The 288,358-nt window shown below is 32.8% G+C and overlaps 10 protein-coding genes across 12 annotated transcripts; 4 read left to right on the top strand and 6 right to left on the bottom strand.

Annotated features, from left to right (window-relative positions):
- Positions 1-3,015: 3,015 nt before the first annotated feature.
- Positions 3,016-12,322, top strand: LOC134727095 (baculoviral IAP repeat-containing protein 7-B-like). Its single transcript, XM_063591484.1, has 6 exons — positions 3,016-3,087; positions 4,179-5,498; positions 6,159-6,343; positions 7,830-7,965; positions 9,980-10,153; positions 11,698-12,322. The coding sequence occupies exons 2-6, from the start codon at positions 4,541-4,543 to the stop codon at positions 11,895-11,897; spliced, it is 1,653 nt and encodes a 550-aa protein (XP_063447554.1). The 5' UTR covers positions 3,016-3,087; positions 4,179-4,540; the 3' UTR covers positions 11,898-12,322.
- Positions 12,323-23,901: 11,579 nt separating this feature from the next.
- LOC134725273 (uncharacterized) lies at positions 23,902-32,880 on the top strand. The gene is made up of 6 exons (XM_063588993.1): positions 23,902-24,885; positions 24,930-25,319; positions 26,498-26,630; positions 28,219-28,361; positions 29,631-29,805; positions 32,615-32,880. Exons 1-6 carry the CDS (start codon positions 23,902-23,904, stop codon positions 32,878-32,880), a joined length of 2,091 nt encoding a protein of 696 aa, XP_063445063.1.
- An 11,243-nt stretch (positions 32,881-44,123) lies between these two features.
- LOC134727084 (baculoviral IAP repeat-containing protein 3-like) lies at positions 44,124-51,964 on the top strand. The gene is made up of 6 exons (XM_063591476.1): positions 44,124-44,231; positions 47,692-48,957; positions 49,652-49,845; positions 50,401-50,536; positions 51,228-51,401; positions 51,736-51,964. The coding sequence occupies exons 2-6, from the start codon at positions 47,994-47,996 to the stop codon at positions 51,933-51,935; spliced, it is 1,668 nt and encodes a 555-aa protein (XP_063447546.1). The 5' UTR covers positions 44,124-44,231; positions 47,692-47,993; the 3' UTR covers positions 51,936-51,964.
- An 11,214-nt stretch (positions 51,965-63,178) lies between these two features.
- LOC134725193 (uncharacterized) lies at positions 63,179-64,175 on the bottom strand. Its single transcript, XM_063588867.1, has one exon. The coding sequence runs from the start codon at positions 64,173-64,175 to the stop codon at positions 63,381-63,383; it is 795 nt and encodes a 264-aa protein (XP_063444937.1). The 3' UTR covers positions 63,179-63,380.
- A 9,546-nt stretch (positions 64,176-73,721) lies between these two features.
- Positions 73,722-120,494, bottom strand: LOC134727075 (uncharacterized). The gene is made up of 5 exons (XM_063591466.1): positions 120,377-120,494; positions 113,110-113,411; positions 103,227-103,567; positions 77,566-77,786; positions 73,722-74,287 (listed from the first exon to the last, which is right to left on the bottom strand). The coding sequence occupies exons 2-5, from the start codon at positions 113,409-113,411 to the stop codon at positions 74,093-74,095; spliced, it is 1,059 nt and encodes a 352-aa protein (XP_063447536.1). The 5' UTR covers positions 120,377-120,494; the 3' UTR covers positions 73,722-74,092.
- Positions 120,495-138,776: 18,282 nt separating this feature from the next.
- On the bottom strand, positions 138,777-147,126 carry LOC134727059 (profilin-2-like). Of its 2 annotated transcripts, none has more exons than XM_063591456.1 (2): positions 147,001-147,126; positions 138,777-140,113 (listed from the first exon to the last, which is right to left on the bottom strand). In XM_063591456.1, the coding sequence occupies exons 1-2, from the start codon at positions 147,052-147,054 to the stop codon at positions 139,721-139,723; spliced, it is 447 nt and encodes a 148-aa protein (XP_063447526.1). In that variant the 5' UTR covers positions 147,055-147,126; the 3' UTR covers positions 138,777-139,720. The 2 variants fall into 2 exon arrangements, with proteins under 2 accessions (XP_063447526.1, XP_063447518.1); XM_063591448.1 differs by lacking the exon at positions 147,001-147,126 and adding an exon at positions 142,433-142,657.
- Positions 147,127-149,198: 2,072 nt separating this feature from the next.
- LOC134727048 (metallothionein 20-II) lies at positions 149,199-150,674 on the bottom strand. Its single transcript, XM_063591437.1, has 3 exons — positions 150,521-150,674; positions 149,713-149,829; positions 149,199-149,378 (listed from the first exon to the last, which is right to left on the bottom strand). Exons 1-3 carry the CDS (start codon positions 150,546-150,548, stop codon positions 149,305-149,307), a joined length of 219 nt encoding a protein of 72 aa, XP_063447507.1. The 5' UTR covers positions 150,549-150,674; the 3' UTR covers positions 149,199-149,304.
- A 22,573-nt stretch (positions 150,675-173,247) lies between these two features.
- Positions 173,248-282,171, bottom strand: LOC134727030 (metallothionein 20-II-like). Of its 2 annotated transcripts, none has more exons than XM_063591421.1 (3): positions 281,719-282,171; positions 181,739-181,861; positions 173,248-173,473 (listed from the first exon to the last, which is right to left on the bottom strand). In XM_063591421.1, exons 1-3 carry the CDS (start codon positions 281,744-281,746, stop codon positions 173,400-173,402), a joined length of 225 nt encoding a protein of 74 aa, XP_063447491.1. In that variant the 5' UTR covers positions 281,747-282,171; the 3' UTR covers positions 173,248-173,399. The 2 variants fall into 2 exon arrangements, with proteins under 2 accessions (XP_063447491.1, XP_063447497.1); XM_063591427.1 differs by lacking the exons at positions 173,248-173,473; positions 281,719-282,171 and adding exons at positions 180,422-180,598; positions 182,457-182,536.
- Positions 213,496-234,785, bottom strand: LOC134687309 (uncharacterized). Its single transcript, XM_063547493.1, has 7 exons — positions 234,723-234,785; positions 234,227-234,415; positions 233,738-233,865; positions 233,005-233,007; positions 214,945-215,089; positions 214,403-214,582; positions 213,496-214,002 (listed from the first exon to the last, which is right to left on the bottom strand). The coding sequence occupies exons 1-7, from the start codon at positions 234,783-234,785 to the stop codon at positions 213,496-213,498; spliced, it is 1,215 nt and encodes a 404-aa protein (XP_063403563.1).
- On the top strand, positions 269,608-280,217 carry LOC134686394 (uncharacterized). The gene is made up of 5 exons (XM_063546069.1): positions 269,608-269,790; positions 270,944-271,040; positions 274,502-274,682; positions 275,184-275,266; positions 280,111-280,217. Exons 1-5 carry the CDS (start codon positions 269,608-269,610, stop codon positions 280,215-280,217), a joined length of 651 nt encoding a protein of 216 aa, XP_063402139.1.
- Positions 282,172-288,358: the final 6,187 nt, after the last annotated feature.

The raw sequence follows: 288,358 nt of genomic DNA, 5'->3' as shown, positions 1-288,358 counted from the left end.
AGTATAACGAAACCAGAGATTATATTGTGTTTCGCAAAACGAGGGACCTATAGATTCCTTCCTCCCTTGGTTCAGATTAGGAGAACGTTTCCATTTCACTTCATTGTTTGATTTACATATATGTGTATTTGATAACAAAAAAATACACATTTTGTTATTGATGAACTTAAATGAAGAACTTTTCGACGAATACAGTTGTTTAAAAACAAATACAAGGATAAGAGAAACGGACACTAAGGACTCATAGTGCAGTAAACTTTTCTTGACCTTATTTCACATATTAAAGCTTCAGTATATATTATGGGGTTGTTGGGTGTTGTTTTTTTTTTATCAAAAGCTATATAATGTCAAGTAATCTTTCACGCTAATTTTCGCCATTTGTATAATATCAATTTATTTTACATGATGCTCATTTTTAAAATCATTTCGATAAAAAAATGAAAACTTTCCGTATGTTATCTCAATGTTGTATTTGTTTTAACATGAACCAATTGAAACAGATATTGTTTAAATACAACAAAATGAGTTTGAGTACTTATACACCAATCAAATATTGATTCCAAACATAAATAGAAATATATTAGAAGTATTAAAGCAATTATTTCTTTCAGAAACAAACAAATTCAATATTTAAAAATTGTAGGAAATTTTAATTAATGACAATATATATTACAGAATAACATTAAAATGTTATCATTGTTAGTTAACTTTAAACATATTTATTTTATTATAGTGGATTGGGAAACAAGTTATTGCAACTTATATTAATCCCTTTCCACTTTCAATTGTTAAAAAAACAATAGTGGAATATCTTGATAACATAAATATTGTTTTTTTCTGTTTAATATAAAGAAAACATCCTAATGTTTCGTTAAGTTTTCCAACTTTGTCTGGCAGAGTCAAACAAATACAGATAAAACAGACCCTGTATTAATCTTTTATTTCATTTTCGGTATATCTTAGGGTTGTATTTTCGCTTTTGATTTTCCAGAATTTGAAAATACTTTTAGAAAGTTGATTAAAATATACCTATATACACATATATCTGAAACAATTCATATAGATTTTAAGATTTGGGGGAAAAACACAATCTTTAAATAGTTGAAACTTTAGCCTTTCACATATATATATATATAATGTATACTTCATTTCCTTTTTCTGATCAAGATGCTAGACGAAAACATAATAATGGACAACACATACATTTGTAGGTAAACGCTTAGTATTACGGTACATGTAGTTAGAAAATCATTGTAGTCATATATCATGCATTGGCACTCATACCACATCTTCTTATAACTATATATCGATAGTATGTGAAGCAAATTATCTTTATGAGAGATTTTCATGCATCAGAACACCTCAAATCATGGGTAGGAATGAAACCTCGGCATGTAAATGTACATGTATAATTTACTTGGGGTACCGACAGTAACATACGAAAAAGCATTAGAGTGATAATGCTACATTATTTCATCGTGATTGATAAAATCCATCTTTCTCCTTTTCTTCACATGATCGTTAACTTTCCTTTTCATTTCGTATCCTGTCGCTTTACATGTTCACCACTGCACAAAAAATCCGGTGGATAACATTTAACTACAAAAAAATAAAGATTAAAAGGAAAATGTTTCGTGACTATATATATATAGTCTTTGCATACGCCCCTAGAAGAATCATGTACGAGCTTTCAACAGCCCAGCAAAAGTAACGGTAACACGACTGCATTTACAGTTCAGATTTGCTTAAGAAATTTCAGACTTGTGAATTGAAATTCTCTTTTATTTTGAGAATTCATATGAAACGATGTAAAAATACTAGGCAGCAGAACATGATTTTTAGGATGAGGACATAAAAAAATTGATCCAAAAACTTATAATTGATTATTTTGTGCTGCTCGACAACTTACTAAATATATAAAATTAATTCGAAAATATCAATAATTAACCATCAATCACTGACAGAATTCATTAGTGTAATATTATCCTAAGGGATTTCATATTGTTGTTATTGGTTTTGGTTGGCATTTCATATTATTTTTATTTGTTGAAGCAAATCATCTTGAGTCTCATCAAAATAAACATTCATAGAAAATGAAGATTGAAAAATATAATACTATTCAAAATGAATTTCATAGATAAAACGTGAAGGGCAAATAAATTATTGATAATTCTAAATTTTATGGTCGTTTTGTTTTTGATCTTCAAAGTCCTTTAAATATTTGATTCTCAATACTTCTATCGACTGCTGTGAATGTACATCTGCAGGAGAGTCTGGTACATGTATAGTTCGAGATGACTCTGACGTCCAACGGCTGTTTTGCCAGACAAGCATCAGACTAGTACATGTACAGTGATTACACAAAATGGACGAAAAATAAGGAAAGCAGAAAAATGACAAATAAAATAATGGGGTGCTTTAATAAATATACAGAATAGAGAATAATTGTTAAAATTTACGAAGAATAGAGAAAAGGGTTAATAACAATAAAAGGATACAACAGTGAAGCCCACCCAGAACCTCCGGGATCGTATATGTCATTATTTTTTTTTTTTTATTAAAATCAAATTCCAATCATGATTAAATTCAAATAACGATGCAAGATGAATTCATTTCCGGCACATGCCAATGGATAAAAAAAAATCTATTTTGGAAATATTAATTACATGTGGTAATTAGACACTCTATGGGAAATCATTAAACTTATTTACCAATAAATTCCCCTTTATTATTTAAATCTTTATTGCAGAATTACACTCATAATGGTCAAGCAATACAATCAAACAATGAAATGCAATGTAATGCAATGAATTACAAAATAATACAATACAATATATAGAATAATAGAACATTAGTCTTAGAGTTCAATCTATTTCTCAATGAAAACCTAATAACAGTTACTTATTTGTATATCGAATTGTCACCCCTTGTATTGAATAGCTGTGACGATAGATCACGATAAGGAAGTAAAATTTTAATAGGTTAGTTCAGTTGTAAAAACATTGTTATTTGACCTTAAACAACCAATAACAACCGTCAAAGCGCGCTTCTTTTGAATCATTTTAAACAGATGTTTGTCACAACAAGGTCAGTTTTATCATTTTCATATACCAAACAGATCCAAATATGTGCATGTCCTTATTGTGTGATGCTTAACTTTTCTTAAAATATAATTTTTGATAAACTAAAATTTAAAGGAGGATTAAAGGTTTTAGTGTCGAATTTATTGAGGCGCGATCGTAGAGGTCGTACCCCTTTTTTATTCGAAAATGTAATTTTTACATATAATCATCCGAAATGTGTTCGTATCTCTCTACTTGGGGGGTATGTAAAATGCTTTACAGAAGTACGCCAAACTTTAAACAATCGCTGACCCGTTATAAATTCCTTTTTTATTATTATTATTGGTGTTTACTAGTAGATTAAATACAATTTGTCTTTTAACTTCAGTTCATACATGCATGCATATTCATAAGCTTTATTCATATTTTTTTTCACTGAACTAGTACATATTTTATTTATGGGCCTGCTGAGGTCCAACTTCGGTGCGGGATTTTCTCGCTGCGTTGAAGAACCATTAGGAGCTTTCTGTTGCTATTTGCTTTTTGGTCATGTTGGTCGGTTTGTTGTCTCCTTGACATATTCCCCAATTCCATTCTCAATTTTATGTATCATTTAATGTCCCATATCACAACAGAAAATACATTGGCGATAACTAAACATGGGTGGAGTGGGGGTGGGGGCATAACTGTGAAGGATATATCATAGATCATTCACAGTTACGTTATGTGTGACAAATGCATTAAGATGCATTTAGAAATGAAGGGGCCAGACCCTTATGGGTGTAATTTTGCAATAAAGATATAAAAAGTAAAATAAATATAAGATGCTATTAAATATTGTGCACTTTCGACTTTAAGCCGATATAAATATTAAGAAGATGTGGTATGAGTGCCGATGAGGCAACTCTCCATCAAAGTCACCATGTATAAAAAGATAACAATTATATCATTATATGTCAAAGTACGGCCTTCATCTCGGAGCCTTGACTAAAACTAAAAATAGACAATTATTTATTTCCTTCTTACAGAGATTATCATATTATGTAATGTTTGTTTCTTTTTCAAGGTTAGATATCAATTGCTACTGACGTAATTTTATGAAAATTTATTTTGTAGAATGGATAGACTATATACGGGTGAAGATATAAGCATGCGTTATACTCTCAACAATGAATGGTTTTTTTTCAAAAATCGAGAGTATACATAAGGATGCTTCAAAGCGAACAATGAATTTAAGATGAAAGTGGATTGAACATACAATTCTTTATTCTCTTTTATGATAGTTCTATGAAGCATTATCCAGAAATAAAAAAAAAGATCAGTTACAAAATTTCATAGCAGTATTTATTGATTGCTAGATTTTCTATCATTGAGGAGAATAAAAAAATCATTACATACATGTAAAGAAAAACTGAATATTTCAAATCGCAAGTGCCATGCAATCAAACAATCAATCAATCAATTAACCCGTTAGAAGTATGTTACAACAGCCTGTCTACAAGAGTTCTCCATTTCTCCCGCCAGACGAAAGCCTTATATGCCAAAATAGTCCAAAACCTCCCTTAAAGGATGCTTTGGAGTATGAAGGTGCTAGATTGTCAACGTTCGCAACATATCCAGATATTCCTGGCATCTATGCAACTAAACTTGCAAGAGCTGGATTCTATTATCTAGGGAAAGGTGATGAGGTTGTTTGCTTTAAATGCAAAATTACATATAAAAACTGGAAACGGCATGATTCTCCAACAGAAATTCACAAGCGAATTTCGCCACTTTGTGATTTTATCAAACAAAATAAATTCATGGAATATTCCCAAAATGTTACAGAAGCGGCTGTTAGTAATGGTGTGCATTATAGTCCGAGCAAAAGAACTGCATGCACAAATACATTATGCGACAAAACTAAACAGACTTTTAAAATTACTGTTCCTCAACAGAGCTCAAATGAGCATACCAACGGAACTGAGACTCAAAGAATTGAGCATACTAACATGATAATGAATCAAAATTCAAACGGCTTTAATTACAATAATTCACATACTCATGACGTAGGGATACAAAGCAGTCCAAGTGGTATAAATCAAACTTTCAGGAACAACACGAATACTGATATAACAAGAACAGAAACTTACCAAAATGACAATAGTTACTCGACTAATAGCACTGACAGCTTGGTCAGAATTTCAACGACACATTTATCTACTAGGACTAGTTCTAGCGCATCAAACAACCATACACTGAGCCAAACGATTTCTAACGATAGTACATTAGCTAGTCAAGCTTCACTGGAAGCGGGTGCGATGGGGATTTGCCTTGATAACCCTAAGTATCCAAAGTATGCAACAAGACTATCTAGACTGGACTCGTTTAAACATTGGCCCTCATATATGACACAATCTCCAGAGGATATGGTTTCAGCAGGATTCTTTTTTACAGGTATATAAATCAAATTATCTATTGAAGTCACTTACTTTAAAATAGAAAGTAAGATGTGGTCAAAATGTTTCCTTCCTATCAGGGAGCAACCATTTGATTTTCGGGGGGGGGGGGGAGGGGGCTATGGTTTTGTTTGGAAAAAAAGTTTGTTTCCAGGTTTTGGTGAAAAAAATAATTTGTTTTGGACCCTGAGTTTGCACAGGAAAAAAAAACATAGCCCCCCCCTTCCCCCCCCCCCCCCCCCGAAAATCAAATGGTTGCTGCCTTACACAATGCAAATAAAATTAAAATAAATACACTGTGCTCACTTCTTACTGACTGATTGTAAGTGACCAAACTAAAATGCATGTACAGGATTTTTACACATACCTCATAATAAGGCAGAAGAAAAGTATTAACTGTCAAGCTGACTTGATTTTTTTCTATCAAACACTAGTCTACTACTTATGAAAGTAACAATGTCTTCACTTTAAAGGTTCAAGTAAAAACAAAATCATGAAACACGTGTATTATAATTTTGGTCTAAAAAGTTTGTGCTTAACAGTGATATAGACGCAATTCAAGTTTATAACAGTAGTGTTGTAAAAATTGTGATTTAAAAAATAAACAGCAATTATATTTATTTCAAAGTTTTACAGCATAGATAATTTTATAATAAAGGTAATGAAGATCATTGTCGCTGCTTTTTCTGTGGCGGTGGCTTGAGAAACTGGGAACCAGGTGATCAGCCTTGGACAGAACATGCACGCTGGTACCAAAACTGTGCTTTTGTGCGAAATTGTAAAGGCGAAAGATTTATACTAGATGTTCAAACAAACAACATACAGGCTCAAATAGTCGAAAAGGTATGTTAGACAGAATGGGTTGATATACAAATGCATTCATAAAAATGTGCAATACTTTACAAGCTACTGTATGTATGCACATAACAATTACAACCTCTCAAAATATGATATTTCACAGAGTCTTGCATAAATGTATGCATCTTCTTAATAAAATCAAAATAACAGAATATAAATACATACTAGATTTTCAAATTATAGAGCGGATCATACTACAAAGAAGGAGAATTAAATTATATTGTATCTACATGTATCATGGTGTCAGCCAGTAGCATGTGTACCAGTATAGTATAGGCATGGTTTTTATGATACATATATATATATATATATAGAATAATTGTCATTTTGTTGAAGTAGGCTATTATTCGACAGATACTAACAGAAACATACATTTCGTAATTTTTAAGTTTATAAGTCTCAAAGTTAACTAATATGATGACAGACTTAACACTTCTGTTTATAATATTAAGGCCACCTTACATTATTTGTGTGTGTGGGGACATGTTTTATGATTGTTTGATTTTAAAAAATTTTGAAACAAATATCTTACTGAAAACAATTATTTGTGTCTTCATGCAAACATTCCGTAGCCTCTTTACAAAAAATGAATGGTCGCTGTCTAAATATCAGAAGCACTTACTTGTACTTGAAAAAAAATACCTATACACCTTAACATATTAAGGTACTGTTTTGTTTAAGAGACAAGTGTCTGTGCTAAATACATTACATTTGGTTTTATGAAATCTTACGTGTAATACGTTGTCTTTTCAAGCTTGTATTCGCGTGCATACGTGACGAATGTTATTTCAGAAACGCATGTCGCAGAAAAAATACTATTATTTTTACGTAACATATAAACAAATATTCAAGCTTTCCGGTGATATTTCGTACAGAGACATAATACACCGTATATCGGGCTCTCTTGATGTCACATGTTAAGCTTTATCTATAACAATACTTTATTCAGAAGCAATACAGCTTATAGAATATCCAATTTTACAATATATTTTTTGAATGCATCAATAAAATATAAATACAACAATTATACACAATACATGTATGGCGGAGAATGAAAATAAATTCATATGATAAATAAACAATACAACTACATATTACGAATTTATTCAATATTAAACAAAAATTTACCTAAATTATTAAAAAAAAAGTTCTTTCACATTATTAACTGATAACAACTGTATAAGTTTAAAAGTGGATGGATAGTGCCAATAATCAGTCTTAATATATAGTTTTCTCACATAGTTTTCTTACATCATTATACATGTATCTATTATATTCTAGAATAACATGGTATTCATCTTCTACAATAGTGTTAGTGCATTGTAATATGTGCCTGTTTCTATGTTGAGGCTATGGGCGGAGACACGAATATATATTTGTCCAGTTGAATATGTTTCATTGTCTTTTATTGTAAATTAATTACAATCCCAATAAATCATTAATGACTATGGCTTAAATTTGTAATTTACAGAATGAGCTACCAAACACTATAACGCCAGTGGATGACATTAGAAACATCCCTGCAGTGAAAACTGTATCTCAGTTCGGATATGACAAAAAGTTAGTCAAAGAAGCTTACGACACTCTCAAGAAAGCTGGAACAGCAGGTATATGTCCTACTTAAGATGAAAAGTAAACTACATTAAATAAGACTTAACACATGACATGGGTCTCTTTGTTCTTACTGTGCTATAATCTGAATAATGCACAGCTAAGGTGTGCATTAACTACCTCAGATATACTGCACAGTTCAAATCTATTTTTACCTTTAGGGGCATTACCTGTATTCTGAAAGGGGGTTACATGTTTTCTATAAAATTTTGAAATATCAACGAGTGTAGCGAGACTAAAAACGTTACGTTGTCCAATTCAAGGATGAACAACCTACCCCCCCCCCCCCCCCCAAAAAAAAAGCAACCCCGAATCCGCCATCTGACTTAAAGTTACAAAAAAGTGGATTAATTAAATACTTAGTACAAACATCGTAGTTTCAAAATAAAGAAAAAAAGATGATGGATTGATTGTTGGTGTTTAACTTTTATTATTATCGTCACTTCTAAACGCCACATTTCGGCTATTTCGGGGCGCACAATTTGTATTAGTAGAGGGAGCCGGACAATTAAATCGCAAATAATGTAACAACTTAGGTAGAAGCCTAAATAAAAACAAAAACATAAATTTAAAACTTACCAACCTCTCACTACATAAAGGCTCATTTCCCCCTTTCTTTACTCTACAAGAAATTTTCCTAGGAGCCGTAGATTGCATGCGGAATATCGTTTGCCTATTTCTATAACGTTCACGTAAATTGATGGCGTCATGTGTTAAAATAGTTATTGGCCAATCAAATCGGTACATTGGATTTAACCTGCACGGGCTTGTGTAACCCTTTAACCCGAACTCTTACGTCGTTCGGGTTAATCAAGGTCATCCAAGCCGTGCAGATTAAATCCAATATACCGACTAGCTTGGTCAATAACTATAACATACATGTATGTATGAGATAAATCTTACAGCGTTAGCTCAAATGGATTTAGATTATTTGCGCCAAGATAATTATTATTGTCAATGTAGAATGAAAGTTTTCAATAATTTAGCGGAGGGAGGGGGCTTTACAGCAATTTGATCATAAGTTATTGAAAAACAGAAATGGGGTAAATTGATATGTATTGTTTTCAAACAGCGTTAAACCCCTTGTTTCCTATAAAAAAAATCGTTTTGGCATTATTGCTTGTAGCATAGCACTAAAGAAGTTTTATCATATATTTTTATAATCACGAGAAAAAAACCGTTTTAGTTTCATATCACCTGATAGTTTAATCAAAAAGGACCTTGTTTGTATTATTCTTCATTGTAATGAAAGTTCCTAACTCTAATGTATTTGTACAAAGTCTAAAGTTACAGGAAAAGCAGAAAAAATACTTATTTCGTGGAAGACAGAAGTTTAAGTATGTTGAACTAGATATTTTTAGCAATTTAATCATTAATACTAAGTCTGGGAAACAAAGTCCATGCAGAAATTTTTGACGATTTTTTTACACATGAAATAAAATATAATTCTTTAGTCAGGAGAGTCTTCCCATTCACTTCTCAACTGTTGTTCTACGATTGCACGTCATTATAGCGTTTACATAGTTACTAGTTTATTCAACACTGTTAGATCTAAATATCTGTTAATGTTAATATCAGATATAAGATCAAACGTCTTTGTCGAATACACATTTTTTTTTTTTATATATATATATTTTTTTAATGTTGCAGAAGTTCGTGACTTCTTGACCAAAATCTGAAAAGCACAACACAATTTGCGGCTTCTTCTTAAATCTACTTATTATAATAAGATTTGTTCTGAACTGATATATTTTCTTCTACGACAAATTAGTTTAACAATTGAATATCATTACTTCTGCATAAGTTGCCGTTGTTTTATCTGGGACTATAATACTATATATGTTAAACATCAGTATAATAGTCCCAGGTTTTATGCACACGGGGCCTGGTAGACCTGTGTCACGTTCATAAGTGTTAAGGTTATAACTTGTTACCAATTATGAAAATGATTGCGTTCTCATAAAAAGCTTTAACGACCTACTTATACATTGTTGTTTTTTTTTTTTTTAGATATAACAAGTACAGTTCTTCTTGAAGCCATCTTCAATTTAGAGGAAAAAAGGAAAGAAACCCAAGAAAATTCAAATAAAACCAAACCTCAAATGGCAGAATCGCAATCAGCAGCCGGGACTGCAATTACAACAAAAGTAAATAACGAACCTGCAATTGATCCTGAGCTTGAACGTATGTATTTTAAATACAGATTGTTTTATTGTTGATATTGTATATAAATTTGATAAAAAAAAATATATATAGAATTGATCCAAATTGAAGACCGTATGTTTACCTCATAGATTGTTATTGTGCTGTATGTATACCAAATGCCTCATTGACGTTTACCCCAGGGCGACCTTATAGCCTATACAGAGTAAATATAAACGCTTGTACACTTTACCGATATTAACACACCCATAAAAGATAACATTGAACCGAAAAAAAAAGAATATGGCTAGCCTTCGAGTTAAGACTTTGGAGTTCGAGTAAGAGTTTGTATACAGTCAGTATTCGAGTTCAACTTCGCGTGTACATTCATTTTGTATCTATTTCGAAGTAACTGTCAAGTTCGAGATAAATCGTGAGCTAGACGTGTTTGAGTTCTTTATTCTTAATTGGACAACTAGGAATTTCACAAACGTTTGACTTTATGTTCAACACTTGTCAAACTAGCTCTTTTAAAAAAATATCTGAAACTCGACTATCACTAATTCTTATCAATTCTAGCTCAATCTGTTTTTGGTTTTTATACCCAATTTATGGGCATTATGTTTTCTAGTCTGTGTGTCCGTCTGTGCGTCATCTGTTTGTTCGTCTGTTCGTCCGTCCATCTGACCCGTTTCAGGTTAAAGTTTTGGTTAAAGTTTTTGGTCGAGGTAGTTTTTGATGAAGTTGAAGTCCGATCAACTTTAAACTTAGCAAACATGTTCCATATCTTTCTAATTTTAATGCCAAATTAGAGATTGTATCCCATTTTTACGGTCCACTGAACATAGAAAATGAAAGTGCGGATGGGGCATCCGCTTTTACATGTTCAACTATGAGCGTTCTCGTTGAAGGTAAATACAGATCTTTCGGATACATAACATCTATCAATTGCTGGGGTTTTTTTTGTTTGTTTTTTTACATGAGCAACTGTTGGTGGACCGATGGCATCATCAACACCGTAGACACTATTTTGTCGCTGACATGATTTACAACACGCATTGTTTAATTTGTCAGTTTATAAGTTTAGGATTATAAAATAAAGACAAACTTCGGAAGATTTCAACTCCCTCGGGCAAAGATGGATTTAGTTATTATGCAATGTCCTTTTTAATCATATACTATAATATACACGTATCTCTTCGTTTTTTTCTGTGCTTAGACTTCCTCGGTTTTCAAATATTCTGCTTTCAGCGTTCCGGATTAAGCTAAATCCTGATAATCGCTTTTGCTGTAGGTTGTTTATATTAAGTTGTTTTCATTCTTTAACTCGATGGTTAGTTACACTCCACAAATATGAACTACCTAAAAACTGTTCTGTGTCACCAGATCCTTGTTTTGTATGGCGATAAAGTTTATTGAATGCTTTTCTAAATGTAATATAAAAAAGAAGATGTGGTATGATTGCCAATGAGATAACTATCCACAAAAGACCAAAATGACACAGACATTAACAACTAAAGGTCACCGTACGTAATGCATATATATATACATAAAGTAGAATCTTTTTGTATTGTTATTACTTTCAGTGTCAGTAAGGAGTCTTGAAGAAGAAAATCAAAACCTGAAAGATCAACAGACTTGTAAAATATGCTTAGATGAACCAATTGCAATTGTGTTTCTACCCTGTGGCCATTTAGCTGCCTGTGTTACTTGTGCGCCTGCGCTAAGACGATGTCCAATATGCAGAACTTTCATAAAAGGAACAGTAAAGGCTATTATGTGCTGATGTCTTTAGCTTTTACAAAATCTTGGAATCATTATCTGGACGGGCAAAATCAAAAAACTGCAAATTCTTTATCATATTCAAAGAAAATATAATACAGGATACAGTGTCGGTAGTGTAGCCACGGCGTGATAAAAACAAGCGTTCAAGTCCCTTTGAGGGAGGACAAAAACATCTGACGCAAAATTGTAGGTTTAGTATCTTTGGTCTTCATTTGAGACGAAATATATAGATATACAGCAAGGTCCATGTATATCAAAAGTGTGGGATACATATCAATACAATGATTGGGCATCCTCTTTATAAGTACAACGTACGTTGTATTCAAAATACATTGCACATAGTTAGTTGGAAATAAAACAACCGAAATACGAATGAGATGTGAAACCAGTTACCATCATCAGGCTTGTATGGTAGAGGGGGAAAGACCTATGGCGACCATACTCGGTCAACCTGTGTTTTATTTTCTTTCGTGACGAACTTTAGATAAATGTACATGTAGGTCTTTTATGTTCTCTTAATAACATGGCAAGTTGGAAAATATATAAGTGATAATAAAAGAATTTTCAAATGTTTGGTATACTACAATTATAAATGTATACTAACTTTACAAGACAAAGGCAAAACACACGTTTTCTCAATAGCAGTCACCCTTAAATAAGTATTGTATTTCCAATGCGGAATATTTCGTCTCACTATAGGATTCTCATAATTGCTTATTATAATCATTTATCCTTTTCTCATTATGTTAAAATGGATTTCCTCTGTCAGTGTTGGAACAATCAAAAAAAATTTAAACTAATATAAGTACATTTTGCTACTCTATAAACTATATAATAAAGTACGTGCATACAGTAATACATCTAAGTGGGTGATTCAGGTATGTGTAGAAAGCGTTCGTCCCCTATTTTGATCGAAAACAATATTGTCTTTTGGACACCGAACGTAAAAAAAACTTATTATAAAAATCTAAATACAAATATCTCTGAAATACAATGTGGAACAGAATAATGTCAATGAGATAACCAGGAACAATATTTTCGTTGATGTTAGTCATTTTTCAACTGAACGGACGTCCTTCAATAATGTGCAAAACCCATATCTTTCAGGAATCATTCATAAAAATTAGTCCGTTGGATTGTTTCAAACTTTGACATGTCGAGGCTTGTAACAGGTTATATACGTATGACATTTTCTAATAGTTGAAGACAAATGGTGAAATAATGTTGGTTACATCCACGACCTACGATTCTGGAGAATATATTTCTCGTCTGCAAAATTTTTCCTCAAAATACTCATGGGTTAAAGTTTAAATTTACAAATGCATGTTCCATATTGGTATACTCCGTGTGGTTTGCGTCCAAGTGATGTCGATTTCTAACAAAAGAAACTAAAAATACTGAAGCGTACTATCAAATTGTAGGATAACACTACACAAGTATTCTATATAATTATTTGCTTTTTCGGAAAGATTTATTTTTGCGCTCTTTACAGCATAAATTAGACGTTGGGCGGAGCTTTTTTCCTAATAATTCCGTAAAAGCTCGTCAATATAAAATCTTTTTTGTGGTTTTTTTTTCAACAGTGCTTCTGCGATTATTGTTTATGGTTAAATAAGGGTGGCGTACATATATTTCGATAACATGAATTGAAAATAACATACGAGTATTTGATCAGATATATTTATGTTTGCATACATGTAACTAATCCATGAGTTGTTTGCTTATATTTAATGACCGTTTCCAACTGGGAACGTCGATCGATTCCAAACAAATATCGTATGATGTCGAACTAGAATTTGCCATTAAAAAACATTCGACACAATTGAAAGACCATTGTCAAATCTTTCATTAAATACATTGGCCTTTATTAAACCAACTTTGTTTATATTTCATAATTACACAATACCTGATTTCTTAAGAACGGTTCCTTATTACGTTGTTATGTTTATTAAAAAAAAACCAAAAAAAAACTGTTTATATGCCATTGAATACACACTGTGTTACCATGTATTATGCATGTATCGCTTAAGGTGGCTCGTGGGTACAAAAAATTTAGCAAAAAATAAAACCTTTATTTTTTCATTACAAATTTTTTTTTTACACTATTAGTTGTTACTTTATGATATGGTACAAAAAACAACCCCAAAAAATGATTTGGTTTGGCCCCAGATGACTTTAAAAATTGAAAAAGCTCCAAATTATCTCCCTTTGGTGCAAAAATGCAATTTTTTTGCCTTAAATTTGGAATATCTTTTTTAACTCATCGGTGACCTATATTTTTTATTATTGTTTTCAAATAAGCTGTACATAAACTAAATTATTGCAAAATTTAATCGATTTCTTATATTAGGTTATTTTTTTATTTCGATATTTCCTCTTTTTCTCCTATTAGTTCAACAGAAAAAAAAGACATTAACAAAAATGTATGCTTCTTCCAGAGGCAGATTTTAGCTTAAATGAACGGTGACCCCATTTTTTTATTTCATTTTTCTTTTAAGTATAGGATAAAGTTCATTTATGAAAAAATATTGCGAAATCCTATATTAGAAAAAAAAAATCATTTATACCCAGGAGCCCCCTTAATGATAATATAAGATCAAATTTCAAATTTGATAGATAAAACTATTACTACGTACTATACATGTACATGTAATGACATACATGTATATGCACTCCATATACAAAGTTATATACTTGTGTTATATAGGCCAGTATGCTTTAAATGTTTACTTGTAGGAATTCTTATATGTTAAAGTCATTTAATTAACCTTATATCGTATTCATGATATGTGATATCTGTTTATTGTCACAACAAAATGCCAAGTGCATGTAAGATAAGACGACAAACGCGTGGGAATGAAATAGCTAGACATTTTGTCTTATTAACATATAAGTGCTTTTAATTACCTCTTCGACTTAGTTACTTGTTTACATATATATTATAAATAAAAATTTTGGCATTTACTTTAATACATTTCATAAACTATCTCCTTTATGATAAGTCGTTATATGAGCCATTGTATTGCATATTGCATATGCATGCTAGCAATGATTATAACCACTGCATTTTATACAATTGTTTTGCTTAAAAAACAGTTGAAGAATTCAAAGACTGTCAACACCGTGCTCAAAATGTAACAAAAGTCGAAAAAAAGAAGAGACAAATTAAACAAACTCCCACAAAACACATAACAGAAATTAAAGAGTAAGCAACACGTTACTTGCTACATGCCAAGTTGTGTCGGAAACGTCGAAAGCATGCTAGAAATATTGTAATGTAAATGGAACATATCTGTGACCATCGATATCGCGAGTAACACTGATTTTACCTAATGTAAAGTTCCTTTCTATCATGATGGCGTCCATATTATTTCCCATTAAGAACCCTTCGTACCTTGTAAGCAGAAACACTTTCATCAAGTAAAACAATCAATATATAAAGAATCACAAGCCGTACATTATCGACTTAACTGGAGTTTTTATCCCGATATGCAGTTGTTCTTGGAATGTTTGTACACGTACATAAAAAAAGCACAATTGGAAAATTAACGTCATCTCCCCGTGTAATTTGTTTACATCTAATAGTACAGATTTTTTTTCTGATATAACCTTTTTTTTAACACTTTTAACAATAGTTTGTCATTTAAGTAATAACAATATTCTCATTTGAACGTCAGTAAAATTTTATCTAAAAAATATGGTACTGTAGTCATCAATGTTACGAATGGGACATAATTCACACACACCCGTTTCTCCAAAGACATTACGTAATAATTGATCGTATATACATGTATTCATTTGAATAAAATATCTTCCATATAATCTACAATTCCTAAAGAGGTTATACATGTAAGTCCCAAGGAAGTATTCAAACATTGTATAGCAAAGGGTGTGTTTTTGGTTTTTTTTATTTTGAAGAAAGGTGTGTTCTATAGGTGCTAGGTCTCTAACAGTAAGTATATCCTCCTTTATTTTTAAAGAATTATTATACATGTTTCTCGTTCTTTTCTTTATAAAACCTTTCTGCTTTCTAAGACCACTGTATCATTTGTCAACGAATCTAAGTGTCGCTGTTGGCAAATATTCAGAACATCAAATATGTATTTACTGATGAATAGTAGGTTTGATATTGACATATAAGTACTTGATAGAGAGAATCAACATCAAAGCAATGTGTGTTTTTTTTATTCTAACATTTATGTTTAAAATTTGAGAACAAGAATCATTGAACCTTGTATCAGCCACAATTTCGATAAACGTATAAAATTATATGTTTATTTTTCCCCTGAAACTAATGTGTATATATACGATTTCCACACCAAGTTGTTCGATCTTTATAAATAGAGAAAAATAAATATAGAAAATTATACAATTATATATGTTCCGGACCATATGAGTATTTGGACCATACGCGTATGGTCATGACCATATGCGTATACTCAAATGGTCCGAACATACGCGTATGGTCCGACCGTACGCGTATGGTCGTACCATATGAGTATACATGTAATACTCGTTTGGTTATTAACGGGCCGGACCATATGAGTATTTGGACCATATAGGTATATATTTTTATTTAAATAACATTATAAAAGTTTCAATAACACAAAAACTCTATCTAAAACAAAATGATGGTAACATGACAATGTATTATTTGTTTAATATCCAAATACTACGTAAAAAATAAATATTGATGCCATAGTAAATTTTCATCGTTAGTTACATTCTTACATGTAGGCTTGGGTGACATTTTCTTCCATACGGAAGTATATATCATATTTATATTTTTTGCATTTGCAAGTCTTGGTTGTGCACGATCCTTTTCGTTTACACCTTTTGTTTGAGAGTGAAAAGCTAGCATTTTTGTAGCTCTGCGTACAGTGACACCGAGGTCTTAGACCATTCCAATATGTCTACCTAAATACACTATGTTACTTTCCAGTTACTCCTTCATTGTGTAATGTTGTTCAGTTCATTAAGTTAAATATTGCCATTCACTCGTAATAACAAATCGATATTTCAAGATTTTCAAGATTGTATTCATAACCTCAGACACATACTTGTGTACAAGAGGACAATATATACATACATATTAAGATAATACATAGCGAGACAGGACAAACGGAAAACAAATACATAGTATATTTTAAAAGACAATTGGTATAATTAAATAAAGTATTTTATGATTTTCTTCACAAAAATTGATAAATTCCTTTGAACTTGTACGTTACAAATAGACAACAAGCCAGTGATCTTGTTCTTGCTTGGATTCATTACATAGTAATTTGGTATAAACTTTGATCTAAGAGCAGAAACATCAGCATTTTTACAGGTAAACAATATATGAAACTCATCCCCTATTCCCTCATTACATAATGTACATATTCTATTTTCCCTCGCGATCCCCGCCCATCTACCCGTCTCAATAGGTAACTTCAAATTCGAGCATCGAAGTTTAGATATGTAATATCTGTCCTTGGGTAATAATCGCAATAGAAACGGTTCCAAACCAAACTCGAGTTTGAATAAAGAATAGAATTCACCCCTAGATGCATTATGTATCTGCGAGAACCAATGCTGATAGTACTGATCTGTTAATCGCTGTTTAACCATACTTTTTAACCAATCAATATTTACAACTAATTGATCGTTCCATATAAAACTTAGACCTGTATCATCAAATATAGATTTTACATATTGAATCCATTTAAATTTGGTAGGATTATTTTCATGTAGCTTAATCATAAGTCTTAAAAGGATATTTGACAGTTTGCTCTCTGTTTTCATAGTTCTGTAATGCAGGAAATGGGGGAAGAATCGCTGCACTGTCGGGTTGTCTCCCCTTTCCCTCCAAAACGTTAGTAACTTAAATGTCGGGGGACTGGCATCATTTACTGGGACTTCTTTGACTCGCTTTTATATATTTACGGGGATTCTAGCTTCTCTAGTGAAAATCAGGGGAATAGACTAGCTCACTCATTTCAGGTCTAGGTTATACCTTCTTCTGTCGTGTCCCTCATCTCGGACACTTGTGCTTTCGAGGCCTGGCGCTGGTGAATAAAATACAATGATGTTTCAATTATTTATTCCAAACAGCTATCTACATTTAAGTGTGATATGTGATCTGTGATCTGTGATCTGTGATCTAAATAGTAAACTTTGTTTTAACTTATTTCTGTTAATGAAAATCTTTTATAAATTTAAGTTAAGTTTTAAATACGAAACTAAGTTATTAAATCAGAAGCTAAATTCTTACTTTTAAAATACAATTTGAAATAGTTTATACTTTAATAATTTACATACCTGGTGAATAAAATACAATGATGTTTCAATTATTTATTCCAAACAGCTATCTACATTTAAGTGTGATATGTGATGTTGGGAAGTTGCGGTCTTCCCTTTTTAACCCCAACATCAAGTGCTGATTGGAATTATTTTATTCACCTAGTATGAAATTTAAGCGTGAATTTTGAATTTTATAAAGTTACTTTTTATTGGTCAGTTATTCTCTTTTTATGTTATAGATTTATATGATTAATGTATATTTTATTTAGTTACATAAAAGCAATTAAAGGATTATCAAAATCTTAACTTACTTTACAGAATTATTAAGTGGACAATAGAAACACTTTAAGGGTTATTTTCCTATGGCAAATTACAAACATTTTTATTCTTTTAAAAGATGACAGTTTATTTAATTTATTTCTCAACGTCAGATTAATAGCTTTGATCAAAAGAACTCTAGAGATGAGATTAACTATATTATTAAAAAAAAGACGAAACTATTTATAACTTAATCTTACGTCACATACTTTGCCTTGGAGCTTTAGCAATACGATTTAATTCAATTTTATTTATTTATTAGTTTATTTGTCTAAGTTTACTTTATTTTATTTTCCTTTTCCAACATACAATTTTCCATCATTATAGTTCTACACCAGAATGATGCCATCCTAAGTTTTATAGTGATATCTAACTGAACCCGCCCTAATTCCCCGTAAACCATAAAATTTGGTGTACTGTTCCGAACACCAAAAATATTTTTACAAAATTGCAAATGCATATTGACCGTCGGTAATGACCATAAGTATAAAATGTGTTTATTATAGTTTTGACAAGTAAGTAAAATTAACTAGGTGAAACTTATAATTTTTATTTAGCTTATCTTTTCATAATAATATAATAATAAAATTACCTATATGATAGCGTCTTTTTGATGAACGGTCATATACAATATGAAAAGTTTAGGAGTATATTAATAGTAAACTGTAACAGAGTGTTAATTACCCCGACCATACGCGTACGGTCGGACCATACGAGTATATACCCATATGGTCATGACCATACGCGTATGGTCCAAATACTCATATGGTCCGGAACATATATACATGTATATACAGTTATGGTACTTCCTATACTTTAGGATGTTATAATTATGAATCAAAACTTTATTCTTTAGTAGATACTAAAAAATTCAAATGATCTTTCCGAATGAACTATCTTTCAAAAATCTCAAGGATACCACATATACTCTTTTATATCATGCCTCATATCCTAGAAAGACTGAGTGAATATAAAACTCGTGACTCGATGATTTTCTGAAACTGACAAAACAATGATAAAAACTAAAAGATGACAAAAAGACAAACAAGTTAAAAAACCGCTACAAAGAAAACCGAAGACTGAGCAACGCAGACCCTTCTAAAACTGGGCTTGATCTCAGATGTTCTGGATGGATGTGGCACCCGTCGTATTGTTAATGTCTGAAATTTATAATGAAGGTCGTTTGAAAACAACAATGTACAACAAAGTGATGATTTAAAATTTCCCATTGTTCCATTTCTGTATAGTAACTTTCCCGCAGTGCCTCTAAGTTTCTCAAGTATATTTATCATCCAGTTGATGCAAAATAGGACCTATCATGAATTCTTTTGTATAGAAGAAATAAGGCAGCTATTGCATAAAGGGTTCAATGTTAAAATTGAAGTCATCCTGTCGAAAGTGTTCTTGACGCCATTATGATTTGGTTGTTTATTATGGACGTTCGACGTTCACCGAGTCAAATTCAATATTATAGTATAATTAATGAATGGGTGTTTTTATAATGGTCCTGTTATATGTCCAGGGTCTGTAATAATGGTCGAGGAAGTCTGTAATGGCCCGAGGCAGCGCCGAGTGCCCAGTTGTCTGTATTAAGCCCAGTTGGGGTTTATAATAAACAGTCATTTTTGGCAATAATGAACTTAGTTGGTTAATAAAGATCAATGAAAAAGAAAAAAAATAGATATTGACACATGTGTCCTGGGATCGCAAATTGCAATAGTGGTGCAAATTGTTTAACTACTAGTATATTAATAACATATGAGATTATTTAGAAGGAAATTATTGAATTCTTACTATAACATTGTTATATCTTTTTGTAATAAATTGCAACCCACACACCAACTTTAGAAACCATAAGATCAATATAACCTTATTGTAATATCTACGCCCAAGAATGTGAATCATAATTTTAGGTTACACCCGGTTTTTTTCACAATATTGAAGACTTGTTGTCGTTATATTGAGAGTATGTCAAATGAGATGTGAGATGCTTATATAACCAGTATAAAGTATACAGAAGGTAGGTATTTTCTAAGTATTGTGGCTGGCTGGCGTTAATTACAGTAACTGTTCGGAATTACAAAATGATAAATTTGTCTTCATTTTTAACTTCACCGGGAAATTTTGGTGGATTCAGGCAACGTGTTGTTGGCCTAGAGCTCGGGTTGCAGATGTGTTATGGCATTGACCCTCAGCATGGTCAAACAAACGACTTTTTGCTGTTTCTCATTGAAACACGCAGTTTTTATAATAAAGACCTAAGACTTATACATGCAATTGGAATCAGAATAATGTGTCTTTATCATATACTTAGACTAAATAACATATGATTTTTACTGCATGATAATAGCATAAAATTAACGTAAATTCCATATTTTTCGAATTGGTGCTTAGCGGGCTGATATGAAAAGTTATCACATGCTTCGAGTGTTATCACATGCCTTTCCGTGACGTTATGACATGGCATTCCGGTGAAACTCGGCAAATTCCGGAAAATACACCTCAATGCTACGTTTTCAATGAAAACATTACAAAGTAGTGAACAAAACAATTATTTGGATACTGGAATTTATATTTTGTAAAATAATTAATTACACAAAAAAACAATCAAATTATTAAATAAATGCATTTTTTAAAAGTTTCAAACATAATTTAATAGAAAGTTACTTTACAAAAAAGTTGACATTTCCAAACAGTGTTCATTATGTATATTTTTGAATTATTTTTTTGTCGTTTCGTCAAAATTTAAATGTTTTTCTTCTGTGATGAGGCAAACTGTATGATAGAAAGATTTCATATCGAATGTACTAAATTTGGGGTCCGACGTCCGTGAACTTTTCACTCTTTGAACTTTTATTTGGGAAACACGTAAAAGGATCAATATATGAATCTGTAATTTTTCTCCATCGTTGAAGCATATGATAAAAAGATCATAACATGTCATTTATCATATCGCATGTATTATCAGCCCTCGGTCAATATCAGCCCTCGAGCCAGTATATGTAATCATCTGATAATATCAGTCTGACTGTTTTACATTTATTCACACAGCATATGTTGTAACGGCTATTTGCTTTTATGTGTGATAATAACATTATTTCTTTTTAGAGATAAGATATTACATTTGTTTATGGTTATCTTCGTGCCAAAATTATTGACAAATGGATCTACTCGACCTTTCTTATTGTTGCTTTTCCTTTTCTTGGTGTGAATGATTTTTTTATCCCCTGTAGATCCTTACGGAGAAATTTCCTTATTTGATTCGATATGTTAACGTTCCCTCCAAAAAACAAACTATTGGCAACTATCCTATTCGTGAATTAATTTTTTGTAAGCTGATGTTTCTCGTACTTCTAAACAATAAAGAGCAATGCATTTTTAAGCTCCAAAAATACAGAAAAATTGACACGATAAATTCATCCCTGCATGACATGTGCTTCCTTATTATAAATAATAGATGAAGTGCAGAACATACTGTTCTCGTTTATTATCGCATTTTCAGATTTGAACACAAGTGTAATCCAGTAGTCGGTAAATGCTGTTTTAAGAGTACTTATACATTCCATTACTCTCTTTATATATATAAAATTGGACATACAGTGTTATCAAAAGTACTGCTCATCTGATAAACATAATGTTATCTAGCCGGTCCTTACCCGAAATGGGAAGTACAAATTATTATCTTATTTATTCAAATAACACAGGCAGGAAATAATATGTTTGTGAAGTGTATATTATGCATTAAACATAAAAAAAAAAATCGGTAAGTGTGATTAAGCCTAATTGTTTTAACTTCTTCTTAAAGATGCGAAAATTTGCAAATAAGACCAAATAGCATCTAAACATGTAAATGAAATGAATGTTCATCATAATATGGAAACAGTATCAACATTTTGCAATCATATAATCGTTATCGCAATAACTAGATTTTAGACATTCCTCCTCCCCAACACATGCATACATACAACTGCATGACATCCTACATTTTCGTCAAAAATGGGGAATTGGGGTCTTTTTGTATATGATATCTTGTATCTGTGAGTGTAACTGTATAACAAATGTCAGTTAGTTGGGCCAGTGTAAGTGTCATTTCTGTCACAATATCATTGCCCGCGAATACCATATTTATATATTAATAATTTGTTAATAAGGACAAAACTGTCCACATATAACAAATAATTTAAGAAATACACATGATGAGTTATTTAGAGGAGAAATAAACGTACTTTGTTTACATTATCGAACAGTTACAAACTAATTGTTTTAAGACTGATGGATCATTCATCAGAAATTAATTCAAATCGCTTAAAATATTTAATTTCATGATGGTTATCATACTTAAAAATGAAGGCGGAAATCCAAATGATAGAGATACGTATTTTTTTTCAAACATTGAGTTTGACTACGTTAGTTAGGGCGTTATTTTTCTAAATGTTGCTTCTTATCAACCCGTTAAATCTATTTGTATCATTGTAGAATTATAGAATGAACAGCGGGATATGACGGATATGTAAGCATGACAAATCATGTGTTTTTATATCTCTTCTATGGAACGCCATAGCTGTCTTATGTGTCTTTTTTATTGCTTTTCTATTATAAGATGGTGCTTTTCTATTATAAGATGGTGCTTTTCTATTATAAGATGGTGCTTTTCTATTATAAGAAGGTGGTTTTCTATTATAAGATGATGGTTTTCTATTATAAGATGATGGTTTTCTATTATAAGATGGTGGTTTTCTATTATAAGATGGTGCTTTTCTATTATAAGAAGGTGCTTTTCTATTATAAGAAGGTGGTTTTCTATTATAAGATGATGGTTTTCTATTATAAGATGATGGTTTTCTATTATAAGATGGTGCTTTTCTATTATATGGTGCTTTTTTATTATAAGGTGCTTTTCTATTATAAGGTGCTTTTCTATTATAAGGTGCTTTTTTATTATAAGGTGCTTTTCTATTATAAGGTGCTTTTCTATTATAAGGTGCTATTTTATTATAAGGTGCTTTTCTATTATAAGGTGCTTTTTTATTATAAGGTGCTTTTCTATTATAAGGTGCTTTTCTATTATAAGGTGCTTTTCTATTATAAGGTGGTGCTTTTCTATTATAAGGTGCTTTTCTATTATAAGGTGCTTTTCTATTATACGATGGTGGGTACCGTGATTAACCGGAAGTGTGGAGTTTATTTGAAAAAAGGGACGGACCAATTGCTATTAATGAAATATGAAGAAATAAAATCAAGAAAATCAATTAAGTCTTTAAAAGTTTTTAGGGATTATTATATTTGAAATAAAGAAAATAATTAAACATAAAATGATATATATTAGTGAATTTATCAATATACCGGAATTCTACCTCCTGCTAAAACCGGCATTGTTTTAGACGATATATATATATGGAAAAATGGCGGGATCTACGAGCATGAGAAAAATACTAGAAGAGTTAAAGTTACAGAACTTGAACGAAAAGTTTGAATTGGAGAGAATTGAGATTGACAATTTTTTGAGTCTGACAGAGCAGCAGCTGATTAGGTTGGGTGTAACTACTATTGGGGATAGGATAAGGCTGGAAGAAAAGGTGAAACAAGTACAAAGAAGTAAGGAGAACGAACCAACTGTAGAAACTCTAGCAAGTGACATCAGATCACAAAGAAACATCCTCTTCGGAAGAAACGGAGGTGGTCGTGGTCGAAAAAGTTCCAGAACTCCAAACAATATAAATGATAACAAACGCGAAAAAGGTTCGAGATCTTGGACCGTTACTGTTGTCTGTGTGCCTGACAAAGATGCAACCAAACCCCCAACCACACAACAAAAAGAGGTTAACTTTAAAGCAGGTTTGGGTGAAAAAAGAATCTGCTTTTCACTGGATGACAACGAATCTGCAGTTATGGATAAAATATCATCAGACATAGTTCCTGCAACTTGTACAAGTGACAATGCCAATGGAAAGAAGTCTTTAGGTTTTCCTCAATTAAAAACTTCTGGAGGTTTTGAACTTCTTAAGTGTCGACAAAACAGTCGTGAATTGTGTATAATTGACTGTCAGTGGAATGCAGGAACATTAAAATACTATTTAGGAGCTCAAGCCAAAATATATGTAAGGCCTATTCAAAAATGCCTGTCCACCAAACCAGTAAATGAAAACAGTGTGCCTGAGCAATCACAGGTCCACTGTCATGGCTGCCGACAGATGTTTACAGTACGTGAACTGAGAAAACATTTACAAACATGCATTAGTCAAAATAGTGATAGTGAAAGTGATGATTTGCCTGATCCACAAATTGGTCCTGATAAGAAAAGTGACATTGTCTGTGCTGATACAATCATACATGTAATATTGTTGATCTCACTGATCAGGTCAATGAGACTGAGAGTGCCAATGTCAGTACTGATAATCTTGTTGATCTGATCACTGATCAGGTCAATGAGACTGAGAGTGCCAATGTCAGTACTGATAATCTTGTTGATCTGATCACTGATCAGGTCAATGAGACTGAGAGTGCCAATGGCAGTACTGCCATGAGTGCCAATCTTGAGCATCATGAAAATTCAGAACACATTGACATTATTATTGAAAAAGCCATTGAATACTGCATAGAAAATGATATGCAAAATCCAGTGGAAATACTGAGATATCTTCAAACAGTGGTTGTAAAAGGAAGACAGCTAGAAATAGCTGATCTGTCACAATGTGACGAAGGAGAAACCAGCTTTATAATGGTTGATAGGAGCAATATATTACAAACAGCATTTGATGAAATAAATTCCATAACAGATAAAAATTTAAGGTTGACATTGGAAGTGCAGTTTTATGATGAGGTAATTATGTCATGTACATGTACATGTATATCATTTACAAAATGTATACACAGTCAGGGGACTTACTTAAAATTCAAGCAACATGCATTATGTCTATAACTGTATAAAGGTTGGAAGTAAGAGTTGTCTTTCTTTAATAATCATCTATATAAGTACATGTACATGTAGTACAAATTAATCACTGGACTAAGTGATTTAATGTTATTGTATCATTATACTAATGATCCAGGGTCAAATTATGTTGGTAAAATTATCAGAACCAACATCTGTGTTGATAGGAGGACTGGGTCATGTCAGGTAATGACCTTGTAACTTAATCTAGCATTCTAGGATATTGACATAAAAATCACTTCTTTAAGTATCATACATGTACCGCAATTTCCTTCCAAAAAAAATCACTTTTTTAAGTATCATTATTTTAATAACCCCCACTAAAAGTAATTCAACACCCCAGAACAGTGAAATTTTGATCGCGAACAGTAGAATTTTATTACACATGTTACATACATGTAATCTATAAGATGAAACCTTGAATTATATATACAGGAAAATACTCCCACTGCTGAGAAAAATCTGTTAAGAAAGTATCAGTTCATTAAATCTCGCAATGAAAGTTAAAAAATGTAATAAGTCGTGTAAGTACCACTAATGATCAGCCTTCATTAGGCGAAAAGTGCATTTGGTATATGCAATGCAAACCTTGATAAAATACATTTGTTGAAGTCTAACATAAATTCACTTTAAGAACTATTACTTCAATTTTACATGTACATGTATGTAGTTATATTTGTGTTTTATGTAAGGTGGTGGAGGGAGCAAAAGAAATCTTAATGAACCTGTACTAATTGGCCATAGGCAAGCTCAACATGAATAAAACGAAATCCATATTATAAAAACATATACATGTATATATACATGTATGAGATACATTGTATACGTTACAAATCACAATTCACATTTAGAATGACATATATGGCCAGGTACAACATGTAAAATGTACAATATAAACAGTGGCAGATTCATAATAGTGTCCTATGAAAATATGTCCACCTGGACAAACAGATATAGTATATCATGTACATTGTAATTGAAATAGTGTCCTCTCCTATTTAATAACATGTTTAAAAGTGACCTTAGCATTAAATCATGACATGCACAAATGATGTATTCTTTTACAGACTGCTGTTGATCAAGGTGGACCTAGAAAGGAGTTTTTCTCAATAGTTCTGTTTGCCATAAAAGAGAAATATTTTGACAAAGGACTCCGAGAGTTTTTGGCAGCTGACTACACAACTGTTGGAAAAATCATAGGTACATTATTGTTTTTTCCAAGCCTGCATTTTTTGTCGCAGAAAGGGTGACATAGGGATAGTGATCAAGTGGCATTTTTTATTAGACCTTGACCTCATTTCGACGGTTAAGTTATTGTTTTTTTTGGGTCAAATTTTCTAATACTTTTAGAGATAAACAATATTTGGATTATGAAATGATTGTAAGATCATGAAGATGTATACTATAAATTCAGAAATTATTGCAATGTTTTTATTATTGCAAAAAAATGCAAAGGGGTTATTTAATTGCAATGCATTAAAATCGTGTTTTGAATTTTTTGTATATGAATCAAACAGCCTTAACCATGTTAACAGGAATTTTGTTTATACCGCAAACATACTAATCGCATTTTAGTCTAAAAAGGAAAAATCCTAATTATAAATGCAGGCAAATTCCCATTTAAATTTCTCAATTTTCATTATATGTCTGTGTGGTTATCATCTGACCAGGACCACATTTTCATGGTTCATTGGTCAATCTTATGTTTTCCTGGTTAAGTGTGTTTCTGAGATACTGTATTCTAAAGGTCAATTATAATATTTGAAGCATGTAAAGATTGTAAGGTATACATTTGTACATCATGTCTGTCTGGTAGGATTCATAGGACCGTGACCTCATTTTCATGATTCATTAATCAATGTTGAGTTTTCCTGGTAAAGTTTTTTTCTTAGATATGCAATAGGTCAACTTCATGTACATTTTGTACATGTGTACATGTATATTTAAAGCATATTTTGTAAGAAAAGATAATGCGGTCCTGAGTTTTGTTTGGCTTTTAATCATATTTTCAATTTCCTTCAACATTTCTCGAGTAAACTATAATTGAATTCAAATCTTTATAAATTGGTCTTGAAACTGAACTTCAGATTGCTGTGCTTTAACAGGACCGACATGAATTCTTTTAGCATCCATAAAAGGAAGGAGAACAAAATTTATCAAAATCATATACTGATACTGGAACAGAGCAACAAAAGTATTTCTTCACCATACATGTAAATACAAAAAGCAAGTCAATCAGGTACATGTACAAACAATGACAAAATAAGGATTCGCTCCCAAAGTCTAACTTGAATAAAAAAAAAACTGCAGCGTGCACATGATGTACATACAAATTATTTTTGTTGCCAACTTCCAAAAGATTTACTAATTTCATTGGAAAAATGAAAATTTTTGGTTGATTCTATTGGGAATTGGGAATCACTGAAGCATGACTGTGACTGGAAACACCCCCCCCCCCCCCCCCCCCTTCCTTATGAAAAGTTCTGAGTTCGCCACTGGGTACTGGGGTAGTGCCGACACATGGATTAGAGGACCTCACAGTTTTCATTTGCTTGTATAGATATTAAAAGTAATAATAATATCATATGTAAATAAAATGTAAATAACATCTACATGTGTACATTATACTTATTTATGTAATAGTCACTGCATCAATATCTTGTATCTACATGTACATGTATATTTTATACATGTACACAGTACTAGTCAGTAGTACTACAATTAACATATATCATGTATTCTATATGCTTTTTTTAAAATTTGTTTTATATATTTTCTGTTCTTTTAGGGTTAAGTACACTACAGAATGGCACAGTTCCAAAATTTCTTGAAGAAAACATCTTGGATAGGTTATTTTCAAACAATAAAGCAGAAGAGTCCATTTGTATACAAAATCTTAGAAATGGCTTAGATTGTCTTGGCTTAATCAAGGTAAGAAAGTCACAAAATTTACTATAAGCACATATAGGTATGACGTTCATTATCACTTAACTAGTATATATTTGTTTAGGGGCTAGCTGAAGGACGCCTCAGGGTGCGGGAATTTCTCATTACATTGAAGACCTGTTGGTGACCTTCTGTTGTTTTTTCTATGGTCAGGTTGTTGTCTCTTTGATACATATCCCATTTCCATTCTCAATTTTATGAGTATTATTATATTAAATCACTTCAAATTCACTTGAAGTAGATTCCCATTCTGGATAGCACATGTACTGTGACATACATTTTTGGACATCTTGCTGTCTAAAGTCATCGTCAGATTTAATAAAGCATACTTTCAGATCAGTCATTAAAGTCATAGTTTTAGTTTATTGTATAATCTGTTCAAAGGTTAACAACCACCGAAATCCCAAATATGATGGGGACTCCCTGTTTCTGTTCAGTTTGCTTATAAAAATCTTTATTTATGATGTTCTATCATTCAAATGGGAATGATATGAACCCACAGTTTAAAACAAGAGACATGCACAAGTGTAGTTTTATTTATTTATTGCCATTATTAGATATATACAGTTTTTCATGAATATAAATGGCAGAGTAGCGGATCAATTTACACCATTCTACTAAGATGTACTATGACTTTTAACCTGCCATCCTTCCGATTTATTCGTAAACCTTCTGCTTTTGACCAGTCTCTCTGTCTCTCCAATTGTAATTGTAAAAACAGGAATAAATTAGTGAAAATCTTTTGGTGGCCAGTTTTCATTTAAAGTGAACCATGTAAACTATATATCTTCCTTTGACAAAACTTTCAAGTGAAACTAAATCAATTACTGTTATTCATGTAATTGCTTGCATTACATCAAGTTGACAATGCCGAGACCAATGTATGGAGTTTAGTTATAGAAAATTTAATGTGAAGCAACAGTATTTACAGATTTTTTTGTTTAATATAGTGAATTTTGGTTGAGTGATGAGTAATATATTGAAGATTATTAATTTTGGAAGAAAAAATATGTGAAAAGCAATAACGGGACAGAGCAGGCTGGGTTGGTGGGGGCTGCTTTTTTGGTAATCCAAAAGACCTCTTATGTAACTTTTTCACCTCAGAGCAATCAGCTGTTTGATTTTCAGGATGTAACTGGAACCACACATACATATATTTTGTTTGTCTTTACCTTTAATCATGTTAATAATAGTCTAGAGGAAAAATTATGCAATCAAAGATCAGTATTTATTTTTATAATGTTATCTTTGCAGATTGGTAGCGTATTGCCTATGTTTATACATCTTTTTCGAACCAGCAGCTCAACACTCACAATAAGAGCTTTCATACAACTACTACAGCCAAGATTTTCCGAGGAAGGATCAAATAGTAGACGTTATGAGAATTTCGTGTATTCAGCATATCTGAAATATTTGAGAGCAGCTGCAAGTATGTTCCTTTGTCTTATTTTGTTTGTTAAGATTGTAAATCAAAACAGCAGACACAAAATGAAAAAAAAAATAGAGCAGTGCTCATGGTCCCCCACAAACTTTTTTTTTTATTATTTTAATATTTATCTTTAGTTACAGTGACCTTTGAACTATGACTGACCCTTAAATACATGTAAATAGGGTTCTTTCCCTTTCCTATCCCTTCCTTTTGTATAAGTTTTATTTCAATTGGGAAAGGGATACTCAAGTTAGAATCCTGAAATGAAAATTTTACATAAATTTTAATTTTAGTAACAGTGACCTTGACTTTTCACCTACTGACCCAAAAATCAAATTTCCTTCCTTCTGTATCAGCTTTGTTTCAAATGGACATATTTTATTTTTTTACAAGTCTTTTTAGTAACAGTGACCTTGACCTACCGACCCTTAAATCTATAGGGTGTTTTCCCTCTTCTAACCATTCCATCTGTAAAAGATTCTTTTCAATATATAGGCCAAGGGATACTCAAGTTATCATATATGCATCCAGAAATTAAAATTTTACTAAAAAATGCATTTTTTTTAACAGTGACCTACTGACCCCAAAACCGGTTTTTGCCCTTGCCCACCCCTTTGAGCTGTACAAGTTTTGTTTCAATCAGACAAAGGATACTCAGATTATTATCTGGAAACAAAATCTTGAATGGAAGAAAGGCAAATTCTATTCCTATTGCTTGGGTAAACAAAATAGATTAAAGGATCAGGACAGTTTAAATTCAATAATAAAGAAAATGAGCTGTAGGGTTCACATCCACTAGCTGCAATTTCTCGTTAACCAATAATAGATTTTAAAGAAATCTGTTTCATATTTTTTTAGTCCCCTTCTGAACAAGTTGAAGGGGACTTTAGGTTTGCACTGTCTGTCTGCCCATCTGTCAGTCCTGCAAATCAGTTTTCCACCCTTTTTTTCTTCATGCTTGAAGATATTGATTTGATTATTGGTTTATAGTTTTACCATGACAAAGTTACAGATCAAGGTTGAATTATGTTCCAGTCTGAAGATTTTGTGTAGAGTTATGGTCCTTGGACTTAGAAAATTCACTTAGATAATCAGTTTTAAACACTTTTTTAGCTCACAGGTGAGCTCATGCCATCTCTTGGTGTCTGTTGTCTGTCTTTGTAAACTATTTTAAAAATCTTCTCCTTTGAAACTTGTGCCTAATATTATACTTCTTAACTTTGAGTGACTGTTGCTTTAGGAATCTAGTTAATGAATTAAATTGAATTAAATTTTTGATCCATCAATAAACATGGCCACCATGGCTGAAAATAGAATGTAGGGGTGAAATGCAGGATTTGGCTTATATCTCAGAAAGTAAAGCATTTACAGCAAATCTGACATGGATTTAAACGTTTAAAAGGTTAAGATCTATCAGCCTTGAAATTTTCAGACAAACTGAGCAACCCATTGTTGGGTTGCTGCCACTAAATTGGTTGTTTTAAGGAAATTTTTGGTTATTATCTCGAAATTTTATTGAAGATAAAGATAATTTGTATACAGCAAAAATGTTCAGCAAAGTAAGATCTACAAAAAAATTATATGACCAAAATTGTCAATTAGTTTAGACATATTTATTTATAGTGGATTGGGAAACAAGTTTTGCAACTTATATTAATCCCTTTCCACTTTGCAGGTGCGAGTGCTGCCTTGTAGCGGCATTAGCCTACTCTTTTTTCGAAATCTACAAGGGTGTCTTTAACGTGCAAGAGATATGGCTCTCTCTTAACACGGGTCAGCCATTTATCGTCCCCTTCCGACGGACTATCATCGTTTCCTTAAGACCATATCAATGGTGTCAAGGGAGAGCCGAAAATTTAGTTCCGGAAATTTTCATCCCGAACGGGAATCGAACCAGGAACCTTTGTGTTAGTATTCAGATGCACTAACCACTACACCACGGCTCTCTGTCAATTGAACTCTAAAGACGTTATTGCCCTTTAAGGACAATTTTAAACAAGTTGTTTTATTTTTTTTTAACTTTAAAAATCTCTTCAAATGAATCTAGTATAAATTTTGTATGTCATTTCCTTGTACATCAAGAAACACAGATACAAATGTACTATGGCTGAAATGGATCATATGGGTAAAAAGCAAAAATAATCATAAATGATCATGAAATAACAGGAGAGTGATTGAGAGCCTCTTGTTTCATCATGCTTGAAGATATTGATTTGTTACATAGTTTACACCATAACAAGTTATAGTCAAGTTAGAATTTTTAATGGGTAGGGGACTATGTATGGTTATACAATACTCACAGAATGCTTAATTTGTCATTATATAAATCTATGCATGTTGCAGATTTGAATTAAAAAAAGGTATAAAAAACAAAATGATTTTAAGAATTTGTTTTCTGATATTGCATTATTGGAAGCAAGGGTATTAATATATTCATAACAACTTATCTTTTTAACTATAGTATATGTATTTTATGACAGACAGAAGACCACAAATACAGAATATAAAGAAAGAAGATGTGTTATGATTGCCTATGAGACGATTCTCCATCAGAGTTCAAAATGACACAGAAATTTACAACTATAGGCCACCATATGGCTTTCAATAATGAGCAAAGCCCATACCATGCATACCGCATAGTCAGCTATAAAAGGCCCCAAAATGACAATGTAAAACAATTCAAACGAGAAAACTAACGTCCTAATTTAAAATGATTTATGTTCTAAAAATGAACAATAAACAAGACAAGTATTGACCATAATATTTTTGCCATTCATTAACTTTTATCTGTTTTTTGTTTGTTTTACAGGTGGTAGAAGAGGAGCTGTATGCCTGAAAGATATTATGCAGTTTGTAACAGGTACTCCAGAAGAACCTGTTCTTGGTTTTACCCTGCATCCATCCATTGATTTTGTTGAGATTAAATCTGATACAAGTTTTATTCCAACTGCAAGTACATGTACCAACACCATGAAATTGCCAAGACCTTCTGTTGAAATTTCTTTACCACCAGAAGAAGACCTGTTTGCATTGTACGATTATGCATTTGCAAATACATATTATGGACTGATGTAATATTAAGTGCTTTATTTTTATTTTTGTTATAATTGTTTTATGACATGTATGAAGTCGCCAAAGATGTGACATATAGATCAAACTTTTTATTTCTTATTTTAAGAACTTTCTCAATTCCTAGTGATGTTTACAAAACTAATAGGGTTTGCTATTTTGTGTTGCAAAAATTATCTTAGGAGGCTAGGATTTATTTGCCCCAGGGTTATCCCCTGTGGCTGTGGTGGCTGTGGCACTAGGACTTAGTTATAGCCCCGCTTTGAAAAAGGGGGGTATACTGTTTTACCTCTGTCCATCCTTTTCTCAGGAACTACAATACAAGGATTTCTGAAATTTGGTTTCAGGTTGTATGTAAGTTGGTTATGCCGTGTGATGCATTTTTAGATTCATCACTCAGCAACTTCCTGTTTACCGTACACATACATATTTTTACACTATTAGGCAGCAACCATTTGATTTTCGGGGGGGGGGGGGCTATGTTGGGTTTTTTTTAGAAAAAAAAGTTTAAAGTTTTAGGTCAAGGTAGTTTTTGATGAAGTTAAAGTCCAATCAACTTGAAACTAAGAAGACATGTTACCTATGATGTGATCTGTCTTATTTTAATGCCAAATTAGAGTTTACCTCAATTTCATGGTCCACTGAACATAGAATATGAAAGTGCGATTTGGGCATCCATGTACTATGGACACATTCTTGTTGTTTTATTTGGACAAAGATCTGATAATATTGAGAATTTTTTATAGGTATCTAGCCTGTGAATAGTTATTTCTAGTCATTCAGTTTATATCAGAGTTAAATTTGCAATTGAGATGAGTATGCATACTTTTTTCAGTCCAATTTTAAGTTTATGTTTTTATAAGAAATAATCAGTCGCATGTTTTAAGACTTGTCATGATGTATTAATGTTATTAAACTTTTTGTTATTGATATTTTTTTTTTTATCTCTTACCTCTTTTATAACATGTATAATGTTTTATGTTTAGTTTGTGATCAGTCAACTCTAGTCACAGTAATAATGACTTTTTTTTTTACATATATGTGTTCACACTTTTATCTAATTTTCCGTCCATTATTAACAATTTTGTTTAAAGGAAATGAACAGTATTGTTTATATCATGTTTTTGTTATATGACAACAAAAAGTTTGTATAATGCTATGATGTCGTTATGTCAACATTTCGAAGACACATTTGGTTTCTGGACAATAACTTTAGTTTATGTGAATGGATTTGTATGAAATTTTGTCAGAAGGTTCAATACCACAAAAAAGGTTTAGATTGATTTTGGGGTTTTTTGTAGCTTCAAGACAATAACTTATGTTTAAGTGTATAGATCTCTCTGAAATTGTACTACAGGGTACCGTGGATTCATTATTATTTGTTGGATACCAATTTTCATCGTTTACCCACGAAAATTGGTATCCAGGAAAATGAATGAATCCACATGCAGTGCCATACCGCAAGGGGAAAGCTGGGTTTAGTTTGGAGGTTATTACTCCTAGGTTTTTTTTTCTCTAAAAATTGTCCATTGATTTTTTTCTAATTTATATATAAAAGCAACAAAAAACTAATATGGAAGGAGAAACACACCAAACAGGATGTGTAGATTAATATATATAACAGCATGTTATTGCACAATAGCAAAAAGCTGCTATTAATTTTTTGGTGTTTTTTTATATGACCGCAAATTTTGAAAAAAATTTCGTCGTATATTGCTATCACGTTGGCGTCGTCGTCGTCGTCGTCCGAATACTTTTAGTTTTCGCACTCTAACTTTAGTAAAAGTGAATAGAAATCTATGAAATTTTAACACAAGGTTTAATTTATGACCACAAAAGGAAGGTTGGTATTGATTTTGGGATTTTTGATTCCAACAGTTTAGGAATTAGGGGCCAAAAAAGGGCCCAAATAAGCATTATTCTTGGTTTTCATACAATTACTTTAGTGTAAGTGAATAGAAATCAATGAAATTTTAACACAATGTTTATGACCACAAAAGGAAGGTTGGTATTGATTTTGGGAGTTTAGGTCCCTACAGTTCAGGAATAAGGGGCCAAAAAGGGACCCAAATAATCATTTTTCTTGGTTTTAGCACCATAACTTTAGTATTAGTAAATAGAAATCTATGAAATTTAAACACAAGGTTTATGACCATAAAAGGAAGGTTGGTATTGATTTTGGGAGTTTTGGTTCCAACAGTTTAGGAATAAGGGGCCAAAGGGTCCAAAATTAAACTTTGTTTGATTTCATCAAAAATTGAATAATTGAAATTCTTTGATATGCTGAATCTAACTGTGTATATAGATTCTTAATTTTTGGTCCCGTTTTCAAATTGGTCTACATTAAGGTCCAAAGGGTCCAAAATTAAACTTAGTTTGATTTTAACAAAAAATGAATCAATTGGGTTCTTTGATATGCTGAATCTAAAAATGTATTTAGATTTTTGAATGTTGGCCCAGTTTTCAAGTTGGTCCAAATCGGGGTCCAAAATTAAACTTTGTTTGATTTCATCAAAAATTGAATAAATGGGGTTCTTTGATATGCCAAATATAACTGTGTATGTTGATTCTTCATTTTTGGTCCTGTTTTCAAATTGGTCTACATTAAAGTTCAAAGGGTCCAAAACTAAACTTACTTTGATTTTAACAAAAATTAAATTCTTGGGCTTCTTTGATATGCTTTATCTAAACATGTACTTTGATTTTTGATTATGGGCCCAGTTTTCAAGTTGGTCCAAATCAGGATTCAAAATTATCACATTAAGTATTGTTAAATAGCAAGAAATTTTCAATTGCACAGTATTGCACAATAGCAAGAAATATCTAATTGCACAGTATTGTGCAATAGCAATTAATTTTTTCAATTGGAGTTATCTTTCTTTGTATAGAATAGTAGTTGAATCAACTTTAATCATTGTTTTATACAATATACAATGTTGTATTTTCATTTTTACTACCAACTGATAAATTAAAACAATCTTTACCATTCAGTGATAACAAGCACTTTTTATAACATTTTAATATTGTATGATGTATTTAAATGAGCAGTTATTTTTGCAAACTTCATTAGAAATTTGAATTGAAATCAGTACATTATAACTTTAGTATAAGTGAATAGAAATCTCTGAAATTTAAACACAAGGTTTATGACCATAAAAGAAAGGTTGGTATTGATTTTGGGAGTTTTGGTCCCAACAGTTTAGGAATTTGGGGCCCAAAGGGTCCAAAATTAAACTTTTTTTGATTTTGACAAAAATTGAATCCTTGGGGTTATTTGATATGCTGAATCTAAAAATGTACTTAGATTTTTAATTATTGGCCCAGTTTTCAAGTTGGTCCAAATCGGGGTCCAAAATTAAACTTTGTTTGATTTCATCAAAAATTGAATAAATGGGGTTCTTTGATATTCCAAATCTAACTGTGTATGTAGATTCTTAATTTTTGGTCCAGTTTTCAAATTGGTCTACATTAAGGTCCAAAGGGTCCAAAATCATAATGTGACATAAACTTATGTTGTGTCAACTATTTAATCACAATCCACATTTAAAGCTGTATCAAACTTAAAAGTTGTGTCCATACTTGTCCCATCTGTTAAGGGTTCTACATATGCGGTCGTATAATGCTGCGCCTTGCGAAGCAACTTGTTATATACTAGTATGCTAAATGTGACCATGTTGTTAGATTCTGGATATCAGGCTATACTATGGAAATTCAATGTGCCATTTCAATTTTGTATTAAGATATTTTACCTCAAATAACATTGATTTGTGTCAAAAACCTGTGTTATGTCAGCCTTTAATATTGTGTCCAGGGATTAACCTTTGAGCTCGTATCAGACTGCTGGTTGAAGCACTTTGTTTGTATTGTATCTACTTTCATTGCATCGGAGTTTGATTAAAGTAAATGACAGTTGAATAGGAGCTACTTGTATTAAAAAATATGTTGTTCAAATATTAAAATGAAATAGTTAAGTTCAACATTTTAAGTAGATTTTGTATCGCTTAATGGAGTCAAAAAGCGAGACATAGGTATGCTGTTTACGGTGGCGTCAACAATGTATTAGTTTGTGATTAGGTCAGTTTATAGGGAACCACTAGTGGTGAGTTAATAACAATTGGTATGCAGTTGTATAAACATTGGCATATGTCATTTCCATGGTGTTGCAATACTTTTTTCCATGTGTATATATGATTTATACATGTTATAGTCTTATCAAAACATGTGGCTGCCATATTTCTCAAGATTTCACTAAGTTGCTTATCTCTAGTATTATATGTCTCTGGTTGAAGTACTTTTTAATTTGGCAAATTGTAAGACCAATGACTTAATATTCAGGACACAATGATTTTCAGTTCAAACAAAAACATTTAAATATGCGTTCATTATCTATCAAATTCGTTTAATGCATGTAAAAGTCACAATTACATAAGTTTTCATTTAAAGAATTATCAAAGAATTTCATTTAGCTGAACCATGTAGCCAACCTTTATATATAAAAAATAAAGATAAAACGGGGAACAATTCGATATAAAACATCAAACACCACCAACACCACCAATCAAGCCATCAAAATAGAGACATACAGCAACAACACAAAAAGGAAAATGTACAGAAGGAAGAGAGAATTCCCGACTTGATATAGGCACTATGGCAAAACTTGGCAGAGTGGTGGGGTTGAACCATGTTAATGGGTACACTAACCTTGCCACTCAATCTACTCGACGTCCTATCAAGATTCGAAAGACGCGCAGCAAAAAGACTTGCACAATTCAATTGCAAACTCAGCTTCCTTATAAGTTAGAAAAATTGGTTATAATGTTTTTTTCTTTTCTACATTGGCTAGAGGTATAGGGGGAGGGTTGAGATCTCACAAACATGTTTAACCCTGCCGCATTTTTGCGCCTGTCGCAAGTCAGGAGCCTTTGGCCTTTGTTAGTCTTGTTTTATTTTAATTTAGTTTCTTGTGTACAATTTGGAAATTAGTATGGCGTTCATTATCACTGAACTGGTATATATTTGTTTAGGGGCCAGCTGAAGGACGCCTTCGGTGCAGGAATTTCTCGCTGCATTGAAGACCTGTTAGTGACCTGCTGTTGTTTTTTTTCTAGTGTCGGGTTGTTGTCTCTGACATATTCCCCATTTCCATTCTCAATTTTATAATAAATACTAAAATAGTTAGAGGATCTACAGATCTGTACGTTGTTCGTGTACTACCTCTACACAAAATGATACAGTTATATATAACCAATATACCACTTTAAAGCTTAAAGTTGTTGAAAGTCATGGGTTTTTTATAAGATTAAGTATATAAAGAAGTTATGCAGTTATCCATTTACGTTCAAGACATGAAGGCAATTTAGTAAATTACAAATAAGTTTTAATAAGCAGTTTAGTTATTTCTTTCAATGACTTCCAAACATTCAAGATAATAATCTATTCCAAAGTTAGTATTGCTTCTTATCAATTGTTGAGTTAAATCCAGCCTGCATTGATCACTTATCATGTGTGCAAGGGGTCCAAATATTGGTCTCTCGCCCTCTTCTACATCATTTTGATCCACATAGCCTTCAATTCCATAGTCTGTCAAATTTGCTTCTCCTTCGGTAATTCCTACTGCATTTTGAAGTTGACCTGAAGTCCACAAGCTCAATGGAGATGAATTAACAGTGCGTAGTCTATGACCAGCCCATGCCTCTGCCCAAAATTGCAGCTTCCTGTTTATTTCGTCCATGAAAACAAAATGGAGAGCAGCTAAGTTTGTCAGTTTTAGTGGGTCCAGATAACCTTCATCTTCCATGAAATAAAATAAGTTGTAAAAGTAACTAAGCACACCTTCATACACATCTCTCCATAGTCTTTCAATCCGTTGATTATGAGTGCTTTTTCCCGTTACCATACTGTTTGGGCCTTTTTGAATCAACATGTAGTTTGCCACAGAAACATTTTCCAATCCTTTGTCAGACCTAACTTTATTGGGTATCCCATACTTTGCAACACCGGAGAAGAAACAATCCAAAACTGTTCTTGATGTGTTGTTGTCGGTACATTTTAAAAATGTTATCAATCGACTAAACCCGTCAATGCCCCCTACAATTACAAATCTCCACCGGACAAGTTTATGATTTGTATCTATGTGCCAGAGGTGATTTGGACCCATTACATTGTAAACACGCCTATGAAGCCTACCCGTACGTCTCGCCTGTACACCGGCGGTATCTAATCGATGCATGCACTCCCTCAGTCTCCATCTCTGTACTCTTATGCCTTTTAATAGAAGCATCTGTTGCAATAGTGTTTCGCCACACAATGGAAACTCTTTTATTATTTTTCCAAGTGTCAAGTCTAAATCACTGTCATCAATTTGTGTAAAATTCATTTTGCTTAATCCGAACTGTGACATTCTTCGGTAAATGGTGCTTTCAGACACGGACAACAATTTAGAAATGTCGGATATTTTAAATCCATTTTCCAGAACACTTTTTAGAACAGACTTTGGAATATCAAATTTCGGAGGGCCGCATTCAGAGTTTATTTTATTAGGGGCGGACGTTCCATATTTTACACATTCAGTTCTTAACTTCATCATATCTGCCCTACTAGATACACCTAATATTTCCATTTCATGTGTCGAAAGCCTACATACAATGTCTGGAGTGATTTTCTCTCTCTCAAAGTTTGGAAATGCTTGCTGCAAGTTTAATTTCTGTAAAACATTTAACATTTTAGTATTCACAGGCATGATCGCCATGTTGGTTCGGTCAGATTCAAATACACGCCACGCTTCCGGTTAATCACGGGAACCACCATCGTATAATAGAAAAGCACCTTATAATAAAAAAGCACCTTATAATAGAAAAGCACCTTATAATAAAAAAGCACCTTATAATAGAAAAGCACCTTATAATAAAAAAGCACCTTATAATAGAAAAGCACCTTATAATAAAATAGCACCTTATAATAGAAAAGCACCTTATAATAGAAAAGCACCTTATAATAAAAAAGCACCTTATAATAGAAAAGCACCTTATAATAGAAAAGCACCTTATAATAAAAAAGCACCATATAATAGAAAAGCACCATCTTATAATAGAAAACCATCATCTTATAATAGAAAACCATCATCTTATAATAGAAAACCACCTTCTTATAATAGAAAAGCACCTTCTTATAATAGAAAAGCACCATCTTATAATAGAAAACCACCATCTTATAATAGAAAACCATCATCTTATAATAGAAAACCATCATCTTATAATAGAAAACCACCTTCTTATAATAGAAAAGCACCATCTTATAATAGAAAAGCACTATCTTATAATAGAAAAGCACCATCTTATAATAGAAAAGCAATAAAAAAGACACATAAGACAGCTATGGCGTTCCATACTCTTCTATTTTATTTGCAAATAAATATGGTTACCGCTCAAGTATTCATTTACTAAAGCGAAATTTACAGTATAATGCTCTAAAACCCATCAAAGACGTTGGAAGAAGTTTGAATAAGTATGTTGTTCAATTTTGTGACAACACATAGTAAAAGCAACGTATCATATATTCTATGTAAAGTTTGACTATTTATCTTTAAACAGTCCATGATCTAAGCCCAAGAATTTGCATCAAAATTATGTTGAATAAAAGTGAACTTATCTCCTGCACCACTTAGAAAACACCATATTTAAAAATTAAACTGACACATCAATTATATTATGTTAGTTCACAGATAACACATGGTTTCTCTCTCAATTTATAGGTGACAATTGTTGCAAGAAGGGAAAAAAAAGAAATACACAATACCAATCAAGAATAGTATCTTTTTTTCATTATATATATATGTGTGATCTTGATTTTTTTACCCAATTTTTTCTCTCCAATGAAATGCAAGATAATAATAATTTAAAAACCATCTACAAAAATAATTTGTTTTCAAATAAACCTTGAAAGTCATAATAAACAACTTCAAAGAATATTTCCAAACATTTTTTTTTTAATTTAAAAAAATGGGGGGGGGAGGCTCAACCCCAATATGTGCCTGTGCATTTTCTTAAAACTTTTAAAATTTTACAATTTTGTTTCAAACATCTGTTTGTTAAGTACAAATGTAATATTAATGGTCGCCTTATCAGTATGAAATGACAAATTTATAGCCCTACTTACCCATTTTATAATTGAGAGAAGATATGAAATTTTCACTTTCTTGTGCATGGATCTATGACTGTAAATTAGTTTCTTATTTATAGACACCGTTTTGTTTTTCAGCAACTATACCATTACAAATCTCTTGTTTTTTCTCTCAGCCTTAATAAGGCAGCGAATTTAAAACATTCTGCCTTCTTTTATTGTGATTAATTAATAGAATATTAAAATACCAAAAACGGTCAAGTATATTTCAATCTTAAAATAGTTTTAAAAGAAACTTAAAATATTCACCAATGAAACAATATGTTTAAATTTATCATATTTTAAAAATAGATATACAGTATAGGAAAAATCTTTAAAAGCTTAATATTCAACCTTTGGTGTCATTCATTATTCTGATTACAAAAATCCTTACTGTATCAAAGGTAAAAATTTAATATTATAATATTGAAAATATTTTTTTTTTAAACTGAACTTGCAAAGGTATAATCAAGGGAGTTAACTCCATCCCTGTGATACATTAGAATAAAACAGGAAGAATCAAACTGAAATTTCGTGATAGAGTTTCGGTTTATGTATCTAATATTCATATATACGTTTCTTTCTTGCAAAGTCTTTCATGACTGATATTTTGCTGTAAGATTTTTTTATTTTATTCCATGTCATTATTTTTTATTTTAAAATTTTCTTTATTTATTTCACTCAATAAGATCCGAGCATTTTTCTGTACAACACACAAAAAGAAAGAAGATATTTACAAAAAAAAGGAAAGGTTGTATAATTATGTATCATTTGTTTCACTCACTGGGTCATAACTAGACTTTGGAAAATAAATTATCAACTATTTTTGTAGAAACGTTTAAACCACTTTACTTTTTAACGTATACTTATAAAAGAAGGAAAAGTTTAACTCATCTTTTCGAGAGAGAAAAATGACGTATGATCCCATGTCATTACGTTATGAAAAGTTTACATACGTCAAAGATGAACACATTTTTTTCCTTGAGTTGTTCTCACATTTCCTGTCTCCTTCCCTTCTTACAAAATATGTATGACATTAACCGAGAAACGTGACTGGAAAACAGATGCGGATAAAGGATTTTAACAGGGGCGCAAATAGGGAACTGTTATGAGTACAAATTGCATGGATTGACCATATAATTATATCTAAACTATTCATGTTCTTATATCTCCTTGTCCCGAACAAAAACTGCTTTATTTTTTCTGTCAAAAACTATCACAGTCATATTTTTAAGGAAAATAATCTCTGTATTACTGAAAAATTATTACCGCACAGGGTTTTCGGTATAACAAACTAGTCAACACATTTACTGAATTTTATCATCGGTACATCATTCGTAAATATATATCAACATGCAGACATTTTGTACGTTAATTTAGGTATTTCACATTCATTTTTTTTATGTGAATATTCTTTATAAAGCACAAAAATGTCGGCATTCACCTCAAAAGCTAAAAAAAAAAAACCTTTTAAATAGACTTATTCAGAAGGGATATAGTTACGATACTGTTGTCAGGTCAATATTTTGTATTAATATTTATTTACTAATATGATGATATGATACTTAACTCCTAACGAGAGGGATTGTGCTTGATTTTCAAATGATGAAAACATAATCTTTTGATCAGTTTGATTGAGGCCTGGAAGTCTTTGGCCTTTGGTAGTCTTTATTTTAGTTCATTTTTATGGTGCCAGGTGGTTTTGGAGTTAAGTGTGACGCCCATCATTCTTTCAATGCTACTAGAACACACCCGTGATATCGCGGGTCTGTGAATGAATTAAAAGTATATAACTATGCGCAAGCCTTATTTTAGTATTAGTATTGTCATCTGATAAAGTCATGCCGATTATAAGATACACAGTTTTCTCTGCTTTCAAATCTATCTGTTTGAACCCGTCGAACTGGAACTTATCAATTATTGGTATTATTAATTATTTTTAAAACTATATAACTATGCGCAAGCCTTATTTTAGTATTAGTATTGTCATCTGATAAAGTCATGCCGATTATAAGATACACAGTTTTCTCTGCTTTCAAATCTTTCTGTTTGAACCCGTCGGACTGGAACTTATCAATTATTGGTAATATTAATTATTTGGAAAGCAAAACTGAGGTCCTGGAATGGAGCATTGTAATATATTAGTTATGAATAAATTTGAATTCTTTGATTCGCTGTTTTATGTCATGCATGCCCACAAACAAATTGAAAACTGTACCTATACGCCTTATTTTCAGTCCAGATTTGTTATCTTAGAAAGCATGCCCAAAGCAAATTGAAAACTGTACCTATACGCCTTATTTTTAGTCCAGATTTGTTATCTTAGAAAGTCTTACTGATTAAAATACTACAATAGGTAACAATTTGACAATTCAGTAGTGTCAACCCTGTGATTATGACCCGTGTATATAGCATATTAATGCTGAATACACCGTTTGGTGGTGCGCCTGTCAGATGCGGAACGTACAGATAAGGTAATAGGTAACAGGTGAATATACTATTGGTATCGGTATCGGACTCGACCCGGAACTTCTTAATTATTGGCAATATTAATTACGTGGAAAACAAAAGGGCCTGGAGTGGTGTAGTTTTTAATCTACACCTTTGTACTATATTAGTTAAATATAAAGTTGAATCCTTTGATTCGTCGTTTTTACGTGATGACGGCTGACAAATTGGACCTCGTAATTTTAGTATTATAGATATGCAATATGTATCTTGCAATGAAATTCCTATCTGGACATGATTCAACGTCTTTATCGCAAAGAAGTAGAAATAAGTTACGGACTTTTTTGAAGTTTTAATCGACAATGCTCAATGTAGCTTATTGCTTTGTTAACTTGGAATAGCTTTTAAGGAATTATATTTGGCCTAATTAACACTGTGAACAAGTATATTTAAACAAAACGCATTTGACTAACCTTTTTTTAATCATCACCAATATTATTAATTTGGAACATGTGATATACGTATTTCCAAAGATTAATAGATATCTCGATAAGGCGTGATGACCTTTTGGAGGTTGACATTCATCTTGTAGCTACATACATTTTATTGTTTTATTCGATGAGTTAAAAATAAATTGTCGCCCTTTTCTTGTTAATCTATGCAGTCGTTGACAAAGCGCTTAGTTGTTAAAAGGAAATTTGGTGATAGCAGTGTGATTTGTTATTCTATCAGTAATAAGTATATAAAGTAAGGTAAGATATTTTTTTTTATTTTTTTAGTATCATAAAATTGAGAAAGGAAAAGGTGAATATGTCAAAGCGACAACCACCCGACCATAGAGCAGACAACAGCCGAAGGCAACCAATGGGTCTTCAATGTAGCGAGAATTCCCGCACCCGTAGGTGTCCTTCAGCTGGCCCCTAAAAATATGCATAATAGTACAGTGACAATGAACGTCATACTAAACTCCGAATAATACACAAGAAACTAAAATTTAAAATCATACAAGACTAACAAAGGCCAGAGGCTCCTGGTTGAGTCTTATGTAGACGAAACGCGCGTCTGGCGTATTAAATTAAAATCCTGGTACTTTTGATAACTATTGGGACAGGCGCAAAATTGCGGCGGGGTTAAACATGTTTATGAGATCTCAACCCTCCCCCTATACCTCTAGCCAATGTAGAAAAGTAAAAGCATAACAATACGCACATTAAAATTCAGTTCAAGAGAAGTCCGAGTCCGATGTCAAAAGATGTAACAAAAGAAAATAAATAAAATGACAATAATACATAAATAACAACAGACTACTAGCAGTTAACTGACATGCCAGCTCCAGACCATAATTAAATTGATTGAAAGATTATGTCTTCATCATATGAATATCAGGCACAATCCCTCCCGTTAGGGGTTTAGTATCATACTATCATAAAATATATGAGAAGAACATAACCCGTATCATGCCAACAACTGTTTTTTAGAAATAAATGTGTTTAGTTCCGACGCAAAGACCTTATCAGTGAATCAATATTAAAGCCAAAATATGCAATTTTTAATAACCTGACAACAGTATCGTAACTATATCCCTTTTTAATAAGTCTATTTAAAGGTTTTGTTAGTTTCTGAGGAGAATACCGACATTTTTGTGCTTTATAAAGAATATTTCCATAAAAAATTGGATGTGAAATACCTGAACGTATAAGATGTCTGCATGTTGAGTTATATTTACGAATTATTTCCTTATACCGGTGATAAAATTTGGTAAAATGTTTTGACCAGTTTGTGATATCAAAAACCCTGGTGTAATAATTTTTCAGTAATACATAAATTTCTCTCGCTAAAATCTAATACGTTGTTACATACACAAGCGAATCGTACAAGTTGAGATATATAAACACCATAAGATGGTGACAAGGGAACGTCACCATCTAACGATAGATAATTAACAATAGGAAATGAAAAATCATCTCTTTTATCATAAATTTTTGTATTAAGCTTCCCGTTTATGATATAGATATCAAGATCGAGGAAAGGGCAGTGGTCATTGTTATCATTAGCTTTATTTAATGTAAGTTCTACATGATACATTTCTTTAGTATACATACTGAAGTCGTCATTATTGAGAGCCAATATATCATCCAAATATCTAAAAGTATTGTTAAATTTTTGTATCAAATGTTGTTTTGATGGGTCTTTGCTAATTTTAGTCATAAATTGTAACTCATAACAATACAAAAACTTCAGTAAGTTTGAGATAATACAAGTACATTTACATGATATTTGAAATCAAAGAGTTGTACATAAGTTTTGTTTGTACTTACAAATTACAATGTAAATGTGAAGTGTGTTTCTGAGATATTGAGAGCGACTCAACTTTGTATGGCTATAAAATGATATGATTGCTAATCTTTTGTCAGATATCTTTCCAATCAACTATCATGTAACAAATATAAAGTACAAACACAATGTTCTTATACTGCCATCTGTTTGGAGATTTGGCATGTACAAACTACTTATGTGACTGATTGTGTAACACCTTGTTCATTTACAATGCAAGTTATCTAAATGTCCGAGAGCTTCCGATTGTAACGTGGTCGGAACTAAATGCTTAATACCGATCTCCTGTAAAGGAGGTGAAAAATCGTGGTTGGCGTCTAAATGTTAAACATCGATTTCATGTCAAGGAGGTGAAAAAATATAAGTATTTGCATATTTTGAGAGTCACGAGACAACGAACTTTCTCGTAACTTGACGTCCATTTGAAAGAGAAAGTCAAAATGCCGAAATCGATGGGTCTCTGTGAAAACTGTCTTATTATGAGAAAATAAAGGTTGGCAGGTAGGTGAAACTTACATGAATGAAGAGATAAATGAAAAATGAACAGATTGATGCCCGATTTATATAATTCCAAGGCCGTCAGTCGGCATCAGAAGCGACGAAGCAGCGCATCTATTTCGGGTGGGCAAATATCCACTTTTTGATATGGGACGAGCTCTAACGTTCCACTGCCCCAGCTTGTCTGGCAAAACAGCCGTTGGACGTCAGAGTAATCTCGGACTAATAAATACGGAATATGATTACAGTGTCATGTTCACGTTATTTATGACACTTCCTTATTTATGATATTATTTCAGTTCAAGTGGTATATAAAGTATACTAAGTATAGATAATCGTGTTTTCTCAAAGTGACATCGTATGAAATGAAAACCGCGAGCGATAATGTGAACCTTAATTGCGAACGAGAGCATCGAGCGAGTAAGCTACACATCGTGTCTGATACTTATACATAGAAAACCCGATAATCTGTGTATCGTTCAATCACAAGTCATGTCTTTTCCCCTCCCCTAGTATGTGTTATAGTATTACGCTTGACGAAAGCAAGTTTAAGACCCATTTGTGGCCTTCGGTTGTTGTCTGCTCTTTGGTCGGGGTGTTGTCTCTTTGACACATTTCCAAATTTTAATTCTCAATTTTATTGATAACGTCCCGTCAGACATTGTGACATCGCTATAAACTTTTCCTGGACATAATGATAACTGATAATGCCTTCTCACGTTACGTTGATTAACCATCCGGATGATATATGAAAAATCGTTCAATAATGATAATTGTGATGATAAAAAAATATTTTTTGTCATATAAGGAACATTATTAAAACACTTAAAGAAAATTTACAATCATATTAAAATCATCTAAAATTAAGAAAAAGTAGATTTACGAATGTTTAATAAAAGAGGTTAATTGTTTGTTTTCCCCATTTTATAATAAGATCTTTTTTACAAAGTTAAATGTTCGAAAATACAGATTTAGATACATATGACTTTCACATGATACTGTCATTGACAATTTAACCTTGTCAGAAGGTTGTCCTAAACACCTTTTAATTTTACAGACGCGTATTACATCATTAGTTTTTTTTCTTTACATTATAATAAAACTTGACCCCAAATGGTTTTTATATACCCATTGCATCAGTTACTTAAATAGATCCAATTTGTGTTTCATTTTGAAAGGACACTGTATCATATGCGATGATGTATATATGTTTACAGGTTAAACCTACATCTTGTTTTTCAATTAAAACGTCAACATACATTTTTGTAAAAGTATATGTTATATGTGTTAGATGTCACTCATTGCCCTTTTTCATTATAAAATACGTTGCTGTCGTTATGTAATGTAATCTTGTTTTAATGAAAATCAATCATTTTGTAGAATTCGTGTGAAAAGACCATATTCAGAAGAAGAGTCATATAAAAGTTTTGTATATTTCTCAGTGGTAAATATAAATTTTGACTGATCGATAAAAATGAAGTGAACAGGAGCAAAGTCAAGCCGAATACTGCATGTACAATTCTATATAGCAATGCGCATGCTTCAGGAGTTCTCAATTATAAGAAGTTTGAAGTTATATTTCAAATCATTCTTTAGATTAAAATGTCAATACATGTCAAAAAAAGCGTTTAACTAATATGGAAATCTAAACTTTTAAAGACGTTGTTCTTCCATTTATAAGAATGTTACAACAGCATGGCTTCCAGCAATGTTCATTCTTTCCTCCAGACGACAGCTCAGTTTGCAAAAATGATACAAAATCAAAGAGTGATCCAATGGAGTATGAAGGAAAAAGATTATCAACTTTCGCAACATTTCCAGATATTCCTGGTCTTTATGCAACTAAACTTGCAGGAGCTGGATTCTATTATTTAGAAAAAGACAACGAGGTTCGCTGCTTTAATTGCAAAATAACATATAAAAATTGGAAACCGCATGATTCGCCTATAAAGATTCATCTACAAATTTCTCCGCTTTGTGAATTTATCAAACATATCGGCTCTAAATACAGTGAACATTCAAAACATATATCAGATAGAACAGTAAGCAATGGTACATGTGATATTTCTCACGTACGAACTGAATGTGATCAAACATTGCACGACACAAATAAACTTCCTGTTAATGGTTACAATCCCCAAATGAGCTCTCATATGCTCACTGGTGGAACAGATACTCAAAGAATTCAGGCAAACTCAATTAATCAAAATTCAAATAACTTCAGACGGAATGATTCAAATTCTTATAGTGGACCTGTTCAACATATTCCATGTGTTGTAAATCAAAGTCTTAACAATACTACAGATAATGTTTCTAACACTGATATAACCAGGACAGAAGCTTACCAAATACCCAACAATTACTCGACTAATGATACTAATAGCTTGACTCGTATCTCACAAACTAATATAGAGACTTTGAATAGAAATGGAAGCACACCAAACCAACAATCTTCAGGTCATATAACTACCACATATAGATCAAGCAACGATGCAGTGGGACAACCGATGATGGGGATTTGCGTTGATAACCCGAAGTATTCAAAATACGCGATCAGAGGATCTAGACTGGACTCGTTTAAGTATTGGCCAACATATTTGACTCAGTCTCCAGACGAAATGGCAACAGCTGGATTCTTTTTTACAGGTAGAGCTCTTTATTATTAACATGTTTAAGAAAATAACGTAAAATACTTTCAAAATTGGTATTTTTTTCAAGTTTGAATTCACAACTACATAATGCGTCATAGTTTAACTTACAGCCGATTGCATTGAATGAGTAGGCAAAGGTAATATCTTTATACTAGCTTGCTTGTTGGCGGAACCGTGAAGTCAGTGTTAGGTTAATTAAACTTCCTTACTTTAAGAGTTCACTAGTCCGACAGATAACCAATCTATTTGTTAGTAGATCTACGCTACTTCGAAAAAAGGGTAGTATACCTTACCTAATAATGACTTCACGGTTCATCTACCAAGAAAGCTAACCAAAGGTATTACCTTTGTATGCACACTTAATTGTAATTGGCTGTAATAAAACGCAAGATAGATATGTCATAACTTAATATTTTATCCATTGCTAAATTTTATTCTGAATTGACAGCTAAAATATTTTCGTTAAAAGCTACAGTTGTACTGCAAAAATTGATGGATTGCTTGCGATGAACCGTGAAACAGTTGCGCAATTGAAAATTAAAAATGCAATGTTATATTTAAGTAAAAAAAATATTTTTTAGTTAGTTACATGTTTGGCACTGTCAGTATATTTTCAACTTGTGAGTTTGAATGTCTATTTGGTACCTATCGCCTGTCTTTTTCATATCATTGACATTTCTATGTTTAAGGTAGTGAAGATCATTGTCGCTGCTTTTTCTGTGGAGGAGGATTGAAAAACTGGGAACCAGGTGATGAGCCTTGGGTAGAACATGCTCGCTGGTACCAGCAGTGTGCTTTCTTGCGAAGTTGTAAAGGCGAAAAATTTATAGAAAATGTTCAAACAAACGTATACCGGTATGTTCCGGCTGAAATTGTGGAACAGGTAATTTATACAAATAATGTTTATACAAACGATATTAAGTTAATAAAGCGACACTTTTTAAGTATAAATGTATATGTATGTACCCCTAAATGTCGCTGGAGAATATAAAACATGGTCATGTGTCGTCTTGTTCCGACCAGCAGTAAACCCTTGCCAGATCTAGATTGAAGCGTCCGTTTGGCTGTGTGGGATGTATTAATAAAAATTTCGAGTTCTGCATCCTGGACGACCCGTACATGTTTAACTGAATATACCTATTGTTTTATTGTTGACCTGTTCTCGTCCAGAACATCCGTGAAATATTTGCCACTGGGCGTAAAGAAAACTACAATATCAGGTGTGAAATTCAAAATTATGGGTTGAGGTGCGTTTTATTTGTACATTAAACTTTATTCGAGTCGTGACAGGTTATGCAGAACACACACAAATAATATGTGCAATACATTAAATACAACTATACACAGGTGGGTACAGACATAACTGTAATCAAGTGTAGGCATTGTGATATTTGACCAATGCATGCAATGTGGACCACATGTATTTGTAAAATTACAGAGTAAGCTTCCAAGTTCAAAAAAGGATTTGGCTGAATTTAAGGACATTCCTGCAGTAAGATCTGTAACAGAGTTTGGATATGATGAAAAGCTAGTTAGAGAAGCGTACGAAACTCTTCAAAAATCTGGAAAATCAGGTATGTAATACTATTGGCGGAAATGTAGAGAGGTCAGTTACACTGACATATTCAATGAAATAGTCCCAGTTTTGTTATCATCGGAAAATAGATTACAATGTAGAAATAAAGAATTGAATAATATGTTTATTTCCTCACTGCTAATTTCACGACATCACAAAAAGTACTCAACTATATAGTTTTTAATTGACCAGTTAGACTTTCGTGTGGATCTTCAGTATTAGCGCAGAGAATAGATTCAGTGGTCATAATCAAATCAGTACGAACAAGTGTATTTATCTTGTTACAAGTTTTTTCCCGGATGTATAATTCTAAACTCTAAGGTACATTGTTCTAGTGTAACAAAGTCTAAACGTCACTGATAAAACTGTGAAGTATCTCGTATGCATGTTAAAATTTTCAAAGTCTATGAAATTGTATTTTTATAAATTATAGTGACTGTCATTTGATAAATTGTAATAGGTAGTAAAGTAGGTTGTGGCAAAACAACTCCGCAAATCACACAAACGGTGTACCCTTTCAAAAGTATATGAATAACTTGCATACAACTACTGTTGTATTTAATTTTAAATTTGGCTCATTTGAGTCCTTTGGTGGATCCGTGACCCTATATTTAGTTTAAAAGATGACTACAATTTTTTTTTTAAGAAACATGAATATAATTTGCAGTCTCAAATAACATGTTTTGTAGATATCACGACTACCGGGCTTCTTGAAACTATTTTCAGTTTAGAAGAAAAACATGCCCACGAAAATTCAAATTATAACCAACAGCCACTGGAAAACTCGCAATCAGTTAAAGAACCTGCAAAAATTATAGCAAAGCAAATTACAAACGAAGCAACGAGCGATCAAGAGCCAGAATGTATGTATTTTTACTACAAATCGTAGTTACTTAAATGGAAATATTGTAAACTTTTTTTTATTGAACTCGAACATTCAAACACGATTTGCTTTAATATACTGTCATTACTCGGAGTATTCTAGAATATTAAATATAAACTTCTTCTAGAACTTTAATTCAAAGATACACTCAAACTAAAAAACCTCGAAAAAATAACTCAATGCTTAGCCACATTTCACTTATCAAAATTACTGAAACTGTTGTTTCAAATTTAAATAATATTTTTCGATGCGATTCGGAATGAGTTGCTTCAATTTACGGAATGTATACTATTTTGCCTGAAATCTTATTTCAGTGTCAGTGAGAAGTCTTGAAGAAGAAAATCAAAACCTGAAAGATCAGCAGACTTGTAAGATATGCTTGGATGAACCGATTGCAATTGTGTTTCTTCCTTGTGGTCATTTGGCTGCCTGTGGTAGCTGTGCGCCTGCGCTTAGAAGATGTCCAATATGTAGAGCATTTATCAAAGGAACAGTTAAAGCCATAATGTGCTGATGTTTTTAGAATGTTCAAAACGATGAAAAGTAATTTAAAAAAAAATAGCTTATAGTTCTTATGTTGTACTGTTATACCACTGTCCCAGGTTAGGGGAGGGTTGGGATCCCACTAACATGTTTACCCCGCCCCATTATTTATGTATGTGCCTGTCCCAAGTCAGGAGCCTGTAATCCAGTGGTTGTCGTTTGTTTATGTGTTACATATTTGTTTTTCGTTCATTTGTTTTACATACATAAGGCCGTTAGTTTTCTTGTTTGAATTGTTTTACATTGTCTTATCGGGGCCTTTTATAGCTGACTATGCGGTATGGGCTTTGCTCATTGTTGAAGGCCATACGGTGACCTATAGTTGTTAATGTTTGTGTCATTTTCGTCTTTTGTGGATAGTTGTCTCATTGGCAATCATACCACATCTTCTGTTTTATATACTGTAAATTATACAGTTTTTTTATTATATAAGGAAGATTAGGACGAAAACAAAATATTAGATCTGCGAGTTCCTCGTGACGCTTACAGAAGACACATGAGTCGATATGCCTAACTTATATAGATACAACGAATTGACCTTGTGGTAAGCATTTTCCGTTTGGCTGTACAGTGTGAAACGATACTAAGCAACGCCCGAGATATGCATACTGTATTAGTTTACTGGTAATAACACGAGTGTCGTACAATGTACAATGTACCAGTACTATTAATTCAACTCAAGTCAAATATTTATTGTCATATAAACTTTTAACAATAAGTTTGTGAAAAATTGTATAAACATACACAAAATAAATTTCACAAACAAAACCATAGCCAACAAGACACGGGGCATAAACCAAACTGTTTCATTAAATAAAACATGTATGCCTGGAAGGTGACAAGGGTATTTTTTATCAGCTGAATACGATATAGTTTAAGTTGTCTTGTTATTTAGGCCGACTATTTTCTTTTCTCTAACCAAAATTTTGAACAGAAACTCGTGTTCTATTTGATGAATTGCAACACGAAATGTCGAAATCCTTATATGTGTTTCGGTAGAATGCGTTTATATAGATAGTCAGTAAAGAATAACCGAAATAGATTTAAATATACCTTTGTTTGGTATTATTTTTGACTATATACATGCATAAATATTATGAAAAAATGATACTTGTACATGTAATATCATGTACATTGTATATTGAAACGAAAAGATTGAATATTGCTTATTATTAACTACAATTGTTTGCTTATTGTTATTGACTGTTTCCAACAAGATACATCGAACGATCATTTAAGTTTGTGATAGTTTCCAAAACAAAAATCGTATGATCTCAGACTATAGGTTATTTTCAGAACGTTTATCCAAAAAACCTCAAGAAAACGTCTTGTCGTTTTCTCAATAACAGCTCATTTCATGAAACTCAGAATGACGAAATGTCCGCGTCTTGTTTTTGAGATATAAGCCTTTGGAAAATTTAGCGGTAACAGATTCTTTCTTTATTTTGATAAATTTAATATTAGCACTAATTTTCTTACAAATACTATGCAAGACAAAAATTATTTCAACCAGATTTTTAAAACTGGCTTTTGAAACTATATGCTATAACATAAGAAGAGAAATCATGGTTAGCAGGCTAAAAAATTGACACTTAGTCTACATAAATAAAACCAGTCTTAGAGCATTCCGCGTAATATCTGACAAAACGTCTAACAATATTAGTGTACATCCTCACGCGATATCATACTACTGTCGACTGATTTTTACAAGCAATCGTAGATCTCAACACTTATTCGAATATTAAACAATAAAAAAATAGTTTAAAATACAAAAATTGGAATCTAATGATTTAAAAAAAAATCCTTTTTTTGTCGGAGTAATATCGTCTTTTAAAACATTTTGCTTGCTTGTTTGTTTGGTTTTTTTTTAAAATATGGTTCTTGATACATTCATTTTATAATATGAATCAATAATACAAGTTAATCAACCATCCATCTTATTGCATTTAACTTATTATTAACAAAGTGCTCGAAATAGATTTCATGGTCTTTAAAATCCCGATTGTTGCTAAGATTTGCAAAACAAAAACATGATAAAATATAAACATTTCCAAGTATGATTAACATATAAAGAAGAAAGATCGTCTTGACTAGTTTATAAGTACATAGTGATGATTTCTCCATAGGCAACGACTTACATAGATACATGTTCATATGACTTAAGTATTCCAAAACTTTGGTGGGAATTTTCACATAGTTTTTCAGATACACATTTTTAATTTCAAATACAGGATGTTTTCAGGCAACAGAGTAAATATTGAAAACACCTTTTTAAATTATGCATAATCACTTTTGTATAGTTCATTATAATATAACATCACACGGAACCATGTGTGTCTATATACCCTAACAACCATCATCAAAATGATATACCATCTTCATTGTTGCTACCATAATGAACATCGACAATTACCTTATCTTTCGAGAAGTATTTTCAATCCGGCAGCAATCATTTCGTTTGTTACTACATGTAGAGTTACTTTCTCGTGTGAAAAAAAGTAAACACACTGAAAACAAATTAAGGAATTGATAAACAGTAAGATTTAAAAGACATAAATAGAGTAGCAGTTGAGACTGACAAAACATATAATGTCGATAAGGACGAAGATAATTATTACAGATTCTCTAAAAATAAATGCATTGTAAAGTAGAAACCGAAACATTTCAAGGTCTTAGAAAGGATGTTGATACTTAAAAATTGATTGATATGCAATCTAAGTAATACATTTGTGTATACAAAACTTGAAGAAGCGGACATATTTTTCTATCTTGTATTATAGGAATGTTTACCAGTTACAAAAACAGGACATTAATTAGTACATACAGGACTTATATACTTCCTAAGCAATTTAACCAAATTGAATTTCAATACTAGAGTAGTTCTTTTGATTTCAGTTGCAAACACATTTTTTTTCTTTATGCATGTTTATCTTTAAAAGACGTAAGCTGATCGATAAATGTTAACATAAGAACATCGGTACGTCATTTCCTGTTTTGTAGATTTATAACAACTAATCTCTTAACATGTTTACTATAAACAGGAAAATCGACGTAAAACATGGGCTTAAACTTCCTATATTTTTAGCTCACCTGGCCCAGGCCCAGAGGGCCAAGTGAGCGGCGTCCGTCGTCGTCGTCGTCGTTCATTTTTTACATTTTGAACTTCTTCTAGAGAACCACTGAATGGAATGAAACCAAACATGGCATGAATGTTTCTTATGAGGTGCTGACCAAGTGTTGTTACTTTGTAGCCGATCCATCATCCAAAATGGCCACCAGCGGAGGACTTAGTTTAACATAGGACCCTATGGAAAGTGCATATACAAATGACTTCTTCTATAGAACCACTGAATGAAATAAAACCAAACATGGCATGAGTGTTCCTTATGAGGTGCTGACCAAGTGTTGTTATTTTGTAGCCGATCCATCATCCAAGATGGCCGCCAGCAGGGGACTTAGTTTAACATAGGACCCTATGGGAAATGCATACAAATGACTTCTTTTAGAGAACCACTGAATGGAATGAAACCAAACATAGCATGAATGTTCCTTATGAGGTGCTGACTAAGTGTTGATACTTTGTAGCAGATCCATCGTCCAAGATGGCCACCAGTGGCATGGCTTAGTTTCACATAGGAACCTATGGGAAATTCATACAAAAGTCTTCTTCTAACCACGGAATTGAATGAAACCAAACATAGCATAAATGTTCCTTTCCTAATGAGGGTCTGGCCAAGTGTTGTTACTTTGTACCCAAATTTTATCTTTTTTTTTATATGATTTCAAAAACCCAAGTAGAGTCAGGTGAGCGATACAGGTTCTTGAGAGCGTCTATTTGTTATTGTTAATATGATAATGTATTCAATAACTCATATATAAGAATAATGTGAAGGCGATACAGTCAACAAATCGGTATTCCAAGTTCTCGATACCAATATTAGTGGTTTCATTATTAAAGCGATCAAGGCCATACATCTACCTCCAGAACAGTATATTTAGAGGAAATTGTCAAAATCCTCGAGTCAAAATCCTCTTGACATAATGTTGGCATCTAACAAAAACACAGAGTAAACGTGAACATCCCAACAACAAAAACACACTGAGTACAGATCGAAGATTACTCGCAGTTACCTACAGCTAGCTCAAAGTCAATTACATTTAACTGATAAAAAAAGCATGCATCTTAAGAGTAGATTATAAATCAGTTCACATTCAATATCAAATTTCACATAACTGTCATGTACATGTGTACATGCATGTCGTTTAGCCAATCTTAGATAACTTTTGGATTGATAACCTATATCCTTTCTTTTCTCTGACCCAATAAATAGTTTGTGTTTATGACTCATCTAGGAGTACAGATATTCATGATAAAAAAATATATTGATTAGTTTTTTGGAGTTCCAAATTATGAAATTAGCCTTCATTTGTATAAAGCATATTCTACATGAAATCAGTCTTTGTTTTTTCTTAATTTCCTTGTAATGATGTCGACCTTCGTAAAAGAAAGAATGTTTTAAATTCTGAATTAATATCAAAGTCTAGGAGATAAACTAAGCAAAGCATCATGCTTTTGAAAAACGATTTATTATTTGTAAATGTAGTAAAATATCACCCTATCAAACACAACTACAGAATTTGATTAAGAATGTGTCACCCCAAAAACAGTTAAAAGAAAATAAACCAGTATATTTTCGTTGATGAAGATGTAGATTGGAATTTTATCGTTGTAACATAGTAAGCCATAATTGTAAAGCCATTACAAAGGTTAATTAATTATTTCTTAAAAGCTTTATCCACCAGATTTCCTACCATTTAATTTCGTTATAAAAATATAGCCTTTATGAAAAAGAATTCAAAGAATTCAAATGAGTTGATAACATTAAGCCATGCCTCAGAAGAAAGAATAAATTTCAAACTTTATTTAAGTAGACAAATGCACCTCTGTCAAAAACGTACCACGAATTTAATAAAATATCCCCCCAAAAATCTAATAACAATATATTTATTATTTTGGGTACACACTTTCATGTACTATTACATTACATTTTAAAATGAAATTGAATTCGTCATATAAATACAATAATGTACATTTAATAATTTGTACTTTGTACAAAACTTAAATGACCTTGAAACAATTATACAATAACCTTTTTGTACATTGACCCTTATTTGTTCTTTTACAACAAAGGGTGCAACCAAAGTACGTACTGTAATGTTTAACATCTAAACTACATTAAATCTCAAACATATTATTTATTGAGTAATTTAAAAGTTCATTCACCCTTTTTTATGAGAGGAAATGATGTGTACAATATCACGTCATCTTATTGAAAATCAACACAGGATGGTAACATTTCACAGTTGTTTTGGTTGAATAACATAATAACTATAGAGGCTCCAAAGAGTACATGTATGTCACGCTCACCTGATATTTTGGTAATGAAACCATTTAACTTTTCTTTTGTTTCAGAGATATAAGCCAAAGACTTGATTTTACCCTAGTATGTTCTATTTTTGCCATGTCCGCCATGTTGGTTGGCAGGCGGGGTCGACGAACACACTTTTATAAACTAGATACCCTAATGACGATTGTGGCCAAGTTTGGTTTAATATGTATCAGTAGTTTGCGAGGAGAAACGTTTTTAAATAAAACCAAAATTTACGAAAAATTGTAAAAAAAAAATAATTTAAAGGGCAATAACTCCTTAAACGACAATTTTGATCATGCTGACTAATTTGTATACAGTAGATCTTACTATGCTGAACATTATTACTGTTTACAGTTTATCCCAATCTATTATAATATTCAAGATAATAACCAAAAACTGCAACAACAAAAATTATATTACCAAGTCAGAGGCAGTAACCCAACAACACATTGTCTGACTCGTCTGAAAATTTCAGGGCAGATAGATCTTAGTACCCCGACAAACATTTTTACCCCATGTCAGATTGGTCGAAATGATCTAGTTTCAGAGATATAAGTCAAAAACTGCATTTTACCCCTATGTTTTGAATTCAGCCATGACGGACATGTTAATTAGCAAGACACATTTTCAAACTAGATAATACAACGATGATTGTGACCAACATTGGTTAAATTCGGCCCCGTTGTTTAAGAGGAGAAGATCAGATTTTTGTAAAAGTTAACGACGACGGACGACGACGCCAAGTGGTGAAAAAAGCTCACTTGGCCTTTTAGGCCAGGTGAGCTAAAAAGCGGGTTATGTGATGACGCCATTATGACGGATTTAAAATATGCGGTGACGTGTAAAACGTAATATACAATGTACGTTAATGAGACAGCAACGAAACGACAGAAGACATTATGTCGTTTGGTCACCATATATGCGGTATTCAATAAAACCATAGTTATATAAACTTTAAGGCTCTAAATTGCCCCGAGTAAAATAAAAATAAACTCTACAAAATGTTGTTTCTAAATTAGATTAAATAGAAAAAATAACCAGGTCACCTCTCACGAAGATTGACTTTATTTTCTTGACCTTTGTTGTGGTGTGTAATTGTGGTAATTTTTCGTAATATCCCGTTTGTGAAATACTACGGGAGCAACCTTTTAACTTCAAAGGTGATATCATCATGATTTCTTTTGTAAGAGTCAGAAAATTTGGATTCAGTATATACTTTTGACATGTGCTTGATCATAAGATGTTTTTATTGGGGATCAGAACACTTTTTTAGGGGGGAAATATACCCCCCCCCTTTTCCACCATTCATATAAATGAATAATTGTCCTTACCTAGAAGAAGAAGAATTTAATATTTGCAGTGGAAAATTAGAGTAGATTACAAGGTAGATAACTTTTACAAATAATGCATAGAAAAGAAAACACAGAAATCTGCATATATACATGTATGATACCAAATCAATACGTTGAATATATCATATCATTTTCTTTGAACATTTACAAATTAATTGCTTACAAAAACATATTGAAAATGTGTAAAATGGTAGATTTTGGACCAATTTAAACATGCATTATTCTGTGGGTGTCTCATTGGGGGGTTCCGATCCCGGATCCCGCTTACTGTTTTGTCAGATTCCCGTATCCCGCTTACACTATGTACGTAAGCAGTTCTCATTTTTTTTGTCATTTCCCGGGTCCCGTTGGACCTCATTTCGCGTTTTCAAGACACAATAATTTGACTTTCACGTGTCACGCTTACAAAAAATCGGCAATCCCGCGTCACGCTTAGACCCCAATGGCCGTGTTCAGGTGAAACTCAACTCTAGTTACTCGATCGTGTGCATATTATAATGAGGTTATTTTTAGATCAACTCTACACTAGAGTTAACCAGAGTTTTTCACCTGAACACAGCCAATGAGACCCACTCTGTGGTTGTTGAACAGTATAAGGTAGATAACTCATGTATTCTTTCGGTACATGTAATCGTAGTATTCATGTTCATTGTACGTGATTGCATATATAGTATTCAAATTTTAAAACACTGGATTATACATACCATTAATAGTACACGTTTATTTATTGAAATTAATGTCAATCGGCAACTACTTTATGCATAGTCATTGACATTTCTGAATTTATTTACAGTGCATTTTATCACATATTTTCGGTCTAATTGTATGTTCAATATCGTATGAAGTATCTTCAATGTATGAGGATATCGCTGGTCGCGAATTCAATAATATTTCCAGTATAAAGATTTTATAACATATTATCTTTGGTTTGCACTGATTTGATCAGAAAAATTACATACATGTATCACATGCACCTATTCCTTCTGGATCAATACAAAAGACCTCTGGTACAATTTGTGTTATTAATAATGGCGAAATTTATACTTGATATCATCCAATTTAATCATAATTAAAGAAAAATCTTCTGTTTCCAAATATTTTTTTTCAATTTGTTGCTGTCTTTTAATGAAAATTACATAATGTATTCCTACATTTCATAAACAGTTAGTTATCCAATATAGCAATATAGTCACTTGGTGCTTCCCTTGCCAAAGATTGGCGTCTGTTTGTTTGTGCGGAACGTATAAATTCGCAGAAACGTCCGCTGTTATATAGCCATTCTTCCCCCATGTCAGTTTTCCCCCGGGGAAAAAACTGGCATGAGCCAATCTTTCCCCCGGGGAAATTTTGGATCATTGCCATTCTTCCCCCGCGGAAATTTGGCAATAAGTATACAAATAGTCACTTTTCCCCCATGCCAATCTTTCTCCCATAGTATAGATTTCACTATATTTATATACATGTAAGTCTGAAATATATTTTTACGCTGACAAATATTTTTTGTCAATTTACATTAACACAAGTCTGTCTATACATGTCCCTCATTCTGTCTATGTGTAAACTAGTTTGTTTTTATTTCAACCAGTCTTATATAATAGTCTGTCTACCTTCTCAACAGTCTGGATATGTTTCACAAGTCGGTCTTTGGTCCACTAGTCCGTCTACATTTTCATCGGTCTGTCTATGTGTCCACCAGTCTGTATGCATTTTCAATAGTCTTCATATTCACCAGTCCGTCTTTGTTTCTACTATTCTGTCTACATCTCCACCAGTCTGTCTCCGTGTTCAATAGTCTACATGTTTACCAGTCAGTTTACGTATCCACTAATCTGCCTACTATACCAGTCTGTGTATGTGTCCACCAGTCTGTCTATACATGTCTACGAGTCGGTCCATATGTCTACCATATTATACTGTGTCAATGTGTCAATCGTCTGCCTTCATCTTCATCAGACCGTCTGTAATTGAATTTTGTTGTGTGATTTTGTCTGAGAGTCCAAATCTCCATTATCCTGACATATACATGCATTCTTTTGACTCGAAAACTTACTATAGGTGTATACTCCTTACTAATACCCTTATGCTTTGAAATGCCAAAAGGTTTTCGTTGGGATTTATCATAAGCCAAGAAACATTTTTAATATGCATTGCAACAACAAGTTACTTTGCAGGTTTAGTTTTTCTGACAACAGGCTAGTATGACAAGTAAAGCTTAAAAATAAGATAGTCTTATCTATCTCGGGTTGAAAAAAATACTAAATATACATGGTTTCGCAGTAAGTGTCTGTCTATGCATGCTTTTTTTTTTAATATGAAATGTAGCAATGTCTCATACAAAATAAATCGTTAGTAGTCAATTCGTTATTAAACAACAACCAGTCTTGGAGAACATGATTGTTATAATTGTTATTAGTCGTAATTGGTTTTGAAATAGCTTTCAGTAACTGTGAGTACTCATATTCCGGTGCTAAGTACTGATTGTGCAACATACCAACATTTTTAGTGAAGCCAATTGCAACTGATATTTAATATTTTTTACTTATGGTGTGCTGTCTAAGGCTGGATTAAGGGGGGGGGGGGTATGTTTAAAGCCGCCACCTTCTTTATGTGCCATTCGGAAGCCATGAGCATGTAGTACAATTATGATGTTGGTTAATATTGGTTAATTATTAATTTAATACCAAACAGACAACAATAAAATATAAACATGTATATAGCAACTTTACCTGACCATATAGGAAAATAGGTATTTAGTCGGATCTTAACACGTACTTGTGATTTGATACTATCATAATTAAGATTGCTCAAATAGACTAGGGTTCGGTTAAGTATTGGGGTGAAGTAGGTATAAAACCCGAAGTCATTTAAGCAAATTTTACCTGATAAAATTCATTCTCTTGTCGTTTTTTTTTTTTTTTTTTTTTTCCCTCCTTTCCCGTTCTCCCCGTCTATCCAGTTCATATTTTGTCCAATTATACACAATATGGCAATGCCTTACTCACAGAACTACAGTTCAGCAAAGAATGACAGGATAACTCACCTTGTCTATTCTCGCGAGATCTCATTTAAGATATGATACTATCATAATTAAGATTGCTCAAATAGACTAGGGTTCGGTTAAGTATTGGGGTGAAGTAGATATAAAACACAGTCATACTTCACCTGAACACTGGACTTTTTCATACAAAGACAAAACAACCTTAAGACTTCCCAAAACTTATCCCAAAACTCAAACCTTAAAATTAACCAATGCCATCAGCCTTTTGAAAACATAAAATACATACATAAATTGTTTACGGGAGACGTTCTAAACTTGCAGCAAGGTGCAAGCATTCAATTTTCCTGTCTTAAAGTTTTAGTGACCTTGAAATGAAGAAATGACGATCATAATATATTCTTTTAAGATCTGTTGTTTGAAATGATTTTTGCTTCCAATATCTTCAGCCATAAACTCCCGCTACATTAACGATACCAATAAGGAGACCTATCAAACTTCTTACAATACAATAAAGATGCTAGAGGAAAACCAATAGGATGGAGATGAAACTGTTGCTAGTGCACTTTATGTCCAACGCTATCAGTAATCTCACCAAAAGAACCTTATTAAAAAGGACAGCATAAATGCAATGTCAAAAAGCTACGCCACTGGTTACCTTGTACACACATTAGATGAGAGATAATGATAATACATTATATTCCCCGATAACGGTTTGCAACAGTTACTTATATCATGTACTCAAAAAGCCTCTTTTTATCTACATTTGATTTCTCTTTTTTTTTTCTTTCCTTCTTTTGCTTCTGTGTTGATCAGACTATAAAGCACTAAACCAATCTGCTTTAAAGACTTAAAAATGTATACGTAGCCAATATTTTATTATATACTAGTATACTTGAATGGAGAGTTGTCTCATTGGCACTCATACCACATACTCTTATATCCAGTGATATGTATATGCTTTTATTTTATTAATTATGACAATCAAATAAATTTAATCTCGATCTCCAAAAGCATTAGCCATTATCAGTACAAGATTAAGACTAATGTATACGGGTAAGTAAAAATATAAGTTCTAATCACTTAACTACATGTTCTTGCAAAAGAATAAAACAGCACATGTGTCTGTCTTCTGAACGTTGGACACCATAACAGGAAGCAATACTAAAGTCTCATATATTAATGACATGCTACTGCTCACTTTCATTACATGTATACATATATAGAATAATGTCAGGATATCAGTCAACCTTTTTTTTCAACATTTTATTATACATATTTTCCCAAAACAAAATAAACCCGTCATAAATACAATACAAAATAAAGATTATCACAATTTTACAAATGAAAACATATATCATGTATCTCTGAAAAAAAAATTGAATAATACATTTACTATACAATATAGACATAATAGACATAATATACCAAATAAAACCCACTTGAAAAACATGTTATTCAACTACAAAAATTTACCAAAGTATATACATTAAAGCAAGTCTACAATAAATTACAGAATTACTGTAATATGTTAAGTGAAAAACAATTGAATACCTGCAAGCTTACATAAACCAAGGCATTATTAATCATTTGTTAATCTTTCTTTTTTTCACGTTATTTTATCTCCACTTCTTTTATTAGAAAGCTTGATCCAAAGATGTCACATTACCAAGTTTATCGGAAATTTCATGAGTTTTTACAAAATCTGCATCGGCCACTTTGGCAAACAGAGAGCTTACAGATGTAGAATCCACTAACTGATTAACTCTTGAATATCTATTACAAGTATCTTTTTGAAGCCATCCAACATGATCCATTATACCTTGACAAGAAGCCACCCCTGTTGACATTAAAGTTATGGCACATCCCCCACGAATTCCATGTGGTGTTTCACCCTCAAAGATGTTCAACTCTATTAAATAATTTTGAAGTCGTTCGCTCATACCAGATGATGAAACTGGCGATTCTAACACTTTCGTACGAGACGCATCTAGTGCTCTAAACAAAAACCCTTTTGTGACATCTATATCCATAACCCCAACATTGTTAACATATCTATATAAACCCTCAACTGGACAAAGGACCTCCTCATTTAATTTTTTGACAACAAATTCATTCACTTTACCATTTTTCAAAGTTTTTCCAACAGTGTGACAAAATAATAACCCTTTTCCATCAGGGAGTTTTTTCACTTCTTGTGCTACACACAAACTCAAGTCATGTGCTCGATCGCCGGCAAAAAATTGTAGCTTAAAGAAAGCCTGGTCTCTTAAATATAAAAATCGTTTGTAAAGTTTTGAATTTAGAGTATTTAATTCTGTATTGATATGAACACAAATCTTCCTTAATTTGTCCAAAAATACTGGTTTTGATTGCTTGATAGGTACATGTGCAAAAGATTGTTCCATTTGAATATGGCAGTTGTTATCCATTCATTTGATGAGTGGGCTTTTGATTTATCCAATTGACTAAAGACTTTCCGTTTTCTTCGGAGTTTGGTATTTTCATATTTTACTTTTTATTATAATATTGTTCAATTATATCCGTGTCGGACTAATGGGGTGTCGGACTATTGGGGTGTCGGACCAATGGGGTGTCGTAATAATGGGGTGTCGGACCAATGGGGTGTCGGACTAATGGGGTGTCGGAATAACGGGGCTGCCCCGTGCATGGAGACATTCTTGATTACTTTGGCATCGAAGCAGAGCCGAGACAATATTCATTAAGTAGTTGTAGCGGTAAAGTTATGATGAACGGCAGACGGGCAAGTGGTTTTGTTGTGCAATCTCTAGATGGACAGAATCTTGAGCTTCCTACTCTCATTGAGTGTGACATGATACCTAATAATCGAAATGAGATACATACCTGTGACGTAGCTGCTTACTACCAACACCTTGCATCCATTGCTCAATTTATACCTCCTCTTGATGCTGAGGCGAAAATATTACTTCTTATTGGTAGAGATTTGATGCAAGCGCACCACGTATTGGATCAAAAGATTGGCAAGCCATATCAGCCATACGCACAAAGATTAAAATTAGGATGGATAATTGTCGGTGAATCGTGCTTAGACGGTGCTCACATTCCCAAAGATGCAAGCGTTTTGAAACTTTTATAGATGTGAATGGAAAGTCTTCAGTGCTAGAACCTTGTAGTAGTAAATTTCATGTTTCTGATTGTGAACAAGACAAACACCTGTTTAAGATTACGAAATATGACGACAAACCGAGTTTATCGATAGAAGATCGACGCTTTTTAGAACTGATGGACACTGAAATGAAAAGAGACGACAACAGTCATAACTGGATAGCACCACTTCCCTTGACCCTTCAAACCTAATCGTAAACAGTTACCCAACAACCGCACACAAGCCTTGCACAGGGCCAGGAGATTTGACGCAACTCTTAGGAAGGATCCCGTTAAGAGACAGCACGTTAATGAATTCATGACAGCTCTGTTTGAAAATGGGCATGCAGAACGTGCTCCAGAACTAGAACCAAATAGTGAATGTTGGTACCTACCTTTATTCGGGATCTACCATCCACAGAAAAAGGAATCGTATTCGACTCATCAGCTAAGTTTCAGGGACTATCCCTTAATGATGTTTTAATGACCGGTCCTAATCTAACTAACAATTTGCTTGGTGTGCTCATTAGATTTAGGAAGGAGAAAGTTGCTGTGATAGCTGACCTGCAACAAATGTTTTATAGTTTTTATGTGCGTAGTGACCACAGAGATAACTTACGTTTCGTTTGGCACGAGAATAACGACCTCACGAAAGAACTTGTGGATTTCAGAATGAAAGTGCACGTCTTTGGCAACAGCCCAAGTCCTGCCGTGGCTACCTGTGGTTTACAGAAAACTGCCGATATTGCTGGTGAAATGTCGGGCATGGATGTCAAGGAATACATTTATCGTAACTTCTATGTTGATGACGCGCTGTCCTCACACAGTTCGAGTGAAGAAGCAGTAAGTTTGCTCAAAAGAGCTAAATCAGCTCTACTAGAAGAAGGACATTTACGACTACACAAAATTTGCTCAAATTCAAGTAAAGTTTTGTCGGCATTTGAGAAGGATGACTTAGCAAAGGACTTGAAGAAACTTGACTTTAATCAAGGTGACGAGCTTCCTCTTCAGAGGAGTCTTGGTGTCTGTTGGAATCTACGTGACGATGCATTTACTTACCATGTAACACAGGACGAGAAGCCATATACAAGGAGAGGCGTATTATCGATCATCAATGGACTTTACGATCCTCTTGGGTTTGCCTCCCCAGTGACATTGGCCGGAAAACTTCTTTTGCGCGAGGCAATGACCGAACAGTTGGATTGGGATCAACCATTGCCAGATGAATTTCGTGCAAAGTTTGAAACTTGGAAAAACTCATTGAAACTGTTGGAAAATGTTCAAATTCCACGTACTTATGGAGGAGACCTCTCTGATATTCATCATCGAGATTTACTGGTATTTTCCGATGCCTCGGAAAAAGCCGTTTCAGCAGTGGCTTATGTGCGTACGATTGACAATAGTGGTCAACAAGAAATACGATTCATTTAAGGAAAAGCTCAAGTAGCCCCAAAACATGGACACACAATTCCGCGGCTCGAATTGTGTGCTGCTGTTCTAGGTGTCGAAATCTTTGAAACAGTTCAGGAAGAACTTGACACAGCTAGACTTTAATAACGTTACGTTCTTTACAGACAGTAAGGTAACGTTGGGATATATCTACAATGAAACCAAGCGATTCTTTGTGTACGTTAGAAATCGCGTAGACCGTATTAGGAAGTCAACATCTTGCACACAATGGAAATATGTGCCAACTAATCAAAATCCAGCTGACGATGCTACTCGCAATTCTATCTCTGCCGTAGATCTCCCAAATAGTCTTTGGTTGAAAGGCCCAAATGCTTCATTTATAGATCACATCGATGAGGTTCCGTCATCATTTCCACTAGTTACACCGGATGAAGACTGTGAAGTACGAATTTTGAAAACAACTGTTGGCAAGGAGGTTCCTTTCGGAATTCATAGATTTAAAAATTTCTCCACATGGATCAGTCTTGTACGAGCCGTCACCACGTTGAAAACTAAGTTAAGAACTATCGGTTTCAGTCAAGACAAGAATAGAAGGCAAGTTACTCATGAGGAGAGTCAACATTTCATTCTTCAAGCCGTTCAGAAGGAGTTCTTTTCTGATGAAATTTCAGCTTTGTCATTTGGGGAACCATTGCATAAAGACAGTAAAATCTTGAATCTCTCGCCTTACTTGGATGAGTTTGGACTTTTGCGGGTTGGAGGGAGATTGGGAAATGCGGACCTTTCGATATCTGAAGCGAATCCTATTATTGTTCCCAAATGTCACATTGCCGTTTTGCTGGTAGGACATTTTCATGAACGAATCAGGGGCGACAATTCACTGAAAATGAGATTCGAAAGGCGGGTTTCTGGTTGTTGGGAGGAAGACGTGTTGTGACATCGTATGTATTCAAGTGTGTGAGATGTCGTCAACTCCGTGGCAGACAAGAATTCCAAAAAATGGCAGATCTGCCTTTCGATAGGCTTGACCCTGCGCCTCCGTTTACATACATTGGTATCGATGTATTTGGTCCGTGGACAGTTTCTACACGCCGTACACGAAGGGGACAAGCTAACTCTAAAAGATGGGCACTCTTGTTAACGTGTCTTGTTGTGCGAGCCGTTCACATCGAAATACTGGAAGAGATGACATCATCATGTTTTATTAATGCACTTAGACGGTTTTGTGCAATCAGAGGAGAAGTTAAGATTATACGTTCAGACTGTGGTACGAACTTCATAGGATCTGTGAAGGACTTGAATATTAACATTATAAGTGTTGAGGATCGACCAATCAAACAGTACTTAAATGAAAAAGGAATAAATTGGATTTTTAACACTCCACATTCCTCCCACATCATATGATCGTGAAGTTCCATTTCCGTTAACTCTTGCAACAATACTCACCTTGAAAACTGATCACACTGTTCGATCTTTTCATCTAGAAGACTTCAGTTCCAAGGATCTCTTCAAGAAGCAGTGGAAAGGTATTCAGCATCTCGCAAATCAGTTCTGGTACCGATGGAAATCTGAATTTCTACCATCTTTACAATCTCGTAAGAAATGGCAACAGGACCGTAAAAACACAGAAGGTGATGTTGTTCTCATGTGCAATAAATCTCTACACAGGAATGAATGGCCAGTGGGAATCATTATTAAAACACACACAAGCGATGACAACCGTGTGCGCAAGGTCGATGTTCGTTTAGGAAAAGACGGGAAAACATTCACAAGGCCCGTGAACGAGTTGATTGTACTACTACCAAACTAACAATATGTAGTTTCAATGTACTTCTGCCAAACTAACAATATGGAGTTTCGATGGACAATTTGACTTGTTGATATTTGTTGTTGTGTATTATTATAGAACTAGATACATTTCTGACTCCGTCATTATAATGTGATATAGATAATATCAGGCGAGGAGTGTCATGTTTCATGTTTCACATTCATTTATTTTCCGGAAAGAAACCGGACTTATTTTTTGTATTACAATTTTCATAAACTTCCGTCAAGTCACGTTAATTTTCTCTTGGAAAATCCTTCTGATGCCACTATGTAAGTCACTTATACTTACCTTTTTTATGTATATATAGTGTAAACACATTCATTTTGATAGACTGCAATTGTTTTTATAAGTTTTTGACGATGCAAACAATTTTTGATAACCACATGCGAATTCGAAATCACTGTGAGCAAAGTGTGAATCGATAATATGTTTTCATTTGGAATATGGTCAGAAATGTCACTGTGTGTAAACTTGACAGTAGATAAATTGCTTTTTTTGCGAATAAGTTGATACTACTTTTGTTGATTTATCTGAAATGTTACATTAGCTGTTTTTATATCGATTGTCTTTGTTTTATTGTAGCTTTTCACCATATAGATGTGCAACGGAATAAATACTATCTCACAGTATTGACTTTGATTTGTTAGTCCCTAACGATTTAGCACATAGGTTTAGCTGGACTGCGTCTAGGCAGTCACACGGGAATATTGTATCAAATTGGAGATTTATACTCCGTATGCAGTAGTTGTAAACCCGTAGTATTATCACGCTAATCGAAAATGAAATTACACATGAGACAATTATATTGGTATTTAAAGATATAAAACCCTGGAATTATGTTGCTAGAATAGGCTTGAGAAATGTTGCCATTTGAAATGCAAGTGGAATAGTCCATACATTTTGAAATATGTCACACTTATCTTTATCTTGATTTTCGTCGGCTAAAACCAAGAGTTAAAATAGGAAAAATATGAACATTTGACGTTTCGTCCCCGAGGGTATCACCAGCCCAGTAGTCAACACTTCGGTGTTGACATGAATATCAATAATGTGGTCAATTTATAAATTTCCCGTATAAAAAACTTTGAACTTTTTGAAAAACTAAGGATTTTCTTATCCCAGGCATAGATTACCTTAGCCGTATTTGGCACAACTTTTTGGAATTTTGGATCCTCAATGCTCTTCAACTTTGTACTAGTTTGGGTTTATAAATATTTTTGATTTGAGCGTCACTGATGAGTCTTATGTAGACGAAACGCGCGTCTGGCGTACTATATTATAATCCTGGTACCTTTGATAACTATTGGTAAACTGTCACATGTTTTGTTCAACAATATCAACCAACCCAAAAATGTGTCTAATGCATAGAGGTATTTATTAATTTTCTTCTAGGACTTTCATGATGAATGCAGATGATACGAAAAAAAGATGAATAAAAAGGTTAAGTATAATAATGTTGAATATCAAAAGGTAAACAAGTATATTTCAACCAAGCAGTCACATAGGTTTTTTTTAACATTTTGTAGACGATGACAGATCTTCAATGATTAAAAAGGGGCCGAGTGCTTTAATTAGTTACTACTGTAATCTCTGGTCACTCAGCACTGAGGTTTTGAGTTCGAACCCTGCTCATGCGGGTGCACTCGACTCCAATCTTAATTGACTAGGATTGTCAGTTGTTCTATCGAAGGTCGGTGGTTTTCCCCGGGCACTCCTGCTTCCTCCACCAGTAAAATCTGGCCGCCACAAAATAGCCCAAATACGGTGCTTAAAAGTTGCGTTAAAACACTAAAAATCATATCAAAGATTAAAATAAAATCTAACAGATTTAGATTGACATCGAACGCTGGCTGTTAACATCTTTATCTTACCGTTCTACACTTGCCATTCGAGTTAAAATTCATCTATATAGTGGACAATTGGTGATTTTTTCTTTTAAATTTTAATATCTAAGAAACACAGACACTCATTCACCAAAATTGTGATGGTGACCACCATAATCACTATATACACTTGTGTAGTATTGAAATTGTGTCTTATTTTTTTCTCGTAGGCCTATTTAAACTTTTTCGGTTTGATTTTTTTTATATTTTGAATATCCATGGTGAAACGACAGTGAACTGATGCCTCCTGTTTTGGAACAACAATTGTAGTTTATCTTTATCTAACAACGCATACAAATGTCGTAATGCTAATCGCGTCCACTCGTAGCTGAAATATTGCATGAACGTACGCAATTATTGCTATTTTTTTATATAAAATTAAGGTCTTTCATGTAACAGAAAGAATCATAAGTATAATACGGCAAGTCACATTCGAAGAAAAGAGGATGAGCTTGTGGTTACCACAACACGTTCGTCGTCATCTGTGAAACCAATGTTCTACGAACCGGTGATGGCGTTTGTAAAAACTGCGCAGCTATAACATCAACTCCACTACTTGAAACTCTTGGTTTGAAAAGTATAATCATAAAAATACTTAACTCATTAAAAAATAAAAAACGGAAAGTCCCTAATCAAATAGCGAAATCAAAAGCTCAAACACATCAAACCAATGGACAACAACTGCCATATTCCTGATATGACTTGGTACATATTGGGTTCCTTAACAACTTCTTTGTAAAGAATCGTGATACGACCGAATCTTTAGAATATCGAATCAATTTGGAAATATATTCTTTATAAGCAGGTTCAGCTGAAATGTTGCGTCCCTAAAATGTGTCGAAGAGGTGATTTCAACTTCACATCTTGATTTTGCTGCATCCTTGAAAGTATCTATTCTCAACTAAACAAATCACGAAGAGCAATGCATGCAAACTCTGGAATGTCGTATAATTTTGGATATAATTTTATATGCATGTGTACTCCACATGCAGGCACTGCTTGAATGTTGCTGCACAGAAATAGAAAGTTCACAATTGAAAAGCGAACCTCATACGACTTGTGTATATTTTGGTTGAAAATGTCAATGGACAAAAGACAAAGTTTAAAAAAAAAATTTCGAATGGACATAAGATTACTATTTTTGCAATAGGACAAGAATGTAACAAGCTTAATGAAAACAAAATTTCTGTGTCTTTTGAATTTCCCTTGTATCAGTGTATTTTAATGGTTACCAAAAACAATAATAATAAAAGTGCTTTTAGAAAGTCTTCCTTTTTGCTTTGTCCGAGATAAAAGTTATAGCCTGCTTGTAACACTGTACGACACGTTCAAATCGAAGGGCATTATATTCATCTTAGAAACAGATTGCTATGTTTTCTGTTCTTACAATCGTCACTGCACTTTTATACACAAGTTTAAAAAGGAACAAAAAGAAACTCATAGTAGTACTCTTCTTTAATTAATGATTTTTAATTTGGTCAAATATTCATATTATGTCAATATAAAAAAAACATACAATAAAATAGCAGCAAACATCATATCTTTTTAATATTATGTCGTTTACAAACAATATTATTAGTGATTTTAAAAAGTTGATTAGTTCAGTTCAAACATTATATTATCATCCCAGTAACTATGATTTGCCATATTACGATTTCCGTTCGTCAGGTATTTATGATTGAAGAACCGAATTTGCAATAATTGTTCCTTGTAAACGATATAGTAACATCCAATTGGCCGTTTCAAAATCTAGAGCATCATGGGTAATTTCATTGTTCGTACCCAAAGTGAAAATAACGTTACGTCATTGGTTGAATTTCCATTGTTTATAACGTTTTAAACCAATCAAAACGCTTTGGTGTATGCTTTTGAAAATATTACCCAGGATGCATTAGATTCTGAAACGGCGAATTAATAAATGTGAATCAAAGATAAAGAATCAGATTGTATATGGTTGTGAATGACGATCTAATGACTAGTTTACCATATCATTCAATTAGATTTTAGAACTTGGTATGTAATTTGTATAAACTTTAAAGTCATATGCAACGAGTGACTGGTGAAAGATAATGTTTATCCAATTTTTGTACCAATGCATGTATATATCATAGACTTAGTCTTCTGTGTTTTTATGCAAACATATCGTATAATCGTCAATTGTTTTTTTCTGTCTGTCTGTTATGATTTTTGAATATGGCAGCTCATTTATTGTTGTGATTTAAAAATGTAGTTTACTGATTGCTAACTTCTAGTAAACAAGCAACAAAGAAACATGGATATTGAGCACGTGTATAATATGTACAATCAGATAATAGTTTAAGTCAGTGATAGATCCATGGTTATTGCGATCACCGGACTTTTACAAGAGGGTCACGCTAAAGTCACTTATTTTTAATTTTAAGCTTTAACCTAGCCTAAATTGAAGATTATAAAAAGAAGATAGTATTGATTGATCTAAATATATAAGTATTTTGTCTTTAATAGATAGGGGGTGAATGCTAGCAGTGCTAGTGATGGTTTTCCTTAAACAAGTTTAAAGAAAAGGAAATTAGTTGAAACAAGTGTAAATATGATTTTTCAAAGTACAATGGCTCAGCACAAAGATTTTCTAATTGTAATGGTTATTGTAAATTTTTGTTATAATGCAAAACTCTGTATTTTTATGTTCTTATCAAAACAGTTCAAACCGTAGAACTGTCAGCAAAACTGACTAAATCAGTTCTAACTATAGGAATATCAGCAGAACTGTCTAAAACGGTTCTAGCCGTAGAACTAACCAAACCTCTCAGGATTGTAGAACAGTTCTACATGACGTCACTGCAGTTAGAGCATCGCACTGGTCACCATTCAGTGTTATAATCGATTTTTTAATATATATTATATTCTTTTGACTTAATTATATTAAAGACAAAGAGTTCTTATAACTATTCTATGGATAAAACTAAATCAATTCTAGACGTAGAATTTACTATATCGGTTCTAATCGTAGAACTGTTCTTGTCGTAGAACTGTTCTAGCCGTAGAAATGTTCTGGTCGTAGAAATTTTCTAGCCGTAGAAATGTTCTGGTCGTAGAACTGACCAAATTAGTTCTAGGTTAGAACTGTTCTAGCTAGGACTGTAAAAGGTGTCAGGATGACAGTTCTACGTACTGTCATAGTAGTTATCAAAGGTACCAGGATTATAATATAGAACAGTTCTTCTGACAAATTCTGACAGATTTGATGAGAGGTTAGAAATGATATTTACTGTAAAGCATCCCCTTTTTAGCATATACAATATTTCACTACACACAATGTTTTTTTTTAAGTTCATTCCTATATTTTAATAAGAGATAGACCAAGGATTTGTTTAACTGTCTAGTATCCACAGTTTTGTACAGCTTGATATGGCTATGAATTGCTCAGAGATTGATTTAAAACCATACAAACCAATGCTGATAACAAAATTATTATTTGACATTAAAATACACGAGAAATTGGAAATGCAATATATAAAAATTTAGATATAAGCTAAATGAATTAGCCATAATGATTATAATCAAAGGAGAATGGTAATACAACAGGGACAAAAGCTGAAGAGTGTAGATATATCGTATAATAGTTGTATCGGGAGATAGAACATTGCACTTGGATTTCAAAGAGATAGTTATCACAAAAGTGGGCATATAACACAATCAGATTCATACGACAGGGTGCCGATTACATAATCGATAAACATAAGAATGTTAACTTAAATGTTTTGTCCATTTATTTCTGAGAAATAATTTAAATACCTTGTAGTAACGCACTTGCTTGTTATCATATACAAATAATGTCACAGAAACAGACCCTTTGTTTTTACCATAGCAGTAGCCAATGTATAATTAGGTTTTTAAATATAGATATAAATACGTCTAGGAAATAGACTTTCGAAATAATAAACATTTATGTAAACTCATTGTGCATAACTTTCTCACAATATGAAATAAGAAAAGGGAAAAATATATTGGAAAAATTATACAGAGTATGACTTCGAAGACACTGGTTTCATTTTAAACATAGTTGACAGTTGACAATGTAAAGTTATAACCTTCGATTTGTGTCTCATACTCAGCACAGAGATCATTTTTTTGGTGATAAAAAACTACCAAAGCAATCACATATCATATAGTACATGATCAACAAGAATATCAGACAAAAGAACCAACCGACATAATATGGTACGTTAATGATGATTGTTTTGAGTAAACGAAGCCAGACTGAGTCTTCCAATGGAGATGGTGGATGATCGTAAGTTCTCATTTTCGGACTGATCACCTGTAAATATATAAATAATTACAAGTACACACCCGTGATATCGCGGGTCCGTGACTGAATTAAAGTATATAACTATGCCTAAGCCTTATTTTAGTAATTGGTATTATCATCTGATAAAGTCATGTCGATTATAAGATACACAGTTTTCTCTGCTTTCAAATCTTTCTGTTTGAACCCGTCGACCTGGAACTTATCAATTATTGGTAATATTAATTATTTGGAAAACAAAAGGTCCTGCATGGCTATCCAGGAATGGAGTATTTTTAATCAACAGCATTGTCCAATATTAGTTATCTTAGAAAGTCTTGCCGATTTGCTGAATAAAACTACAATAGGGAACAATTTGGCAATGATTGAATTTAGTAGTGTCAGCCCTTTGATAATGACCCGTGTATATAGCAAAATCCTAAATACACCGTTTGGTGGTGCGCCTGTCAAATGCGGAACGTACAGATAAGGTAATAGGTAACAGGTGAATATACTATTGGTATCGGTATCGGATTCGACCCGGAACTTGTTAATTATTGGCAATATTAATTATGTGGAAAACAAAAGGGTCTGGAGTGGTGTAATTTTTAATCTACACCATTGTCGTATATTGGCTATATATAAAGTTGAATTCTTTGATTTGTCGTTTTTACCCCGATGACGGCTGACAAATTGGACCTCGTCATTTTAGTATTATAGATGATTCAGAAGTATTCGATGTTTTAAATTAGAAAATGCAAGATTACTTAAACTTTATCTTGTTAATGGTAAAAAAAGAATATTGTCGATTCTCGACAGTATTTGTTTAAGTTTATTTGAGCATGTACGTCACTCTCTTGTGATTTCAGCTACTTCTTGGTTTGATTCAACTAAATACCTAATCACATCAATACGCATACGCCAATACCAGATAAGTTTTCACTTCTTGTCAATCAATAACATTAATTTTAACGCAAGAGACAAGAGCCTGAATCGCTCATCTATAATGTTTTGCTTAAATCTTTCATCAATGATTATATTTGCTTTTCAGTATAATATAATTATTAATGAGTGGGTTAAAAATTCCAATGAAGAGAGTTCGCTTCTCATCTTAAAAATAATCAGTTTTTCAAAACACTAGTTTATATTGATAGGGAATTAATAAAAGAATCAAAAGAGCAAAAAAATATAGGCTTATGTTCTTGTTTTCGAGATATAAGCCATGATTGAAATTTTGGGGGTAACATTTCCTCTCTTGACTTTTCATAGTCTTATCATTGACCAGTTTAAGTTCTCAAAATCCATTAAATATTATTAAAATTTTATTAGACTTTTACAGATGGCTTATCATTAAACATGTTAAAGATTTATAAAACGAAAAATGGAGGTCAATGAGCAAATTTCTTTTAGACATTTAAAAGGATAAAACCAGAGGATTCTGAAATCTGACAATGATTCCAAAACATGACAAGCGCATTACGGCATCCTTAAATGGTTTGTATCTGTAATATTTTCTTCAAAAGCAAAAAAATGCATTTTACCCTTATGTTCCATTTAAGCCATAGTGGCTATCTTTCTTCGCTTACAAGGAAATAAAATACAACATTTATTCTAGATACGCTGAAACTCATTTAGTCGAAATTTGGCTGAAATTGACTCAGCACAATCAAAGGCGATGAATTGTTGAAGAAAGCAAATTAGATATACAAATTGTAAAAACTTGTCTGCAAAAGGCAAGAACTCCTTGAAGGGTCAATTGAAAATTTTGGTCATATAAACTTATTTGTAGATCTTACTTTGCTGAACATTTTTGCTATTTACAGTTTATCTATATAAAATTCAAGATAATAACCGTTAACTACAAAATAAGTCATCAATTTAGGGGTAATAACCTACAAATCAGATACACGATAAGGCTGATAATTTCAGATTAGGTAGACCTTGACCTGAATTTAATGAATACTTTAACTTCTTTTCTGATTTCCACTACAAGCTTTAGTTTTTGAGAGATAAGTCGAAACTGCATTTTACCTTATGCTCTATTTTTAGCCATGGCAACCATGATTTCTAAGAAAACAGGAAATAAAAAACAAAAACTTTATTATAGATGACATTAACTAAAGGATCATTCAGCTTAAGTTTTTTTTAGAATTGGTTCAGTAGTTTCAGAGGAAAATATTTTATAAAGTTGGAAAACATGGTAAACAAATTGTGTAAAATTGTCCTTGAAGTCAACTGACAATTTTTGTCATATAACACTTATTTGTAGATCTTACTTGCTGAACATTTTTGCCGTTTGCAGTTTATCTTTATCTAAAAAATATTATTCAAGATAATAACCGTTAACTGCAAAATAAGTCATCAAATCAAGGATAATAACCTACAAATCAGATACACGATAAGGCTGATAATTTCAGAGTAGGTAGACCTTGACCTGAATTTAATATATCCCTTAACTTCTTTTCCGATTTCCACTAAATGCTTTAGTTTTTGAGAGATAATTTGAAAACTGCATTTTACCCTCTGATCTATTTAAGCCATGGCCACCATGTTTTCTAAGGAAACAGAAAATAAAAAAACTTTATTATAGATGACCGTAATGATCATTCAGCTCAATTAAGTTTGGTTAGAATTGGTTCAGAAGTATATGGAGGAGAAGAGGAGAAGATTTTATAAAGTTGGAAAACATGGTAAATATATTGTGTAAGATTTTCCTTAAGAGTCAATGAACAATTTTGGTCATATGAAACTTATTTGTAGATCTAACTTTGCTGAACATTTTCGCCGTTTGCAGATTATCTTTATCATTAATAAAATTCACTATAATAACCAATAAAAACTCCTTAACAGTTATAGGCGTCAACCCAACGGTGGGTTGTTATAGATTCATCTGAAATTCCAGGGCTGGTATAACCTAATGAACATTTTAACCTCACATCAGATTTGCTCTAAATGCTTTTAGCGTTTAAAACATTACCTAAAAACTCATTTAACCCCTATGATCTATTTTAAGCCATGGCGGCCATGTCGTTTTGACGAAACAAAAAATAAAACACAAACTTTATTCTAGATACCATAAGGATCATTCAGCTCAAGTTTGGTCAGTAGCTTCAGAGAGTATGTTTGAAATAGTTTACACCAGACGGACGACGACGGACGCCAAGTGATGGCAAATGCGTCGGAACGGTGAGCTAAATAAAAATGGAGATAAACACTTGCGATTACAATATCTCTTCCTTTACCCCTTGGCCTCACCAGGAATATTTCTACATGTCCATGTTAATCGGTGAAATGGTTATTATAGTACATACCTGCGTAAGGAAACACAATACGGGGACATCAATGTATGGAAATACTGTCAAATGATAGTTCATTTGAAATACTCTCTTAATATCAGGGCAATAGTTTGCTATCCATTTGAAACTATCCATGGTTATTCCCAAATGACACAGAAAATCATCAATTCTTCTAAGGATTTCCGTATCTTCTTTGAACCTATCTTTCTTTGTCATCACTCCAAATATTGGAATTTCTAAATGATGAAAATAACTGTAAATTAATTTAAACTATACACTAGGGTCCTTTCTTTTATAATTTTATCTCTCTTTGAAACAGAGGATATTCCCATGTTTGATTATCCTTCACAATTGTTCAGCACAATATTGATAGGGTTAATAAAGACGCAGGTTATTATTTTGCTACAAATTTTGTGACCACCGTAATCCTATTTTGTTTATTTTTTCTCTAATTTTGAACTTTAATCTTGGAAATACCAACTTTAATCTTGGGTTTATCAACATTAAACTAAGACATTCCATCTTAAATCTTAGAATTATCAACTTTAATGTTGGAGGTGTCAATATTAGGCATTGAAATTCCCACTTGTATCTTTCGACCCTTGTTAGCACCTTGGAAAGGGGGTTAACTTTTTTTGTAGAAATATGCCATTTGTTCCTTTAAATATTCCCATTTTTATAGAATGAAATTCAAAACAGTGTGGCTATGGCCATTGATTGACACATGAAATTCATCCATTGACTGGGACAATTTACGTGAACATTTGTCTGTAACGACCACTGTTTACGACGTACCTACGATAGACATTGATATAAATCAAAACATCATGTTATTTCTGATAAATTTTTCGAATAACTTTATTAAGGTGTTGAGAACCTTTGGTGACCCCATAGTTAAAGTGTCTTTGAAAAGTACATAGTGAGCAGTGGTCGTTACATACAAACGTTCACCTAAATTGTCCCAGTCAATGGGTCAATCAATGTCCACAGCCACACTGTTTTGAATTTCATTCTATAACATTGTCTAACATTTTTAACACCTATATTTATATTTTTTTTTTTAAATATATACAAAGAATGACCTTTACTTAAAACAGTTTAATTTCCAAATGCATATATTCAAGGACTTATATTTAGGTAAATATAAAGTATCTGATTGGTTCCAATATCACAATTGGCAGTCAACATGCGATGACCCATATGTTTGTCATATCCGTCTTCAACTCATTCAAAGAATGTTACAACCCCCTTCATGAATATTAGTGTACTTGAAGCTTTATAAAACCTAAAGATTATGTCTAGTTATCTTTAAAATTTTCTAAACATTAGCAGCGAAAATAATCAAAAGTAGATAAAGTATACAGAGAAAAACAATAAACTATGAGCTAGAAGTAAAATATAGGCTATTTCCTAGTCGATAATTTAAATAATTTTGTTTGAATTTCCTAGTTTAAAATTGAAAATTTCAAGTTTATAGTTGAGAGTTCTAAGACTGAAGTTGATAATTCCAAGATTGAAGTGGATAATTCCAAGTTTTTATCCATTCGTTTGATGTGTTTGAGCTTTTAATTTTGCCATTTATTTGGGACTTTTCGTTTAGAATTTAACTAAGCGTTCGGTAGGGTCGATATTTTACATTTTCCAAGATTACAGCTTGAAATTCAAACATTGAAGTTGATGATGCCAAGATTTAAGTCGACAATTGGAAAATAATAAATAAAAAAAAGATGACCCTAATACGCTTACGTACCTTTCATAGTTTTTCATTAAACATTTTTGAATTTCACCTTATATCATGAAAATATTACACAACTCACTGGTTATCAACTTTCTTGTTATTCAATAAACCGCGAATACAACAATTAACATGCTATATATTATATAACTTAGCGGCAATACGTGAAATTAAGCATTAAACCTAAATCCTAGGCCATAGGCTAACACCTTGGCAGAAAGTCTATTGCTTAAAATTGTTAGGCATTACTCTTAAATCCTACAAATTCTGTGAAGACATTAACGCTAGTGCCAAACATGAAAATGAGAGTTAATAAAAAGAAAGTTATTCAAGTTAAAATACATTTGTACATGATTATGGAACAATAAGAATTGAAGTTTGAATGTCAACAACATGAAATAAAATCATCAGTAAAATATTGAGCTCTTAAGGTTCTTCAGGGGTATAGAAGAAAAATGACAATATTTTCTTACACTTTGCCAAAAGGAAGATTTTACTATGCTTTTTTCAAAATATGATAAAAAGAAAAGTATGGGCCATCGCGCTATTTTTCAATGTGCAAGTCGTTCCAAATTGCCAAAAAAAAATTCCCAGAAAAAACACATTTTTCAGAATTTTGAAATAAAGTATGAGAAGATAGGTTAAATATATTACAAGAAAAGAAAAAGAAAAAATGTTGACACCGAACTGGTTTTCTTGCTACAAGTTATAAGTTTTCTTTATTTGAATAAACAGTGTAACCAATAAAACCTGTCTTCAAATTTGCAGATTTGGACAAAAACTAGACCGATTATTTATTGTGATTGTACAATTCAAGATGGCGGTATACCCATGAACTAGCTTGATAAATATTTAATTGTTTTAGATAGTCGTCTTATAAGCAAGCGCACTACGTCTCTTCATTTTTATATTTATAATAGTTGTATAAAAATATATTTGTTAAACAAAGGGGGACGAGAGGTACAATAGGGACAGTCAAACTTAAGTCGCAAATAAACTTACAACGCCATGGCTAATAATAGAAAAATACAAACAGACAATGATAGTTCACACGACACACAATAGAAATCTAAAGACGAAGCAACACGAACCCCACCAGACACTGATGGTGATCTCAGGTGCTCCGGAAGAGTAAGTAGATCCTGGTCCACATGTTGCACACGTCATGTTATTACAAACCCGGTATATTCCCAAATTTGGTAGGTCTAATATACAACTAGTGTAGAGTCATGGAACATTGTACAGACTATTTAACAGTTTTTTTTTCTCTATATCATTTGTACATGGTGCATGCACCTGAGGATTGTACTGTAAGGAAATGTCGGTTCCCTGGCATGGAACTTGTTTCCCCTAACATGGTGTGATGACGTTGGTTTAATCGTACCAATAATTGACTTTTCTTAATTATACTTCCATTATAACTATGTTAAGCAATATCAACTCTTAAACTTTTTATTGTTCTTGCCTATATTTTTAAATTCGGAACACCTCTATAGTGTTAATTTCAAATGTCGTGCACGTGCAATAGTGTCAGTTCCGGTTTTTTGTAATTTAGGTATTTTCCTTAATAGTTATTGGTAAACCAAAATGGTATATGGCAAACCAAATCGGTTAATTGGTTTACCTAAGTATAAATACGGCTGATAATATAGATAAGTCTTTAGCACGATTTTACCCTAGACAAGTAACACTGGCTAATACCAAGCGATTTTTATACGCGTACATATGCCATTTACAAAATCAATTAGATACCAGACAGTCAACACTATAACAATATCCGAGGAGGCTTCGTCTGCATACTATAGGTTTGTTAATTCTTTACAAGTTACTTTTAAAGAATTACTTTGTGAGAGAAACTTTATCTTTTAGGTCAGTCAGTGGGCCCCCACTGTATAGTATCACGATACCAGAGTAGCAGTTAGTATCAAGGTACCAGAGTACCAAATAGTATCGCTATATCAGAGTACCACTTAGTATCACGATACCAGAGTACCAGTTAGTATTAAGATACCAGAGTTCCACATAGTATCGCTATACCACTTAGTATCAAGATACCAGAGTAACACATATTATCCCTATACCAGAGTACCACATAGTATCACGATACCAGAGTAACACATTGTATCGCTATACCAGAGTACCAATTAGTATCACGATACCAGAGTACCAGTTAGTATCGCTATACCAGAGTACCATATAGTATCACGATACCAGAGTAACACATAGTATCGCTATACCAGAGTACAACTTAGTATCACGATACCAGAGAACCAGTTTGTATCGCTATACAAGAGTACCATATAGTATCACGATATCAGAATACCAGTTAGTATCACTATACCAGAGTACCACATAGTATCACGATACCAGATTTACACATAGTATCGCTATTCCAGAGTACCACTTTGTATCACGATACCAGAGTAAAACATAGTATCGCTTTACAAGAGTACCATATAGTATCACGATATCAGAGTACCAGTTAGTATCAAAATACCAGAGTAGCACATAGTATCACGATACCAGAGTAACACAAAGTATCGCTATACCAAAGTACCAATTAGTATCACGATAGCAGAGTACCAGTTAGTATCGCTTTACCAGAGTACCATATAGTATCACGATACCAGCGTAACACAAAGTATCGCTATACCAGAGTACCACTTAGTATCACGATACCAGAGTACCAGGTAGTATCGCTATACCAGAATACCACATAGTATCACGATACCAGAGTATCCGTTAGTATCAAGATACAAGAGTACCACATAATATCAAGATACCAGAGTAACACATAGTATCGCTATACCAGAGTATCACTTAGCATCACGATACCAGACTACCAGTTAGTATCGCTATACCAGAGTACCATATAGTATCACGATACCAGAGTACCAGTTAGTATCACGATACCAGAGTACCATATAGTATCACGATATCAGAGAACCAATTGGTATCAAGATACCATAGTACCACATATTATCACTTTACCAAAGTACCAGTTAGTATCAAGATACCAGAGTACCACATAGTATCACGATACCAGAGTAACACATAGTATCGCTATACCAGAGTACCACTTAGTATCACGATACCAGAGTACCGGTTAGTATCAAGATACCAGAGTACCAGTTAGTATCAAGATACAAGAGTAGCACATACTATACTTCGCGATACCAGAGTAACACATAGTATCACTATACCAGAGTACCACTTAGTATCACGATACCAGAGTACCAGTTAGTATCGCTATACCAGAGTACCATATAGTATCACGATACCAGAGTACCAGTTAGTATCAAGATACCAGAGAAGCACATAGTATACTTCACGATACCAGAGTAACACATAGTATCGCTATACCAGAGTACCACTTAGTATCAAGATATCAGCGTACCAGTTAGTATCGCTATACCAGAGTACCATATAGTATCACGATACCAGAATACCATATAATATCACGATACAAGAGTACCACATAGTATCACGATACCAGAGTACCACTTAGTATCACGATACCAGAGTACCTGTTAGTATAACGATACCAGAGTACCACATAGTATCACGATACCAGAGTACTAGTTAGTATCACGATACCAGAGTATCAGTTAGTATCACTATACCAGAGTACCACATAGTATCACGATACCAGAGTAACACATAGTATCGTTATACCAGCGTACCATTTAGTATCACGATACCAGAGTACCAGTTAGTATCGCTATACCAGAGTACCATATAGTATCACGATACCAGAGTACCATATAGTATCACGATACCAGAGTACCTGTTAGTATCACGATACCAGAGTACCATATAGTATCACGATACCAGAGTACTAGTTAGTATCACGATAACAGAGTATCAGTTAGTATCACTATACCAGAGTACCACATAGTATCACGATACCAGAGTAACACATAGTATCACTTTACCAGAGTACCACTTAGTATCACTATACCAGAGTAACACTTAGTATCACTATACCAGTATAACACGCTACCAAAAAATGGTCACCAGTTATAACTTTTATTTTTTTATATATTCTTGCATTATAATACCGCAGTCCCACTAGGCCACAGTCGCACTACGATCTGTGAAACAAATGCAAATTTTGATGATCTTAGTGCGATCGTATAGATCGCAGTAAGGTCGTATCACGGTCGTGGTGAGGTCTTTAAGATCATGATGAGCGTGATTACTTTGAACATGTTCCAAACAATCGTGGTGCGGTCGTGGCGAAATCATGTTGTAGTAGAAGCGCAGTAAGGTCGGTGTAAGGTCGCCAAGGTCGCTGTACCATCGTAGCGAAAGCGTAGTTAAAGCGTGATTCTATTCGGAGAGATTTCGCTACGATCTCACAGCGACGTTATTACAACCTCACTACGACAATCACGTTCTCACCAAGACCCAACTGCGCTTCCACTACGGCTATACCACGTTTACATTACTATAAGACGTGTCACGGTACTTATCTATCCCAAATTCATGCATTTGGTTTTGATGTTATATTTGTTATTCTCATAGGATTTTGTCTAATGCTTAGTCCGTTTCTGTGTTTGTTACATTTTTAATGTTGTGTCGTTGTTCTCCTCTTATATTTAATGCGTTTCCCTCAGTTTTAGTTTGTTACCCCGATTTTGTCCAAGGATTTATGAGTTTTGAACAGCGGTATACTACAGTAACTGTTCCCTTTATTTACACCACGCTGTTCAAGACTATAGTTCTATTCTAGCACGCCGAGGCCGTCCTCCACTACGTTCACACTACGACCATCATGCTCATTTTCATTTTCACATAAAATATATAAAAGCTCTCCATGTTTTGTGTCCTTTTTCTCTAACGGCTCTCTATCTGTGTCATCCTTGCTATTGTTCACTAAAACATCGTTGTTTTAAGTTTGATTGACCAACATAAGGTTGTGATTCAGGTTGGATTGGTCGGTCTGACATCTCTTCTTGATCAGGATTCGTTACCATCAGAGCTCCCTCTTCCATTACATCTACTCCTATCACCACGCACACGTGTTATGGTGATCTTGGGGGCATGACTGAGTTGTTTCAGAGAAATCTACGTACTAATCAGAAGTAGAAGGAATGGAACAGTATTGATATTAAATACGATGTTGACGTTATTGCTGAGAACGAAGTAAGATCGCGGTATGAACGTAGTATAACCGTGGTAGGATCATGTTGCAATCGGATAACTCGTGGTATAAACGTAGTGAGAACGTGATGAGCGTGGTAGGATTATGATAATCGTAGAAAAAGCGTAGTGAGAACGCGGTATAATCGTAGCAGGATCGTGGTAGAAGCGTAATGAGGACGTAGTATCATGCCGCGTATACCGCGACCTCACCACGACCTGAATTTATTTTAGATCGCGGTGAGCGTGGTGCGATCGTGGTCTAGTGGGACTGGGGCTTTAAGTAAGTATATGATAAGGAAATTTTCTTAGAAATGCTGAAATAAATGATTCAAATTATATATGAAAATAAAGATTGTTTCTTAAATTTTCACATTATCATGATTATGATAGAGAAAGAACAAAAAATATAATATTCATAGGCTTTGGAAGACACAGGTTATCAGAAAAATCGTTCTCTTGGCGTTGTTCCATGTAACAAACTCGAATCATAAAACTCGAACAATTTGCGAAATGTTCACGCAACTCTTCGAAATTTTGCATGAATGTTTTATGACATGATATCTTTCAGTACTGGTTTACATGGCCGTCTCTATATAAAATTAGCATAGATATTTTTAAAAGAATATGTATAAATGACTGTCCCACGGGAAATTTAGGTTGGAAACTTAAAAAAGTTAAAAAACAAAAAAATTGTCATATATAATTTTTTAATTTTTTAATTGTAAGCACGATCGTTTTGTACTGAGCGTAAGCTCCAAAAGTTCAAATTAGTAATTGAATTGAGCTACACATTCAATTCAAAACAATAGGTTTGCAATGTCTTGTAGTAATGTCCGAGTTAAACTTTCTTGCCTTCACAAAAATTTTACTGCCAAAAAAACTAGAGATTTGATTTCATGAAGATTATTTTTCGGCTTTGATTACTATACCAATAAAAAGTACTTTAAAATTTGAAATTGTTACACCAAATTGTATTAAGATTACAGGGTTACTTATATATATTAAAGATATGGCAGAAAGTCTATTGCTTAAAATTGTTAGGCATTACTCTTAAATCCTACAAATTCTGTGAAGACATTAACGCTAGTGCCAAACATGAAAATGAGAGTTAATAAAAAGAAAGTTATTCAAGTTAAAATACATTTGTACATGATTATGGAACAATAAGAATTAAAGTTTGAATGTCAACAACATGAAATAAAATCATCAGTAAAATATTGAGCTCTTAAGGTTCTTCAGGGGTATAGAAGAAAAATGACAATATTTTCTTACACTTTGCCAAAAGGAAGATTTTACTATGCTTTTTTCAAAATATGATAAAAAGAAAAGTATGGGCCATCGCGCTATTTTTCAATGTGCAAGTCGTTCCAAATTGCCAAAAAAAAATTCCCAGAAAAAACACATTTTTCAGAATTTTGAAATAAAGTATGAGAAGATAGGTTAAATATATTACAAGAAAAGAAAAAGAAAAAATGTTGACACCGAACTGGTTTTCTTGCTACAAGTTATAAGTTTTCTTTATTTGAATAAACAGTGTAACCAATAAAACCTGTCTTCAAATTTGCAGATTTGGACAAAAACTAGACCGATTATTTATTGTGATTGTACAATTCAAGATGGCGGTATACCCATGAACTAGCTTGATAAATATTTAATTGTTTTAGATAGTCGTCTTATAAGCAAGCGCACTACGTCTCTTCATTTTTATATTTATAATAGTTGTATAAAAATATATTTGTTAAACAAAGGGGGACGAGAGGTACAATAGGGACAGTCAAACTTAAGTCGCAAATAAACTTACAACGCCATGGCTAATAATAGAAAAATACAAACAGACAATGATAGTTCACACGACACACAATAGAAATCTAAAGACGAAGCAACACGAACCCCACCAGACACTGATGGTGATCTCAGGTGCTCCGGAAGAGTAAGTAGATCCTGGTCCACATGTTGCACACGTCATGTTATTACAAACCCGGTATATTCCCAAATTTGGTAGGTCTAATATACAACTAGTGTAGAGTCATGGAACATTGTACAGACTATTTAACAGTTTTTTTTTCTCTATATCATTTGTACATGGTGCATGCACCTGAGGATTGTACTGTAAGGAAATGTCGGTTCCCTGGCATGGAACTTGTTTCCCCTAACATGGTGTGATGACGTTGGTTTAATCGTACCGATAATTGACTTTTCTTAATTATACTTCCATTATAACTATGTTAAGCAATATCAACTCTTAAACTTTTTATTGTTCTTGCCTATATTTCTAAATTCAGAACACCTCTATAGTGTTAATTTCAAATGTCGTGCACGTGCAATAGTGTCAGTTCCGGTTTTTGGTAATTTAGGTATTTTCCTTAATAGTTATTGGTAAACCAAAATGGTATATGGCAAACCAAATCGGTTAATTGGTTTACCTAAGTATAAATACGGCTGATAATATAGATAAGTCTTTAGCACGATTTTACCCTAGACAAGTAACACTGGCTAATACTAAGCGATTTTTATACGCGTACATATGCCATTTACAAAATCAATTAGATACCAGACAGTCAACACTATTACAATATCCGAGGAGGCTTCGTCTGCATACTATAGGTTTGTTAATTCTTTACAATTTACTTTTAAAGAATTACTTTGTGAGAGAAACTTTATCTTTTGGACTTGAATTTGATTTACCAAACTACAACTAGTAAACTTTCTGAGTATATTTTCCCGCTATCCATTTCCTTCAATGCACCAATAGAATCTTAACAAAGTATTTATCTTACACTAGAATAATTATATGTATTGTTAATATCTAATGCATCTTAAAGTTCATAAAATTTGATTTTTATTTAACGAGTCTGTTATTCTTACAAATATCGATAGTTAACTTATTTTACAAAAACCTATACTCCAATCTATCCTTTTATATCCGAGTCATTAACTTACCAGTGTGTATTCAAAATACCAGAGTGAAACATAGTAAAACGATACCAGAGTACCAGTTAGTATCGGGATACAAGAGTACCACATAGTATCATGATACAGGAGTAACACATAGTATCGTTATACCAGAGTACCAATTAGTATCACGATACCAGAGTACCAGTTAGTATCGCTATACCAAAGTACCAAATAGTATCACGATACCAGAGTAACACATATTATCGCTATACCAGAGTACCACTTAGTATCACGATACCAGAGTACCAGTTAGTATCGCTAAACCAGAGTACCATATAGTATCACGATACCAGAGTACCAATTAGTATCAAGATCCCAGAGTACCACATAGTATCACGATACCAGAGTAACACATAGTATCGCTATACCAGAGTACCACTTAGTATCACGATATCAGAGTACCAGTAAGTATCGCTATACCAGAGTACCATATAGTATAACGATACCAGAGTACCAGTTAGTATCAAGATACCTGAGTACCACATAGTATCACGATACCAGAGTAACACATAGTATCGCTATACTAGAGTAACACTTAGTATCACGATACTAGAGTAACACTTAGTATCACGATACCAGAGTACCAGTTAGTATCACTATACCAGAGTACCATATAGCAGTGGCGGATTTAGGGGGAGGGGGGCAGTGGGCCTGGGCTCCCCCTTTTTGGGAAAAAAATTGGTTGCTTATATAGGGAATCACTGAAGCGTGACTGGAGCGGGCCCCCTCTTAGGTCAGTCAGTGGGCCCCCACTGTATAGTTTCACGATACCAGAGTACCAGTTAGTATCAAGGTACCAGAGTACCACATAGTATCGCTATATCAGAGTACCACTTAGTATCACGATACCAGAGTACCAGTTAGTATTAAGATACCAGAGTACCACATAGTATCGCTATACCACTTAGTATCAAGATACCAGAGTAACACATAGTATCCCTATACCAGAGTACCACATAGTATCACGATACCAGAGTAACACATTGTATCGCTATACCAGAGTACCAATTAGTATCACGATACCAGAGTACCAGTTAGTATCGCTATACCAGAGTACCATATAGTATCACGATACCAGAGTAACACATAGTATCGCTATACCAGAGTACAACTTAGTATCACGATACCAGAGAACCAGTTTGTATCGCTATACAAGAGTACCATATAGTATCACGATATCAGAATACCAGTTAGTATCAACATACTAGAGTACCACATAGTATCACGATACCAGATTTACACATAGTATCGCTATTCCAGAGTACCACTTTGTATCACGATACCAGAGTAACACATAGTATCGCTTTACAAGAGTACCATATAGTATCACGATATCAGAGTACCAGTTAGTATCAAAATACCAGAGTAGCACATAGTATCACGATACCAGAGTAACACAAAGTATCGCTATACCAGAGTACCACATAGTATCACGATACCAGAGTAACACATAGTATCGCTATACCAGAGTACCAATTAGTATCACGATAGCAGAGTACCAGTTAGTATCGCTATACCAGAGTACCATATAGTATCACGATACCAGCGTAACACAAAGTATCGCTATACCAGAGTACCACTTAGTATCACGATACCAGAGTACCAGGTAGTATCGCTATACCAGAATACCATATAGTATCACGATACCAGAGTATCCGTTAGTATCAAGATACCAGAGTACCACATAATATCAAGATACCAGAGTAACACATAGTATCGCTATACCAGAGTATCACTTAGCATCACGATACCAGACTACCAGTTAGTATCGCTATACCAGAGTACCATATAGTATCACGATACCAGAGTACCAGTAAGTATGACGATACCAGAGTACCATATAGTATCACGATATCAGAGAACCAGTTAGTATCAAGATACCAGAGTACCACATATTATCACTATACCAAAGTACCACTTAGTATCACGATACCAGAGTACCAGTTACTATCGCTATACCAGAGTACCATATAGTATCACGATACCAGAGTACCAGTTAGTATCAAGATACCAGAGTACCACATAGTATCACGATACCAGAGTAACACATAGTATCGCTATACCAGAGTACCACTTAGTATCACGATACCAGAGTACCGGTTAGTATCAAGATACCAGAGTACCAGTTAGTATCAAGATACAAGAGTAGCACATACTATACTTCGCGATACCAGAGTAACACATAGTATCGCTATACCAGAGTACCACTTAGTATCACGATACCAGAGTACCAGTTAGTATCGCTATACCAGAGTACCATATAGTATCACGATACCAGAGTACCAGTTAGTATCAAGATACCAGAGAAGCACATAGTATACTTCACGATACCAGAGTAACACATAGTATCGCTATACCAGAGTACCACTTAGTATCAAGATATCAGAGTACCAGTTAGTATCGCTATACCAGAGTACCATATAGTATCACGATACCAGAATACCATATAATATCACGATACAAGAGTACCACATAGTATCACGATACCAGAGTACCACATAGTATCACGATACCAGAGTAACACATAGTATCGCTATACTAGATTAACACTTAGTATCACGATACTAGAGTAACACTTAGTATCACGATACCAGAGTACCAGTTAGTATCACTATACCAGAGTACCATATAGCAGTGGCGGATTTAGGGGGAGGGGGGGCAGTGGGCCTGGGCTCCCCCTTTTTGGGAAAAAAATTGGTTGCTTATATAGGGAATCACTGAAGCGTGACTGGAGTGGGCCCCCTCTTAGGTCAGTCAGTCGGCCCCCACTGTATAGTATCACGATACCAGAGTACCAGTTAGTATCAAGGTACCAGAGTACCACATAGTATCGCTATATCAGAGTACCACTTAGTATCACGATACCAGAGTACCAGTTAGTATTAAGATACCAGAGTACCACATAGTATCGCTATACCACTTAGTATCAAGATACCAGAGTAACACATAGTATCCCTATACCAGAGTACCACATAGTATCACGATACCAGAGTAACACATTGTATCGCTATACCAGAGTACCAATTAGTATCACGATACCAGAGTACCAGTTAGTATCGCTATACCAGAGTACCATATAGTATCACGATACCAGAGTAACACATAGTATCGCTATACCAGAGTACAACTTAGTATCACGATACCAGAGAACCAGTTTGTATCGCTATACAAGAGTACTATATAGTATCACGATATCAGAATACCAGTTAGTATCAACATACTAGAGTACCACATAGTATCACGATACCAGATTTACACATAGTATCGCTATTCCAGAGTACCACTTTGTATCACGATACCAGAGTAACACATAGTATCGCTTTACAAGAGTACCATATAGTATCACGATATCAGAGTACCAGTTAGTATCAAAATACCAGAGTAGCACATAGTATCACGATACCAGAGTAACACAGAGTATCGCTATACCAGAGTACCACATAGTATCACGATACCAGAGTAACACATAGTATCGCTATACCAGAGTACCAATTAGTATCACGATAGCAGAGTACCAGTTAGTATCGCTATACCAGAGTACCATATAGTATTACGATACCAGCGTAAAACAAAGTATCGCTATACCAGAGTACCACTTAGTATCACGATACCAGAGTACCAGGTAGTATCGCTATACCAGAATACCATATAGTATCACGATACCAGAGTATCCGTTAGTATCAAGATACCAGAGTACCACATAATATCAAGATACCAGAGTAACACATAGTATCGCTATACCAGAGTATCACTTAGCATCACGATACCAGACTACCAGTTAGTATCGCTATACCAGAGTACCATATAGTATCACGATACCAGAGTACCAGTTAGTATGACGATACCAGAGTACCATATAGTATCACGATATCAGAGAACCAGTTAGTATCAAGATATTAGAGTACCACATATTATCACTATACCAAAGTACCACTTAGTATCACGATACCAGAGTACCAGTTACTATCGCTATACCAGAGTACCATATAGTATCACGATACCAGAGTACCAGTTAGTATCAAGATACCAGAGTACCACATAGTATCACGATACCAGAGTAACACATAGTATCGCTATACCAGAGTACCACTTAGTATCACGATACCAGAGTACCGGTTAGTATCAAGATACCAGAGTACCAGTTAGTATCAAGATACAAGAGTAGCACATACTATACTTCGCGATACCAGAGTAACACATAGTATCGCTATACCAGAGTACCACTTAGTATCACGATACCAGAGTACCAGTTAGTATCGCTATACCAGAGTACCATATAGTATCACGATACCAGAGTACCAGTTAGTATCAAGATACCAGAGAAGCACATAGTATACTTCACGATACCAGAGTAACACATAGTATCGCTATACCAGAGTACCACTTAGTATCAAGATATCAGAGTACCAGTTAGTATCGCTATACCAGAGTACCATATAGTATCACGATACCAGAATACCATATAATATCACGATACAAGAGTACCACATAGTATCACGATACCAGAGTACCACTTAGTATCACGATACCAGAGTACCTGTTAGTATTACGATACCAGAGTACCACATAGTATCACGATACCAGAGTACTAGTTAGTATCACGATACCAGAGTATCAGTTACTATCACTATACCAGAGTACCACATAGTATCACGATACCAGAGTAACACATAGTATCGCTATAACAGCGTACCATTTAGTATCACGATACCAGAGTACCAGTTAGTATCGCTATACCAGAGTACCATATAGTATCACGATACCAGAGTACCATATAGTATCACGATACCAGAGTACCTGTTAGTATCACGATACCAGAGTACCACATAGTATCAAGATACCAGAGTACTAGTTAGTATCACGATAACAGAGTATCAGTTAGTATCACTATACCAGAGTACCACTTAGTATCACTATACCAGAGTAACACTTAGTATCACTATACCAGTATAACACGCTACCAAAAAATGGTCACCAGTTATAACTTTTATTTTTTTATATATTCTTGCATTATAATACCGCAGTCCCACTAGGCCACAGTCGCACTACGATCTGTGAAACAAATGCAAATTTTGATGATCTTAGTGCGATCGTATAGATCGCAGTAAGGTCGTATCACGGTCGTGGTGAGGTCTTTAGGATCATGATGAGCGTGCCTAACTTTGAACATGTTCCAAACAATCGTGGTGCGGTCGTGGCGAAATCATGTTGTAGTAGAAGCGCAGTAAGGTCGGGGTAAGGTCGCCAAGGTCGCTGTACCATCGTAGCGAAAGCGTAGTTAAAGCGTGATTCTATTCGGAGAGATTTCGCTACGATCTCACAGCGACGTTATTACAACCTCACTACGACAATCACGTTCTCACCAAGACCCAACTGCGCTTCCACTACGGCTATACCACGTTTACATTACTATAAGACGTGTCACGGTACTTATCTATCCCAAATTCATGCATTTGGTTTTGATGTTATATTTGTTATTCTCATAGGATTTTGTCTAATGCTTAGTCCGTTTCTGTGTTTGTTACATTTTTAATGTTGTGTCGTTGTTCTCCTCTTATATTTAATGCGTTTCCCTCAGTTTTAGTTTGTTACCCCGATTTTGTCCATGGATTTATGAGTTTTGAACAGCGGTATACTACAGTAACTGTTCCCTTTATTTACACCACGCTGTTCAAGACTATAGTTCTATTCTAGCACGCCGATGCCGTCCTCCACTACGTTCACACTACGACCATTATGCTCATTTTCATTTTCACATAAAATATATAAAAGCTCTCCATGTTTTGTGTCCTTTTTCTCTAACGGCTCTCTATCTGTGTCATCCTTGCTATTGTTCACTAAAACATCGTTGTTTTAAGTTTGATTGACCAACATAAGGTTGTGATTCAGGTTGGATTGGTCGGTCTGACATCTCTTCTTGATCAGGATTCGTTACCATCAGAGCTCCCTCTTCCATTACATCTACTCCTATCACCACGCACACGTGTTATGGTGAATTTGGGGGCATGACTGAGTTGTTTCAGAGAAATCTACGTACTAATCAGAAGTAGAAGGAATGGAACAGTATTGATATTAAATACGATGTTGACGTTATTGCTGAGAACGAAGTAATATCGCGGTATGAACGTAGTATAACCGTGGTAAGATTATGTTGCAATCGGATAACTCGTGGTATAAACGTAGTGAGAACGTGATGAGCGTGGTAGGATTATGATAATCGTAGAAAAAGCGTAGTGAGAACGCGGTATAATCGTAGCAGGATCGTGGTAGAAGCGTAATGAGGACGTAGTATCATGCCGCGTATACCGCGACCTCACCACGACCTGAATTTATTTTAGATCGCGGTGAGCGTGGTGCGATCGTGGTCTAGTGGGACTGGGGCTTTAAGTAAATATATGATAAGGAAATTTTCTTAGAAATGCTGAAATGAATGATTCAAATTATATATGAAAATAAAGATTGTTTCTTAAATTTTCACATTATCATGATTATGATAGAGAAAGAACAAAAAATATGATATTCATAGGCTTTGGAAGACACAGGTTATCAGAAAAATCGTTCTCTTGGCGTTGTTCCATGTAACAAACTCGAATCATAAAACTCGAACAATTTGCGAAATGTTGACGCAACTCTTCGAAATTTTGCATGAATGTTTTATGACATGATATATTTCAGTACTGGTTTACATGGCCGTCTCTATATAAAATTAGCATAGATATTTTTAAAAGAATATGTATAAATGACTGTCCCACGGGAAATTTAGGTTGGAAACTTAAAAAAGTTAAAAACAAAAAAATTGTCATATATAATTTTTTAATTTTTTAATTGTAAGCACGATCGTTTTGTACTGAGCGTAAGCTCCAAAAGTTCAAATTAGTAATTGAATTGAGCTACACATTCAATTCATAACAATAGGTTTGCAATGTCTTGTGGTAATGTCCGAGTTAAACTTTCTTGCCTTCACAAAAATTTTACTGCCAAAAAAACTAGAGATTTGATTTCATGAAGATTATTTTTCGGCTTTGATTACTATACCAATAAAAAGTACTTTAAAATTTGAAATTGTTACACCAAATTGTATTAAGATTACAGGGTTACTTATATATATTAAAGATTAATGAAAATGTCTTGCAAGGTTGTCCGTTAACATTATTTGACGTCACCACAAGCGTAATATTGGACGGCATGAACTGCATTTCCTTCCTCCACTTAACTTTCAACAAAACGAAATGATGCACATAATTCAAAAATACTCATCTATAAGATGATAAAATATTAAGAAAACTTCAGTGTCATAACTATAAGCAATCTAATTGTCTCTTGTTCCACTGCTTGAATAAAATCATATTCGGGTTCTTTATATAATGCAGCATTATTCCCCCAAAAAACACATTATTACTAGAAGTAAAATGTAATTTCCTATGTAAATTATAACATCATGTTGGAATGGAATGTCTCTGCATTTCTACTTGTGTGCTATACTTTGCGTTTATATTTACCCAACAAGAAAAGCAGGAAAAACTTGATTGTGCGCGTTTCTAATTTAACGTTATTTTTCTGTTACACTAAACACTAAACGTTGCGTCATATCATATTTAAAAAAAACCTCAAAATTGTAAACAAAGTTAAAACCTATGATTGTGTTGGTTAAAAACCACTATTTTTATACGTGTGCATGTATAACAAATTTCGTTGTACCCTAGATACAGCACAAAAAAAAACATTTTCCGAAAGACCAAAAAGTACATTTTAACAAAATTCATTTCACTAACAGACGGAACACTGGTGTATTTAATCCCTGCTAAATGCCATTGACGATTGCCAAAAAAAAATTGATCACACATTGATCTTAATATTAATCAAATACCAAACAGAAAACAATGAACTTGCGGCATAGATTGTAAACCACAAACATGACGTGTTAATTTTTTTAAACCATATCCGGATTTTGACAACTAGGGTCTCTTTAGTGATGTAAGGGCTCGAAATAGTATTTGGAAGGCCATATAATTTACCTCAATTAAGGATAGACTCTTGAATGTTAAAGATTCAAAGAAGAAGAAACAGATTATATAAATCGGAGGGAAAATATAATACAAGCCCAAACGAAATAAATACAAACAAGCAGTGTATGTAAAGTGCGGATCCTAAAATATCATTTTTACTGTATATGACATAAATGTCTAATGTAGAATGATAAATAAACAGACGAACTTGTTTTTACTGTCGAAGAAAATGAAAAAAATTAGTTAAAATGTATATGTTCAGAAATACATAATACTAATAAAACAAAGTAAGAGATGCGAGCGGGGTTTTATCGCGCCTAAAACCATCCAGCTTTGAAATATATACCAAAATAGGTGAATATTTATGACATTTCACGAACAGATCGTGCAGGTGCTTTATAACTAACAGGTAAGATGTTGTTGCAGTACAAAATATTCATTTTAATACAATTAATAAAGTTGTATAACGTAGAATATGTTTTGTCATTCAGTTTCTTCATATTTAACTAAATTCCACTATAATGATTTCGTAATGCTAGTCATGTTTACTGTCGAATAATGATACTATTCTTTCATTTTTACTGTGGAGCGAATCATTAGTACTGTATATGCGGTGCATTTTCACTGTATAATTTTTTTATTTTTTTTTTATCTATTACAGCTCATTTCTTTAAGCATGTAGAGCAAGACTTTAGTTGACTTGCTTGTTTTTCTTTTATTGGATAATCGTTATGATAACACCCAATTTAATTCAAATATTAAAAATACAGGTTAAACTATCATATGCCTAATCATATTGTTTAAAAATGTCAATCTTATTTACAAAGTTTGTATAAACAATTAAACAAACAAAGCAAGCAAGCCAACCAAAGTTTTGCTTTGCATGCATTATGAAATTAGCTGTAAGGCCTTAATTTAGCCGACTTGCTCAAACAATAGATAAAGTAAGAGAAATATTTGATAAAATTTAACTTACGGAGGAAAGTTTGGTTTAAAAACACTCTAATAAATTCAATAGAAATAACATTCATTTCAAATGTATTCCATTTAGTTTCTTATAAAGCGTATAGGGATCTTTATCCTTATTTTTTTTTATCCATTTCCATGACACTTCAACACGAATTACGTACATATTGATATAGATTGAATCTTTGTTTTCCCGTTTAAAAGGTTTTACACTGGAGCCATTTATAACTTGCTGTTCGGTGTGAGCCAAGACTCCATGTTGAAGACCGTATGTTTACGTATAATGGTCTACTTTTATAAATTGTGACTCGGATGGAGAGTTGTCTCATTGTCACATACGACATCTATATATGGCTCAAAAACGAAACGAGACGGGATAAAAAGGTATAAAAAAATCCACACTACTTTTTTAATATATGTATAATGGGCTTAATATGATTCAGAATAGAGTAAAATAGTGGGTCGCATTTGGGTATAAGCGTGACGCCGGATTGCCGATTTTTTGCAAGCGTGACAGGTGAAAGGCAAATGATTGTGTCGTGAAAAACGAGAAATAAAGTCTAGCGGGACACAGGAATCTGCCAAAACAGTAAGCGGAATCCGGGATCAGAACCCCCCCCCCCCAATGAGACCCCCAGAATAAGATATATCAATCCTATTGTTACAGTCATGCCTTCAATAACAAATGTATCCGATGCATGCATTTTTTTTATATTTTTGGTCCCTTTTTCAATTTTGAGGGGTCCAAATTTAAAGACAAATGTCCTTTAATATAGATATTTGGGATTCGTTGACATGCTGAATCTAACCGTGTATCTAGTTTGGGGATTTTTTGTCTAGTTGCTGAAACAGCCCACATAGAGTTCCAAAGGGTCTAAAATCAACAAAAATGAATTGTAGCAATCATTTCGTGTACAATTCAATAACCCAAATGTGTATGGTTTTACCTCTGCGGTAGTATCCATTCGCGGATCTAGAATTTTTCATTTTGAGAATCGCTTTTGTTACAAGTTTGAAAAGCTATATATTTGATGAAGAATGAATGAGGAGTTTGTATTTCAATTTGAAAATACATGTATCATAAATCCTTAAGTCATCAACTAAGTTTTTTCGTTTGTTGCAAGTGCATTTATCACATAATTCTACAATAAAAATTCCTCGCATCTTTGAAAATTCTACATTAATAATGACTGCACTAACATTGATAATTCATCGAATCTATAGCTAAAATGGATCGCTTTCAATAATCGATATGCTATATTATGATGCTTTTATAACACTTATTTGAACTTTAATGCTATGTTTGTATATTATAAAGACATATCACAATGAAAATATGTTAAAACTTATCTTCAAATCACTTAACTTGATATTTCAAAACATAAACAAATACAGTTTTCCCATGATCCTTTATTCTACAATAGACATACCCGCATATAACAGTAAACATGAACTAGCTGGATTCGCACTTTATATACACTGAACAAGTCTAAATTGAAAACAACGTTCAAGCCTATGATTGCGTTGGATAAAAACCACTATTTTTATACGTGTGCATGTAAAACAAAGGTCTTTGTAGAGGGGTCTAAATACAGCACAAACAACATTTTCCAAAAGACCAAAAAAGGGAAAAAGTATATTTTAAAAAAACGCCTTTGACTAAGGCCGTGTTTACATTGACCTAAACTCGGTGTTGTCTTAGTGTAACTCACACATAAACTAAACACAATTACGCTCCCATTGATAAAACTCAATGATTACATGTAGTTTAAAAATCATGTTTTGTCTACATGCAGTCGATAGTCAATGTAGGCATTGTGTAGGTTAAGTGTACATAAAACTAGGCATTTAGAACTTTAATTTTCCCATGTATACTTAAAAAAGAAACGATTTTTAAATAAAATTGATACTTATAACACTTATTAATAAAGTTTCTTACAGAAATATTTGTCTAAACTTGATATGTTATTTTGTTATAAAAACACTTTACGTAGCCTTATTTAAAAACTCATATCAAGACTCATCAATTATCATTGCCGAACACATAATTCATTTGAAAAGGTCTTCCCGAATCGACTGGACGTACACACTGACAGAAATATTTGCCACTGGTATTATTTTACTCAAACAACGATTCACTCATAAATGCATTACTGAAAAAGGTGAGGTTAATTGTTTTTTGTGTAGTATCTCAGATCCGTTAAAATACAATTAGAAATAAAAAAAAAAAAAGCATTACCCCCGCCCTTTGTCAAATACTCCTTGGAGGAAAAAATACCATTTGAAACAAACAGAAAAGATAGAAATGCAGTGGTCTTTAACATCGCAATTCTTTTTCTTCGTCTGTAAGCACGCGGATGCAGCCTACGTTTTTAATGCGTTAATCGAGACATCTTTAAACTACTGCAAATTATCCAAAATGACTTTCTAAATGGAGCAACTACTTTACTTTTAATAATAAAGGAGGGGTCTGAGTCAGACCCCCCTCTCGCGCGAAAGTTTATATTTAGGTTTTTTTCCCGATGGTACCAATTCAATATTTAACACTAATGTATGGAGAAACTTTGGATTCAGAATATTTGTTCATTCTAGTCATCTGTATGTCCCGATTAAAAAAAATCAAATTGTGGAAAAGTCCATACCCCTTTTTTTAAAGTCAAATGGTCGTTCCATAAAAGTTGTTTGAAAATTTGAATTCGGTTCTACGTAATGAACATTTAAATGACATATAGTTTACAAGTGTGAACAAATCTTATGTACAGGTAGCTAAACGAGGTGTAAAGATGTGAACAAATTTAATGTGAAACTAGTGTACATCACATTAAACCAAATGTAAACATGTTTACTGTACACGGCGTTTGGTGTGAACACGGCCTAACAGAGCGAACAACTGATGTTCCTAAACCCTGCTAAATGCCATTAATGATTGCCAAATTGATCACAAAATGAACCTAATGGATCTTAATATCAATCTAATACCACACTGGAAACAATAAACTTGCGGAAAAGATGGTAAACCACAAACATTAGGTGCTTAATTGTTTTACACCATATCAGGATTTCGACAACTAATGTCTCTTCATTGATGTTAAGGATCGAAATAATATTTGGAAGACCATTTAATTTACCTCAAATTAGGATAGACTCTTCAATTGGAAAGAGTCGAAGCAGGATGAACGGATTATATAAACCGGAGGAAAAAATATAATAAAAGATCAAACGAAATGAATATAAACAAGTCTTAATTGAAAACAACGTTTAAACCTATGATTGCGTTGGATAAAAAAATCAATTGTTATATGTGTGCATGTAAAACAAATTTCTTTGTAGAGTGGTGTGAATACATTTCCAACAAGATCAGTGAAAAACGTATTTTAACAAAACGAATTAGACTAACAGGTCGAACAACTGATGCTCTTAAACCCTGCTGACTGCTATTGACAATTACCACAAATAAATGTATCACAAGATGTACCTCATGGATCTTAAAATTAATCAAATATAAAACAGAAAACATCAAACTTACGGCATAAATGATAAACCACAAAAATAATATATCATAATACGTACATGTATATGAAATACAAATATATTCCAAAATGAGGTAGATAGAATAAATAAACGTCTGAATAAAGTAAACTTTTAAGCACAAAAGGCCCCCCTATCTTTTTAAATGTTTGTATATATATGCGATGTTTATATCCGTCTTTAATGTAACCTCGCCGCATAGAAAAATGACACAAACTTTTCTTAAGAAAACTGATATGGAAACCTGAGTTACGGAGCAAGTGAAAAGCACGCCTTAGGACAATGATACCGAACTTCATAAAAAAATAATATATAAATATAATAAAATATAGAAGTTTAGTGTTCATCGTCTGCCGCTAATATGATTTTCAAACACGAAGAGAAATTAAAGCCCACTTTCACCTCATTAACATAAGAATACTTATTGGCACAATCCAAATGATTAGTCCACGATTAGTAATGTACAATTACACCGCCAAAACATACCGTTCTTAAAAATGTTCCTCTCAGACAACATTTTCCCGCTATTCTGCGAAACGCGGGAAAATAGATTTATCACTGATGGGTCTAAAGTAGACAAAACGCGAGTCTAGCTTATCAAATTATAAGCATGGTACCGGGCTTGGATATCTGTTATAGCAACAAACTAGAGGATAATTTATAGTTTTCCACTAAGGCCCGACCGCTAGGTTTTCGTTACAGTACAAAACATGTTTGTATCTGAATTCATTTTAATGGATGAATTTGATTCCAATTGACCACTGTTAATTCATAACTACATTAATCCTCATCCTTACAGTAAGCATATATATCATGAATATTGCATCGGTTTGACCACTCAATAGTTCCTGTGATTGGAGATGTATTGACTTCCCTTGAACAATATCTAGTTTTAGCCACATTCAGATATACCATTACATGTAGCTGTAAATTCACGACCTTTGTCACTTTGCTGTTTATCATACACATTAAATATTATTAAAACATAAACTAAATTAGAGGCCAGCTTTGAAGAACATTGGCCTTATAGCTATAGAAATATAATTTTTAAAGGTAATCTTGGTACACCATTTTGATTGACACTTGATTTAATCAGTTTGTCCTCGTCTGCAAAACTCTTTGGATAAATTCTTTGATTCCAATTGAATTGACTAAGATTGTCAGTTTTCCTACCGAAGGTCAGTGATTCTCCAAAGGCATTATGGCTTCATCCACCTATATAAATTTCAACAAATGCTCGAATTTCCGAATTCGATGAAAACTTCAGGCTTTATATGAATGAAAACTTCAGGCTTTGAAGAAAACTGAAAGCGATATATCTTGATGAATGTTTTATTTTCTTGACAAAAAGTGAAGTTGAATTAGATCAATTTCATTCAATGCTGAATGCCTCAAATAAAACGATACAGTCCACTTACGATTCCAGCTCTTCAAAACTCCCGTTCTTAGACATCCTTATTATCAAGGAAGATGAACAAATAAAAACGGACTTATACTGTAAACCCACGGATATTCATCAACATTTAGATTTTAGGTTATGTCACCCGTCACATACCAAACGAAATATTCCTTTTAACTTGGCCCGACGTATATGAACAATAGTAATAATTTACTTGATAAGAGACTACAGGAATTGAAAAATTATCTAAAAAGACAAAACTATCCAGTCAGTTTAATTGACAATGGAATAAAAAAATGCCTTGAGCATTCCAATCGCTGAACTAAGATAAACTGTACCAAGGGATGACAGAAAAGATAAACAACAATCAATTCCGTTCGTTATAACTGATAATACACGTAATCACAAGATCTTAAATTCTGCTAAGGTTGTTTTTTTTACCTATTCTGCATCAATCAAAGAAAATGAAAGATCTAGTTGATGAATCACAGCTTATTAGGAGCCGTCGACAAGTACCGAATCTGAAGAAACTTCTTACACGAGCAAAATTCAGTACACAGAATGTGGCAGAAATACAAAAATACAGGGAACCTACATGTAGATGTGGAACGTGCGAAATGATAGAATTTGGACAAAGTAAAACTGTGAAATCAGGCACAGTAATTAAACTGAATAAAAGCATGAACTGTAAATCGGAAAATATTATCTGTCCCACTTGTAATCAAAACTACATAGGTCAAATTGATCAATGGGGAAAGGGAAATTTAAGATAATTTTTATATTCCTTTTTTAAGATGTGGGCCGAAGATAAAATTCCGCGTAAAGCCAAGGAACACTATTTTATTGAACTGTACAAGTCGACTTTAAATAGGAAGTGAAATTCGGTTTGGGAATAAGAATCCGTAATATATACAAACTACCACATGACGTTACTATTAACTAACGTCACAAGTCGTTACTATTAACGATAACAATTCTGTCTGATGAACCGTACGAGATGCGATGAAAGCGCTAACAGAAACAAAGTTTTATAATGTGATTATTTCTGTACTAAGGACTTTTTATTTATCTACGTGTGGAACTTGCAAATTGCAATATGTTGGTGAAACAGAAACACTATTTAACATCCGACTTAATAACCATCGATCATTTTATACAAAAGAAAGAAACTGCCCAATAACCAGACACCTTTTAAGAGCAGGACATGATTTTGAACACGTCTCATTTCAAATCATTGAGAAAAATCAAAATTGGGATACACAAGGAAGACAGAGAGATTTTGGATGCACCAGTTACGAACTCTTGAAACTGATGGACTCAATGAGAGAGACGAAAAAAGATTTAAATACAAATCAAAACCATAATCTTGAAATCATACAAATTACTTTATAGAAATTCATATAATTTATCAAACATTAATATATGTGTTGCACTTTTATTCCTACTTGATGTACATGTAGTTGTAGCTACAAACATAGTTTGTTTTATAGAACATCAATAAATATGTTGAACTTTTCCTCAAATCTTGTGTAGTTCAAGCTACAAATATATTTTATATATATTATATTTCATATTGATACATGTACTAATACAAGCAAATGAGTCATGTTCCACAACCTAATTACACTTAGTAAACTGGTATAACTTTTAATTTCTTCTGTTTTTTTCTACTTTGTTTGGGCGATTAGTTTTAAAGAAGTTAAATTAAGGATTTACATCAGATTAAAATTTTAGATTTAATGATTTTTTAACATACGTTATCTGTATATATCCATTTGCATTTTTGTCGCATTAGAGCAATCAACAAACGTCAAAGACCACTTTTGACTTGTTGTTATACTAGATACTTGTACTGATATATTATTATTTCTGCATGGTGTTATTAATATTCATGTTAATGTTTTAATAACTGTATATAATAGCAAATAGTCAATTTTACCTCTAACATAGTTTGCCACTGTCCTTATGCATCTAAATAAATGTGTTGGTAAAGGTGCACTGGGGTCTCCTGATGTTACAACAATAATTCGATCTATTTTTAGATATTCCGAACGTTTGGAAATTTCATTTTCAAAACAACTATGACGATTATTATCTGTATTGCCCTTAAACAAGTCATAAAGCCGATTAAGATCTTCTCCCTCTCTAATTTTGCCGTCAAATAATGCTCTCAACAACGCCTTGTTGAAGTCACCATTATCATTTTCCAAACCATTGACATCGATAAATGTTGGAAACCATACATTAGGTTCTTCTTTGAAATAATTAGAAGCCTTGAAACTGTAAAATTAAGATTGCAAACATTTTTAATTTTCAATATTACAAGGCTCGTATTCTCTTAAAGAATTATAGAGTGACAGGCGGATACGAGGGCTGATATTGCATCCCTGATCATAAAGGTTGACGGAATTTAAGGTCAAAACTTTGGTCCAGATCCTCGTTTGTAGAGCTCCTTTTGAAAGTATGGATGAGTCTTTCTGACTGATTCAATGACAAAATGAGTACAGACAACTTAAATAACGAGCATGAGAGTAATTCAAGCTAAGCACCCATGGCTAGGAAACAAAATAAGAAGATATATTAGGGAAAATATGTACTAGTATAGATAACTTCATCAAGGCTTCCGAAGCTGCACAAACTCCTTACAAATATAGATTAAGTTCGTCTTCAAGTCATTGTTCCACTACTAAACTATCTATTCTACTTACTAGTACAATTGGTACAACCAAAAACCTGGGTATAATTTTTGTTTAAAAGGCCTTTTAAAATAGTTGAATTAATTACTTTTCAAGTGTCAAAACTTCGTTGGAAGTACTTGATAAACTACATGCTTACATATATTGATAATTTCGAATCTGTTCAAATTTTTGATTTTCTACCCTATATACCACTTTGCCTCTTATTCTTAAAGAAAGAAAAACTCGCACACCTGATTAAATGGGCATTTACAAAAGATAGATTTTTAGTAACAACAAACAAAAGATCTATAACAGTTGGACCTTCTTTTATATGTTATGTCATGTTAATGGAATTCAGATGAGGACTAACTGTGCACAACTTATTGTGGACCAGTTTCTGTATTGTTATGCGTTACAATTTATTACTAAATTTTGCAAAGACCAATCGAAACAAAATCTGATACAAAAATTTAATATACTGACCGGCTTTAGAAACGCAACACTAGATTATTCTTCTTAAATGTTTGAAAAAAAAAATGCAGTTCGAAAGCTGAATTGATTACGTCATTTTCGATGTTCAAATATTGTGGTATACACTGAAACCCTGGTTTTCCCCTTACCAATGAACGTGTCACCGTCAAAAGCAATGACTGCCTGTAACAAACGCCAAAATGATTGTCAGAAAGGTCAACCATTTCTTACGGCACGTTTTGGTTTCTGTTTTGCACCTTCTGATTTTGCCGTTGTTCCACCCATTACAATGTGTTTTGTCAATTAGGCGGTTTAAACTTTAAGGCTCTAAATGTTTTTCTGCAGTCGATTCTTTGCCAGTTCAGTTAATGGGAAACATTTCTGGCATAAATCTGTGCAAAATTTCATTCATCAATTTGGTTAGCAGTTGACGTTGCGGCCGTAGATCTGTCTCACAAATGACGTTGTCTGATCAAATTCTATTGACGTTGCTTTGTCACTACATGTTGATCTAGTCTTTGATGGTTTTCAACAAATCTAGACTACCGGTATCATTGTCGGAAGGACAGTAAAACGAGTTTCTGACGTCAATTTTTTGTGTTGCAGCACGTTCACGTTTTCCTGTTTGCAAAATTCTAATGAGTTGATTCAGCTTTTCATTCCTGAGTTTTGGCAATATGGAGATGCAACATTTTTTAAATGATTAAAGTGTGTCCAAGGATTGAACGAACTGTTTCACAAAGAAAAAAAAACCGGAAAAAATCTTTTATTGGCTCGAAATTTCTCTTTCTTAAATTTCGTGCGATCTAAAAAAATCTGGTATGTTCAATAACCACAGGTAAGTCAGATGTTTATTTTTCGAAAGGGAAAGACATATGATGAGCATGAATAGTAGTTGTATGAGGATCAAACATTATTTGGTGAAAAAAAATCTACAAAATGAGTGTTGCGTTTTTAAGGCCAGTCAGTATAATATAGATATTTGGAGAATATATTGACTCTCAATAATGATGACATATGTGTGTACACTAAAGAGATTTATCCTGCTAAACTGACTATGAAGTCATATGAAACAATTGACTCGTGAAAAATATTGTTAATCCAATTCTTGAACCAATGCATGTATATATCATAAACTTAAGTCTTCTGTGCAAAACTTTATCATTTTTTACGCAAACATTTCGTAAAATCGTTAATTTTTTTTCTCTCTGTCTGTAAATGAGTGAAAATATGGCTGCTACTAGTACTTAATAGTCATGTTTTAAAGCCGATGTTTACCGATTTTCATCGACTTATAGTAAACAATCAACAAAAAAGCATGGATATTGAGTACCTTTATAACATGTACAATCTGAGAATTATAGTTTATTTAAATGACAGATTCATGCGTATTGCGATCACCAGATTTTTACGAGAAGGGTCACGCTGAGGTCACTTGCATACCGAACATATTTTGGGCGAATTGCTTCCTGGAAGTAAGCAATTAAAAAAAAAGTGAACTTCTTCTAAATGTGGACAAATTAAAGAATTTTCTTCAGAAAAAAGTATATGTACACAAGTTTTATAATAATGTTTATCGGTTTACTGATAATACAGGTTTAATAAAAGTTAAAATTCCGCATTTATTTTCGAGTCCCCCCTTTTGTCTTTGCGTTCTGAACTTTGACCGTGTCTGTCACGTGACGTTACCGTATTGTGACGTCACTTCTCAATTTTCTAACGTTTGAACGGGAAGCTTGTTCAATCCCACCCACCTACCCCGACATTCTCCTATTTTGGATTATTTTTTCTGCTGTTGTTTTTTTTTATGTTTTTCAGGTATATGCTTAGTGAGATTAGTGAATTGTCGTAGAGAATGAACTTTTCGACTCTTTATAATAACACAATATTGCAGTGGTTGTGTCCAGTTATATCGTGAACTGTTATTGCGGTTAAACGTTTTTCCGAATGCTTTTAAATTGAGGATGAAACATTTTTATATAAATACTTGATGCTGATTTGAAACAGACAGTGCTAGTTTTTACACATCTTATAAAATGCTGATATCTTGATGGTGGACGTTTACTAACAAAGAAAGGAGAAAACTTTAATTTCTAGAAATCAACTGTAAAAGCATATAGATATATGCGTTTCAAAAATCTAATTTCTGTTTAATGCATTTTTATATTTTTCATTGTTTGTTAGTATTATCTTTAATAAAACAGTTGTCGCAGTACTGGTGCAGTGGCGGGATCTGGCAAGATGACAGGGGGTCATGACCCTATAATTCTACGTTAGACCATATGCTAAAATATTATACTGTGGTACCACAGAGAAGTTGTGTTTTTTATAAACGGCTTTCTCTTGTTTACCAGAGCGGCCGGTTCATCACTGTTACCAGTTTTGAATTTTATCCTCCGAGTACCGAGGAAGCGTTATTCAAGTTATGGCCTAGCGTCAGTGTGGGGTCGTGCTCCTCGTTCACTCTAATTTTGCTTAGAGGAACTTTTGTTACTTCTGTTACCAGAAGAACACATACTTGCCAATATTAAAAATGCCGGCGGTTTGTATCGTCTTGCCAGGCCTCGTTTACTGTTTTTTCCCCTGCGGCCGATTTGATTCCACATAAGATTTCCTGAATTATTTAGTATTAGGAGTTGCGGAATGATTGCCTATGAGACAACTCAGCTGTAAAAGAACGTTGGTACATTGTATGTAGCATCTAAAGGTAACCGTACAACCTTCAATAATGAGCAAAACCGTTACCATATGCGGCCTGTTTTATTCCACACAATATTTCTTAAATTATTTTAATCTTTAATTAATGAAAACTATATGTCAAAAAAAAAACATATGCATCATTTTACAATAAGTTTGTTCAATTAATTCTTATATAAAACGTAATAAATTTTATGTCGTATGTTTTGTTTCATAGAGTTTATTTTTACGTTTCACCTCTAGCAAACTCTCTATCTTATTAATATGTTAATCATTTGCTTCAGGTCGATCCACTTTGCACCCTTTCGTGAATATGCGTGATATATTTGCCACTGGACATTACGGTAGCAATCAATTTATCGGTTTCATTTAGTGATGAATACTCATTAGTTCTCAGTTGATAATATTATTGTCTAAAACAGTTTTCCCTTTTTTGTGTATTTAATTTTTATCTATACTTGATTTTTTAACGTAAATTTTAAAATTTCTTTCCACATTTTTCTCTTTGAATTTATTTTCTTTTGTCAACATTTAGAAACCGGCGTAGTCCACACCAGGGGTTACATTGTATCCAGCCAAACTAGGAGGGGAGTAAAACAGGAAGAAGTCTCTATTGAGTACATTCAATAACTCATATATTGAAGCGTAAACAATGGCAGTCTCGTAAAGGTGGCAAAATTTTCTGCGTCAATTTTTATATATTATATATATCTGGTAGAATAGTACCGTAGTTGTCATAAAAGCAAAATCGGATGAAAAAAGGTTGGCAACAATTTATAATAAGATTCAACATATTTTGGCCGTTTCGTTTATTCTATAGTAATGTCTTACTGATCGGTTCTGTTATTTAAAGTGATTTTTTTCATCTACAGTTGTCCTTGCAAAAGGCGCTAAAGATGTGTTAAAATCAACCATGCGACTTATTTAAAGTTCATATTTCCCTCTCAACGATTCAAATGGTTCTTTAACGTATAATAGATAGCGTGAAACGCTCACTACAACAAGCATCGGATAAACGACATTTTTATTTCGACCAAACGAAAAGTTTATAGTGTAAATATTTAATGTGTTTTGTCGCTTTGCCTTTACGTCCTGTCATTTCTTCTTTATGTTATGTGCAGATGCCTTTTTTCCTGACACGGCATCTCTGTGTTATGTCAAATTAGTAATTTGTTTGGTCAAACAATTGTATGATATGTCATTGCTAAATTTTGTTGTGTAAAATATACATTACATTATGCTGTAACTACTATATATTCTGCGAATACTTCGAAACTTAATGATCAACCACCTTTACATTCTCTCATATTTTATCTATTTTGTGTCTATTCTTCTTTTACGTGAGTCAGTTAATAATTTCGTCCTGTCTCAAGTGTTGTTGTTATGTCAAATGTTTTAAACTTTTTGTTTTGATACAACTTTCAGTTGTTCTATGTAAATCTCATGATATTATAGTCTTTTGGCGTTATGTTGTTTTTATACATATGTATCTCCAGTGAAAAACATGTTACATCATGGTATAATTCATATGCGTTTTGCCGTACAGTTGATACTCTCTGTGAGCATTCATTACGTTATGTGCAAATGCCTTTTACATTATGTGCAAACAACTTATACGTTTTGTGCAAACCTCGTTTACCTTATGTGCAAACATCGTTCACCCTATGTGCAAACATCGTTCACCCTATGTTCAAACATAGTTTACCTGATGTGCAAACACCTATTGCGTTATGTGCAAATATCTATTAAGTTATGTATAAAAACCTACATCATTTTGTGCAAACACTATTACGTTCTGTGCAAATACCGCTTACATTATGTACAAACACCATATATAAGTTATGTGCAAATGCCTATTACATTATGTCCAAACATCTATGACGCTATGTGCAAACACCTATAACGTTATGAGCAAACACCTATTACGTCATTTGCAAGCACCTATTACGTTCTGGTAAACGCTTTTTGACACAGATTAAAACAAAACGCATCAATGATTTGCATTTTGAAAATAAAGAAAATTAAAAGTCATGAATTAAAGTAACATTTGATCTGAAATGTAATACACATAGTTAATTTTCCGGCATTTGATGGCTTAATATCCTCAGAAGAGAACAGTCTGTAATTCTTTATCTCATTTAAGCCAATAGTTGTTGCTGAATATCAGCCACATCACGAACATGTAATTTATCCGTGTTTCTCGTTTCTCGTTTTTTTTATTTTATATAGATAAGACCGTTGGTTTTCCCGTTTGAATGGTTTTACACTAGTAATTTTGGGGCCCTTTATAGCTTGTTGTTCGGTGTCAGCCAAGGCTCCGCGTTGAAGGCCGTATGTTCACCTATAATGGTTTACTTTGCCAAAACTCCTTGCTAATTACAAAAAAAAAATACAAGATAAGAGGTGGCGAGAAAATATCTTCGTTCTCGGTCAATATAATCTGAATAGACGCATATATAATGTGTTGACCTTGTCAAGAGTCTATAATTCATAAATGTAATTCGGCGCCTTCCAAAACCATGTTATGATTATGTATGCAAGATATGGCGACCTATGAAATGATCCGCTTGGTGCTGGTGAAAGAAAACATTATAAATAAATGAGGCCGTAGGTGCTCTATTTTGAATTGTTTTACATAATCTTTTCAGGGTCTTTTCTTGTTGACTATACGGTATGGGCTTTGCTCATTGTTGAAGGCCGTACGGTGACATAAAGTTGTTAATTTCTGTGTCATTTTGGTCTCTTGTGGAGAGTTGTCTCATTGGCAATCATACCACGTCTTCCTTTCATATATCAATTTATTTTCCGTAAAGAAATGAGGTTGCACTTTGATTTTTACATGTACCTTTTCTTTTGCTTCTAATAACAGGGCAGAGCTTTTAGTTTCAGTCGATATACACGCCATCTTAAAATAACTACTTGTCACATATAAATTCTGTTTGGTTGCTTTATGATGTGGCTGATATTCAGCAACAACTATTGGCTTACAAGAGATGAAGAATTACAGACTGTTCTCTTCTGAAGATATTAAGTCATCAAATGCCGGAAAATTAACTATGTGTATTACATTTCAGATCAAATGTTACTTTAATTCATGGTCGTTTTATTATGCATATATTACACACTGAAATTTAAAATTAAAATATCAATCATTAAAACGTCTTTATTTGCATTGCTAATCTGCAATATGCACGATTTGTTTGCTAAAAAATGTTCCTGTACAATGTTGTCAAAAATGCATTAAATGTATTTTATGACTTTTGTCAATCTAGGCACACCTCCAGAGAGACACACCTCGAGAATCGTGTCTATATATTTGTAAATATTTTAATTTCAACAAGTAAAGTGAACAAAATATAAAAAGAATGGATGTATAACGCACACTAGGTGTTTGCACATAACGTAATTGGTGTTTGGACATAACGTAATTGGTGTTTGCACATAACGTAATAGATGTTTGGACATAATGTAATAGGCATTTGCACATAGCGTAATCGGTGTTTGCACATAATGTAAGCGGTATTTGCACATAACGTAATAGTGTTTTGCACAAAATGATGTAGTTTTTATACATAACTTAATAGGTATTTGCACATAACGCAATAGGTGTTTCCACATAAGGTAGACTATAAAATAAAATTGAGAATGGAAATGGGGAATGTGTCAAAGAGACAACAACCCGACCAAATAAAAAACAACAGCAGAGGGTCACCAACAGGTCTTCAATGTAGCGAGAAATTCCCGCACCCGGAAGCGTCCTTCAGCTGGCCCCTAAACAAATATATACTAGTCCAGTGATAATGAACGCCATACTAATTTCCAAATTGTACACAAGAAACTAAAATTAAAATAATACAAGACTAACAAAGGCCAGAGGCTCCTGATTTGGGACAGGCGCAAAAATGCGGCGGGGTTAAACATGTTTGTGAGATCTCAACCTCCCCCATACAGAGAGTATCGATTGTTCGGCAAAACGCATATGAATTATACCATGATGTGTTGTGTATTTCACTGGAGATACATATGTATAAACACAACATAACGCCAAAATACTATAATATCATGAGGTTTACATAGAACAAAGGCCGGTATATAAAAACAAAACCTTTAGAACATTCGGCATAACAATCACATTTGAGACAGGACGCAATTTTTAACTGACTTACGTAAAAGAAGAATAGACACAACATAGATAAAATATGAGAGAATGTAAAGGTGGTTGATCATAGAGTTTCGAAGTATTCGCAGAATATATAGTAGTTAAAGCATGATGTAATGCCTATTGTACACAACAAACTTTAGCAATGACATATCATACTACTGTTTGACCAAACAAATAACTAATTTGACATAACACAAAGATGCCGTGTCATGAAATATAGACATTTGCACATAACATAAAGAAGAAACGACAGGACGTAAAGACAAAGCGACAGACCACATTAAATATTAACACTAAAAGACAGTTCCGGCGTTTCATAGAGGTTCACCAACAGGTCTTCAATGTAGCGAGAAATTCCCGCACCCGGAGGCGTCCTTCAGCTGGCCCCTAAACAAATATATACTAGTCCAGTGATAATGAACGCCATACTAATTTCCAAATTGTACACAAGAAACTAAAATTAAAATAATACAAGACTAACAAAGGCCAGAGGCTCCTGACTTGGGACAGGCGCAAATATGCGGCGGGGTTAAACATGTTTTTGAGATCTCAAACCCCCCTATACCTCTAACTAATGTAGAAAAGTAAACGCACATAGGGTAAACGATGTTTGCACATAGGGGGACGATGTTTGCACATAAGGTAAACGATGTTTGCACAAAATGTATAAGTTGTTTACACATAATGTAAAAGGCATTTGCACATGACGTAATGAATGCTCACAGAGAGTATCGATTGTTCGGCAAAACGCATATGAATTATACCATGATGTGTTGTGTATTTCACTGGAGATACATATGTATAAACACAACATAACGCCAAAATACTATAATATCATGAGGTTTACATAGAACAAAGGCCGGTATATCAAAACAAAACCTTAAGAACATTCGGCATAACAATCACATTTGAGACAGGACGCAAATTTTAACTGACTTACGTAAAAGAAGAATAGACACAACATAGATAAAATATGAGAGAATGTAAAGGTGGTTGATCATAGAGTTTCGAAGTATTCGCAGAATATATAGTAGTTAAAGCATGAAGTAATGCCTATTGTACACAACAAACTTTAGCAATGACATATCATACTACTGTTTGACCAAACAAATAACTAATTTGACATAACACAGAGATGCCGTGTCATGAAATATAGACATTTGCACATAACATAAAGAAAAAACGACAGGACGTAAAGACAAAGCGACAGCTGAACACATTAAATATTAACACTAAAAGACAGTACCGGCGTTTCATAATTACTTATTCCGGTCTTCTTCTGCGGAATAAATATAATCCCGGCTTATATCTGTAGCTATTGTTTTGAAAATTGATGCGATTTGAGAAGAGAAAAACCTTGACGTGTTGGTTCCTTGTTTTAAGATGAAAATAAAATCGATTGGTCTAACATAAAGAACATTCGCGGTCTACAATAATGAGCATACAGTTAAAGTTATTAAATTTAAGAAATAACTCTTAAATATGTTGCTATCGCAAGCGAAAGTGTACTTTCAAGATAAAGTGAGACTCGGTGACATTTAACAAAAATTAAAGTTTCAAACATTTCGGAGGAAGTTTAAGATCAGTTAATACAGGAGCTAGTTAAAGAATTTCCCGACCGTGGCGAAAATATGAAAAAACAAATTATTGGGCTCTTATTTAAAAGCTTGCTGTTCGGTTTGAACAAAGGCTCCGTATGAAAGATCTAATTTGACCTTTAATTGTTCACTTTTTTCACATTACGACTTGAATATAGAGTTGTCTCATTGCCACGCATACCATATTTATATCATGGATATCTACGTTTGTCCTACCTTGTAAAAGGTTGTGTAATACTGCTCTCATCCGAGCTGTTGCTCTCATCCGAGCTGTTTTTTCGAGCTTTTGAATACAATCTCCATTTATCTTCTCTGAGGCTTGTTATTGCTGTGTTAACGAACGAACTTTTTCCACAACCAGCAACACCTAATACTGCAATATTCAAAATCTTCTTGTTATCTTTAACGGATGTTTTCATGTTTTTAATGATTTCTAGTTTCCTTTTCCAATATATGTCTTTCGTTTTATCTGGAACAACGCCATAACGATTCCCAGCAAAAAACAATCCTTGTTCCATCTGCAAAAGCAGGTAATTCTTCAATTAGTATGCACAGACATCGATTTAAAGTTTATGTCCAAATTCAAGTTCGTCTTAGCGTAAAAGTCGAGTACATTTTCGCGTAGACTTCGAAGTTAATTAAGTTGAAGTAAGCAACAATTTATATAAAAAAGAGAAGAAATGATCCACAAAATTATAGGCCTATAATCTGCTCTGGGTAAAATTTGTACTTCAATATTGAACACAAGATTATGTAGTCATCTTGATGAATTATGTATACTAAATGTAAAGCAAGAAGGTTTCAGAATGGATTATTCTACGACTGAACATAAATTTTACTATACATATTTTATTTGAATTATTGAAAGGGGGAAAGAATAAGTTACAATGTGCTTTTATCGACTTTGAAAAGGCGTTGGACTCTACACAGCTTAAATTTACTTCTGTTCAAATTATTGCAGAATGAAGTACATGGAAAATTGTTTCATTTTATTCAGAATAATATGTATGATTATGCCAAATCTCGTATTATTCTTAAGGGTAAAACATCTGATTTTTTCCCTTGTGAGGTGGGTGTGTGGCAAGGGGGAAACCTTTCACCTGCATTATTTTCCATATTTTTAAATGATCTTCAAACTTTTTTTTAACAGAAAAATATAACTTGCTTAAAATCTGTATCACAAGAAATCGAAAATGAGCTGATAGTATTTTTGAAATTATTTTTACTTTTTTATGCAGACGGTACTGTTTTTTAAGCAGAAAATAGCACTGATCTACATTACATGTTAAATACCTTTTACGAATATTGTGAAAAATGGAAAATGAAAATAAATTCATAAATCTCAAGGTCACTGTTAATTGTAACGATGTTGAAATTGTAAAAGAATACAAATATTCAGGTATTTCGTTTTTAAGGAGTGGATCTTTTATCAAATAAAAATATTTAAAAGAACAATCCACAAAAGCTATGTATAGTGTTTTTAAAAAGGTAGACAAAACAATGTGTCAATAGAATGACAACTTGTTTTATTTGACAAAATAGTTTTAACAGTACTGTTATATGGATCAGAAATATGGGGTTTTGAAAATATAGATATACTTGAACGTGTACATTTACAATTTTGTAAACTGATTTTACATTTAAACAGTCTACTCCAAACTTCATAGTGTATGCAGAACTTGACAGAGACCCCAATTCTGTGTCTGTAAAACTGCGATTGATTAATTTTTGTAGACTTCTTAATTGAAAAGAAAGTAAAATTTGTACTGTATTATATAAACTTATATTTTATATTATAATGATAACGGAATAGAAACGAATTGGATATTATTATTAAAAATATTTTTGATAGTTGTGGTATGTCCAGTAAATGAAATGAACAGTTTGCTGATAAATTGGTGGCAAAATGTATTGAGCAAAATATCAAAGACCAGTTTTAACAGGAATGCTTTGCTTTTGCTGCAGAATCGCCTAAAACTTCATGCTATCGTATAAATTAAAAAGAATTTTCAATTTATAAAATACTTTTCTGTTTTATCTTACAAATTCATTTATGCATCATGCAATATAGATGAGGTTGTCACCACTTGTCGACTGAATCTAAAAGATGGCAGGATTTACCAAGAGAAGACAGAATCTGCTGTCTCTGTGACTCAAACGATCTTGGTGACAAGTACCATTATATGATGAATTGTGGATCTTTTAAGTTTGCAATAAAGAAATGTTTACCTTCATACAGTTGGTCAGACCTGTATATCTATAAATTTGATCAACTGTTTAACCCATCAAATATTGTAATATTAGAAAAACTATGTAAATTTATCAAAATTATAAATTTTTAAAGTCAGTCTTCCAAGTTAATTGCATTTTTAGCATATGTTTAGTAGTAAATACAGTAGTTTTGCATATTTGATAAATAGCCTGCTGTTTAATCCATATCGCGCAACTTTGATGCGCACCCTTTATCGCATACCTTTATCACACCCCTACCCTTTATCGCATACCCTTTATCACACCCCTACTTGTTTTTTTTGTTTTTTTTGCTTAAGAAAAGTTTTCCTCAAAACAGATCCAATAGAACGGTCATTCGGTCGTGACGCAATTTATTGAATGACGTCATTGTTTTGTATATGACGTCACGAACGTCAAGTTTTCAAATTTTTTGGCACACTAAATGGAACTATAAAAAATACAAAACACACAAAAAAATACAATAATAAACAAAATATTTTTAAAACAACAGCACACAACTCTCCACAGGAGACCAAATGACACAGAAATTAACAGCTATATGTCACCGTACGGTCGAATGTTTTTTTCATACGCTTTTTGACGCAATTTTATAAAAAAAAAAATGAGACGAACGACAAATGATTTTTTATTTGAATTCGTAAAAGATATATGTAAAAAGTTTCAGAAAAGGTATCCTCCAAGAGATTGAAATTCTATTATTGGCCAAACTTTTGGAAAACATGTGACATCTTTACCCCCTTTTTGCAATATTATTAGTTAAAACAAGTACAGAAGAGATCACTTCTAACCTCTCATTAGAACTGTCAGAATAATCTGTTCTTGAACAGCTCTCCCTAGAACAGTTCTACCCTAGAACTGTTCTAAGTAGAACTGTCAGAATCAGTTCTAGGTAGAACTGTCAGGATCAGTTCTAGTGTAGAACTGTCAGGATCAGTTCTAGGGTAGAACTGTCTAAAACTGTTCTAGGTAGAACTTTCCAAATCAGTTCTAACCGTAGAACTGTCAGCAGAACTGACTTAATCAGTCAGGACTTTGAAACAGTTCTAAATGACGTCATTGCAGTAAAGGCACTTTAGAATTTAGAAGAAAAAAATCAGTTCCAATTACTTTGCTATATACTAGCAGATTTTCTATATTTTTTACTGATCAAAAGTTACATGTACAAATATCGAAGTGGATAGAAAGGTTATCCAACTCATCGGAGAAATATTTTTATAAGATTGCATATAGACATCGTGGTTTACGTTGCTTCGTTCCCCGTTCTTCCTAAAAATAACTATGCATTTAATTCATGGAATTTTAATCGTAATTTACCTTGTTTGCCTTGGATTTACATTCATGATTTAAGATTCTGTTTTGACAAATGTTCAAACGAAAATTGTACAGTGGATGAATTATGGGATATTAATGAAAAAGTGTGGTATAACTTAAAAAAACCTATGTACATTTGCACGGCCATTTCGTCAATTTAGCCAGACTTATCCATAAGTTAAGCCTCGGTCACACCTTACCGGATAAGACGAACGGACGACTAACGGATGAAAAAAAAAGTCGTCCGTTGACAAAATTGTTATCCGTTGGGAGTCCGTTGATGTATGACCAAATAAAACGGACTCTTAACGAATGCATAACGGACATGCAACGGATATGTAACGTACGATAAACGGAAACGTGCCGGACAGAACGGATGTCGAACATACATCGCATAAAACGGACACCTGACGGAAGCGTACCGGATAAAACGGATGAACAAGATATACGGAAAAGTTAAAAGCTACAATAATAATACATGTAAATCGCATAAATATTCAAAATGTTTCTGTGTAACTGGTTTTGGTTTGTTCTTCAAAATGCATTTAAGGGTAATGTCTGGCCTGAATAAGAGCTGCTTGATTGTGAACACGTGCCCTTACTCTAAGATCGATTATGAATAATAAGCATTCATGAACCTTAAGAAATCTTATTGGCATTTCGGACGCGAAATTTTAAATTGGCATTTATCCGTTTTAGATCCTTTCATCGTCCGTTTTATCCGTTATACGTACGGTATAAGTCCGTTTCACATTTGTTCAACATCCGTTTTATCCGTTAGACGTCCGTTAGAAGTCTGTTGGTGAATTTATCTGCCAGACCTCCAACGGATGTATAACGGACACGTAACGGATACAAAACACAAACGAAACGGATGAGTACCGCACAAAACGGAAGTCTACCGTACGTTCAACGGACATTTCATCCGTTGGACGTCCGTTCAAAGTTTTGAACATGCTCAAAATTTTACACCGGACAGAACGGACGTCGACGGATAAAACGTACGCTTAACGGATATGCAACGAGTATGCACGGACGTCTAACCGATAAGAACGGACGTCTAACGGACATGAACGGACGTCTAACGGACATGAACGGATTGAAAAATAGTTATCCGTTCGAGCTATCCGTTAAGATGTGACCGATGCTTTATTAACGATGATAAATCATATCTTTGAGTCTGGATCATTAGACAAATATACTCGATCTGAACATGAATGAAACACTTGCTCCTGGACGTTAGGCTTCAAACAAAATCAATCAGTTTTCTTTGCCTTCTTCAAATTATATTAACAGTATACTATTCCAAGAAGAGAACTTCTCATACATGTACTTTTCATTTTAAAATAAAGTATATGAATCAGTCCGGTTAGTGTTGGATGATGCCGTTGAATAGTTTTGTTTTAAAAAAAAAACCATCACGAACTACTGACTTAAATAGTAACTTTAGTGACGGTTCATTATTATGGATACAGAGAGGAAATAATGGCACGCTAAATTGATATGCACAAAATTTTTAGATATGGTTTACATTGTGTCCAAAGTTGGTGTCATCTTTATCATACTACCCGTCCTGACATAGAAATAGTATTGGTTTACAATGAGGTCATATATCAGACATGTTTATATTTACATGATAAATGTAAAATATGTTCAGTTTTGGTTGATTCGGTCAAAAAATTTGTTGATACGACTCAGTTTGATATATCGAAACTACTGAAATTTGTTTACGATTCAATGTTTTGAGTAAAAAGAGAACATGCTGGTACTAAGATACTCTAAATTGGTGTGGAAATTTTTTTGTAGTCAATATGTTCATTGGTGTTCCAACATTGCTGTCATTTGAATTATACAATCCATCGTAATATGTAACTATAAGTGATTTACTATGCGGCTGTATATAAATATTAAGATTTACTTAATAAAGTGCAAATATGGTCAGTTTTGATTGATGCTGTCACATATGCTTAGTTTTGGTTGATGCGGACAAATAATTTTGTTATATGAGTCAGTCTGAGATATCAAAACTACTGAAATTAGTTTACAATTCAAAGTTTTGAATAAAAAGAGGACATGCTGGCACTATAAACTGATGCGAGCATTTTTGTAGTCATTGTTTTCCAATATAGCTTTCATTTATATTCAAAAATCCATCCTGATATAAATATATAAGTGATTTACTTTGCAGGTATTAAGATTTACATCATGTACATAATAAAGTGCAAATATGGTCAGTTTTGGTTGATGCGGACAAATAATTTTGTTATACCAGTCAGTCTGAGGTATTAAAACTACTGATATTTGATTATGATGCAATATTTTGAATAAAAAGAGAACATGCTGGCACTCTTAATTGATTCAAACGACATTAGGTAGCATTGTGTTCCAATATTTTTACCATTTGTATTATACAATCCATCCTTACATAAAAATATTACAGATTTACTATGCGACTATAAGAGTTAATATATAACTTGTATTTTTGTATTTAACTATACGTTGGATTACGAAATTTTCTAATTATTATTCATAAATTATGTCTCAATTAAATTAAGTAAAATGACCTACTGACAACAATATAGATTTAGTCAGGAAAGTTATTCCCAAGCAGAAAACAAAAGTGTCAAGGAATATCCATTCTATATAAAGACTTATCCAATAGAAAAACTTAAACTACTCACAACTCATTTGACCATTACACCTCTGGAAAATGCCTAACTCCAATGTATAGTTAAATATAACTATATATTTATTATGAAACGGTAGGTAAAGTGTCCGGTTCGAATCATGGTTTTTCGAGTGTTTTGATCGGGTTTTTTTTCGAGTGTGACCACTTTGTTTTCGAGGGAATATGATCAAAAATGAAAGCACAGACTTCCTTTCTGACAAGACTTGATACAGAAGGTTAAACAAGGTATGTTAGTATTTCAGATAAAACGATATTAGTAATCTTACATTTTTTTTTCGATGAACGAGTAACATTTAGCCTTACGATAGATATAAAGTATCGTTCATTTCTATATTCTGTGGTTTGTCACATCTCAAATTACACGTACACACAACCACGTATCCCTTACTCCCATAGACAGGTATTTACGGGCTCGTGTATTTGTATACTGATGAGTCTTATGTAGACGAAACGCGCGTCTGGCGTACTAAATTATAGTACTGGTACTTTTGATAACTATTTACACCACTGGGTCGATGCCACTGCTGGTGGACGTTTCGTCCCCGAGGGTATCACCAGCCCAGTAGTCAACACTTTGGTGTTGAAATGAATATCAATAATGTGGTCATTTTTATAAATTTCCTGTTGACAAAACTTTGAATTTTACGAAAAACTAAGGATTTTCTTACCCCAGGCATAGATTACCTTAGCCGTATTTGGCACAACTTTTTGGAATTTTGGATCCTCAACGCTCTTTAACTTTGTACTTGTTTGGCTTTACACATATTTTGATATGAGCGTCACTGATGAGTCTTATGTAGACGAAACGCGCGTCTGGCGTACTAAATTATAATCCTGGTACTTTTGAAAACTATTTGTCTTGTGCGATGACAGTTTTGGATGTATTGTTCGACTGGTTGTATTTTATGTAATTTTCAGATGTACGCTAGTTTCATAACTAAGTACCAATCGTACTTTAGCAAAGAACATTTTGATAAGCTATATGCATTTTTGTATACCTGATTCAGTGTATCGTATTGAATTGTCTCACTAATAATGTGGACATATCTATGTTTATTTATAACTTAATATGTCTTTTTAATATGTACTTGCAAGGTTGTTGTTTATACTGTCATAATGAAAGTACTAAGTCAAGTACCGCCAACTGCACCCTACAACCTACATTTCACCTTTTTTGTAATTTTCGTTACGAGTTTTACCAACTTAATGCGTTACAAAAAATAAACTTACCTTCCCTGCTTACAATTTTATGAATATTTAAAAACAATTTAAGTTATTTCCGCAGTGTAACTCATTGTTTTCTACCAAGGTAACCTGTGATATACTAATTGTGAAGTTTATACTTGACTGTTTGTTTTAGATTTAAATGATTGTAAAGACATCGATTTAAAAAAGCAAGTTGAAGTTGTGGGCCACTACTATATATAGAAAAATATGTATTTGATATTGTCACAATCAATAAAATTACCTGTGCATTTATGTCATATTTTAGTCATCCTTCGTAAGGTGAATGGTAGTGTTTAGACGTTTCGTCCCCGAGGGTATCACCAGCCCTGTAGTCACATTTCGGTGTTGACATGAATATCAATAATGTGGTCATTTTTATAAATTTCCTGTTTACAAAACTTTGAATTTTACGAAAAACTAAGGATTTTCTTATCCAAAGCATAGATTACCTTAGCCGTATTTTGCACAACTTTTTGGAATCAATGCTCTTCAACTTTGTACATGTAGACGAAACGCGCGTCTGGCGTACTCAATTATAATCCTGGTACCTTTGATAACTATTAATATTACAGTATGAGTAGACGCATGCAACTAAATAAAACTTTTTTAAAGTTTATTTACGAGATAAATCCGAAACAAAGAAAAGCTGTTTTGTCTCATATTACCACAGATCAAATTGACCTGTTATCCGAAATTGTACTGAACATTTACAAAGGTATATTTCCAAACAAAACCAAATCAGTGAAAGCTCTAGCACCATACAGATCCGTTATATTTAGATTAGGCTCAAAGACAGAAAACCATCGGAGTAAAAAAAAGACTACTGATACGATATAATAAAATTCTACCAAACATCGTGAAACCAGCATAAGGGTAAATTTAGTGCCATGGCGAAGGAACTCATACTGATTTCCAAAAGACAATTCGAGGAGATGTCAAAGGATTCAACAAATAATGCAGATAATGACTCTAAAATAGAGGAACGTGTTCAAACTGAAGCAAGTACAGCAGCAGAGGGGGGAAAAGTTGACATACAGTCCAAGAATACCTTACTAGACAACAGTACTCAAACAGGGAATGGATTGGTGTTTTCTGAGAACAACACAGGAGTACTTAACGGACCTCCAGGTGTTTCTGCTCTGAAGAAAAAGAAAAAGACAATTATAAAATGGTTAAAATATTGATTACTTATATTGACAATAAAAAAAAGATAACAGTTATAAATGAGAGTTATATTTATTAGTCACAATATCCGAATGGTAACGTTCGAAGGTCATCTAACAACAGGCGTCTCTTTGTATACACCATTTTGTATTCTTTTTCTTTAACCCTATTATACAGTTTACGTTTCCTTCCAAGTCTCGAAATCTTTCTAGGATTTACGAGAGTGATGGCATTTGTCGTTTTATTCTATACTATGTCTTTCATGGTAGAGAAGTTTATGAGGCGCGAATTTGTTACACTTTCTGAAGAGAATCCGCGAACTTAACATACCTCTTTTCCAGATAACGTTTTATAGGTGTATGAATTTGGTCCACTGGATACGGCTGCAATTTCGTTTGTTAATTCACCTAGAAAATTCCCTATTGGAAGATTGTGTTTTTAATTACATGACCTTTATCCACAAATATTATCGAGTTGGTGTCGACGTAGAGGGTATTGCAAAGTTAGGGTACCAAAAAGCGATAAAAATTCATAGCTGAATTTTTTTGGAGTTGCTAAACTTGTACATGTGAAAACAATATATTGTTGTTTCAAAGAAACAAACGTTTTACTTTTTAATACACAAATTCGCAATAAAAAAAACCAATATGTTTGAGAATAAAACAAATAATATTTACAATGAACACTATATCTACCAACAAGTTTGTGATGGTGGTGGTAGTCATTTTGATATTTAGCAATACAAAGATAACACTTGTGGGGTAAAAAAGTTAAAAAAAATAAATATCAAAATTAAACTCCTCTCACGAAAAAAAATGGAATCAATAGTATGTATTCATTACAATTGAATTATTAAACACGAATGATATAATATATTAACTTGTATAGCTTTTTCTTACTTACAAATAAAGTTTTGCCTAAATGTTGGATTTGGGTTTGTAACGGCATCAACACTTAGGCTAAATCATCAATAAAAAGCTGCGATGTTTGAGGATAACTGCCTTAAGAATAATCTAGCATCAATGAAGGCACATAATATGTCAAAATGCGCATTTGGTGCAGAGAGAATGTTAATGTCATGTATCAAGGACAATACTCAAAAAAAGAATGTTCAGATCCACTCCAAAGAAAAAATCGAAAGCATTTATAAATTCATAACATCCGGGAAAAGTCAGTTATACAAAAGCAATTAACGATTTTCACATTCACTACTTTTGACTCCGTAGTGTACAAATTTTTGACAGGTAACCTACTTAGAACATGTAGAAATACGACGTGCTGGCGTCCTGTCAAGCGAAAGTAACTGAAATAATGTATTTTGTGCCGAAAAATCAGCACAGCTTGAAAACAAGATAGATTGCTCTACGATAATAATATCGTGTATAGAAATACACACATAAGGGTTAAAAAGGCTGTAAGTTGACAAATAGGTGATTAAAATTACGCTTATTACCGTCGTTTCTGCCTTTTCAATGTGCTCAATAACTTTGTCGTTGTTAGAACCTCTATTGTCGAAAAATATGTATATAAACGTTGCCCACTGTTTAAATTCGAATAGTTGAAATTAATTCAAAGGAAACTGTCCAAAAATCTTAACGGATCTACACACATGAAACTTTCCCCAATTCACAACACATATACTATCAACTGGTCACCACTTGCGGCGGCGGTGGCGGCTATATATATATTTCGTTTGGGCTTTTATTATATATTCCCTCTGGTTTATATAATCCGTTCATCCTATTTTGACTCTTTAAAATTCAAGAGTCTACCCTAAATTGGGGTAAATTAAATGGCCTTCCAAATACTTTTCGATCCCTAACATCACTGAAGAGACATTAATTGTCGAAATCCGGATATGGTGTACAAATTTTAGCACCTCATTTTGTGGTTTACCATCTTTGCCGCAAGTTTATTGTTTTTATTTTGTTACACCTTGTGATCAATTTTTTTGGCAATCGCCAATGGCAGTCAGCAGGGTTTAAGAACATTAGTTGTTCGGCCTGCTAGTCAAATGCGTTTTGTTAAAATATATTTTTTCACTCTTTTGGTCTTTTTGAAAATGTTGTTTGTGCTGTATTTAGACCCTTCTACAACGAAATTTGTTACATGCACACGTATACAAATTGCGGTTTTTATCCAACGCAATCATAGGTTTGAACGTTGTTTTCAATTTAGACTTGTTTATATATATATATATATATATATATATATACAACTCGTCTAAACACCAACCCAACAATGTTAGATCTGCTTTCGCAAATTTTTTGTTCTCCCCTCGCCGGATTCGAACCCATGCTACTAAGATATCGTGACACCAAATCGCCTGCACTGCAGCCGTCCGGCTAAACCACACGACCACCTGGTCTTCATATATATTATCAGCAGGAGCAATAGACTTTCCCCGCGAAACATGTTACTTTTAATGCAATGGTAAGTATACGAAATCCAGCAAAAATATTGTTCAGGGAATACTCTAAAAACTGTTTCATTTGAAATAGTAATGTTGGTGTCGTTATTGTTATGCACGATTACAACTTTGTATCCGCAACTGTAGCCTTGCCGACTTAAATAGATTGTGATTTTTTTAACATTTTCTTACCGCCTTCTACACTTTTACATTTTTATCCTTAACAGTCAATTGAATAGATTTGCGTATAAACTTTGTGTTGAAATGAACAACGTCGCAGTGAAAGTTCACGGGCTGTTTCAGGGGTTAGAACACCCCTTTCTTGTTGATCAATGCTTTTTGAATAGGGAAATAAGATCGCTCTCCCCTTTTTATCTTGGGTTGGAATTCCCTTTGTAAATGACTGGATCGACCCCTGCGTCGTCAGTGCACTCAATATTACAATTCCATGAAAATAGTACCAGTCTCGGAACAGGGGTTAAAGCTCATGTTTTGATCATAACAGTCCCATCCATGTTCATAGGGGTTAATTATCGACACCGCGAAAAAAACGTCCATACCTAATGATTCATAAGATCTCTATTATTATATTTGTAAAAAAAAAAACATCTTGGAACTCGTTTGTCATTTCTGTATGTTTCTGTTGAAAACATAGATTTTTTAATTTTAACTATTTGAGTACACTTATTCTTACATTTCAACTGAGCCTGGCGAACAGTCTTAAATATATTTCCGACATAGAGATGATTATTGTTTTTTTAGTTGGTTTTTTTTTCCGAATATTTGTGATTCTTTTCTACTGATACCAAAAACGTAGACAAAAGTGTGTGTCCTATTCAGAAAAAAAATCAAAATTATACCGAACGGCATGTAATTTCATGAAGAGTAAATAGCTCAAAAACACCCGTCCGCTGTATTTCCTCATTCTCTTCAAAACAAAATAAAAGAGAGAAAGTATATCTGAGCATAAACATGCCAACATGCTCCATGGTTGATTGCACCTTTCCTTACAAAAGTATTGCTAAATTTTTTCAGCAAGTGTCCCAATCTACAATAGCTACTGCAACGATAATTGCAACATTTTGTGTGCCTCATGTTAATTTTTTTTTTTAAATAATATTTATAGTTCATTCTATCAAATGAGTTGTACGAATACAATTACAGCATTTTCAACATTGATAACACCGAAAACAATAATTAATGCTAACACATTGCTGCAAATATATTAGAAAAAATCGTTGTTCAACTACAGATAACATCACTATCATTACTTTGTTTTTGATCGACAGATCATTTTTACACTTTGAGAAAGCCCAAGATTTAAATGCTACCTTTTAGTGCAAGTGTAATCCTTATCGTAGGTGTATGGTAGTTTCCGCAAATGTCTATTAGTATGGACAAGAGGATATTTATTTTTATTCAGATTGAGTAAGAATAAAAAGTATACCAACTTGAACCTTTTTATTCATGTAATAGTTCATTTAATATATGTTCTGACTGTTAAAGGAAAAAAGTGTTATAGTTAGATATTCTCTGCTTTAGGTTTGCCTTTTGTATACCAAAAGCAGGTGAAAGAAACCAACTTAGGAGCGCTGTGATTGGATGTAAGGGTACATCACAGCTGGTAATCTACACACGCAGAACATTTGGTTCTGCAATGAAAACCGTGAGAGGATTTTCCGGTTGTGCTTGAGTGGAGTAATTTTCACCGCTTCAAAAGGTATGTACATTTCTAAATCTCAATTTTCTTATTCAACTGATCAAAATATTGAAAATCGGAGAATGCTATGCTGTGGTGAATACTTTAACGAAGAGATACATGTATCATTTACTGTTGTACGTAGAGTTGAACTCCTACAAAATCAGTTGTCCCACGAGAAATTGCCTAAAAAAGTGACATTTCAATTTTGAATGGTTCTATTTACAGACCTAAAAGTTCAAATTTAGTATTTTTTTCGGACAATGGGTATGAATGTTGCTTTTGGCGGCGTGTGCGCTGTCCGGTGTTGATAGACGTCTTTATAATTCCAAAAACAACATTTTTCCATGAAGTCATGCGTGAGGGGATCGGTTCTGATTGAGGACATCGTGAATGCGTGAGGGGAAGTACACACATTTTTTTTAATCTTTGGCTTTGTGACTTTTGTTGACTCAATAAATGTGATCAAATCAATGCTGATTAAAAAGCACAGATTTATCCTTATACTTTAATAGATGTTAACTGATCACTGAGTTAATGAAATCAAACTATTAATTGTTTGTTCAATTCAGAAAATGCCATTGTTCAAAGGAAAAAGGAAAAGGGGACTGAAATTGACTCTCTACAAAAAACCATGGAGATACAAGTTATCCCCGCCCTCGAAGCTAACTAAACCCCCTGGGAGTAGTCCTGTCGTCAAATATACGTCACAGAGATCACCACATATATCTAAGAAAATTATATCGTCGATGAAAACTTCGACACCTATTAGACGAAATCTGTTCGCCCAAAATCACGAAATATTCGAAACAACACAGGCAGATATACAGATGATTCCAAAAACACAAAATTTGATATTGTTTAAATATTTTGATTTATACAATAAATCACCAAATATTCTTTATATGAATAAAGTCTAAATATTGGATTGCAAATCTGTCTCCATATTTGCAGATGTGGGCAAATAATCGATCTAGGTTTTACTTGTAGCAAGAAAACAAAATCGTTGACAACATTTTTTGTCTTTATTCTTCGTGAAACATATTATTACACCTAGGTTCCTACAATTATTTCAAAATCCAATCTCATAAACTTTTTTAAGCACACTCACATATGTGTTTTTTCATGAACAATGTAGCAAAATTTAGGTAAGTTTCAACGACTCATAGCTTGAATATAAAGATATGACTTTTACCTCCCCTCACGCATTCACGATGTCCTCAATCAGAACCGATCCCCTCACGCATGACTTAATGAAAAACTGTAGTTTTTGGAATTAATAAGACGTCTATCGACACAGGACAGCGCACACGCCGTCAAAAACAACATTCATACCCATTGCCTGAAAAAAAAAAATTGAACTTGTAGGTCTGTAAATAGAACCATTTCAAAATTGAAATGTCACTTTTTTAGGCAATTTCTCGTGGGACAACTGATTTTGTAGGAGTTGAACTCAACGTACAACAGTAAATGATACATGTATTTCTTCGTTAAAGTATTCAACACAGCATAGCATTCTCCGATTTTCAATATTTTGATCAGTTGAATAAGAAAATTGAGATTTAGAAATGTACATACCTTTTGAAGCGGTGACAATTACTCCACTCAAGCACAACCGGAAAATCCTCTCACGGTTTTCATTGCAGAACCAAATGTTCTGCGTGTGTTGATTACCAGCCGTGACATTATATTTTATTATGTATCTATGAATAACTGCAGTGTGTATATCTAAAATATTAATTTGTAAACCCATTGGAATATTTTCTTGAGAATAAATCGAAAAGAGAACCAAATTTTTATAAAAAGTGGTAAATATAGCTATATATATAGAATATATCAGTATTGTTGTAGAATGACATTCAAAACAGTGTAGCTGTGGCCATTGATTGGCACATTAAATTCATTCATCGACTTGGAAAATTTAGGTGAACGTTTGTATGTAACGACCACTGCTCACTATGTACTTTTTAAAGAAACTTAAACTAAGGGGTCACCAAAAGTTCTCAACACATAAATAAAGTAATTCGAAAAATTAATGAGAAATAACACGATGTTTTAATTTATATATATTATATAAATCAAAACATAAAGGTTATTCCTGATTAATTTTTCGAATTATTTTATAATTAAAGGCGTTAAGAAACCTTTGGTGACCCCACAGTTTAAATATCTATCGCAGGTACGTCGTGAACAGTGGTCGTTACAGACAAACGTTCACATAAATTGTCCCAGTCAATGGATGAATTTAATGTGTCAATCAATGGCCACAGCTACACTGTTTTGAATTTCATTCTAAGTGACAAACTAAATACTTATGTTTTCCCTCAATCTAATGTGATGCATTTGAACGATGTACTGAAAAATTAAAGTCTTTCAACCTCCTAAAATGATAAAGTATAAACATAACCGTATTGGTTAAAGAAAATCCCGAAATGTCTTTTAATACCGGTATGTGCCGATTTGATGAGCTTTTGAATTGACCTAATGAAATAGGTGCCTATTTGATTTTAACAAGTATATAGCCTGATATGGTCAGACCTCAGGCTACTAACTATAGAGAACAAATGGTGTGACTGAGAGTGCAATACCACCTTTAATTAAAACGTTTTTTTTGGGTGAAACAATATTTGTGATTGAAATTCATATATTTAAACAAAAACATCACTTAATCCAAAACAGTACCGTTTATACTCAGGTGTCCGTGAGAGATTAGAAATAGAAAAAATGTCAAAATTGAAACACTTCAAAATTTTCACAGGTTTGAAAAGGTGACTTTTGATCCCAATTTAAAAAAAAATGTAACCATATCATGTCCTTACGACAGCGACAGGCATATTGTTATAGTATAGTACAAGGTTTCCTCTTTCGAATGATATTTTATATTAGGCGTGTGTTCGGTGGGGAGATTAAATACCAAAAAATCTGCCCTTATTCACCGCACTATTGTGGCGCAAATGAAAAATATAAATATATTTTTTTTTTCATGAACAATCAAAAAATATAATCATTATCAAGCACAATCAATGTTTTTGCTTTCATTCCGAAGATGCATTTGTTTTGGATAAATATTTAATACATAGTGAAATAACATATTTAAAGATGCTGTAATTGTAATGTACATACATACTTTAGCTTGTAAAGTTTTGCACATTTTGCATTAATGCATTTGTAACAACCCATTATGTCTAACATATAGATATAGGAAGATGTGGTATGAGTGTCAATGAGACAACTCTCCACCCAAGTCACAATTTATAAGAGTAAACCATTATAGGGCAATGTACCGTCTTCAACACTGAGCCTTGGCTCACACCAAACAGCAAGTTATAAAGGGCCTTAAAAAATAACTAGTGTAAAAACATTCAAACGGAAAACAACGGTCTAAGCTATAAAAAAAAAAAACAAGAGACGATCAACATTTATGAACCACATCAACAAACGACAACTACAGAACATCAGACTCTTAACTTAGGACAGGTGCAAACAAATAAACGATTAAACCTTCTCCCTTATCTGATCAATAGTGTACTAACATCAAAACATAGAAAGACACACTATAAAATATAAAATGGAATGAATGAACTCAATAACTTTTCGACTATTTGAGCCTGTACGTTGTTTGTTTGAACATCTTGTATAAATCTTTCGCCTTTACAATTTCGCACAAAAGCACAGTTTGGGAACCAGCGATCATGTTCTGTCCAAGGCTGATCTCCTGGTTCCCAGTTTCGCAGACCTCAACCAAAGAAAAAGCAGCGACAGTGATCTTTATTACCTTCAATATAAAATTTTGAAATAAATAGAAATGTTGCTCATTTTTAATTAATGCATTAAAATACTACTGAAATAAACTTAAATTGCGTATGTCACTGTTCATCTCAAACTCAGACCAAAAGTATACACGTGTTACATGATCATGATGCTGAAAAATAGTAATTATTATTAAATTTTTTTTTTAAACTTGAATCTTTTTTGAGTGGAGACATTGTTACCTTAAAGGTGCTCATAAAACGCCCTTTCTTTTTTTTTTTAAACAAGACAGATAAGACTTTTTTGTGCCTTATTATGAGGTTTGTGTGAAATCATGTACTTGGATTTTGTTCGGCAACTGATACTCGGTCAATTACACGGTACGTAATTTTTATTTTATTTGCATTTAAGAATTGAATGCTTCTTTTTGTAAATTTATTGGGTGGTAAAAGCGTTGACCGAAGTACATTTTGTATGAAGCGCGGAAGCGCTTCATTCTAAAAATGTACGCACGGTCAACGCTTTTACAACCCTATAAAGTTTCAAAAAGAAGTATTCAATACTTATAATTACATTTTTTTTTAGCTAAAATCATGAAAACACGATTTTTATCCAGTTTTATTTAATTCACCTGTGCACTTTTTTGTGGGACCTCGTGTCATCATGCATGATAAATGTTATTGTCTGATGCAATTGTTTACGGAATAACATGTTAGCCAATCAGAATAACGTATTATAATGAAACTTACATCTAATGTAATTATTGTGTAATACATGTATAAAGGAAGACATTTTGATCATATTATCTTAATTGCTATTTAAAGTTGACTTCGCTAGAAAATTTAATTTACAGGATCTCATACTTTTTTCTCTTTTGATAAACCACTATTTATATACCTGTAAAAGGATTCCTGCTGTAACCATTTCCTCTGGAGATTGTGTCAAGTATGTAGGCCAATGTTTAAACGAGTCCAGTCTAGATATTCTGGTTGCATATTTTGGATACTTTGGGTTATCAATACAAATCCCCATCGCACTCGCTCCCAGTGGAGCTTTACTAGCTATTGTGCTATTGTTACCCGATGTTTGACTCGATGAATAGTTGTTTGATGCGCTAGTACTGCAATTCGTATTTGATAAATTTGTTTGTGAAATTCTGATCAAGCTGTCAGTACTATTAGTTGAGTAACTATTAGAAACTGTGTAAGCTTCTGTTCTTGTTATATTAGTATTCGTGTTGTTCCTTAAACTTTGATTTATTCCACAGGGACTATTTTGTATCCCTACGCCATGAGTATGTGAAACATCGTATTTAAAGCTGTTTAAATTTTGTTTCATTGTGTTAGTATTGTCTATTCTTTGAGTCTCAGTTCCGTTAGTATGCTCATTTAAGCTCTGTTGAGCAACGGTGTTTTTTTATCGTCTGTTTTGTTTTGTCGCACAATATATGTGTGCATGCAGTTCCTTCGTTCGGACTATAATGTGCACCATTGCTAACAGCGCCTTCTATGATATTTTGGGAATGTTCCATGAATTTAGTGTGTTTGATAAAATCACAAAGCGGCGAAATTAGCTTATGAATTTCTAAAGGAGAATCATGACGCTTCCAGTTTTATGTGTAATTTTGCATTTCAAGCAAACGACCTCATCACCTTTCCCTAGATAATAGAATCCAGCTCTTGCAAGTTTAGTTGCATATATACCAGGAATATATGGGAATGTTGCAAAAGTAGACAATCTTGCACCTTCATACTCCATAGCATCCTTTAATGTTGGTTTTGCACTATTTTGGCATATTAGGCTTTCGTCTGTAGGTAGAAACTCTGGTAGATATGCTGTTGTAACATACTGATGATGTCGGAATTTAATCATTTTTTTTTAAACAACAATGATTTATTTCAAATACAAACCTAGTACATTCAAAGAAAAAGATGTGTTAGAGCTTTCGATTCTGCCATTAGATAAGGGACTTTCCGTTGAATTTTCCTTGGAGTTCGCTTTTTTTTTGTTATTTTACTTTTTTTATTTGAATACTTTTTTTCAGTTTTATGTGTCAGTGAATTCTACTTCATATGAAAGGGATAATTTTAGCAACACTGAATAGGGCAATTGAAAGAAAGAAAAAGCTTATCATCGAGCATACAGTTGTCATGATTTTACAGATTCTTCTGAGCACAAACTTCATTCAGGTGGAGAGGCATACATGTGTATTTCATGATTACATTTGCCTTTTGAATTACATCAAATTATTGCTACAAGCTTAAAACTCTTGGTATTTAGATGATTGCTTCTTTGTCCTACATAAAAAAAAATCATATCGATAGCTTGGTTATGACTACTATAGTCCTACTTCAGTAAAAGGGTTAATAATGTGTAAGGTGTTACAATAATCGGGTAGCGGAAATATGCCTGATATTACTCGAGTCCATTTCTAATAAATAGTTATGGTTCCTAGGCTAAAGTCATTAATTACTAAAGGGTCATCATACGGGTTGCTTCAGTGTGACATTCTTTCATTGAAAAAGAGTCACCATTTGGGTCGTTATGTTGTGGTTCTAGTCCTTTTTATGCCCCACCTACGATAGTAGAGGGGCATAATGTTTTCTGGTCTGTGCCTTCGTTCGTCCGTCCATCCGTTCGTCGTACCGTCTGTGAGTCCATTCGTCCGTCCGTCCGTTCGCTTCAGGTTAAAGTTTTTGGTCAAGGTAGTTTTTGAAGAAGTTGAAGTCTAATCAACTTGAAACTTAGTACACATGTTCCCTATGATATGATCTTTCTAATTTTAATTCCACGGTCCACTGAACATAGAAAATGATAGTGCGAGTGGGGCATCCGTGTACTTGGGACACATTCTTGTTTATATAGAGATATTATTTCAGTAGCTAGATTATAACTCCAATATTCATACATATATAAACCGAGTAGCTTGATTATTACTTCCACTGTCTTATATAAGTATAGGGCCAACATCTTGGTAGTTGGATTATGAAGTCTTTAGTCATATATTAGTAAGGAGTTTTTATCTAGGGTTTTTAGATGCATTAGTACTTCTTTAATCCTCCATCAGTAATTGGGCATGATCATGGGTATCTTGATAATGACTTATTAAAATAGAATAATCAACTTGCAATTGATATCTGAATTATGTTCAATCTTACATTACGGTCATCTCCGTGAACCAGGGTTATATGTCAAAGAAAGTCTCGTCCTTTTTCAAAAACATGCTCATAGGATTGAAGATTGAAGAATTTGTCAATAAATATTCCGTACCAACTTCACAATTAGTACACGATGGTCGGGTAGTAAAGATTGTAGATACTGACGCTCTTCATCAACTTAATTACGTGTTATTGTTGTTCTTTCCCTTAATGTCTGTTTGTTGTGTTCACACATTGTTGTCAATATAATGGAGTTATATGCGATAGCTGTAAAATCAGGTTAAGTCAGTCAATTTTTACATACAAAAAATGTCTACCGTACCAAGTCAGGAATAAGACAGTTGTTATGAATTCGTTTGATGTGTTCGAGTTTTTGACTTGACATTTGATTGGGGACTTTCCGTTTTTAATTTTCCTTTGAGTTTGGTATTTTTGTTATTTTACTGTTTACGTGTATTTATAAATTAAAAATCGCTTTATTTTGCGCTAAGGCTATCGTGGAAAAACAATGGCTTATCAAAGTGATATCACAACTTAAACTCTAGACTAGCAATGTCAAGTAAACAGAATAAAAATTCAGCTATCATATCGAAATTTAATTTAGAATTTAATGAAACGATTCATCAACCCACACTTAATACTATAGCACAATGTTGTGTTAGTCTTGAATATACGACGTTTCATGGTTTCTATGTGCCATAACTCTGGTGCCCTTTACCTTAGTTTGACAAGCTGACTGATGCCTTTTACTTAGTTTGACATGCTGACTGCTGTTCTTTCAACGTGAACTACCTGTAATTTAACGTAAGAGCGTATAAAATACGGATAGATAACGGTCTCCAGCTGAATGTTTTTTTTTCTTAAAAAAATTGGCGGCATTTTTCTGTAGAAAAAAGATTTTTCCAAAGACAAATTTAGGTAGTACACTCACGTTGTGCACGATGTTCCTACAACACGACGTTACAACTCCACGACGTCAAAGATGGTTTGCATGAATTCAGTGAATTTAAAAACTGTTTTTGTCACTGTTTCCGAAGAGTCTTTCAGTTACCTCCGTTTCATGCACAACATGCACCGTGAGGGTTTTTTTCGACAACCAGCATTTTTTTTAATTTCACCACGTGATTCGTTTTAAGTATCAGGAATATAGAGAAAGGTAGGAGGGGTCCTGATCCCGAAATCCCGAGCTTAAAAACACGAAATCCCGAAATTCCGGGCTTAAAAAAAACGTATTTCCGAGGTCCCGAAATTCGAAAAAAGAATTCCCAGATCCCGAAAGGGTCAATCCCGAAATCCCGAGCTTAAAAAACACTCGATCCCGGAGTCCCGATAAAGGTCCTATCACTCTCAATACAAAATTGAACAAATTTTGCACATGTAACGTCGAAAAAAAAACCCGTTTGTTTGGATTTTTCGACGTTTTTCGACGTTTGGACAAAATGGCAACCGTTTTGTAAGGTTTCGTAGCACTTTATTCCTGTACCACCCAAACATGCTGTTAATAAAAAAAATAATCTAGACTTTATGTTCTTTTCGTGTATCTAACTTTTGTTTTGGTAAATTATAATTTACTTATTGGTATATCAGGTAAAAAACCCACACTAATTGCTTGGACAAATAAAATATCAACTTGGACAAAATGGCTACCGCTTGAAAAACGACTGTGTAGAGATGGGTTTATAGAATCTACAATTTTTGAACTCACGAACAAAGAGGCAAATGTTTGTTCTTTCGGTAGATTGTATACTTATCTCACAATTTTTTGAAATTTTTAGCTATGTCTACTTCTAAAACTACCTTTCAGCCGTTAAGTCAACGAAAAACGTCATTAGACATTTTTCTTATTCCAGCTTAATATGCAGCCACCGAGTCAAACGAAATTCGACAAAAGAATGGCTTTAATCTAACCAAGATCTGATCAACTCCATTGCTTCTGCCAAGTTTCGGGAAGATCAGAGAATAAGAAATAGGGTCACTATACATAAGAGATAAGACAGTAGTTAAAAAATGTAACGTTGGACATCCGTTTTTTTTCACATAGCTTTGTTGACATTATGACAGCATTGCCCATAGACTTGAGGTACCTGTTTGAATTCATTAACCCTCAACATTCTACAAAAGTTACAATTTAAAGCAGTGTATTATGTTCTGTAATGCACGATTCTTCGTCTAATAGAATATCTGAAAATTTCATTAGGGGTCACAAGAAATTTTCAATCGTCCCTGAATATTTGAATTCTTATTCAGCTGTTTTAAACAGAACTATAAAACTTTTTTTTTTTTTACAAGGTAGGCAACTCTGGCAAACTTAAACTCATCATGAAGATACGCTAAATCCTGTAAATGTCGAACTGAACGTGGAACGATCTATATTTTCCGAAGTTTGTCTATGAACTTTTCAAACATTTAACTTCTAAAAACGTTGATGGTTTCTTTCAAAAGTTTATAATCAAAGGATCAGTTATCTGTTCCACTAAACATTATCTTATGGTTCTCCAATAATATTATAAGGAAGATAACTCTAGCATTCTTATAAAAACATACAGGGTATTATAAAATAATAAAATTTCTTTTATGTAAATAGAAACAATGAACGCATGATGATGGCAGTAAATCACAGGGCAAATAGGACGAGGTGAGCTAATAAAAAGGACAAAATTTTGCATTTATACATTGTGTAATAGGTCAAATTTATTCAATCAATGTATGTTCACTTGTTTGTGTTAATATGTCTTTCGATCAGCCATTTCAATTGTTATTTCATAGGGTGTCTTTCTATGTTGTGATGTTACACTATTGTTTTGGGTAAGTGTGAATGTTGATACTTATTTAAACGTTTTAAGCTGTTGCATTTGTTTGCACTAGTCATAAGTCAGGAACCTGATGCTCAGTGGTTGTCGTCTATTGATTAGATTTATAAGTATTTCTCGTTTCTTTTTTTATTCCAGTTTGGATGGTTTTACACTAGTACGTTTTAGGTGTGAGCCGTGACTCCGTGTTGAAGACCGTACTTTTGTTCTATAATGGTTTACTTTTACAAATTGTAAGTTGAATGGAGAGTTGTCTCATAGGCACTCATGTTTCATCTTCTTATATCTAAGAACGTTAACGACCAGAACGCCAATAAGCTACCATATGATACTGATAAAATATTTCATTAAACAAATTCCTGAAAAAAAATAACCTTCTATTGGCAAATATTGTCGACATGTCATATATTCTATAAATTTTAAAGGAACAATACAGCATCAGTATAAATAGGAAACAACACATCATCAGTTATGAGTTTGCACCTCTCGTACAGGCGGTAAAGTTTCACGAGAAAGAGCATCCCGTTTAAAAAGCGTTACTATATTAATCCAAACCGTATACGGTTTTATTCCGAAATTAATGTTGATACTAAGTTTCCAATTGTTTCAATTCTATTTGTTGTAAAATTGGCTGTCCTCGTTTTTATAATGCAAGAAGTATTTGCCACTGGACATTAATAAAACGCCAATCAATCACTCTTATTGCAACAGTTAATAGCCAGTATCTGCTCTTAAGAAAGCTATCTCAAGATTGATACGTAGCCTTGCCCTAAAAGGTTTTGCGTTATATATACTTACAATCTTATATTTGTTTAATTTGTGTGGGTATGTTAAAACTGTATATACTTCATTGAGACAGTATATCGGCACAATTTTCTACCATAGATAACGCAATTTAGTCTGATTCTAACTCGAATAATTACAGCGCCCCTTTACGGTCATTGTCCTCAATGGAGTGATCGAAGTGATCGTAATATAACGACTGAATTATTCGGGTTAGTCTGATTCTTACTTTGTCTAAAATTGTTATTTACACCCCCCCCCTCCCATTAGTGTATTCTGCATTCAGCCAACTGTTGTTCATGCAAGTAAATGTTTACAGTGTGTATATAGAATACAAATTTTAAAGCTCTTCGTTTAGCACACTGTAATATGGGGTCACAGTTGAGATTTGTGTCTTCTTTGCAGCCCGCGTTTAATCAATGTCGATATATTCGTTGATTGGAATTCTAAAAATTCTAAAAGTTAACGCGTAAATTATAAAACAAGGATCATAAAAAAATATGTATGTATACTGGTTACAGCACAGTAAAAAAAATAGCAATCTCTTTTTTACATGCTTCTTAATGTAAGCTCGTACAAAAAAATGTTATGCTCCCTGCAATCTACGAATATTGTATATCAATTGTATGTATATATACGTCATTAATAGCGCAACTTACTAAAAAAAAGACAATATAGCCAATTATAAGTCTTTTAAATCAATATCTTCAAGACCTTCAACTTCTAGATCATATTATACTCTTAATGACCAGTTGCATATAAACAAGTAATTCAAAACGAGAATTCAACATAAAAACATAGCGTGACGTATATGGCAGTGGCGGATTTACCGGGGGGCACAGGGGCCACGTGCCCACCACCTCCCTCCCCCAGTTCAGGTCACCCCAAAAAAATTCTAACATAATTTTACTGCTACTGAATCTTCTTATCTAGAACGGAAATGAATCACAGCTTGATTTGACTTCTTAAACTGGCCGTTAATTAATACCAGCGTCCACATGCGTGATTTATGACTACTTAAAATCGAATACTTACAAATGTATTATTATAGGAGTTATCTCCCTGCGTCCCCTTTTTCTTGTTATCGCTATATCTCTAAAACCGTAAAAGATTTTAGCAAACTGTTTTCACCAAATTGTTCGTCTACTCTTGAGAATGATTTGGTTTATTTTGACTTGAGTGATCGGACGACATCTTATAGGAGTTATTTCCTTTTGAAAATTTTAGATAGGCGATTTTTTGGATAATTTCATACGTTATAAGTTGGAGAGGCCTACAGTATTCTGATATGAAATCCTTGGTCCATTTGAAGAAAATTGAGGTCAAGGTCAAAGGTCAAGGTCATGTTCTAAATTTTGAATATTGCTTGTTATCGTTATTCCACAGAAACTGTGACAGTATATGATATGATGTGTTTGCCAAATAACTGTTTACAATAAGGCGCAACTTCAACCTATTTCAGTCAAAGTGTTTTGGTTAACCCTTATAGGAGTTTTCTCCCCTTTTGTATTTCAAATCAGTATTTCTCCACAACCGTACAAGTGATTGACCTTCGGTCTTCCGTTTTGAGTTCACTGACATATGACCTTGAAATTGAGATCAAGGTCGAAGGTCAAGGTCATGTTATAAATTTTTGGATTTTGCTTGTTATCGTTATTCAAAAGAAACTGTTACAGTTAATGATATGATTTGTTTGCCAAATTACTGTTTACAAAAAAGGCGCAACTTCAACCTATTTCAGTCGAAGTGTTTTGATTAACCCTTATAGGAGTTTTCTCAACTTATGCATTTGAAATTAGTATTTCTCCACAACCATACAAATGATTGACCTGGGGTCTTTTGATTTGAGATCACTGACCTATGACCTTGAAATTGAGGTCAAGGAAGGTCAAAGGCCAATTTGACGTTCTAGGTTATGACCTTTGCTAAAAATTATTTTCTGTTCATAATTAAACAATTAAGTTTTCTGCATATTCCTATTAATCTTATTTTTTTTTATATCAGTTTGATTTACAACCTTACATCAACATCGTTTTTAAATTTCATTCTTATTATCGAGGTGGAAAGACTTTCAATTGTTCTCTGAAGAATTGGTTTTTAATATTTGTTTATTTTTCTTGTTTCAATTGCCATGTACATGTATGAGGCTAAAAAAGGTCACCATTTGTAAAGATATGAAGGTGTTTTACAAATATAAGAATAATGTACAAAAAAGTAAGTCTGGAAGCAAGGGCAAAAAGATATAGAGGTGATGAAGAAAATATTGATTGATTGTATGTTGTTTGTCCAGTGGCAAATATTTGATGTATGTTGAGGACAAATATAATAAAGATCAATTGACAGGAAAAGAAAGTATACAGTGAAATAGTAAAAACAATAAAAGATAGAGATATAGATACGATGATCTAAACCCCCCTCCTTTTCTAAAAAAAAACCCAACAACCATAAAACAAAACACTCACACTCGCATATATCGTATATACATCTCTAAAAAATCTAAAAGTTTTGTTTCATGGTGCCCCCCCACCCCCAGACATCAAAGTTCAGGATCCACCTCTGCATATGTATGTATGTAGTACATAGATGTATGTTTTAATCCCAGTGACATCAACCTAAATATCAAATTAAATACTCTTTAACTTTTATTTCAAATACAGCTATACATGTATGCATATGTATCAGTTTTCCAATTGACAGATCAGTAGTGCATAAAGTCAAGATCCATTAAATATAATTTGTAACAAATTCTTGTTGATTTAATCTGTACTCAAGAACATTTGAATTTCTTCAGTGTTAATCCATTTCGCGTGATTTTATCAATTTAAAATTGATTATTTAATGAGATTTGAAATGGCCAACATTTTCAATGTATATACTCTTTGTACTTCTCCGCTTTCAGCATTGAATAAGGAAAACCAATACCTTTTCAGTCATGTTTGCAATTGATTAAATATGGAAACTCATTGAAAAGAAATTCTATATTTCCTGAATAACAATTGTAATTTAACACAAATCAATTTTTACCTTTTAATCTTGAATTTATGAATATAAAAAACAGAATATATATATATGAAAAGAACTGAATTTCCATAAAGTAAGAAATAATGCATAAAAGTCCGGTTGTATAAATATGAAATGAAGCATGATTAAAAGCAAGCCAAATAATTCAATAACAAATATTGGACTTAAATCCTTTAAAAGGATACAGTCAAGTATTGCATTGAGATAAGTTAGATAAGAGTAACAACTTTTGACATTATTCTAAATGATAACATGCGTTTAGAACAACCCGATTATTCCGTCTTTTATTACTTCCTGTCCTGAGTAAGGTGAATAATATATGCTGTCTTCATGTTCCTTCAGACGTTTGTTGTACAATAACTACCATAACTACTGAATAAATCCTTCGGACATGGGATTTAGTACTAGGAATCTAATCATAATCCAAAACATCTTTAAACGTCGGAATCCATCTTTTGACTAAAGCAGTTAGATGAACAGCATTCGCATGCTTTTAGATGTTTCCTTGTCAATACCTTATATTGCACATTTGGAATAAATCTGATTCTATATTCAATACCCTTGGTCTTTCAAATAGTCACCAACTTTTGAAATCATGTTATAGCACCCTCCTGGATGTACTCCGTCCTCATAAATTCCGACTATTAAACATGTCTTACACTTAAAAATAACGCAACCAAATCCCGTAGCTATTTCCCGACCAACCATGATAGTACTGTCCATTCGGGTACACGTGTAACGTTTATTGTTTAAACATATTCCTTCATTTCTGATTTTTGTCGAATCAACAAAGGCGGGAATGATTTCACGAAGTTCTGCTGGTGATACGTAGAATCCAGTAGACGTCGCCCATGATTTGCCATCATTCCCTAAAATGGCAGCACGTGAAACGTAGTTACTATCCAAAAGAACGTTGTTTACGTATTCTTTCCAAGTACATGGCATCTTTATAATGGAAACAGCATCAAATTATGAAAAAGAAGATAAAAAAGATCAATTTCTTGATTGTTTACCTTAAAATGAACAATCCGTCAATTGTATCTTGTTGAATGTTAAATCAAATAAATCGTTGCAAGTTTAGATTCCATTAAAAAGCGGCAATTAGCAGACACAAAGGTTTATATTCTAAATATATACAATACATCCAATAAACGCTTCTGGACAATGCTGCAATTGTTATATCCAGTAGAAATATTCTATACAACGAGATTAAACATCAGAGGATATAACGATTATGTCTTTGAAAAACTAAAAGCCCGGTAATGTGCAGCCATTTTTTACATCCCCATGCAAATACAAACATTAACAAATAGGTCCTTATGTATGTAATCAAACATTAAGTTTATGTTCAAAAGTTAATAAGATTAAGATCAAAGCAATTCACGACCAATATAAGACGTCTTTACCACATTATCTACGATTACTTAAGATTTAAAATATATGCATCTCAGATCATTATTTTAACATAAAATTGCAATACAAAAGATTTTCATATCGTATTTAAACATAAATTTCAATCGGTTGGATTGGTTTTAAAATGTTTAAAACATTACCACTATCAAAAATTAGTTTAAAAATTCCAAAAACCATAAAAAATCATTTTACGAACTCATAAATTTAATTTTAACGCATATTACATTTAGATTTTTAAAATGTCGACGAATTTAACAAAATCCTAGATATAATCTCACCTTAAAACCTAAATCAAAGATAGGACATGCATACCATCCGTCATTTCATAGATAAAATGATCGACAAATCTTTTGACTGAGTTTTAGATCAATAGTAAAATCTTCACATAGTTCGGTTAATGCTCTGTATCTATGCTTGGTCGTGCCGTCTTACAATTAAAATTTGTTTTTACAAAGAAACTTTTACTTTAAATGAAATTTATACGAAATGTTTGCCAAGACCTGATTTTAATTTATTACAAGTAACAATGTTCTTTTTGTAAACTAGACAAACAATCGTTTTGTAAATGTAAGTTGTACAAAGAGCTAAAGTGTTAAGTTTTTCAAATTTTAAAACACCCTACCTGTGATTCGACGAAAAAAGGGGGGATTTCGTGGCCCTTTTCATTTTCCTCTACGTGAATTTTTCTTCCCATGTTAAATTCCACTCACAGATATTCTCATGTCTGAATGACTTATTAACTACACGACTTTTCAATCGAATTTATTTTGAAAACACAAGGACAGTCAGTTTATTTTTCAAGTCAAATTTCAAGGCCAATCTTTTCACCAGTATATGACAATAATATAGTATGACCGTTTGTAACATTAACGACGATTCTGTCAGTGTATTCTTTATTGAACAATTTAAGATAAAATCTTTAAACTTTTGTTTTTAAAAGAAATGACACAATATCAAAATAAAGCAAATTTGATAATTAAAACTATCAAAAGATCTGATATTGGTTCTGGTTTAGAGGTTTTACGGTATACTATTGCGTGTCTTTGATTAAAGTGATTGAACCTATGTTTAAAATTTCATTTAATTATATGTATTAAATGCCAAGGTCCTCTTCACAAGAAGAGCAGTTAATTGTAAAAATTAAAAAAATAAATAGTATGTATATTTTAAATGACGTAATATCGTATTTTCTTTCGAAAATCATTCGTGCATTCAGATTTTTATAATTTACAAACTTCCATGTAGGGAAAGAGTTGTGTAAGAATTTGATCTACCTTGTGTTTTTTGTGATTTTAATAACTTCTTTAAAACATTTTTAAGTAGCGGTAAACCATTTCGACGAAAGCTCGACTAAAACAGTTTGAATAAACTATAGTTATAAATGAAAGTGCAAGATCGTGTTCCACAATACATGATTTAGCGATAGCTGTTAAACATTCAGTGACAAGTATTACATGCAAAGTTTGCTATCATATGTAGGAATTAGCCTTTGAATGTGCAAGACCATCGTGAAGAGTCGACTTTACATATTCTAGTTCACAAGATAACCATCTTACTTCGAACACATAGTTTATATATAATTGTTCTAATCAAATTCACCAATACTTGTGTAATAAAGTTGCAACATGCAGATTAAAAAATAAAATCTTATTGTATTCTTAATAATAAAAAATTTGACAAAATTAACATAAACACAGAAAACTAGGAATTTATGTCTTATTCCAGTGATCGAATCCACATTATTTGCACACGAGCGGATAGCCCTAAAAAATAGATGCATTAGAACGAAAATATGACATATTTGACCTGAAGTCCTTCTAAAATTCTGAAATGAAATTTTCGGAAACATACCTCAGTATCAGTTAAAATAGGAGGCAATTCCACCCGTCTGCCTTTCTCTACGTTCCTATTTGATTCTAAAGTCACCATTTTTGTATGTCTAATCCGATCATCAAACACAAATTTGAATTCTGTATAAATATTGTGTGTAGATAGATGGATAGGATAAACGGTGTTAAATATCAAATCAAAACCTAAGATTACATGTATTGTAAATCAGATGATAATATTTTGAACGGAATACAATAGACTGACAGAACATTTTTATGGTTCACTTGACGATCAGGGCGCTTAATCAAATTAAATGTTTAGCATGGATAAAGAACAAAGTTGTGATTTAATTGATGAGGGTACCAGTATAAGAGAAGCATACAATAATCCAGTTTGTATAGCCCTATTCTTGGGGATAAATAAACACAAAGGCGGTTATATTGTTTACTTTTATATTGCACTTCAATTTATTTACCTCTTAAGACTTTAAATGTGTTTAGTTGTATACTCATAACCTGTCAGACTTTTAAATTTTTCTCCGTAACTACCAACGGAATTCTTTGAACAACGTTACCTGACGTTATTTACTTATTGTTCTTTCTTGGCATCCGTAAACTTATCAACAGAGAGGCAGACGGATGCTGTGAGATTACAATTTAAAAGTTCCAATGAGCTACATTTTGATCTCCCTGTCGTCAAACAGTCCTATTTTGTGAACGGAATATTAAGAGGCACGACTCAGTTTTGTAGACCGTATTTTGACCTGTAATGGTTTACTTTGACAAACTGGGACTAGGATGGAGAGTACGTTGTCTCATTGGCACTCATACCACATCTTCTTATATCTATATATGACGTATGATGGTTTACTTTTTTTTTACAAATTGTGACGTGGATGAAGTGTTGTATCATTGGCAGTGATACCACATCCTTATATATCTAGCCTACTGGTGAGGGAAAAAATACCCCAAAACCACTCGTACTGTAAAGTTTTTTTTTAAGAATAAGAAATGACCATATGTAATAACAGATTTTGTGAAATAGAAACGCACCACTCATAGTTTTGATAATATTTAGGTTTTCTGTTTCGACTTTGATGAAACATCCAGACTTCTAAATTATGTTTTTCGTTCTATAATATTGACTGTGTACTTAAACCAAAGCGTCGAGGGTAGAAACACAGTTTAAAAACAGGAACGAGATTCTAAAAGAAGTCTTATTTCAATGGCACCCCTCCGCCGGTGATTGGAAATATAAATATATATATTGTGTTGCACAAAATAATTCCTCTTTTTATGGTTTGAAGCCCCCTTTTACAAAATCCGCGATACCATCTTGCATTTTACTTTACAGTTTTGAAAAATAACTACAATTTACTAGTGACCTGTTGAATCTTTTTAAATTATAAAAAAATAGAGGAATTATATGTTTCCATATTCTTTCAATTGGCTTATGCAGATTTTGGCTCGATTTTAATTTTGAGCACTACTCAAAGACCAAGATGAATTTTAAAATGCAAGTTATTCGACCTATTTAATATTTATGCATCTTAGTACAACATTTAGGCCTCAAAACTGCATAGCACGACATACTTTGATCTGAACAACCTTTAATGCTAACATCTTAATAATAGCTGGTTAAAATTAATATTAAAAGTATAGTAACTTAAGGTATGACAACATTAATTTCAAGTTAACAGTAAAATAAATATTCTTACCGCATGCATCTTAGCAAATTTTCTCATTTTCGGTTTCAATATTTATATTTCCCGTACAGATGATATATGTAAAAAATATTTATAGTTGGAACAAAGATATTATTCATAGCTTAATCAAATTAATATGTTTGAATACTTTCATTCGTGAGACTGGTCAGTTTAAAGCGATTATATTTTAAATTAATCTAATTTTAATTTGTACAACATAAACATTGCCAAGTTAAAAGATTTTACTGACAAAATGTAAGCTGTGGTTTTGATTCGAATGAGATATATATATTTGTTCATTCAATGCTTTAAGGATATCTGAATCGAAATTTTTAAAAAGGGGTATGATATTACGGAGCCCTGTTGGTCTCACACCGATTATAAAGTGTCTTTTAAAGTCCTGCGCTGAAGATGTGTAAAGTCTAGCGCTGGAGATGTAAAGTCTAGCGCTAGAGATGTACAGTCTAGTGCTCGAGATGTAAAGTATAGCGCTGGAGATGTAAAGTCCAGCGCTGAAGATCTAAAGTCTAGCGCTGGATATGTAAAGCCAAGCGCTGAAGATGTAAAGTCTAGCGCTTGGGATGTAAAATCTAGCGCTGGAGGTATGCAAAGTCTAGCGCTGGAGATGTAAAGTCAAGCACTGTAGATATAAAATAAATCGCTAGAGAAGTTAATTCCAGCGCTGAAGATGTAAAGTCAAGCGCTGGAAATGTAAAGTCCAGCACTATAGATGTAAAGTCCAGCGCTGAAGATGTAAAGTCAACCGCTGGAGATGTAAAGTCAAGCGCTGGAAATGTAAAGTCCAGCACTATAGCTGTAAAGTCCAGCGCTGAAGATGTAAAATCAAGCGCTGGAGATGTAAGGTCTATCGCTAGAAATGTAAAATCGTGTTTTATCTATGGCGCTTGACATTAATTCTCCAGCACAAGACTTTGCACATCTCCAGCGCTAGACTATATATCTCCAGCGCTTGATTTAACATCTCCAGCGCTAGACTTTACATCTCCAGCGCTTGATTTTACATCTCCAGCGCTTGACTTTCCATCTCCAGCGCTTGACTTTCCATCTCCAGCGCTTGACTTTACATCTCCAGCTACACTTCCAGCGCTTGACTTTACATCTCCAGCGCTAAACTTTTTATCTCCAGGGCTTGACGTTACTTAAGCGCTGGTATTTACAGGGCTTGATTTCAAATCTCCAGCGCTTGATTTTAAATCTGAAGCGCTTGACTTTCCATCTCCAGCGCTTGACTTTACATCTCCAGCGCTAGACTTTATATCTCCAGCGCTTGACTTTACATCTTAAGCGCTGGTATTTACATCTTCAGCGCTTGATTTTAAATCTCCAGCGCTTGACTTTACATCTCCAGCTCTTGAATTTACATTTTCAGCGCCAGACTTTACATCTCCAGCGCTTGACTTAACATCTCCAGCACTATATTTTACACATCTCCAGCGTTAAACTTTACATCCCCAGCGCTAGACTTTACATCTTCAGCGCTTGACTTTACATCTCCAGCGCTAGACTTTAGATCTCCAGCGCTAGACTTTACATCTCCAGCGCTAGACTTTACATCTCTAGCGCTAGACTTTACATCTCCAGCGCTAGACTTTACACATTCTCAGCGCAGGACATTAAAAGACACTTTATAATATGTATGAGACCAACAGGGCTCCGTATGATATAAAACACAATTGAAAATATATGACCCCATATATTGCATTACTTTGGTCTCGAAAGAACGAGAACAAAATTCTAAAAAGATACAATTTAGGCTGAAATTTTACTTAGAAGATTATTCTAGGTAATTTACAGTGTAATTTAAATTTTGAATTGAGCGTTTGAAACAAATGTCACTGTTATTTCAATTTGCACAATACGCACATACACTGTCTGTTATAAAGTTCTGCTTTAGTTAACTTTTCTGCCTAACATACTGCTTTAGACAGTGGCCAATGCTAATCGACATGCGCTGCAAGAATTTAATTGCACTGTTTTTAGCGTTTGAAAAGGATGTCACTGCCTATCAATGTGTACGACACAGACCTTGGGTTCTAGTGTAAGCAAGCATTGTCATTGGGATGATCCAACAGATTTTAAAACTGAAAGTAATGAGGAGATCCAAATTGACTTCAGTTGAAATTGACCCTTTTTGCGCTCCTTTTATTCAATCTAAAGTGTTGAGGTTCACATCTATACATTAGTCTCTAACAATGCACAATATTGTAGTCTATTATTATTTCCCATTATCTTTAATATTAACTTAAAGATAGGTTCTGATATAGGTACTCACATATCGTGAGTATGTATCAAACATTCGTCACTGGACGTTTAGCAAGCACAATTCAATCAATCGACTTATTATAAAATTGAGAATGGAAATCATGAATGTGTCAAAGAGAGAACAACCAGACCATAGAGCGGCAGTCGAAGGCCTCCAATCGGTCTTCAACGCAGCCAAAAAAAAAACGCACCCGGAGGCGGGCTTAAGCTGGCCCCTAAATAAAAATGTGTACTAATTCAGTGAACATGGAAGTCATACTTAACTGAAAAGCATCTAGTGTATATAAAAGAAACGACATGTGGTATAATTGCCAACAAGACAACTCTCCACAAGAGTCCAAATGACACAGAAAGTAACAACTATACAGGTCACCGTACGTCTTTCAAAAATGAGCAAAACCCATACCGCATTGTCAGCTATTAAAGGCCCCTAAATGACAAATGTGTGTCTATTTTCAACAGCTCTTTGAAAGTTACTGTTAAATTTCTAGAATCATCTATTAGTTTTTACGTACTTCAGATAAGGCTGACAATGAAAGTATTTTGTACAAAAATCTTTTAAAACAAAGAGCAGACGACATATAAAAATACATGTACTTACATCATTGTCCATACTGTCACCTAACAATCCCATTCTTAATCTAAATTCCTGCATTCTGGGAATAGAATACACGTAAATGATTTAAAATAAAATGAGAAGTACATGTATCTCTTGAAATATACGGATCGTGTCTTACGAAGTTAATTTACCAGAAGTCTTTATTATAGTAACATGAAACCTAAGTTTATTTGTTAATATTTGTTGATTGATGATAATATAAAGCCTAAAATGCAGTGCTGTTTTGCTATGTAAATATTTAGAAGTGCTTATCTAATCGTTTGTGTACACTATATTGAAAGGAATATTGGAATATTATTGATTTACAGACATTTTTATTCTTCTGTTAAGTTTTAAAGAGTTTAAATTCTATTTGAAAATCAACCATTTAAAAGAACTTCATTTTCGATGTTTATTTAACAGGGAGTTCTGGTCCTGAGGTTAATAGTTTGTTTCTTCGACGCTAATGATAGAGTTTACATGTTGCAATTATGATCTTAAATTACAATGCATCAACAAAGATCCAATGCTTATTTCAGTTACTTCATGCATTGAGGATATATTCATACTTTAAATTTTTATCGATATATTTCTAAGATTTTTATTCGTCAACACATTAATTAAGACTAACAAACCTACCCTTTTCAGCTGAGGATTTAAGGGTCGTAGGGGGTACCTCCCTGTCCCCTTTATATATTTGTTTAGTATCACATCGTTAAAAATTCGACTGGATACGCTCGTTGATGTCACCCTGACCGACAATTTCTATCCTTCCCTTATGTTTATTTTTTCTTGCCTACTTGACATCAAATAATGTCAACAAGAAAACAAATTTAATTTCTAACTCAGGAAGGAATGGTAGTTAAGATAACATTTTATATTGTACGGTACGATTAAGCAATTGCATTTGAAAAAAGAATCAATTGATACATTTCAATTTAAAAGCAAAACTCGTAATAACAACTGTTAGCCTGCAAAGTAAAAGGTAAATAAAAAGAGGTAAAAAACAATTCTAACGTAGATATAGGAATAATAATACATAAAAAAAACTTTTGAGACAATGTTCTTGTGAAAAATATATTATGAAAAGGTGGACGCCATTGGGTCCTTATTTGAAAAAAAAGATATGTTTAAAGATTCATGATATAATGTCGCACTCTTAAAGTCAAAAATATGGTATTTTACATTTAACAAATTACCATTTAGCTAAAGCGGGATAACTCTAGCTCTTTAGCAGTTACTTGCTTAACGTCCATTGACAACTATTTCATTTCATATTCAGGACGAGAACAAAATATACAAATACAATAATAAGTTCCGTAATGCATGTCGACTAGGATGCAGCCCTGAAACAAGGTTCCTAATATGTGTAGATTATAATTAACTATTCCGATTGGACAGAACTGTGTTTTTATGAACGAGACAAGTTTAATGACAAATTACAACTATCAAATCAAGAAAACATATTTCAGTCATGCAAATGTTTGCTTGTATCAATCGGTTTCCAAATGTGCTGATAAGTATATAGGTAAATATACTATATACAATGTATATACATTTTCAATTCTTCGTACTATGAATATTATTTATTTTGTAAAATCCATTCTCCATTTAAACTATATACCTTACAGCACAATTATTTTCATTATCTGTTTATATTATTGTAATTGCAATTGTTGGATTTTTTCAAGGTTATTGTCATTTTACTGAAATTGTTTAACATTTCACAGCGGTATACTACTGTTGCCTTTAATAAGTCACCTTTTTTTTTTTAACTTATTTTGTATTTTCATTGATCATATTTATTTTTTCAGTGCATGTTCACTTGTGTTTTGTCTTTTGATTGACTTCAGCTATTTCAGTTGATATTTTATAGTGCATCTTTCTATGTTGTGATGTTGTTTCATATAAGAGTGAAGGTTGGTTCTTATTAAAACGTTTAAACCCTCATGTGTTTGCACATGTCCTAAATCAGTTGTGTTTAGTAGTTTTCGTTGGTGGATGCGGTTTATAAGTGTTTCTCGTTTACCGGTCTTTTAAATATATTAGACAGTTTGAATGGTTTAACACTTTTTTAAGGCCCTTTATAGCTTGCTCTTCGGTGCTCTGTGTTAAAGATCGTACTTTTACCTAAAATTGTATCATTGGCACTCATACCACTTCTTCTTATATCTATGAATACAAATTTATCAACAGACAAATTATTAAAAAAATGTTTATTTGATATCAGTGAACATCACGAATTCTTTTATGAATGATGTGAGTTACAATTATGTCTATATTGATCGTGATGTGATTGTTTTTATGTCACTTGCAGGAGCACCCAGAGTCACATTTGCAGGTTGTTGGACCAGTACAGTCGCATCCACATGCACAGGTACCTAAAACATAATAAAATCTCATTTTAATAGGCATATCTAATATAATGTGTATATGTTTTATCAGATTATTTTTCTTCTGATTGATTTATATTATCATAAGCGCTTTTCTATAAAATGAAGTAGACGTATTTTTGTATCATGATGATTCTGGTCATTAAACAAGGAAATATACCGAAAAAAATTACAACCTTCTGTAAAATGAGTCATAAAATCCATCATAAAATCATACATCTTTTAAAGCAGTTACTGCACAGAAAAAGAAAAAAACATGCGGTTGTTTAAAAGTTTACTTCTTAAAATATTAATTCTTTTAAAATCTGTAAAATGAACAAACCTGAGCATTTGCAAACAACTTTACATCCGGAACATCCACAGCCACTGTCACATTTGCAGGCGTCTCCACATCGACAACATTTCCCGCTGCATCCGGTTCCACAGATACACACGTTTGCTGCAAAGTAAAAGCAGACATATAATAAGTGAAGTCAACTGACTATGGCATACCGAATCTTATAACTTTCAATTGTATTACATCAATGAGAAATATTTGAAAATTGTTACAAGGTGGTTTCCCCTAAAGTTAGTTTTTAAGATTATGATTATGAAAATTAATATTCTGCCTCGCTAAGGCCATTGGGAAAGTTAGCGTGGGTAGCAACAAATAAATGTTCATTCTGCAAAAATTCGTTCTGGCCTCCCCTAAAATAATAATAAAAAGTCGTTCCTTATGCGCAGCAGTAATAAATAAGCGAGACCAGGGGATAAAGGGGAGACAACAGAACACATATAAATAGGATAGTGTGCATTTGTATTTTAATTTCATTTGCCAACTTCTTACGCATAATTATCTCACAACATACATTGATCGATTTTCTTGTTTCTTTAATTTATCAAAACAAATATCATTATTTTGCAAAGAACTTTACAACATCATGAATAAAAAGAGGCCCTTTATCCTGTCTTACTTTTACAATAATTTTAACGAGAATGATTTTTTAGAAATTATAACATAAGTGAACTCATCAACATTTGTTTAGTTTTCAATAATCAAGACACAAGATCGGGTTGTTGTCTCTTTGACACATTCCCCATTTCCATTCTCAATTTCAAATTATTTAAAGATAAAATTGTAAGCTTCTTACTTTCAATGCAGTTACAAGGTCCAGGCATTTTATTCGTTGAAGCTGGTCTGCTTAGTAGATCTTATTAATATCCTTTTACTAGTATGGGTGGTGTCTGGTAGTATGTCGATTTTTATATAGCTATTTCAGAAAATTTCCGTGTGCAAAACCTATGTTATCGGAGGTCAGACATAGTGTATATTATGCCATATATCATTACTTAACAAAGACATGGTTCAAATTAGCGAAAGTAATTAAATCGATTTACATTATTCTTCATTTTATTTGTACTTTATTCTTAAGGTATTACTACATTTAATAACAAGCATGTATGTCGAACAACATACTGATCCTTCTGGAGAGCCTCATGTCAAAATCCATATTCTACTGCGTCATAACATATCAATAAGTTTGAACCGGATTTTTTGCACACGCTGTATGACTGGTGATGTTTTGCACACAGATAGATATTTTAGCACGTTACCTAACACACTAATAAATAAGATATATAAAACTATGTCACAATGATATTTAATACAAGGAAGGATAAAAATATCTTTCCTACACTGACATAGCAAACATGCTGTACTTTTAAGTACGGATCGATAAATCTTTTCAGGATTGATATTTATTTTCCAAGTTATACTATTATAGTTTTATGATAAGTTAATGTTGAAATTAGACACCTTTTTCGATACATTAGTATTTTTTATAACGTCTCGTCCTTGTTTTCTAAAAAAAAACATTTTTATTAAGAAGATACTAAGACCTTGTTTACATATCTTCCGTGTCAAATTCACAAAAATACATGACGGTCTTAAATATAGATTATATATTGTAACGTTTATGGGTCATCGTAAATTCCCCTATTTCTATTTTTAGATACTATATATAACTATAGTTGTCCGGTCACTTTTTCGCGGGGATCGTTTTTCTCGTGCTTGAGACGCAATGTCCAGACTTAAATATTTAAAGTTCGTCAGGGCAGTATTTCTTTAGATTGGGGAAAACTTTCGTATTGGTAAGTTGTACGTTCCAGAATAAATAGAGGGAATTGTACACTAAGCTTGATATTTTATGATTTCGGGTTTATTAAGAGATGGAGTTCAGTTTGAAAGCGATATTTAGACAGATGGTTAATCCGAGGGGTATTTTGGAGTAACGTTCGTCAATCTACTAAATTGTTCGTGCCTTACTCTAAAATAGAATTTTGTATTATCGCATGTTTTAGTTTTGGGTCAATGATATTGAAAAAACGTTTTCAGACATTGCTCTGGTTGGACTGAAAATTAAACGGGTATAGATAAATGCGATGGTTTTTTTAATGGACCGATTTTTGTTTCCTAATCATAGAATAATGAGCTTCATGATCTTGTCTTACAAAGTCGATGGGAACCAGTGGGTATATTTATTTTGTCTCGGAAGTTTGACGTCACAACTTGATTGATTAAATAATAATATTTTAGTTAAAGACGACTAGACTATTAAGTACTCTCAATATTTTAAGTAGACGGACACCTCAAAATGCTAGTATCATATTATTTTATTTAATTAGATAGCACTAAGGCCAAACGCGTCTTTGAATTGGTAAACTTGTAATGGGTAATTTTCACCTCGTTTGTCCAAAAAGGGGAAGTTCGAAAATGTATTGGAATTATGAATTGATATTTTCACACGGAGATACCGCGATATTTATGTATTTATATTGTCTTTATCTATTAAATATGAAACGGTTTTATGAATTATGGTCATTTGTTATATGAGCAAATACATTGCTTGGCAAATCGTCATCAGTGGTCATTTTTAGGTTTCTTATACCTGTCATTTATTGAATTTACTGTTTCGTTGTACAATCAGTATGCTGTCAGAAGTCCTGGAGCGAAAGCACAGGCCGAACCCTCTCTACCAGTAACGTAAACGGCCGAGCTAGCGGGGTATAATGTTATGAGACAGATAAAAAAAGAAAAATACGTTTACACACGAAAACACGTTGCAATATGTACTGTGACATTATTTGTCATCTTATTTACGTGTTATAGTGTTCTCTTATTTATCTTTGTAAATCATAAACCTTTACTGTATATTCTTTTTCTTTTTTAAAATTTCCTTTTGACGTATCGGGGCACTTGTGCAGTCCGCCAATATGCTGTTGTCTGTGGTTTTTTTTTAATTTTTATTCCTGTCTTTCATATTCGCTGGTTTCCTTTATCTTTATTCCATTTTGTTTTTTTTTTCATTTTTGGCATATTTGTTTTTTGTTATAGTGATGAGGAATATATTAACACCATGCTGACTGCTATAACTCTATTTTTAACTTTTTTGGCTTCTATTTTTATGTCTTGTTGAATTTTTCGAAAACTAAGGATGTTCTTATCCCAGGCATACATTTTCGCGCCTGTCCCAAGTCAGGAACCTCTGCCCTTTGTTAATCTTGTATGATTTTTTATAAGTTCATTTGTATATTTCGGCGTTTATTATGACGCTCATTATCCCTTAACTAATACATTTTTTTCTTTAGGGGCCAACTGAAGCAAGCCGCAGGTTGCTGGATTTTCTCACTGTATTGAGGATCCATTGGCGGCCTTCGGCTGTTTTCTGCTCTTAAATCAGGTTGTTGTCTCTTTGACACATTCCCTATTTCCATTTTCTACTCTCAATTGTATATGAATAATTTGCGCTCGAAAATATTTTTTGACGCTCGCTTCGCTAAAAACCAAATTTGCGACTTGAAAATGAACAATTGCCATCAAAAGATAAAAAAAAAAATGATACATTCATCCCTTAAATTAATAATCTTAATAAAAACTTTGAGCAGGCGGTAATGAGATATAATAAAGAATCTGCTACATTAAAGGTAATTAAAAAGAGGGTTGTAACGTAAAGGTACAGAAAATATTTTCCAACGCAGATATATAGAAATATACATGAAAACAAAACTTTGAGACGGTGTTCTGGTGAACAAAAAATATAAAAAGAGAGACGTTAATATCAAGGATACAATGTACTGTTAAAGATTAATGATATAATGTCGCATACTTTTAGTCAAACACATCGTATTTTAGCCAAAAACCTTGAGTCTAAGCGGGATAACTCTAGCTCTTATTTCAGCAGTTGCTTTATGTCCCATTTCATTCATATTCAGGTTGTGAGCATATACACAAATACAATAATAAATTTCACAATGCAGGCCGACAAGGCTGATTATTGCAATCGGATATGAACCCCTGAGAGAACTGATGCAAGATTTCTACAATTTACAGATTATAGCACTTATCAGCTGTACTCGCAATGAGAATTTTAAACTATTCCGATCGGACAAAACTGTGTTTTATACAACCTGTACAGCTTACATTACTGACAACTTATTTATCAATAGTTTTAGTTCCGAACGAGAGAAGACTAATGATGATTGTACCCCACTTAAACATTTGGTATCATAAATTCAAGAGAAAATACAAATTGATGAATTAATGCAGCCGCATTAAGCTATGCAAGATGTAAAAAATACTTTAATGTTGTCTTGTAGTATGACGATTTTTATATATTCATTTGAGACAATTCCGTGTGCAAAAAACTATGTTATCGGAGGTCCGACATAGTATATATGCTATGCCATATTTCATTATCAACATTTTTAGTCTAGTTTAGATTTTTAAAGACAAGGTTGAAACTAGTGAAAAAATATAATCGATTTACATCACTGTAAATTTACTGTGTACTATATTTATTAAGATATTTCATAATTATAACCACAAATTATGTCAAACAACATACTGACCCTTCTTCAGAGCCTCATGTCAAAGTCAATATTTTGCTGCTTTATACCATAGAAATCAGATTGAATCAAATTTTTGCACACGCTTTATGTCAGGTGATGTTTTGCACACAGAGAGATTTTAACACGTTACCAAACACACTAATAAATAAGATATGTTAAATTATGTCGCAATAACATTTAATACTAGGAAGGATAAAAAAAATATCCATCCTACACATGACATAGCAAATATGCTGTAATTTTATCTTCTCTGTACCTATGTAAGAATAACATTACTGATAAGAATAAAGATAGAAGTACGGGTCAATCATTTCTTTCGGTTCCGACTTATACTATAGTTTAAAGCTAACTGTAAAATCAATTACTGTAGATAATAAATATTGTAATATCTAACATGAAAATGTTAAGCGGAGTTTTCTCATCAATTGGTGTTCGTTGTCCGTCGTCGTCGTCGTCTGTTAACTATTACAACAATTCCCGAAATTTTGCAGTTTTTGGTTATTATGTTATATATCACTATAGTACTAATAGTATGTAATATCTAATACTATCAATTATGATTTTAACACTTTTTTTACATGATTCGAAAGCAATAGTAAATACAGGTGAGCGACACAGGCTCTTGAGAGCATCTAGTTATATTTTATTGGAGTTTTAGTTTTAATTTAATTTATTTGTTTAGAACGTCTCGTCCTTTAAAAAAAAAAGATACCAAGACCTCTTGATATATATTCCGTATCAAAATCACAAATCATACTTGTTTGTTTTGAAACATAGCTAAAGTTTGCGCCTGTCCTACATGTAAGTCATGAATCTAATGTACAGATGTTGTCGTCTGTGGTTTTAGTTCATACATGTTTCTCGTTTTAGAATGATTAGATTAGAGTGTTGGTTTTCCCGATTGAAAATTTGCCATTAGTTATTTTTCGGGCTCTTTATATCATGTTGTTCGATGAAAGTCAAGACTCCATGTTGAAGGCCGTAAATTGACCTGTAATGGTTTACTTTTATTCATTGTTATTTGGATGGAGAGTTGTCTCATTTGCACTCATACCACATCTTCCTATATCTATATATGTACACAGTTTGAATGTTTTAATCATCTTAATATAGTGCTATAGTGTTTCTTTAAATCTATTTGTAGATTATTAACCTTTACTTACTTGTACAGTTTAGATAATTTCCATTTGGCTTGTCTCGGTACTTATGCATCCCATTAATATGTTGTTGTCTGTGTGTCATTGTTTGTATTTTTGACTTTCATATTTGCTGATGTGCTTTGTCTATATGCCATTTTGGTTTTCGTTGTATTATGTATACATATTTGTTACTCTTTATAGAAATAACGAATTTTACACAATGTTAACTGATCTTAACTGTTATACCTCTATTTTTGACATTTTTACCTTCTAGTTTTATGTCTGATTATTTTATTCACACACTATTGTCAATATAATTTTATGTGTATGCGAATCACATACATGTATCAGTTAGACTGAGGTCGAGCTAGCTGTAAAACCAGGTTAAATCGTCTATATTTCTACAGAGGGAATTTCCTGTATGCATGTCCGTTGGTTTTCATTCGTTTGTCGTGTTTGGTGTTATGATTTTACCATTTGTTAAGAATTTTTCCAATTTGAATTTTCATTAAGAGTTCGGTGTTTTTTATATATAACATTTTAGTAAATATGTTTTATTGTTTTACTCAAATTCACTCAACTAATGTGTTCGTACTCTTAATAATATGATGCTGCAATGACAGTACTTTATATATGGTGATTTTTGCTACTATGACACAGCTGATTCCCTCGCCTGCATATAACATTATAAAGGAACATAACTCAAGAACAGTACAAGTGACACCGCCCAAATTCGTACTTTATCTATCTTTTGTGGCAATAAGCAAAGCGAATGAGTTCCATAACATTTGCTTGCTGCAAACTGAAGTAAGTGAACGAAACGAAAGATTCAGCAATCTTTCAATTTGTAAAGGATCATAACCCTAGAAAGCTAAAAATGTCGCCACAAATTTCACATCGAACTATGTTTTGTGGTAATAAGCATTGTGCATAAGTTTCATAACATTTGCTTCAGTCAAACCTTAAATAGAAAACGGTAGCGAAAAATTCATCATTTTTTCCATTTGTAAATGGGGCAAAATTCTGGAAAGTAAAAAGTGACTCCAGCTAAATACAATCTTGATAAGTGTTTTATAGTAATAATTATAAAAGCATTGTTCCAATAATTTTTAACATTTGGTTAAGGCAAACTACAGTAAGTGAGCGGAAACCAATTTTGGGACGTAGTGACGTACTAACTATTAATGCTTACACTAAATACTCCTCTGCTATTGTTGGGCTTAAACAGAACATTTCAACCCTTCCTTTAATCACTCGCCAAGTTTATACCAAAAGTATCCAACTCCGAAGACGATTTAGAGAACGAGTATTTATTTCTTCATGATTTTATTTTCGAATGGTGAGTTTAAATAAGGCGTAATAAGCTGGTAAATAGAGACTCAATGCTTAGATCATAGCAACGTTCCTGTATGGCGATTAGATGATTCCACGATACTTTTTCGATCGACATGACTGTGTACTTATACAACCCGAGTAATCTAACTTACAACTCATTTTACCAAGGGTTTTCGGACATGCAAATGTCTACCCTCAGTGCCAATGAGTTTCCAACTGTGCTAATAATTAATTGTATATATATATGCTGTGCGTTTTTTCTACTCTTGCTACTGGGATAAGGGGGGGGGGGGATTGAGATCTCAACAAATCCTGTTAAACCCCGCCACATGTTTGCGCCTCTCCCAAGTCAAGAGCATCTGGCCTTTGTTAGTATTGCATGATTTTTAATTTAAGTTCACTTGTATATTTTGGATCTAGTATGACGTCCATTATCACTGGACTAGTACACGATTTTTTCAAGGGCCAGCTGAAGCACTTCTTCGGGTGCAGGATTTTCAAGCTGTATTGAAGACCAAATTGTGGTCTAAAGTTGTTTTCTGCTCTTTAGTTTGGTAGTTGTCTCTTTTATCACATTCCACGTTTCCATTCTTAATTTTATGTCAATATGAATATATATTTATCAACAAAACATATTATTAAAAGTTTGTTTATTTGATATCAATGAACATCACGCAATCTTTTATGAATTATATGAGTTACAAGTATGTCTATATTGAGCGTGATGTAATTGTCTTTATGTCACTTGCAGGAGCACCCAGATTCACATTTGCAGTTTGTCGGACCAGTACAGTCACATCCACACGCACAGGTTCCTAAAATATAATAAAAAATCATTTGAAAAGGCATTTGAAAAGGCATTTCAATATAATGTGTTTATGTTTTATTGAAGAAATCAATGATTGATGGTATCAAGAGCGATGGATCGATGTATTTTCATAATTATAAAAGATTCATATATAAACAGAAGCATGTACAAAAAAATCATTTTCAACTTCCTTTCTGAAAATTGTTTTTTGATATTAGTAAAATTGTAAATTTTTCCATTACAGGTTCGTTAGTTAATGAAGTAGGATTTTGTAATTTGACGATTTCCATACTGAAATAAAGGTCAAGACACGAGCAAACATGCACTAAATAAAACGATAACACGGGGAATGTTTCAGTTTATCATCATTTTTTTTACTTTCTACACATATCCAATTTAAAGCAGTTCCTGAGAATGAAAAAAAAACCGTTTGTTAAAATTAAAATTATCTAAATAAAATGAATATTTAAAAAATGTGGACTGTAAAAATGAACAAACCAGGACATCTGCAAACAACTTTACATCCGGAACATCCACAGCCACTGGCACATTTACAGGCGTCTCCACATTGACAACATTTCCCGCTGCATCCAGTACCACAGATACACACGTTTGCTACACATAAAGTAAAAAAAACCTATTAGTGATTTCAATTGACTCACAATCAATCTTTTAACTTTCACTTGTATTATATATTGTACTTTTTTTGTGGGAACCAATTTTCGTGGTTAAAGGAAAACTAGTATGTGTATGCACTTAATTTCGTAGTACTGCCGATGTATGCAAACAAGCCTGATCAAAGTTTGTAATTCGTTGAACATTTAATTCGTTATTTACCTGTACCAACCAAATCCATTTAATTTGGTATCCAACGATTAATAATGAATACACCATAAATGGAAAACATTTGAAAATTTTTACCAGTCAGTTTACCTTAATATTCAAGGGTGTAATTACATGTACTGCACGTCAACCATCAATGACATCAAGGTAGGACAGCGATCATTTGATCTACGGAAGGGGACAAGAGATTTTTGAAAATGAATAATTTGCCTCGGTAAGGCTGCAAGAAAAATTGCGTGCGAAGCAACACATGAAAATGAATATTTAATCCGCAAAAGCTACTAATATTTCTGGTCACCCCAAAAAAAAATGAATAGTTGCATAGCAGTAATTAGTAGATGAAGCGGGAGGTTCTCAAAGAAAGAAGACGAATGTACATTCATATTATTACCTCTGTTTTTCATTTTTGTTTTTCAAATGCACTTATCATTTTTTTTTAATATACATAACATTTATGTTCAATAATCAATCACATTATATTTCAAGTTATATTTCCAATTAAAAGTTAAAACATATGTTAGCTACTTACTTTCAATGCAATTACAAGGTCCAGGCATTTTGTTCGTTTAAATTGGTCTGCTTAATGTGCTATAAAATAGAATAGTTGTTGTTTAGTAATATGCCGATTTTTATATAACCATTTGCGAAAGTTTCGTGTGCAAAATCTATGTTATCTGAGGTCCGACATAGTAAATAGTATGCCATATGTCATTATTTAAATATTCAGTTTCGCTTAACTTAATGAAGACATGGTTAAAATCAGAAAATAATGTATAATTAATTTTCATCATTCTAAATTTTATTTGTACTTATTTCTGTGGTATCACGACATTGTATAACCAGAGTGTATGTCGAACAATATACTGACCCTTCTCGATGGCCTCATGATAAAATCAATACGTTACTGCGTAATAACATAGTAATTAGATTGATATGGATTTTTGCACACGCTTTATGTCAGATGATGTTTTGCACACAGTTGTTTTGCACACAGATAGATATTATGTCACGTTCTTAAACATACTTATTATTAGATATGTAAACCTATGTCACAATTACATTTAATACTGGTAAAGATAAAAATAACCATCCTACACTGACATAGTAAACGTTGTAATTTTAAATTTGGGTCAACATATCTTTTTTTGGAATTGATATTGACCCTATGCATGACTAAACCTATAGTTAAAAGTTTAATGTTTAAATCATTAGATAAGTTTAATATCTCAAATAAAAATATTACGGAAAGTTACTGATTAAAGTAAATAATTTTTCAAAATTACTATACAAGCGATATGGACATGTCACCTTTTTCTGTATATTAGAGTTCTTATATTTAAATTCTTTAGAACATTTCACACTGTTTCGAAAAAAAACCATTAATTGGAAGATATGATATTGACCTTCCGCCTTCTTCAGAAGATACCATACTTTGATGATAATTATTGCGTATCATACGTCATTTACGTGGAGGTCTTGAAATATAGATTCTAGGTACTGAAATTGTCTATCATCATAATTACGTGTCTTATTGTTCTTTTATTTTTTATCTTTATTATCCTTTACTTTTTTACATTACATTTGTTTTGTTAATTTCCTTTTGGCGTGCCTGGGTACTTATGCATCCCGCTAACAAAATGTGTCCAGTATTAGTTTTTTTTTTGTATTCTTGTCTTTCAATTATGCTAATTTACTTTGTCTATATGCCATTTTGTTTTTCACTGTTTACATAGTTCTTTGTTTTATAGTAATATAGATAACAACACAATAATGACTACAATACCTCTTTTTGACAAAAAATCAGTGTAATGATCCACATTGTTTTGTAGTGTAGGAAACAACTTACAATTTATTCATTAGAGTTCAAAATGTGCTTTTTGCAAGACCATGGTTATCTTTAATGTTATATTGGTTTTCGAAAACTGCAGGTCAAACTCATTATTATATTTTGAAAAGAACAAATTTAACCATTTTCCAAAAACCTCTGCCCACATTAACCAGACAATCCGAAACCTGATTTACAAAGTATTCCACAATTGATACGATAGTCCCGGGCTTTTATTTCCAATGATTTTTTCCTTGATAGAGGTTGCTACTCACAAGGAAGCTATTAAACAAGAGTTCCAATGGTGCAGTTGAAATCATACTTTCGTTAATTTTATGGACGACATCACGAGTTGGTTGACCGTTATTGAATAAGCGTTTCAAGGATGATATCGGATATGTTCCTTATGTCGTAACTACAATCAACTTCTTTTTTCACCACGAATGTGACCTCCCGAATAAAACAATTTACCAGGTTTGTAATAACATCAGCAACACGAGGGGTGCCACATGTGAAGTAGGTTACTCTTTCAGAGCTCCTGAGATCACACCCAGTTTTTGGTAGTGTTCGTGTCTCTTAGGCCGTGTTCACACCAAACGCCGTGTAGAGTAAACATGTTTACAATTAATTAAGTGTAGTGTACATTGGTTTCACATTACATTTGTTCACATATATACACCTTGTTTAGCTACCTGTACATAAGATTTGTTCCCACTAGTAAACTATATGTCATTTAAATGTTCATTACGTAGAACTGAATTCAAAATTTTTGGACAATTTTTCTAGCGGTAAGGTAGCAATACACAGTTAGGAGTTTAGTTTCGCATTATGGCCCCTGTGGATTTTTCAAATAGGAAAGTTATTATGTAATAAAATTCATTTTTAGACAGCTGAGTACTAATTTAGCCTTCAAAGATGGTTTATAAGGGCATCAAGATTGTTTTTAACTTGTTTTATGGGCTATTTTCTGTTTGACAATCCGTATTTTCATAGCTTGACCGGCCATTGGTCCAGAAATTAATGTAATGTTTACAAACACTTTTTTTCTACACGAAGTTTTTGACGCAATTTTACAAAAAAATGAGATGAAAGACATATGATTTTCATTGGATCTACTGAATGATATATGTACACAGTTTCAGAAAAGGTATTAATTCAAGCGATTGAAATTCTACTTTTAGCCATATTTTGGGGAAATATGTGACATCTTTTCCCCCCTTTTTGCAATATTTTATAGCAAATAAGTGCAGATTGTTGCCATGGATACACCCAAAAGAAATTATATTTTACCATTTTATATACTGGATATAAAATCTATGGAAGATTCTGATTACATACATATGCACATATATGACACAAACAGTAAGATTAGTATTGCAAGAAAGCAATGAAAAGGGGATGGTAAAATTTATGAGAGCAAATTTTAATATTTTTTCCTAACTGTTAATTGCTACCTTATGGCATACTTACCAAGCTCAGAATTGTATAATTTAAGACTTTTCATACCACAAATCTATTGATATTTAGATTCTAAATCAACTTCTGAGGGAATTAAGTCTTTAAGAATGACAATACATGTCAATTTTATTGTTTACAGTCCTTAGCAACCAAAATTAGACATTTTGACACACGGCTTATATTTGTACTCTATCCGCTTAACCGTTGCTTCTGAAGGATTGGGGTGCATGTAGTAGCCTAAGAATTGAACGCGTTTGTTTTTTTCTTGCGAATATAACAAATTATTATTTTTATCAAGATTTCATGTTACATTTTTGCATATATTAAAAATATAGTTGAATCAGATGTAGGAAATTAATTACCTACTACCAAGTTTTTTAATAAAGTCTTTGGTATGCAATAAACATAAAGATTAATATTTTCATGCTTGAAATTGCTAAATTATGTACAATTTTGCATCATCAAATATCTTATGAAGATGTTCAACTAAAAAAACTGACAAAAAAAGGAATAGTTTTAAAGATTTAGCCAACAATTGAGGTAAAAACAAGATTTTACACTTTGACTTGGCATTTTTCTTTAAATCAAGTTTTGTCGCGTTTCAGTGTCAACTGCTAACCTTCATAAAATATTCATTACTCAACCAATTTTCAAAAATAAAAGGCCATTTTACTCGTGTAAGCTAGCAGAACACAGAAAATTAGTAAAAAGGGAGAATTGAAAAAAAAAATTTACTATTAAGGTAGCAATACACAGTTAGGAGTTTAGTTTCGCATTATGGCCCCTGTGGATTTTTCAAATAGGAAAGTTATTATGTAATAAAATTCATTTTTAGACAGCTGAGTACTAATTTAGCCTTCAAAGATGGTTTATAAGGGCATCAAGATTGTTTTTAACTTGTTTTATGGGCTATTTTCTGTTTGACAATCCGTATTTTCATAGCTTGACCGGCCATTGGTCCAGAAATTAATGTAATGTTTACAAACACTTTTTTTCTACACGAAGTTTTTGACGCAATTTTACAAAAAAATGAGATGAAAGACATATGATTTTCATTGGATCTACTGAATGATATATGTACACAGTTTCAGAAAAGGTATTAATTCAAGCGATTGAAATTCTACTTTTAGCCATATTTTGGGGAAATATGTGACATCTTTTCCCCCCTTTTTGCAATATTTTATAGCAAATAAGTGCAGATTGTTGCCATGGATACACCCAAAAGAAATTATATTTTACCATTTTATATACTGGATATAAAATCTATGGAAGATTCTGATTACATACATATGCACATATATGACACAAACAGTAAGATTAGTATTGCAAGAAAGCAATGAAAAGGGGATGGTAAAATTTATGAGAGCAAATTTTAATATTTTTTCCTAACTGTTAATTGCTACCTAAGGAAACAACCATTCGACTTCAAAAGGGAGATGGGGCTGGGAATGGAAATATTCCGATCCCCAATTTGAAATAAAAAAAATGGTCATACAGATTATTCTGAATCAAGAGTTTCCCCATACATTATAGTGTTAAACATTGAAAACAAAGTATTTGATCACGAGCATCGAAAAAAAGGAATAAAAACGTTCGCGCGAAAAAAAATCTGACTCACATAAAAAAAATAACCCTCCCCCTTTTTTTAAGTTAAGTGGTTGCTACTTTATGAAAGCCTTTTTTATAATTTGCAGTAGTTTGAATACACTAGATATGTCTCGATTGCGCATTAGAAAACGTTAGCTGCAGGGTGCTTACAGCCGAAAAAAGGATTGAGATATTAGGGATCACTACATTTTTATCTTTTCTGTTCGTTTCAAATGGTATTTCTTCTCAAAGGAGTATTTGGTAAAGGAATAGGGTAACGTTTTTTTTATTTATTTTAAGTGTTTTTAAACGGATCTGAGATACTAGACAAACATATCATTTACCTCACACTTTTTTAGTAATGCATTAATGCGTAAATCGTTGTTTGAGTAAAGATCATTGGCGAATATTTGTGTGTACGTCAAGTCGATTCGGGAAGACCTTTTCAAATGAATTAGGCAGCAACTATTTACTTCATTTTTTGTGGAGGGGGAGGGGGAGCGGAGGTAGGGGGCGTGAGTTTTTTTTTTCAGGACAAATTTTGGTGACAAGTCGAAATCAATTTTAGCATTATATATAGAGGCAGCTGAGGGTGAAACTTACAAATTTTTATTTCAGGGCAAAAACTGGAAACATTTTTCATTTCCAAAACAAAATCCATAGCTCACCACCCCCACCCCCTTGCCTTTATGTTTTATACTCAACTATAATATGCCCCCCCCCCCCCCCCGGAAAATTTCAATTGGTTGCTGTCTTATGGCTTCGGCAATGATGCTGCTTTGAGTCTTGATCAGGGATTAATAAAGTACGTTAATTTTTTTTAACAAAAAAAAAAATCTGTAAAATTTAGACAACAATTTCTGTAAAGAATTATACTAATAATTATCAAAAATATCAATTTTACTCAAAAATAGTTTCCCCCTTAAATATATACACGGTAATACTAATGTCCTAAATGTCTAGTTTTGTGTACACTTAACCTACACAAGGCCTAGATTGACTATCGACTGTGTGTAGATAAAACATGATTTAAACTAATGTAAACATTGAGTTAAAAAACGTGTGAGTTACACTAACACAATACCGAATTTAGGTCAATGTGAACACGGCCTAAGTCTTTAGTTTTCTATGTTTTGTCTTGTTTACTGTCATTTATCTGTTTGTCTTTTTATTTTGTGTCCATGGCGTTGTCAGTTTATGTTTGATTAATGAGTTTAACTGTCCCTCTGGTATCTTAAGCCTCTCTCATAGAGAACTAGTATTTTTTATTCGAAATTTAATGTTTGAATGATTAACTGTCTTTTGTAACTACACCAATGTAAATCCATAGTTTCCGGCAAGTTTCCATACATATTTAGGAATAAGTCAGCTATGTTAAACTTTGTCACGATGACATTTAAAAAAGGACAACAAATACCTAACACGTTGACAACACACATGCTATAATTTCTAGTACGAGTCGTTATCTCTCTATTGGTACTGATATTGTTTGAACTATTTTACCATTTGTAAAAAAGCATAATTCTGAAGAGTTAAAAGTGACGCTAGATCACATTCAAAGTTGTTCTGTTGTAATAATTATAGAAGCATTATGTAAATGATTTTTTAATATTTGGTTGAGGCAAACTAAAGTTAGTATGCGGAAACCAATGTTGGGACGTCCGTACGTACATACTGTTAATGGTGACACTTGGTTGGGGCGTAAACAGAACAATTTCATCCCTCCCTTAAAACACTCGCCCATTTATACCAAAAGTACCAACCTCCAAAGATGATTTAGAAAACAGGTATTTTTTGTTCTTGATTTTATTGTTGAATGATGAGTTTGAATAAGGCGTAATAAGTTGGAAAATAGAGGCTCTTTTCTCTTATTTATGAGGTAATTACGATAGTGTCCAGTTTTTCTATTACTATTATGTAGTTACAGTGCATGTCCATTATTTCATATCGGTTTAGAATTTAAGCATCTCTTCTTGGATAACAATGATATTCTGTATTCTCTAAAATAAAATGTCCATCGGACTTTTAACAGAAAATAAATGAAACCGGTCGTTAACAGAAATTAACATGTTAATGGCCAGTGGCTCGTAGTTTCTCTGTTTAGATTGTCAATTTTCAATTGATATTGAATTGTTTAACATATGTTTTCGTTGATCATGAAATTAAAATGAAAATTATTTTGTTTTCGTATACAGAAAACGTGCACTTAAATAAATGGCAATAGCTTATTGTTATCACTATGACCGATTTTAACTCTTTCTTATAGAAATCGTTAGTCATATCTCAAGTTAACTCTAATCATTTTGAATTATTACTTATTTTGAAACATGGTTCCTCAATGATATAAACATAATAGTTTATGAAGTTATTTTTCTTATCGGGATATATGGGCTGCCCGTAGGACAGTGGTATTGCCTGTGACAGCAATAGTGACCTCGGCTACGGCTCAGTCATTATAAATGTCTTAGTCAATACCATCAATAGTACATTATGTAAATGAATACTTTATTCAGTGACGTGTCAAAGAGTGGTAGAGGGAGTACCACTCTTATTCCCTTCCATCGTTTGATAAACACCTTTTATCAAATCATTTTCCAACGCAGATAAATAGGAATATACATGAGACTAACTTTGAGAAGATGTTCTGGTGAAAAATATATGACCAAAAGGCCGCAGTCTATTGAAAAACTAGAGATATCTTCAAAGGCTCATGGTATAATTAAGAAATAATTCATGGGGGCTTGAATATATCATGATTTTACCACGGGTTGGCGCTTTATAACAAATATTTTGCCCTGAGCGATAGCGAGGGGTAAAATATCGGCATAAAGTGACAACCCGTGGTTAAATCTAGATATATTCAAGCTCCCATGAGTTATATCGATTCTAATAGGACCAATACGGCAATTCTTTTGGATCAAAGCGCTCTATGCGTTTTTGCCGTTCCCATAAATAAACGCACTATGTATACAAAAATGGCTAATAAAACTCATTTTAGCATAATTTGTTTACGTTTCCTTGTTGTGATGATTTTCCGTTTCACAAGCATGTATTTTCCCGTAAATTGCTTATATTCTGACGGCATTGTTCAATGACGTCGAGTTGCTCATTCATAAAAAAAACATATGACGTGGGAAAACAATCGAAACAGACCTTACACTATATTCATATTTTACCACGGGTGTTTCCTCAAAGTGTTTGAAGGACGTCATGTTAGAATGTCGCATACTTTCGTATCTTACCAAATTAACATTATATTTTAGTCTATGTCGGGTAGATCTAGCTCTGATTACAGTAGTTGTCTGCTTTACTTACAATTGCAACTATTTCATCCTGACGAGAACAAATACTCAAGTGCAATTATGAATTCCTTTATGCAGGTCGGCCAGATAATGATTGACACTAGAAATGTACTCCTTAAAAATTTGATGCATGGTTTCCTCAATGTTCAGTTCATGACATTCTTCCAGCATGCAACCCGAACAACCTAACTTACAAATCATTTTACCAAGTGTTTTACCTCCGACTCAAAGAAATCAAACGATGACAATATCTCCAGCAAACCTTTTTGGTATAAGAAATTCAGCGGATCAAGCACAATGATTATGTTGATAAGTTAAATAAGACATGTAAGACCTAATACTGTAGCATTTCGGAAACATATTTCGACAAAATGCAAATGTCTACCGTTAGTGTCAATAAGTTTCCAAATGTGCTAATTATTAAAAGAGGGACGAATGATACCAAAGGGACAGTCAAACTCATAAATCTAAAACAAACTGACAACGCCATGGCTAAAAATGAAAAAGACAAACAGAAAAACAATAGTACACATGACACAACATAGAAAACTAAAGAATAAACAACACGAAGATCCTGCTCCACATGCGGCACATATGTTCATTTGAATATATATTCATCAACAAAAAGATTATTAAAATTTATTTTATTTGATATCAGTGAACATCACGAATTCTTTTATGAATGATATGAGTTACAAGTATGACTACATGTATATTGATCGTGATGTAATTGTCTTTATGTCATTTGCAGGAGCACCCAGATTCACATTTGCAGTTGGTCGGACCAGTGCAGTCACATGCACATGCACATGTACCTGAAATGTAATAACAACTCGTTTAAATAGACATTTCAATATTATATGCATATGTTTTATTAGATGAAAAAATGTTCTATGAATTGAAATTATCAAAAGTGCTTTTCTAGATTTATCTTCATTATAAATGCTAACATATTTCGTGCTAAGAATGCATAAATACGTCGGAACGCAATTAACTAAACGACAAAGAGCAAAATAAATAGTACACTAGTAACAAAATTCATCTGGTATCGACTATGCCTGAGTCAATCGTATCTATATTTCTAAGAAGCTCCGGGATCCTGATTGAAAAAAGGATCGATAATATCTTATTAGATACTATACAATTTAAAATCATCTATACCCATCAAACACTGTTAGCCAAAATTACTATTCTAATAGACGGAACTGCTATGCATGAAAAAAGAACACTCACATCCCCATAGGTTTTTCAATCAATATTCCCCGTACATTAAAACGGTTTATAGTACATGAAAAAAACCCAGGTAAATACTTTGTCGGGAAATGGTTTTATCTCCAGTCTCTTGTCACACGGAACTATATATATATATATTTTATTCAGTTCCTATTATATAAACAGGAACACGTAAAACTTTTTATTTATTTTCATCTTACATTCTGAAATTACTTTTTTTTAGCAAACTAAAAAGCACACAAGTTGCGTTTTGGATCTACTACTCCCCCTTTTCCTTTTACTACAGAATCGCGAGTACATACGTAAATGCAGTAAGAAGTTAACTGAATTTTGACGAATCGGACAAGAAAATTTTGGTCACGAAACTGGAAATACAATGACCAAAAAATATAATCTCCTGCAAAATGAGTCATCCAATCTTTCATTGTTTTAAATGTTTTACACATGGGCAATCTTAACCAGTAGCATGTACTTAGCCTGGCATCCAGGCGCAATGCGCAAACTGTAGAAAAGCATTAGAGTGGGTAAGGATGCATGGCTTTAGAAGTTATTACACAGAGAAAGAAATCATTCGTTTGTTAAAACTAAAATTATCTTTCAAGTTTTTTTTTTTAATTCTATAAATATGAACAAACCTGGACATCTGCAAACAACTTGACATTCGGAACATCCGCATCCACTTGCACATTTACATGCGTCTCCACATTGACAACATTTCCCGCTGCATCCTGTACCACAGATACACACGTTTGCTACACATAAAGTAAAAGAAGACATGTTAGTGATTACTCCTTTAACTTTCACTTATACATAAATTTGAGGAAATCTTTGATCTATTTATAATAACCTTAATGCACACTTCAACATTTTTTTAGACATGTGCAGTCAAATTTACTTAAAAGATTTATTTAAAAAATATCATCACACATTATAGTTCAGGTTAGATTTTCTATTTTATACATGTAAATTACTTACTTTCAATGCAGTTACAAGGTCCAGGCATTTTTTTTTTTTCGTTTGAAGTGGTCTGCTCAATATGATATCAAATAGAATGGTTGTTGTCTGGTAGTATGCCGATTTTTATATAATCATTTGCGAAAGTTTCGTGTGCAAAAACAATGTTATCTGAGGTCCGACATAGTGTATATAGTATGTCATATGTCATTTTATACATATTTAGTTTTAATAAAGACATGGCTTAAAATTGCGAGGATAAACATATAATTGACTTCCATCATTTTAAATTTTATTTATATTTTATTCCCTAAGATATTTTTAGATTTTGTAACAACATTGTATGTCAAACAACATACTGACCCTACTTGAGAGCCTCATGTCAAAATCCACATTTTACTACGTAATAACATAGCATATAGATTACCGGACTTTTGCACACGCTTTATTTCAGGTGATGTTTTGCACACAGATAGAGATTTTCACACGTTACCAGACACACTAACAAATAAGAATGATTTAAATATCTATCCTACACTGACAAAGCAAACATGCTATTAATTTAAGTACGGGTCAATAAATCTTTTCAGAACTGATATTGACCATCCGCTTATACTATTATATTATTATTAATAGTATTTTAATGTAAAAATAAAGAGTTCATTTTAATATCTGATATGAAAATTAAAAAAAAATGGAAAACAACACGTTTAATAATTTATTGCGTCCGAAGCGCTTTTCTGTATTGACCTTCATCAGGGACACTCAAAGCCAAATATTCGAAAACCGATGATAGATAAGTATAGAAAAATCGTTGAAGAGCTATATATCAAAAATACCTAAAATAAATAGCCAAATTCATCTAAAGTCATCTTTGCCTGAAGAAGTTGAAACCTAAATTTTATAATACTTTCAAAATTAATAAACGGACAATTTTGTTAAATTATGTCAGTACCGAAGCACTGACTACTGAGCTGGTGATACCCTCGGGGACTGATAAATGACCAGCAGAGGTATCGACCCAGGATAAGGGAGAATTAGTGACTACAGTAATTATTTTTTAAATACGACTATACTGGCGATATAGACATCCCCTCCTTTCAGAACATACCCAAATTGTATGTTTAATATTTTTGAATTACCTCCCTTACACTGCATTAAAATTGTCTTAATTGTCCATTGACCTGAAAACCTAGTTTTCACCTTTTTTGCCCCTAAACCCTCAAAAGTCAATACTAACCATCCCTTCATGGTATGGAAACTTGTGGTATAATTTCAGAGTGATTAATAAACTTAAACAACAAGTTATTGTTTAAAAACTCCAAAATGCTTATTTGGGCACCTTTTTTGGCCCCTAATTCTATAACCCCCAAAATGTTTAAGTCCAACATTCCTTTAGTGGTATTAAAAAGTCTGGTAAAAATTTATAGAATGCGTACTTCTCTTTAAAAAAGTTCCCATATATTTTTGAAATACAATATCAATCTACAAATAAATGGGGAATGTGTCCGTAGGACACAGATGATGTCCCCGTTTGTATTTAACATTATAATGAAAGATATAACCTGACTAAGAAAACGGAGAACGGTTAAGGGACATAACTCTAGAAAAGAGAAAATTTAATTTCAGTAGGAACTTTACTCAAGAAAAGTTAACGTAACGCTTATCAAAACGGAGTAGTACTAGGGACATTTTCCCGGTAGGGTAGGCATTATATTCGTGTTATTTTAGCCCTCACTATCGGTCGGGAAAAAACAATCACGAATATAATGCATACCGATGTTAAAACTACAATAAAGTATAGCTTGTATCAATTATTTCTTTAATAAATATGGAAAATATATGACATTTTTTTTTCTAATTATACGTTGTCCACATTGGACTATGATATGTAAATGAAACAACAAAACATTTTTTTTATGTGCCCTTGTATATAATTGCCGACTCCCTAGTGCTGCAGAAGATAATATTTTACGCACACATAGTATTGACTGGTCAGATAGTCATTGTACTATATAGCAACTGCCTAATCAAATACAAGTTTGAAATGTGTTTAGTGAGAATAAGTATCGTTTGTAAATTTCAAGTTTTTGGTTGAGGCAAACTTGCTAGAAATCGGAAACGAAAATTTCAACTTTTTTTTCGTTTAAAAGGGGCATAACTCTTTAAAGGTAAAAATGACGCCACTCAAATTTACACTTGATCTGTGTTGTGCAGTAATAAGCATTGTGTAAAAGTTTTATATCAGGTTGGTGAGGCAATTATAAGTTATAGAACGGAAACATATTTCGGGACATACATGCAGACAATGGTGAAATTTTATGTCCCTCCGCTATGGCGCGGGAATAGAAAAAACTTATCCCTCGCGTAAACAACTCGCCCATATATACCAAACTATTCACACTCCAAGATGATTTAGAGAACGGGTATTTATTTTCGACTGATGATTTTGAATAAGGCATAAAAGTTTATCTGGAAAATAAACACGCTTTAGACTTTTGTCTTCGATTTTTGTTCTTTCTACTTATGAGTTTTAATGTCTTTTATGGTATCTATCGCCTCCCTTTTAGTGTTTAAATGAAAAAACTGGCCATTAATACTTGACCTATGTAGATTTATACTTTCTGGCAAGTTGTATATTTATGAATGAGATATGTAAAACTATGTCACAATGGCATTCCATAGTAAGAAAGATTAACTTCAATGACAGACAAACAATTATATCACGTACGAGTTATCAACAGCCTTGTGACTCATTGTTTGAGTTTAAACGTTTAAATTAGTCGATAACGTTTAATTGTTAACATCAAATTATAAAGGAATGTTTCTGATTTCAGTATCAAAGACTTTATTATGACTGCACATGCACTATAGATACGTCATATTTTTTCCATATCTATATTTCTATATTTGGGGTTTTTTTTTCGTGCTATTTTTTTTTCAATTGTATTAACTCAACTTCGCGAATTAAATGTTTTCTTGTTAATAATACAATAGGTTTTGATTGGGCATACATTCTTTTTAAATCTGATTTTTAGTCTGTCACGTCACAAACATAACAGCCAATATACATGGAACGTCACAAACATAACAGCCGATCTATATGGCACGTCACAAACATAACAGCCAAGCTACATGGCACGTCACAAACATAACAGCCATTCTACACGGCACGTCACAAACAAAACAGCCAATCTACATGGCACGTCAAAAACATAACAGCCAAGCTACTTCCAACCGATGAATATGAGGGGACAAGTATAAGCATACAGCCGAGAATCATAAAACAATGTTCTTTGTAATTGCACATTCATCTGCAAGATTATAAGCACTCCACAAGCGTCGCCTTCTATGTACCTGTCTGGATATAAATAGTCATCCCTACAATACAGTTTGATTTGGGTACTGTTATTTATAAATGTTACTTAACAGACTAGGGTATGATATTTTTTTGAAGTACCCATAACTTTTTTTTTAATTGATGAACACCTGTATTTGGCAAGTGTACCTCTTCAGTGTAATATCCGCCACTTACTACTGTGTGTCAGCAGAAATAGGTTTACTTTTATAAATTGTTATTTGGATGGCGAGTTGTCTCGTTGACACTCACACTGTTTCAGGACATGTAATATCACGCATTAAATTATTCATTGGCAATACGTTCGAAGCATCCATTTAGACATAAAAAGAAGATCAGCAATACATCTGTTTTCTTAAAGTGCAACATTTACAAAATCAAAAACAAACAAACACAAAGACGGGAAAACTAGAGTTAAAGGAATAATTATTCTTTAATGAAGAGGCAACATTCTGTGTGGGGAGACATGTCTGGTCTAGTCCTGAAAGTAATAAGAACTAATTGCACACACACACAAATTACAATAACTAAATCCAAAGGTCTACTTCGACTGATGAATCAACATCAAATACCTTCCTGTGAGTGGTGTATAATTGATTGATTGATATCTGCTGAATGTTTAAAGGCTAATAATGCATAATATTTAGTATGATTTTGCCTGAATGGTGCGTTTTTAGCAAAAAAATACAAATTTTCAAGTATTTTGATTTAAGTAGAGATCAGAACAATGCTTGAACTAATCTGGGATTGACACAAGGACCACATGCATTCACGAAGAGCTCACTACTAGAAACAATCGAAGCAGTTTGAATATCTGAGGACACTATATTTTAAATACAGATACAGTGTCCACGCGTTGCTGTTTTAAACGTGGATATACACACTTTACTTCAATAAGAAAGGTTTGGTGAACGAGTTTAAATGTAACGTTAAGATTAAGTATAGCAAGTAGAGGAAATCGGTGTTTCGTTTACTGTCTGGATGACATCCCTGGATTGTTTACCTCAATAATGTGATAACTACAAATATTTTGTACATTTTTGGGATAACCAGATTATCCTGTAATGAAGACTGATAGCTGTAAAAACGACAATCATTTATTAACATTCATTTGACATTTATGGACGTAAAACACTTTAAATACAAAATAAATATTTTTCAACAACAACAAAATAAAAGTTTGGGTTTTTCATATTAATAAATAACAACAATTAATTATGAATGATATAAGTTACAAGTATGAATAGATTATGCACGTTAATGTTGTGGCTGTCTTTGTTTCACTTGCAGGAGCACCCAGATTCACATTTGCAGTTTGCCGGACCAGTACAATCACATCCACACACACAAGTACCTGAAAAATGATTAATAGTTTTTGGTTTACCACTTTGACTCACGCTGTTTATTGTGTTGTACATAAATTATGCCGTTAGTTTTCTCGTTTGATTTTTTTTTTGAAATTTGTCATTTATACATGTATAAATGAACACAGCAAATTTTTGTTGTTTATCTTCTCTTTTGAAACTAATTTTTTAAGTTCAAGAAATTCAGAATAAAACATAGGTTAAATAACAACTCCCTTTCCCTACCTTTTTAATCAAAGCTTAAGCAAAAGAACTAAAACATATTTTATATCAGAACCATTCCGAAACAATTATATATCATAAGTAAAAAAACAAGCAAACACATAGAATTATAATACGGTCAAATATTTCATCTAATAATACATTTATGTTTTACCTCGAGCTCCTTATTATGCAATTTAAAGCAGTTACTGAAAATGGGAAAACTGAAACTTCTAATTTTTTTTGGCAAAATTGCAATATGATAAATAATGGGTTGCTATATATGTACAATTAATAATAAGTAGATAATTGTACATCATATCGATACTCTTTGCTTATATGATGGCTTTGAACAAGGTCATGCCTCTCCCAAATTGTTTATAACATCTTGAACACTAAATCAGTTGAACGTGTACTCAATGATACTTTAGTCTAGAAGAACAAGTCATATCCCAAATTGTAAATGACGTCTTGAACACTTAATATGTTGATCGTGTACTCATTGATACTTTAGTCTAGAAGAACAAGTCATACTAAATATTCTTATTATATTTTTGTTAAAATTCAAATTATGTAGATAAAATGGATATCTACAAAAACAAATTTGTATATATATGAACAAACCTGAACATTTGCAAACAACTTTACATCCGGAACATCCACAACCACTTGCACATTTGCAGGCATCTCCACATTGGCAACATTTCCCGCTGCATCCTGTACCACAGATACACACGTTTGCTACATATAAAGAAAAAGGAAGCCATATTAGTGGTTTCATTTGACTTACAAGCAATCGTTTTACTGTCACTTGTATTATATAAATTGCTAAAAAAATATTTTTTTTACAGGCAGTTTACCTTAATATTCAAGATTATGATAATTACAGGCGTTTGACCAACGACATTCAGGTAAGGGAGGTATGGATCAATTCATTTATTAAAGTAGTGTTCCCATCCAAGGATAAATTTTAAACAGGTTTTCCTACTATAAGTTTCGTTTAATTGCATCGATCGTCCAAATGGAGCGCTCCCATCGGCCCTTTCTGCAAAGCAGTAATGATAGGTGAGGCGGGGGTTGTAGAAGGCAGGGAAACAAAGTAAAAATAAAAGACTGTCCATTTGTGTTTTAATCTCTACCTTCCAATATTTTACGCATAACACTTATCTTATAATTCATATAAATCAATTCGCAGCCTTATATGTACAATAGATTTCTACGAGAATCTTTTCTAATTTTGTTTTTTGATTAACAAAATGCACTCATCGTTTTTTTTTAAGATGCATAAAATTTATATTCAGTAATCAACTACATTATGTTTCAAATTAGATTTCCAATTAAATTTTATACATATATATGTAAGCTACTTACTTTCAATGCAGTTACAAGGTCCAGGCATTTTGTTCGTTGAAGTTTGTGTGCTTAATATACTATAAAATAGAATGGTTGTTGTCTAGTAGTATGCCGATTTTTATATATTCAGTTAAGGAAGTTTCGTGTGCAAAATCTATGTTATCTGAGGTCCGACATAGTGAACAGTATGCTATTTGTGATTATTTACACATTTAGTTCAGATTTAGTTAATAAATACATGGTTTAAACTTGTGAGAAAAAAAACATTTACTTCAATCTTTTTACATTTGATTTGTATTTTATTTCTTAAGATATTTTTTTATATTTAGATTTAATTTCAACAGTGTATGTCTAACAACATATTGACCCTTTGTGAGAGCCTCATGTCAAAATTCATATTTTACTGCGTAATAACATAGCAATAAGTTTGAACCGGATTTTTGCACACGCTTTACGTTATGTCGGGTTATATTTTGCACACAGATAGAGATTTTCACACGTTACCATGGTCAAATACACTAATAAATAAGATACGTGAAAATACGTCACAATGACATTTGAAACTTGAAATTATTATAATATCCATCCTTACCTAACAAAGCTAGCATGCTGCTAATTTAGATATGGGTCAATAAATCTTTTCAGAACTGATATTGACCATCTGACTTATACTTCTATAGTTTGAAATTGAATGTTAAAATAAGGAGTTCATTTTAATATCTATTATAATGAAAATATAAGGAAGTGTTACTGACAACAATAATTAATTTTTAAATGCGGGGCGACATTGACATCCCTTCCTTTAAGTTTTAAGAGCGTACGGTATCGTCAAAAAAAAAAAAAATCATCGGGAGATAGCAAGACCTTGTTGGTAAATATTTCTTATCAACTTCAAAAATAATACATGAAATAAAGATTATAGGTACTGACTTTCTTTATCATGTTAATTACTTGTTATAGTGTTCTTATATCTGTCTTTGTAAATAATTAACGTTAAATGTTTGGACCATATTTGGTAATTTTCTTTTGACGCGTCTGAAAGCTTATGAATTCCACCAATATGATGATGTTCGTGTACGTACTTTATTTGTATACTTAGTCTTGTCTTTAATTTTTGCTGATGCACTTTGTCTATATGTCATTTTGGTTTTTCATAGTGATTAAGAATATACCACAATATTGACTGCTGTATCTCTATTTTTGACATTTAAACTTCTAGAATTATGTTTTTTTGGTTTAAGATAAGCGACTGTCATACAAGTGAGAGGGTTTAACTACCATAAAATTCACCATTTTCTATAGAAAATTCTTTACAGAGATTAACCGTTGATTGTCATTTGTTTGATGTGTTTGAGCTTTCTTCGTTAGTTTTGAGTTTCTTCTAACTAATTATGTAAAAACAACAGCTTGCATTTCTTCTCTTAATATAAGTGTACACATATTTTTGTAAAACATTTATGTCAAAGTATAAATAGTTATTTTCACAAAAGCACGCGGTTATCTATAATGATGATTTATGATTTGAAATCTTTAGGTCAAATATCTATAAATAAATATGTCATGTGTCCATGGGAAATAGATGATGCCCAAGCTTGCATATACCACTATAATGGAACATATAACTTGATTTAGAAAGCGAAAAAAACAACTTGAGTTAGAGAATGGAAACGACAAACTCAGCAGTTTTTCTATCTGTTAGGAACTAACCAGTTGTTGGCATGACACGGGTTATGCTCTTCTCATATATGTTATGATGGTATGATACTAAACCCCTAACGGGAGGGATTGAGTCTGATATTCATATGATGAAATCATAATCTTTCAATCAGTTTAATTGAAGTCTGGAGCTGGCATGTCAGTTAACTGCTAGTAGTCTGTTGTTATTTATGTAATATTGTCATTTTGTTTATTTTCTTTGGTTACATCTTCTGACATCAGACTCGGACTTCTCTTGAACTGAATTATTATGCGTTTACTTTTCTACATTGGCTAGAGGTATAGGGGGAGGGTTGAGATCTCATATACATGTTTAACCCCGCCACATTTTTTGCGACTGTCACAAGTCATGAGCCTCTGGCCTTTGTTAGTCTTGTATTATTTTAATTTTAGTTTCGTGTGTACAATTTGGAAATTAGTATATATTTGTTTAGGGGCCAGCTGAAGGACGCCTCCGGATGCGGGAATTTTCCGCTACATTGAAGACCTGTTGGTGACCTTCTGCTGTTGTTTTTTTCTATGGCCGGGTTGTTGTCTCTTTGACATATTCCCCATTTCCATTTTCCATTTTATTAACTCAAGATAAGTAAACGTGACGCCAATCAAATCGGAGTGGCTATAGTGCTATGTTTTTTTTGTCTGGCCATTTGAATGCGCATGTTATTTTTGTGCTTACAGAAGTGCATGTAATAATATCTTGAGCAGCACAAGGTTGCGTGTAATCCGATCAATGATTTCCAATTTTGTGATCAAGGCTGAAAACGGGGATATCAATACATGTGATAAATTTATGTTCTTCAACTTCGTACTTTATTTGGCCTTTTTGGATTCGAGCGTCACTGATGAGTCTTTTGTAGACGAAACGTGCGTCTGTCTTATATGCAAAACTTATTCCTGGTATCTATGATGAGATTATTTATAGAACACATCTCCCACCTCTCTCGCAGATATGAACAATTTAATGTTAAAGCTATGGATCGCTAACTATGTCAAGTTAACTTCTTCAGACGTAATGATTTTCAATCTTCTTCAACGTAACCAAATCCCCATTTTAACTTGCACGAGTCAAGTTGCAATCCCAAATTACCCAACTTTGTTTTACAAGTAATGTCTTCACTCTTCTAACAGTTTGATGCCATAACTAACTGATAAATAAAGAAAAAAATTTGGGACATATATGACTTTTTTTCTAATTATACGTTGCCCACATTGGACTATGATATATGAATGAAACAACAGTTTCAATTACCAGTAACAAGATTGATACCTAACTATTAAAGATTGCAAAACATTGCTTTTTATATTTCCATGTACATAATTTGCAACCCCCTAGTGCTGCGGAAGATAATATTTCACGGACACATTGTAGTGACCGGAAAAAAAGTCCTGGTACTATATAGCAACTGCCTAATCAATTATAAGCTTGAAATGCGTTTAGTGGTAATATGGGTGGTGTGTAACGTTCTTTGTTTTTGGTGCAGGCACATTTCAGTTAAAAGTTTAAAAGTGGCTAAACTCTAGAAAGGTAAAATTGCCGCTCAAATCTAAACTTGGTCTGTGTTTTGTAGTTATAAACATTGTGTAAAAGAAATTTAGAGAAGAGATATTTATTAGTTCTTTGTTTTATTTTCGACTGATGCTTTTAGATAAGACGTAATTAATAAATTTATCTAGAAAATAGACACGCTTTTCTCTTTGGTCCATTTTTGTTCTACTTGTGTACTTTAATGTCCACTATAGTATATATCGCATCCCTTCAAGTGTTCGAATGAAAAACTGACCATTAATACGTGTATTACACTTATGTAGATTTATACTTTCATGGCAAGTTTCCATATATATTTATGAATGAGATACGTAAAACTATGTCACAATGACATTTCATAGCAAGAAAGATTAATATCCACCTTACACTGTTTTCGGTAATGATAATGGCCCAGTTACTCATTGTTTCAATTTAAATGTTTACGTTAGTCGAAGAATTTATTGTTGACATCAAATTATAAAGGTCTGTTTCTAATTTCAGTATCAAAAACATTAATATAACTACACATGCGCTATTGAAAATTCCCCTTTATTTCTATATATTTCTTTAACAGTGGATTCTTTCGTGCTTTTATCGTGTTTATTTGTTGTAGTTGATATTTTATCAGTTTCACACATAAATTGTGTTCTGGCTTTTAATAATACAATGTTTCAATAACAGAAGTTTACATGTGTCGTTTTGTGCTAATTGTGCATAAATTATTTTTTAATCGGATTATTAGTCTGGTACGCCACAAACATAACAACCAAGCTACACCGAACCAATGAACATGAGGGGACAAGTTTTAAATGTAACAAGCAGGATACAGTCGAGAATTGAAAAACAAATGTTCTTTGTAATTGCACATTCTTCTACACTATTCAAACGCTCAAAAAGCGTCACCATTTATGGTTTACTACCATATAGTTTGATTGGGTACTAGTATTTTTTTTATGCTATTTACATAATTATAGTATGAAAAACTAGGATCAACTATATCTTAGATGTGCCCGTAACATATTTCTAATTGATGAACACCTGTAATATATGTGACAGGTAAAGAACAAAATCCTCTTCATATATTCAACTTGAATGTGTTTTCCCCAGCAGCACATTTAAAAAATCAAAAACACAAACAACATGAACAATAAAAAAAACCGGGAAAACTAGAGTATAATTCCTGAAAGTAATCAGAACTAGTCGCACACACACACACACACATACACACATTACAATTACTGAATCCAGAGAACTACTTCGATTGGGAAATGCAAATTCTTTCGTGTGAGTGGTGTAATTTTGATTGATTGATATCAGCTGGACGTCAAACGGCTAACATTGGATGATATTCAGCTCGGCATTGACATAATACTAGTAATTGAATAGGAGTATGTGTACTTCTGAATGGTGCGTTCTTGGTGTGACAAATTTCAAGTCTTTTGTTTGAACTAGGATCGCGCAATGCGTGACCTAACCTCGGGATGAAAAAATGACCACATGCATCCGCTAAGAGCTAAGTAGCACACAAAGTGCCACATGTAGATTAGGATCTGCATACCCTTCCGGAATACCTGAGATCTTCCCCGGTTTTTGGTGGGGTTCGTGTTGTTTTATCTTTCGTTTTCTATTGTGTGTCTTGTGTACTAATATTTGTCTTTTTGTCTTTTTTATTTGTTAGCCATGGCGTTGTTAGCCTATTATCAATGTATGAGTTTTGGTGTTCCTCTGATATTTTTCACCCTTGTTCTACTAGAAACAATTGAAGCAGTTTGACTATTTGACGACTATCTGGTGGAAATACAGTTTCGATGTCCACGCGTTGCTATTCTGATTGTGGACGTACATTCTGTACGTCAATCAGATTGGTTTGATGAACGAGTTAAAATGTAATGTTAAGGTTTAATGTGTATAGCAAGAAATTGATTTTTTTTCCTTCTATGTCTGGAGAATATTCCTGCGGTGTTTACCTCAATTATATGATTCCCACAAATATGTTGTACATGTTTGGGAATACCAAATATTCCTGTACTGAGAAACGATAACTGCAAAACGACAATCATTTAATTGACATTTATGGACTCAAAACATTTTTAATACAAAATAAATATTTTCAACAAAAATGATTAACAAAAGGTGTGTTTTTGATATGAGTGAATATAACCAATTAGAATGTACGTATGTATGATATGTATGACTAGACTAAGACTGAATGGATTATGCACGTTAACGTTGTGGCTATCTTTGTTTCAATTGCAGGAGCACCCAGATACACAGTTGCAGTTTGTCGGACCAGTGCAATCACATCCACAATCACAGGTACCTAAAACGTGATAAATTTCATTAATATGAATATAGACATTCAAATTAAATCTCCATAAGTGTTAATACTTTTTAAAGGAAGAATTATATGTGTGTAAATTGCACATTAAACACTTAGGAAAAATTTGTTAGGTCCGCATACCGTATATATAAGACTAAATATCGCACAAACTTACTAAACACAATCATCTCATTTTATACCTTACTATATACGGTATCGGTTTTGCTCATTGTCGACCTAGCCTCCATGTCATTTTTTCGTTGTTTGAGTTTTATGTAATTGATCATTGGGCATCTTATTGTGTTGAAACATATATGAACAAACTATAACAAACAAATGTTGTTTGGATCTGAATGTGTTTATGTGATTGGATCAAATTTTAATTTTGTGTATAAGGACAGTTTAAAGTCCATAATAAAATCTTATTCACCAATATTTTATATTTTGTTGGGAACATTGAATATATTTTTCGAATAAATGAACATATGTTTTGCTTTTAATTTAGAAAGAATAAAGAAGCTAAACAAATTTAACGAATACATACAGCAAATTATTTCTTTAACTTCCCTTCTGAAACGATTTTTTAGTTCAGGAAATTAAGAATATACCCTTTTTTTTTTTTAAAACACACCGACCCCTACCGACGACCCCATCTCAAACCTTTCAAATAGTTTTTCCTCAATCAGGACATTTGCAAAAGTAATAAAACATATTTTGTATCAGGCCATTTTCGAAACAATGTGTAAACAAATGGAAATACTTTATCCATTCGGATTTTTGACACATATGTATACAATTTAAAGCAGTAACTGTTTCTCTAAAAGGGAAAAAACTGAAACTACTATTGTCTTTGAAAAATATGAACATGATTAATAATAAGTTGCTATATCTGTACAATTATAGTTACATTAATTCGACATCATATCTATACGTTTTGGTGATTTGAAGGAATTGGCCAAGGTCGTGCCTTTTACAGATTGTTTATGGCGTATCAACACTGAATCAGTTGAATGTGTACGTATTGATACTTTAATCTAGAAGAGCAAGACATAGCACATCTTCTTATCATATTTGTATGTAAAAAATCAAACTATGTAAATAAAATGGATATCTACTAAAATGTTGTAAATATGAACAAACCTGAACATCTGCAAACAACTGTACATCCGGAACATGCGCATCCACTAAGTCCTGCACATTTGCAGACGTCTCCACATCGACAACATTTCTCGCTGCATCCGGTACCACAGATACACACGTTTGCTGCAAAGTAAAATAAAGCAACAATATAAGTGATTTCAGGGACTCGCAATCATGCTTTAAACGTTCACTTAAATTACATATAAATTGCAAACATTCGATTATCTTTAGCAGTACCTTAATATTCAAAATTAAAATAATTGCATGCAAATAATCAACAAAATCCAGGAAAGTTGAACGATCATTTGATTTTCGGAAGGGGCCAGGCTCATTTCGAAAAATTAATATTCTACCCTAGTAAGACAATGGGAAACACTTAGTATGGATGGCAACTAATGAAATGGATAATTAGTCCTTAATAACCATTATGGCCTCCCCATGAATAAATGAAGTTTCCATTATGTTTATCAGTAACTAATAAGTGAGGAGGGCGAAACAAGAGGACAAAATCAATAAAAAAATAAGGATAATACTTATCTCACATTTCATACTGATAACAAAAATTTTCTTAATCCTGAATTATTAAAACAAATATATATATATCAATATCTCCTCTACCCCGTCCCGGTAGTAATTAAAGCACCAATTTTGAATAAATCTTTGATTTATCAATAATAATGTCTATAAAATATTTTAAACAATTATGTAAACTACTTACTTGCAATGCAGTTACAAGGTCCAGCCATTTTATTCGTAGATGTTGTTCTGATTAAAATGATATAAAATAGAATGGTTGTATTCTAGTAGTATGCCCATTTTTATATAACAATCTGAGAAAATTTCGTGTGCAAAACTATTTTATTTGAGGTTCAACATAGTGCATATTATGTCGTATGTCATTATCATCATTTTATGTCTAGCTTAACTTAACAGAGGCTACGCTTAAATTAGTGAAAAACATATGTTCGACTTACATCATTCTATATTTTATTTGTACTTTGTTTTTCTTAATGCAAATTTACATTTTATAACCACGATGTATGTCGAACAACATATAAACCCTTCTCGAGAGCCTCATGTCAATATTTATATTTTACTGCGTCATAACATAGTAATTAGATTGATCAAGAAGTTTGCACACGGATTATGTCACGTGGTGTTTTGCCTTGTAGTATGTCGATATAATTTCGTGTGCAAAAACTATGTTATCTGAGGGCTGACATAGTGTATACTATGTCATATGTTAAAATCAACATTTCTGTCTAGCTTAACTTAACAAAGAATTGGTTTAAATTAGAATAAAACACATAATCGAATTACATCATTCTACATTTTATTTATACTCAATTCTATAAATGTTTTTTTACATTTTATAAACAATGTATGTCAAACAGCATATAAACCCTTCTCGAGAGCCTCATGTTAAAATCAATACTTTACTGCGTCATAACATAGTAAGTAGATTGAACCGGGGTTTTGCAGACGGTTTATGTCAGGTGATGTTTTGCACAAAGCAAAATATTTTTATTTTTACAGTTTCTGGAACGTTGCCATACATATTTATTAATCAGCTATGTTAAATTATGTCAAAGTGTCAATTAGTACTGCACTAACATAGCCGTTATCTGTTTTCAGTAATAATATTTGGTAATGAAAATAAGAGTTATAAATATAAAATGATTGAATCATTTGCATCATTTAACATATCAATCTATATTTAGAGCATTTCTGACCTAAGGCAGCAACCATTTGATTTTCTGGGGGGGGGCTATGTTTTTTTTTGGAAAAAAAAGTTTGTTTCCAGGTTTTGGTGAAAAAAATAATTTGTTTGGGACCCTGAGAAAAAAAATTGTTTGTTTCACCCTCAGCTGCCACTTTATGTAATGCTAAAATTGAAAGTTTTTTAGTTAACATTTTTTAATATTCTTACACGATTTCACTCATTAAATGTTTTCTACCTCTTTAGGCAATAACTACTTTTGATTTTCTAAAAAGGGGGAGGGGTAGGTGGGTGGCTATGGATTTATTTCGGGACAAATCAATGTTTTGGCGACGTGACGAAAACTTCTTTCAATTATATATTAATTACATATAGTGACAGCTGAGGGTGAAACAATTTTTTTTCTCGGGCTGAAAATCAAATTACATTTTTTTTCTCAAAAAAATAGAAACTAAAAAATATCCATAGCCTTCCAGATCCCCCCCCCCCCCCCCCAAAGAACATATTTATAAAAGAAGATGTGTTATGATTGCCAATGAGACAACTGTCACAGAGATTAACAACTACCGTACGGCCTTCAACAATGAGCAAAGCCCATACCGCATAGTCCCCGATATGCCAATGTAAAACAATTTAAATGAGAAAACTAACGGCCTTATTTATATATAAAAAAAATCGAACAAATCATGTATGTAACACATAAACAAACGACAACCACTTAATTTCAGGCTAAAAAAGAAAATATGGTATGATTGGCAATGAGACAACTGTCCACAAGAGACCAAATGACACAGACATTAACAACTATATGTCACTGTACGGCCTTCAACAATGAACATATATCTTTAAGAAGTAATACAATGTCATCATCACATGGCACTGGTTTAGTTTTTGAAAACTTCATGTCTAGTAATGAAGATTTCATTTATTTTTTTTAAATACAAGTTTACCCCCTCCGAAAAAATTCGCCCACATGTATACTAGACATTCCCAACAATCCAAACTGCAAAGGTGTTTAAGAGCACTGCAGGTCGATTATAATTCTGATGTTTGAATGAATAACAGACCGTTACTTGATACTAACAATATAAATATACTTTTCTGACATATTTATGAATTATATTAAGATATGTCATGCCAAGAAATTGCCTCCGTTGAAATTCTGCAAATATCCCATAGACCAAATTATATGGATGATTAATATTGACCATTTGGTATATGGTCGTGTTCTTAGTTAGACGTACCTAACGTGACGGTACCCAGATTGCACCTATTTTGACAGTTTTTTCACCTACGTTTTTTTATGATCAAGAAATAAATGTCCTTATTGTGCTTATTTTGTAGCCCTATCCTTCTTTATTGTATAGGTACACCCATCTTAATTTTTAATCCATATTGAGTCATAAAAAAATAGGTTTGAATCAACCTCCAAACTATCCATGATTCTGTAATGAGGAGTACCCAAATTGCATCCATGCTTAAATTCACATCGTAAAAAGTCTAATAACCGAGCTTTTGTTTAATTTTTTAAAATATTTTAAACAATTGGGTATTAGTCCATGCTTACACTTCATATTGTACGAAATTGATACTTATAATATATTGTATTTGCTAATTTTAAAAAGATGACGTTTTGATGACGTCGCATGATGACGTTTTCGTACATCTTTGCTTTTTCAGTAAACAGTGCATCTGTTGATAGATACTGTGAACGTTTTGTGTGTATCTAAATATGTTTACCTATGTTGAAAGACGTACATAGTATCAAATCATAAAAATACAAATTGTTTAGTCTCTAGGAAATCTTGTAAGATTTCCGTTGCTATTTTTTCTAAATAGGTGCAATTTGGGTACTCGGTGCAATTTGGGTACCCTTACGTTAGAGGTCATAAATTAATTTGTTGAATGAAATTAAATCTGTATCTACTGATGGGTGCCGTAGGAGGTCCACCGGAATTTTTAGCTAGGATTTCTTGGCATGGGTAACACAATAATATGAACCCTTGCAGAAAGAAAGAAACAAACAAACAAACAAACAAACAAACAATAAACATACATTAAGCAATCAATCATGTTTGTTTAGAGGGGATGGGGAGAGACCGTTTTACAATTGCTTTTTTTTTAACAATTGATTCATATTGTAAAACGGCGTGTTTAACCATTTGTATATATATGTACCGTTTTTATTTTTTTAAATATGCCCCCCTCGAACCTCCTTTTGCCCCCCCCCCCCCCATTTTCTTTTACCCACCACCACTTACAACTACAACTGTTGAATGAAGCTGTGTGCTATCTATCCTTTCAACGGAGAAGAACGACAACTCCGGTTTTTTTTTCTCTTTAATATTGTATTTACATAGATCTCTTCTGAAAAAAATTCACATGCTTGCAAGTTATCTGATATACTCTGAAACAACAAGTCCAATCGACCTAAAAATTTGCAGTCAGCAGGGCATACATGTATTAAAACTTCACAAAACAACCTGGTGCAGCAACCTCCCAAGAATTTCTGTAGAGAAGATAAATTGCAATGCCGTAAAAATCGCTCTCTAGGTCCATTAATCTCAATGAAATCCTACAATAAAATGTCTGCTCCTATATTATATTAAAATTTGTGTTACAACACAGGTAGTAAGGTCGTCATATCGAGGAGCGTTTAGAACAGTGATTTTGTCATAGTTTGGATAAGTTTGACATGGTTAATTTATGCATGTTACTTTCCTAAACTATTGCCTCAGTTCTATTCACACGAGCAGTTGAAAAGCAAATAAAATATTTGAATCTGTATATAAGGTCAAACAATCTACATTGGAATTGTGGTTTCACGAAATTAATGCAGAATAAGCAAAATATCGGAATTGCTATGGTTTGGTTAAGAGATTGACATGGTTCGGTTAAGAGTTTAGAAATTCGTCATGGTTTTGGTCAAGTTTGTCATGGTTTAGATCGAAAAAATATATATATGAGTTTCACTTTAATACTGAAAATGTGTTTGATAGCGCCTGTTATTGAACGAAGTTACATTATATATTAACTGCCTAGGAAGAAAAAAAGCTTGCTTAACCAAATTTAGTGGGTGTAATTGTCAAAGCGTAAATAAAAGATGTCATGTGTTCTACAATATAATTTAAAAATTAACTGTTCTTTTAAAGTAGCTTTCAATATAATACAAAGCGTTGCTTCTGTTTCACATAGAATCTGTTCTCCGTATGTCCTTGCTTGGCTCTGCCAAGGATATCGTGAGCGGCATCACTAGTCAAATAGCTAAAGACTTTTTCTCCTTAAAAGTTGCAAAAAAGTGGCAGCTATTCAAAAAGTATTTTTTGTTTTTATATTTTTTCCTAGAAAACTATACATTTGTTTGTTTTTCTGTGTTTTAAATTTTGAACCAGTTAATGAGGAATTAAAGGAGATGTTGGGTTATAGGTCGAAGATACAGTTACCCAGCTACAAAACTAAGCAAAAGATATTCAGAGGACAGCATAAGTATACAACTATTTATGAAACCGAATAGTCACGCGTGACTAATTGGTTTGAAAACTTTATGTGAAATTACAATAAAAAAACACTTCTACGTTCCAATCTAAAATATGACAGAGCACAATTTCGATTTTCGATTTAAGCCGACATAACGGTCTAGTTTATCAATTATTATTACGAATCAATAAAAATCTTTCTTATCAGTGTATGTAATGTGCGAATCCTGAAATGCCCTTTTCACTGTATCCATGATGAGTTTCTTATGTAGAATGATAAATAAACAGACGACAAATTCACGATTCTAGAATGAAATAAGAAATGATATAGAATATGTACTGTTTTTATAAATTCATGATAAATGTATTTAATGCGGACCCTACAGCCATCCATGTGTAAAATTGATACACAGATAGATAAATATCAAGATTAGTTAACGAACAAGAGTTTTAAAATTAAAGTAGCAGTCAAGTTTCATTTGTAGAAAAATGTACCTTTAAACATGATTAATAATGTAGTATAACTAAAAACAGTGTTTCTTGTTCAGCTTGTTGATTCAAATTCCGCTTTGTTGTTATTGTGATGCGATTCATGTTTACTGTTGAATATAAATGATTTCACAATTTCATTTTCACTGTAGAGCGATTCATTACTGTTGTATATGAGATCCATTTTCACAGAAGGATTTTAATTATTTTTCATCATATAAAGTCGTAATTAAGCCGATTCTCTAACATGAGTTATGAAGTCAGAAGGATTGAATATATATGCATACTTTGTGAGTTAAAGTCTGAGGTAATATATTGCTCATTGTTGCAGAACGTACGGTTACCTATAGTTGTTAATTTCTGTGTCATTTTGGTCTCTTGTGAAGAGTTGTCTAATTGGCACAATCATACCACATCTTCTTTTTTATATTGTCAATTCTATATTCTCTGATCGTTTGAACAGACCCAGATCTATATGTAAGATTAAATATATCTTTTTCTATGACACGTCATCATTGTATACATACATCTTGGACAGCTAAAGTAGCAACCATTTGATTTTCTGATGGGGGAAGGGGAGGGGGCTTTGGATTTTTTTTACATTGAGCCAAAGTAACTTGTTATTTATTTCCATGCAAAATAACCTGTAAACTTTCCCCGGCAAAGTAACTTGTAATGTTTACCAGGGCCTATCAAAAAACATTTTTTTGACGTAGTGATCCGAACCTGCCAGGAGGGTCTGGGTCCTCCCCCTGTCCCTAGGAAAGATTATATAATACTCATTTTCTCCACCTCCCCTGTCCCTAGGAAAGATTATATTATACAAATTTTCTCCAAAAAGAAATATGTTGTTATATAAACTAAGGTGTCATTTCAAGTAGGACGTAAAACGTTTCGAATTCGAATTAAACTAATTCGAATTAGTTAATGCGAATCGAATTCGAATTACGTGTGAACTCAGCCTTATGTATTAATTTGTGCGTTTTACTCTTAACAGACGTATAGCCAACCTGCTTAACAGACCCACCGCCGATATAGCCGTACACTCAATATAGATTAACAAGATTCAAGATTTTATTCATAACCTCAGACACATACTTGTGTACAAGAGGACAATATATACATACATATTAAGATAATACATAGCGAGACAGGACAAACGGAACACAAATACATAGTATATTTTAAAAGACAATTGGTATAATTAAATAAAGTATTTTATGATTTTCTTCACAAAAATTGATAAATTCCTTTGAACTTGTACGTTACAAATAGACAATAAGCCAGTGAACTTGTTCTTGCTTGGATTCATTACATAGTAATTTGGTATAAACTTTGATTTAAGAGCAGAAACATCAGCATTTTTACAGGTAAACAATATATGAAACTCATCCCCTATTCCCTCATTACATAATGTACATATTCTATTTTCCCTCGCAATCCCCGCCCATCTACCCGTCTCAATAGGTAACTTCAAATTCGAGCATCGAAGTTTAGATATGTAATATCTGTCCTTGTGTAATAATCGCAATAGATACGGTTCCAAACCAAACTCGAGTTTGAATAAAGAATAGAATTCACCCCTAGATGCATTATGTATCTGCGAGAACCAATGCTGAGAGTACTGATCTGTTAATCGCTGTTTAACCATATTTTTTAACCAATCAATATTTACAACTAATTGATCGTTCCATATAAAACTTAGACCTGTATCATCAAATATAGATTTTACATATTGAATCCATTTAAATTTGGTAGGATTATTTTCATGTAGCTTAATCATAAGTCTTAAAAGGATATTTGACAGTTTGCTCTCTGTTTTAATAGTTCTACACCAGAATGATGCCATCCTAAGTTTTATAGTGATATCTAACGGAACCCGCCCTAATTCCCCGTAAACCATAAAATTTGGTGTACTGTTCCGAACACCAAGAATATTTTTACAAAATTGCAAATGCATTTTCTCAATATTCTGTTTATTTTCAAACCCCCAAACCTCTGATGAATATAATAATATAGGTGCGATTACAGCATCAAAGAGTTGTAACTGAATATCAATAGGCAATGATATATGTTTTATCTTCCTGTAGAGAGCAAACATTGCTTTTTGTGCTTGATCAAAAATCCTTTTTCTAGCAGTACACAAATTACCGTTATAATTAAAAGTTATTCCTAAATAATTGTAAGAATCTACAACTTCTATAGCATTACCATATATATGAAAATCAAAGTTGTCTCGTACCTTTTTTTTTACTAAACACAATAATTTTTGTTTTATCTATATTTACTTGGAGTTTCCATATGTTACAATATTGTTCAAAAACATCGAGTGCATGTTGTAGTTCTTCCTTACTATCAGACATAATAATAGTGTCATCTGCGTACAAAATTACAAAGATTTTAACTAATACTTGTAACAACTCTTCACAGTTTTTAGAAATATATTCTAAATCTTTAACATCATTTTCCACAAAAAAGTTTTCTAAATCATTCAAAAATACTGAAAACAAAAACGGTGATAAATTTTCACCCTGCCTAACACCAACACCACAGTTGAAGAAAGTTGAACTTTGGTTACCATATCGAACACATGTCTTTATATTTTGATACATATTATAGATAACTGTAAAAATTTTCCCAGTAATGTAAGTAAGTAAGTAAGTAAGTAATTTTTATTGGTTTAAAATCCAAAATTACAGGATTGATACCAAGACAATACAAATTTGTTATACACAAACATACAAACATATATATATATCATACCAAATTTATAAACATTATATGAGGAGGTGGTACCACAAAGTTATTTAGTGCTTAATAGAGCATTTCTAGAAATGTACATGTCGCTTATAAATTTAACAATAATTCTAATTATATCAGTCTCAACACACGTATACAAAAATTTAAATCTTGCTTCATTAGTCATATTGAAAAAAGAGGGAACTATTTCACTAATTCTGGAAAACAGTTGGTCTCTAATTATATTTAATTTTGTACATTTTAAAGTGAAATGAAATTCATCTTCTACTTCTAAGAGACACAAAGGACAAATTCTTGCTTCTACAGGGGTTTTAGTGTGACGCCCTTGTTCAATTCTAAGAACACTATTACTAATACGAATTTTAGCAAAATGCCCTATTACTTTTCTGTCTATATTTAACAATAAATAGGTTTCCAATTTATAATTTTCTTTAAGCTGTCTATATGTTCTCAGCTTATTACCATGTACTGATTTATTATCACAAAATATATTTTCTTTCCAATAATTAAGATATCTATCATTAAGTTTGGTATGAATTGCATATAATAAACGCTTTTTTGAAATAGTATCATGATTTTTCCAAACATGTGAAAAATTTATTGTAGCAAGTAACTGTTCAATCTTTTTAGCAAATCCATTGGTTAATTGCAGGTTGGAACAATATACATCTTTTAGTAAACAATTGTTATCAGATTTTATGACATGCAACCAGAAGCCAATTGACAGTTTTAAAGCTTCTATAAAAACTGGATACATATCAAGTTCAGCTAGTACTGCTAAATTGACAGCTGATTTATTTACTCCAATTAAAGTTTTTGCAAATTTAATTTGGACTTTGATGGTAGCCAATGACCAATATTTTGACTCTAGATTTGTAATATCTTTTATCATATACAGAGACCAAACTTCGCTACAATAAAGAAGTATAGGTTTAACACAAGCATCAAAAAGCTTTAAGTGAGGTAATACATTGATATTTTCAGAAAATAACAGTTTTCTAATACAAAATATAGCTTTTGAGGCTTTTTTACAAAGAAGTCTCACTGCCTCTGTAAAACTACCAGATGGTTTAAACAGTATACCCAAATATTTATATTCTGTACAGTGTTCCAAAATATTATCACTAAAAACAAACTTGTCTTTTATAAGTTTTTTACCTGATTTGTTAAAAATCATAACTTTGGTTTTGTCAAGATTTACTGTTAAATCCCAACTAGTGCAATATAAACTAAGCTTGTCAAGGCATTTTTGTAAGCCATTAGCCGATTCAGAAATAAGAACTAAATCATCAGCATATAACAGACATGATATATCATTATCATTTAACTTGGGTGGTTCACATGTTGAGTCAAAAATAGATGGTAAATCATTAATATATAAAGAAAATAATGTAGGGCTTAAAATACACCCTTGTTTTACCCCAACTGAGGAATTAAAAAAATCAGTGATACCTTCCGAGATCTTTACCGAGTACAAAACCTCTTTATACATATCTTTCATTATACTAAAAAAGGGACCATCTATGTTGTAATAAGACAATTTGTAAAAGAGGGCATCTCTATTAATAGTATCAAATGCCTTCCTGAAATCAATGAAACAGGCATATATCTTTTTTGATGATTTAAATGCTTTATCAATTATAGTTTTTAGAGTTAAAACATGATCACTTGTTTGACTTCCCTTTCTGAATCCAATTTGCTCACGACATATAAGTTCATTTCCTTCAAGATACTTTTCTAATCTGTTATGTAAAACTTTTAGAAAAAAATTTCCCAAACAACTTGAAAGGGCTATACCTCGATAATTAGATGGATCATTAAAACACCCACCCTTGAAAATGGGCTTAATAAAAATTTTTCTCCATAAAGTTGGGTAGATCCCAGACTTAAGAATAAGATTAAACAATTTTACATACACATCAATATTCATATAACAAGATATTTGTAACATTTCATTCGTAATACAATCTGAACCACTAGCTTTATTATTCTTTAAAGATTTTGCTGCAATAACCACCTCCTCAGTTGTAATAGAACTGTTTAACATCTTAGTACATGTGTTACAATCTTTAAAAGTAGTATACTCTTTCTTATCATTACATACATTTTTATCATAATCAATATTCATTAATTTATTAAAATATTTAAACCATTCTTTAGGTTGTATGTTAGAACTAGGATCCTTGAAGTTCTCCTTTTTTAGTTTCTTAATTGTTTTCCAAAAATCATTTGGACAGCTATTATTTGAATCTATAATCTGGTTTATCATTTTATGTCTAATTTGTCTATATTTTTTCCTTATAAGTTTATTCAGTTCCTTTTTATGATATAATACTTTGTGTCTAAGACTGTCATTCCAGGGCTCAGTACATAATTTTCTAGTCAGACTCTTTAGGGACCTATATTTAGATTCACATTCATTATCATAATATGGCTTTTTTATTTTTCTTCTTTTACTTCTCTTGTCTTTAATAGGGGTCTTATGAGTATTACTTAAAAAAGCAGCATTGTATAATATTGATGATATACTGGAGACGGTGTCATTAACACTTTGAGTTACATTGGAATTATAGATTATTTATGTTTTTTTAAACGAGATGCATTTTCTCATTCTCATCTCATCGAAGGGCGGAGCCCTGAGATGAGATGAGAATGAGAAATGCATCGAGTTTAAAAAACATAAATAATCTATTTATCGCTATTATTTGTATTTTCAAATATCATTTAATTTAAATTTCAGTAAAAAAAAAGTATCTTTTACGATGATCATGCATTTTCTTTTGTGGTACTATTTTTTTTTTGGCGTAGGCTTATTTGATATATATATGTAGTCGCTCAGGTAGTTCATTCATTTGAAACAAGATGTCTCATCTGACCATCCGGCGTGTTCAAATATGGCGAAAACCATTTTCACTATTGATAAGCTGTAATTTGGTGTTTCCACGTATCAAAATGAAGTGAACGGTTGAATATATTATGTATTTTCAAAGCAGACGAAGAAATATACATGCATGAAGAAATGTACATGCAGACAGACCTACGACGATTTGAAGTAGACTTATGTAAAAAAGGATTTTTTTTATTTGTTAATAACATGATTTGATTACTTTTATTAACTTCCAATAAATTATTTAACGGCGAAATTCACGGTAAAATATTAAAACGAGAAATCATCTTTTATTGTTTACATTGCAGCGAAGTCATCCGATAACAGTTTTTGTATAGTTCTGGCTAATCTTTTCTGATTGGCCGACACTCTAGCGCATGAATTATATTAATACGCTGTTGCTAAGGACCTTAGAAACTAGCTATAATTTTCATTCTCACTCTACACGAGTGATATGAAAATTATCACAAAAAAACATCAAAGGAAAAATACAGATAATAGCGATAATTACATGTATTATTCGCATCTATATTTTGGGTTATAAATTATCTACATCAGAATTTATGGTTCTAAAGTTCACTTTCAACCTATTGGACTTAAAAATTTCTTCTCGTTTAGTAGTCCATTTAACTCTTCTAAGAGTTGGATTAGCATAATCATCACATGACTTATTCACTAATTGAGAATGTAAAGTTATTGAAATTGGACAGTGATCAGATATTGTTGGTTTAAATTGTCCTACACTAAAATTGACAATACTTGGTAAAAATTCAGATGAACATAAACAATAGTCATCAATTGACACACCATTATGATTATAGAAAGTGATTTTACCTTTTGAATCACCAAGAGTTCTTCCATTAAGGATTCTTAATTGAGATTCTGTGCATAAGTCAAGTATTAATTTTCCATAGTTATTAGTTTTTTGGTGTACTTGAGTATTTCTAACTTTGCATACATTATCTGCCACATAATTAGTGGGAATCTGAAACTCCAATCTCCACCACAAAACATATGCATCAATTGAACTGCCCATCTTAATTCTATACTATAATAAATGCCACACTGAGCAAACCCTGAACAGTTGATACTTCCTGATTTTGGATTCAAGCAAATGTTGTCATAGTTCTTGAAAAAAACCAAATATAAACCCCTTAAAGAAATTGGAGAGAAAAAACACCACCCCCTTGGAATAATTTCCTTCAAACTCAATGCCTGCATTTCATTTGTAGTATGGAACCATGTTTTTTTCGGGGTTCGTAAACTCGGTAAATTGTAACAAAACCCTGCGATTGAAAGTTGGCCACGGGTTCGTTTTATCGAAAAAAAAAAAAGCGGGGGGGGGCTGAGCGGAACAAATTAAGATTATTCATGTCTGTTTAAGCTTCCCACTTAGAGAAACATCTCAATTGAATGTTATTTTGTAATGTTAATTCGATGTCAATGTCTACAAAACTGCTTTATTTATCGACTTTGTTTTTGAAGCGAGTAACAAACTGTCGGGCTTTATCTTTCGATGTTCTCTGGACATATCCTCATGATATAGATAAGCCATATTATACATTTAGGTATCGAATGGACTGCAAAGATTTGTTAAGATTGATTCTAATTGGTTTAAAAAGTCACGTGTGAAATCCTCAGAAGTGAAACTACATATTGATAGTTGTTAGATCTCATATGCAGTATAACGTAATCAGAGATCAATATTTTAATTAGATTGCAGTCATAATATGACAAATATTAGCATCATCTAGTTTACAAACTCTGTTACCACTTATTCTTTTAAATAATCCATTAACATTCCAAGAGCTGATAGATAATTGCTTTGAAACTTTTATACACATGATCAAAATTTAATTTGAATTAACCATTCAAAATGCACAGGGGTCGGTGAACTGTAAAACAGATAGAGAGAGAAATTAAAGTGAAAAATAAAATAGAGAAATACTATCACTGTTTAATTATTTTCAATTCTAAAATCTTACTTGCTTAAATTATTTGCCTTTATCCAGCTTTGATTATAATATGTGAAATTAAATAAAAGTGCTTGCCCTCTACTAGCATACAAGCTGGAAAGTTACTTTAAATGCAAGGATTTTTAAAACTATGATAAAGTGTAAGTATTACAAATGTATTACAAAACTGTCTTTTGCCATCCTTGGCTAAATTTATCCCTAATCTACATACTAATAGTAAATACTGAGAAATATCACTTCTACAGAAGCTTATGACAATAATAATAATAATTAGAACCAATAATGAATTCTTAATATATATATACCAAAATGCATATTTTAATTAAGTAAACAAATAATAAATTCTGTTATAGTCTACATTTTGTACATTATGTTTATTTTTCTAGGATCCAAATTCATGATACTGATGAAAAACGCTGGCTACTGCTGATGCAATACTATCTGCTAGCTTTCTGTCATAGTACGTGTTGGGTGGCCCTTGATAGGTGTTTCCTGCTGTAGTTTCAGAGTTTCGTCCTTGATCACTTCGATTACTGCTCTTTCTGTTGGGTGTATTGTACTGATACTTGTAATCATTTCTATTGCTGATTGTGTCTTTTTGAGATTCTCTGTATGAATTCACATATAGATTGTTTTGTGAATGTGGAACCTGGTTCCTAATTCGTGGGAATAAAGTGTTTCTTATGTTCCCAGCTAAAACACGAACTCCTTCAAATTTGTTAAGTCTAAATGAATCCCAATAGAACTTTTTCACCACATTACCATTTGAAATGAAGTTGCTATTTCTACAAACTTTTATCTTATCAGCTGTGTCATATTTGTACAGAATTCTCTCATTAAACTCTTTGATTTTTACATTAAGCCTTTCTATTTGTGAAGGCAACACCAGTGAAATAACTACTGATTCTGACTTTTGTAAGGCCTTTTCTATTAAGTCAGTAATGTGAGATTTTTGTAACTTTTGCCATAACCCTGTTCTCCAAATAGTGTCAAATGCTCTCTTAAAATCCACAAATGTGCAAAATATTTTTTTGCCCATTGAAAAAAATATAGATAAAATTGAATGCAGCACAAAAATATTATCGGTAGTTGAAAAACCTTTTCTAAATCCAGCCTGAGATTCTGATATAAGTTCAACTTCATCTCATGAGAAGCTATTTAATCTCTCATTTATTATTGATGAAAAAGTCTTTCCTAAACAAGAGTTTAATGAATGTTACACCTCTATAATTTGCAGGGTCTGCTTTTGAACCTTTATTCTTAAAAATAGGAATCATAATACCAAGAGACCATAACTCTGGAACTATTCCTGTATCTAATACTAAATTAAAAAGTTTAACATACATTGGCATAAGATCATATACAGTACATTTTATATATTCATTAATTATTTTGTCACATCCACTAGCTTTATCATTTTTTAAGTTTTTTACACTTTTTAAAATCTCATCTTCGGTTACAGTACCATTCAATAAGTTATACAATTCATCTGATAAATTATGTACATCAAAATTAACTTCTGGTTCCTCAGTATTTGAGTCACATCTATTCATATCTTTGAAATAGTCATAGAGAGCTTCAATCGAAATTTCAGGGTCTGCGCCTTTTATTTTTTATTTGACCCAATACTATTCAACATGTTCCAAAACTTTTTACTATCTGATTTTTTGGTCTGGCGTAATTTATTTCCAATATTTCTTTGGTACAGTTCATTTGCTTTAGAAATTTCAATTTTATAGCTTTTGCTTGCTTTTTTCATATGTTTTCGATTATCAGCATTTTTTATAAAACTGTACCTTTTCCGCGCTTTGTGAAATTTTTTTCTAGTATCAAAACATTGCTTGTTAAACCAAGGTTTATTGTCGCTTTTTGGTTTGCGATTTTTAAACGGCTTGTATTTACCAAAAGTTTTTGTAGCAACTGATTGAAAAAAGTTACTAATTCTCTCTACAACTTTGTTCATCTCATTTTGATGAATCCCTTGTTGTACCTCTAAATTATCTAATTCTAACAGTAGTTGTTCTAACTGACTCCCCTCCCCTTTTCAAATCTCTTATTATACGGCTTTAATTGTCTATTTCTTAACATATTAAAACTTTCAAAAATATATAATGTGTTTACTGGCAAACCACTAACAGCCAAATGATGCATACTCATGGTTAAAGGGTTCTCCAAATGATTAAATGAATGGAGACAAACAATCGTATTGAAATATTCAAGATACTATAAAAAAAAAAAGAAGATGTGTTATGATTGCCAATGAGACAAGTACCCACAAAAAGACCAAAATGACACAAACATTAACAACTATAGGTCACCGTACGGCCTTCAACCCATACCGCATAGTCAGCTAAAAAAGGCCCGCATGTTGGAGGTATTTTTTCTACTGCAGTGTAACAAACTCGCCTTTACCAATGACAAATGAAATACTTGTAGAACCCAATGATTGATTGATTGATTTTTTTCAATCAATCAATCAATCAATCAATCAATCAATCAATCAATCAACCAATCGATTTGTTTGGTAACATTATTTCGGAAAAGAAAATCAAAAAAAAAATCTCTTATGTACAATTTGTTTTTCTTCTTATCCGAATTCGGATAACGACCAAGACGACTTTATTTTGAAATTAAATATACTAGTACTTATCCGAATTTGGATAAGGATCACCACACTGCATACTTAACTCTGTGCGTCATGTACTCTTCTTATCCGAATTCGGATAAGAACACTTATTATTCCTTGATTGTGTGTATTATGTATTCTATCCAAATTAGGATAACATTAGTTTCTCTCCTTTTGTCTAAACGATGATAATTCAATTATTTATTATTATTGTCCAAACTACGATAATGAAATAACTACTGCTATTTTAACAGATAAATAATGTTTTATTTAAAAAAAGAATTAGGTCTGAATACAGTTTCGTATTTAGTTCATCTTAAAAAAGCGTTGCCTTCAAACATTCTTATTTCAGAAATCTCGCTTATCCGAAACACCCATTGACTTGAGCCTATGGAAATGCTCAAAAGCAATTGGAAGCTGTTATTACCAACTAAAAATTGATGCACATATAAGTAACTTGTGTAGAAAGGCATCACAACAGCTGAATGTTCTCAAGAGAATTGGATCATTTTTAAACAGATTAAATAAACTTACAATTTTTCATACTTTTATTTTGAGTAATTTTAATTTTTGCCCTTTGGCTTGGCATTTTTGTACAGAGAAAAATTCTAAAAAACTTGAAAAAATACAAGAGAGAGCATTACGATTTGTATACGACGACTATTTATCATCCTCTGAAACTCTTCTTGAGAACGCAAAGGTTCCAACCCTACAAGTAAGACGCATCAGGAAAATGGCACTTGAGACTTATAAAATTTTAAATAATTTGGCTCCTGTATGTTTACAAAATTTAATAAAAATTAAACACACTAAATATTCTTTTAGATACAGCAATATTTTGGATGTACCACAGGTAAGAACTACCTCATATGGAAAAAAATCTTTTAGTTTTGCTGCTGCTACTTTATGGAATAGCTTACCTGACCACTTCAGGACTGTTAACAGCTTCTCACATTTTAAGAGTCTTGTACAGTCCTGGAGTGGAACAGAATGTTTTTGCTCTGCCTGTATATAACTTTGTGTTACAATATTTATGCTTTTTATGTTGCATTAACAGCCTGCGTTGCAACTGAAATTTTGTTTTTTACCTTTTAAAATTTGAAAGATTTGAAATTTTTACTTTATAAATCATAAATTATTTAAAAATTATTTTTTAAACAGAAAATTTTTAAAAATTTTAATGCTTCATATATATGTTTTGGTATTTTGCAAGATACATGTATATGCTATTTGCTTAGAGTTAATTTTTGGTGCTGCTTCTTATTATTTATTGCATGCTGCTTGCCTTGTTTTATTTGTTGTTGCATATGTTTTTATATTCGGTGAAAAGCTCATTAGAGCTTATGTTTTGTATTGTTTGTCAATATGCCGAATCCAAATAAAGTTTTACTTACTTACTTACTTACTTGTGTAATACTCCAAAACTTGCCACTTAGTACCGGAAAATTTCGAGGTCGATCGTCCTCTGTCGCCCCATTCTCAAGATATTGAACTGTTTTTCACTATTTTTCCAGACACGTTTTTAGATTATTATAATGTGGCATCATATTTACTGCAATTTGTTGCCAAAAAGATGTATTTTAAAGAATATAGACCATAAAAAATAAAGTCTAGGGTACGGCAACTTGCTCGTGTTGACAAATTTACTGTATGGCAACTTGTTTTCAACTGTATGGCAACTTGCTAATTTTAGAATATTTATTTACAGTTCTTTCAAAGGAAATAAAGTGTGAAGTTTAAATATCTAAAGGGGGTACCTTTTTATGTTACACTGTTTTTGTACTTTTCAAGGTTTTGTTAAAACTGTTATTTGAGATAAATTTAAACTGTAACAGTTATCTGTTTTCGAGACACTGTCTGTAATCTGTTCTGTTAAAATTTGCAATGTTGTTAAGTGTTTATTTGAAATTGGGATTAATTTCATCTGTTACTTTTAACACTGTTTTAACATCATTTTCTCTGTTAACTGATATTCACTGTTATTTACAAGAATCACATTAAAATTTGCTGTCCATGTCTCTTTCTTTACGTTGCTTCCGCAAAGGGGTGACATAAACAGCATATACATGTATGTGACTGTCTTTAAAAATCTTTGAGTATAGTAACTCCTTGATAAAATTGAGAATGGAAATAAGGAAAATGTCAAAGAAACAGAAGCACGACGAAATAGCAGAAAACAACCCAACACAGCGAGAAAATTGTGCACTAGGGTGGGGTCGCATTACACAGATAGGAAAAAACTTTAAATTGACACTCATATTTTTTAAACACCCTCTTTTCCTTCCTTCCTAACAAATAAGGCTTACTATTTGAGTTATGCATATGTATATTTATGGAAAGAGAATCGTCCATAGATTTGATTTCCAATAGTTATAATGGTGAAACATAATCTCTCTCTTTTTTTGTGCAACCATGGCAACAAATCAGCATTTATTTGATACCAAATATTGCTAAATAGGGGGTTGAACATGTCACAAGGTCCAAAAAATTTGGACCAAAGGAAAATTCCAATCAATAAGAGTGATACCTTTCCTGAGACCATAGACATATATCTATCAAGCGGTAAAAAAACCCGTATGCATTTCTGCTAGTTTTTCCATAAAATTGAATTGAAAAGATCGAGCGTCAAATCTTTGTCGAAAAACAATACAAAATTTCTAAATCTATTGCAAATATGGATAGGTAAATATATGGACTGCCAAACTGAAAAATGGCTCATAAAACATGCTAAAAACAATCTAAATGTTTAAATAAACCCACTATTCTTCAACTATCTAAAAACAAATTTAATTGTACAAAACCTTTCATATTTAGAAAATTCCCCATGGCCATAATGCGAAACTAAACTTGCAACTGTGTATTGGTATACCGGAAGCTGTCTCCTAAGTGAGCAATCACTTTTTAACTACAAAAAGGGGGTTGAAGTTCAATGTTTGTTTCCAGAAACATATAAATGAAACCAAATTAAAAAAATAAAAAATAAATACAAGACTATATAGTCCGGGTTATGGACTCAAGTTGGATCAGGTGCAACAAATGCGGCAGTGTTAAACAGTTTTAGGGATATCTCAAGCCCCCCCCCCCTTTATACGTCTAACCAATGTAGTTATTTCTGGCTTCTATTTGTTATGTATCCAAAACGTTAAAAGGAAAGGCCACTTCTTACCCAGCTAAAACCCTGGTCAGTCATATGATGAAAATAATTCAGATGTATATGGAATGTTTGATAAGTTACATTAACCCAGAGTACCTGAATGGAATTGTGAAAAATAAAGTACCTTTTCAATTTGCAATTCGTAAAATAACTGAACAGTGTGGACTGGTAGAAAAGGCCGAAAAATGAGGACTTGGTTCTCAAATTGATACCAAATGGGCTAGTCTAAGACAAATTTTCGAACAACTTTTCTAGCAGTAAGGGAACGACCATTTGACCTAAAAAAAAAAGGGGAGGATGGATTTTCCCACAATTTGATTAAAAAAAAACGGGTCATACAGATGATAAAAATGAAAATATAGTCTGATTCCAAAGTTTCCACATACATTATGGTGTTAAATATTGAATTGGTACCATCGAACAAAATTGAATATTAACCTTCGCGCGAGAAAAAATTCAGACTAAGACCCCCCCCCCCCTTTTAGGTAAAGTGGTTGCTCCTTTAAAAAGTCATTTTGGATGATTTGTAGAAGTTTAAAGATGCCTCGACTACGCATTAAAAATATAGGCTGCATCAGCGTGCTTAAAGACAAAGAAACAGAATTGCGATGTTAAGGATCACTACATTTCTATCTTTTCTGTTTGTTTCAAATTATATTTTTTCTCCAATGAGTATTTAGCAAAAAAGGAAGGGGTGATGTTTTTTGTTTTTGTTATTTCTTACTATCTAACGGATCTGAGATACTAAACCTCACCCTTTTTCAGTAATGCATTTTTGAGTGAATCATTGTTTGAGTAAAGGCCAGTGGCAAATATTTCTGTCAGTGTGTACGTCCAGTCGATTCGGGAAGACCTTTTCAAATGGATTATGTGTTCGGCAATAATGGTGAATGAGTCTTGTCTGTCTTGATATGGGGAACTTAATAAGGCTACGTAAAGTGTTTTTATAACAAATAAATATATCAAGTATAGAAAAATATTTTTGTAAATAACTGTATTCATAAGTGTTATAAGTATCAATTTTATATAAAAATTGCTTCTTTTTTTAAATATACATGGGAAAATCAGAGTTCTGAATGCTTATTTTTGTGTACACTTAACCTACACAAGGCCTACATCGACTATCGACTGCATGTATACAAAACATGATTTACACTACATGTAAACATTGAGTTTTATCAATGGGAACGTAATTATGTTTAGTTTATGTGTGAGTTACACGAACACAACACCAAATTTAGGTCAATGTGAACACGGCCTATGTTCCACATCTTTGATTTTGGATACATTTTGTAGCTAGGAGAGCAACACATAAAATTTTAGTTTACATTTGTTTATATAATAACAATCATTGAGGTTTCTGTAATCAACATCAATGTGAAATCATAATGCAGAGAATCTAAAGACACATGCAGCGCTTATGTGAACCCTTGTTCGGTTGCTTTCTGTCAAAGTTTTTTTCTAACCGGGTTTTTAAAACCATTATTTAAGAATTGAATGCTTTTTTTTGTAACTCCATCGGGATGTAAAAGCGTTGAACGAAGTACATTTTGTACGAAGCGCGGAAGCGCTCTATTTAAAAAAATGTGCACACGGTCAACGCTATTACAACCTTACGAAGTTACAAAATGAAGCATTCAATACTTATAATTACATTTCTTTTAGCTAGGATCATGAAAACACGGTTTTTATCAAGTTTTCATTTAACTTACTTGTGCACTTTATTGTGGAACCTCGGCGTGTCATTATGCATGAGAACTTTTATTGTGTTATGAAGTTGATTAAGGAATAACGCGAGATTGCAATGTAGCCAATCAAAATAACGTGTTATAATGAAACATACATCTACTGTAATTATATCTTCATGGCAATGGTTTAAACTTTGTTATATATTATGTAAGATGTTGTAAGATTGCCAATGACTAAATGTTATCCTCTGTATGTTGTCGCAAGGCCCTCAACAATGAGTCAGATTCATGTTTTGTTTCATAGTGGACATTTACGACACCCTTATTTGAAAGAGAGACATTTCTGAAGTAAAACCGATCCCAGAATTATTTTGCGATTTAAAAAAAGTAAAAAAAAATTCAGACATCATTTTTGTACCAGAAACAAAAGGAACCACGAAATGTTTAATTTTAATCTTTGACCAACCTGATGTTCCAAGTTTAATTTCCATAATCATGACGACCTCTATACTCCACAAAGAATTTATATTAAATGTGAAATAAGTGAAGAAAGTGTTTCGTGATAAATGTACTGACCCATTAAAGGGCATTTGAAGTATACAAATACAAGAAAGATATATTTGATTTGAATACTAAATATTCATCTCTCTTTCATTTATCTCTTTCTTATTCGTGTTACTTTTTATATATATCATCACAGAAACAAGCTATTGGAACCATATTTAACGTATAACTCTTATGAAAAAACTACACCTATTTGTCACTGCACGAACTCATTATTAAACTGAATTTTAATTTCAAGCACTGAGAAGGACTTCAATCTGTTATTTTTACGAATGTTTACTTGATTTTGATTTAAACGTTCTCCTGAAACACAAAAAGGCCATAAAAATGTGCTCCGGAATATTCCGGACTGGATTGCAATTTCAAAATTGGGCATGGTAAGTGAGTCCGGAATATTCCGGAGGTGTCGGAGTCCGGAGCCAAGGTGACTCCGGAATATTCCGTACCAGTCCGGAATATTCCGGAGTAAGGGAATCGGGATTCACGTCCAGGTCTGGAATATTCCGGAGTGGTCCGGAATATTCCGGAGTGAGGGAATCGGGATTCACCTGGGTCCGGAATATTCCGGAGTGGTCCGGACAGATCCGGAGTGAGGGAACGGGGATTCAGGCGGAGGGAATCGGGATTCGGGCGGAGGGTGGATCCCTTGTTGTACCTCTAAATTATCTAATTCTAACAGTAGTTGTTCTAACTGACAATCATGATCACTTTTAACATTATCTAAAAATTCTGAACACTTTTCTTTTCTCCACTTGACATATTTTTCACTACAAAATTGTGATAGTTCGTCATTACTATTATATAAAATCACTGGAGCTTGAATAACTACATGTAATTGACAATGAACATCTGAGACCAATGGATCAAATTCCATAATATCGAACTCTTTAACAACTGGAAATAAATTAGATGACAATAATAAATAGTCAATAACACTTGAATCATTACAAGTTTTTTTACCAATACCTTCATCATTACCTACTCTTGAGTTTGCTATATACATGTTATTTCTTTTACATACATTTTAAAGTTTGTGTCCATACTTATTTGGCGCACAATTACAACTTGTAACTCTGTGTAATGGAATACTGTTTCTAGGTAAATTTTCGTAGTCAAACATATACGAAAGTATATCCTCATCTGAGTTAAATTCAAAAATATCAACTAGATTCTCGTCCGGTATAATATAGTCTGGTAAACTACCAGATTTGGCATTAAAATCACCAAAAATAATACAATTTAGACTCTCTATGTTTTTTATATTAAGCATCTCATTTTCTCCCTCATCGAATGATTCACTTGTTGAATATTTCGAATTCGATGGTGGAATATAAACACAACCTAGTAGACTATCAGTTGTCTGGTTTATAATAAGTTTTGAAATCTTAACCCACTGTACAAATTCACAATCTGTATTTATAAAGTTTAAATAACCTTTTAACTTATTTCTATACAAAACTAAAACCCCCCCTGATTTTCTTTTACATTTTTTTCTAATTTTAGAATAACACATATAGTCATCAGGTATATTTAATATATCAATGTCAGACAGTTTTGTTTCTGTAAACAAACAAATATCATATTTTTTTATCATCTCTATAAATTCAGGACACAACAGTTTTTGTTTTATACCACATACGTTAAGAAAACAAATGTTTAATTCAGAAAAAAATAGGATCCGCATTGTTAGTTCGATTTTCACTTGTGCTGATATCTCTTTCTGTTCCTCTTGCACAACATCCCTATGCACCAGGAAAAGGAGGAGGTGGTCTTTGCTCCATGGGTCGCTGGTTTTGGAACGGTGGTCTAGGTGGCATTTGTGGTGGTGGATGCGGGAAGAATCTCTTTTTGTCGATAAACAGTTTATCATCACGTAAATGTGCAACGTGTCCTTTTTGTCTGCATCCTTCATGATCGGCACCAATTCACGTCTTCTCTGAATAACTTCCGCTGGGAATTGTTCATGGACACGAAACTGAGTGTCCCTTTCTTTAAATCTTTCTCTTGCAGCCGCCATCACCATTTCGCGGTCCTTTCTTTTTTCAAATTTGGCAACGATTCCCCTCGGACCCCTATCTCGGCGCGGTTTTAGTCTATGTACCACGTGAAACGGAATATTGTTTTCGATTCCAAGTTCATTTGTTAAAAATGTTTGAAGTTTTTCTTCCGTATTTTCAGGTTGTTTGGTATCAGAAACATCGGGAATCCCGCGAAATATCAAATTGTCTCTCATCGATCGAGTTTGTATATCAACTATCCTGTCCCTTAATTCGTAATTTTCATTTTGAAGTTTATCATTTTCTCTTTTTATAAAATCTACATTCTGTTCAATGACCGATGATCGTATTGATGATTCCTGTATAGATGTATTGTGATTGTTAATTTGTTGTCGCATATCTGTTACGTTTCTGTCTAAATGTTCAAACCGTTGTTCCATAGCATTCATTTTCACAACAATCTCATCGAGAATGTCTAATTTTTGAAGTTTTTGTGAACAGTCTATCATAAAATTTTCATATTTACTAAACATCGAGAATTCTGTTGGTTGAGATTGTGGCGAGCTAAAGCTGAGATGAGTTTGAAGAGGTTGGTTCGCTATAAGAAAATCTGCAGGAGTTGTTGGGGGAGCCATAGGATAAGATTGATACGGGGTTCCGATTGAAGTTTGACCGTATGTGTTTAAATGGTTTAAATTACTCGGGTTACCATATAGTATGTTGTGAGATGTACTTAAGTGATCTGCTACTGGAGTATATGGTGTGTATGGTGTATTGCGGTTAACACTTTGTACTTTGTTTACATTGGCGTCCATTTTTGTTGTTTTTGATTGTTTTGATTGTGGCGGTGTCTTACTTGAACTTCGTTTCCTTTTTTTCTCATTCGGTACTTTTTTCTGTACTTTTCCTTTTCCTTTTCCCTTTTTTGATCCCATTGTTGATCAAGGACATAATGTTCGACATGATATATCACAAAAATCCAATATACATATTCCACAAAACATATAACTAATAACTTTTTTGTGGGAGCTCCGAAGCCCTGTCTGTCCTGTCCAGCTGCATCAATTATTTGACGATACTATTTATCATATTAAAGCTAAAACATATTAAAGCTAAAACAGTCAGGTTACAGAATTATCTATCATAAACTATTATTTTCCGCTTTTGATTTTGTCTTGAAAATATTTTCATTTTTTCACAAGTTTGACATTTTTTATATATAATCATAGAAATAAAGTGTGTACTGATTATCTTAAGGTTACAAGAGCGCAATTATTCGTAATGCATTTTCCAAAGGGTACCACTAGTGTTCCGTATTTTTTTTCTCGAAGACTACACAAACTAAGGAAAAACGGGTGGCAGTCCCTGTTACTAGAAATGACGCTGTTGCATTACAACTAAAAAAAATTATAGGGTCATGCGGCTCATATTGACTTAAAATGCAGTTGAAAAAGATCGTCCCTTTTTTTCGCCGAATGAAAAAGGCATATTTTTAATAGCATAGACGTGCAGAAATTGAAAATATTTTCTGTACTTCGTATCACATGACACTCATTTTCGGCAATTTTTAAACCTAATTGGATAAGCTTTCGAATTAAATGGTATTCAAATCCTGTATCAACCAATCAGAAGCCGTATAGCATATACTATTCTGAGTACCATCTTAAGGTAGTTTGAATGGTTTTACAATAGTAATTTTGGTGCCCTTTATAGCTTGTTGTTCGGTGAGAGCCAAGGCTCCGTGTTGAAGGCCGTACTTTAACCTATAATGGTTTACTTTTTAAATTGTTAATTGGATGGAGAGTTGTCTCATTGGCACTCACACCACATCTTCCTATATCTATTAAAAACTTTTCTTAACTCCGAGGCGGATTTAAGGGAGGGGAGCATCACCTCCATCTTCTTGAGATGCTTCGTATACTGTTGCATCATGCACACTTTTTACCTATTCAACTCCAAACATATTCTAGGTAGCCTCCCTCCCCTCCCCTTTTCAAATCTCTTATTATACGGCTTTAATTGTCTATTTCTTAACATATTAAAACTTTCAAAAATATATAATGTGTTTACTGGCAAACCACTAACAGCCAAATGATGCATACTCATGGTTAAAGGGTACTCCAAATGATTAAATGAATGGAGACAAACAATCGTATTGAAATATTCAAGATACTATAAAAAAAAAAAAGAAGATGTGTTATGATTGCCAATGAGACAAGTACCCACAAAAAGACCAAAATGACACAAACATTAACAACTATAGGTCACCGTACGGCCTTCAACCCATACCGCATAGTCAGCTAAAAAAGGCCCGCATGTTGGAGGTATTTTTTCTACTGCAGTGTAACAAACTCGCCTTTACCAATGACAAATGAAATACTTGTAGAACCCAATGATTGATTGATTGATTTTTTTCAATCAATCAATCAATCAATCAATCAATCAATCAATCAATCAACCAATCGATTTGTTTGGTAACATTATTTCGGAAAAGAAAATCAAAAAAAAAATCTCTTATGTACAATTTGTTTTTCTTCTTATCCGAATTCGGATAACGACCAAGACGACTTTATTTTGAAATTAAATATACTAGTACTTATCCGAATTTGGATAAGGATCACCACACTGCATACTTAACTCTGTGCGTCATGTACTCTTCTTATCCGAATTCGGATAAGAACACTTATTATTCCTTGATTGTGTGTATTATGTATTCTATCCAAATTAGGATAACATTAGTTTCTCTCCTTTTGTCTAAACGATGATAATTCAATTATTTATTATTATTGTCCAAACTACGATAATGAAATAACTACTGCTATTTTAACAGATAAATAATGTTTTATTTAAAAAAAGAATTAGGTCTGAATACAGTTTCGTATTTAGTTCATCTTAAAAAAGCGTTGCCTTCAAACATTCTTATTTCAGAAATCTCGCTTATCCGAAACACCCATTGACTTGAGCCTATGGAAATGCTCAAAAGCAATTGGAAGCTGTTATTACCAACTAAAAATTGATGCACATATAAGTAACTTGTGTAGAAAGGCATCACAACAGCTGAATGTTCTCAAGAGAATTGGATCATTTTTAAACAGATTAAATAAACTTACAATTTTTCATACTTTTATTTTGAGTAATTTTAATTTTTGCCCTTTGGCTTGGCATTTTTGTACAGAGAAAAATTCTAAAAAACTTGAAAAAATACAAGAGAGAGCATTACGATTTGTATACGACGACTATTTATCATCCTCTGAAACTCTTCTTGAGAACGCAAAGGTTCCAACCCTACAAGTAAGACGCATCAGGAAAATGGCACTTGAGACTTATAAAATTTTAAATAATTTGGCTCCTGTATGTTTACAAAATTTAATAAAAATTAAACACACTAAATATTCTTTTAGATACAGCAATATTTTGGATGTACCACAGGTAAGAACTACTTCATATGGAAAAAAATCTTTTAGTTTTGCTGCTGCTACTTTATGGAATAGCTTACCTGACCACTTCAGGACTGTTAACAGCTTCTCACATTTTAAGAGTCTTGTACAGTCCTGGAGTGGAACAGAATGTTTTTGCTCTGCCTGTATATAACTTTGTGTTACAATATTTATGCTTTTTATGTTGCATTAACAGCCTGCGTTGCAACTGAAATTTTGTTTTTTACCTTTTAAAATTTGAAAGATTTGAAATTTTTACTTTATAAATCATAAATTATTTAAAAATTATTTTTTAAACAGAAAATTTTTAAAAATTTTAGTGCTTCATATATATGTTTTGGTATTTTGCAAGATACATGTATATGCTATTTGCTTAGAGTTAATTTTTGGTGCTGCTTCTTATTATTTATTGCATGCTGCTTGCCTTGTTTTATTTGTTGTTGCATATGTTTTTATATTCGGTGAAAAGCTCATTAGAGCTTATGTTTTGTATTGTTTGTCAATATGCCGAATCCAAATAAAGTTTTACTTACTTACTTACTTACTTGTGTAATACTCCAAAACTTGCCACTTAGTACCGGAAAATTTCGAGGTCGATCGTCCTCTGTCGCCCCATTCTCAAGATATTGAACTGTTTTTCACTATTTTTCCAGACACGTTTTTAGATTATTATAATGTGGCATCATATTTACTGCAATTTGTTGCCAAAAAGATGTATTTTAAAGAATATAGACCATAAAAAATAAAGTCTAGGGTACGGCAACTTGCTCGTGTTGACAAATTTACTGTATGGCAACTTGTTTTCAACTGTATGGCAACTTGATAATTTTAGAATATTTATTTACAGTTCTTTCAAAGGAAATAAAGTGTGAAGTTTAAATATCTAAAGGGGGTACCTTTTTATGTTACACTGTTTTTGTACTTTTCAAGGTTTTGTTAAAACTGTTATTTGAGATAAATTTAAACTGTAACAGTTATCTGTTTTCGAGACACTGTCTGTAATCTGTTCTGTTAAAATTTGCAATGTTGTTAAGTGTTTATTTGAAATTGGGATTAATTTCATCTGTTACTTTTAACACTGTTTTAACATCATTTTCTCTGTTAACTGATATTCACTGTTATTTACAAGAATCACATTAAAATTTGCTGTCCATGTCTCTTTCTTTACGTTGCTTCCGCAAAGGGGTGACATAAACAGCATATACATGTATGTGACTGTCTTTAAAAATCTTTGAGTATAGTAACTCCTTTATAAAATTGAGAATGGAAATAAGGAAAATGTCAAAGAAACAGAAGCACGACGAAATAGCAGAAAACAACCCAACACAGCGAGAAAATTGTGCACTAGGGTGGGGTCGCATTACACAGATAGGAAAAAACTTTAAATTGACACTCATATTTTTTAAACACCCTCTTTTCCTTCCTTCCTAACAAATAAGGCTTACTATTTGAGTTATGCATATGTATATTTATGGAAAGAGAATCGTCCATAGATTTGATTTCCAATAGTTATAATGGTGAAACATAATCTCTCTCTTTTTTTGTGCAACCATGGCAACAAATCAGCATTTATTTGATACCAAATATTGCTAAATAGGGGGTTGAACATGTCACAAGGTCCAAAAAATTTGGACCAAAGGAAAATTCCAATCAATAAGAGTGATACCTTTCCTGAGACCATAGACATATATCTATCAAGCGGTAAAAAAAACCCGTATGCATTTCTGCTAGTTTTTCCATAAAATTGAATTGAAAAGATCGAGCGTCAAATCTTTGTCGAAAAACAATACAAAATTTCTAAATCTATTGCAAATATGGATAGGTAAATATATGGACTGCCAAACTGAAAAATGGCTTATAAAACATGCTAAAAACAATCTAAATGTTTAAATAAACCCACTATTCTTCAACTATCTAAAAACAAATTTAATTGTACAAAACCTTTCATATTTAGAAAATTCCCCATGGCCATAATGCGAAACTAAACTTGCAACTGTGTATTGGTATACCGGAAGCTGTCTCCTAAGTGAGCAATCACTTTTTAACTACAAAAAGGGGGTTGAAGTTCAATGTTTGTTTCCAGAAACATATAAATGAAACCAAATTAAAAAAATAAAAAATAAATACAAGACTATATAGTCCGGGTTATGGACTCAAGTTGGATCAGGTGCAACAAATGCGGCAGTGTTAAACAGTTTTAGGGATATCTCAAGCCCCCCCCTTTTATACGTCTAACCAATGTAGTTATTTCTGGCTTCTATTTGTTATGTATCCAAAACGTTAAAAGGAAGGGCCACTTCTTACCCAGCTAAAACCCTGGTCAGTCATATGATGAAAATAATTCAGATGTATATGGAATGTTTGATAAGTTACATTAACCCAGAGTACCTGAATGGAATTGTGAAAAATAAAGTACCTTTTCAATTTGCAATTCGTAAAATAACTGAACAGTGTGGACTGGTAGAAAAGGCCGAAAAATGAGGACTTGGTTCTCAAATTGATACCAAATGGGCTAGTCTAAGACTTCAGAAATGTAAAGATGGACCAAGACTTTTTTTTTGTATCAGCTCAGAGTTCTTAATTGGGACTTAGAGATGAATGAGTGCTTCAACTTGTGACACCTTACATGTTACTTTCTGATTTATAACACTGGTTTTGATTATTTAAAATAAAAATCAGTAAACTTTCGTTATTCCTTTTAATAAAATCATGTAAGCAATGAGTCGTATGAATACCCTGAGATGTAACCATCACTTATGAGAGCCCCCGCCATGTTCGCGCCATATAGTATTCACTCATTCGTTTTGTTTGTTAAACTTTCCTACGTCGTGACGATAACTCAAGTTTGCTACGACTGATTGAAATAAAACATTTACTCAACAATACACATAACCAGAAGAAGCCTTCCTTTTGCAGTTTGAAGCATTTTCGATTATTCATGACATAATAGTAATTTTTCTTGGAGTCAATCACTCTGTCTGCTTTTCAATCCGTTCAAGTGTCTGTCCATGTGTCAATAAAAAAATATGGTACTTTGTGTATTCTGAAAATTACTCTGAAAATTATAAGATTCCTTATAGAGATCGGCATTTCTACGACTTTGTACAGTGGTTTTCAAACTTTTAAATACATTGAAGATATGTACTTCCCGTTTTCATTGCTGTTGTGTTCGTTTGGAAAAGTGTAAGTTAAAGTTGCTGTTAACTGTTGTCAGCATTTAAAATTTGTTGTTAACTGTTTTTACCAAAATCGATGTGTTGTTAACATGTTAACGAACACACTATTGCCCCCCCCCCCCCATCTAATTATGCATTAGATAGAAATACCATTCGCTTGACAGCATTTAAGATGTATACACATTATATATTTTCAAAAAGAAACTGACAAGAAAATTAATTCGAAATGCAATTCACGATTTATTTCTCCTTACTTTCGATGAAAATTTAATACTGTAACAGTATTTTCTGAACTTTTCTTTTTACAAATGAATCATTTCAGAAATTAAATAATTAAACAATGTATTTCACCCAGCACATACTTTATGTGTCTGTCCTAATTCTCGAGTATGTGGTTCGGTGGTTGTCGTTGGTTCATCTCTATCATATTTGTTGTTTTTCATAAATTGTTTTGTTATGAGTTAGGCCGTTAGTTGTCTTTATGAATCCATCCACATTTTTCGGTCGGTGCTTTTTAAAGCCGACTATAAGGTACGAGTTTTCGTTGTTGAAGGCCGTGCGATAGCATATAATTGCTTACATACATTTCATTTGATCCTGGTGGATAGTTATCTTATTTGCTTATCTCCTCTGTTTGTATCTGAAAAAAACCTAGCACCAACAAAATATATTAAATGTGCGGTTTATTTTATTGAACTTACAAAATTTCACCGAACAACAAATAAGACAACAGTCGTAGGTAGTATAACGATATATGAATGTATTTAGGATAATATGGTTGAAAAGACCTTTTTGTACAAAGTCGAATAGCGGTACGCAACGACGATTTATGAACGGAATAAACGACATATATTCTAATATGAATTCTAGACAGTTCGGCACCCAGACAAATCGGTACCCGGACAAATCGGCACCTACCAAAGACAAATCGGCACCCGTGAAAGACAAATCGGCACCTAACATAGACAAATCGGCACCTTATAAATTATATATCTTTGATCTATATATAGTGAACCAAAAATTAAAATTTCCTGGCACTGTTTATGTATGAGGGCATTTTGCGTGTTCAGCAGTTATGTTTGAGTGTTATTTATTTGTCTCCTGCACTATTTATAACATTATTGTCAATATTGTACATTGTTTCTTTGAATATGTATCTTATTAAGTGGTTTATTCCTTTTAGTTATTAGTTCGGCACCCAGACAAATCTTTGAATATGTATCTAATATTATTAAGTGGTTTATTCCTTTTAGTTATTTGTTCGGCACCCAGACAAATCTTTGATGTGTATCTTATTAAGGGGTATATTCCTTTTGATAGGTGTATTATTTGTGTGAATTCTTTTTTCTGAAACAATGAACATTCTGACTATATAGATTTCACCACACATGTACTTGGAATGTGCATGTACTAGTTTTAATGTAATCCATAATTCTGTTACCATTGTATCCAAAATCAATAAAACACATGTAGAATATTAATAATATTTATTTATTATATCTATTATATATTATATTCAACAGTTTATGCATACATGTAATAAATGTAATAAATAATAAATAATAATAAATAATAATAAATAAGCTGTATGTAGAGTCGGCAAAGTATATTTTTAACCGACAAACAAAACATTTATAACAATACAACACATAATACACAGCACAAAATGAACCACTAAAAGCATGGTTCAGGGTTGTAATAAACATAATAAACTAGGTCAAAAGCATACTATAGGTATGAACACAAAGGTTAAATACTAAAATCATAACATAACATATATACAAGCACTATAAGCCTTAACACTCAGTCACTTTGGTGGTGGTCCGTAAACACTGGCACACTCCATAAGGAGTCTAGACGCGGAGATGCTGTTGTTGCAGTACTCGTCCCACAAAGCAAAAAGACGGCCCTGGGTCTGTCTACTCTGTTTGCGCTGGTACCTTTGGAGCTTGCCTTCAGACACTAACTTCAGCTGTAGAGGAATATCAGACGCTTCCTTAAACAGTTCGGTAACTAAGGAATAGAAAGGCACTGGTCCTCTGGTGCATACTCTGGTGTTGACACTGTTTTGCCACCCCTCGACATCATTGTTGGTACGGATGGAGGACATGAAAACACACCAGTAGTCAATGTCAAACACACTGTTGCGTATCCACGTCTTGTAGATGTAGTCCATTACCTTCTGGACACCTGGATGGTCGGCTTTCTCGTCTAGCTGACGGAAGGTGTCTGGGATATGCTCTGGTGGGAGGAACGGTAAGGCCATCACCTGTCTCAAGTATGTATATACTGCATCCTTCTTGTTGTAGGCGGACTGAAAATGTTAAAAGAATATTTTTAACTGAATGTTTTTTTTTTAAATTTGTACATGATTTGTCCACATATAAGTATTGAGTAAAAAAAACTCATTTACATTTAATTCCAGGCAGAATCAGAACCATAAATTCGTTACCATTATGAGTTTTATTTCATACATTAATTAATATAGATGAACATGTATATTCATCAGCACAATAATTATCAATAAGTAAATATTCGGAACATTTAAATGTTCTACTTTTTATGGTTTTTGGTTGAGTTGATCTGCTGATTTGTCTGGTTCAGATACTGTTTCATGAAGGTATATCCCAATTTCTGTTATTGAATCTGTATAATAGTCTTTGATTTTAATTAAATCACAATATCTTATCTAATTTAAATTACAGAAACAATACCTGTAAGCCATTTTCCTGGATCTTCCTGAAGACTGCTTGAGCCCAATGGAAAGCACAGCCTTGGATTGGTGTGCCAGGAAACCTTTGGCGGAGAGCTTGCCACAGACCTGCTTCAAAGTCGACCACCATACCTTGTAGCTTCAGGTGTTCTGGAAGACGACGATCAATAGCCCTGAGAACCTGAAATAATTAATAAAAAATATAATTTATGTTTGTATGACATAACCATTACATTGCTAATAAATATTGTCTTTTGCCTATTGTTCATTTGAATATTTCTTCAAATTTTGACTATCATTTTTTGTCAAAATTAATCTTTCTCTCTTTTTAGTATAATACATATTTTTTTTCTGTGTATTTTGATCTTTTTCTATCAAATTCATTAAAAAATAAATGTATCCACAAATTATATCATTATAATAACATTTGTTCGTTGACGTATGTCCTAACCTTTACATTTAGTGATGAAAACTTATGCTTATCAATAAAGTAATAATTGGTAACTCATTATTATAATTATCATTAACAACCTATGAATATACCTGATAGTAATCTTCTTGACTCTTGCCAGACATGAAACAAAATACCAGAGGCACTTGTTTCATGCTGTCACCAGACCGGACAAAGGCGTGGATGGAAAACATCTGCATCCATGGTGCGTTGACGATACGGAAGGTACCGTCCACACTGTAAATCTAAGTGTTAATAAATAGAACACTGCTTGAACGCTTTTTTGTTACACTTTTTGAACGTGTAATGGTGTTCCAAATCTTTACACTAGTGTTCATCAATTGAATGTGTGGTGTTCAGTTTTTAATGCCTTTGTGTTTCATTTTTGAACACTTGATGTTAAAGACCTTAACATTAGTGTTTAACGATTTAACGTGTTCGAATGTTCAAAATCTTAATACGTTGACGCGTTCAACAGCCATGTAACACTTTTTGAACACACCGAACATGTTCAAAACCCAAAATGTTAAGATTCAGAACAGTTGACATAGGTGTTCAAAATGATGGTGTTCAAATGTGGAACATGTTCTATTGTTAAGCGTACATAATTTTCCATAAGTACTAAACTTAATTAAACTGTTATAAAAACTATCAGGAAAGAAAGAATCAGGCAAAATACAACAATTAAACATATTGTAACAAGTAATTCTTTATATAATCAAATGAGCATATATGTAAGAAAAGTACACAAGAATAACTTCACAAGTAACAGTCAATGAAATCACATACATAATGTTTTTTAACCGACTTAAATATATCACAAATAATTATTTTCTTCTACATGACAAGATTTAGTTGCTACATCATGTGTATCCTAACCAAAAAAGCATGTCAATGTGATAAGTAGATAGTTTATGACATAGACATTTGTCACAATGAAAGTTTAAAAGTTTGCAAATTCCAACAGTTCTTGTACGATCACACACAATGTACGCTCAACTTTTCAGTGCATCTTTACTTAAAGCTATCAACTGGGTGGCATTTTATCTGTTATCATCAACTTCAATATCAAAATTCTCCACAACAAGAAATGTCTATGAGCCTATATATCCTGCAAAATAAAAGTTGAAATTAATAGAAGCGAGTTTTTCATAAAGCATCAAATTATGCAATAGTTGTTGTGCTTTAATTTCGATATATACTAGAGTACAAATTGATATTCTGTGGCAGCGAATTGCAAGTTTTGACATTATAAATTACATAAGTCGATTTCTTGACCTAAGGTATACAGATATAGAAATGATACACCTACATAAGCTATTAATATACATATATTGTCATACCTTTATGACATCTTTCTTTTTTCCAACACTTTATAGCATGCAGAAATGACCTTCGTGGGCTTATTGGCTACCGGTTTCTAATTCAAACATTCCAATCTAACGATTCCTGCAAATAAAAAAAATGCATTTTCTAAGTCAAAAATGGTGTTCCATATGTTTACACTAGTGTTCATCAATTGAATGTGTAGTGTTCATTTTTTAAGGCTATTGGTACTTTACGGTACGGAACGGAACGGAACGGAACGGAACAGAATTTCATTTAAGGTATCCAAAGGGGGCATTTATCAAAATTTCGAAAAATCTTACAAACAAAACAAACTTTAAAATTTCTGTGTTTTACGGTTTTCCATATACAAATAACACAAATGTACTATAATCTCATCTTCACAGGTGAAATGTGCAATAATGTATAACATCGGGAACTATTCTGTAAATGAATATGTCGGATTGTCCTGATAAATTATCATGAAATTAACGCATTTGCAAGTCATGCATTATGATATCTAGAATGACCTCACGTCGTCCTTTCCGACGATGATTAGAAACATTGGTTCTGATTTTAACTTTTTAAATTTATTATTCCGTTCCGTTCCGTTCCGCAAAGTACCAATTTCTCTGAGCAATTGGTATTTAACGGAATCGAACGGAACCAGACATTTATAATGTAATAAAAGCAGTATGATATAAAAAAATGTGTCTGACACCCCTTTTTGCACGAGAAAGAAGTGTTTTAGATAGCATTCCCGACCAGATAAATAATTAAGAATTTAAAACAAAGGCAGCTTAGACAAAAAGTCTTACTCCTTCCATTGGTAATTATATTTTTTAAAAGAGGCCTTCCACCTCTCGTGCCGACGAGGATTAGAAACAGTAATCAAGTTGAATCTGATTTAAACTTTTTAATTTATTATTCCGTTCCGTTCCGTTCCGCAAAGTACCAATTGCTCTGAGGAATTGGTATTTAACGGAATCGAACGGAACCAGACATTTATAATGTAATAAAAGCAGTATGATAAAAAAAAAATGTGTCTGACACCCCTTTTTGCAGAAGAAATAAGTGTTTTAGATAGCATTCCCGACCAGATAAATAATTAAGAATTTAACACAAAGGCCGGATAGACAAAAAGTCTTACTTCTTCCATTGGTAATTATATTTTTTAAAAGAGGCCTTCCACCTTTCGTTCCGACGATGATTAGAAACAGTGATCAAGTTGAATCTGATTTAAACTTTTTAATTTATTATTCCGTTCCGTTCCGTTCCGCAAAGTACCAATTGCTCTGAGGAATTGGTATTTAACGGAATCGAACGGAACCAGACATTTTTAATGAAATAAAAGTAGTATGATAAAAAAAAATGTGTCTGACACCCCTTTTTGCAGAAGAAATAAGTGTTTTAGATAGCATTCCCGACCAGATAAATAATTAAGAATTTAAAACAAAGGCAGCTTAGACAAAAAGTCTTACTCCTTCCATTGGTAATTATATTTTTTAAAAGAAGCCTTCCACCTCTCGTGCCGACGAGGATTAGAAACAGTAATCAAGTTGAATCTGATTTAAACTTTTTAATTTATTATTCCGTTCCGTTCCGTTCCGCAAAGTACCAATTGCTCTGAGGAATTGGTATTTAACGGAATCGAACGGAACCAGACATTTATAATGTAATAAAAGCAGTATGATAAAAAAAAATGTGTCTGACACCCCTTTTTGCAAAAGAAATAAGTGTTTTAGATAGCATTCCCGACCAGATAAATAATTAAGAATTTAAAACAAAGGCAGCTTAGACAAAAAGTCTTACTCCTTCCATTGGTAATTGTATTTTTTAAAAGAGGCCTTCCACCTCTCGTGCCGACGAGGATTAGAAATAGTAATCAAGTTGAATCTGATTTAAACTTTTTAATTTATTATTCCGTTCCGTTCCGTTCCGCAAAGTACCAATTGCTCTGAGGAATTGGTATTTAACGGAATCGAACGGAACCAGACATTTATAATGTAATAAAAGCAGTATGATAAAAAAATTGTGTCTGACACCCCTTTTTGCAGAAGAAATAAGTGTTTTAGATAGCATTCCCGACCAGATAAATAATAAAGAATTTAACACAAAGGCCGGATAGACAAAAAGTCTTACTTCTTCCATTGGTAATTATATTTTTTAAAAGAGGCCTTCCACCTTTCGTTCCGACGAGGATTAGAAACAGTGATCAAGTTGAATCTGATTTAAACTTTTTAATTTATTATTCCGTTCCGTTCCGTTCCGCAAAGTACCAATTGCTCTGAGGAATTGGTATTTAACGGATTCGAACGGAACCAGACATTTATAATGAAATAAAAGTAGTATGATAAAAAAAAAATGTGTCTGACACCCCTTTTTGCAGAAGAAATAAGTGTTTTAGATAGCATTCCCGACCAGATAAATAATTAAGAATTTAAAACAAAGGCAGCTTAGACAAAAAGTCTTACTCCTTCCATTGGTAATTATATTTTTTAAAAGAGGCCTTCCACCTCTCGTGCCGACGAGGATTAGAAACAGTAATCAAGTTGAATCTGATTTAAACTTTTTAATTTATTATTCCGTTCCGTTCCGTTCCGCAAAGTACCAATTGCTCTGAGGAATTGGTATTTAACGGAATCGAACGGAACCAGACATTTATAATGTAATAAAAGCAGTATGATAAAAAAAATGTGTCTGACACCCCTTTTTGCAAAAGAAATAAGTGTTTTAGATAGCATTCCCGACCAGATAAATAATTAAGAATTTAAAACAAAGGCAGCTTAGACAAAAAGTCTTACTCCTTCCATTGGTAATTGTATTTTTTAAAAGAGGCCTTCCACCTCTCGTGCCGACGAGGATTAGAAATAGTAATCAAGTTGAATCTGATTTAAACTTTTTAATTTATTATTCCGTTCCGTTCCGTTCCGCAAAGTACCAATTGCTCTGAGGAATTGGTATTTAACGGAATCGAACGGAACCAGACATTTATAATGTAATAAAAGCAGTATGATAAAAAAAATGTGTCTGACACCCCTTTTTGCAGAAGAAATAAGTGTTTTAGATAGCATTCCCGACCAGATAAATAATAAAGAATTTAACACAAAGGCCGGATAGACAAAAAGTCTTACTTCTTCCATTGGTAATTATATTTTTTAAAAGAGGCCTTCCACCTTTCGTTCCGACGAGGATTAGAAACAGTGATCAAGTTGAATCTGATTTAAACTTTTTAATTTATTATTCCGTTCCGTTCCGTTCCGCAAAGTACCAATTGCTCTGAGGAATTGGTATTTAACGGATTCGAACGGAACCAGACATTTATAATGAAATAAAAGTAGTATGATAAAAAAAAATGTGTCTGACACCCCTTTTTGCAGAAGAAATAAGTGTTTTATATAGCATTCCCGACCAGATAAATAATTAAGAATTTAAAACAAAGGCAGCTTAGACAAAAACAAAAAATCTTACTCCTTCCTTTGGTAATTATATTTTTTAAAAGAGGCCTTCCACCTCTCGTGCCGACGAGGATTAGAAACAGTAATCAAATTGAATCTGATTTAAACTTTTTAATTTATTATTCCGTTCCGTTCCGTTCCGCAAAGTACCAATTGCTCTGAGGAATTGGTATTTAACGGAATCGAACGGAACCAGACATTTATAATGTAATAAAAGCAGTATGATAAAAAAAAATGTGTCTGACACCCCTTTTTGCAGAAGAAATAAGTGTTTTAGATAGCATTCCCGACCAGATAAATAATTAAGAATTTAAAACCAAGGCAGCTTAGACAAAAACAAAAAATCTTACTCCTTCCAATGGTAATTATATTTTTTAAAAGAGGCCTTCCACCTCTCGTGCCGACGAGGATTAGAAACAGTAATCAAGTTGAATCTGATTTAAACTTTTTAATTTATTATTCCGTTCCGTTCCGTTCCGCAAAGTACCAATTGCTCTGAGGAATTGGTATTTAACGGAATCGAACGGAACCAGACATTTATAATGTAATAAAAGCAGTATGATAAAAAAAAATGTGTCTGACACCCCTTTTTGCAGAAGAAATAAGTGTTTTAGATAGCATTCCCGACCAGATAAATAATTAAGAATTTAAAACCAAGGCAGCTTAGACAAAAACAAAAAATCTTACTCCTTCCAATGGTAATTATATTTTTTAAAAGAGGCCTTCCACCTCTCGTGCCGACGAGGATTAGAAACAGTAATCAAGTTGAATCTGATTTAAACTTTTTAATTTATTATTCCGTTCCGTTCCGCAAAGTACCAATTGCTCTGAGGAATTGGTATTTAACGGATTCGAACGGAACCAGACATTTATAATGTAATAAAAGCAGTATGATAAAAAAAAAATTTGTCTGACACCCCTTTTTGCAGAAGAAATAAGTGTTTTAGATAGCATTCCCGACCAGATAAATAATTAAGAATTTAAAACCAAGGCAGCTTAGACAAAAACAAAAAATCTTACTCCTTCCAATGGTAATTATATTTTTTAAAAGAGGCCTCCCACCTCTCGTGCCGACGAGGATTAGAAACAGTAATCAAGTTGAATCTGATTTAAACTTTTTAATTTATTATTCCGTTCCGTTCCGTTCCGCAAAGTACCAATTGCTCTGAGGAATTGGTATTTAACGGAATCGAACGGAACCAGACATTTATAATGTAATAAAAGCAGTATGATAAAAAAAAATGTGTCTGACACCCCTTTTTGCAGAAGAAATAAGTGTTTTATATAGCATTCCCGACCAGATAAATAATTAAGAATTTAAAACAAAGGCAGCTTAGACAAAAAGTCTTACTCCTTCCATTGGTAATTATATTTTTTAAAAGAGGCCTTCCACCTCTCGTGCCGACAAGGATTAGAAACAGTAATCAAGTTGAATCTGATTTAAACTTTTTAATTATGTCTCCCGATCGACAATGTCGGGTGACATATTGCTTTTCCTCTGTTTCTTTTTCTGTATTATTATTATTATTATACTTCCACCTATTTTGTCCGGTAGGTTTTTTGGAGTGAAATGGGACCAATCTTAATGATAGTTCACTATAAGGTGGAACACAAAATTTCGGATTGCAGTAGGGTCTAAGACCATAAAAAATGGCTGTCAAAATGCTCCAAAAATGTCTGGGTTTGGTAAATAACTTTGATATGCTTGAACTTAAAATCATAAAATTTCTATACAATGTAGTTGTCCACTATATACAGGTTTTGAATGATTTTTACAATCATTGGAACTACTATGTTACCATGGATACAGGATCAAATATTTCAAAAATTTCAAAATGCTTCAAAATTGATGAAACTTAATATGATTGTTGACTGTCAGGTCTGCATGAGATTTTTGAAGTTGGAATTTCCAAAATGGCCACCGTTGCCATAGAAACTGCAAAAATGTCAAAAAATTTCAAAATGCTCCAAACTTAATGAAACTTAATAGTATTGTTAACTAACATGTACAAATGAGACTTTCGACTTTGGAATTTTCAAAATGGCTGCCGTTGCCATGGAAACAGTAGAAATATGAAACTTTTAACAATGCTCTAAATGTACTGAAAATTTACAGAAAGATATATTGCAATTTATAGATCTGCTTAATTTACTGTTAAATTGTTTTGAGATGGCTGCCGCTTAGGGGCAATAAGGGAAGGGTGACATCCGCTATTGCTTGCAATGGCAATTCTAGTTTATTATTCCGTTCCGTTCCGTTCCGCAAAGTACCAATTGCTCTGAGGAATTGGTATTTAACGGAATCGAACGGAACCAGACATTTATAATGTAATAAAAGCAGTATGATAAAAAAAGTGTGTCTGACACCCCTTTTTGCAGAAGAAATAAGTGTTTTAGATAGCATTCCCGACCAGATAAATAATAAAGAATTTAACACAAAGGCCGGATAGACAAAAAGTCTTACTCCTTCCATTGGTAATTATATTTTTTAAAAGAGGCCTTCCACTTTTCGTTCCGACGAGGATTAGAAACAGTGATCAAGTTGAATCTGATTTAAACTTTTTAATGTATTATTCCGTTCCGTTCCGTTCCGCAAATTACCAATTGCTCTGAGGAATTGGTATTTAACGGAATCGAACGGAACCAGACATTTATAATGAAATAAAAGTAGTATGATAAAAAAAAATGTGTCTGACACCCCTTTTTGCAGAAGAAATAAGTGTTTTATATAGCATTCCCGACCAGATAAATAATTAAGAATTTAAAACAAAGGCAGCTTAGACAAAAACAAAAAATCTTACTCCTTCCATTGGTAATTATATTTTTTAAAAGAGGCCTTCCACCTCTCGTGCCGACGAGGATTAGAAACAGTAATCAAGTTGAATCTGATTTAAACTTTTTAATTTATTATTCCGTTCCGTTCCGTTCCGCAAAGTACCAATTGCTCTGAGGAATTGGTATTTAACGGAATCGAACGGAAACCGGCATTATAATGTAATAAAAGCAGTATGATAAAAACAAGTCAGACCCTTCTTTTTTGAATGAGTGGTAAGTGTTTTAGATAGCATTTCGACTTGATCAATATTTAAATAAACAGCTGCGCCATGAGCGCATGATACGCCCGTCGTCTTGTGAAAAAACATAAATCTTTTTTGAATAACACAGGGTTGTACAGGATGTCATGCTTAGTATATCCTGACTCCTTCCTTATTCCCGCTCAATAGGAAGATTCATCATTGTACAAGATGTATTTGGAAACCCGACGCAACATTAGCCTGTTAAGTTTTAAGCAATAGAGATACAGCGCAACATGTGAGAAAAAAAACTCTTTTTTTACAAAAAACTCAATAACTCGAAAATATAAAAATGAATCATCACCAAAAAGTATACAGATCTTTAGATTAATATAAAGAAGTGTGTAAAGTTTTAAGCAATAATCATAAATCGTTTTTGAGATATGGTGCGACATGGAAACCCCCCCCTTTTTTTTTTACAAAATACTCAATAACTCAAAAATGAAATTTTGAATCATCACCAAAACGTATACAGATCTTAAGATTAATATAAAAAAGACATGTGTAAAGTTTTAAGCAATAATCATAAATCGTTTTTGAGATATGGTGCGACATGTAAACCCCCCTTTTTTTTACAAAATACTCAATAACTCAAAAATGAAATTTTGAATCATCACCAAAACGTATACAGATCTTAAAATTAATATAACAAAGACATGTGTAAAGTTTTAAGTAATAATCATAAATCGTTTTTGAGATATGGTGCGACATGTGAAAAAAACACACCCCTGTTTTAGTTACAAAGTGCCGTAACTCAAAAAGTAGTAATCTGATTTTCACAAAAAAAAACCTCCCCCTTTTTTACAAAATACTCAATAACTCAAAAATTAAATTTTGAATCATCACCAAAAAGTATACAGATATTAAGATTAATATAACTAAGAAGTATTTAAAGTTTAAAGCCATAATCAAGAATCGTTTTTGAGATACGGTGCGACATGTGAAAAAAACACACCCCTGTTTTAGTTACAAAGTGCCGTAACTCAAAAAGTTGTAATCTTATTTTCACAAAAGAGTATACAGATCATTTGACCATCATAAGAAACAACTATGTTAAGTTTCATGAAATTTGGATAAGTTGTTCTCAAGTTACGGTGCGACATGTTTACACCGGACAGACGGACAGACGGGCGGACGGACGGACGGACACTGGACATTTGTATACCATAATACGTCCCGTCAAAATTGACGGACGTATAAAAAATAACACAAAGACAGGTTAGACAAAAGGTCTTTCTACTTCCATTGGTAATTATAAATTAAAAAAGGGGCCTTCCGAAGATGATTAGAAACAGTGATCAAAACTTGACAGACAAAAGATTGACGTGCGAGTTTAACACAATGTAATGTGATGCTTGAAACACTTCTTAAGCAACGTGGGTCCTATTTGGCACCACAAATAGCAGAGATCTACAAAAAGCTTGGCTGTGACAAAGAGACGTCTGCAGTACTCAAACTTTATTTATAGAACGAACAACATAAAAACAAGTACACAATCCCGAACCTAATAACCGTTACACTATCCCCCCTTTTCTTTATAAACAGACAGTTCTCAATAAGAATATCTCTTATTTTTTTGCACAAATGTTTTTGTCAATCTATGAAACGTAAGGGTTGGTTTATTTTGCGTCCATATCGACTGATTTTAGGTGGGTGCTTTTCTTTTGTCATCTGATGATTCCCAGGTAAGTCTGGAGCCTGTGTCCTCGACTCACTGGAATCTGAACTGTCATCCATCTTGGGTGAAATCTTTGGATTTAAGGCATCATTGAGAGACCCTATCTTCTTGGTTACGTTTGCATGGGTCTTACTACCACTTGAGACTGGACTCAGTGTCCCTGAATCACGTGATATAATCTCCTTCTGTTCTGATTCATCATCTTGTTTGGTTGAATTCTTGCCCGAATCTAAACTTTGTATCGTCTGTTCTAATGAACATATGATATAGTCTTCAAATAGTGAATTCTCTTTCTTTGAACTATCAGATTTATCGTCGTTAGCCGCATCATAAGCATCTGAAATTTCGACAACAAATTCTTGCGATAGCTTAATATTATTGTTCTCAAACCCACCTGAGTCTGGAGCCTGTGTCCTCGGCTCATGTGGCACATTTGAACCAATCGCACTTACCTCGTCCATGTCTGAAACATTATCTTTTTCAAGATTATCCTGTAGGCGAGTTTCCACTAAAACCGACCCAGTGTTGTTATTGTCTTGTAAGGAAGCTGGGTCTAAAACATCAACAATACTTTCTTTTAGACTTTCAACTCCTCCATATACATCTGTCTCGTCCATGGGCTTTAAAGTATCTAAAGTGGGTTCCATTTCAGCCGTCACTCTTGATATTTGGCAATCATTTTCTGTTCGATACCGTCCTGGTATCAGCTCATTATTTATCAGCAGATCACCTTATTTGGCCATTATGATACCATCTACTTCTTTCAGTAAGTCTATTCCAATCAAAATATCATCTCTTATGGGGACAATGCATACTTTCCAAATTATCTCCTTTTTACCCAGTTGAAGCTTTGCAACAATATTCATGTCAGCCTCCATTTCTTTCCCATTTTCTGCATTCAATAAGCAAGCTTTTATACCGGTAGTACCGCTCAAACCAATACAATTTGCAAAGGATCTTGAAAGTACCGTTACATCTGCTCCTGTATCAACAATAGCATCGACCTTATTGCCATTGACTTGAATTGGAATGAGTAAATCTTGTCCTCTGCCAATTTGATAATATATCTCCTTTCACAATCAGCACCAGTATCTTGTCTTCTCATACGGCTGGGGGATCGTGATCTGTTTGGACAATCACGTTTGAAATGGCTTTTATCGCCACAAAAATAACATCCCGTTGACTGTGCTGTCAAGGTAGCTGGTTTTGAATCATGCAGCATGGCCCTTTCTAAAAGATCTCTTAGTGCTTTGATTTCATTCAGTAATGTTTGATTATCTGGTTTCCGAAATGAATTTACCAACTGCCTAACGCTGTCCATCCCTTCATATTGGTCAGTACTCTTTTCCTTTTCATCTTTCCACGTAACGCGTCTGGTCCTTTGTTTTGTATTATAATCAACATCCCTGCCCAACGTAGCATGATAATTGTGTTGTAGTTGTACAACAATATCTAGTGTTGAAGATACAGTCTAAGGTTGGTGGTTTAAAGCTTCATATGCTATTTTGGCGTTCTTGTGGCCCTTCAAAAAGTGTTCCGCTGCAAGTTCCTCTTGTAACTCGATACTACTTGTTGAGTATGCTCTTGAGACTAATCGTCTTACTTCTTCAGCAAACTCTTCATTCTTTTCATTGTGTTGTCTTAAATCAGATAGTTTTTTTCGTGCAGTGGATGGGGGCTCTTTTCGGTTGAACCTGTTTTCCATGTGACGCGAATTGGATTCAAAAGTATCTCTTTCCTGTCGAGGAATTGCGGTCATAAATTTACTCGCCTGTCCTCGCAGGCATTCAATGTACCTATCTAACTTTTCCTCCTCTGTCCATTCGTTTCTCCTAGCTTCCCTGTTGAATGGGATAATAAACCCCTCATAATCATCCTTCCCGTCGAATGTTGGAAGTTTTTGGTGCGGAACGTCACTATTTGGTACTTTTTGTCTTGTCTGCTGTGTATTGTTACTACTGTGCATAGCTTCAATATCACTAGAAAACGAAGGTTGTATGTTTCTTATCAAATCTTGTCTATTATTTGTGTTCATAGAACTCGACCTAGACTCCCATCTTTCTATAGTGCTTAACAACGGTTTAAAAGGGGGGAGTGTTGTGGTATCCCTTGGTGTTGATGACAATGGTGTGTGTGAATTAGCATTTAGTCTGGGACTGTTCCCGCGACCAAACTGCAAACTCCCGTTCTGTCTGTCATCATCTAAATTCTGTGTTGTTGTATCCCTTTGTGTTGATGACAATGGTGTGTGTGAATTTGCATTTGGTCTGGGACTGTTCCCGCGACCAAACTGCAAACTTCCGTTCTGTATGTCATCATCTGTATTCTGGGACGATGGCCTGGGACTGTTCCCTCGACCGAACTGCAAATATCCTATTGGTTGATTATCTAAACTAAATGAAGGTGGTCTGGGACTGTTCCCACGACCGAACTGTAAAACCGATTTCGGCTTGCTATCTTGACCGAACAGAGATTGTCTGTGACTGTTCTCTTGGTCAACCTGAAAACTGTCAACTGGTTTGTTTTCACCTAACTTAGGGTCTAGGTGTTCATTATTTCCATCATATAATCCATACTTTGGACAAATAGAAGACCCAGAAAAATCGTCAACTGTGTAACCGGAAGTATTAGTTCCTGTGCTCTTAATGTCGGATTTCGATGTCTCCCGGTTCTGCAAAAACGTATTGTTCAATTCTTCTATACTTCTACTTTGTTGGTAGAGTAGCTGCATTGTATTGGCAGAAACCTCATCCTGTTTTCTAAACATATGTCATGGTGTCAGCCAAGGTTCCCATGTCGTTCCCCATTCTTTCTAACACGTTAAGCATTTTTATGCCCAACTGATCACCATTTGGCGGGGAATCTTCGCTGACTTTTCGATCAGAACCCGTCTCTACTACTGTATCGTCATTCATGTTTATTATTAAATTGCAATTTATAAAAGATTGTAATTTTCAATCCTGTGGATCGACGTGTACTGAAAATGATTCCCTATCTAACCAATACTCTTGGCATATGTCAAGTGGTAATCTTCTAAACCACGTTTGTGCCCATATTCTTTTAGGATGAAGCCCGTCTCTTAGCAGGTGAAAATTAATATTTTGTCTGTTGTGTGATGACGAGTGGAATAGACCTGAGATAGTTGTGTAGAACAGTTTCACTCATAAGTCCTTTATTTTCTAAATTCGATCTGTAATACTTAAAAAACACGTATTACATGAAACAGTCTAAAAATATGCAAATTATTATGATACAAAATGCAAATCTTGACTAAAATAAAATAAAAAATAAAAAATAAAAATGTTTTTGTATGTCCGGTAATTTGGTGACGAGGTCGGAGCCACCGGAATTATTTTTTTTCAAATGCAAATTTTCGTCAGCTAAATTTTTTGTAAAATTAAAACAATTTTCAGTATTTAAAGTATAAAAATCATACGATCTCACCGGAATAGTTATGTTTGGGTTGTGATTGACGGGGATCCGCTTCTGGATCGCCCAATCGTCGACTCACGTGGTTTTCCAAACTGGCAACTTTCCGATGAATTTCCAAACTTCTCAGTCGAATAAATTCACAATAGTCGACACTTCTGACACCAGTGTGATGCCTGAAACATTTCTCAAGCAACGTGGGTCCTATTTGGCACCACAAATAACAGAGATCTACAAAAAGCTTGGCTGTGACAAAAAGACGTCTGCAGTACTCAAACTTTATTTATAGAACGAATAACATAAAAACAAGTACACAATCCCGAACCCAATAACCGTTACAGTAATTAAAAAATGGACACTGTCATAGTTTAAGTACACTTGTATTTCTACATCAAAAGCTTATGTCATTCGCACTGTATATTGTCAAAGTTGCGGACTTCTAATTTAATAAAAGGTTGATTTTGATATTTTCATTTGTAACCACTGTATATAATGACGCCGGGTATAATTGACGAGAGCTTTGTTTTTATTCAAGACATTTTTTTTCATTTTTTTTTTAACTTAAATACACATGCATGATATTCATTAGCACAATTTAAAACTTACATTCAAATGAATTCCAAGAGGATCAACATTACTTTAGACATACAAATGTAGCAACTCATTCCGAACTTTAATAATTAACGACAACATTTTTTTGCCCATTTCATAATTTTATTTCCCGAAAATTTTAAAATATAATAAGGAATGGATGGATTTTGGGTAACCTGCATTTGTGTTTAATTATTTATTAATGATCAGGTCGAGAATGCTATATAAAACAATTACCACTCATTCAAAAAAAGAAGTGTCAGCCTTTTTTTATCATACTGATTTTATTACATTTGTAGATGTCTGTTTCCGTTCGATTCCGTTAAATACCAATTCCTCAGACCAATTGGTACTTTGCGGAACGTGCAATGTGAAAAATGCCCGGCAGGCATCCATGGCTTTTTATCAGGAATTTAATGTAAAAAAACTCATCAAAATCGGACTTGAAATAAAAAACAAATATATTTTTTCAGGCCCCCCCCCCATTGGCCCCCTTTATCTCGGGTCCCATAAGAGCAATATAAATCCGAAGCAGTCTACAAATAGAAAATTTAAATGGAATATAAAGAACAGGTTTTTATTACATTATAGATGTCTGTTTCCGTTCGATTCCGTTAAATACCAATTCCTCAGAGCAATTGGTACTTTGCGGAACGGAACGGAACGAAATAATAAATTAAAAAGTTTAAATCAGAATCAACTTGGTCACTGTCTCTAATCATCGTCGGAACGGGCTGTTGGAGGCCTCTTTTTTAAAATATAATTACCGATGGAAGGAGAAAGACTTTTTGTGTAACCTGCCTTTGTGTTAAATTTTTTATTATTGATCTGGTCGAAAATGCTATCTAAAACACATCCCACTCATGCAAAAAGAGGTGTCAGACAATTTTTTTTATCATACTGCTTTTATTACATTATAGATGTCTGTTTCCGTTCGATTCCGTTAAATACCAATTCCTCAGAGCAATTGGTACTTTGCGGAACGGAACGGAACGGAATAATAAATTAAAAAGTTTAAATCAGATTCAACTTGATTACTGTTTCTAATCATCGTCGGAACGAGAGGTGGAAGGCTTCTTTTAAAAAATATAATTACCGATGGAAGGAGAAAGACTTTTTGTGTAACCTGCCTTTGTGTTAAATTTTTTATTATTGATCAAGTCGAAAATGCTATCTAAAACACATCCCACTCATGCAAAAAGAGGTGTCAGACAATTTTTTTATCATACTGCTTTTATTACATTATAGATGTCTGTTTCCGTTCGATTCCGTTAAATACCAATTCCTCAGAGCAATTGGTACTTTGCGGAACGGAACGGAATAATAAATTAAAAAGTTTAAATCAGATTCAACTTGATTACTGTTTCTAATCCTCGTCGGCACGAGAGGTGGAAGGCCTCTTTTAAAAAATATAATTACCAATGGAAGGAGTAAGATTTTTTGTTTTTGTCTAAGCTGCCTTTGTTTTAAATTCCTAATTATTTATCTGGTCGGGAATGCTATCTAAAACACTTATTTCTTCTGCAAAAAGGGGTGTCAGACACATTTTTTTTTATCATACTGCTTTTATTACATTATAAATGTCTGGTTCCGTTCGATTCCGTTAAATACCAATTCCTCAGAGCAATTGGTACTTTGCGGAACGGAACGGAACGGAATAATAAATTAAAAAGTTTAAATCAGATTCAACTTGATTACTGTTTCTAATCCTCGTCGGCACGAGAGGTGGAAGGCCTCTTTTAAAAAATATAATAACCAATGGAAGAAGTAAGACTTTTTGTCTATCCGGCCTTTGTGTTAAATTCTTTATTATTTATCTGGTCGGGAATGCTATCTAAAACACTTATTTCTTCTGCAAAAAGGGGTGTCAGACACATTTTTTTTATCATACTGCTTTTATTACATTATAAATGTCTGGTTCCGTTCGATTCCGTTAAATACCAATTCCTCAGAGCAATTGGTACTTTGCGGAACGGAACGGAACGGAATAATAAATTAAAAAGTTTAAATCAGATTTAACTTGATTACTATTTCTAATCCTCGTCGGCACGAGAGGTGGAAGGCCTCTTTTAAAAAAATATAATTACCAATGGAAGGAGTAAGACTTTTTGTCTAATCTGCCTTTGTTTTAAATTCTTAATTATTTATCTGGTCGGGAATGCTATCTAAAACACTTATTTCTTTTGCAAAAAGGGGTGTCAGACACATTTTTTTTTATCATACTGCTTTTATTACATTATAAATGTCTGGTTCCGTTCGATTCCGTTAAATACCAATTCCTCAGAGCAATTGGTACTTTGCGGAACGGAACGGAACGGAATAATAAATTAAAAAGTTTAAATCAGATTCAACTTGATTACTGTTTCTAATCCTCGTCGGCACGAGAGGTGGAAGGCCTCTTTTAAAAAATATAATTACCAATGGAAGGAGTAAGACTTTTTGTCTAAGCTGCCTTTGTTTTAAATTCTTAATTATTTATCTGGTCGGAAATGCTATCTAAAACACTTATTTCTTCTGCAAAAAGGGGTGTCAGACACATTTTTTTTTTATCATACTACTTTTATTTCATTATAAATGTCTGGTTCCGTTCGATTCCGTGAAATACCAATTCCTCAGAGCAATTGGTACTTTGCGGAACGGAACGGAACGGAATAATAAATTAAAAAGTTTAAATCAGATTCAACTTGATCACTGTTTCTAATCATCGTCGGAACGAAAGGTGGAAGGCCTCTTTTAAAAAATATAATTACCAATGGAAGAAGTAAGACTTTTTGTCTATCCGGCCTTTGTGTTAAATTCTTAATTATTTATCTGGTCGGGAATGCTATCTAAAACACTTATTTCTTCTGCAAAAAGGGGTGTCAGACACATTTTTTTATCATACTGCTTTTATTACATTATAAATGTCTGGTTCCGTTCGATTCCGTTAAATACCAATTCCTCAGAGCAATTGGTACTTTGCGGAACGGAACGGAACGGAATAATAAATTAAAAAGTTTAAATCAGATTCAAATTGATTACTGTTTCTAATCCTCGTCGGCACGAGAGGTGGAAGGCCTCTTTAAAAAAATATAATTACCAATGGAAGGAGTAAGACTTTTTGTCTAAGCTGCCTTTGTTTTAAATTCTTAATTATTTATCTGGTCGGGAATGCTATCTAAAACACTTATTTCTCGTGCAAAAAGGGGTGTCAGACACATTTTTTTTATATCATACTGCTTTTATTACATTATAAATGTCTGGTTCCGTTCGATTCCGTTAAATACCAATTCCTCAGAGCAATTGGTACTTTGCGGAACGGAACGGAACGGAACGGAACGGAACGGAATAATAAATTTAAAAAGTTAAAATCAGAACCAATGTTTCTAATCATCGTCGGAAAGGACGACGTGAGGTCAGTCTAGATATCATAATGCATGACTTGCAAATGCGTTAATTTCATGATAATTTATCAGGACAATCCGACATATTCATTTACAGAATAGTTCCCGATGTTATACATTATTGCACATTTCACCTGTGAAGATGAGATTATAGTACATTTGTGTTATTTGTATATGGAAAACCGTAAAACACAGAAATTTTAAAGTTTGTTTTGTTTTAAAGATTTTTCGAAATTTTGATAAATGCCCCCTTTGGATACCTTAAATGAAATTCTGTTCCGTTCCGTTCCGTTCCGTAAAGTACCAATAGCCATTTTTTAATGCCTTTGTGTTTCATTTTTGAACGCTTGATGTTAAAGTTCTTAACACTTAGTGTTCATCAGTTGAATGTGTAGTGTTCATTTTTTAATGCCTTTGTGTTTCATTTTTGAACGCTTGATGTTAGAGTTCTTAACACTTAGTGTTCATCAATTGAATGTGTGGTGTTCATTTTTTAATGCCTTTGTGGTTCAGTTTTGAACACTTGATGTTAAAGTTCTCAACACTTAGTGTTCAGCTAATATACGTGTCAATCTATTCTGTATTTAAACAGACAGACGGTAACAGACTGAGTATTCATCAGTTTAGAAAATCACCAGAACAAAGCTTGCAGTTATTTACGTTAAATACTGTTCTTTAATTTTCTAAGTCAAAAATGGTGTTCCATATGTTTACACTAGTGTTCATCAATTGAATGTGTGGTGTTCATTTTTTAATGCCTTTGTGTTTCATTTTTGAACGCTTGATGTTAAAGTTCTTAACACTTAGTGTTCATCAGTTGAATGTGTAGTGTTCATTTTTTAATGCCTTTGTGTTTCATTTTTGAACGCTTGATGTTAGAGTTCTTAACACTTAGTGTTCATCAATTGAATGTGTGGTGTTCATTTTTTAATGCCTTTGTGGTTCATTTTTGAACACTTGATGTTAGAGTTCTCAACACTTAGTGTTCAGCTAATATACGTGTCAATCTATTCTGTATTTAAACAGACAGACGGTAACAGACTGAGTATTCATCAGTTTAGAAAATCACCAGAACAAAGCTTGCAGTTATTTACGTTAAATACTGTTCTTTAATTCGTCTTTTATGTTGAATATTGAAAATTTGGATATGACAGTTATGAATATTTGACAAATATATATCTGACATGAGAAAATGACAAGGAAGCCATCGAACTACCTATGGAGATTATCCTAACTTGTTACTCACTTCTTTCGTGTCCATGTGAGCAAGGATTTGTATAGTTAGAATGATGTGAGATAGAAGTCCCTTTTCCAGTGCTCTTCCTTATATGTATCCATTCTTCGTTTAACCGCCTAAATCATCAGCCGATATTTGTTTCCGGTATTTGGTACCCTGGTATATTTTTTTTAACGCGAGGTGTTCAAAATTTCGAGCGATTTGAACACCGATTGAACATGTAATGTTAATAAACTGAACGGATCATGAAATAAGATAAACATCGACATATTTTTATTACGATATTATCATAACAGGCCTCATTGATATGCATAATTATGTCACTTACAAGTAAAACTAGTAATAACCATAAAATAAGTTCATAAACTATACATATATGCCAGCTTGGAAGTTTAATATTTCACAATTACAAAATTATATTTGTCAAACATTCACAAGATCATCATCCTGCATGTACATTCATATTTTTAAATGAATTTCTTTGTAAATTTGCCAACTAGAAGGATAGAAAACCGGACAAACAATTATCCTCTTTTTCAGATCAGAATTTGAACACCGGTGTACACTGTGTCTAAACACACATGTTAATATTTTTAACACAAACGTTAAAACTTTGAACACGTCTCTAAGCATGAACATATGACGTTAAAATATTGAACAATCGGTATACAAATTTTGAACGCGTCCGGTAGATTTACAGTGCATGTACCACGTCTTTGCCTTGGCCAAAAGTTGGAGCTGGCGATCGGTGTAGAATATCAGATGTCTGTTATTACCCACGACCACATCTTTCTGGTAGAAACCTGGAGCCTTCTGGTCTAGGTAATCTAGATCGAGCTGCAAAAATAAAAATAAAAATATAATATTAACCTCACTCACACACACACATATATATATATACACATTCGATACCATGTTGCTGTCCCATTAACATATACACAATCTCAATAACTGTTTTCTGTGTCTTACTCAGTGGTTATTTTTTTTATGTGTTACGTGTTTTTTTACTTCTTTTTTTTTTTTTATATAAATAGAAATGTTGAACTCCGTACGGATACCTATAATTGTTAATTTCTGTGTCATTTTGGTCTCTTTTGGAGGACTGTCTCATTGGCAATCATGCCACATCTTATATATAATATCAAGTTACCTTTGGTCATACTTATGTTATATTTTAACAAGTTCATAAAATTCATACCTCAAAGTCAAGATCTTTTGGGTCATCTGGTGTCAAGCTAGCTGTTACCCTGTTACACGTCCGCTGAAGGCTAGATGGGTTTGGTCTGCTTGGCTCTGGAGCATCTATATCTGCATGTTGTCGAAGCACTGATGTAACAATGGTCTTAGATGACTGTCCAAACACAGCATCTCTGGCTTTAGCTTTGATCTGTAAAAAAAAAGATAATGAATATTGGCAATATAGAGACGATAACAACTAAACTTATTCATTGAATTAACTTTCAGAATTTCTATTATTTTATATATAAACGTGTATATTTTAATTTCATGCGTGAGAGAGACGATAACAAGTAAGGCAATAAAACATAATCAATTACAAAAGAACAATACAAAAAAGGCATCTAGCTGTTGTTTTTGTCTTTTGAAAAAAAAGTTATACAGCTGTCCGCTTACAAATTTTATTGAGGGTTCTTGATGGAGACAATTTCATTAATATGTATAGATAACAAACATACCTCTTTCTTTATCATGACAGCTATCGCAGACCCTGGTTCTGCTGGGTGGACATGCTCTTTCATACCGGGTTTGAAGTTGTCACCATCTTGAATAACAGTAGCAGGGCAGTTGATGGTCTTGTTACGCTTGGTGCAGCGCTAGAGGATGTGGTCATTCTTCGGTTTCTGCAATCAAAAATAAAAATATAAAGGTCTTTTTTTTAAATTGTAAAAGTTAATAATAGCAGATACTCTCTTACAGCCGACTATATATAAATGTGTATATATCCAATAAAAATTATACTTGCAGTGTTTTATATTATTTTGCTATTGTATAAAATTTTGCTATTGTATAAAATTTTGCTATTATTTTGCTATTGTATAAAATTTTGCTATTGTATAAAATGTATGATTTGGTGCTAATCTCTTATAGCCGACTATGCAGTATAGGATATGCTAATTGCTGAAGGCCATAAAATGACCTAAAGTTGTTATGCTATTTAGCCTATAGTGTCTCATTGTTAACCATACCTCACCTCCACATTTAATTTTGTGTTAAAATTATCTGATGTTTCATAATTTAATTTTAATAAATAACTACATACCTTAACTGTGTAGTTGAAGCCGTCTGAGTCGCACAGTTAACGTTTGCCCCGGTTGCTGCCTTCTTCAATGGTCTGGTAATGGACTGCTGGGTCATCTTCTGGAATGTCACCTATAGACTCATCTGCTATGGAATCTTCTTGTACTTGCTCAGGGATGTCAAATGAACGGTCTATAACTATCGAAGGGTCTTCATCAATAATCTACAATAAAACAAATCATTGAATACTTGTACATACGGGGCGCCGAATGGGACTCTTGTGGTTTTGTACTCAAAATTCAATTTTGTACGGACAAAAGTGACTTTTGTTCAACAAAAATGAGTTCAGTTTAACAAAATTTGTATCATACTACAAATTTAAAATTTTGTCATACAAAATTATCTATCAGCGGACAAAAGTCACTTTTGTCATGTCAAAATTCATTTTTGATACACAGACTTGACTTTTGTTACCTAATTTGAAAATTGGGCGACAAAAGTCAATTTTGTATTCAAATTAGTTTAGTTTGGTTTCTGTGAACTAATTTACATACAAAATCGACTTTTGTTACACAAAATTGAATTTTGTGAGACAAAATTGACAAAATTGACTTTTGTCTCAACAAAATTGACAAAATTGACTTTTATGAGACAAAATTGACAAAATTGACTTTTGTGAGACAAAATTGACAAAATTGACTTTTGTGAGACAAAATTGACCAATGTGATCAACAAAATTGACAAAATTGACTTTTGTGAGACAAAATTGAACAAAATTGATAAAATTGAATTTTGTCTCAACAAAATTGACAAAATTGAATTTTGTCTCAACAAAATTGATTTTTGTCTCACGAAAGTCAATTTTGTCTCACGAAAGTCAATTTTGTCTCATAAAAGTCAATTTTGTTGTTACAAAATTGAACTTTGTCGTCACAAAAATGAATTTTGTCGTCACCAAATTGACTTTTGTCTCAACAAAATTGACAAAATTGACTTTTGTCTCAACAAAATTGACAAAATTGACTTTAACACAATTAACAAAATTGACTTTTGTCTCAACAAAATTGACAAAATTGATTTTTGTCTTAACAAAATTGACAAAATTGACTTTTGTCTGAACAAAATTAACAAAATTGACTTTTGTCTCAACAAAATTGACAAAATTGAATTTTGTCTGAACAAAATTGACAAAATTGACTTTTGTCTCACAAAATTGAATTTTGTCTCACAAAAGTCAATTTTGTCTCACACAATTGACTTTTGTGATTTAATTTCCATATCAGGTAACAAAAGTCAATTGTGTATTCAAATATGTTTATATTTGCATACCTGTTAGACAAAATTGACTTTTGTCATGACAAATATGAATTTTGTCTACAAAAATGAATTTTGTCTACAAAAATGAATTTTGTCTACACAAATGAATTTTGTCATCACAAAATTGAAGTTCTCACAAAACAAGTCTGTAGCACATAGTTTTGTAAGACAAAAATGATTTTCTTCTGACAGAATTGAATTTTGTACAAAACCACAAGAGTCCCATTCGGCGCCCCGTAGTACATGCATTAATTATAAATATGAATTGAAAATCAGAATATCGTAACATAAATTTATATAATCATATATTTAACACATTATTTATGTATGTGCCTGTACCAAGTAATTTTTTACCTAAATACGGCCGTCAGTTTTCTCGTTTTAATAGTTTTACATTGTCTTGTCAGGGCCTTTTATAGCTGACTATGCGGTATGGGCTTTGTTCATTGTTGAAGACCGTACGGTTACCTTTAGTTGTTAATGTTTATGTCATTTTGCATGGTCTTTTGTGGATAGATGTCTCAAAAAAAAATATATTGTAATTTTTACCTCAGTGCATGTGACACACTTCCACTCTAGCTGAGCATGGTCTTTTACAGCCTGTCTGTACTGATCTCTTGGAACACCTCAAACACAAATTCATCGTCAATCAAACTACATGTATATTTTATATATATAGATATATTGCAAATTGTACTTTATTTCATATCGTTATATGTAATATATTCAGAGTTAAAAATTACCAATCAGTTAAACATTCCCAATCAGGTTAATTCAATTGTCTGGCTACTAATTATAATCCAATTAGTTATTATATGTTTATTAGCTCGTTCTGGCTCGTGGCAATAGATAACTGTCAATACACAGGAACTATATAGTATATTATACTTTATCAGTTTAATGCAAAAAGAGACACACTGAGGGATACATGTAAATTGCAAACACAATATACAAAAGTGACAAAACACATACAATACTCGAAAAAGGTGTTACAAACAAGTCCGGTTAATATTAATAACATAAGAATATATTGTACATATATAGATAAATGACCATAATGATTGTGGACCTTATTTTTTCTATTTCATCGATTGTTTTATATTTGTATTGGGATCTGTCTGGGTGCCGATTTGTCTTGTTACCACTATTTTCTGCACAACCTGCCAGAAAACGAATTTGACAACAAACAAGTACTCAACCACGTGACAGAAAACACATCCGATCATCACCCAATTCGTATGAGTACCAAATTCACTTATGAAAGCTTAAATAACAGTCATGCGCAAAATAGCAACAAAATTACAAAAAGAATTAATTTGGACAAAGTAGACAAAGAATGGTATTCTGCTTACATCAATAAACATATAGACAGCCTCCAAATAAGAGAAAATATGAAAGAAGCAGAAATTGAGCAAGCTGTGATAGGGGAAAATGCACCATCACTTTTCTTATAGATCTTTTACACATTTTTACTATAGTTTTAATAGAAATGAGTTTTGATTTATTTTATAAATAAAAGAATTTCACTGTGGTCATGTCACCCAACTTTTATAAGTTAATTTTAAAAGAGATTATATAGAATACAAGAATTTGACAAAGAATTAAAATAGCTATTATTTGACATTTTTCTACAAAAGAATTACAAAAGCTATAAATTAGAGTATAGTATATTATCTATTAGCGATAGCAAATATTATGTAACCTTTAACAATATGTTGGATTAGCATGTCCGGATTAAGACCACGCTATCCTAGATTTGAGCTCTTAGGTGACATGGGGCCAGTGACAGGGTTTATGAGATATTTTCCTTTGTGTACATAATTATTTTACCTTGATTGGGCCTCACCTGGGAATGAAACAAAACTTGTATTTTTTAAATAAAGCGACTTCGTACATATTTGGATAGTTTGTAATGTTTAAATATTTGAAAGACAAGACTTACTTATATTAGTCATTTACTTTATCGTGTAAATATTATTTAGCGTTGGTATTTTTATTGAGTTATTTAGTAGTTATATTGAATATGATCATAAAGCGCAAGTAGTTATTGTACGTTTCATTCCATTATTTATTTCAATTAACATAGCGGTATTAGCTATATCTTAAAGAGTTATCTCCCATTTTTAAGAAAAAAATAAACAGCGTCAAATGCAAAATTATTGAGAATGTGTATTTTATTAACTATGAAGGCTAAAAGGTAACAACCAGAGTTGTGTATATTATTTTAATAATTTAGACAGTTAAAGTATGCGTTTGAAACATGTATAAATGTTTGTTTTAAAGTCAGAATGAGAAAATAAAGGGCATTTCTCTCTTTTGTTCCATATGCATTTTTATGGTCCAGATTACATTGTGGTTTATTATTATCATGTTTTTATATTCTTGTGTTTAACGTAATAATGTTCTGTTTACGCATCATTAATTTAACTTAGTTTTAAAGTGAATAATTTGGTTACCATAGCAACACTTTATTAAAATTCAAAAAGAGGCCCTTGTCTCACTCATGTTGACATTATTTGGCATCAGCACATTAATTTAATTGAGCTAGTTAGCTCCCCAATTTTATCTTTATTGTTTTATAATGCGAATATATATTTTCCATCGTTATATTATTCTGCATTCAATTTAAATTATTATTGTTTATTTCAATTTATATATGTATGAACTTATTATGTATTGTTTATCATGTATACACTTGAACATTGACCAGCAATTAATAAAGATCTATTATTTTACAAAGAATTGGTTTTTCATTCCAGCAATTATAGCCAAATACCAACAAACCAACAAAAACGAACTATTCCACGTTCACAAATTGGTAGAGGACTGACTCTTTCCTGTTACCTAGCTCTACTATCTACATGCCATACAAAAACACAGCTGGTGCCAAGTCAACGACAGGGGCAACACAGTCCAATTACAATACAAGGGCCAAAGCACAAGCCGCCGAGGACATATACTCCGCAAATCTAGAGGAGATTCTGCTCAACATTACAGAAAATCTACAAGACGCTGATCAATCAGACATTGCAGATATTGTCAGCACAACCGAAAAAGAACCATCAGCAAATAACCAGATAGAAGCAGAAATAGAACCAGAAGCTGAACAACAAATAGTGCCAATTAATCCTATAGGTTTGACAACTAATACAAAAAGAGTAATGTCGAGTATAAATTTAGCCCATTTTCATGATGAAAATAGCCAGGTTCCTGCCATTTGGTGGACCATGTTTGAAAATTATATTAAGCTTCAAAATTATCAGAATGAGGCAGCTTTAGCTGCATTTTCATTTCACTTTGAGGGACAAGCCTCAACATGGTATCACTCATTACCAACAGCAACTCGTGATGATCTCACAAATTTGAAAGCTGCTTTTCTTGACAGATTTAAGCACCACAAAACGAACAATGAGTTGTACCGCCTAAAACAACATCCACATGAGACCAGTATACAGTACCTTACTAGAGTGCAAAACCTAGCAAGTGGTGCACAGAACATTAGCGAACAGACAATTGTTGGGTTATGCAAAAATGGGCTTAACCCAGATATCAAACCATTTGTGGTAGGGAAAGATCCGAAAACAATTAATGAATTGAGAGAAGCGATCTACCTCGCAACTAGTGTAGCAGAATGTAAAGCTAGTGATGTAAACACAAACAATACAAATATATCTACACAAAAAGTTCAAAAATCAAATGTAGAAAGTGTTAATAATGTTCATTCTATTAATGATTTATGTTCTTCTTTAGTAGAGGGTATTAGATCAGTTTTTCAAGAACAAGTGATGGCAGTGGGTGTACCTCATGGGGATCAAAACAGGCAAAATTACAGTCAAAATTATAGAGGATCAAGGCAGCAGTCACTGACCAAATGCAAGTTTTGTGGTAAGTCACATGTATTTGATAGGAGAAAATGCCCAGCATACAATGTTGAATGTTTTTATTGTCACAAGTTTGGTCATTTTAAAGAGGTATGTGATAAGAAAGAATTAGATGAACGAAAGGCAAATTCACAAAACTGGCAACCAAGACATCAATCAAATTCACAAAACTGGCAACCAAGACAACAATCAAATTCACAAAACTGGCCACCACGACAACAATCAAATTACAGGAGTGGTTATTGACAGACAAAACAAAGGCAAGAGAGACAACACCAAAACAGAAAACAAACACATAAAACTGAAAATTTTAGATTACCAGAAATTGCACAGTTGTCAAAATTGAATGGCAACACAGTTCATGTTACAGTTAAAGGTAACAATGTAAAAACTTTGGTTGACACAGGAGCAGCTATTAGCTGTTGCTCAGTAAATTTACTCAAATCTCTAAACATTGATCTCAAACAAATTCAGCGAACAAGAATACAAGATGCTGTAGGTGTTGGGGGTGAGCACCATCCCATTTTAGGACTTATCCTTTTGCCTTTTACTATAGGAAATATTTCTTTTGTCTATCGTTTTCACGTCTTCTCCAAAATGCAACAGAGTATGATTCTTGGATTTGACTTTCTTACTGAAAATGGAGCAATCATTGATTGTCCCACTAACACTCTGTTTATACCAGAACCAGACACTGATGAAAAACTTGTACATTCTGTAGAGTTAAACAATGGTTTAGCTCGCACAAAAAGACACATTAACATCAAAGCATTACATCAAGTTGACATTCCAGTCAAAGTGTCCAATTAACGAAACCAAACAGCTCTTTTAGAACCCTTGCACACATTACCAAGTCAATCATTAGCTGGGGCAAAGTGCATTGTTCAACTTGATGACACTGGCAATTCTTACATGAGATTGATGAACCCTACAGAAAAAACTATTCATTTGCCAGCTAACTTTGTTGTTGCATCAGTTTCTGCAGTTGACTCTAAATCTATCACTTCTTTAACAAACACTCAAGTTGATAAGAAAACTCAGAATTCTAAATCTGATGGCCAGGGTGACATCTTAGACTTTGATTTCAGTGATTCAGATCTGTCTGATGATCAAAAAACTATTCTCCAAGCATTTCTATCTAAAAATAGACAAGTTTTTGCCAAAGATCTTAGTGAACTAGGAAATACAAATCTATACAAACATAACATTGACACAGGTGATGCGCCACCAATACGAAAAAGATTTTACAGACAATCTCCACCAGTTCTAGAAGAAATGAACAAACAAATTGACAAAATGCTTGAACACGGTATCATAGAAGAGTCCACAAGTGAATGGGCTGCACCTGTAGTCATGTGTAAAAAGAAATCTGGGGAACTAAGGTTCTGTTGTGATTTTCGCTCGCTTAATAAGGTGTCACGTCCCAAGTTTTTTCCTTTGCCTCGCATGGAGGATGTTCTTGACTCCTTAGGACGCTCACAAGCGCAGATTTTCACAACTTTAGATCTTTTGTCCGGATACTGGCAGTGTCAGTTAGACCCAGCTACAGCTCATAAATCTGCCTTTGTCACTCCTAGTGGTGTTTATCAGTGGAAAAGGCTTCCTTTTGGTTTATCAGCAGCACCATCTTCTTTTCAACATCTTTTGACTCAGGTTCTTCATCGTCTCAATTACCAAATTGCTCTAGCCTATGTAGATGACATACTTGTCTTTAGTAAAACATTTGAAGATCATTTAAAACATCTTCAGCTGGTTTTTGACAGATTGAAAGCTGCAAACCTCACTCTCAAACCTAGCAAATGTCAGTTTGCACGCAAAGAAGTGATTTATCTATGCCATAAAGTTTCAAAGAAAGGTGTTGAAGTTGACAAATCTAAAATTGAAACTGTAGAAAACTTCCCAGTTCCAAAAACTGAAAAACAAGTCAGAAGTTTCTTAGGTCTCTGTAATTATTACAGAAAATTTGTTCAAGGGTATAGCCACATTGCAGGTCCTTTGCATAATCTGACTAAGGACAATGTACCTTTTGAATGGACAGAGGATTGTCAAGTTGCTTTTGATAAACTCAAGAAAACTCTGATCTCATCTCCTATTCTTGCTTATCCTGACATGTCGAAAGACTTTATTCTTACCACTGATGCCAGCGGCACAGCCATTGGTTATTTTCTTGCTCAATTAGATTCTGAAGGTCAAGAAAAAGTTATAGCTTATGGTGGTCGAAGTTTAACGGAAGCAGAGAGGAAATGGTCAGCTAGTGAGCATGAATGTCTAGCTATATTGGAAGGTGTCAAAACTTATCATGTTTACCTAGCATACAAACATTTCAAAGTATATACAGATCACAATGCTCTCAAATTTCTGAACAACATCAAACAATCTACTGGTCGCTTAGCCAGATGGTCAGTTTTATTGCAAGGATATGACATGGAAATTTTATACAGACAAGGTAAAACAAATGTCGTTGCTGATTGTCTTTCTAGACGTGAATATCCAGTCACAAAAGAATCTGATATACCTGAACCTGAAGATGTCATACCTACTATTCATGCTATTGACCATTCTGAAAATCCTTATCTTGAAGTTACTTTTGTCTATTCTGATCAGCCTAAAAGCACATCACCTTTAGTTGCAGAATTAACAACATCTGATATCATACCCATTGAAATAGGCAAACTTCAGAGTGAATGTCCAGATTTTTGTCACATATATGAATATGTTAAAAACAACACACTTCCAGATGACAAGAAAATTGCACAAAAGGTTGTCCTTGAGGCAAGCCAGTATATCATGCAAGATGATGTCCTGTATCATCAGTACCAACCAAGACAAAAAGGTTTAAGAAAAATCAAAAGGTTCATTAAACAACTAGCATTGCCACGTACACTCAGAAATGATCTAATGAAAGCATACCATGATCACGGACACTTTGGTTTTGATCGAACATACCAGTCTATTCAAGAAAAATACTATTTCCCATGCATGTACCAAGTAGTTACAGAATACATTAGAGGTTGCGAACCATGTCAAAAAGCAAAATATCCACCACATTCCAAAAGAGTTCCAATGACACCAATGCCAATTACAGATACATTTGCTCGATGGCACATGGATTTTATTGGTCCTTTTAAGAGAGAGACAAGCGAAGGACATCGCTTCATCTTAATCATAGTAGATTCTTTCAGTAAATGGGTAGAGTGTTTTCCAGTTAAATCAGAAAGTGCAGCAGAAATTGCCTCTGTATTGCACAAGGAGATATTTACAAGATATGGAAGCCCAGTCTCAATCTGTACAGATCGTGGTCAAGGATTCATGAGCAAGCTTGTTGCAGCAGTCAACCACATTTTCAATGTCAAACATTCCTTCACAAGCTCTTACCATCCGCAAACAAATTCAATTGCTGAGCGTACCAACAAAACCATCATACAATGCATTAGAACTGTAATAAATGAACAACAGTCAAACTGGCCAGAACTATTGCCTGGTATTCTAATGGCTTTCCGTATGACCCCATCTGCTTCTTCAGAGTACTCTCCATTCTATCTCGTTTTTGGCAAAGACATGAACCTTCCTTTTGATGTCAATCTTATTCCAAGGGAAGATCTAAACAAAAACCTGAAAACACATATTGATAATATTCTGGACAACTTAAAAATAGCAAAGGCAATAGCTACAGAAAACTTAAACCATGCTCAACAAAAGCAGAAAACAAATTACGACAAACGTACAGAATTGCCAAAGTTTGAAGTAAACGACCAAGTTTTAGTATTCACTCCAAAAGTACCAGTGGGATTTTCCTCTAAACTTTACATGAAACAAGATGGACCATTCTACATTGTTGACAAAGGTTCTAATTATACGTACAAATTGCGCAGATGTAGCGACCATAAATTAGTCAAAAGTATGATCAATGCAAACAGGTTAAAACTATACCACCCACCTGATCACAGACAAAATTTAAACGCACCTCCCAGGGATGTGCCTCGTCCAGATTTACCGATGCCAGTTCAGCCACAAGTACAACCTCAACAGGATGCTCAACAAGCACCTCTTGATGATGACAATGACAATGAAGTAGATACAAATCAGCCAAATGATGACAATGATGTAGATCCAAAGGATCAAAATGATGACCAGGAGTACCCAATAGAAAGAATTATTAGGTCAAGGACAATTGATGGTCAAAAACAATATTTAATTAAATGGAAAGGTTACAGAGGACTTACATGGCAACTTGCCAAAGATTTAAGTGATGACATTATCAATGAATTTCATGCTACGAAAACACAACAGGGGAGAAGACGCAAACGTCCACAAAGGAATCCATGTTTTGTATAGTTATCTTGAAAAAAAATTCTTACAATTTACTTTCATGAGATAGATTATTACATATATATAACTTTTACGGTAGTGGTTTTTACATTTTACATATATATCTAAAACTTCATACATTGCTCACCTAGCTATCTGTGATACATTATATGAGGATGTTGGCATAACTGAACACTCTTACTATAAAATTCTTTCTTTGCTTTCTGTGTTATGTTTGTTAAAATTATGAGCTTATGCTCATGTTACTTAGTGCTAAAAGAGGCATGCAACCTCTTACCCAACAAACATTTCACGTTCTATCAAATTCCTTTTCTTTGTTTTCTATAGGAGTTATAGGTCTTGCCAGGATTTTTATATGGTTGTGGATAATGATATGTGTGTCAGCTGACAAGGTGAACCAGATACAGCGTATCAATTATGGAGTAGTGTTTGAGAGACAACAAAATTTACTTTCGGGTCTTGAAAATTGGCTTCACACTTTCAAGATTCCCCTTCCTAGCAAACAAACTGATGGAAACTTTGAACAATGTGATATTACACATCAACATTGTTATATCTTAAACCAAGTCTTATCACAATTATCTGCTATCAGAACACAAGTGTCATCAGATGTGAATCACACAGTTGAGGTGATTCATCAACTTATTCCACATATTGATATTGAAGACAAATCCAATTCAGAATCTAGACTAAAGCGAGGCTTATTTGATTTTATTGGCTCAATTTCCAAATCTCTGTTTGGCACAGCAACTACTAAGGATGTAAATAGATTGGCAAAACATGTGAACATTTTAATTAGAAGAAACAATGAATTTGCAAAAGATATTACACATCACGATAAATTGTTATCATCATATATGTCAAAAACAAATAAGAGATTTGACAATATTATATTGGGTATAAAAAACAATTATGAAGGTATTCAAAATATCTCTCAAGAAACTGCAAAATTCATCTCTCAATTTGAGAAAATAAGCATCAAATTGTCAAAATTTTTACTCAAACAAATGAATGAAACAGCTGAAATTAATAAGTATCTAGAAGAACTCAAAATAGCTGTACATGAGTTAGTTAAAGGCAAATTATCACCATTTTTAATTTCACCACAGAATCTCAAACATACCATTCAGCATATTCAATCTATATTTAATGACAAATTCAAAGGTTTTTACTTAAATAATGTGAACCCATCATATTATTATTCACAAGCTAACATTTTATATACAAGACATCACAAAAATTTATTCATAAGCATTAAATTTCCAATCACTACGTTTGTGAATCCACTCACTTTATACAAAATAAATTCATATCCAGTACCTATAAATACAACCAGCAATCATGCCACTCAATTATTAGATCTTCCACAGTACTTAGTTATCACATCTGACAACAGACAATATGCAGAACTATCAGACGAATTTGTAAAAACATGTTCAGGAATAGATACACTGTACTGTATACAAACTTTTCCTTTACTTTCATCTGTTTCACCAAGTTGTTCCTTTGCACTACTGTTCAATGACAAAGAAACTGTACATTCAAATTGCAATTTCCGATTTCTCACCAATATCATACAGCCAGCAGTCAAAGAAATAACTGACACAAGTTTACTTGTTTACAAAACCAAAACACTTGCTTTTGACTGTCCATCAGGTCATAAAATTGAAAAAGGATGTTCCTTTTGTATAATACATGTTCCATGTCTCTGTTCTGTTAAAACAGATTCAATATTTATACCTGCAAAAATAGGATTGTGTGATAACAATACCAACACAGTTACTATAGTACACCCTGTAAACCTAGCACTAATTCAACACTTTTTCTCATCAGAAACTTACAACTCAATATTAGGCGACACAGTTTTTACAGAACCAGCAGATATTACACTTCCAAGCCTTCATTTTTACAACCATACATTTAATTCAGTCATTGTACAAGACAATAATTTACACTTAAGCCTAAAAAGAATAGCAGAAACAGCTAAAGCTGACAGAAAAATATTTACCTCATTGTCAGAACCATTACTTGATGGTGAAATAGATATTGATGATTCTTGGCCGAACACAAATGAGATGATCTCCTTGATATCTCTTGTATTATCAATACTTTTGACAATAGCCTGTGTTATACTATTCAACAAAGTTCGTGCATTGACAACAGCACTCATACTGTTACAAAAAGCTCCATCATCAGCTGCATTTGTGACACCACAAACACCACCTACATTTCATTACATGCAATCACCTATATCAACAACTCAAAATTATGATTCTTTATTATCACCACAGTTAAATCAGTGGCCATTAATAGTGTTGGCAACCATAACAATTATCTCATTTGTTGGAGTATTGCATTATCTGTATAAACAAGTATGCACAAAACATCACACAAAACTCATACTTGAAATCAGCAATGGTTTAACATGCTTGACAATACCAGTTGTTAATTTACCTTTATGTCCATCAGATTGGGATATTGCTACACCAAATAACATAACAAACATGAGAATATCTGGTACTTTTTATACAAAACTACATGTTGAAATGTCAGGCTTAAGCATAGTTAATGTACACACAAAACAACAAATCAAGGTACCTAACACTTTTACAGTCAATCCAATTAAAGCCAAAATGTTGAAAAACATTTTTAAATCACCATTCACATCATACATTTTAGTTGTACACAACAATTTTTTCAAGGTTGTTTATTGATTGCCATAGTTGCGTGTATTGCCTCAATATGAACACTAGTACGATGCAATTCTTTCAAAGATATACCTCTTTATTCAAATTTTACATTGTGTGACATAAAACATTTATATTTGACTTGTATGCTAGTATGCTGAAAAAGGGCACAATATCCTATTATTTCATGTGACTTGTTGCAAATATGTATTTCAGAAGTGAATGTTGACTTAATCCCAGAGGGAAATTTTTAGAATTTGGATACTTTTTACTTTATTTCTTATGTTCTTTGAGGACAAAGAATCTTTAAGGACGGGGATATTTGTGATAGGGAAAAATGCACCATCACTTTTCTTATAGATCTTTTACACATTTTTACTATAGTTTTAATAGAAATGAGTTTTGATTTATTTTATAAATAAAAGAATTTCACTGTGGTCATGTCACCCAACTTTTATAAGTTAATTTTAAAAGAGATTATATAGAATACTAGAATTTGACAAAGAATTAAAATAGCTATTATTTGACATTTTTCTACAAAAGAATTACAAAAGCTATAAATTAGAGTATAGTATATTATCTATTAGCGATAGCAAATATTATGTAACCTTTAACAATATGTTGGATTAGCATGTCCGGATTAAGACCACGCTATCCTAGATTTGAGCTCTTAGGTGACATGGGGCCAGTGACAGGGTTTATGAGATATTTTCCTTTGTGTACATAATTATTTTACCTTGATTTGGCCTCACCTGGGAATGAAACAAAACTTGTATTTTATGAAATTGTGGTCACTTGAACATTGACCAGCAATTAATAAAGATCTATTATTTTACAAAGAATTGGTTTTTCATTCCAGGTGAGTGTCACTTTATGTTTTATAAGTTGATAATTTTAGATGAATATTTTCATGTTTATGCATTGATATTTTAAATGAATATTTTCTACATGTTGAGATATTAGAAACTAAAGAGGGTATAGTTGCATCCGTAACAGCTTAATTGAAGTTAAAAGTATTTTTACATTTACAGAATTTTCTAATGTAAATAGTTATTTTTAGAGACAAAGTCTTAAGTTTTCTATTATTGAATTTAGCATTTTTATCATGCGTTTTAATGATTATTTAATTGTAATGTTTAAATAAAGCGACTTCGTACATATTTGGATAGTTTGTAATGTTTAAATATTTGAAAGACAAGACTTACTTATATTAGTCATTTACTTTATCGTGTAAATATTATTTAGCGTTGGTATTTTTATTGAGTTATTTAGTAGTTATATTGAATATGATCATAAAGCGCAAGTAGTTATTGTACGTTTCATTCCATTATTTATTTCAATTAACATAGCGGTATTAGCTATATCTTAAAGAGTTATCTCCCATTTTTAAGAAAAAAATAAACAGCGTCAAATGCAAAATTATTGAGAATGTGTATTTTATTAACTATGAAGGCTAAAAGGTAACAACCAGAGTTGTGTATATTATTTTAATAATTTAGACAGTTAAAGTATGCGTTTGAAACATGTATAAATGTTTGTTTTAAAGTCAGAATGAGAAAATAAAGGGCATTTCTCTCTTTTGTTCCATATGCATTTTTATTGTCCAGATTACATTGTGGTTTATTATTATCATGTTTTTATATTCTTGTGTTTAACGTAATAATGTTCTGTTTACGCATCATTAATTTAACTTAGTTTTAAAGTGAATAATTTGGTTACCATAGCAACACTTTATTAAAATTCAAAAAGAGGCCCTTGTCTCACTCATGTTGACATTATTTGGCATCAGCACATTAATTTAATTGAGCTAGTTAGCTCCCCCATTTTATCTTTATTGTTTTATAATGCGAATATATATTTTCCATCGTTATATTATTCTGCATTCAATTTAAATTATTATTGTTTATTTCAATTTATATATGTATGAACTTATTATGTATTGTTTATCATGTATACACTTGAAAATTGACCAGCAATTAATAAAGATCTATTATTTTACAAAGAATTGGTTTTTCATTCCAGCAATTATAGCCAATACCAACAAACCAACAAAAACGAACTATTCCATGTTCACAAAGCTATATGCATCCAAATTATGCGAACTCTTAAAGAAAACAGCTAAACTAACATCTTCATCAAAGGCAAAATTCAATGCAGAGCCAAAATTAAAAGTGTGGACGCCCGAAATACAAATAGCGTTGAAAATAGCAAGACAAAAATATAATGTTTGGAAACATCACGGGAGACCCCAATCTAATTAAAAACAGATCTCTCATGCTCCTGTTTTCTAATACGCGACATATCAGAAAACGGGAGCATGAGAGATCGGTTTTAACGCGACATATCAGAAAACGGGAGCATGAGAGATCGGTTTTTAATTAGATTGGGGAGACCCAACAACAAAAGCAACATAATGCTCCAGGAGAAAAATCAAACAAAGAAGGACTTTCGTCGTTCAGTAAGAATAGAGATTGCTAAAATAAGAGACAAGGAGAAGGAAACTATTATAGAAACAAGAGTAAAAGATACAAAAATGTTCCACCAACTCGTACGTAACAACAGGAAGAAAGGAAATACTGTAATCACGGAGCTAGAGGTTAACGGAGTCAAATACATGCAGAGTGAAACTATCATCATAGGATTTGAGGAACACTTTAGAAACCTTGCAACATTCAACAACCAGACGGACATAGATAGTGCATATCATAACCAAGTTGAAGATGATATTCAGAGTATAAACAGGCTTGTGCAACGAAATAACATCAGTAACGTCACGCACATCAAAATTACTAACGCCATCAGATCGATAAACAGAGGGAAATCGGCAGATTTCCAAGGAATAACCATCGAACATATTGCCCATGCAGGATCCGAAATGGAAACAACTTTAGTAACACTTGTGGGATGTATCTTCAAGCACGGAAGTGTATCAGCATCACTTAAAATGGGACTCCTGACACCGGTTTTTAAAAATAAAGGAACAAGACAGCAAGCAACGAACTATAGAGGAATTACAGTTCTACCAGTCATTGGCAAAATAATCGAAACAGTCATCAAAGAGCGTACAAACAACAAAGTATTTCTAACACAAAATAAAAGACAGAGAGGTTTCACTGCAGGATCGTCACCTATGAACTCCGCGCTGCCAATTGAAGAAAGTTACAGAGAATCCAACGACAACAACACAACTTTCCAACTGGTACTCTTAGACGCAAAAGCTGCCTTTGACACTGTCATCCATAGTCACATGCTCAGGAGGGTCTTTTTGGCAGGAATCGACGATGGACACTGGGGACTGATCAAAGATCTCCACGAAAATGCTAAAAGTGCTATTAAATGGGAAGGAAACATCTCTCAGCCATTCGATGTAAACCATGGAGTGCGACAAGGAGGTATACTTTGCACCAACCTCTACAAATTATACATCAACCAGCTGCTGAACATGTATGACACAACTGATGCAGGATACAGAATTGGAAACATAAGCGTAAACAGTACTGCTTGTGCAGATGACGTCGCACTAATTAGCGAGGAACCAGACCAAGCACAATTGCTTATAAACATGGCATGTGATTACGCATACATGGAAGGCTACCAATTACAACCTACAAAAAGCGTGGTACTTACCATTACCAACAGGAAGCAAAAACGGGATCCTGTAGCAACATCCCTTACCATGGGACAACACGAAATGCCATCAGTGAGAAGTGCCACACACTTTGGAATCATCAGAACCACGTCATTAAAAGAAAACATGACTGCTTATGTGGAGGAAAATATAAAAAAAAAAAAGCGAGGAGAAGCGCATATAGCCACCTGGGAGGAGGGTTTCACGGCTATAATGGATTAGATGTAGAGACAGTGGTACATCTGTACAAAATATATGTATCCCCAGTACTTCTCTATGGCCTGGAGCTAATACTACCTACAACAAGCTCGTTGGCACTAATCGAAAATTTCCAAAAAAAGCTACAAGCAAATAATTTCATTACCAACTTGCGTAGCAGATATAACTATTAACATCTTAACCGGAATATTGCCAGTAGAAGCCCAAATACATATCCGATCACTTGGACTCTTCAACAACATCTGTAACCAGCATGAAGAAAGTATGGAAAAATCGCTAGCTAGACGACAACTAACCGTAAAAAACAACCAAAGTGCTAGCTGGTTCGTAGCCATAAAACATATGCTCAGGAAGTACAATCTGCAAGAAGCTATATGGTACATGGACCACCCTGTCAAAAAATCCTTGTGGATCTCAAACATCAAAAGAACAGTGCACAATTACTGGAGCAAGTCAATAGTGCAACTGCTGCCACTGTATAAAGGACTAGACCATCTTACAACGGGAAACTTTGACAAAGGTAAAATTCATCCTCTATTCAGAATTAACTGCCACTCAGCCATAGATACGGCAAGACTACCAGTTAAACTTAAACTGCTTACTGGATCATATATTCTACAAAGTAAGCGAATAAAAATGTATAAGGATGAAACCGATCCGAAGTGCCTGCTATGCTCAAAGGATGATGAAACTGTGACTCATTTCATATTACACTGCATACAACTCCGAAATATCAGAAACAAGATACTTCTAGAAACAGTTGATGTACTTAACAGTCTTGGAATTCAATCTTATGAACTATTGGACAGTGAAAAGTTACAAATAATTCTGGGCATCACACCGGTAGCAACATCAAGGAAACTCTCTCCAGCCAGTGTAGCAAAAGTAGAACGCCTTACTAGACGCTTGATATACCAGTTACATATAGCCTGCTATAAGATAGTATGTGGATGATAATTATAATAATTATGACTCTAAAAAAGGAAAAGATAATAGCTTCCACAGTAAAAAGAAGAAACTAATCAATTTTACAATAACATAACGAACCTATTTTAGCATATATATATATACATACTAAAGTTATGCTAGTGATGACATATTTTTAAAGTGTGCGATCTTATTAAAGTGAAAATATTTTAGATTATATATAGCAAACAGAATTTTAAACAATACATGAAGGACCTTTTAGAAGAAAGGAATATGACTTTTAGATAATTACTTTGTAATACCACTTTTAATTCATGAGGAAGAGGCACTCATCATTCTTTTATCTTTTTACCGTTTTTACCGCAATTATGGAATAGTGCTGTTGATATTTTTAAAGATCGATACTAATTTTTAAAGAATACATCTATCGGTTAGGGGTATAAATGTGATACCAGTGTATATATAAAGAAAGAGAGGAATTTTAAAGTATGTGACATGACTTTTAATCAACACAGAAACATTGTAAATACATATGATAACGGAATTGTAATATAATTGTGTGTGGGTAGGATCTCACTGTGTATATAGTCTCAGCACTGCAACACATTTGGTGGAGGCATCACTGTATATTAGAAAGCCACAAGTTTTACATACTAGCGTATGGTTCCTCTACAAAGGGGGTTAAAGATACAGAGGTAAGGTAAGGTTTGTATTAATTGTTTTTAAATAGAATGGGGATACCGGAAGTGCTATTTATAGATATGTTCTATATTTAATTATTTGTTACGCCCCCTATAAATATCTGACCAGTCCGGTTAATCACCCCAGACGCTATATTTAAATATATGCGTCTGGGTTATCGAGACTAAATACAACGATGACATTTAACACTGCGACATGTGAAGAATAAAGACCAAAATAGTAAACAAACCAAAATCTACTCACCAAAACCAAGATGGCGGCCTCCATATTGCGACCTCCACTACTTGTTCCTGACCCACGCACAGGCGCTTGGGTCTATGATACAGATTTTTTTTTTTTTTTTTTTTTTATTTAAATATTCAATTTTCTATATTTATAATACATATCTATCACTTCTGTGCATGTCTCACCTAGTTTCGAGTGATTTAAACGACCCAGAGAAAATATCAAAGACAAAGAAACAAATTATGGATAGTAAAATTTGGTATTTTCGCTGGGTCGTTTAAATCACTCGAAACTAGGTGAGACATGCAGTTTCAAGTTGGTCTTCAATATCATTATACACTACCTTGAAAAATAAGAGTGGACACACTGAAATGTCTTACCTGTAAAACGTTAAATTCAAAATTAAATAATCAATGTCAGGGGCGGATCCAGCCATTTACAAAACGGGGGTGTGGTGTTCCCAACCCAGGATAAAAAGTGGGTGGTCCAAATACAAATCCCGATACAAATGCATTGACGTTACGCACGGTATTCGGTAGATGTTTCATTTGACCATTTATTGATGCAATAGTAGGACAGAAACAAATCTATTAAATGAATACTTGTCTTGGTTCATCAGATTAATCGATATTAAATGAAATCTAATTTTAAAATATTTAATTTTATGTATTATTACATATTTAAGCAATAAGTCCCGTGTTCATAATGCCATGTTTGCCGTGTAAGACGTAACAACAATAACTTACCATACAAATATAAACGAAAAAAAATCAAAAACTACTGAATGGATAACGATGAAATTCAAACAGGTGGTATATAATATGATCATATGCATGATGTGAAACGGTTACGATAAATATCATGTCAGTTCGCATTCTAGTGGCCATTTTCAAAATTCCATACATCTGTAAGATTTGAAAATTCGAGTATACAAAAATGAAAGCAAACACTTCGATATTACAATATTTTCACATAAGTAATAGAAAAAGGTTCGCCACCTCTACATGCGAATGTAATTTTATTGAATTTTACGACCACATATTTATTTCTAACAGCTTCTCTCATTTTATTTTTTTCCCGGTTTTTCTGTGTCTCCCTAAAATGTTACCATAGAGCCATTGTTTATGATTTTTCAGTACCATGCTAATTTAGGGTATTTTAAATTTGTGACAGACAAATGAACTATGCAAACAAATGTTACTACTGAAATGTAATTTTTTTAAAGATTGGTATAAGCCTTCAATGTTAAGCAAACGCTAAATTTTTCATCGATTTCTATCAAGTTGTCCATGTCTCCCCAAAATGTTACCACGTCCAAAATTGAACGTTTTTTGCAAGGAACGTCAATGTAACGTATATATATTTAATTTTCCATAGACTAAAAGTTAAGCATTTTCGAGTCTTAAGAATTTGACACGTACTGTTGAATGACATATTTTTGGGAGAGAGTTTTCAAGTGTTTGTTCTAAAATCTAATAAATCAACAAGAAATTTGACTTCCATCAGTGTTTTGTAAGCCATGTGCTGATCTTAAAGGCGTCGAAGTTTTTGATAAATGATAAGTTTTCTACAATACCGAACCTTTTGACTTTGGGAACTTTAGTGAAAGATGTGTTTCTGCTAGTACGAATGTTTGTTGCATACACTAACAGTTATTTCCACGCATCCGACAAACTGACGCATGTGAAAAATACTGATCCTAATTCAAGGACTATAGATCATTTTTAAATCTTAATAAAATGAGCAATTTCAAATTTCAAAATGCCGTTTTCTTTTCAAAAGCTGCATGAGAATGAAATTTAAATTATAGATCAAGCAAACAGAGGATGCATATAGTAGCTGTTGCTGCCGTTGACCCGAACGAGAATTATTTTTCATTATAATCTTCTCGAAAGACTCATATTTGGAATGGAACTAACTGCTGGTAGTACGGATAGAAAGACCTTAACATTATTACAATAAGTTAAGATTATGAGGAAATAAATAAATTGAGAATGGAAAGATTATTAATCAAAAATATATAATAAGTCATGTTCACAGTCTATATTTTTTTTTAAATAAGTAGTCAAACATCAAAAGTCATATGTATTAAAAATAGTGCAAAGCGTGAACGTTTTGTGCAAAAGTCGGTTGACATAAATGAAAATTACGTCGACTAACGTTACCATTACTAAACCGAACACTGTGCGTAACGTCATTGATCGGCCATATAAAAGGGGGTTCCAACAACAACCCCCACCCACCCCCTGGACCCGCCACTGAATGTACATGAGGTCAAGTTGAGGTAAACCCTTTCAGACAAACGTACACTCATCGTTAGTCCGACACTGACGATTTCCAACTTTCGTTTTTCGAGTGAAACTGTGAATATAGAACATCGGGATTTTTGTTTTTAATTGAACATTGCCTCTACAAACTACTCAGCTTATATTCTTATACATTTCACCAATAAAAAGAATCAGAATTTGTATGAAATGAAAACCTACATGTACTGCAAATATAACCTGTGTAATAAAAGTTGAAATAAAACATAGCTTACAAGTTTGTGTTCGTAATTCTAAAAAGTCCAGCAGAACGTGACATTCTTAATTGACAGTAATTACGCATCTACATTTATTTCAAATCTGAGTTTACTGTGGCTTTCATCTATTACATCCACCCTCCTTGTTTACGATTGTACATGGGCATTATATTGTCTAGTTAGTTCGTCTGTCCGTTCATTCGTACGATCGATTGTCCAGATGTTCGTTTGTCCGTAAGTTCGTTCGTCTGTTCGTGCGAACAGATTTTTTGTCAATGTGGTTTATTATGAAGCAGTACTCGTATCAACTTGAAACTTAGTACACATGTTCCTTTAATGAGGTTTTTATTAATTGTATGATAAATTGGGTTTTATCTCAGTCTTATTGTTCACTTAACATAGAATTGGCATAATTTAAAAAAAAGTACATTGCAAGGTTAAAGTTAGTTAAGGCCGTAAGGTGGCCTATAGTTGTTAATTACTTAAGTACTGTGTTATTTGGTCTCCTGTGAAGAGTTGTCTCATTGGAAATTACATCACCTCTTTTTGTATTTAGTGTCTCGCTTGCGACTTCTGTAACAGAAAGAGAGACTGGGATAGTTCAGATTTTTGCAATGTTAATTTCACTTTTATTATAAGTAACATGTTAACAATATTTGGAGTATGGAATGATTGTATATCTGGCCTTTATCTTTCATTTATTTGTACATTAATTTGGCCGTTAGTTTTCTCGTTTTATTTTTTTTACATTTGTCATTTCGGGGCCTTTTGTAGCTGACTATGCTTCATGGGCTTTGCTCATTGTTGGAGGCCGTACGGTGACCTATAGTTGTTTTAAAATTTCTGTGCCATTCGGTCTCTTGTTTAGAGTTGTCCTATTGGCAAGTACACCAAATCTCCTTTTTTATATATACACGTTTGTCTGAAAGGGTATATCTCACCTCGACCTCATGTGTGTGTGTGTGTGGGGGGGGGGGGGGTCGTGGGTTAGACCCCCTTTTTTGGCCGATCAATGCATTTGTATCGGGACATGTACCTTGGGTTGGGAACACAGACACCCCCCTTTTTTAAATGGCTGGATCCGCCCCTGACATTGATCATTTAAATTTAACGTTATTAAGGCAAGACATTTCAGTGTGTCCACACTTGTTTTTCAAGGTAGTGGAAAATGATCGAGTATCGGACTATTGAGTGTCGGACTATCGAGTGTCGGACTAATGAGTGTCGGACCAATGAGTGTCGGACTAATGCGTGTCGGACTATCGGGACGACCCCGACCCAAGCGCCTGTGGACCCACGGCATCAAAATATTCAAACGCTCACCAATCGCCTTCGGGTACCGAGCCGACCGTGCGAGGGCTGAAAAGCCAGTCAAGGTCGTTAAACACTTCCATATATACACTTCGACATTTCACACATCGACAATTCACGAATCGACAAGTCACATGTTACAAGTTACAAAACATCAATATACAAAAAGACAATTTACCAAAGAGGAATTTTGAAATCTACAAGTTACAAATTGACAATTATTAAATGAAGAATGTTGAATTTTGATACAAAGATACAAGTTACAAATTGACAATAAATTAACGAATGAAGCATTATGAAATTGCAGTTACAATTAACAAACTGACAATTTACCGATTAAGAATGTTGAAACTACAAATGTGCAAGTTACAAATTTACAACTTACGCATTAAGCATTATGAATTTCACAGTAACAAGTTACAAATTAACAATTAACGAATTACCAATTTAGAAATTACACAGTTACAAATTACGATTCAATTTTTTTTTCAATTCAAAGTTTTATTGCCATATAAACTTTACAGTTTGTGACATATAACAACAACAAAAACAAATAAAGACAATAACTAAGTAACTCAATATATATACACAAATTCAGGTAAATATTAAAGGGTCCCCTAGCTGTCCTCAGTTCCATTGACTTTTTTGATAAAGGATCCTAGTTTATTCACTTGTGTTGGTGTTGATGGGTAAAGTATATATATAACTTTGTCATTGTCAGTGAGATTAGCAAATAAATTACTTTCTCTATTAATGCAATCAAAATATGTTAATCTAATATTTGAATTATGAGAACAATTTATTAGGAAATGTTTCTCATCATCTAGTACTTTACATTTTTTGCAAAGTCTCTCTTCGCGAGGAATTTTAAAATGCCTCCCTTTTTCAATTAATAATGAATGGTCACTGATTCTAAGTTTTGTAATTAATTTTCTAAATTCAAAGTTTGGGTTAGAGAGGTAAGGTTTGATCAATAGATTTGGCTCAAGTGCTTTATAAAAATTTAATTTACTTTTATCATCAATAGATGTTAACTTATTTATCAACAGGTTGTTGTAGTATGAGTTTATTTGGGGTTTAATATAGCTTTTAATATTTTTTAATTGTTTTAAATTATCACAGGTTTTTAGTCTATCTATAGCAATGTTAGATTCAGAAAGAATATCTTTTGCAAAAGTGAACCATGAATAGGTTCCACTAGAATCCAAAGTTTTAGTTAATTGAAAAGATTCATGTAATAAGGGATTCAAATTTGAGGTGAAAAGCCTTGCTAAATACATAATAGTTTGGGTTTTTATATGACATTCAATAGGCAGTCTTCCCAATTCGTTCCTTGTACCAAAATTTGAGGCACTCTTGTTAGTGCCAAGGGTAAACTTGCAATACCCAAGATGCAAGTTTTCTATTGGAGTCTTGTCAATAAAATTAAATGGGTCCACAATTTTTCCAGAAACCAAAGCTCTTTTTTTAGCTTTGAAATATGTTATATATGAGTCCAAATATGTTATTTCAGAATTATAAGTCAATATAGGTCTCACTAAGGTGTCAAATAAGTTATTTGACACTCTGATAGGAAGGCTGCCAAGAGAATTAGTATATGTTTTAATAGAGAACAAAACCTTTTTTGCCTTTTTTGTTAATTCAGCTGTACTATGACTAAGATTACCATTTGATTTAATCAGCAGACCCAAGTAAGGATATTCTGAAACATTCTCTATTTTTTTGTTTTTATATACAAGTATAGATGTTTCAGGCTTTTGCTTTGTTGTTGAAAAGACCATACTTTTTGTTTTATTTATGTTTAGAGAAAGCTGCCAGTTTTCACAAAACATGGAAACTTTATTTAGACTATTTTGGAGACCCTCCTTAGATTCTGATAGTAAAAGCAGATCATCAGCAAACAGGAGGGAGCCTAGTTTACTATTTATAAGCTCCAGTGGACTTGAGTTGTCATCTTCCAAACCTTTAGTGATATCATTTATAAAAATATTGAACAAAGTAGGACTTAATGAATCCCCTTGTTTCACACCTCTAGTAATGTCAAAATAGTCAGAAATGTGATCTTTATGTTTTAAAGAGGATTTTGTATTTAAATATTGTTGTTTTATTACTCTGTAAAAAGACTTTCCTACTCCCATTTTGCATAATTTATACAGAAGGGCTGTCCTCCATACAGAGTCAAATGCCTTTCTTAAGTCAATGAAGCATGCATATATTTTTTTGTTATTTTTGTGTATATATTTATTAATTAAAGATTTTAATATGAAAATACTGTCAGCAGTTCTGTGGTTTTCTCTGAAGCCAAATTGACAGTTATTCAGCTGTTTATCCACAACTGTGATTAATCTTTTATTGAGTACAGCATTGAATATTTTAGGAAGATTACTGATTAAAGATATACCTCTGTAATTATTGGGATCAGATTTGTCTCCCTTCTTATGAAGTGCAATTATATATGAGTCCTTCCATGATTTTGGGTATATACCCGTTTTTAGAATTAAATTAAATATTTTAACAATTGACTTAATTATTACTTGATTTGAGGTTTTAATTATTTCATTTATAATTCTATCTGGTCCAGCAGACTTTTGAAGTTTTAGTCCTCTGATTACCTTATTTACTTCTGAACAAGATATTGGAGCATCTGTTTCAGCTTTGAAGTCTATATTATTTTCTAATAGCTTTAACTGTGATTCAATGTCTATCATAAAAGCATTATTTATAGATGAAGGTTTACCTTGATCTTGAAAATGTTTTATTAAAACTTCTTCATCTTTTAATACCTCTGGTATTTCATCTTTTTCTGTTTTATTCTTAAGAGATTTTAAAATTTTCCAATATTCCTTTGGATTTTGATTGATATATTCACTTAAACAATTATAAAGTTTTTGTTTATATTCATACTTTTTGTGTTTGACCATTTTCTTCAAGTTTTTTTTTTAACTCAAAAAACTTTTGCTTTAAACTATTATTATTTGGATTATTTCTTATTTTGTTTCCTATTTTATTTATTTGACGCTTGGTTTCATATATAACATTGTCTGACCAAACTTGTTTAAATTTCCTTTTCTTCTTCCTCCTTTTAGTTTTTGGAGTTGCTTTACAAGAAAGGCTTGAAATATTATCTAAAATTTTTGTCAATTTTTCTGTAGCCTCATCAACACCAACCTGATTTTCCTCGTAATTAACCATTTCAAACTCTATTATCTCATTCTTTACATTTTCAGTCAATAAAGCATCAATAAGTTTAAGTTTAGAATTTTCTGTCCATTTATATGATTTAATCCAGTGCCAACCTTTTTCCTCAAGGCCAATTTCTTTATCTATATTTAAAGAGCACTTCATATATAAAGTAATTTGAACATGATCTGATAGGTAAGTAAAATCGGTTGTTTTAAAATATTTGACTGAGGACAGGAGACTCTCGCTAACAACAGCATAATCAACAGTACTAAATCCACTGCTTGACATATATGTATAATATCCCAATGAGTCACCTAAAAATCGACCATTGAGTAAACGCAGCCTTGAAGACAAACACAAGTCTAATAACTTTGTACCAACTGTATTTACAGAAGTATCTTGATTGTTTCTATTAATTTCTGAATCAGTAATATAATTTTCAGGGAGTAAATCAAAACCATCAAAATTATTGATGTGATCAGAATCATTTACAATAAAGTCAGCTCTTTGGCCAGTTCGAGCATTTAGATCTCCAATTAATACAATCTGTCCATTCATGGAGAAAGATGATATCTCATTTTCTAAAAAATCTAAGTCATTATCATAGTGAGATGATGAAAAGGGGGGTATATAAAGAGCGCACAGATAAATATCATGTACAAATCCAAAAAAGTTCTTATTCAACTTAAGCCATAGTCTATTTGGCGAGGTTGTTGCTTCTTTTAAATATGTAATGCCTTTAAAGTATGGCTTTTTTATAGTAACAATAATGCCCCCACTATTACGAATTGACAAGTTACGAATTAAAAGAATTTTGACCCCGTTGGCTTTCCATAACATCGACAATGACAGGACCAAATAAAAATGCTAATAACATTTTTATTTTTCAAAGGAATTCTCTCAATTTGCAAAATTTGAAATTTAAAATCATATGTCATATTATGAAACATAAATTTTAGAAAATATATAGAAAGTTTAAACGTGGCGTGACTACCGCTGACTGACATGACCAACCTCGACAATGACAGGACCAGATGAAATTGCTAACTACTTTTTATTTTCTAAAAAAAATATCTGAAATTTGAGATATAATCAGATTTAAGCATTTTATACATAAAGATAGGAATTATATAGGAAAACAAATATTAAAAGCTTGCTGTAATGTGACCTCGACAAGGACAGGACCAAAAAAAACGCTATTCACTTCTTAATTTTGAAAAGAAATTATGTCAGATTTAAAATATAATAATGAGCTCATCTTTTTATACATCAAATTTGCGAAACGTGAAATGACCAAAGTTCTTCTATAGAAATCCTGGTTGAAATTTATAAAAATAATTAAAAAAAAAGCACACACGATTGAATGAAAAGTTTTTAGAAAATAAGGGCAAAAATAACTTGGGGGAAAACTTTCGGTCTGCGATTGCCCACCGCGTTATTTTAACTTTTTATTTGTATGTGGTAAACCGAGTTGTAGAAATATTGTTGAGCTTGAGAAACTTTGTAGATTTATGAAAGCTATGTCACCGTCAGTGTAGCGATAAGTGAACACAACAGGGGTCCAGTTTACCAGTAAACCTGCCACAACCAATCGTAACTACTCGGCCATTCTCGCTACGCAGTACAATAGTCTTCGTGCAACCAGAAAGGCCGAGTTATTCCGATTGCTGCCACAACCCAGTGCTCATTGAGTTCTAATGGCGGGAAAGCTATATCAAATCATAACAGGTGTTATGTATGACCATGTCAATCCTATCTACTCTAGATATCCAACCGAACTTGGCCCATGGTAACTAGTCTAATTAAAACAACACACATGACCCCAATTCATTTGTTTACACCGTCACGTGAATAAGCGAGTTCTGTGAATCTTATCAAGAAATCTTATACACATTTGTCATAAAATGATCATAAAACATTATGAGCTTAACAAGATAGTGCAATTTGACACAAAAATATTGACGTCCAAATTACTATTTCACATATACATTTTTACAACATACATATTTTAATATGTATAGAATAGAATATAATAGAATATTTTTATTTTCCAAATTAGGGCCCCACCCACAAAACACAAAAACGTTCAGGAAATGTTCCAAGAACGTTTCTGTTTCGTTGTGAGAACGTTGTGATTTAACATTGTTGGAACGTAAAAGTGTGGACTACCAGTTACGTTGTAAGAACGTTATGATATAACGTTATGGAAAACCAACTTGGAACCTAAATAGAACCTTGTGTAACCAAACTGGAACCTTGATAGAACCTTGTGTAACCAAACTAGAACCTTGATTTAACCTTGTATAATCAATCTGGAACCTTTATAGAACCTTGTGTAACCAATCTGGAACCTAAATATAATCATGTGTTACCAATCTGGATCCCAAATTAAGCCTAGTCCCAAATTTGTATGTTGGCACAACAATGGCCCAACGTATCTACATTCATTGGCCCAACGTTGTTTTTCTCTCCATCTTCCTGAACATGCATGAACATTTTGCCAATGGACGTTTTAGCAAATAACAATCAATTCATCTTTCTCTCCAGGAATTTGTACCCATATTTGAATGAATTAAATCAACACATTCATGTTACCTATTTTTCTTAAATAATTAATACAAAAATATGAATACCAATACATAATTTATTTAATCTAGACAAGGAGCAAATTCTTAAAACTTGAATTTTATGTAAATACACGTTGCAACATCAGATCTAGAATGAAAATTATAAAGTGTATTCATGATGTTTCATTTCTGTCAATGTAATTCACCGTGGCTTCATCAGGTTCATACAGTTATTTCCTAGTTCTGTAATTTCACTTCACCATGTTCATACAATTACTTCCTAGTTCTCTAATTCACTTCATCGGATTCATACAATTCTTTCCTAGTTCTGTAATTTCACTTCATCAGGTTCATACAGTTATTTACTAGTTATATAATTCCCTTCATCAGGTTCATACCGTTATATCCTAGTTCTGTAATTTCACTTCATCAGGTTAATACAGTTATTTCCTAATTCTGTAATTTCACTTCATCAGGTTCATACAGTGATTTCCTAGATTTGTAATTTCACTTCATTAGGTTCATACAGCTATTTCCTAGTTCTGTAATTTCACTTCATTCGGTACATGCAATTGTTTCCTTGTTTTTGTAATTCACTTCATCATGTTCATACACTTAATTACTTCCTAGTTCTGTAATTTCACTTCATTAGGTTTATACAGTTATTTCATAGTTTTGTAATCTAGCATGGGTTGTATTCACAAGAGTGTTCCTTTTGTTTTCTGCTTCACTTTGAAATTCTTTTGGCACTTATTCTGAATCCGTCTTTTGTTTAATTCTAATCCAGTGTAGCAAATCTTCATAAAAATTATTTCACTGCCCCTGTAATAAAGAAATGAACAAATGAGTACTCAATGTCTACGTCTTTTGAAAATAATAAATCTTAAAAGACTCTTGTTTAAAACTAGACTATACAAGGCGATGCCATATGCATAGGGATAAGGCACTCGTACCACATCTTCCAACATTCATTTAGATTATTAGACTTCACTGTGCTAGCTAAGTTTAGCCGGTAAGTTGAGGGTAGATATGAACACAGGAAACAGAACCATTTAAAAAAATGTTCTAACTAAATAAACAATTCTAGTGAAAAAAATATGAAGTCAAATATAAATACAACAGCGTTATCGGTATTATAATATTTAACATTTCAATTATGCCTATATATTTTCAATCTTCGAATCCGATGTGGCATTAAGGATTGCTAGTATGTTACTAACTTAAAGTATTTATTGTGCATTTCGTCCAATTCTTTTAAATTTGTATGAACTAAAAATAATTAAACAACATTCTGAAACAGTATGTAACAAGGAAAATTCGAAAATACACTTATCTATTGATAAGGGTTATAAATGCATCATTTGTCATTCATAATCATATACGTATATAAGAATTTTTAAAGTAACAATCAACTTACATGTTTCTTTCTCTTTAGATGATGCGATTTTCTTTCTCTTTTGTTTTCTTTGTTACCACTGCTTTCTTACAAATACACGACAGGAAATAGTCTCAAAAGTGACTATCCCATTACACTTAGATTTCCTATAACCTTAATTACCATAGCAACTATCTTTGAAATTTGCCTAACATCTGGTCAACATCAATCTTTAGGTCAACCTTATCAGAATATGCTTGATTAACATAATGGCTGTATCAAATATCCTTCTGTATATAATTGATAATCATGTTTCACAAATTAAAGTGGGATGAAAAAAGTTATAATAATTAATGAGAATAATGAATTTTAATTTTTAATAGAACAATCTATATGTTGAAGAAATAAAAAAAAATTTTTGTTCTTAATACAGTGTTGGTTTTTTGAATTTTAAAAACTCTCAGCATTGACTTTCTGAAGCAAAATAAAGGTTTTATTAACATGCAAGACGGCAAACATTTTACTTGCATTTTTTCTAATAATTTGAATATTTTTTTGTTTTTGGAAAGATCTTTTTTTCAAAAAATTTAGGAACATTATTCGAACGTTTTAAGAATGTTAGTAAAGTAACGTTAAAAATTAACTAATATTAAACGTTTCTACAACGTATTACTTGTAACATAACCAAACTGAAACGTCCATACAACGTTAAAACAAAACGTTTCAAGAACGTTGAATTGTAACGTTTCATTTAAACGTTCTCACAACGTTCGTGTAACGTTAAGGTCCGAAATAACCTTACAGGAACTAATCCACAACGTTCTTTAAACGTTATGTGTTTAGTGGGCAGGAGGTCATATGATACAGACAATATTATTATAAACATTAACATATGCAATACACACATAATAAAAGATATATAACAGTGTTATAAAAATAATAAAATAAAATAATATACCACAGAAAATACACTCAAAATAGTAGCAATGTATTATTATTCAATGAATACTATGTTGAAATTGACTCAAGTGCACCCGGTAAGTGTATCTTCACTTTAAAAAGACAAACATGAGGCATTAGTAGTTTGTGCGGAGAAATGTCAATATAAAAAATGACTATGAGGTATACTGCCATTAACAAAGTATATTTAATAAAGGATATTTAATATGACTTATCTGCAGAAAGCACCAAGAGTCGGTGCTTAAAGGGGAGTCCCTACTTGTACTTTATGCAGATGAGTCAAGCTCCTTAATTATTGAAAATATATTTTTAAAGCATATTTTTAAGATTATAGATTCTGTGTCCAGCCAGCAAAGATCATCAAGGGACGGTGCCAAAGAATTTGAAATTCTTCTTATGATCTGTGCAGGCTTAACAGGATATCCAAATTCATATTAAAGAGTTATAGTGAATTAGTTATTGCAGATTAAGTTGTACTTTAATTCTTAGTATCTTCTATATATTTGTAAAATGCAAATAGTACATTGGGATCCTCATTATTCATTATCCAAATTAATTTGTTATCAATATTTAAATTTTGAAAGTTTGGACATGATTTTAATATATTTTGCATCAATTCCTCTCTTTTTAATAAATGAGTATCACATTTAAATAAAAAATGAACTTCATCCTCAACCTCACCTGAGGTGCACCTGAGACAAATTCGGTTTTGTCGAAGAGTACCCTGGTATCTACCAGATTCAATTTGCAATTTGTGAGCAGATATTCTTAATATAGTAATACATTTCCTTTGCTCAAAATGTCGAATTATTGACAAATAATTTTCAAAACCGAAGTTGCACTTGAATGTTACATAAGTTCGTAGTTTACCAGCTTTATGTATATCTAGCTGTTTTTTCCACAATGCAGTATAGTATCCCTTAACTATCTGGCCACAGTGTAGTTTAAATGTGGAACATTTTTCAAGAATATGTTTTTCTATGCCTGACATTTTTCCCCTTAAAATATTAATTGATCCATACCAAGAGTTTTTTTTTGTTTCAAATAGCTTTTTAGAACAATTATATGCAGCTTTTAACAAGGGAAATGATGAGCCAATATTTTCTAAACGATGCCAATATCCTAAAACATGTTTGACTATATCATAGTGAAGTGGAAAACGGCCTAATTCAGACAAAACTGCAAAGTTTGTACTCTTCCTATTAACGCCTAAAATATATTTGCAGAATTTAATATGAAGTTTTTCACAAAGTATCCTTGAGTAAATTGTATCCACTGTTATGTGTTCTTTTTTTAAACGTGCAGTAAAGGGATTGAAATATCCCCAAATTTCACACCCATATAAAAGTATAGGCTTTATTGTATGGTCAAAAACATGAATTGCATTTTTAACAGTAGGATTATGCACTAAAAAATCATTACATAGTTTGAAGTATGCTTTTAAGGCTCTTTGGTATAAATCATTCTGAGCATATGAAAAAGAACATGATGCATTAAATTGGATACCCAAATATTTATAATTAGATACACACTCCAGCTCATCTTTGTTGAAAATAAATTTTTGAGAGATATGTCTGCCTGCCTTGTTGAATATCAACACCTTAGTTTTTTTAGTATTTATATCTAAGCACCAGTCATTGCAAAAATTATGAAGTTCATTTAATTTCTCTTGTAGTCCTTCAGCTGAGTTAGATAAAATTACAATGTCATCAGCATACATAAGGCAATGAATGAGTTTGCCATCCAGCATAATTGGATCTCTGGTTTGTGTAAAATAGTCTGGAAGGCTATTTATAAATATTTTAAACAAGTTAGGACTCAAGTTATCTCCTTGTTTAATTAACACCAAGCTTTGTTTGAAAGAATTCAGTTATTCTATCATGTATTTTTATACAAGATCTAGTTTCAAGATACATATTCTTTATAACGCTATAAAACCTTGAACTAACCCCAATCTCTAACAGCTTAATTCTAATTCCTGTATGTATTACTTTATCAAAAGCTTTATGAAAATCAACAAAGCAAGCAAACACTCTCCCATCCTTAGTATTACAGTATTTATCAAAAATACATTTTAAAACAAACATATGGTCAGATGTTCTTGCCTTTCTTGTGAAACCTATTTGACAATCATTAATTACATTATTTTCTTCTAAAAAACTATCCAACCTTATATTAAGTATACTGTTAAAAAGCTTACCAATTGCATTAGTGATTGTTAGTCCTCTATAATTATTTGGGTCAGTGACTTCACCTGACTTATGTAAAACTGTAATATAACCTTCGGTCCAATTTCTTGGGTATAAACCATGAGACAGACAAGAATTAAATATTTTTGAAAGAGACGATAGTAAAACATTTTGACTGTGTTTAATCATATTGTTTGAAATGTTATCCAAGCCTGGTGATTTGTTACAACGTAGTTTAGAAATGGCAAAAGAAATTTCTTTCTCTGTTATAAGTTTATCAAGATTATTAAAACAAACATTTTTTTCAAGATTATCTAGTTTTTTTTCCAACTTAGCCACTCTTTCTTTGAATGACTCATGTAATTGATATAATACATTGAAATGTGAAACCCACACAGATGGTGCCACAGCAGAACTATGGTCCTTATTATCATTATTTTTTAAATCATTAATTAACTTCCAATAAGATTTAGGATTATCATCATGTAGATTCTGTAACTGCTCAACAAGTGATTTTTTATATTCTTTATACTTAAATTTTCTAAGTTTAGAATATTGCTTATTAAGCTTATAATAGTGACCTCTCACTAATGGGTCATAAGGAAATTTTGAATATATTTTACCGTAACTTATTAATTTGTTTCGGAGATGGTACAAATCTCCATCAAACCATTTTTTTGTCTTTATTTTCTTATTTCTTAGTTTATTTCTTTTTAAAGAATCAGTAGCAGCAGACAAGAAAATATGTGATAATTCTGCTGCAGCCTCATCGACAGAGGATTGAGACTCTTTAATTATACTTTTATTAAATGTATTAATTTGTGTTTGTATATCTGGTAATAATAGAGCTGTCTGAAAGTTTGTAGGTGATTCATCTGACCATATGAAATTTGGAGATTTATCAAACATATTAATATTACAATCATTATCATCAACAGTAAATTTACTTGACATTTCCCATTCCAGTATACAATGACAATCTGAAATGGTAGGCATAAAAGTTGTGAACATAAAAATATAAAATTTGATCCAGAATACTCTCCGACACCATCACATAGTCAACCACACTACTGCCGTTTGGCGTATAACATGTGTACTTTCCAAAAACATCCCCTAGGACTCGACCATTTAGTATCCTTAACTGGTTTAGAATACAGAGATCTAATAGACTCTTTCCCCTTGAATCAATTGTTGTATCACTGCTTTGTCTTTTTATATAGTACTTTTACTTGGTGTTCCTGATAAAGGAAGCTTATACGGAGAGAAGAAGACTACATACTACCCGGCATGCATGCTAATCATACACTTTAAAGTGAAAGTGAGGCCAATCGGAACTACTCGGCCTTTCTGGATTGTACTGCATAGCGAGAATGGCCGAGTAGTTACGATTGAAAGTGAGGCATGCTAGACTACCCGGCATGCATGCTAATCATACACTTTAAAGTGAAAGTGAAAGACTAGCTGCTGTAGAGTGACAAGTACGTCATCATACAATACATGAGGTAAAAAAATCCTGTTTTGAGTTTTCTCCAATGTCAAAATTAAATTTAAAGTGGGAGATAAAGCAGTTGTAATATGAATGTCAGAATTAGACAATTCACAAATGGCATTTACAATGCAGACTGAGTATTTAGTGTTTTAAAAAGAAAAAGAGGGGGGTTCATATGTCGCCCAATATTATCTGAAAAACAATTAATGAATATTGATTAAAACTTTACACACTTCTAAGTTATATTAATATTAAGATCTGTATACTTTTTGGTGATGATTCAAAATTTAAGTAAAGAGGTATTGAGTGTTTTGTAAAAAAAAAAGGGGGGTCACATGTCGCACTGTACATTTTTTGTACATGTATCTCAAAAACTGTTAATGATTTTTGCTTAAAACTTAAAACCCTCCTCAGTTATATTATTCTAAACATCTGTTTACTTTTTGGCGATTGACTTCGATGTCGCAAAATGGCTGAAAAGTCATATTTCCCAGAAGATAAAAATTATCGTTTAAATGTAGATTAATTGTTTCCATATTTTCATTTAGTTAAAAATGAATTAATAAAAGTTGAATAGAAATGGTTGTATAAAATATAAGGACTTACTCAAAGTCCTGGATGTCAGTCGGCAATGTAAACAATCGTCTGCCGGTAGATATTGTTTACATTGATTATGGTACGCAAAGTGAAAGGTTTTAAGAGTAAAAAGCAGACGGAGCGGTTACGGAAGGTCCTACAGGGTCTAGTAGATCGGAGAAGGGAAAGATATACAACAGATGGGAAGTATCTTTCCGTTTTCAAGGACCATTCTTAATGGTAAACGTCGCGGAGCAGTTGTTTTCAACTTCTACAGAAACTTCCTGGTCTATGGGCAGACGCATAGTGGAACTTGGTGTACTTGCAGAGGGTCTGTCCGGTTGCAAAAAGTGTGGACTACCTCTGCAGTTGACGCATGCATCTGGTATTTTGACATATGGATTGTCAGCTATTATCAAGGTAAAAATTCACAGACATTTATATTCTTTCTCTTTGTATGAAGAAGATGTTCCTTAAGGATAAGGGGAACTGCCCACCTTCTTTTGCACATGCTCTTTCTCTTCAAATTCATAAACTTTAAACAACCAACCTTTAAGTGATCATGAAAAATGTGTTTTTCTAGTGGTTATGGTGCCCATTTTTATTAATGTTGAACCACTTATCTTTAGAATTTTTCAGCATAGCAACCCCCTCTTTTTTGGACAAGAATTTGATTTTTTTTAGGAGAAGTATGACTAGCCTTGTTATTGTTTACAAAACAATTCTCATGATTTTGGGTTTTTTTCATTTGTTCATATCCTTCTCCTTTTTTATAGATTTTCATCCTTCCTTTTTTATCCAGTTGTTCATTCTGAATTTTTTAGTCAAGACACTTGTCTTACCTTTTTTCAAATTATATCCTAAAAATCAAATGGTAGCTTCCTAATACTTGGTTATGGTGGAATCTCATCTTTTTAAGTGACCTTCTATAAAGGTTGGGTCTGTGACTAAAATAATGCATCTATTCAATGCATGTGTCTGACAAATGGACTGCATCAGGATTTAATACTTGTAAAAAATCAACAACTCTACCAAACACAGTATCTTTACAGTAAATTTTGTTTTGTTTTGTATTTAATACATACAGTAAATATAAAAAAGAAGATGTGGTATGATTGCCAATGAGACAACTATCCACAAAAGACCAAAATGACACAAGCTAATGGTAATAATTTTGAAAACTATTATTAATCTTTTTTTGCAGTCACTTAATTTTTGTATACTTATATATTGATGTACAAAAAAGACTTGTAACATAAAACAAATCATTTGGGTTAAAGATACATTAAAACTATTAAAGATGGTGCTTAGTTGAAAATGAACAAACACAGCTTATGGGGGCTCAGGTCAGGTAATAAAAATAAAATGACTCTTTGTCAATTGCTTTATTCTATAAAGCTTACAAGTAAAAAGTAATAACAATCATTTAAAACCCAATAGTATACACAATCTGCATAGGCAAACATTGTTTTTACTGTTGATAATGTATAAAACACACTGCATGTAGTAAGTACATATTGCATTACATTAAATTGTAATGAATTTTTAAGAATATTTTTTCTTGACATTTTAGATACCATGTTATAATACCAGATGTCTTCACATAAACAATGTTGCATCTGGGAAAAGACATAACAAGATATGGGATGCCAACACCAAATTAGCTACAGGTATTTTTAGTGAACAACCAGTTGAACCACTGTGTCTAAAGTCTAAATACAATCTTGCAAATGATAACTAGAGCAAATTATCATTCCCCCTTGTAAAAATGTCTAGAGGCACACAAATATGCGTGCAGTATCTGATGACAACCACTTTAATTACAGGGTGATCATGACTTGGGATATGTACATAATGTTTATATTGAATATTTATATGCTTACTTAAAGGGAAACTTCGCAAAAAAATCAAAAATTGATATTATGTCCATTCTGTATAAAAATGCTCAAATTTATAAATATTAAAGTTTTATTCCGCTAGATAAGAGATCACCATCGATTTTAAATTTTGAGTATCAGTTCTCTGCCTTCCGCCATTTTGTTATCTTGTCCAAATAAAAATCACGATATGTCTATAAACCACAAAGAAACAAAACTTCAGTAACCGATGTAGTCTTAATTATGTGTCGATATCTTGTCAATCGTACGGTTGTTTTATCTGACTAACTAACTTGATACGGAAAATGTTCTTATTTTTTTAATAACCATATAGTCTGTTATTTTTAAACTGTTAATATTGGAATTAGTTAAAAAGTCAAAGTTCAAATCATAAATAAGTGTTCCGTGAAAATTGTTTTCGAAAATCTAATTCGTTCATAATTCTTTAAAGTAATATACTTAGTCTTTATTCAAATAAATTAGGATCTTCGCTCCACTGATCACCCGCATGGCTTAAGGTATTACTCCCAAAGGTATTGTGAGGGGTGTAAGGTGACACGTCCAGGTATTCAAGCGATTTCCTGTCGGGCTTGCAAGTTCATGCATCGTTTCACTTCTGTAGGTATTGATCAGTGTACACGGCCGATAACTTATAACTTTCCATTTTGAACTATCAGGTGCATGTATAATATACATCTCTGTCTTGCGTGTCCGAAAGTGATATAATATACTAGTCATTACTTAACTCATACGCTTGATTATAAATAAAATTTCTGGTCTAAAGAATATTATTTATAAAAAAAAAATGATACAAAAAGAAAAAAAAAAAAAAAATTGAAGATATACAAATATACGTATTTTTTCCAAGAGTTAATTTGGGAAAATCAGAGACATATAATTGTATTATATGTCTCTGGGAAAATGTAATATTTACTCGTTGTCAATAGTAAAGGACATAGTTGGATCATTCCAGAAATGTTGATTAAAAAAATGTGCGCATTTGTCGACGATTCGTTTATACGCCCGGATAGAAAGTTACGGAACTACAGCGCAATTTAAAATATATACATGTATACATTGAACATAAGAAAGAAACATACATTTTGTGCAAATTGGGGTAAAGGTTTTGTAAATAGACTAGTCCACGTATACCAACAGTATGTAATCATCCAATTCGATAGACTATTGTATACCAAAAGAAGGAGAAGAAGAGGACCAATTTGATTTAAATACAGGTTGATCTATAACTTGCTTTGGTTCATCGAAGTTATGAACATAGTAAAATCACAGATTTATATATCAATTAGATTGTTCTCGAATAAAGAAAGAAATTCGTCATCACCACAATTGTTCCGACATATGCAACTGGACGTACACTAATAATCCCCGAGGGATGTGAATATTTTCTAGGAAAGCTATTGAGTATTAAAGTTTCAAATCATTTTCGGGATTTATTTTCTTTCTTGATATTCAATGACAGCAAATTTAAAGAATAAACTGCTTGTCAGATATTTGTCCGCTTTAGGGGTATTCTTGCCAGTTGAACAGACTTATAATTACATTCAAAAATAGGGAAAGATGACATTAAATTCGTTGTCTTTTGTTTTTAAACATCTTTGGTCAAATAGTTATTAAGTATTATACGTTGTGAGACGAAGACTATTTTAATAGACCGATTATGATTAAATTTGGTTGACGTTTTTCACACTTGATAAAGAATATCTATTCGTAATTTCAAGAAGACCTTAAATTTGCTGTCAATTTTTTAAAACTTCTCAAGTAGAAAAATATTTTTTCTTTATTCGTTCATATTATATTCCGCTTCGGTAGAGTTATCTTCAGTGAGTTCCAGTTATTAATTTATACGTGGCTTTTAAAAAGTCTAAATCTAAGTGTTCTCATTCATTTATTTGCCTAATAAAGACAAATAAAAATACTTTGGTAAAGCTATTTATAATTTCTAAGTTCTCCTTTTTATTAGACATCAATCAAGGACAAAAGGTGTAAATCATTTCAATCGGACATATGATTTAAGTTTCCCGTCTTTAACCGAAAATTGTGTATTTCTTAGTAAATTAACTTATTTGAATTCAAATAAATAATAGCACCAAACATAATTAAATAATTCCACGGCGATCAATTTTTATTTGTCACCAACTTGAATATATATTTTAAATATGTGTATTGAATGCTCCCTTGTCTTATAATTCACTGATCCGAATAGATAGTCACACCTGGCAAGGTGTGCCCGAGAGGCGTGGTTAAATACCGAAGTGCAAATAACAATTTACCTTTCAACAAGCCATCTACGAGTATTGCCACAGAACCGTGAATACACACATCGTATCAACCAAGTCATAGCAGAGATAGTAAAAGGTCATTAAGAGTACACCAACATATTGTCTTTACAGATTATTGTACTTCACTTTGTTCACCTTATCAGTCCGAAAATATATTAATTAAAAACAAATTTATAACTTTTTGTGTTGTCTACAAAAATAATTAGAATATATACGTTTAACATAGAAAATTTATCTCATGAATATGTACAATTGAACGCCTGTGCGTTTTATCTTCTTATTATCGGGTGGTTATTTAGATAAAGCATAAGTTATCGGCGCGCTTAAGATTACGTTAAAATATGATTAAAAACCAAGACTTTTAATGATTGTATTTTAAATCCCGGCATGCAAAAACCAGGAGAAAACGTCACGACCTACAGGAAGTAGTTAATATTTTTTCATTAAATATTAAATTTCTCCTTTATTACTGCACATATAGCGATAAAACTTTGTGAATATATATATTATGTCATAATGAACATATTTAAACCATAAGTAAAAAATCGTGAATTTTCCCTTTAACTGTGAGATGCTGATTTAAATGGGGTCGAGTGGTTTATTATATAGAGAACTACTGGAGCATGACAATTTCTGGAACCGTAACTGTCTGTAAATTCAAAAAATTATGCAAGATTTTAATTAATATAATAACTCAATTGAATTATTCATTATAATAATTATATTGAATAATTCAATAATTGAGTTATTATTGCAGTACATGTATAAAAAAACTTTTACACTATATTTTTGTCACAAAATGCAACTTATCCTGTTATAGTAATACATAATATTGATTAAAATTTCTGAAATTAAACCTGCTAAGTAATTTGTCAATATTCAGAATTGTTTATTTTATATGCTGCTATTACAAATTAAGCCTTTCAAAGTTAAATTTTCTCTTTTTAATTTTAGCTATGGTACATACTGGAATTGGAGGGAGACAAGTCAACACATTCCTCACAGCTCTCAATATACCACCTGTGAGTAATACATTACTCAGTGCAAGGCAGAAGGAATCGGGGGGTGCTATAGAGACTGTTGCAGAGAGCACCATGGCTGTATGTCTATCTGAAGAACTAGATATTACCAAGAAGTAGGTGCATATATGATCTAGCTGAAATCTTTTTATCGTATAATGCTTGTGATTATACTGCATGTATATAAACAATGACGTGTAAACAATTCAAATTTGTATTGAAGATTGAAGGTACATGTAATGTCATAAGTATAAGACTTAAAAGTATAAGAATACAATTATGCCGTGTTTCAGTAACGTTATATTCTGTGTGTGATTTCGAACACTATTATCGCCCTTGACAATAATCTACCCTCTCTTAAAGAAAGGTAAGACATGCATGTCATTTAAAAAAAGGTTTCTACCGTACAATGTTAAGGAAACAAGATAAACCCTGTCAATTCCAAATAGTAAAAGGGAGTTCATCAAACATAAGGGTAGTACATGTAGGCCATAACTGATTTTGCATTTTGTTTGAATTCTTTAAGTTGAGACAAATCAATATTTAGCGAGAAAATTATAAAATTGGATGTTTCTATTACAGCTCTAGTTTTTATTATCTTTGTTTTGTTTTTTCAGTAAATCTGATAGGGATGAATTGATTGTGAGTGTGGATGGAGCCTGGCAGAAAAGGGGAAGATGGTTTTTTTATAACTTGTTAAGTAAATATATTGCTTTTCGAGAAGAAAAAAAAACTAAAAATCAAATTGATAATAAAGTGTCACTGGCTGCACTATTTTCAAAAATTAAATAAAAAAACACTAAATCATTAAAAATTGATCCCTCAAATGCCCTAGATTAAAAATATCCCTATATCAAAAACAGAATCTTTTAATTTTGTTCTGAAAATTCATAATCCATACTATAACTTATTGTACAAGTTACGGGGAAAAATCAACAAGGCAGAACTGCCTCATTGGCCGAAACGTCTTGTTTTCACAAATTACAATTTTCTAGGTCCATACCACAAGTTATATACTAAGATCTACGAGTCATCTACTGGATTGGTCCTGGACAGATTTACTTTTATATTTCATTCACTGTTATCTGTTATTATCCCTTTTCAATTCCTTGTTATCTGTTTTTCACCAAATCAATTCACTGTTTTGCTGTTAATGGGGACCCCCTTGCCCCCCCCCCTCAATTAAGATTGGAGTCGAGTGCACCCGTTTGAACGGGATTCAAACTAACAACCTCAGTGTTGACTAGTCTCGATTACCCAGACGCATATATCTAAATGTTGACTGGCTAGTAACTTCTTAATTAACTCAGCCACCGTTGCCCATACTGTGACTTGAACGGATAGTTGTCTCATTGGCGGTCATACTTAACTAAATCTTCTTATATTTAGCCTTCAGTAAAAATAAAACAACACCACAACACTCCGTTTACCATAAGTTTGTTTTAAGAAAAGAGATTTGACCATAATATATAATGATAGACTTTGAGAAATAAAAATGCAACATTCAGAGTTTTGATACCATTTAAGTTTTTTGTTTCGACTATGAGGAAACATTCAGACCTCCAAATTGAGTGTCATGCTATAATACTGAAAGTGTGTACGATCAAAACCAAGCTTCATGTTAACGTTGGGGTTCGAGAAATAGGTGTAAGTATGTTTGTTAGTTGATGTTTGTTAAGTTGTTGAAAATCATGTTTTGCTATTACTGCTTGAACAAATATGGATATAAAAGAGAAACTGTATCACATGTGCTTTCAAATGACTAATGTAGAGTTTGGCTCGAGATTTTAAGTTCGAGAGTTATTTGATGATCGAAATGAATTTTTAAATGCAAGTTTATTGACCTATTTGATATTTATACAATCTTCATATCTTAGGATACACATGTAAGCCTAGGCCTCAAAACTGCAAAGCATGACAGACTTTTATCTGAGCAACATTACATGCTAACATATTAATAAAAGCTGGTTAAAAGAAGATCTACAAATGAATTTAGGACATTAAGGTATGTCAACACTAATTTCAAGTTTTTTTTACAGTAAAATAAATATTCTTACCGCATGCAAATTTTCTCATTTTCGGTTTTACTATTTATATTTCCTATAAAGATGATATACGTTCAAAACATTTTAGTTGAAACAAAGAGATTACTATATAGTTTAATCAAATTAATATTTTTCAATACTTTAATACGTGAGAATGGTCAGTTTAAAGCGATTATATTTTAAATTAATCTAATTTTAATTTGTAAAACATAAACATTGCCAAGTTAAAATTAAAGCTGTGGTTTTGATTCGGATATGGTCTCAAGATCTTTTTAATCAATTCAATAAGAATACATGTATCTGAATCGAAATTTATAAAAAAAAGGAAAAAGCATGTTATAATTCACATTTGGAAATGTATTTCATTACTCGCGCATGGGACTCCAAAGAATATGAATAAAATTGAGCTGCATTCAGGTTTACTTCAATTTTATACAATATAAGTTTATAAAGTATTAAAACGTTTAAACCCACTGCATTTGTTTGAACCCGTTAGGAACATGATCAGGGGTTGTCGTTTGTTGATGTGGTTCAAACGTGTTTCTTGTTTCTCGTTTTAATATAGAATATACCGTTGGTTTTCCCATTTGAATGGTTTTACATTAGTCATTTTATTGGGGCCCTTTATAGCTTGATGTTCTTGTTAACCAAATCTCCGTGTTGAAGACCGTACTTTGACCTATAACGGTTTACTTTTACAACTTGTGACTAGGATGGAGAATTTTCTTATTTTCACTTATACCACATCTTTTTATATCTATTACTCTAGTATGGTCAACTTTGTCAATGGCAGTTTAATTCAACTTGTAAATTAAGCGCTTGAAACAAATATCACTGTAAACATCAATTTGCGCGAATTCAACTTTATAGCACTGTCTTTGGCACTGTCTGCCATTTTTCTTGCTTAGTTATTTTTACTTTATAATAAAGAGCTTTTAACAAAAGTTAATTTTAATCCACACATGCTGCACGAATTTAAATGCATCATACAACGTTTGAAAAGTGTGTTGATGTCAATCAATGTGTATGGCACGGTCCTCTCTAGTTTTAGTACAACAAAACATTGTCACTTAACTGAAACAACAGATTTTAAAACTTAAAGTAAAGTTGAGGTCCAAATTTGCGTCAGTTGAAATTGACTCTTTTTGGGATTCTTTTATTCAATCTCAAGTGTTGAGATTCCCATCTATACATAAGGCTCTAACAATGCACACTATTGTAGTCAAATATTATTTCCCATTATCTTTAATATTAACTTAAAGATAGGTTTGGAAATATCATGAGTATGTATGAAACATTCGTCACTGGACGTTTAGCAAGCAAAATTCAATCAATCGACCAATCATAAAATTGAGAATGGAAATCATGAATGTGTCAAAGAGCGAACAACCCGACCATAGAGCGGCAGTCGAAGGCCTCCAATGGGTCTTCAACACTGAAAAAAAAAAACGCACCCGGAGGCGGGCGTCATCTGCCATGGCCCCTAAATAAAAATGTGTACTAATTCAGTGAACATGGAAGTTTTTGTAAAAAAATCTTTTAAAACAAAGAGCAGACGACATACAAAAATACATGTACTTACATCATTGTCCATACTGTCACCTAACAATCCCATTCTCAATCTTAATTCCTGCATTCTGGGAATAAAATAAACGTAAATGCTTTGAAATAAAATGAGACGTACATGTATCTCTTGAAATATACGGAACGTGTCTTACGAAGTCAATTTACCAGAAGTCTTTATTATAGTAACATGAAACCTAAGATTATTTGTTAATATTTGTTGATTGATGATAATATTAAGCCTAAAATGCAGTGCTGTTTTGCTATGTCAATATTTAGAAGTGCTTATCTAATCGTTTGTGTACACTATATTGAAAGGAATATTGGAATATTATTGATTTACAGACATTTTTATTCTTCGGTAAAGTTTTAAAGAGTTTAAATTCTATTTGAAAATCAACCGTTTGAAAGAACTTCATTTTCGATGTTTATTTAACAGGGAGTTCAGGTCCTGAGGTTAATAGTTTGTTTCTTCGACGCTAATGAGAGTTTACATGTAGCAATTATGATCTCAAATTACAATGCATCAACAAAGATCCAATGCTTATTTCAGTTACTTCATACATTGAGGATCTATAATTTATACTTTGAATTTTTGACGATATATATTTTTAAGATTTTTATTCGTCAACACATTTATTAAGACTAACAATCCTACCCTTTTCAGCTGATAATTTAAGGGTCGTAGTGGGTACCTCTTTTTGGTATCACATCGTTAAAAATTCGATTGGCTACGATCGTTGATGTCACTCTGACGGACAATTTCGATCCTTCCCTTATGTTTATTTTTTCTTGCCTACTTGACATCAAATAATGTCAACAAGAAAACAAATATACTTTTTAACTCAGGAAGGAAATGTAGTAAAGATAACATTTTCTATTGTAAGGTCCGATTAAGCAATTGCATTAGAAAAAGAATCAATTGATACATTTCAATTTAAAAGCAAAACTCGTAATAACCACTGTTATCCTGCAAAGTAAAAGGTACATGTAAATAAAAAGAGGTAAAAAATAATTCTAACGTAGATATAGGAATAATAATACATAAAAAAAACTTTTGAGACAATGTTCTTGTGAAAAATATATTATAAAAAGGTGGACGCCATTGGGTCCTTATTTGAAAACAAAGATATGTTTAAAGATTCATGATATAATGTCGCACTCTTTTTAAAAACATCGTATTTTACATTTAACAAATTACCATTTAGCCAAAGCGGGATAACTCCAGCTCTTTTTTTAGTAGTTACTTGCTTAACGTCCATTGACAACTATTTCATTTCATATTCAGGACGAGAACAAAATATATAAATACAATAATAAGTTCCGTAATGCATGTCGACTAGGATGCAGCCCTGAAACAAGGTTCCTAATATGTGTAGATCAAGGCATCATCCTACACTGGATATTATAATTAACTATTCCGATTGGACAGAACTGTGTTTTTATGAACGAGACAAGTTTAATGACAAATTACAACTATCAAATCAAGAAAACATACTTCAGTCATGCAAATGTTTGCTTGTATCAATCGGTTTCCAAATGTGCTGATAAGTATATAGGTAAATATACTATATACAATGTATATAAATTTTTAATTCTTCGTACTATGAATATTATTTATTTTGTTAAATCCATTCTCCATTTAAACTGTATACCTTACAGAACAATTATTTTCATTATCTGTTTATATTATTGTAATTGCAATTGGTGGATTTTTTCAAGGTTATTGTCATTTTACTGAAATTGTTTAACATCTCACAGCGCTAAACTACTGTTGCCTTTAATAAGTCACCTTTTTTTTTAACTGATTTTTTATTTTCATTGATCATATTTATTTTTTCAGTGCATGTTCACTTGTGTTTTGACTTTTGATTGACTTCAGTTATTTCAGTTGATATTTTATAGTGCATCTTTCTATGTTGTGATGTTGTTTCAGATAAGAGTGAAGGTTGGTTCTTATTAAAACGTTTAAACCCTCATGTGTTTGCACATGTCCTAAATCAGTTGTATGTAGTAGTTGTCGTTGGTGGATGCAGTTTATAAGTGTTTCTCGTTTACCGGTCTTTGAAATATATTAGACAGTTTGAATGGTTTAACACTTTTTTAAGGCCCTTTATAGCTTGCTCTTCGGTGCTCTGTGTTAAAGATCGTACTTTTCCCTAAAATTGTATCATTGGCACTCATACCACTTCTTCTTATATCTATGAATACATATTTATCAACAGACAAATTATCAAAAAAATGTTTATTTGATATCAGTGAACATCACGAATTCTTTTATGAATGATGTGAGTTACAATTATGTCTATATTGATCGTGATGTGATTGTTTTTATGTCACTTGCAGGAGCACCCAGAGTCACATTTGCAGGTTGTTGGACCAGTACAGTCGCATCCACATGCACAGGTACCTAAAACATAATAAAACCTCATTTTAATAGGCATATCTAATATAATGTGTATATGTTTTATCAGATTATTTTTCTTCTGATTGATTTATATTATCATAAGCGCTTTTCTATAAAATGAAGTAGACGTATTTTTGTATCATGATGATTCTGGTCATTTAACAAGGAAATATACCGAAAAAAATTACAACCTTCTGTAAAATGAGTCATAAAATCCATCATAAATTATACATCTTAAGCAGTTACTGCACAGAAAGAGAAAAAAACATGCGGTTGTTTAAAAGTTTACTTCTTAAAATATTAATTCTTTTAAAATCTGTAAAATGAACAAACCTGAGCATTTGCAAACAACTTTACATCCGGAACATCCACAGCCACTGTCACATTTGCAGGCGTCTCCACATCGACAACATTTCCCGCTGCATCCGGTTCCACAGATACACACGTTTGCTGCAAAGTAAAAGCAGACATATAATAAGTGAAGTCAACTGACTATGGCATACCGAATCTTATAACTTTCAATTGTATTACATCAATGAGAAATATTTGAAAATTGTTAGAAAGCGGTTTCCCCTAAAGTTAGTTTTTAAGATTATGATTATGAAAATGAATATTCTGCCTCGCTAAGGCCATTGGGAAAGTAAGCGTGGGTAGCAACAAATAAATGTTCATTCTGCAAAAATTCGTTCTGGCCTCCCCTAAAATAATAATAAACAGTCGTTCCTTATGCGCAGCAGTAATAAATAAGCGAGACCAGGGAATAAAGGGGAGACAACAGAACACATATAAATAGGATAGTGTACATTTGTATTTTAATTTCATTTGCCAACTTCTTACGCATAATTATCTCACAACATACATTGATCGATTTTCTTGTTTCTTTAATATATCAAAACAAATATCAATATTCTGCAAAGAACTGTTTTACAACATCATGAATACAAATAGGCCCTATATCCTGCCTTACTTTTACAATAATTTTAACGAGAATGATTTTTTAGAAATTATAACATAAGTGAACTCATCAACATTTGTTTTGTTTTCAAGACGCAAGATCGGGTTGTTGTCTCTTTAACACATTCCCCATTTCCATTCTCAATTTTACATTATTTAAAGATAAAATTGTAAGCTACTTACTTTCAATGCAGTTACAAGGTCCAGGCATTTTATTCGTTGAAGCTGGTCTGCTTAGTAGATCTTATTAATATGCTTTTACTAGTATGGGTGGTGTCTGGTAGTATGTCGATTTTTATATAGCTATTTCAGAAAATTCCGTGTGCAAAACCTATGTTATCGGAGGTCAGACATAGTGTATATTATGCCATATATCATTACTTAACAAAGACATGGTTCAAATTAGCGAAAATAATTAAATCGATTTACATTATTCTACATTTTATTTGTACTTTATTCTTAAGGTATTACTACATTTAATAACAAGCATGTATGTCGAACAACATACTGATCCTTCTGGAGAGCCTCATGTCAAAATCCATATTCTACTGCGTCATAACATATCAATAAGTTTCAACCGGATTTTTTGCACACGCTGTATGACTGGTGATGTTTTGCACACAGATAGATATTTTAACACGTTACCTAACACACTAATAAATAAGATATATAAAACTATGTCACAATGATATTTAATACAAGGAAGGATAAAAATATCTTTCCTACACTGACATAGCAAACATGCTGTACTTTTAAGTACGGATCGATAAATCTTTTCAGGATTGATATTTATCCTCCAATTTATATTATAGTTTTATGATAAGTTAATGTTGAAATTAGACACCTTTTTCGATACATTAGTATTTTTTATAACGTCTCGTCCTTGTTTTCTAAAAAAACATTTTTATTAAGAAGATACTAAGACCTTGTTTACATATCTTCCGTGTCAAATTCACAAAAATACATGACGGTCTTAAATATAGATTATATATTGTAACGTTTATGGGTCATCGTAAATTCCCCTATTTCTATTTTTAGATACTATATATAACTATAGTTGTCCGGTCACTTTTTCGCGGGGATCGTTTTTCTCGTGCTTGAGACGCAATGTCCAGACTTAAATATTTAAAGTTCGTCAGGGCAGTATTTCTTTAGATTGGGGAAAACTTTCGTTATGGTAAGTTGTACGTTCCAGAATAAATAGAGGGAATTGTACACTAAGCTTGATATTTTATGATTTCGGGTTTATAAAGAGATGGAGTTCAGTTTGAAAGCGATATTTAGACAGATGGTTAATCCGAGGGGTATTTTGGAGTAACGGTCGTCAATCTACTAAATTGTTCGTGCCTTACTCTAAAATAGAATTTTGTATTATCGCATGTTTTAGTTTTGGGTCACTGATATTGAAAAACGTTTTCAGACATTGCTCTGGTTGGACTTAAAATTAAACGGGTATAGATAAATGCGATGGGTTTTTTACTGGACCTATTTTTGTTTCCTAATCATAGAATAATGAGCTTCATGATCTTGTCTTACAAAGTCGATGGGAACCAGTGGGTATATTTATTTTGTCTCGGAAGTTTGACGTCACAACTTGATTGATTAAATAATAATATTTTAGTTAAAGACGACTAGACTATTAAGTACTCTCAATATTTTAAGTAGACACCTCAAAATGCTAGTATCATGTTATTTTATTTAATTAGATAGCACTAAGGCCAAACGCTTCTTTGAATTTGTAAACTTGTAATGGGTAATTTTCACCGCATCGTTTGTCCAAAAAGGGGAAGTACGAAAATGTATTGGAATGATGAATTGATATTTTCACACGGAGATACCGCGATATTTATGTATTTATTTTGTCTTTATCTATTAAATATGAAACTGTTTTATGAATTATGGTCATTTGTTATATGAGCAAATACATTGCTTGGCAAATCGTCATCACTGGTCATTTTTAGGTTTCTTATACCTGTCATTTATTGAATTTACTGTTTCGTTGTACAATCAGTATGCTGTCAGAAGTCCTGGAGCGAAAGCACAGGCCGAACCCTCTCTACCAGTAACGTAAACGACCGAGCGGGGTATAATGTCATGAGACAGATAATGAAGGAAAAATACGTTTACACACGAAAACACGTTGCAATATGTGACATTATTTGTCATCTTATTTACGTGTTATAGTGTTCTTTTATTTATCTTTGTAAATTATAAACCTTTACTGTATATTCTTTTTCTTTTTTTAAATTTCCTTTTGACGTATCGGGGCACTTGTGCAGTCCGCCAATATGCTGTTGTCTGTGTTTTGTTTTTTTTATTTTTATACCTGTCTTTCATATTCGCTGGTTTCCTTTATCTTTATTCCATTTTTTTTTTTTCATTTTTGGCATAAAAATTATTTGTTTTTTGTTATAGTGATGAGGAATATATTAACACCATGCTGACTGCTATAACTCTATTTTTAACTTTTTTGGCTTCTATTTTTATGTCTTGTTGAATGTTTCGAAAACTAAGGATGTTCTTATCCCAGGCATAGATTACCTTAGCCGTATTTGGCACAACTTTTTGGAATTTTGGATCCTAAATGCTCTTCAACTTTGTACTTATTTGGCTTTATAAATATTTTGATATGAGCGTCACGGATGAATCTTATGTGGACGAAACGCGCGTCTGGCGTACTAAATTAAAATCCTGGTACCTTTGATAACTATTGTTCACACATCGTTATCAATATATATTTTATTAGCAACTATCAAACAAGTGAGAGGGTTAGCTAGCTGTAAAACCATGTGAAATTCACCATTTTCTACCGAAGGAAATGCATGTACCAAGTCCGGATTATAATAGTTGTTTTCATGAGTTTGATGAGTTTGCGCTTTTGAGTTAGCTATTTGTTAAGGGAATCCCCAATTTAAATTTTCCTTGTAGTTCGATAATTTGTTATTTTACGTTTTAGGTAACATTTTGATATTTTACTTAATTTAATTTCTTTTACTCCTATCAACTCTATGTTGCAATGACAGTAGTTTATATATGGCGTTTTGTGCTGCTGGGCATAAAAGCCTTATTGCAGATGATTTCAAGTGTCTTAGGCCCTCACTTAGTCCCATACAAATTGAACCGTTCAACATGTTTTGAATGTGACAAACAGCATATATAAACACGGTGTAGGTCGGTTACATTCTGCTTCACGTGCACAGCTACCTGACAATAAATACACCTTCTTCTTTGAAATTGGATTGACAGTGCTCTTCCAGAACTTAATTATGTAATAGAAAAAAAGTTTTTTTTTTGTTATCTTTTTTTTTAATTATTTGAAATACAATCTCAACTTAATTTAACTCATTTTATGGGTTCGTTCTTACTCTGATCAATACGACGTTACAAAAACAGTTATGTATTTTTTATGCATAGTCGGCTGAAATAGTCAACACAATAAGAAATGTAAAGCAATGCAAACGAGAAAACATAAACCCTTGATTACAGCTGAGTATTAGTATGTAACGCTCCAACAGCACACATTAAAGCGGCTATCTTGAAACGATGAACTTGAAGGTACAAGTTTTGCATGTTACAAGCAGAATACATTAAATTAAGGAATGTATTTCCCTCATGCAAAGCTCTGATTCCTTTCACGGATTTGGCTATACTTTTTGGAGCTTTTGGATTATAGCTCTTCATCTTTTATATAAGCTTTGGATTTCAAATATTTTGGCCACAAGCATCACTCAAGAGACATGTATTGTCGAAATGCGCACCTGGTGCAAGAAAATTGGTACCGTTAATGTTATTACACGTTGTTTGTCAAGTACATCCTGTTTTACACAGACAGCTTCCTGAGAGTAAGAACATAGTTGTTATTGATCTGACAGTTTTTTTCTATTCTATAATCAGTATAATGTTATAGAAAATGCAGCTTGCATATACCATTATAAATGTACATAATTCAAGTACATTAAAACAAATACGCTACTCAAATTCGTACTTCATCTGCGTTTTATTTGTAATAAGCATTGTGAATAAGTTTTTTCAACATTTTGTTCAGGCAAACTTGTTTTAGAAAACGGAAACGAAATATTCGACACTGTTTTCTATCTGTAAAGGGGCATTAATCTAGAAAAGTAAAAGTGACGCTACCCACATTGAACTTGAACAATCTTCAGTGTTAATAAGCATTGTGTATCAGTTTCATATTTTTGGTTGAGGCAAACTATAGTTAGAGAATAAAAATAAAGTTTGGGGCGTACGGATAGACGTACAGACGAACAAGGATGAACCGTTTTGCTCCCTCCGATATGACACGGGCATAAAAAGGACCAATGTCATTCCTCCCTTAAACCAATGGCTTATTCATTGAAAATGTGTTAAACTTCAAAAATGATAATTAGAAAGAGTAGTTCTTTTTTCTTCATTTTGTTGTTTTGATCGATGAGTTTGAATAATAAGTTGGTTGGACAATAAACACTCCTCTCTCTCTTGTCTTCTATTTTTGTCTACTTCTGAGTTTTAATATCCCTTCTGGTATCTTTTGTCTTTCTTTAAATGAGTGAATGAAGAGCTGACCGATACAAAATACTATAACAATGTCAACTAAATCTTTCTGGTGTCCATACATATTAATGAATAGGACTTGTAAAACTATGTCAAAATGACATTTCATAGTAATAAACATTCATCTTACACTGACATAACAGACATACTTTAACATCCAGTAGTTGCCGTTATCTCCTTCTCTTACATTCCATTCGAAACTGGTACCATTAAAAATATAATATCAATTGTTAAGTTCAACAGAACTTTTTTTTTCAGTGACGGATTAAAGACTCCTAGAGGGAACCCCTTTAGCCCCCGTTCAATAATCCTTTATTTTACTTTTTGCAACAATTCGTTAAAAAAAAGCGACTACGCTCGGCGATGTTACCTACGGACAATTTCTACCTTTTCCATAGATCCTCCCATTATATTTTGTCTTGACACTTAAAACCAAACATACTTTGGGTGGAAAATACAAATAACGTGACGCATAATTTTTGCAATGATAGTATAGATGATATTTTATATCATAAGGTATGATGAAGCCGTTGCATTACTGGAAAATAAAAGAATCACGTGATGGCATACCAATTTTTGTCAAATAGTGTGGGCGTGATACGGGTTATTTTCTTCTCATATATTTTATGATGGTATGATACTAAACCCCTAACGGGAGGGATTGTGATTGATATTCATATGATGATAACATAATCTTTAAATCAGTTTAATTCAGGTCTCGAGCTGGCATGTCAGTAACTGCTAGTAGTCCTTTGTTATTGTCATTTTGTTTAGTTTCCTTTGTTACCTATTCTGACATCGGACTCGGACTTCTTTTAAACTGCTGTATATTTTTGTTTTTTTCTACATTGACTAGAGGCATAGGGGAATGGTTGAGATGCTTAACCTCAGCGCATTTTTGCGCCTGTCCAAAGTCAGGAACCTCTGCCCTTTGTTAATCTTGTTTGATTTTTTATAAGTTCATTTGTATATTTCGGCGTTTATTATGACGCTCATTATCGCTTAACTTATACAATTTTTTCTTTAGGGGCCAGCTGAAGCAAGCTGCAGGTTGCTGGATTTTCTCACTGTATTGAGGACCCATTGGTGGCCTTCGGCTGTTTTCTGCTCTTAAATCAGGTTGTTGTCTCTTTGACACATTCCCCATTTCCTTCCTTCTCTCAATTTTATATGAATAATTTGCGCTCGCAAATATTTTTTGACGCTCGCTTCGCTAAAACCAAATTTGCTACATGAAAATCAACAATTGTCATCAAAAGATAAAATTTTTTGATACATTCATCCTTTAAATTAATAATCTAATAACAACTTTGAGCATGCGGTAATGGGATATAATAAAGAATCTGCTACATTAAAGGTAATTAAAAAGAGGGTTGTAACGTAAAGGTACAGAAAATATTTTGCAACGCAGATATATAGAAATATACATGAAAACAAAACTTTGAGACGATGTTCTGGTGAACAAATAATAAAAAAAGGGAGACGTCAATATGAAGGATACAATGTACTGTTAAAGGTTTATGATATAATGTCGCATACTTTTAGTAAAACACATCGTATTTATTTAGCCAAAAACCTCGAGTCTAAGCGGGATAACTCTAGCTCTTATTTCAGCAGTTGCTTTATGTCCTATTTCATTCATATTCAGGACGAGAAAACACAAATACAATAATAAATTTCACAATGCAGGCCGACCAGGATGACTATTGCAACCGGACATGAACCCCTGAGAGGACTGATGCAAGATTTCTATAACGTACGGAGTATAACACTCATCAGCTGTACTCGCAATGAGAATTAACTATTCCGATCGGGAAAAAAACTGTGTTTTATACAACCTGTACAGCATACATTACTGACGACTTATTTATCAATAGTTTTCATTCCGGACGAGAGAAGACTAATGATGCATGTACCCCACTTAAACATTTAGTATCATAAATTCAAGGGAAAATACAACTTTATGAATTAATGCAGCCGCATAAGCTATGCAAGATGTAAATAAATACAAATGTACTGTTGCATAAAGGAAACATAGTTCGGCCCTGCAAATGTTTCCCGTCAGTGTCAACCGGTTTCTATATGTGCTAATAAGTATATAAGTAAATATGATAAAATATTTATCAACAAAAATATTTATATTATTCAAAATTTGTTTATTTGATATCAATGAACATCACGCAATCTTTTATGAATGATATAAGTTACGAGTATGACTATATTGAACGTGATGTGATTGTCTTTATGTCACTTGCAGGAGCACCCAGATTCA

The sequence above is a fragment of the Mytilus trossulus genome, chromosome 1 (genome assembly GCF_036588685.1).
Source record: "Mytilus trossulus isolate FHL-02 chromosome 1, PNRI_Mtr1.1.1.hap1, whole genome shotgun sequence".
Lineage (NCBI taxonomy): Eukaryota > Metazoa > Mollusca > Bivalvia > Mytilida > Mytilidae > Mytilus > Mytilus trossulus.
The sequence above is the reverse complement of the archived record's forward strand: the minus strand, read 5'-3'. Positions and strand labels throughout refer to the sequence as shown.

What these genes read in the sequence shown, in the direction of transcription:
- LOC134727095 (XM_063591484.1), top strand. Translation starts at nt 4,541, where the DNA reads ATGTTACAACAGCCTGTCTACAAGAGTTCTCCATTTCTCCCGCCAGAC. An exon ending in AGCAGGATTCTTTTTTACAG is followed by an intron (nt 5,499 to 6,158) that starts GTATATAAATCA and finishes TTTATAATAAAG; the next exon opens with GTAATGAAGATCATTGTCGC. An exon ending in AATTGATCCTGAGCTTGAAC is followed by an intron (nt 10,154 to 11,697) that starts GTATGTATTTTA and finishes TATTACTTTCAG; the next exon opens with TGTCAGTAAGGAGTCTTGAA.
- LOC134725273 (XM_063588993.1), top strand. Translation starts at nt 23,902, where the DNA reads ATGGCGGGATCTACGAGCATGAGAAAAATACTAGAAGAGTTAAAGTTA. An exon ending in GACTGAGAGTGCCAATGTCA is followed by an intron (nt 24,886 to 24,929) that starts GTACTGATAATC and finishes CAGGTCAATGAG; the next exon opens with ACTGAGAGTGCCAATGTCAG. An exon ending in ATATTTGAGAGCAGCTGCAA is followed by an intron (nt 29,806 to 32,614) that starts GTATGTTCCTTT and finishes TTTGTTTTACAG; the next exon opens with GTGGTAGAAGAGGAGCTGTA.
- LOC134727084 (XM_063591476.1), top strand. Translation starts at nt 47,994, where the DNA reads ATGTTACAACAGCATGGCTTCCAGCAATGTTCATTCTTTCCTCCAGAC. An exon ending in CGGCTGAAATTGTGGAACAG is followed by an intron (nt 49,846 to 50,400) that starts GTAATTTATACA and finishes GTAAAATTACAG; the next exon opens with AGTAAGCTTCCAAGTTCAAA. An exon ending in GAGCGATCAAGAGCCAGAAT is followed by an intron (nt 51,402 to 51,735) that starts GTATGTATTTTT and finishes ATCTTATTTCAG; the next exon opens with TGTCAGTGAGAAGTCTTGAA.
- LOC134725193 (XM_063588867.1), bottom strand. Translation starts at nt 64,175, where the DNA reads ATGGATAACAACTGCCATATTCAAATGGAACAATCTTTTGCACATGTA.
- LOC134727075 (XM_063591466.1), bottom strand. Translation starts at nt 113,411, where the DNA reads ATGGAACAAGGATTGTTTTTTGCTGGGAATCGTTATGGCGTTGTTCCA. An exon ending in AGTGGCAAACTATGTTAGAG is followed by an intron (nt 77,787 to 103,226) that starts GTAAAATTGACT and finishes TTCATCATTTAG; the next exon opens with AAATTCCAATATTTGGAGTG. An exon ending in TATTGTGTTTCCTTACGCAG is followed by an intron (nt 74,288 to 77,565) that starts GTATGTACTATA and finishes ATATATTTACAG; the next exon opens with GTGATCAGTCCGAAAATGAG.
- LOC134727059 (XM_063591448.1), bottom strand. Translation starts at nt 142,510, where the DNA reads ATGGTGACTTTAGAATCAAATAGGAACGTAGAGAAAGGCAGACGGGTG. An exon ending in CTATTTTAACTGATACTGAG is followed by an intron (nt 140,114 to 142,432) that starts GTATGTTTCCGA and finishes TCCATTATAAAG; the next exon opens with ATGCCATGTACTTGGAAAGA.
- LOC134727048 (XM_063591437.1), bottom strand. Translation starts at nt 150,548, where the DNA reads ATGCCTGGACCTTGTAACTGCATTGAAA. An exon ending in ACCTTGTAACTGCATTGAAA is followed by an intron (nt 149,830 to 150,520) that starts GTAAGAAGCTTA and finishes TTTACTTTGCAG; the next exon opens with CAAACGTGTGTATCTGTGGA. An exon ending in AGTTGTTTGCAAATGCTCAG is followed by an intron (nt 149,379 to 149,712) that starts GTTTGTTCATTT and finishes ATTATGTTTTAG; the next exon opens with GTACCTGTGCATGTGGATGC.
- LOC134687309 (XM_063547493.1), bottom strand. Translation starts at nt 234,785, where the DNA reads ATGAAAGAGCATGTCCACCCAGCAGAACCAGGGTCTGCGATAGCTGTC. An exon ending in GTCAAGAAGATTACTATCAG is followed by an intron (nt 214,583 to 214,944) that starts GTATATTCATAG and finishes TAATTATTTCAG; the next exon opens with GTTCTCAGGGCTATTGATCG. An exon ending in TCCAGGAAAATGGCTTACAG is followed by an intron (nt 214,003 to 214,402) that starts GTATTGTTTCTG and finishes TAACATTTTCAG; the next exon opens with TCCGCCTACAACAAGAAGGA.
- LOC134686394 (XM_063546069.1), top strand. Translation starts at nt 269,608, where the DNA reads ATGGTAAACGTCGCGGAGCAGTTGTTTTCAACTTCTACAGAAACTTCC. An exon ending in GAACTAGATATTACCAAGAA is followed by an intron (nt 274,683 to 275,183) that starts GTAGGTGCATAT and finishes TTGTTTTTTCAG; the next exon opens with TAAATCTGATAGGGATGAAT. An exon ending in GTTTTTTTATAACTTGTTAA is followed by an intron (nt 275,267 to 280,110) that starts GTAAATATATTG and finishes ATGTTGTTTCAG; the next exon opens with ATAAGAGTGAAGGTTGGTTC.
- LOC134727030 (XM_063591421.1), bottom strand. Translation starts at nt 281,746, where the DNA reads ATGCCTGGACCTTGTAACTGCATTGAAA. An exon ending in ACCTTGTAACTGCATTGAAA is followed by an intron (nt 181,862 to 281,718) that starts GTAAGTAGCTTA and finishes TTTACTTTGCAG; the next exon opens with CAAACGTGTGTATCTGTGGT. An exon ending in AGTTGTTTGCAGATGTTCAG is followed by an intron (nt 173,474 to 181,738) that starts GTTTGTTCATAT and finishes ATCATTTTTCAG; the next exon opens with GTACTTGTGTGTGTGGATGT.